The sequence below is a fragment of the Trachypithecus francoisi genome, unplaced genomic scaffold, assembly GCF_009764315.1.
Source record: "Trachypithecus francoisi isolate TF-2019V2 unplaced genomic scaffold, Tfra_2.0 Lachesis_group17, whole genome shotgun sequence".
Classification (NCBI taxonomy): Eukaryota; Metazoa; Chordata; class Mammalia; order Primates; family Cercopithecidae; genus Trachypithecus; species Trachypithecus francoisi.
In genome coordinates this window covers 51,083,247-51,371,604 of record NW_022681462.1, presented here as the reverse complement: position 1 = coordinate 51,371,604, position 288,358 = coordinate 51,083,247, and the positions used below count along the sequence as shown (strand labels likewise).

The following is a 288,358-nucleotide window of genomic DNA, read 5'->3' as shown; positions in this document are numbered from 1 at the left end:
TTGAACATTGCTGCCACTGTACTCCAGCCTGAGTGACAGAGTGAGACTCCGTCTCAAAAAAAAAAAAAAAAAAATTAAACATTGCAATGATGTATTCTTCAGTGATAAAAGCAAGATGTAGAGAAAGATATAGAATATAAATCTACTTTTATCATACAATCACCACAAAACCCTACTTATATTTATGTATAGATAAACGAGCTTCAAGAAGGATGTGCAGGGATGCATACCAGTTTACTAGCTTTTGTTAGTAGAGAGGGGTGCAAATAAGAAAAAAGTAAGAGGACTATTTATAAAAGGCATTTATAGAATAAAAAGCATGGATGTATTCCCCGTGTGTAAAAGGTGGTATCTGTGTATGTGAGTGTACACAATTCATATACAGAAACACGAAGAGACTATCATTCATAAGTTAATGTCGATATGCAAATGTTGAATTTTGACTTTCTTCCTTTTAGTTTTATATAGTTTTAAATTCTTCTCAGTGTATATTGTCTACCTAATTTTAATAATGAATGAAACTCTTTATTGTAACGGTAAAGAGGCATTGAGGCCATGTCTCAGGCCCTTCACCTATTAGATATTTTCATCTCAGTGCCCCGATATTGACCCAGTTGTCCCATGTCTTGTCTTCTTGCCTTGCCAGCACATTTCAGTGACAGCTGAAGTTCCATGTGTATCCGATGCCTCAAATGCAATAAGCGGCTTACAGCACAGCTCCTTCTTGCTTGCTAGAAGTTAGGAGCTCATGCCATTATTTCACATAAGAGGTAGCGGGGGAAGCTGTCTTTGACTAGGTGATTTTGAAAGTCTGTTCCAACTCAAAGATACTAAGACTCAATTTAATTATAGAAATTGGAGCTACTTTTACTCCATGTTTAACCCCAGATATAAAAGCCTGGATAAGTGCCCATAATAGCCAGCTAGGAGCTGCCCATAATACTCAGGGCAGCTTGGCAGAGGAAACAGGTAGGGATGGGGCCCAGGCATGGACACAGAACGTGCTTCAGGAGAACAGTCAGGAGTCTTGCAGTGCCTGCTACCCTGGAAGTGCAGTGCAAGGTTGCATCCCCCTCACTGTGCCTCCATGTAATCAGGTGTGCTGGGGAGCCTCAGTGGGCCACGGCCTTGGCAGTCCTGGATTCCGACACTAACCCCATATTAACAGCAGGCTGCTCTACATTTACCATGGCACAGCACTTGGTCCACATGCTTCTTCTTTGGCCATGACTAGTTTGGAATCAGATATCAAGAGTTTGCAGGAAGCCAGGGCCCTGCTGGCCCTGATGGCAGGAAGTGCTTTGTGGGTCATCTTCTTTTCTCCTCCCTTACCCTCCTTCCTTCCACTCTCTGGCTGCTATTCTTCTTCACTCCCTTTCCTTTCCCCAAGGCCATCATCAATGAATATGTAATTTTCATAATTTACATTTAATTACAATCTGGTCCCTTACATTTTCTTTCTGTAACCAGAATGGCTTAAAAGGCTGATAGATGAGTGCTTGCCTTACACTGGGGACGTGGGGATAATTTGATGGTGGAGGTTAAAGAATATGGCATTTCTTACTGGGGTGGTGGAAATGTTCATTTTTCTCTTCTTCTGCAAGGCCTCCCTTCCTTCCAATTTGCATTCTCTCTTTTTCAGCATGGTTGTACTCTCTGCAAAGGGCCTCACCCAGTTTGTCTCTCCAAGCACACAGTAATATGTAATTAAAACAAAACGGCTAAACCAATAGTACAATATGCTGGTTTATTTCATGCATAATGTTTGATTTCCTGAAGCGAATTTTTATTTTTTATTTTTTATTTTTTTTGAGACAGAGTCTCGCTCTGTCGCCTAGGCTGGAGTGCAGTGGCGCAATCTCGGCTCACTGCAAGCTCCGCGGCCTCCCAGGTTCATGCCATTCTCTTGCCTCAGCCTCCCTAGAAGCTGGGACTACAGGCGCCCGCCACCACGCCCGGCTAATTTTTTTTGTATTTTTAGTAGAGATGGGGTTTCACCTTGTTCGCCAGGATGGTCTTGAAATCCTGACCTCGTGATCCGCCCACCTCGGCCTCCCAAAGTGCTGGGATTACAGGCGTGAGCCACTGCGCCTGGCCTCTGAAGCGAATTATTTTTTTTTTTTTTTTTTTTTGAGACGGAGTCTCGCTCTGTGGCCCGGGCTGGAGTGCAGTGGCCGGATCTCAGCTCACGGCAAGCTCCGCCTCCCGGGTTCACGCCATTCTCCTGCCTCAGCCTCCCAAGTAGCTGGGACTACAGGCGCCCGCCACCTCGCCCGGCTAGTTTTTTGTACTTTTTAGTAGAGACGGGGTTTCACCATGTTAGCCAGGATGGTCTTGATCTCCTGACCTCGTGATCCGCCCGCCTCGGCCTCCCAAAGTGCTGGGATTACAGGCTTGAGCCACCGCGCCCGGCCTGAAGCGAATTATTATCTCGTATTTTCATTTGTTTAGATTTTTATGGACTTACCACTAATATTTATTTCTTTTGTTACAAAATACACTTTAGGGCTATCAGTTAGTATTCCAGACGGTAAAACATACGAAATAACTTTCCAAATCTCTCTATCTTTTTAGAGGCCCTCCGTCCTAGGATTCTGAGCTAGTTGCTTTCTAGGTCTCCTACCCGGGCATCAGACCAAGGCAGAGGGGCTCCTCCCTCAAGTCCTGTGCTTTTCACAGCCCTCCTCTGGGCATTTCTTTCCTCGTAGGCTGAGGAATCTGTGAGGTAAAGGGGTCACGCCAACCAGAGCCTGGGTTTCCCCTTTCAGACTGCACCCTTCGTGCCTTGGAGCCTGAAATTTCTGGGTGCTATTGTCTGAGTCTGCTTCTGCCTGTGGGGCTTCTTCTCTGGGTTTGTTTCTCTGAATGTGGACCTTACTCTGTGTGTATGTGTATGTGTTGTGTGTGTTTGTGTGTGTTGTATATGTATGTGTGTGTATGTGTGTGCATGCGCATGCATGCATGCATGTACATGGATGTGACCTGCCATCCCAGCCTGAGGGATGGCCAGGGGCATCTATTTGGAGGTGGAAGGTGGGCTGGGCTACAGAGTAGATAGAGCTTTTTGACAGGTAAGCTAGGGTATTTGCCCCTGCATCTGAGTTCCCCTGTGGTGCTGGACAGAGCCCAGGGTGAAAGAGGAAGGGGATGCGGGTACTAGTCAGGGTTCTTCAGAGAAACAGAACCAGTAGTATATCTATCTCTATCTCTATCTCTATCTCTCTCTATCTCTATCTCTGTCTCTGTCTCTGTCTATCTCTCCCTCTATCTCTGTCTCTATGTCTGTGTCTCTATCTATCTGTCATCTATCTATCTTGCTGTATATCTATAAAGAGATTGATTATAAGGAGTTGACTCATGTGATTACGGAGGCTGGAAATCCATGATATGCCATCTGCAAACTGGACACCCAGGAAACCCAGTTGGTGTAGTGAGAAGGCCTGAGAGCCAGAGGGCCTATGGGGTAGATTCCAGAGCAAGTCTGAAGGCCTGAGAAACAGGAGCATGGAGGATAGGAGAAGATCAGTGTCTCAGCTCATCATCAGGCAGAGTTAATTCAACCCTTCCTCCACCTTTCGGTTCAACTTGGGCCCTCAACAGACTGGATAATGTGTGCCATCTGCTTTACTCAGCCCACCAGTTCAAATGTGAATGTCTTCCAGGAACACCCTCATAGACACACCCAGAAGTAATGTTTAACCAGCTCTCTGGGCATGTCATAGCCCAATCAGGTTGACACATAGAAGCAACCACCGGCCGGGCGCGGTGGCTCACGCCTGTAATTCCAGCACTTTGGGAGGCCGAGGCGGGCGGATCACAAGGTCAGGAGATCGAGACCACGGTGAAACCCCATCTCTACTAAAAATACAAAAAACTAGCCGGGCGTGGTGGCGGGCGCCTGTAGTTCCAGCTACTCGGGAGGCTGAGGCAGGAGAATGGTGGGAACCCGGGAGGCGGAGCTTGCAGTGAGCCGAGATCGCGCCACTGCACTCCAGTCTGGGTGACGGAGCGAGACTGTGTCTCCAAAAAAAGAAAAAAAAAAAGAAGCAGCCACCACAATGGGCTAGGGGCCGTCTCTCCCCAAGTCTCAAGTCTCCACAATCTCACCTAGAACTCCAAGTGGGAGTCCAAGATGCCTCCTGCTTTCCGGTTGTTACCCTGGTGTATTTGCTAAAGTAGGAGTGTGCATATTCATTGAACTGTGTGTTGCTTGATTTGTGTCTTATAAATATTTAGATATAAAGTATGTAGGTCTTAATTTGTAATCTTGCCCTGGGCCCTGCAATGTTAAGGGTAGGCCCAGCTGTCATTGTGGGAGTTCTTTCTTTGCAACGTTCTTGAGGATAAGCCCCCTATTTGCTGGATCACATATTTATCCACTAGCTTTTGCTGGGTAACAAACCACCTCAAAACTAAGTGTCTCAAACAACAAAGATTTTGATTTTTTCTTATGATGTTATGGGTCAGCTGAGTGGTTCTTCTGGTCTGGACTGGCTCAGCTGAGGCTCCCATGTCTGGAGCTTCTGTTAAACTGCAATGGTCATGGTGGCTGGGGACTTTCTCTACATGGTCTCTCAGCCTGTAGCAGGCCAGCCTAGGCTTGTTCACATGGTGATGGGAAAATTCCCAGGAGAGCAGAAGCTGCAAAGGTCTCTTGAGACATAGGTTTGGATTGCTCGTCACTTCTGCCACATTCTCTTGATTAAAATTAAAGGGTGGTGATGGTTGCACAATTTTTTAAGTATACTAAAAACCACTGAATTTTTCTTTTTTTTTTTTTTTTTTTTTTTTTTTTTTTTTTTTTGAGGCGGAGTCTCGCTCTGTCGCCTGGACTGGAGTGCAGTGGCCAGATTTCAGCTCACTGCAAGCTCCGCCTCCCGGGTTTCCGCCATTCTCCTGCCTCAGCCTCCCGAGTAGCTGGGACTACAGGCGCCCGCCACCTCGCCCGGCTAGTTTTTGTATTTTTAGTAGAGACGGGGTTTCACCGTATTAGCCAGGATGGTCTCGATCTCCTGACCTCGTGATCCGCCCGTCTCGGCCTCCCAAAGTGCTGGGATTACAGGCTTGAGCCACCGCGCCCGGCCTGAATTTTTCTTTAAAGGGTATATTATGATACTGAGAAAGGCTCACATTCTTTTTGTGATATTCCTGCCAAAGATTCATGACTAGATCTAATCATGAGGAAAAGTCAGACAAATCCAAATTGCAGCCCATTCCATAGAATAGCTGGCCTGCACTCTTCAAAAACATCGAGGCCTAGAGAGACAGTAAGTCATGATGCAAGCCTTTAAGAAGTAAGAGAAGATACTGCACTTGTTCTACATGTATACATTATAAGAATAATACACTGTGTGAAAACAATAATCAGACAATAAGAAAGATTTCTTGTGAAATTACAAGAATTTAGCCAATGGCCAACTTAGCAGACACAGTCCACAAAAGACTCCTCCCTCACTTCTGAGATCAATTGCAAGTTCATGAAGTTAAACTTGCAATTCCTCACCCAGATTCAAGAGTGGGGAAAAAGATAGAAAGAACTGTAAAGAATTTGTGGTCTTTTTTCAAGTGTGTTAAAACATGTTTTTTGTTTGTTTGTTTATTTCCTAGTTTTATAAAAGCACAAATTCCAGCACTTTCTTCAAAAGGGTACATGGGGCAAATGTCTGAGTCTTTTCATATTTATTTTTTTTTTTTTTTTTTTTTTTTTTTTTTTTTTTTTTTTTTTTTTTTTTTTTTTTTTTTTTTCTCTTTCCTTCTTTTTTCTTTTTTTTTTTATTTTTTTATTTTTTATTATACTTTAAGTTCTAGGGTACATGTGCATGACGTTATATATCATGTATAACTCCCCAATGCAATCCCTCCCTCCTCCCCCCCCCATGATAGGCCCCAGTGTGTGATGTTCCCCTTCCCGAGTCCAAGTGATCTCATTGTTCAGTTCCCACCTATGAGTGAGAACATGCGGTGTTTGGTTTTCTCTTCTTGTGATAGTTTGCTAAGAATGATGGTTCCAGCTGCATCCATGTCCCTACAAAGGACGCAAACTCATCCTTTTTATGGCTGCATAGTATTCCATGGTGTATATGTGCCACATTTTCTTAATCCAGTCTGTCACAGATGGACATTTGGGTTGATTCCAAGTCTTTGCTATTGTGAATAGTGCCGCAATAAACATACGTGTGCATGTGTCTTTGTAGTAGAGTAATTTATAATCCTTTGGGTATATACCCAGTAGTGGGATGGCTGGGTCATATGGTACATCTAGTTCTAGATCCTTGAGGAATCGCCATACTGTTTTCCATAATGGTTGAACTAGTTTACAATCCCACCAACAGTGTAAAAGTGTTCCTATTTCTCCACATCCTCTCCAACACCTGTTGTTTCCTGACTTCTTAATGATTGCCATTCTAACTGGTGTGAGATGGTATCTCATTGTGGTTTTGATTTGCATTTCTCTGATGGCCAGTGATGATGAGCATTTTTTCATGTGTCTGTTGGCTGTATGGATGTTTCTTTTGAGAAATGTCTGTTCATATCCTTTCCCCACTTTTTGATGGGGTTGTTTGTTTTTTCTTGTATATTTGTTTGAGTTCTTGGTAGATTCTGGATATTAGCCCTTTGTCAGATGAGTAGGTTGCAAAAATTTTTTCCCATTCTGTAGGTTGCCTGTTCACTCTGATGGTAGTTTCTTTAGCTGTGCAAAAGCTCTTTAGTTTAATTAGATCCCATGTGTCATTTTTGCTTTTGCTGCCGTTGCTTTTGGTGTTTTAGACATGAAGTCCTTGCCCATGCCTATGTCCTGAATGGTACTACCTAGATTTTCTTCTAGGGTTTTTATGGTATTAGGTCTAACATTTAAGTCTCTAATCCATCTTGAATTAATTTTCGTATAAGGGGTAAGGAAAGGATCCAGTTTCAGCTTTCTACTTATGGCTAGCCAATTTTCCCAGCACCATTTATTAAATAGGGAATCCTTTCCCCATTTCTTGTTTCTCTCAGGTTTGTCAAAGATCAGATGGCTGTAGATGTGTGGTATTATTTCTGAGGACTCTGTTCTGTTCCATTGGTCTATATCTCTGTTGTGGTACCAGTACCATGCTGTTTTGGTTACTGTAGCCTTGTAGTATAGTTTGAAGTCAGGTAGCGTGACGCCTCCAGCTTTGTCCTTTTGACTTAGGATTGTCTTGGCAATGCGGGCTCTTTTTTGGTTCCATATGAACTTTAAAGCCGTTTTTTCCAATTCTGTGAAGAAAGTCATTGGTAGCTTGATGGGGATGGCATTGAATCTATAAATCACCTTGGGCAGTATGGCCATTTTCACGATATTGATTCTTCCTATCCATGAGCATGGTATGTTCTTCCATTTGTTTGTGTCCTCTTTGATTTCACTGAGCAGTGGTTTGTAGTTCTCCTTGAAGAGGTCCTTTACATCCCTTGTAAGCTGGATTCCTAGGTATTTTATTCTCTTTGAAGCAATTGTGAATGGAGTTCATTCCTGATTTGGCTCTCTGCTTGTCTGTTACTGGTGTATAAGAATGCTTGTGATTTTTGCACATTAATTTTGTATCCTGAGACTTTGCTGAAGTTGCTTATCAGCTTAAGGAGATTTTGGGCTGAGACAATGGGGTTTTCTAAATATACAATCATGTCATCTGCAAACAGGGACAATTTGACTTCTTCTTTTCCTAACTGGATACCCTTGATTTCTTTCTCTTGCCTGATTGCCCTAGCCAGAACTTCCAACACTATGTTGAATAGGAGTGGTGAGAGAGGGCATCCCTGTCTTGTGCCAGTTTTCAAAGGAATTTTTCCAGTTTTTGCCCATTCAGTATGATATTAGCTGTGGGTTTGTCATAAATAGCTCTTATTATTTTGAGGTACGTTCCATCAATACCAAATTTATTGAGCGTTTTTAGCATAAGGGCTGTTGAATTTTGTCAAAAGCCTTTTCTGCATCTATTGAGATAATCATGTGGTTCTTGTCTTTGGTTCTGTTTATATGCTGGATTACGTTTATTGATTTGCGAATGTTGAACCAGCCTTGCATCCCAGGGATGAAGCCCACTTGATCATGGTGGATAAGCTTTTTGATGTGCTGCTGAATCGGTTTGCCAGTATTTTATTGAGGATTTTTGCATCGATGTTCATCAGGGATATTGGTCTAAAATTCTCTTTTTTTGTTGTGTCTCTGCCAGGCTTTGGTATCAGGATGATGTTGGCCTCATAAAAAGAGTTAGGGAGGATTCCCTCTTTTTCTATTGATTGAAATAGTTTCAGAAGGAATGGTACCAGCTCCTCCTTGTACCTCTGGTAGAATTCAGCTGTGAATCCATCTGGTCCTGGACTTTTTTTGGTGGGTAGGCTATTAATTGTTGCCTCAATTTCAGAGCCTGCTATTGGTCTATTCAGGGATTCAACTTCTTCCTGGTTTAGTCTTGGGAGAGTGTAAGTGTCCAGGAAATTATCCATTTCTTCTAGATTTTCTAGTTGATTTGCGTAGAGGCATTTATAGTATTCTCTGATGGTTGTTTGTATTTCTGTGGGGTCGGTGGTGATATCCCCTTTATCATTTTTATTGCGTCTATTTGATTCCTCTCTCTTTTCTTCTTTATTAGTCTAGCTAGCGGTCTGTCAATTTTGTTGATCTTTTCAAAAAACCAACTCCTGGATTCATTGATTTTTTGGAGGGTTTTTTGTGTCTCTATCTCCTTCAGTTCTGCTCTGATCTTAGTTATTTCTTGCCTTCTGCTAGCTTTTGAATGTGTTTGCTCTTGCCTCTCTAGTTCTTTTAATTGTGATGTTAGAGTGTCATTTTAGATCTCTCCTGCTTTCTCTTGTGGGCATTTAGTGCTATAAATTTCCCTCTACACACTGCTTTAAATGTGTCCCAGAGATTCTGGTATGTTGTATCTTTGTTCTCATTGGTTTCAAAGAACATCTTTATTTCTGCTTTCATTTCGTTATGTACCCAGTAGTCATTCAGGAGCAGGTTGTTCAGTTTCCATGTAGTTGAGCGGTTTGGATTGAGTTTCTTAGTCCTGAGTTCTAGTTTGATTGCACTGTGGTCTGAGAGACAGTTTGTTATAATTTCTGTTCTTGTACATTTGCTGAGGAGTGCTTTACTTCCAATTATGTGGTCAATTTGGAATAAGTGCGATGTGGTGCTGAGAAGAATGTATATTCTGTTGATTTGGGTGGAGAGTTCTATAGATGTCTATTAGGTCCTTGGTGCAGAGATGAGTTCAATTCCTGGATATCCTTGTTAACTTTCTGTCTCGTTGATCTGTCTAATGTTGACAGTGGAGTGTTGAAGTCTCCCATTATTATTGTATGGGAGTCTAAGTCTCTTTGTAGGTCTCTAAGGACTTGCTTTATGAATCTGGGTGCTCCTGTATTGGGTGCATATATATTTAGGAGAGTTAGCTCTTCCTGTTGAATTGATCCCTTACCATGATGTAATGGCCTTCTTTGTCTCTTTTGATCTTTGATGGTTTAAAGTCTGTTTTATCAGAGACTAGGATTGCAACCCCTGCTTTTTTTGTTCTCCATTTGCTTGGTAGATCTTCCTCCATCCCTTTATTTTGAGCCTATGTATGTCTCTGCATGTGAGATGGGTCTCCTGAATACAGCAGACTGATGGGTCTTGACTCTTGATCCAGTTTGCCAGTCTGTGTCTTTTAATTGGAGCATTTAGTCCATTGACATTTAAGGTTAATATTGTTATGTGTGAACTTGATCCTGTCATTATGATATTAACTGGTTATTTTGCTCGTTAGTTGATGCAGTTTCTTCCTAGCCTCGATGGTCTTTACATTTTGGCATGTTTTTGCAATGGCTGGTACCGCTTGTTCCTTTCCATGTTTAGGGCTTCCTTCAGGGTCTCTTGTAAGGCAGGCCTGGTGGTGACAAAATCTCTAAGCATTTGCTTATCTGTAAAGGATTTTATTTCTCCTTCACTGATGAAGCTTAGTTTGGCTGGATATGAAATTCTGGGTTGAAAATTCTTTTCTTTAAGAACGTTGAATATTGGCCCCCACTCTCTTCTGGCTTGTAGAGTTTCTGCCGAGAGGTCTGCTGTTATTCTGATGGGCTTCCCTTTGTGGGTAACCCGACCTTTCTCTCTGGCTGCCCTTAAGATTTTTTCCTTCATTTCAACTTTGGTGAATCTGGCAATTATGTGTCTTGGAGTTGCTCTTCTGGAGGAGTATCTTTGTGGCGTTCTCTGTATTTCCTGAATTTGAATGTTGGCCTGCCCTACTAGGTTGGGGAAGTTCTCCTGGATGATATCCTGAAGAGTGTTTTCCAACTTGGTTCCATTTTCCCCTACTTTCAGGCACCCCAATCAGACGTAGATTTGGTCTTTTTACATAATCCCATACTTCTTGCAGGCTTTGTTCATTTCTTTTTCTTCTTTTTTCTTTTGGTTTCTCTTCTCGCTTCATTTCATTCATTTGATCCTCAATCGCTGATACTCTTTCTTCCAGTTGATCGAGTCGGTTACTGAAGCTTGTGCATTTGTCACGTATTTCTCGTGTCATGTTTTCATCTCTGTCATTTCGTTTATGATCTTCTCTGCATTAATTAGTCTAGCTGTCAATTCTTCCACTTTTTTTCAAGATTTTTAGTTTCTTTGCGCTGGGTACGTAATTCCTCCTTTAGCTCTGAGAGGTTTGATGGACTGAAGCCTTCTTCTCTCATCTCGTCAAAGTCATTCTCTGACCAGCTTTGATCCGTTGCTGGCGATGGGCTGCGCTCCTTTGCAGGGGGAGATGCGCTCTTATTTTTTGAATTTCCAGCTTTTCTGCCCTGCTTCTTCCCCATCTTTGTGGTTTTATCTGTCTCTGGACTTTGATGATGGTGACGTACGGATGGGGTTTTGGTATAGGTGTCCTTCCTGTTTGATAGTTTTCCGTCTGACAGTCAGAAGAACTGTCTGTTGGTCTGTTGGAGATTGCTTGAGGTCCACTCCAGACCCTGTTTGCCTGGGTATCAGCAGCAGAGGTTGCCGAAGATAGAATATTGCTGAACAGCGAGTGTACCTGTCTGATTCTTTCTTTGGAAGTTTCCTCTCAGGGGTGACCCACCCTGTGAGGTGTGGGGTGTCAGACTGCCCCTAGTGGGGGATGTCTCCCAGCTAGGCTACTCAGGGGTCAGGGACCCACCTGAGCAGGCAGTCTGTCCGTTCTCGGATCTCAACCTCCGCGTTAGGAGATCCACGGCTCTCCCCAAAGCTGTCAGACAGAGTCGTTCGCGTCTGCACCGCCCCCGCTCTTTCCCCTAATGGACTGCAGTGTGCGCTGTCCGCAGAGGTAGTCTACAGAGACAGGCAGGCTTCCTTGAGCTGCTGTGAGCTCCACCCAGTTCGAGCTTCCCAGCGGTTTGTTTACCTACTTAAGCCTCAGCAATGGCGGGCGCCCCTCCCCCAGCCTCGCTGCTGCCTTGCGGATAGATCGCCGCAGACGGCTGTGTTAGCAGTGAGGGAGGCTCCGTGGGCGTGGGACCCTCCCGGCCAGGTGTGGGATATTTCTCCTGGTGTGCCTGTTTCCTTAAAGCGCAGTATTGGGGTGGGAGTTACCCGATTTTCCAGGTGTTGTGTGTCTCAGTTCCCCTGGCTAGGAAAAGGGATTCCTTTCCCCCTTGCGCTTTCAGGTGAGGCGATGCCTCGCCCTGCTTCAGCTCACGCTGGTCAGGCTGCAGCAGCTGACCAGCACCGATTGTCCGGCACTCCCTAGCGAGATGACCCCAGTACCTCAGTTGAAAACGCAGAAATCACCGGTCTTCTGTGTCGCTCGCGCTGGGAGTTGGAGACTGGAGCTGCTCCTATTCGGCCATCTTCGAGTCTTTTCATATTTAACATGGGCATGGGCCACACCAGAAAGACCAACAATGTAATTTAGGGTAGGCTTCAGGTCATGCCTGGAGGGGTTAGGGACTAGAGACTGAGATCAGTCACATGGACCGATGATGTCTACATAGCAGTGCCCCAGTAAACACTCTGGACCCTGAGGCTCAGGCGAGCTTCCTTGGTTAGCTCCATACATATTGTGACCTACTGATGCTGGGAAAGTAATGCCTCCTGACTCCATGGTGCATTTACGAAAACCAGAAACTCAGTGTTTTGTACTTTTCCTGGACCCTGCCTTATGAGCTTTTTCCCCTAGCTGATGTGAATCCGTAGGCTTTTCCTGTAATAAACTGTATCTGTGTGTATGACAGCTTTCAATGAGTTCTGTGAATCCTTCTAACAAATTATCAAACCTGAGGGTGGTTGTGGGAATCTCATGAACTTGCAATTGTTCTCAGAAGTGAGGGACGAGTCTTTTGTGGACTGTGTCTGCTAACTTGGCCATTGGCTAAATTCTTGCAATTTCTCAAGAAATCTTTCTTAGTCTCTGATTATTGCTTTCATGCAGCACATTGTTTTTATAATGCATACATGTAAGACAGGTACAATACCTTCTCTTATTTCTTGAAGAACATTCTAAGTATTTTTACCATTCTTGTTCCCTATTTCTTCTCTCTTCAATTTTCTATGTATTTTTCTCTTTTGGTTCCTCTCTTCATTTTCTGTGTATTTGTTTGTCTCTTTTGGTTCCTCTCTTTCACACTGGGTACTTTCTTGAAATGCCTGATGATTCATCACTGTCCATTCATGTTTAAGAATGAGGCATGAGATGGCAGGTTAGAAGCTTAGGGCTTGTTGACTGGGCTTTTGCATGGAAAGATCTCTAAAACTGGACACAATTTTTTTTTTCCTGTGGATTTCAGACATGCCAAATTTCTCTTACACCCTGAATTCTTGTGGTGAAGGTGACATAGACCTAGCTATGGGAATTCTGGAAACAGAACTTTGTCTCAATCAGATAAAAATTCATTTTATTTCCTGTCTTTGGTCTTGGATTTTCACAGCTTTTGGTAACCAGAAGCCCAACACTTCCATAGTTCGATTTGCTCAGAGACTTCACCTTTGACCATTGTGGCTTGGGTTGGGGATGGGGACAGGAGTTGCTGGGGTGCTGAAGTAGAGGAGGAGGCTGCCATTCTTCGTTGGTAGCACCTAACTCAGCTTTTACCTATACTGCCATGTGCTGCTCCCTGTTTTTGCCCATGTCTTTTGTCTTCATTGAGAATCATTCAGTCATTAAACCAACAAATATGGTGTTCACTGGGATTGGGATGCTTCCAAGCATCAAACATTAGGGCAAGTATTGGGAAAGACAAAAAAATAAGAGAAGACAGGGTCTCTGCTCTGAAAAGTGGTTACCATCTTAATAGAAAGAATAATTCACATATAAATAGCTACAATACCAGGTGTATGTCTATGGAGGTACTAAGAAGGGCTTCCTCCAGGGCTGAATCTTGAAGGACAAGTAGGTTTTCACTAGGCAGAGATGGGCATGGGGCAGGGAAATGAGTGAAGAGAGGCCTATCAGTTGTTCTTCCATGTGTTTTCCCACCTGAATTATATGCCTCTATTTTTGTGGCCTTGGTGCACAGATCAGGCCTTGGCATGTGGTGGATGGTATATTATAAGGAATGGAGTAGGCTCTAGGAAAGGCCTTTTGAAATGACTCCTAGAACAATGATGCAGAACTGGCCCAGCGGGGAAGCTACTGGCTCTGCCACCAACAGTCATGAGACCAACCCTAGAATCTCTGAGGTGATGGGCTCATCACATAGCTTGATCTGGACATTGGGAAGCTGTCACTGCTTCACTACAGTGAGCTCTCAACACCCACAAAGCTGGCAAAGAGTGGCCCTCAGAATCCCAATAGCCATACCTGCCAGTGGCAATGGCAGAAGCTATGGAAAATGGTCTCCCAAACCATGAGGAAATGCATCTACTTGATGAGACCTCATTTGCCTCTGAAAGTCTAGCAGCCAGGGTTTTGGATCTGCAGTACAGGAAGGCTGAATTGGGCACCACGTGTCATCCTACCATATCACCCACATGTCTTAAAAATAGCACAATTGGTCCTGGGCCTCAAGGATTCCATTAACAGCTTTTCTTGCAAAACCTACCTCAGATATTCATTATGATAACCTGTGATAGTTCATTGATCTGGGCTGATCTTTAAGCAGTGTGCCAAGGCTTTCTATCCTGCCTCTTCAATGGCCTTTGGGATTACAGGGTTTTGAACAACTGATTATTGTGTTGTTTATAGTGGGTATAAAGTCCTGTCTGAAAGTTTTGTTTTGCAGGGAAATGGTGCCTCTAGGATTTGTAGCCACTGCATTGGGTGCCAACTTTGGGCATGAGGGTTGGGCAGTACCTACTGGTAATGCACTTGGTCAGCCTTGGGGCATTTGTTCAGGAGAACGAACCAACCACTTGCCAGGGCTTCCTCCAGCAGGCCATCCTGTTCTTTCCACCCAGCACTGCGGCTCCTCCCATTTGCCATGACTCCTCACTCTTTCAAGCTCAACTTCCCAAGAAAGGCCAAGCATCCACTGGGAGCGTGAGTGTTGGCAAACCTAACAGGGGTTGAGGTTTGCTTGATCTTGTCACCGCTTGCTTCGTGGTGATGTTTTCTTTCTTGCCTACCCTGAAAGGCTAGAGTATGATAGTCTCAGGGGGCCAAGGTGGGTTTCCATGGAGAGGACATTCTGTTCTGAGATGATCTCCAGCTGATGGATAACTGGGGCGTTCAGGCTGAGCCTTCCACCATCCATCTAAGCTGGGCCAGAGGTAGGCGCAGAGCTCAAGAGAGGCAGGCAGTTTAGCAGGATGGCTGTGGCTTCCCAGAGCCCCCACTGAGGTCACCTCTAAGGTAATCTCACCCATGCCTCTCACTTGACAGAGGGAGAAACTGAGGCACAGCAAGGCTGTGACTTATGTCTAAAGTCCTCCAAGCTTCTGACTCATCATATTCCCCTCCCTGTCATTGCAAGGACTGAAAGCATCCTGCTTCTGGCTGAGGAAGTTGGAAAGGAGAGAGACTTCTAAAAAAGTCAGTTTGTAGGCTGGGTGCGGTGGCTCATGCCTATAATCCCAGCACTTTGGGAGGCCGAGGCAGGTGGATCACCTGAGGTCAGGAGTTCGAGACCAGCCTGGCCAACATGGTAAACCCCTGTCTCTACTAAAAATACACAACTTAGCCAGGCATGGTGGCGGACACCTGTAATCTCAGCTACTCTCCTCCCGAGGCTGAGGCAGAAGAATCGCTTGAACCTGGGAGGCGGAGGTTGCAGTAAGCCGAAATTGTGCCACTGCCCTCCACCCTGACAGAGTGAGACTCCGTCTCAAAACAAACAAAAACAAACACATGTCAGTCTGTAAAAGCAGACACCGTGACATGATCACTGGCCTTGTTTATCCTGAGGTTGTGCATATCCACCTGGGTGCTCCCAAGGGTCCTGGCACCTTCATATTTGGGAGGGCAGGAATTGCTGGCTGCGCTGTGGCAGGTGGGGACCTGGAGAAACTAAGTGGGTGCCCCAGGACACACAGTAGCAGAGGCAGCAGGTCTGGGCAGTTCACAGTCCCTGAACTTCTGCCTCCTCTCCTACCATGTGCCTGTTGGCTCAGCCTCTGAACTTAGAGTCTTCTGAAAGATAGCCAGTATTTTCTTTGGAAGTCCCAGGCTCTGGACCCTTCTCTCCATGTCCTGGTGGGACCTGTGAGCTTACCTCAGAATCTGAGGAATTTAGGGGCCTCTGGGCCAACAGTCATGCAGTGGCTTGGCCTAAAGCAACATTTCCCAGGGTCCCCTGCCACAGCCTCTCCCTGGGAGCTGGGAATTGAGCGCGGCCAGCTGGACTCTGGTTAGCAGGTTTCATAACGTGTTTCTGTTTTGCATAGCGTAAACAGCATGCTGTTTCTCAACCAGGCAGAGAAGTTCTGGCATTGCTTCTTTGCAACTAAATGACTCTTAGGCAACCCCTGTGTTGAAACACGGAGCAGCTTCTAGAACAAACCCGGGGTTCTGGCTTTTGTCCTGGACTCAGCCCTTCACACACAGACAGTGCTGCCCCTCCTGGTGTTGAAGGCTGAAAGGCGTCTGCGTGGAGAAAACATGGGCTGTGCCATTTGCTGGGGCTGGGCCTCAGTCAAATCCACTCACACCCTCTGGGTCTCAGTTTCCAAACCTTTAACATGGGACTCAAAGCCTATGACTTGATGAATGATAGAAAACGGAATGAAATAATGTCGGAGAAGCACCTCACTCAGTGTCTGCTTCCTTTCTAATTTCCCCACCCCAGTGGGTTCCCAGGTCTCCACCCCTGGGACCCCCTGTGGGGTTGAGGACAATAACTCATTGGCAGTTTAGCAATAGCCAAGCAGAATTAGCCAAGGCCTCCGCGGGGTGGGGAGGGAGGGGACGGGAGTCAGGGACAGGGATGGGGGGTGAGGATTGCATCACGCAAACCAAAATCCCTTGTGAGGCAGTTGAGATTAATCTACAGGAGGAGGAGAAGAATCATCCACACCGTTCTTCCCCACCCGCTGGGAGCAATTCCAGAAGGCAGGGTCTGCTTGGGCAGTTGAGAGGCCTTGGGGTGAGATGCCAAAAGCTGGGTCTGGGAGTCAGAGGCAGCACTGCTTCTGGTTGTGTGGCTTGGCCAGAGCCCGCATATTCACCAGGGATGCGGCAGAAAGCAGGGTCACCCCAGGGGTTTCTAAGGAGGGCCTCTTTCCCAAGGTGGGGGTGGGTTAGAGGAGGACAGGGCTGCTGAGGCAGCCAGAGACAGCCATGGCAGAAGCTCTTCCACGCCTGTGGAGGGCGAGGAGGGCACAGGGCGCTTTCCAGCCTTGCGAGAACAGAGCAGTGAAGAGGGCTGCGGTGACAGCGTTACGTGTGCAGAAACACCCTCCTTGCCTCCTCTCACCTCCCAGTCTTCTGCAGGGGCCTCCTGAAAGGTGGAGGGAGGGGTGCGGAGTGAGGGGTCAGCCTGCCTGCCCGGAGCAGGGCGGTATGTGAGTGTGTGTGTAGATGTGTGTGTATGGACGTGCATGTGTGTATGCATGCACGTGTGTGCGTGTGTGTGTGTATGTGTTGGAAAGCACCAAGTTCATTGCCAAGCTGCACTGAGCCTCACCTATAAAAAAATAAAAGACACCCATTGCCCTGCATTCTTCACAGGGTGGTCCTGTCTGCACATGAGTGGAGCTTTGCAAACCTGCCAGTTAAGGCGTCTCTGCCAGGGAAAGGGGTGGGGAGCCCAGGGATAGAGAACACAACCCTAAGGGTGAAACATGACTGTATCTGTCCTCTCCTGCGTTCACTTAGAAATTAGTGTGACATCTTGAATCCAACTGCATAATATGATCCCCATTTATTTTCTTTACAAATCATACTGTAATTGATCGTTTGAGTACATTTGGCACCCTGGGAAGATAGAGCCTGTTCAGTTTGTGGCTTCCTGTCACCCTCCTTCCTGTCCCTGCCTCACCCTTAGCCATCTCTAGATGTGGAAAGCCAACCCAGCAGAAACCACATTCCTGAAATCTGTTAGAGTGAACTGGGAGCTGGCAGTCCCCTTTGTGGGACTCTGAGCAGCTGGGGGCTGTGGGTCCGTCCCCCTATCACCCGCTTAGAAGCTAAGAGATATCAATATGGTGAAAAGAAGACTGGGGGAACCATACTGGGAAGGCAAAGTTTCAGAAGGGAGACAACCAACAGCCTCAGAGGTCATGCAGCACTGACCCTACGTGGGCGTCTCATCCATCTCCCCAGTCCTGGCTCCCGGGGGCCTCTCCTCCCACTCTGGTTGGTCTTGGGTTACTTTACATGTTAGTTGGAGACCAGGAATTCAACACTCATTCAGCCACCTGCATGCTGCACTGGGCCACAGTGGCAAACAGGACAGCAAGACCTAGGGCAGGGTAGCTGCTAATCAAGCTTAGAGGGGTGCAAGGGCTTCCACAGGCCTACAGCTGTCAACTTCAAGAACTTTCCAGAGGCAGGAAGCTGTGAGGAAACACTGGCGAGACTCACAGCATGGTCTCAGAGTCTGAGTGTACCCCATGCCTCTGGGAGAAGAGAGACATGAGGCTTGTTTGCCCTGTGTGTTGGGGGGGAGGATGTCATTAAACATAAAATCCTCCCCCAACTCAGAAAAGCTCTCCACAAAGGGAGAACAGAAGGAAAACAATTTTATTGTTAAATAAGCATTAAACTACAATGGGATATGCATTACAGGCAATTTGCAAGGAGATGCAAAGACAGAAACAAATCTCACCCTTGTTATACAGCCATCAGACAGAACCCATTACATACATGTTCTCAACATATACGATAATCAGTCCTCAAAAGAGGGCTTGAGAACACTGTTTCTTACACATAGTTCATCCTAAATTTACGTGGTAAGTGGAACCACCATCGGTGTTAGTTAACTGGTTTTAAACAAAGGGAAGATAAAGTCCCATCTTTATGACAACAGGAAGTTTTGCAACTTGGAGCCAGGCATCCTCTCAAGTTCGCTCCTCCCTTCCCACAGAAGTGGGGAGATAGGGATGCGTCTCCCTTAATGCTCACATTTCAAAGAGCTGCCTGCCAGCTCCTGGAGACAGGCATGCACCAGTCATAAAGCTGGCAAGAGGCTTATTTAGGTTCCAAAAAGATTTACATCCGTTTCGAAGAGACAGAGAAAAGACCTTACAATTACAAGTTTTCTAAAGTAAATGGTGTAAGTAAAAAAAAGAGGAGAGAATTCTTTTCTCTTATTTTCAGGAAGGAGAATTCAACCTCTTATTTTTACTTTGTGTTTGTCCTTCCAGCCTCTAAGCAGGGAAATGAGTAGCAATAACAGAGAGACCTCAGCAAGTTCAAAAGGAGTGAGGGCACCAGGGTCCAGGTAACTGGTCTTTTCTTTTGCACACTGGGCGTGATTTAGACTCCAGTGAGGATGGATAGCCAGTCAGGTAGGACAGTGCAGGTGGGTGCTGAGGGTGAACTCTGTTCTTTCGTGGGGGATCTTCGGGCTAATGAAGTGATTAAGGCTTGGGGGAAGTAGGCTAAGCTACACTAAACTGAATCGTCAAATCCGGTTTCTGCAAATCTAGTGTTCACATTGCTATAGTCAGAGAACAGACTTTTGTGGAGCTCAGACAACCCCTGCTTTCCATTTTAAACCCACAGTCATGCCACATATTGAAACCATCAGCAGGAGGAGTTTGGATAAAGCTGAAGTTCCACTTAGGTGCTCAGTGATGCATCCGGGAAGACAGTGGCCACAGCCCAGCAGGAGGCCGGGGAGCCTGGACCTGGGAGCCACAGAGGAGGGAAGCCTGCCTTCAGTTTCAAAGCCTCCCTTCTTGCCTTCGCTTCCTATGACCTCAGGGCAGCACTTCTTTGTGGTTCCTAAAAAAGACACACCGTTCATTTACATTGCTTTTCCAGCTTCCATTCCATTTCACGTGGTTTTCTTTGTTCCTACTTCTGCTTCCTCAGAAAGAGAGAGAGAGAGAGAGAGAGAGAGAGAGAAAGAGAGAGACACTCATTCAGTGTTTTTCCTTGGGATCCAGGACATAGTCTTATAGTCCTATATTTTTCCTCATGTGGGATCTGAGGAACTATATCGACCTCACCGGGGCAGGTTGTTAAAATGCAGATTCTTGGGCCCTGTGCACTTCCAGAACTGGAAACTCTGGAGGTGGGTGGGCCAGGAATCTGCGTTTGGTGTCAGCCTCTCCATGCTTCCTACACTGGTGGGAGCTTGAGAAAGGGGTTCCTCCAGAGACGATCTGTGTAGAGAAAGGGCAATGTCCTCCGAGTTAGAAAAGTGGGGTTGTACTTTTTACATGGGTGATCTCGGCCAAACCACCTAACTTCGCTCTGTCAAAGCGAGAGAACTCTTCACAGCAGTTTGGAGAGGATTACAAAAGGAAAGGTACCTATAAAAGGTCTTAAAACTGCAATGGGCCAACAGTACAAGTAGCGTGGGACTCTCACTGTTTGGGAATCTTCTGAGCCTTTAAACGTACTCTGTTCAGAAAATATCGAGTCCTCCAAAGCACCTAACTCTCTTGTTCCCTTGTCTGGGTCCACCGCCAAGTCTTCCTTTTAAAGATGTTTAAGGCTGGGCATGGTGGCTCATGCCTGTCATCACCGCACTTTGGGAGGCCAAGGCGGGCCAATCACCTGAAGTCTGGAGTTCGAGACCAGGCTGGCCAGCATGGTGAAACCCCATCTCTACCAAAAATACAAAAGTAGTGGGGCATGGTGGTGTGTGGCTGTAATCCCAGCTACTCAGGAGACTGAGGCAGGGGAATCGCTTGAATCCAGGAGGCGGAGGTTGCAGTGAGCCGAGATCACACCACTACACTCCAGCCTGGATGACAGAGCGAACACAGTCTCAAAATAAAATAAAATAAAATAAAATAATAAATAAATAAATAAATAAATATGTTTAGAGGAGACGCCAAAGGGAATTCCACAACCAAATCTGCCTGCTCCAGGAAATGCATAAGGCCCCCTAGTCTTGTGCTGCCTGGTGACATCCTCTACCCTTTATCTGGGCCTGAGGGACCTTGTGGCCGCACATCCACTAGAGGTGCCATCGTGGTCTTAGGAGTGTCTGTGCCCGGGCTTCTCCTGTGCCCAGGTTCCTCTGGGGTCTCATTTAATGTCCAAATGACCAACTTACACTACACATTGGAGTAAAATACACGTCCAGAGCTATGGACCCGGTCTTCGTGGACGTGCTGGTCTTTCCTGTGGGATTCTAGGCGTGTGAAGGACAGTGGGCTGGGTTGATTATTTTATGTCTATATAATGCTTGGCACAGCGCTGAACTGACACAATTAATTCTGGTTGAATTGAAAAGATTTTGGTCCCTGGTTTTCTCAGCTCTGGCCCTGTGGGGATATAATAAATGGGTTTCCAATCATTATCATAAATCACTAAGAACTTACTATGAGTTCTATAGTCAGACACTGAACCCAGTGCGTTATCTATGAACTGTCTCCTTTAATCCTCTCAACGGTTTGTAATGTAGGAACTATCACCTCTTAATCTGCCGATGAGGAAACTGTGGCTCAAGGTAGCTAATTCAAGGACCCAAATCATACACCTGCAGCTAGTGGCTCTGGGTTCAATCCAAGTAAGTCCTTTCCCCTGACTCCTTTTACCTTGAACTAAAAATAACTCCTTATAAAATGCAGATGCAGTGGTAATGGCTGCTACCCTCACTCCCAACCTCTTCCAGAATTACGGTGAGAAGGAAGAAGCTGTTTTGTAGGCAATAGTGTCTTACCTGTGTATGGTTTGTTTGATTTTATTTATTTGTTTGTGTGTTTGGGGGGTTATTTTTTTAACCATTTTCAAAGAAACTTCACAAACTCCATGTAATTTGATTTCCATACCAGCCTGTGGAGCTGATCAGGAAAGGTATTGCTGCATTTTTGTTGAGGAAGCAGACTCAGAGAGGCTGTGATTTGCTTAAGACTGTAGTGTGGGAGGCTGGGCCCAGAGCAGGAGATAGTTCACTCCTGTTCTTGCAAAGGCAGTGGAACCAGATGTCTGCCATGGTTGCCCACGTTAGCTGCTCTCTTTCACCTATCCTTGCAGGGGTGGAAGTCAGGCTTAGCTGGATCTGGTGTCTCCACATCTTGTTTCTGGGACTCAGAAGCTAGTGATAGCTGGCAGTGAGGAAAGAAAACCCTTCGATCTCCTGCTTGATAACAGTAATAGTGTTTGGAATGTTTTTAAAAATTTATGACACACAGAAACACAGAAAGCCACAATGGATTCACCAATGCTTTTAATAAATTTATGTTTTATGGAGCAACAGAAGCGCCTCTATAACCTTGGTAAGTGGTAACTTTTGCATGTGAGAATATAGTGAATTCACTCTCCTGATAACTCCAGCTGTGGGTGCAGATCACAGCACCCCTTGCAATTATTGTTGTTCCCATATTCTATTCCTGCCCATCTCTGCTCCCGCCATCACCCCAGATTTGCAGGGAAAGCTTTGAAAGAAGGCTTATTCCAGGGGCACCTGTCAAGATATTTGGAGCGAGGGCCCTGTGGGGTCTAAGTTGAGGGGTAGACCACCCTGAAAGAGGATGTCTCAGCCTAGAGCCTCAGTGGCTGCCTTCCCAAAGGGGAAGTTCAGCAACGGAGTCAGCATCAGATACAGTAGCCATCGTGCCCTGAGCAGGGATGGGATGGAGTTTGGCTAGGTGGCCTTGTGCTCACTATGACACCAGGAGGAAAGGCTGAGCCAAAGAGATTTTGTGTAAGATTTTCACAGGTTTGGGAAAGAGTAAGGTGTTCAAATTCTTTTTACAAACAATGCAGTTTCGTTCTTCCCCTTCCTGGTCTTCAGTGGTCTGGAAGTGGGTGGGGACTCACAGTCTGATGGCCTGTGCACCATGCACCCTACCTATGCAACAGCCTGATGGGGAAAGTGCAAATTTATCTTATGCTTACCACTGTAAGAGAATGAACAAGATAAGGTTTCTATTCTTTTCAATATGGGGAAGCAGGCTGAGCTTTTTGATTTTGGATTCTGGCCTCCTTTGTTGCAGGGGTTAGCAAATTTTTTATAGCCAGTTGCACAGCTCATGCCTTTGTGGAAATAATTGAATGTCACTCAAATGAGAAGCAAAGGCTATTTATTCAGAGCTTCCCATAGCAAGGAAGTTGGCCACCAGCACTTGTGTTTGGCAGAGACTCAAAGGCAAACAGAGGGGTAAGAACACTTCATGATGGAAAGCACACAAGGCTCCAGGTGTTCCAATTGGAGGCTGTTGGTGTTGGGGAGTTGCAGGTGGCTAACTAGAAATGGGGCCTCCTATGTGATTGGTTAGGGGGTCTGTGTTAGTCTGTTTGCATTACTATGAAGCAATACCTGAGGCTGGGTAATTTACAAAGGAAAGAGGTTTATTTTGGCTCACAATTCTGCAGGCTGTATAGGAACCACGGTGCCAGCATCAGCTTTGGGGAGGGCTTCAGGAAGCTTACAATGATGGCAGAAAGTGAAGGGGAGCCAGCACATCATATGACCAGAGAGGGAGCAAGAAAGAGGAGGGGGAGGTCCCAGACTTTTAAACAATCAGATCTCACATGAACTGTGCGAGAACTCTCTCATCACCAAGGGAATAGTGCCAAGCTCTTCATGAGGGATCCGCCTCCATGATCAAATCACCTCCTACCGGGCCCCACCTCCAACACAGGAGATTACATTTCAAGATGAGACTTGGAAGGGACAAACACCCAAACTGTATTATTCCACTTCTGCCCCCCAAATCTCATGTCCTCACTTTGCAAAATTCAATCATCCCTTTCCAATAGTTTCCCAAAGTCTTAACTTATTCTAGCCCCAACTCAAAAGTCCAAAGTCTCATTTGAGACTCGAAGTTTCTTTCACCAATGAACCTGTAAAATCACAACCAAGTCGTTTACTTCCAAGATACAACGGGGGTACAGGCATTGGGTAAACATTCTTATTCCAGAAGGGAGAAATCAACCAAAAGAAAGGGGCAACAGGCCCCGCACAAGTCCAAAACCCATCAAGGCAGGCATTAAAACTTAAAGTTCCAAAATAATCTCCTTTGACTCCATGCCCCACATCCTAGGCCCTCTGGTGCACGGGGTGGGCTCCCAAGGCCTAGGGCAGCTCTGCTCCTGTAGCTCCTTGGGGCGCAGTCCCCAAGGCTGCGGTCACAAATTAAAATTGAATGTCTGCAGCTTTTCCAGGCAGAGGGTGCAAGCTTCAGGTGGTTCTACCATTCTTGGATTTGGGGAATGGCAGCCCGGTCCTATAGCTCCACTTGGCAGTGTCCTAGTAGTAGGGACTCTGTTTGTGGTCTCCAACCCCACATTTCTTTTCAGCACTGCCCTGGTAGAGTATCTTTTGTTGGGGTTCCACCTCTGTAGCAGGCTTCTGCTGGGATACCCACCCTTTCCCATACATCCTCTGCAATCTAGGGGGAAGCTTCCAAGCCTCCTTCACTGTTACATTCTGCAAGCCTACAGGCTTAACACCACATAGAAGCCACCAGTGCTTACAATTTGCAACCTCCAGAGTGGTGGCCCAAGCTGCACCTGTGGCCTTTGATCCACAGCTGGAGCTAGAGCAGCTGGGATGCAGGGACCAGTGTTTCAAGGCTACATGAGGCAGCAGCACCCTGGGCCTGACACCTCAAATTATTCTTTTCTCTTACACACCTGGGCCTGTCATGGGAGGGGTTGCCTCACAGACTTCTGAAATGCCTTTGAGGCCTTTATTTCATTGTCTTGGATATTAGCACTTGGCTCACTTTTAGTCATGCTAATCTCCAGCAAGTGGTTGCTCCACAGGCTGCTTGAATTCCTCTCCTGAAAATGCTGAGCCAGACTGCAATTTTTTTATACCCAGTTTCCCTTTTAAATATAAGTTCCAACTTTAAGTCATTCTTTGTTCCCATATCTGATCATAGGCAGTTAGAAGCAGTCACATCACTTCTTGAATGCTTTTCTGCTTAGAAGTTTCTTTTGCCAGATACCCTAGGTCATCACTCTTAAAGTTAAACCTTCCACAAATCCCTAGGCCATGGGCACAATGAAGACAGTTTCTTTGCTGGTGCCTAACATGGGTGACCTTTACACCAGTTCCCAATAAGTTCCTCATCTCCGTCTGAGACCTTCTCAGCCTGGCCTTCACTGCCCAAATTTCTATCAGTATTTTGGTCAAAACCACTTAATAAGACTTTAAGAAGTTCCAAACTCTCCCTTGTCTTTCTGTTTTCTTCTAAGACTTCTTCTAAGACTCCTTCAACATCTGCCCATTGCTTAGTTTCAAAACTTCAGGTGTCTTTATAGCAATGCCCCACTCCTTGGTACCAATTTTCTGCGTTAGTCTGTTTACGCTGCTATAAAAGAATACCGGAAGCTGTGCAATTTACGAAGAAAAGAGGTTTATTTTGGCTCAAGGTTCTCTGCAGGCTGTACAGGAACCACAGTGACAGCATCTGCTTCTGGTGAGGGCCTCAGGAAGCTTACAATCATGGTGGAAGGTGAGCAAGGAACAGGCATGTCCCATGGAGAGACAGAGAGCAAGAGGGAGAAGGGAGAAGTCTCAGACTCTTTTAAACAACCAGATCTTGTGGGAACTAACTGAGCAAGAACCCATTCATCACCAAGGGGATGACAGCAAACCATTCATGAGGGATCCACCCCCACGATCCAATATCTCCCACCAGGTCCCACCTCCAGCATTGGGGATCACATTTCAACATGAGATTTGGAGGGGACACACATCTAACCTATATCAGAGGGATATTTAACTTTCTCTGGTGGGTCCTATGCTGGAAGCCCAGGAGTGTGTATGGAGGATGGCAAAAATTGGAGCAGCTGTCAGTTATTCATCAAGTCTTGGCTGTTCTGGGTTAATTGTTACAGGGGTTATTGTTTAGCTTCCTGGAATTATGGCTAGAGATGATACTGTGGCTTCCTGAGCTGCTTGCTGTAGGCATTTGGCTGATTTCCTAGGTTGGTTGCTGCAGACTGTGGATCAGAGTTCTCTTTTGAAGCATGGTCTGGCCATTGTCTTTTTATATATCCACTCTCTCACTCCATTTTTCCTCCAGGGAGTCTGGGCTCATTGTAGGGCATCAGCTTTGATTGACCCAGATGTGGGAGAACTGGGAGAGCAATGGTGGAACCCTGTTTTGTATTGAAGAAAAAATGCATATATTTCATCAGAAAACTATGCATCATCTACATGGTGACCTTCCAGGTTGGGATATCAGAGTCCAGCCCTGTTCCTTATCTCAGAGTGATTCTGCAACTCTTAGTAAGTTGTAGCTGATATGTATATGAATTGGGTCCTGTCTAGTAGTGATTTGATTTAATTGACTTCCCCCACCTCCTTGGGAAAACAAGTTTTGTCTCCACTTGTAATTCATCCCAACACTGCTTTTCCCACATAAATGTGTATGTTTTGACCTTTTCTTTGACCTGGTTATGACATTGTTTGCATCCTTCGTATCATATGAGTCACATAAAAAACATAAAACCTTTAGTACATGTTTGTTTTTATGTTTGTATGAGAGCCATGATTTTATTTTTCCCAAAAGTATCTTTTAACATGCGTGCGTGTGTGTGTGTGTGTGTATTGGCAAGAGGCTACAGGTATACCCAGAGACTACCCGCAAAGCAGAGTGGGCTTGGGAGTGATGATGCAGGGCTTTGGGGCTGGCTTGTCCATGGAGAGGGATGATAACAGCAATGAGGCCCATTCTATGGGTTCTTGTTTGACCCTGGGGGACAGAGAGTCTCTCCCAAGATTTGACTGAGATTGAATTTCTCATCAGTGGTGACTAAGGTGTGTGTGTCTGTGACTGGGAAGTTTGGGCAGGGAAGGGTTTAGAGCTAGATTCAATTTAATGTGGAAATATGAAGAAATGTGAACTTTCTTGTATCTAAGATTTATGGAATGTTAGACATGTTTGTTCCCCGGTGCTGCAAAGAAATAGCACTTGAACATAAATTTAATTTTCTCAGCAAGTCCATTTTTTTACTTTCTGCAGAAAGGGTACACTTGCCAGCAGCTTTGCAACGAGAGTACACTGAAGAAAGGAGGCAGGGTCATTTATAACCCGATGCGTCCATCCTACTGCTATGTCCAGTTTCCATTGACTGGAACGGGACCTCACATTCTGCATTTGTCCCGACTGGCTAACAACTTAGAACTTTCTGAAAGAGGCAAAGGCTGAAGAGAACAAAGGAAGGAGGAAGTAACTTGTGGAATGCAGAGAAAGGTAAAAACACCTCTGAATAAGGAATAGGAACAGGCTATGACCTAATGCTTGCTTGGACCAGTATAAGCCTCCAGGGCAAATAGTTAGGCTACATTGCGGGAGTTAGGAACACAAAGTACATTAATTTCTTTATTACGGCCAGCTGGTATCTAAGAATGTTAGCACAGGCCTTTGAATAACCTTCGCTTCTAAGAGAAGTTACTATTTGTTCCTAATTAGATGAGGAGGAAAATCTCTTTGAAGAGGAACCTCTACTTTTTACATGGAACAAATACCATGGCTGCTCGATTTTAGTGTTTTGTCTGGACTTGTAGAGTACATTTGTACAGCATGTATCTGCACATGCTCACTACAACCCCAGTTGATTTGAAGGCAAGGCAGGCTTCGGAGAATTGGTGTGCAAAATACTGCTAAGAAAGGGAAGGGCATGGAACATGGAAGATGATTTTAGGGATCCAATTTCAGACTCTGAATGACTAAAAACAGCAGTGAGAACAATTGCAACACGAAAACTTCCTGAAATGAAACAGAATCAAACTCTGCAAACCAGAAACCTTTTCAGGAGAAAGAAGGGTATGCAGGGGTTGTGTCACGAGTGGGAACGTGGGAAGACTTTCTGGCCCAAGTCTGAGTCTGGCTTCTGAGATGTGTGGGCTAACATGATGGGCAGGCAGTGGGACGGGTTGTGCTGACAATTAGGAAAATAGTGAACTACATGGAGGGCATTTTGGGAGGATGACATGGCACCCTTGGGGAGGAGGGCTGGAACCTTGGTCTGTTGGCTCATCTGAGAGGCTGGGACGATGGTAGCTCTGAGTGGCGAGGAAGTAATATTGCTGAAGAATTGCCCAGGGTTCACAATGCACATGCTTCAGGGAGCTTGGTGGGATGACTAAGGACATCAAAACACACCAAAACACACCTTTGGGCACCTATCAGAGAACTGGCTGTCCTAGCTCCTTAAAAATCTACCAGATGTGGCCTGAGGTATGGGACTTAAGTTCCCTGGATACTGGCGGGAGGTCTTTGGTCTTGGAAAGTGAGAGACTGAATATGTAAGTGGATAATGGCCAGAACACATACAAAAATAGAACTCTGACCCAGCCTGCAGCAACCAGCCCAGGAGACCAACCTGTTATCCACAGCAACTAGTCCAGGAAGCCAGCCTGCTCTAAGTTAGTCTTGTAGGAAGTCAGAGTACTTCTCTAGCAATGGGTCCAGGAAACCAAAGAATAACCCCTGTAGCTGCTGGCCCCAGATGGCCAGTACTTGACAAGCACTGGCAGCTGCTTTGATTTTTGACCTTGCTTCCAATTTACAACCAATCGGAGAAAGGCAAACATGTTCTCCAACCAATCATATAGGATGCTCCTGTAGGGGCGAGGAGGGGCGCTTCCTCTCCACCTTCTGAGGGTTCACTGAAAATGAATTGACAGTGGGCAGATTTATAGGAGAAAAAGGCACACACTTGTGCAGAAGCACAGTGGAGTCACAGGAGAGTGATCACCCAATAACCCAATGAAGTCCAGATGCTTGCAGATTCTTCACAGGGGAGGGAGTGATGGGGGAAATGGGGCCCTCTATAGGGGCAGTCGATGACTTCTGGGAGGAATGAATGGGCCCTGTGCTCAGACAATGGTCAATAAGTGATTTCTTTGGGAACCGAATGGGATTGGACTACAGACAAACAGACAATCGTTTGGCGCGAAGTTAGTCTGGGCTCCAGGGATGGTGTTTACTTTTCAGTCTCTTCCTCTGTGATACGAATTTCAATTTTCTCTGGTTAATAAATTTCAGGGAAGGCATCTGTATTCCTCTTTGGTGAGTCCAGTTTCTAGGTAGAGAAGGGAACTTCAGAGAACAGCTTCATCCTGTGCTTTGGAAAAGACAGAGGACTGGGGGGAGACAAGGGAAGGTCAGAGTGACCTTGAGCCTTGAGGCTGCTTCTTTAATTCAGCGTGTCAAAGTGCATGTCAAAAGATACTTTGGGGTATCGTTTTCTGGGTCCAAATACCCCATTAGCCTGCCTGCAGCTCCCGCAGGCCATCGCCCTCCAATCAAGGCACGCCTGACGCCTTATCTTCTTTCTACTATGATGCTTTCCCACTCCCCTGCCTGCCTTTGAGTCTCTGCTAAAATGCGAGAGATGGTGGCCGAGTCCCTTGCTACAGCAGCTCTGAACAAACAGCCTTTGCTCTTTCTCGTTGGGGTGGTCTTTATTTTCTTTCAAAAGCATGGATCTGACTCATGGAGAAACTGAAAACAAAGTGGGCCAGGCCAGCCCCAAGGGCTACCACTCAGGGCTCCTCTCAACTTCCCTCCACCCTGGAGTCAGGGGAAGGGGGCAGGGTCGGGGAGCAAGGCTTAGGGCTGAAGCCAGTGGCTCCTCCCTAGGCTCTGATGGCAGGGAGACTTGAGGAATTCCCACAGGAGGAGAATCCTGACTGCCACTTAGGCTCCTGGGGAGTTTCAGAAAGGGAGGTCCCCCGACAGCCAACGGCTGAGCCAAGGAATTCTGGAACCCAGCAAACAGTCCTGCGTGGCTGCCCTCAGTGGCCACAGGCATGCACAGAGGGGCTGGGACTGGGACGAGGAGACCAGACCCGAGAGCGCACCTGGGAACACCAGCCAGGTGTGGACAGTGTCACGAGGCTGGTGACAGATGTTTTCCTAACTTAAAATTTAATTTGACAACATTTTCGACCTAAACAAGAGCTGCAAGAATAATAAACAGAATATCCACATCATTCACTCAGATTCCCCAAATATTTACATTTTTAAACATTTACTTTATCCTTCACCTTCTGCTCTCCTTGTATCCGTGTGTGTGTGTGTGTGTGTGTGTGAGATGTGTCTTTGTATTATTTTTTCCTGAATCATTTAACGGTATGGTTAGGCATGCCCCCTTTACTGCTAAATACGTTACGGCAGGGGTCCCCCACCCCTGGGCCGAGAACCAGTACAGGTTGGTGGCCTGTTAGGAACCAGGCCGCATAGGAGGAAGTGAGCAGCCCGCGGGCCTTCGCTCCTGAGCTCCGCCTCCTATCAGATCAGCAGCGGCATTAGATTCTAAGAGGAGCGCAATCCCTATTGTGAACTGCACATGCGAGGCATCTGGGTTGCACACTTTTTATGAGAATCGAACTAATGCCTGATGATCTGAAGTGGAACAGTTTCATCCTGAAACCTTTCCTTCCTCCCCAGTCTGTGGAAAAATGATCTCCCACGAAACCCACCCCTGGGGCTGAAAAGGTTGGGGACTGCTGCTTTAGTCCTTTTCTTTGGGGAAAAATGTATTCCCCGAAGAAAAGGAATTTTCATAAAACCTCAGTACAATGATCAAAATCAGGTAATGAACATGATACTATTATCTAATACACAGACCTTGTCTAGATTTTCCCATTTGTCTCAACAATGCCCTTTACAGCAAGAGAATCCAAGGTCACGTGTGGCATTTGGTTGTCTTCCCTCTTCAGTCTCCTGTAATCTGGAATAAGTTACAGCTTTTCTTTGTATTTCATGATATTGACACTTTCGAAGAATGCAGGCTAGTGATTCTGTACAAGTCCTTGTCTTTTTGCCTAGCATTTGCTCATGATCAGATGAAGGTTGGCACCTTTGGCAGGCATCGCGGGGGTAGAGCTGAGCTTTACTCACTGCATCAGGTAATGGGCTTTTAAATCGTATCAGCATCTATGTGTGTGATGTCATGCGTGGTACTGAGATTCAGCTGTACCCAAGTGCTGCAAGCATTCAGTCAAGGGAGCTCAGGCCAAAAGCATCAGCTGGCCTTCCAGGAGAGAGTGCACATCCCAGAGCAGGCTTCTTTAATCTGTATCTCAATCAGCAACCGACTGAATGTCAGTCACCTTTTATTGGTGAAAACAGAGACTTATTCATGTTCATAATTCGAGTTATGAATTGAATTCATCTCATTGCTGAGATGAAAGGTGTTTGAGATGTGTGGGTTGGCTAAATGCTTCTAGAAAGCACTCTCACTCTTGCATAAATAGGACACAAGAACCCTTCTTAGGGATGATGCCCTGTTCATTCCGTATCCAGCCACGGTCACTGGCAGATTCCGGTTCTCTAACACTGGCTTGGTTTTTGGCTTAAATGAATATTTCATGTCAGATACAGGTTGCAGTAATGACCAGGATGGAGAACTGGAACTTTCTCGAGCCTACAGAACAGAATGTATGAACATTTTTTTGTTCCTGCTTGGTAATAAAGGTTTAGTATAAAAATGTCTGTGTATACACGGGGTCAAGGCTGGTCTTTGGTTTGCCTTCATGGCAACCTGGTGGCAAAGTGGTGGTAGGGAGCCCTCACCGTCTTCAGTCTTCTTCCAGGGCTAAAGTTCTCTATCAGGTCGGTTTGCAGCAGAGGGGAATTTCTTGGTGCTGCCATGGAACATTTAAGAAAGCCCAAGAGCCCTTCTTTCAACTGTGCTTGAGGGGAGTTGGCTGTCTCATGCCATCCTGCATTAACAGACAGAACCACAGCTGGTAACACAGAGCTAAGTCCTGCTCAGAGCACAGCGTTGTCATTTTTCAGCTCAGCTGAGCATTGGAATTCCCCTGGGCATCTTTTAAAAATCTCGATGGTTGACATTTTTCAAAACAAGGCATACGAATGGTCAACAAGCATAAGAAAAAATGCTCAACATCACTAATCATCAGAGAAATGCAACTTGAAACTACAATGAGATACCATCTCACACCAGAATGGCTATTATTAAAAAGTGAAAAAACAACAGATATTGGTGAGGGTGCAGAGAAAAGGGACACACACACCGTGAGTGGGAATGTAAATTTGTATACCCTCTATGGAAAATAGCATGTACATTTCTCAAAGAACTAAAAATAGAACTATTATTCATCTCAGAAATCCTACTGCTGGGTATCTAAGAAAAGGAAAATAAGTAATTCTATAAAAAAGAGGCCAGGTGCAGTGACTCATGCCTATAATTCCAGCACTTGGGAGGCTGAGGCGGGAGGATTGCCTGAGCTCAAGAGTTTGAAACCAGCCTGGGCAACACGGGGAGATCCCGTCTCTATAAAAAGTGAAAAAAAAAAAATACTGGCATTTGTATGTTTACAACAGCACTAGTCATAATAGTGAATATTCAACCCAAGTGTTCGTTGATGGATGATTTGATAAAGAAAATGTGATATATTTTATATATATATACACACACATACACATATATATACACACACATACATATATATACACACACATATACATATATATATACACACACATACACATATATATACACACACATACACATATATATACACACACATACATATATATACACACACATATACATATATATATACACACACACATACACACACAACACACATACACACACACACAATGAAATACTACTCAGTCTTAAGAAAGAATGAAATCATGTCTTTTGCAGCCACATGGATGGAATGGGAGGCCATTATCTTAAGTGAAATACTTCAGACACAGGCAGTCAAATACTGCATGTTCTCTAAGTGGGAACTAAATAATGTGTACATATGGATGAAGAGAGAGGAATAATGGACAGTGGAGACTCAGAAGGGTGGTAGGGCAGGAGGCGGATGAGGAATGAGAAATTACTTAATGCGCACAACGTACACTATTCAGGTGATGGCTACTCTAAAAGCCTAGACGTCACCACTAGGCAACGTATGCATGTAACAAAACTGCACTTGTACCTGTTAAATATATTTAAAAAATCCTGATGCTCAGGTCAACTTCAGAACTCTGAAATTAGAATGTATATGGTGGGGCCTGGACATCAGGATTCTTAAACGCTCCCTAGTTGATGAGCTGGTGCAGCCAGGTTAAGAACCCCTGGAAGAAGAACCCTGGTCCCCCTGGGGACTGGACAGCTGAGACCTGCCCTTCTCCACCTAAGAGATCAGGGCCCATGAAGGGGGCAGGAAGAGAAGGGAAAGTCCTTCCAAGGGTGGGTGCCAGGGAGGCCAGGGAGCTGCCTTTGCCTGCTCTGCTCCATCACTTTTGGGGGGCCTCCTTCTCTCACCATCTTGGAAGGGCCCAGATGTAAACAGTGGAGGGAGGTAGCTCTGAACAAAGAAGGCCTGGTTGGAGATTTGGGGTAGGATTTGATCCCCAGTACGGACCAAATCCAGTCCTGACTACCTGCCCTTAAGGCCAAGATGACTGCTTGCCACCCATCACTGGAGGAAGGCACAGTGGGGAGAGGTCCACATTCAGGGGTCTCCAGAAACTCCCTTCTGGAAGGTGAGGCTTTAGTCTCCTGTCCAGTTGTATTGCCTCCCCTCCTCCTGCTGTGGGCACTGGCTGTGGTGGAGCTGTGCCGGTCCAGCATCCCCACTCTGCTGACCTCCTTCCCTGGAGGCCCTGGGCTGGGAGCTAAAGTCCCCATGCCAGTCCAACTGTTTTCTGCAGGAAAATCTATTGAGATCCCACTTTCCATCTGATTCTCAGGGCACTAGGAAGATCCCGAAAGAACAAACACAAGAATGCCCCCCTTTCCCTCTGAAGAGGAGGATAGCAAACCTTTGGGTTCAAGTCCTGGCTTCCTTGCTCCAAGGCCAATAGCATTTGCATTTCAAGGCCAATATTTCCAGGTGGCTTGGTTTGGGAGTGCAGGCCCCCTGAGGGGTTAACCTGGACGGGGCGCCATCTGAAGAGGAAGGGGCCCTCCTGAGAGAGGGAGACAGTGGGAGCAGCCTGCATGGGGGCTGGCAGCTGGAGTGAAGCGGGGTGGGCATGTGCAGGATGAGGGCTTGGACTGAAGGTCTGGCCTGTGGTCAGTGGACAGGCCAGATGGTGGACAGCGACAGCCCAGGATCCTGTAGCCACAAGAGCGATGCCCTGACTATGACTACGAAGACGACCACCAAAGACCTCTCTCCCTACTGGACTGGACAAGTTCTGGTGTGACCCTGCTCACACTGCCCGGTGAGTCACTGGGCTCATTCAGGGAAGCTCCTGTGGCCAAGAGCTTCACTAGGAAGATGAGAGGTGCTGTCAACTCAAAAGGGGCTGTTTTGAATTCCTGACCTTGCACAGAGCAGAGACTTGGTCTTGCTGGTGTGTGCTAGAGCCTATTGCCGTGTTCACAACCCTGTAGCCCACAGATTCTCAGGAGCCTGTCACTTAGACTTCTCTGCTCCATCTGCCCAGCCTGAGCAACCAGTTCCCAAAGTTCACCCTTGCAAGAAACAGGACTCTGAGGAACACAGAACTGGCCAAGCTGCGGAAGAGGTGTCACTCAGAGATGAGCCCAAGCCCCCCAGCTACTGGAGGAGGTCCTGAAGAAGGTCAGGAGGCACACGCTCAGCCAACTTCGGGCAGCAGGGAGTCTGGAGTTGGACTGAGGGCCTGCCTGGCAGGATAGGGGAGCAGATCTGTGAGCAGGGAACAGTCTGACCCAGGAGCCCTGGGCTCTGTCTTTCACCGGCTGCGTGACTTAGCCTTTTTGACTCTCAGTTTCCTTGTCACTTTGGTCAATGAGCTAATATTGCTCACTGCATGGAGGGCCGGGGCATTAAACGGGATGATGCTCGTCCAGTGCTTGGAGCATACAGCGAGCTTCGTAAACAACAGCTCCCTATCTCTCCTTTCATGGGAACCGGGGTGCACAGGGAGCTGATCATGAAGAAGACATCAAGAGCTCAGTCATCAGAACCTGGGGTCTGTGGGGACTCTCTGCTTCCTTAGGGGTCTGTCCTATATGGCCAGGCCAGGCACCAGCCCCACAAGGGCAGGCACCCAGGGATGTCTCTGGAAAGGAGGATGGGACCCACTTCACCGAATGCCACATCCCTCCTGCTCCCATCTGCCCATGCCACTTCCCTCAGCCCCTCACAGCAACTCCATGGATGTCTCTACCTCCCAGGCACCAGGACCAGTTTCCTGGCCTTTGACTGGGTGCCTGGCCCTGGATGCCTATGCAGAGCCAGGAAGGCAGTCCCTGCATGTCTCAGCCTGACCTGGGTGTGGGGCTTGGCAGGAACAAGGTCAGCGTGGCCTGGCGAGGCTGACGAGACCCTGAGCCAGTTGCCTGGGGCTCCCTAAATTCCCTCTGACCAAAATAGGCTGGGATCAGCACCTCGGGTGGGGCTGTGCACACGGGTGGGAGCCAATAGCTGTGCAGCGAAGACTGGGAGCAGGGCCGGTCCTTACTATCTCCAGGTGGAATCCACCTTATACTAAGTCTTTCTCGGTACCTCGAGTCATTATGCTTCAGACCGCATCTTCCCGTCTAGCGCACTCATCGACCCACATGTTGGTTTTGTCACAGTTGCTGACACTTAATGAGTGCTCTCCTCTGTGCCCAGCCTTTACTAAATGTTGCTTTAATCCTAAAACAATCCTAGATAGATAGTATTCCTGTCTCCCTTGTACAGAGGAGAAAACTGAGGCGCAGAGAGGTGAAGCCCATGCCCAGCGACCAACTAGGACAGAGTCGTATTCACATTACACTTGAAATCCATGAACAAAGATGGAACAAAGAACTAAGAAATGGTTTTGAAGCTGGACTGAAGTAGTGACCGATACCACTTCGTGCAGTTTGTTCGCACTCTTGCTCGCTGGGGCCCCTATTTTTAGGGTATAGATCAACAATGCACTCTACTCTTAAAGCAGGTGAGGGGCTGCACTTTCATCCAGCACCCAGCACCCTGAGATGGGGTGGGCATGCCAGATCTGGGCCCCTGCATTGACTCTGTGCTGCCCAGGCTTGGGGAGGGGCCTATTTGCAAGAGGCTTCTCACCTGCCTCACCTGGGAGGCGTTTGGCTGTGGCCTCATTCCGCTTGGCAGGAGCAGCCAGAACCATTCACTTCTTGATGGAAGGAAACAGGCTCAACCCCTCAGAGTGAACTATTGGCTGTAAAAAGAAAGTAATAAACAAAACCATCCCCTCTCTCCAGGGTACATGACATTCTTGCCTGAACTGTCCTGTTGCTACTTGCTGGGGAGTTAGGGGATGTTTCAGTCTTGTTAGAGATGTTTGCCATCTTTTTTGGTCTATTTTAGTCTTCCAAGAATGTGGATGGTGCCTATTCCATCTTTGCAGTTCTTAGCTCACTGCCATCACCACTGCCATTGCTACCACCACATGGGAACATGTGTGCTGTGCCGGCAGCCTCTCCTCACAGCCAGCCTGCATGGGGAGCCTGGGCTCCAACACAAGCTACTTGTGTATATTGGTTTTCTAGGGTCATCATGACAAAGTACCACCAAGTCAGTGGTTTAGAAGCACAGAAATGTACTGTCTCACAGTTCTTGAGACTACAAGTCTGACATCAAGGTGTTGGCAGGGCCAGGCTCTCTCTGACAGCTCTAGGTGGAGATCCTTCATTATCTCTTATAGTTTCTGCTGCTGCTGGTGATCCCTGGCCTCCCCATCACTCTAGGCATGAGGCCGTCTCCTCCCTGTGTGTCTTCCCATCATCGTCCCTCCCTGCATGTCTGCCTCTTTGTCCCCATTTTTCCTTTTTATAAGGACACCAGTCATGTTGGATTAGGGCCTATGTTAATAACTTTATTTTGATTCGATTACCCCTATAGAGACCCTATCTCCAACTAAGTCACACTCTGAGATACTGGGGGTTAGGACTCCAGCATGTCTGTTTTGAAGGGACAAAATTCAACTCATCATAACATGGTGTCACCTTCAAGAAGTTATTTCATGTCTCAATACCTCAGTCTCTTTACCTGTAAAGTAGGACTGCTAATACACCGTAACACTTGCCTCTTGGGGTTGTTGGGATGACCCAATCAGCCGATATGTGAGTACAGTGTTTGGGACAGAGTCAGCACTCCGTCAATGCTGTGGGCATGGGCGCTGCTGCTAGCACAGCCCTCTTGTCACAGTAGCAGAAATGCAGGTTTGGGGAGGTTAAGGCATTTGCTAAAGGTTTCAAAGATGGATTGAGAACCCGAGTCGACCTGGACCCAGACACAGCTCCAAGATAGGCCTCCCCTGAGACCAGCGTGACACAGCATGGCCTGGCCCTGTGCAGCTGGAGGACACCTGGCGCAGCCAGAAGGCAGGGAGCTTGTTCTGGAAAACGATTTCTCCATATGTTCTTTCAAAGATTTGCCATTGAAGTTCAAATGCATAGTCAGCCCTTGATATTTAACATGGATGAAGCCCCACCATTGGCTTCCTCATTTACAAATGTAGATGGTGCCCAGGAGTGGCCCGAGGCTCTTGCTATGCAGATCATCTGTGGATTTATAAGCACAAGAACAAAACACGACCGTCTAACTAGACATTCCCAAGCCCCAGATAATATTATGCTTAGTTCCAGGAGTATTTGGCCCAAGACAGCCACAAAACTTGGACAGCTCCTCTGGGCTGGTGAGGGTGGGGCTGGCTGGCGTCTTCTGCCTTAAGGGCCAGAGCAGCCAGAGCACCGGGCAGGGAAGCTCATGGGGCTCTAAGATCCCCCTGAGAATTAACGGCTAGGCCCACAGAATCCCGAAGAGCCTGGTGGCTTCCTCCCCAATCCCCAACCAGGACTGTAAGAAAGTCTGGGGGTGAAATTCTTCACCACTCCTTCCTGGGGCTGACTTCTCTGAGACCAGGCCCAGGAGTGATCTGAACATTGTCTTCTTGGTGACCTTGGTTGTTGGGAGCGTGGTCAGGATGGTTGGCCGTTCATTTCCCCTCCTAAGGGCTTTGGTGGGGTGGTGTTGGGGCTGTTTTCTTGGAGCCTCAGGGGAGGGATTTGCTCTTCCTCATTCAGCGGCTGGAAGGCAAGGCATGAACCCGTGATTCAGGTAAGATACCTTTTACTGCCTGCTGTGAACTGAATGTCGGTTTCCCTCAAGAGTAAAAATTCATTTGTTGAAATCCTCACCTCTGAGGTTCTTCTACTAGAAGGTGGGGTCTTTGGGAGGTAATTAGGTCATGAGGGTGAGGCCTTCACGAATGATTAGTGAACTTATAAAAGAGACCCCAGAGCGCTCCCTCACCTTTTCATCCAGTGAGGACACAGGGAGAAGATGGTCATTAGCGACCAGGAAGAGGCACCCCCCACCCCCACCCAGAACCCCATGCTGGCACCTGATCTCGACTTCCAGCCTCCAGAACTGTGAGAAATAAATTCCGGATTCCTGTTGTTTCTAAGCCATCCTGCCTAAGGTACTTTGTTAGACGCAGCCTGTGCTGACTCACACGGTGCCTTATTTGATTTTCATTCACTGCTTTGAGAAGCAGATCAGCTTGAATGAGCACGGAATGTATCTGTTTAAAAAGCAGCTGGAAGTCTGTCAAGTGCATTCTGGAAATGGATTCAGGCTAACAGAGTGTTCTGAATAGAGACGCCTGAAACAAATAAGTAGGATCTGTTATCAATGCATCATCGCTTTATGGTGCACGATTGATTTTCTTAAGTATGCGATTGCACTGTCTATAATTTTGTTGGTGTTTTTGTACTTAGCAACCCTTTTTCATATAGATGGCATCAGAATAAATTTCATCCTAGTTCTATTTCCAAAATATTATTGGTGCCCCTACTTGTACTGCCTGAGTGTGGTCAGATCAAGACTTACAAACCCACAGGCAATGTTGCAGAATGAGTGACAACAGATATTGCCAACCGCCCAGACGGAATCCAGCAAGAAATTATATTGGAATGGCTCTACCTTGTGGAGGGAACTGTCCAGTGCAGAGGACCTGCCTGAGTATTGCTTACAATGCGTCTTTCTGGTTATAATGAAGTCATTTATTTGTTTATGTCTTTATATTATTGCCACTTTCCTCCACTGACATGGAAATCCTTAGAGCCTAGAACAATGCTGGGCTTGGAGCAGGTGCTTGAAAGCATATTAGCAAAATGAATGAATAAATGAATGAGTGAAAGAATGGGCGAAGATGCTGGAGCAGAGCACGGTCTTTTGTGAGCTGGGTGAGTGTGAACCAGAGTCTGAGACCACTGGTTGCTCTGATTAGACACTGAGGATCAGATGCTGGAAGCACCGCTGTCCTGTAAGGCCCCTTCTCACCTAGCTCGGCAGCTTGGGCTGGGCTACACCACTGTCTTTATTGACTGTCCTCTGTGAGTCCACCTTGGAAGGTTCTCACTTACTTGCTTTTTCTCTCTGCAGGAGCCAAAGACATAACAATGGAGAACATGGGTGGTATAGCCCTCTAACCTGGCAGGCAGCACATTAGAATCACGTAGGAGCTTAAAAAGTACTGACCGGCTTGGTCTTTTTTGGTGTGAAGGTGGGATGCAGGCTTCCTGGGGTCATCCTCTTGTACAGCCAGAGTTGAGAACCATCTGAGTAGAGCTTCCCACGCTTCTCTGCACATCAGAATCGTCTGGGGGCTTGTTCACTGTAGGTTGGTGGGTCCCATCTCTAGCCTCTGATCCAGTAGCCTGGGGTGGGGCCCAGGATGTGCTGCTGCTGGGGTCTGGGCAGTGCTATGAGAACTGCTGCTGTAGGAGCTCAATCAGGTAATCGGTCCCTTACTCCCTGATCCAGGGTATTTGCTGCTTCCTGTGTCTGCCATTCTTTTCTCAACCTGGGGCACTTGCTTTTCTCCCTGTGCTGCCTTGTCCTTCACTGAGGTGTGGGCGATCCCTGGCAGGATGCAGAAAAAAAAAAAATTTAAATTACTTTTCTCAGCCCAAAGGAGACTGGAATGCTTCACAAGGGGTTCTACTTGAGAGGCAGATGACCACCCAAATGGCAAACTAAAAGCATCAAAGCGGACACCAGAGCCTCCTGGACCTGACATGTGGCCCTGGAAGTGACCAGATGTGGTCTCAAGGGATGGGGGCCCAGGGCTAGGAATGCCACCATTCGGGGAGGCCCTAGAGCAGAGCGGAGCGGCCGTGGGCTGGCGCCAAGCTCACTCCTGCTTCTCTCTGCATGTCTCCCTCATTCGTTTCTCTCTGAACTGTGACCCTTTTGGCCCCTCTGGGTACCAGAGGGGACAAGGTGATCCCTCAGCACTTGAGTCTACATCTTAGAAGTGTAGGTCCTCACAGAGGCCAACGTGTCTCCTTCTGGGACAGAACTCCAAATTCTTAAAAAAAAAAATCAAAAAAGAATATGATAAGTCAATCTCCGGGGCCAGTCCCTGGGGTGCAAACATTCCCCTGAGTCAGGGAAAGGTGACTGTAACACAGGTATCATTATGATTTAGGTGTGGCAAGACTAGCAGGTCAGGGGTGCCTGCCGTTGAAAAGACTGCCGTACAGTTCCCAGGCGGAAGGGGTGTGCCAGGAGGGGCACGCGGGGAGGCTGCAGGGCTGGCGAGAGGGCAGATGGAAGGAAGCTGCCTTTATGGTATTTCTGCTGAAAGGCACAGGTGCGGTGGGGGAAGCAGGCTAAGGATCGGTTCGTGTGAATGTCTTCAGTGAGCTCCAGTTATCTGGTACCTGGCCTGGGTGATGAGGGTAGATAGACAGAGGCCCAGAAGGTGAGAGCCTGATTCCTGGCGTGGTCAGTGGGGTGGGTGGGCTCAGGGCTGGTTGGTTTGGGAAGCGCGCATGTGGGCCAGTTGGTTACTGTCTCAAGGAGTGGGCTAGGCCTGGGTGTGGCAGTCCTTCTAGGGTCAGCAAGGCACCAAATATCAAAGCACTAGAATACACAAAGTAAAAGACTGCGTTAATACAGGGTAGTTTACAAAGAAACGGGAAATTGTTGGCTCGGAGCTGGGTGGAGATTGAAATGGTGTTCCCTGGAGATCCATTTAAAGTCTCTGTAAATATGCGTTAGTGTGTAACTGCTCCTTGTCTCTAAGCTCAGCCAGCCTCTCCCATGCCAGGTGAGGGGTCTCCCCACCTTCCTTTTCCTCTCTGGGTGTCCCTCCATTATGATTTGGGGACCAAGGCTGGCTGTAGCAGTGTGCCTCCGTGGCCTAGGGCGGTTGGCAAAGGCAATTGCTTCGGTAGTGCTGGATAAAGTGGGATGACGCGATGACCACACGGAATGTCATTTCCGATGAAAGCTGGCATGCCAGCCCGTGACAGGACGTGGAGGAGCGTGGATTCCCCTTCATGGTTGACTTCAGCCAAGGCCATCATCCCAGCTGCCAAAGCCTGCCCTGATTGCCTGTCCTGGGGGAGAAGAGTGTTTTGAAGATGACAAGTCAAAGTCAGGTCCTGCATGGAGTCTGCGTGCCTGACAGCCCAGCTGGCACAGGAGGACATGCAGGTGGGGTTTGTGCAAGGGGGTTCTTTTCTGTAATAAAATACACACTGAGAAGGCAATGGGTACACTTGGACCCTGCAGGCCAATTTAAGCACCATCACTGCTCTTCAGAAGCGTGGGGCTCAGATGTTAGCTGAGCCTAGCAAGATGTCCTATGTTACTGAGAGACTATTAGAAAGCAGAGCAGGTCTCAAGATTCAGTGAAACAATTTTCTGGAAGCTGGAAGATGATATGGAAGCTAGGGATATCATAAAGCAGCTTGCTGGGAACAGTGGCTCATGCTTGTAATCTCAGCACTTTGGGAGGCTGAGGTAGAGGAGAATCACTTGAACCCAGGAGTTGGAGACCAGCCTGGGCAGCACAGCAAGACTCCATTTCTATAAATAATTTTTAAAAATTAGCTGGGTGTTGTGGTGCATGCCTGTAATCTTAACTACTCCTGAGGCTGAGGTGAGAGGATGGCTTGAGTCCAGAAGTTCAAGGTTGCAGTGAACTACGATTGAGCCACACTGCATTCCAGCTGGGTGACAGAGGGAGACTCTGTCTCTAAAAAATAAAAGTTAAAAAAAAAAAAGAGGGTGGGTGGTTGAGGGTTGTGCAGTGTGAGTGAGGGTGGCCAGAAAAACCATTTCTGTGACAGTTACAAAGGCTGTGTGTGGATGGTGATGCTGAGGTTTTATCTCCAAGTGAGTTGTGCATGTGAGGTTTGTTTGATTGTAAAGCATTTATTTTCTAAATGCAAACTTTTAGAACAAAGTCTAGTGTCTGTTGCTCTATTTTGGCATAGGTTTTTAATGTTTAATATACTTAGAACTTCAGAATGGTGGTAGTTGGGGTCTGTCTTCTTACCTGCTGGTGGCCCTGGCAGGGGCTAGCCAGAAGCAGTCATTATTGCTTAGGCAGTCATTGAGGGAGGCTGGATGTGGCTCTTGGGGAGCCAGAATGAAAGATAGCAACTCATTAACACACACACACCCCTAAACACACGCGTGCACCTACACACAGCTGGGAGTCCTGAGGAAGAGACCTCACCGCTTTTGTTTTTTGTTTTTTTACCACCTTCATTATGAGTCTAAAGTCAATTCAATTAACCAGCTATTTGAATTTTTTATCTCTAACAGGAGCTGAGAAGATTCAGTGGGTTATTGGTTAGAATAGCTGGTGGGGCTGGTGGGTTGGGGTAGGTGAGATGAGGGAAGGGTGATGTGGAGGATGGGCTGGGGTGTTTGCTGCAAGGTGGATAGCTGAGGGTTGGCTCAGGTGTTAGGTCTTGGTTGGGATCCAATAGCTGCTGTCTGAGAGTCTGCTCGCCATCTCTTCTGCTGAGCCTGGTGGGACTGAATCGACCTTCAGATCTCAGCGATGAGTCCTCTAGACTGCAGGTTCCACAGCAGTTGCAGCTCCCATGGCTTCAGTTTGGAGCTGCCTGTGACATGCAGAGATGGAAGCACAGCGTCAGCTGTGGTGAACGGCAGCCTCTTTCAGCCCCCAGGTGCGTAACAAAGGCTGACTTGACTGTGTCTGTGAGAGCGCCATGATTTGGGGTCTTGTCTGTCAGTTTGGACCAGATCAGAAAGCAACTGGGACTATTGGCAAGAAAAGTCAATCTGCCTATTCTTGGTGTGGGGACACTTGAGCTGGTTCTCAGCAGTGCAAATAATAGCTGGATGAATAAGCATTGCGCTGCTCTCTGATGCAGAATGAAAATCAGATCTCCATCATGAGGAACAAGAAGTTTTTTCATTGTCCACCTCAGTGAATGGCTTATCCACGCCCTGGGAGGCCGACTTCCAGGGTTTCTCTCTCAGACAGAGAGAGACAGGTTTTAGGTCTCCAGGGTCTAAAGAACGAAGAATCATTGCTTCAGTCCTTGCAATGAACTTCCTGGGCCCATGGGGCAGAAGGGCAAGACAGGGAGTAGGGGCTTCCACCTCCTGCAAGGGAGACAGCGGGCCTCTGGTCAGAACAGGAGGGGCCTGCCTGGAGCTTCCTGAGCCCGCAGGCAGGGGGAAGGCTTGGTTGTGTGGATGGAAGAGCAGGAGGGTGGAGTGCTCCCGGCCAGGTACTGCATGGGACCTGGGTGCCCGTGGAGGGAGAGCAGGCTCTGGAGGGGGCCAGGTTCCAGCTGCCCTCTCATGCATGGTCTGGGTCTTGTGGGAGGGGGGTTGCAGGGAAAGCGGGCAAGGGCTGTTCGTGTTATGGGTGGTGTCCTGGAATTCTCACCTTTCCCAGTGTCTCTCATGGAAACCCAAGGTGGGAGAAAGAAGCAGAAAGAAATCCTGGAACCAAAAAGCACTTCAGCAATGAAGACTGGATTTTCTCTGATTATGAACAGCAAAATAAAATCTCTCCTGCAGACCTCTAAAGCTCTGTGCATACTTTGTCTGTGCTTTCTAGACATTCTTAGCATGAAAGGAATTGAGGTGTTCCAAAAATTATGCAGAGTCTTTTTTTTATGCTTCTGTTTAGAATTGTAAAGCACAAACTGTGAGGACTAGAAAGAATCTTTGAGCTTGTGGTGAGCTGAAAAGTGGAGCCATTCATTAGATGTCCACATTCTAATCCCTGGAAGCTGTGAACAACATGTTACCTTACATGGGAAATGGGATTAAGACACAGAGTTTTTTTTCTGTTATTGTCCAGTTGACCAGGACAGCCTTTAGAATATTTTTTTTTTTTTTGAGCCAGGGTCTTGCTCTGTCATCCAGGCTGAAATGCAGTGGTACAATCATGGCTCACTGTAGCCTCAAACTCCTGGGCTCAAGCCATTCTCCTGCCTCAGCTTTCCAAGGAGCTGGGACTACAGGCATGCCCCACCACACCTGGCTAATTAAATTTTTTTTTTTTTTTTTTTTTTGTAGAGACGGGAGATTTGACTTTGTTGTCCAGGCTGGTCTGGAACTCATGGCCAATCTTCCTGTCCCAGCCTCCCCAAGTGCTAGGACCGTGCCTGGTCAGAATTTTTAATTTTATGGATTCTGATTGCTAAATTTATCCTATGGTTTTGATGACATATTTTCTTGAATCCAAATTAAGGCTCTCTAATCTGACAATGAGTGAGTTTATGGGGATAATATGACAGAGTATTTGGAATTGAGGGTGTCCCATAAAAACTGGGGACACATATTCCCTGTCGTAATACATGACATAGCCTCCCTCTCCCTTCTCACCTTCCCCACCCTGTGGCTTGTACATTACAAGGAAGGGAGAGGGGTTGGAACTTTGCCACAAGGGTTTTCAGAGGATTCTGCTAATCTCTGAACCAGATCAGACTTTGGAAAGGCCTCCTGGGTCTAAAAAATGAGGAATCATTGCTTCAATCTTTGCAATAAACATCCTGGGTGACTTTCACCTCAAACCTCAGAGGATTTCACGATGCTACAGAACATTCTGTGCTTTGTGGGTTTCCCATCAGTTGGTGGAGAAATCGAGCCATTCAAATGTGCTATTGGTGGTGGAGACAGTGCAGCGTAGGCCATGAGGCGGGGGTGGAGGGTAAAGTAGCCATGACTCCATGAGCCTTCCGGCAGGCCTGGGGACTTACTCTTGGGTGTCTGTTGGGTCTGAGCATTAGTTCTTGAAAAGACTAAGCAATTCTTGTGACTCTGTGATCAAGTTTTCCCATAGAAAGAAGAGAGGTTATGTAAATTCCTCCTTATAGATCACAAGATCAGCAGTTAACTCCAGCATGGCCAAGAGCAGATTGCATGGTTTTGCTTCCTCTCTTTGGCTGAATTATCTGTGGGCTTCCTGTGTTATTTAATGAACCAAATCCTAATTGAGGCAGATCAGCTGGGAGTGATGTGTTTAGCTAAGCACAGAGCCAGGGTGGAGAGAAGGGTTCAATTATTGGTGTGTTCTCTATCCTGAGATGATGATGGTATTTGGTGAGATTTTCCTACTGGAATGAATTCCCACGTTTGAAACCTACTAGGCTTGACTCAAAATTTATGCTTTATCCTTCAATCTTACCATGTCAAAATAAAGGAAAAAACCCAGATATTTCATCTCTAATGGTCCTTAAAAAGAATAAACATGATATAGTGTAACGTTTACCTTTTGCTCAACAAACTCCATGCAGTTTCCATACAATTTCCCTAAGAATCCACCCATTGTGAAGTTATATACACCATTAAATCAATACAGCTTACTCACCTCACTCCCCATCCCCAAATGTCTGGGTGTCAGTTTTCTCTTCTTTTTAAACTGGAGGACAGATTTGAGCATCTCTACGTTTCTACCTAGCTCTCACATTGTATTTTTCTAAGATTTTCTTTAACCAGTTGAGATTTGACTTTTGAGAGTTACCTTCCTTTTTTAGCAAAAAGATAAAACTAGGGCCCATGGGCCCTTCTGATTTAGCCATTTGTTCTGGCTATGAATTCCCTAAGATTTCTCCAAAGGAGTTTCTATACCTACCTCTTCACCTGTAAGAAAATGAAGATCTGCATAAATTAGGCAGACAGTGTTAGGAAGGTTAATGCCATGGGGTTTTAAAGTACATTTTGAAAAGCATTCTTCCTTTCCAACCACCAACAGGGTGATTCCAAATTACACCTCTTCCTAAACGATGCAACACGAGTGAGTGCGTAGGCGAGAGGTCGCGGGGGACGATGGAGAATTCCAGCCCTGGAGCCTGGCTTTCCAGGGAGGCTGTAGCCAAGGTATTATGCTCCCATTTGGCCTCCTGTTCATATCAAGAAAGGCCCAGGACCATGAGTTCTCCAAAGTCCCATCAGGGCAGCCAGTGTGGATGGGAGTCTGTGGGCGGAGAGTGTGTGAGGCACGACCGAAATTGGTTCTGTTACCTGTGAGGCTTGCAGGGGATCTGCCGGCTCTGAGCAAGCCAGGTGCACCCTGCCTGGGCTTCGTCCTTTCTAACTCCACGGAGGCGACTTGGGTGGGAGAGAGGAGCAACCAACAGCACCTTTGGGCTGGTTAGGGGGTTTAGGAGACATTGGTTTTGTATAGACAAGACTTGGTGCTGGATTCCCACTTTCAGAAGACAAACTATTCAGTTCTGCAAACTCCACAATCTAGAATAAGGAATGAGATAACAACCTCCTCCTTCATTTAACAGTTAAAAATCATACAGGACTCTGAAAACAAAACAAAACAAAACTTAATCTTTCTTAGATACTAAAAGGGTTCCTCGGATGGAAAACCAACTCCTCCCCTGGCTAAAGATCAAAAGCGTCTTTTTCTCTTTAATGGGGCCACAGTTGGGCAAAACGCCCATCACTTTAAAACCACCTCCTCGGCTGGAAGTACGTAATTTTTAGCGAGTCACAGAAAAATAGGGAAACTTATGCGGAGTTTCCTTGGCCACTTCCCCATCTGGGTGATCGTGTACTCAGACCCAGCACTGCAGCCTGGGGGTGCTCCCCGTGAGGAGGAAAAGGTGTGTCCAATGCCACCCAGTGTGAGCGGGTGACACCACCCGGTTAGGAAATCCCAGCTCCCAAGAGGGTATAAATCCCTGCTTGACTGCTGAGCTCCCGCTGGAGGTGAAAGTCTGGCCTGGCAGCCTTTCCCAGGTGAGCAGCAACAAGGTGAGAGAATGCAGAGCTGCAGGTAAGAGGCTTTTGAGAGAGAGAGAGAGGGAGAGAGAGAGAGGCAGAGCGAGAGGGAAAGGCAGAGAGAAGCAGAGAGAGAGGCAGAGGGGGAAAGGCAGAGAGAAGAGACAGAGAGAGACAGAGAGACAGGCAGAGAGACAGAGGCAGAGAAACAGAGACAGAGAGAGGCAGAGAGACAGAGAGAGACAGACAGAGGCAGAGAGACAAAGACAGAGAGAGGCAGAGAGACAGAGACAGAGACAGGCAGAGAGACAGAGGCAGAGAGAGACAAAGAAAGACAGAGACAGAGAGACAGAGATAGAGAGAGGCAGAGAGACAGAGAGAGAGAGACAGGGATGGGGAGAGACAGAGAAAGGCAGACAGACAGAGTCCGAGACAGAGGGAGAGAGATAGAGACAGAGAGAGAAAGACAGAGAGAAACACAGAGACAGAGAGAACGACAGAGACAGAATGACAGACAGAGACAGAGAGAAATCTGGGAGTTGGGACACCTGAGTCCATTTCTGGTGGAGCTTCAGGAGACTCTCCCGATTTCTCCAGACCTCAGGAACCTGATCCAGGTGACCTTCCTTCTCCATGACCTTCTTCACCTGTGTGAAGGTGGCCGGAAGCCTTACTTGACCTTTCTGGGCCTCAGTTTTTCTCTCTGTCAAAAAAGGGGCTGGATCAGGGGGTTTCGAAGGACCGTCCATGATTCTAGGCCACAAGGAAAATTGCAGTGGAATCCAACGCAAGATAGCGGACCACCGAGACCATTTTCCACTGCGCGAGGCTGCATGTGGGATGTGCACTGAATGGAGGGCTTTCTTCCTCAGAAGCCTCATGAGATTTTCTGGTGTGAAAAGCTTGATATGCTAAAGTCACTGTGGATTCTCTAATGCCTGGCTCTCGGGTGGTTTTCTGGGGAGAGGTAGTAGAGTGTGGTTAGGGTTGCAGTGCGTTCCCACAGGCGAACTGGCCTGGGTTCAGAGTCCAGCTTGCCTGGACAAGCTGCGTGACAGCTCACCTGCTCAGGGTCTCCATTTCCGCCTGCAAATAGTAAGGTCGAGGGTGATGAGGAGTACAGTAAATGAATTCAAGTAGTGTCAAGCACTCAGGACTTAATGTCACCCTCACATGGGGGAAGAAGGTCATGGGCGAGGAAAGTCGCCCGGATCAGACACCTGAGTTCTGGAGAAATCAGGAAAGTTGCCTGAGGCTCCAACAGAAACAGACTCAGGTGTCCTGACTCCTAGATCTCTCTCTCTCCGTCTCTGTCTTTGTTTCTCTCTGTCTGTCTGTTTCTCTCTCTGTGTCTCTGTTTCTCTCTTTCTGTCTCTACTTCTGTCTATCTCTCTCTGTTTCTCTCTATCTCTGTTCCTCTCTCTGTCTCTCTTAAATCCTGGCACACAGTTTGCTCTTGCCGTTTGAAGCTCCTTCTCTTTAATCCCATTCCCTTTTGGGGGCCTTTGCTCTTCTTAGAGCCCTTCAGGATCCCTCTACCCCCACCCACAACTCTGCTCGAAGATCTTGGTCAAGACCCCACATTGCCCTGAGTTGTCTCTTGTGTGGGCAGAGGCAGCCAAGTGTCCAGGCCTTCCTGGAGCCTCCCAGCGCTGCATGGCTGCAGTGGGGGCTGCTGGTCCCCTTTCTGCACTCCATCCCACCTCCTGCACACTCACCCTTTTCCATGCCCATTTCATCAGCTTTGCCCTCCCGAGGCCAGTGGGCTTCCTGCCCACCTGCTCATTTGGTATTACCACATACACAGGCACAGGAGAGCGCCTTTTTCTAACCTCATTTAGAAGTTGGTCCATTTGGATTGTACTTTGGCACTTGGTTACCCTAAAAGGCAAGAAGGAAGCTCGGCTGAATGTTTCAGGGCAGCTATCCTCTCTCCAGGGGTCTTCAGTTGGCCTGGGAGCCCCCTACCCGGCCCTGCTAGTAGGGGTTCCCTTCTCCATCCCCACTCCTACCCTGACCTCCAAAGCCTGTTTGACAATTAGAGCTGAGGGATTCAGAACGTCCGCAGACCCCGAGCCCTCCTCCCCTCCCCCAGGAGAGCAGGGTTGGCCTCTGGCAGCAGCACGACTGAAGCAGAGCAGACTCGGGTTGCTTTCCTGTATTTTAATCACGGCTTTCCATAGAGGAGACCCTCGATCACGACAGTGCGTTTGCCCAGTGGTTCTCAAACCTGAGCCTGTGTCAGAATCCCTGGTGGGCTTATGAAAATGCAGAGGGCTGGATGTGTGATTCAGTAAGTCCTGGCTGGCGACCTGAGAATCTGCATTTCTCATAAGTGCCCAGGTGATGCTGGTGCCAGTGCTAGGGGACCACACTTTGAGAACCCCTTCCTTAGGAGACGTGTCCAGGGCCAAGCCTGTGCGGGAGCTATTTCAGGACAAGGGCCTTTTGAGATGGGGCTTTCACATCTCCTGAGGGCCTTGTGAATATTCGACTGAGGGCCTTGTGAATATGCGGCTGATTCTGATTCTCTTGGTCTGAATTTTTCACAAATGGTGTTCGTGCTGCCGGTCCATGGGCCACACTTTGAGTAGAAAGGATTCAGAAAGTCGAGGAAGAGGTCTTCTTATTTGGGGGCAAGGAAGAAGTTAGTGTAAAGTTTTGGGTGGATCCTAAATTTTCTAGAGCTAATATTCGTCAGAATGTTTTCTTGAATGTCTGTGGTAGGCAGAATTCTAAGATGACTCTGGCTGATCCATGCCCTTGTATAATTCCCTCCTTGTGGGATAAGCCAATAGATGGAACATCATTGCCGTGGTTAAGTTACTTTATGTGGCAAGGGTGAAGGAATTCTGTGGAAGTAATTTAGGTTCTCAATCAGTTGATTTGAAGTTAATAAAAAAGATCACATGTGCTGGGTGGGCAGACATAATCAGGTGAGCTATTTAAAAGAGGATCAGGAGGTCAGGGTCAAGGGGTCAGAGACTCGAAGCAGCAGCAGATGTTCTTTCCGTTGGCCTTGAAGAAACAAACTGTTCTGGTGTAGAGAGGGCCTCAGGGCAGGAAGCACGGGTGGCATCCAGGAGCCGAGAGTGGCCTTATCCAGGAAGAAAGTGGGGGTCCAGTCCTGCAGTCATAACAGCCCTGTGAGCTCGGAACAGGAACCCGTGCTCCTGGAAGGAGCACAGCCCAAAAGATACCTTGATTTCAGTCTGATGGGACCCTGAGCAGAGACATCTGACCTACAGCAATGTGAGCTATGAATGCGGTTGTTTTAAGTGGCTGAGTCTGTGCTGGTGTGTTACACGACAATAGAAAATGAATACAAGGTCCTGATCCCTCACTTTGATTGTGGTGCCTGACCACCAAGGTGTACTGTGGCAATGACTTCAGTAGCTTCATACAACACGAGCTGATTTCTTGCTCGTGCTACAGCATCGTCATGGGTTAACTGCGTTGGACTGTGATGACTCATCAGAGCCACTCGGGGACCAAGGTCTTTGTCAAAACAGAATTTACGGAGACCAGTAGTGGGACTCCCATTGTTTTGACACAAGTGCTGGGGGGAGGAGATTATTCCTATTTATCAGAAGCGGAAGCAGGCATAGCAGGAGCAAGTGAGTGGATCGATGGATGCGGGTAGACCCCGGCCTGCTGCCCGGATGGCTTGACTGTGCCATGCTGGCAGCAGGGATGAACAAGGGCTCAGCATGCACCGTGCACGAGAGAGGCTGGCAGCAGAGCACCAGCTGTGAAATGCACAGGTCTGGAATCGGCACTTGTTTTTCCCAGTCACGTGCCCCGCCCGACTTCGAGGTGAATAGTAGTGAACATGAGTGTACCCACCACGTAGGATTACTCAGTTAGCTCAGTTAGGGTAGGAGGGAGGGACGCAGGATTTCGGCTTACCAAGCTTCACAGAGCTGCTCTCACCACCAAGGAGCGAGCTGGTCGGGCATCTGACAGCTGAGAGGAGCCGGAGGGGCTAAGAATGCAAATGGAACACTGGCCCACAGCCCCAGGGCAAGTGAAAGGTTTCCTGCGGGGCTTTTTGGGTCTGGTCTGCGGAAACCCAACAAGTCTGGGCTATCTGCGAGTTGAAGATCAGGTTTGCTTGTGGTGAGGGTGATAGCCTTTCCCACGCAGTAGAGATAAAAATCCCTTGGCGTTTTCAGTCTTTTTTTTTTTTTTTTGGGAGAGTGGCTGACTTCTTGTCACTCGGACACCCTGGACACAGGGCTTGGGACAGTTGCCGCCCTTGGTGCCCCTCAGAGGACAAGGTGGACACATTTTCCAGTGAGTAGAAGATGGTCTTTCAAAGCATACAAAGAAAATCCCATCTGTTTTGACATCTTAACAACTTTGGAAGAAAATATTTCTAATATATACATATAAAAAAATATATATATAGTAGTGAGTATATATGTATATATAGATTTTATATATATATTATAATCAGTATATATATAATGTATATACTCAGACCCAGTATATATCTATATAATATATATAAAAAATATATACTGCTATAATATATCTACTCGCTACCAATAGATGCCAAAAAAAGTACCTTTACAGCTTCGCCAGTAGGAATCTCATTTGGCTCTGAAGGCCCTTTCGCACTAGGGCAGGGAATTAAGCCTGCTGCTACATGTATTGCTGTCTGAGTTGGTCCAAATCTACCTCTCTTGCATTCATTTCGTTTCTTTTGGGTAGATGTTCACTCTTCCAGTTTCTCACCAGCACCTTCCTCTAGCCAGGAAGAAGCCTGAGAAGACGGGGACATTGTGTCCCCAGGGAGTGGTGGGCAGCTGATCCACATGTGCTGAACTGGGGTCTGCACTGGCTTCTGTGGAGATGTCCCTGGACCTTCCTGGTCACGAGGCGTCCTGTGGAATCTACTGCTGGCGTCTGTGACTGGGAAAACCCGAGGTCTGGTGCCTCAGTCATCAGAGCCAGTGCTCTGTCCAAGGTCACCCCACTGTGCCTCTCACTGGCTCCACAGGTTCGCTGCATCTTGGCCATGACCTTGTTTCTTCTGTGGCTTAGACTGTCCAGGTGATACTTAAAATGTTTAGCAACCAGCAGGGCATGAGTACCAGCCCATTAGAAAAGATGCTACAGCACCTGTTGCCGCACCTGAATAGCTCAGAGGAGCACCAGGAAAGCCAAGGTAGCAGAGGGTGGAGAGCTCAGGGTCTTGGGGAAGTGGTTATCTACCAAGAGGTAGGGCAGTCTTCCCCCACTTGGCCTCCCTGCTCCTTACTGACTGAATACCCTGAAGCCATGGCTATAGGTCATCTTGTCTTTCATCACGGCAGCCCCATCTCAGCCCAGTTCTCAGTTCACCTTCCATTCTCTCCTGGGAGTGCAGGGGAAGGTCTGAATCTCTCCCATCAGTGAAGCACCTCTTTACCTAACAGCCACACGATTATTTCCATTCTTCTTTAGTGTCCCTTACTTCACCAAGGTAGGATTCCTCCAGAGACGCAACTTGGAAGCAGAGCAAAAATTCCTCTGCGTCCAGCCTCCGTCTCTCTTTTACCTTTTGTCCCTTTGCCCTCAGGTTTCAAACCCAGAATAAGAAGCAAGACTGCCTGCCTGATTCCTCTTGTACCTTCCCTCCTTTTGCCCAGGAGCCCAAAGGGTCTTTTTCTTCTACTGACACTTCCTACCAGGAAGGAACTTCCCCTGTATCATATTCACTTCCTTCCCTCCTTCTGAGGAGGACTTTGCTCTCTCCCTTTCCTGGGGCCGTGGTGGCAGAAGAATCCAGAGTAGCAAGGAGGAAAACACATTGGGAGGTAATTGCAATATTACCTTCATTGTGTCTGTGTTGCATGTACTATCCCATCCTAGAGAAAGAGGGGTTTGAACAAAATTTAAACCATTCTTTGTGATTCAAGGAAATCATTAGGAGCATCAGTTATTTTGTGCTTTAACATCCTGATATACTCAGTAAGGCACAGTAACATGGAAGGGACTGCTGGTATCTGCGCTTAAAATCCCCAAATGGCTGTGTGCTTTGGTTCTTGCATCTGCCTTAACGGTTTTTCTGTCTCCTCTGTTGTTGGGCAATCAGCTGCTGCTTTTTTCAGTGTGTGTTTTCTTCTCCCAGCCTTCTCCCTCTTTCCAATTTGCCATCTGGAATCTGCTTTTGACTGAGCATTCTGTTCACCTGTTGCTGCATGAAAAATGATCCCAAAACTTACTGGCTTAAAAATGACAACTATTTTATGATAACTCCAAGTTTCTGTATGTTACGAATTTGAGGGCTCAACTAGGTGATTCTTCTGCTCCACGTGTCTGATTGAGTTCAAACAGTGGTGCTCAGCTGGTGAATGGACTCATCTGGAGGGTCCACGATGGCTTCACTCACATGGCTGGTGCCTTTGCAGGGTTCCTGGGAGGCTGGGCATAGCTGGGATTGTCAACCAATGCCCTTCATGTGGCCTCCCTAACCAGGTGGTCTCAGGGAGTTGGACGGTCTTCATGGTGGCTGGCTTTCCACGGAAGCCAGGCAGAAGCAAGCACCCCATGGAAACCAGGTGGAAGCTGCATGGATTTTTGTGATCTAGTTCCAGAGTTCACACAGCACCACTTCTGTGGCATTGTATTGGTTACACCAAGTTACAGGCCAGCCCACATTCAAGGGAGGTGAGTTAGACTCCACCTCTTGGTGGCAGAGTGGCACGGTCACATTCTAGAAGACCATGTGGGATGCGAGATATTGTTGTGGTCACCTCTGGAAAGTACAATCTGCTGCTCTTAAAAACTAGCCACGCATATACAAATCAACAGAAAGAGCTTCTGAAGGAAGACTTCAAAGCTGCTTCTGTGAGTAGAATATGCTACATGCCTTTGTGCCAGGATCTGATTGGCTGTCTTTCCCCTACTCAGGTCGTCCTGTCCTTGTTTCTTCTGTCTTTGTCGTATTTTAGATGGGCAGGTTTTCTGGATGACTGATTACTCAAATATTTTAGGTGTTTCCCACACTCAGATTATAAGACAGAAAGCAAAATTTGTTTTAAGGGTGTATGTCTGTTCACAACCAACCCCTGCTCTAATGCCAGAGTGTCCAGTTACTAATTAACTTTACCCAGCAGGTAGCCCAGCAGAGCTGAAAGTCCAGTTCCCAGGAGACCTCAGAAGCCCCAAGTTGCGGCTCTGCCGTTGGTGGCCATGGGGCCTTCGGCAAGAGAGTTGACTGGGTTCAGTGGTTGTCTGCTATGACTTGATGCTTTAGAAACTAAAGCTGTATCTAGGACTGAGGAGGCCTAAGCTCAAATCCAGATTGACTTACAGTTCCAGGGTTTTAGACCTGCAAGAGACCTAGGAGGTCTCACTAGCCCCACTTTTGTATTTTAGAGGTGAAGAAACTGTGACTGAGAGATTGAGCAAATGACTCTGTGGTTGCCTAAGATCACATAGTTAGTTAATGGTAGAATGAAGACAGGAGCCCAGTTCCAACCTCCGGTTGCATATGCTGTCACTAAGATAAAAACCTTAGAATTCCTGGCAGCCTTGAAGATGTATATGTGTGTATGCATGTGTACGTACTTAGAATTGTGTGCTTATATGTTAAGCACACATTTATATTGCGTGTTTTATAAATTAAATATTTATGGAACACTTACATGTTCTATAATATGGATCTATGCATTTGGGCTTATGGATTCCATTAGGTAAAATTGCACACATTTCTAGTATAGTAACTGGTGTTAGCTAAGTTACCAACTACAATATGGACGAGTTCTCAGGCTGGGTTGTGGAATGGTCCCTTAGCAGGAGTTTGGCAGAATGCAGATGGTGGTAGTGCTGATTTCTCATCACATCTGCCACCTGTGTCCTTGAGCAAGCTCCTTACCTCCCTAAGTACCTGGCTCTGCTTCTGTAAAACACTGATGAGAGCTACTGCTCATTGAGCACTTTCTTCTTGCAGCATTGCTGAGCTCGTTACATATGGTGTGACATCTAATTCTCCTGTAGTGAACACCAGGGTATGCTCATTTCACAGATGAGGAGACTGAGCCTCACACAGGTAATCTAAGCTGCCCACCACACTGCTGCTGGCAGGAAGGAAGGCAGTATTCCCACTTCTCTGTCCAGGTACACTGTGCTCTGTACACACTTCCTAACTCTCAAGGTTACTGGGATGTGTGGACAGACTTCTTTGGAGCCTCCCCAAAGTGTAGAATATGACTAATAAATGAAGTTTAGAGGGAGGCAAATTTGGGATCCAAAATGACAGACTTTTCTAATTGTGGATACTTCCCAAGAGTGGCAGTGTGCATCTTGTGATGAGGTAAGCTTGTCTTCTATAGAGGACGCTGGGTTTCAGAAGACTGTTTGGGTGGGCAGATAGACTTAATGGCTTCTGGAGACCCCTCTAGCTCTAGGTGTTAATGCTTTTACAGAGCAGAGAATGAGTGCCAAAACCAAGGATTGTGTGGACTCAGGTTTACATCCTACTTTGTCGTTCCTTAGCTCTGTGGCCTTGGGCAAGTGACTTAATTATCCAAGTCTATTTCCATTGCTGAGTGTTTATAATGGGGATGCTGGGCTCTACCGGACTCACTTACGAGTTTTGTTCTCTGGAGTTGTACAGAGCAGTGCACTCCTCTTACACAAATACCAGGCTGGGAGAATTTGAAGCCTGTGGGTTTGCCCTGCAGATGCCCAGGGCCTCACAGGTAGAGCTTCCTCCTCAGTCATTTTGGAGAAGGATGGTGACTGTTCCAGGCTAGAGGAGTGGTCTTGCTGGGTGTCACCCTGCGCAGGGTTTAATGCAGGAGGCAGGTGAAGCAAGTGTTGGTTGATGGTCCAGCCTGCTGGGGGCTTGGAATGACCCAGGCTCACGGGGAATGGAATGTTGATACAGGATCTGAATGAGTGAAAACATGAGTTGGGTTGGTTGACTGAACTTGACCAACTTCTGTCCCAAGAACCACTGATTAAGAGATACTTCAGTGGTGGTTTTAGCAAAAAGGGATGTTTGCTGGCAGACAGTATAAAGAGAGTGCCTATGCCTTGGTGGAACCGTTTGTATCAGTTTCTGCCAATTTATTCCTCTGAGATTCAGCCCAGTGTGGGTCAATGCCCTATTCTGCCAAAGATGGGTCTCCCTGCAGTGTGGCCTCCAGGAAGCAATCTGTCTCACCAGGCCCCACCAGGGATGGGAGATTAGTGTCCAGGACATCAGCAGGTGTCATTCTGACACAGCTATGCAGACCAGGAACAGTCTCAGCCTGCTGCTCGGAGGCTGATTCCTTGTCTAGCTTTTTTCCTTCCTATAGAACCAAAATAGTTTCTGGACAACTCATCTAGGTTTTTGTTTTGAGCCAGCACATTTTTCAATAAAAGCTGCCTGAAACCTGGTCACGTATTTCTCTGTATCTGAGTCTAGAAAGTCTTCCCTCTTAAAATTCTGTGATTTCCTAGGACTTAGTTAAAAAATACATTTTATATTGTTTCACCTTTGAATTTATAAAAGATTTCCAGGTTTAATTTTGATGTAAATATTTATTTCCTCATGGGTTTCGAAGAATTTATACGACATTCATAAAACATGTTTGGGCTCTTAGGAATTCATTTTACACACTACAGGTGACTCAGTGATAAGTGTAAGGCCTGATAGCTATGTGACTTCATTAACATTCAGCACCTGCCACCGTGATTTTGTTCTTTGAATGACTGTGCCACCTGACTCAGAGATGAGACAGTTGCCTGAAAACTTCTGGGAACAAGGTAATGATAGAAATAAAGAAGAGTTTAATCTTCTAGGTGAATTCAGTCCAGATATATTCAAATATATTATCAAATAAAATTGTTACTCCTTCTACATCCTTGAAAATTATTTTCTGGATCTATCGTTTACTTACTAGGTTCTGTTAAAAAATATATTCCTGCACGTATTCTGAAGTATTTAGAGGTGAAGTTTGATGATGTCTGCAACTTTCAGGTGTTCAGGAGCAAATATGTCTATGTCTGTGTCTGTGTCTATGTCTGTGGCCATGGCCGTGTCTGTGGCTGTGTTGGTGTCTTTGTCTGTGGCCGTGTCTGTGTCTGTGGCTGTGTTGGTGTCTGTGTCTGTGTCTACGTCTGTGTCTGTGTCTGTGGCTGTGTCTGGGTCTGGGTCTAGGTCTAGGTCTGTGTCTGTCTGTGTTTGTGTCTAGGTCTGTGTCTGTGTCTATGTCTAGGTCTAGGTCTATGTCTATGTCTATGTCTTGGTCTATGTCTGTGTCTGTGTCTAGGTCTGTGTTCATGTCTATGGCTATGTCTATGTCTAGGTCTAGGTCTAGGTCTGTGTCTGTGTCTGTGTCTGTGTCTAGGTCTGTGTCTAAGTCTAGGTCTATGTCTATATCTGTGTCTCGGTCTGTGTCTGTATCTGTGTCTGGGTCTGGGTCTAGGTCTAGGTCTGTGTCTGCGTCTATGTCTATGTCTATGTCTATGTCTATGTCTCGGTCTGTGTTTGTGTCTGTGTATGCGTCTAGGTCTGTGTCTAGGTCTAGGTCTAGGTCTAGGTCTATGTCTTGGTCTGTGTCTGGGTCTAGGTCTAGGTCTGTGTCTGTGTCTGTGTCTGTGTCTATGTCTCCGTCTCGGTCTCGGTCTCGGTCTGTGTCTGGGTCTATGTCTATGTCTATGTCTATGTCTATGTCTATGTCTCGGTCTGTGTTTGTGTCTGTGTATAGGTCTAGGTCTGTGTCTAGGTCTAGGTCTAGGTCTACGTCTTGGTCTGTGTCTGGGTCTAGGTCTAGATCTAGGTCTAGGTCTGTGTCTGTGTCTGTGTTTGTGTCTGTGTCTATGTCTCCGTCTCGGTCTTGGTCTGTGTCTGGGTCTATGTCTATGTCTATCTCTATGTCTATGTCTATGTCTGTGTCTATGTCTATGTGCCTGTGTGTATACAGAAAGAGAGAAAGAGGGAGAGAGAATGAGAATAAAGCGAATGCAGCAAAATGTTAGCAACGGCGAATCTAGTGAAATATATACTTGCATTTGTCATAGTATGCTTTCAACTTTTCAGTCTTTTTGTAATTTTAAAAACTTAAATGAAAAGGTGGAGTAAACACTTACATCCTTTTAGGCTATATGTACAGTCTATGACCGGAAGCTGCAGACAGCTGGGAATCAAAGGCAGGTAATGGTTACCTGGGCCTCAGTGCGTGCTGTACCACCTGTCCAACTCAGGGCTGTGCCATCAGCTCTTTCTACCTTCCAGCATTCTTTTACCTTCCTTTCACACTTCACACATTTTTGTCTTTTTCTTATGCCTGGTCCTGCTTTTCATCATACGCCTCTGTTTTCTCATGTTGAATGTGGTGAAACATGGTTACTTGACAAAAAAAAAAAAAAAAAAAGATAGAATTCTAACTCAAATACTTGGAAGGAGTTGCCCTTGAAATCTCTTTCTTCCAGTAAGAAGGTCAACTCAGATTCCAGCAGAAATGTAAGTTGTCTGTGATTTAAAAACTTATTTAAAGAAAGTAGGCTAGGAGAATAGTGTTTTGCTGCAAATTTCTGTAAAAATAATTTGTTTTCCCCTCTGGGCCTGCCACAAATTTACTGTTTCCCACACTACAGCAATTTTGGTTCCAACCTTTTACTGAGGTTTTGATTGTTGAAAACTGTCACTACTATGTGTTTGTGGTTTACTTTTCTGCAGCCACTTCCTGAAGAAGTCATGGTAAAGCAGTTCTTTTGCCCGAGTCCAGGGAGAGAAACCAAGACAATTCCCTTGGCTAGAGATGGGGGTGGGGGTGCATGGGGCTGGCAGTTACTGGAGGAGGACAGCATTTTAGGATTCATTCCATTGGAACAGGGTCCTTGTTGAAATACTTCTTCTCAGCCACCAGCCATATGATTTGAAGAAGAGAGTTAACTTGAAACTCACTTTACCTATAGAAAGGAGAGACTTCATTAGATTTCTTGAAGACTCTTCAGCTCCATAGCTCTGTGAAGCATTAGCTACTGACTGATCCTGAATGGCACAGCCTGACTTTCTGGTGTCAAAGTAATTTTAAACATGGTTACAAACCCTCCCATAATTACCATAAGCCTGAACCTGAGAGAATGTGAGCATAGTGGGGTGCTTTCATCCGAGGGGAGGCTGCACGTCAGCTCCTGACTTTGAGTCAAAGTGACTTTTAGAGTCAACCAGCAGAAACTGTTTACTTGAAATAGTTGAGTATCAGAAAGAAAACTGTGAGAACACAATGCCTAACAGTACCTGGCAGGGCTCCTTCCCCTGGGATCTTTTTACAAACTCAGGAAAAAGAATACATTGGGAATAGGCTCAGTGTGCGTGACAGAAAGCCTGGACACATAAAAAAGGTAGTCCAGGGTGGTGGCCGGCTTCATGAAGCCACCAAGGACTCAGGTTCCTCTCTTACTGCCCTATTGCATTCAGTGAGTGGTCTGTACCTTGTAGTTCACGATGGTGACCACAATCCAGCCACCATATCCACACTGAGCAGGAGGAAGGAAGATCAGTGGAGACCTCCTGGGGGGATCACATGACACTTCCACTCACATCTCATTGACCCACATTTTGTCACATGGTCACTTCATGTTGCAAGGGATGATGGGAAATGTCTTTGTGTCTAGAGGGCCATGTGCCCAGGTAAGATTTGGGGGTTCTATTATTGGGGATGCAGGGATGACAGATATTGGGAGAAGAAACTAGCAACATCTGTCATAGAAGGTGCATTTTCAAAGAGCAAGGGCTTTGGAATCACCAGTGCTGGGGTTAAATTTCAACGTCTGCTTACTAGCTGTAAGATCTCAGCCAGGCCTCTTAACCTCTTTGAACTCTTATAATACATCCTCTGTAAAATCAGCATGATACTTACTTTGTGGGGATAAAATACAAGAACGAATGTTCAATATTTGGTACAATAGCTGTTGCTATTACACTAGTCCCTACAACACCAACTTTGACTTCATTTACTCATCCCGATACGTGGTATTGGTTAGCTACAGTGTATTTAATTCCTACTTCTTTCATGTCCTTACTGGAGCACTAGTGAGTCTGGCTTGGACCAGTATAGTTGGGGATGTGAGAAGCTAATGCATGTCCAAGGAGGACACAGCAGCTTGGTGGATGTTTATGTGACCTTCATCTGGCAAACCTGACAGTGTGGTTAGGGGTAAAGTCACAGGAACTATTTGTGTTTCAGAAACTTGTGAAGAATAGTATTGTGTGGAAATAGAGAGTTTAAGGGAGAAAGCTCCAGGCAAGATACAGAGCTAAGGGGAATATCTCAGTTTACCAGAACGGGGAGCTCAGACTGTAACTCTGAGTCTTTGGACTCAGGGTTCCCCACTCACGAGGGAGGGTTTCTGGAGTGCGAGGGTCAGTTCCTCAATGCCACCCTGGGTTTACTGCAAGTCATTCCCCGAGATATCTGTGCCAGGAGCAGGGAACAACTCAAGGAAAATGTGGCTGGGAATTTTTCCCCTGGATTCGTTCACAACTCCTGCCGTGGGAGGACTTTCAGTCATAAACATTCCCCGGTATGTTCTGGTGTGTGGGCCATGAGGGCTGTGAGCAAGACCAGGGCTCTGCCCCAAGGTTGTCACCATCCTTGTGGAGCCAGAAGAGTCAAGCATGGCAGCTGGCATGACCGCTCCCACTTCCCGCCCTGCTGATGACTGGGTGGGGCGTTGACTTGCTGTGGCGAACAGAATGTGGGCCGACAGGAATGAGCTAGTTCCCCGTGTGGCCTGGTGTGTGCTTTTGGCTGCATTGTTTCCATTTTCGCCATCCCCAAAGAGGATCATCTCCCAGGAAGCTTACTGGTCCAAGGAGGATGAGACACCCACAGAGCAGACTCAGACCCCATCTACAGCTCACAGCCAGGCCTAACCCAGCCTAGTTTAGGTTAACTAACTGCCATCTTTCCCACAGACTTGTGAGCAAGAGTGAATGACCGTTGTTTCACACCATTCAGTTCTGGGGTTGTTGGTTTGTTAAGCAGCGTCGTTGTGGCCGTGGTTAGCAGACACAGGGGACACTTGTGTTAGTGTGAGAAGGTCCTCAGGGAGACAAGGAGGGCATCTGACATTCCAGTCTTTGGGGGGACTGGGGGAGGAGTGCTTCATAAACTCATATAAGCTATTTCTGTGTTGGATTTCATGTTGCTTTTCTCCCTGGGATGCTGTAGACCAGGGTGTTAGCGGGACATCGAATCCCTCGCGCAAGTCAGAATTGTATGTAAAATAGGAGCTAATCCATAGGGGATATAGGGAAAATTCTCTGACAAGTGAAATAGGAGGACCCTTGGGCTTCCAGGGATCCATTCACTCACTCATTCATTCATTCATTCAAAAAATGGGAGTTAGGGATATAACTATGAATAAGATAAAGCAGGGTTCCGTCAATCAAAAAGTATCCAACAGTCTTAATAATTTAGAAGCTTATTTTGCCAAGGTTAAGGACAATCCCCAGGAGAAAAAACATGGAATCATAGAGAAAACAGTCTGTGGTCTGTGCCTTTCTCCAAAGATGATTTGGAGGGCTTCAATATGTAAAGGTTTTCCCCTATTGAAAAGCAGGCTGGAGGGTGTGGTCATTACTGAATCCACATGTTGCAAGGGAAAAAAACAGGTAGGGAATAGTCAGTTATATTCCCCTTGTACTCAGTAAATCTGCTCTTTACATGAGGTGAACACAGAGTGGCTACCTGTGGAGAGTTTTTAAAACCTTTTACCAGTAGCTGTCTGCTTAGGAACAGAAGGAAAGGCAGCTTCTTGTAGGACTCAGCTTTCAGCTTAAGTTTTTCCTTTTGGCAGAGTGAACTGGGGGTCCCAAGTCTTTATTTTCCTTTCACAGTCCTTCTATCCGTGGAGCCTGAATTCCGGAGAGGGGAGACAAGGCTGATGATGAATGCCGTAGAGAATGACAGGGAAGGAAAGAAAAACACCGAGTATTGGGATTAAATGTGGTGCAATTTTAGACAGGGAGGTGAGGGAGACCTCACCAAGAAAGTGAAGTCTGAGCAGAGAGGGCATGGGCAGTGGCCTTAGCTGAGGAAACAGCATCTCTGGCCAAGGGGCAGGAATGGCTAAGGCAGGTCTCTGCAGAGACAACAGCTTAGGGGGTGGAACGCCTCTGCCAAGCACGTCTCTAGGTGCTACAGGGATTTGACTTTAGATATGTTCAGTGAATATAGCTGCAGAGAAACAAATCCAAAAATTTTGAATTTTCTTCTTAAACAGAGTGGGCAAAACGGTTCCTATCATCCCGTGAAGCCTCCAGACCCTGCTCCTACCACATCTTCAAGGGATCCTCTCTGCAGGGTTCTTGTTTCCTGGTGACACCTCTTGTTTCCTCCCTTAGGCCACGTAGTGCTGGGCCGCAGTCCTCCACTTCCTGTGTCCTCCGGAAGTTGTCAGGAGCCATGTTCCGGTTGTACGTGTTGGTAATGGGAGTTTGTGCCTTCACCCTTCAGCCTGCGGCGCACACAGGTAAGAAGTAAACCCTTCAGATGCAAAAAGACTTGCCTGCAGCTTCCCTAGGGAAAGCTGTTATCTGGTGAAGTTTTTTGTCAGAACTGCCGCTTCCCTGGGGAAAGCTGTTATCTAGTGAAGTTTTTTTTGTCAGAACTGCGGCTTCTCTGGGGAAAGCTGTTATCTAGCGAAGTTTTTTTGTCAGAAAGCAAAGTGTGGGCCGAGCTCGGTGGCTCCCGGCTGTAATCTTAGTCCTTGAGAGCCCTAGGCGGGTGGATTGCTTGAGCCAGGAGTTTGAGACCAGTCTGGGCAATACAGAGAGACCCACGTCTCCACATTAAAAAAAAAAAAAAAAAAAAAAAAAAAAAAAAACAACAACAACAAACAGGCGGGGTGCGGTGGCTCAAGCCTGTAATCCCAGCACTTTGGGAGGCCGAGGCAGGCGGGTCGCGAGGTCAGGATATCGAGACCATCCTCGTAAACACGGTGAAACCTCGTCTCTAGTAAAAAATACAAGAAAATTAGCCGGGCGTCCCAGCTTCTCGGGGGGCTGAGGCAGGAGAATGGCGTGAGCCCGGGAAGCGGCAGAGCTTGCAGTGAGCGGAGATCGCGCCATTGCACTCCAGCCTGGGCGACAGAGCGAGACGCCGTCTCAAAAAAAAAAAAAAAAAAAAAAAAAAAAAGAAAAAAAAAAAAAAAAAGAAAATTACTTGGGCGTGGTGGTGCGTGCCTGTAGTCCCGGCTACTCCGGAGGCTGAGGCGACAGGAGTGCTTGAGCCCAGGGAGGTTGAGGCTGCAGTGAGTGGAGACTGCATCACTCCACTCCAGCAGGGCAACAGAGTGAGACCCTGTCTCAAACAATAATAACAATAAATAAAATAAAAAAGGAAAAATTTAAAAAAAAAAGAAAAAAGAAAAGTACAGTGCGAATGTGCTTGTCAAAGAGCAAACTGAAGAAGTGAAGTGTTTGCCCTTAACAAAGTTGCCTTTGGAGTTTAACCACACAATATGCCAGAACTAAGCTTTTACCATCTGAACTCAGCTCAGATCTACTTTTAATGATGAGAAGTCAGCAAGTGAAAAATATGGCCATAGTTTTTAATCTTTAATTTTTTTGTCACCATAGAAACCTGATTTAACTTTCTTCACAAATGTAAGTTGGAACGGATAGTAGCACTGAACTTGTTATTTGGAAATTTTGAAAGCATAATAATGGGGTAGGGAGGGAGTTTGATAGTACCCCAGGGTGTAGGTCATTTTGTTAGGGACAAATGACATCTTCCTCTAATGTGCTCCAGGTCTCCCTGCCAGAATCAGGATCTGTCCTGGGTCCAGGGAGGTTTTACGGTCTGAGCAAGTTTTGGACCCAAAGCCTGACCATGGGCTCTCTGTCCTTCAGGGGCTGCCAGAAGCTGCCGGTTTCGTGGGAGGCATTACAAGCGGGAGTTCAGGCTGGAAGGGGAGCCTGTGGCCCTGAGGTGCCCCCAGGTGCCCTACCGGTTGTGGGCCTCTGTCAGCCCCCACATCAACCTGACATGGCATAAAAATGACTCTGCTAGGATGGTCCCAGGAGAAGAGACACGGATGTGGGCCCAGGATGGTGTTCTGTGGCTTCTGCCAGCATTGCAGGAGGACTCTGGCACCTACATCTGCACTACTAGGTAAGCCTCTCTGTGCAGTGCTGGGGAGGGGATCCTGGCAGGATGGAGGCTTGTGAGGGTCTTCAGTCATGATCTGGATCTCAGAATCCAGTGTACAAAATACAAATCCAGTGAATCCACATTGCATCCCCCTTGCTGTTCCTGACATACCCCCACAACCCTACAGTCTCATTCTCTCTCCGTTTAGTCTTTGCTCAAATGCCACCTCTTTGGAGACAACGTCCCTAGCCAGTTTAGCTGACCCTTCCCTCTGTCACTTTCTCCTTACCCTGCTGTAGTTTCCTTGGGATAGAATTTTCCCATCTGACACATTTGTGTGTGTTACCATATTTAATGTTCGTCTACCCCATTAGAATGCAAACTCTGTGAGGGCGGGGACTTGGTCTATGTTGTTCACTGTTGAAGCTCATGGTAAGGAACCAAGAAATAGACATAGAATAGGATTTTACTCTGAATAGGATTTTAGAGCTGGGTAAGACCTTAGGATTAAATTAGTCCAACTGCTCGTTGTAAGGATGAGGGAACCAAGCTGGCTTGGAAAGTTCCCCAGGTGGTAGTAGAGCTGACTCTGGAGCCCGAGTCTCCTGACCCTGGGTCCAGTCCTCCTCCTTCTTTGCCCTGTTTCTTTCTTCCCCTTTAACTGTAGAAAAATACACATAACAAAAAATTTATCATCTTAAACATTTTTTACTGTACAGATCAGGGGACCATCACCACTATCCATCTCTAGGACTTTTTCATCCTCACAAACTGAAACTCTGAACCCATTAAACAATAACTCCCCTTTCCCTGTCTCTCCAGCCTCAGGCAACCACCATTCTGCTCTCCGACTCTGTGATTTTGACTACTCTAGGTACCTCGTTTAAATCCTTTAAGTGAAATCAGTCTTTCTGTGACTGAATTATTTCACTTAGCATAATGTTTTCAAGGTTCGTTCATATTGTAGCATGAGTCAGAGTTTCCTTCCTTTATGAGGTGGAATATTATTATTCCATTTTATGTATGTACCACATTTTGTTATCTATTTATCCATCCAGGGACACTTGGCTTGCTTCCTCCTTTCAGCTATTGTGAATCCAACAAGAACATGGATGTGAAGATATCTGTTTGAATCTCTGCTTTCAGTTCTTCTGGGTATAGACCCCAAAGAGGAACTACTGGATCATCTGTTAATTCTATATTTAATTTTGAGGAACTACCATACTGTTTTCCATAGTGGCTGTACCATTTTTCATTCCCACCAACAGTGCCCAAACTCAATTTCTCTACGTACTCACCAACACATGTTATTTTCTGTAATTTTTGATAATAATCATCCTAATGGATGTGAAGGGGTCTCTCATTGTGGCTTTGATTTCCATCTTCCTAATGATTAGTGATGCTGAGCATCTTTTTATGTGCTTATTAACCATCTGTGCATCTTCTCTGGAGATGTCTGCTCAAGTCCTTTGCCCACTTTAAAAACTGAATTTTGCTGTTGTTGTTGAGTTGTAGGAGTTCTTTACATTTCCTGGTTATTAACCCCTTGCCTTATAAGACATATATTTAGAAATATTTTCTCCTGTTGTCTAGGTTGCATGTTCACTCTGTTCATAGTGTCATTTGTTACACAAAAGGTTTTAATTTTGATCAAGTTCAGTTTATCTATTTTTTTCTTTTATTGCCTGTTCTTTTAGTGTTAAGAAATCATTGCCCAATCCAATGTCATGATGATTTTCTCCTTTGTTTTCTTCTAATAATTTTATAGTTTTAGATCTTAAGGGTTTTTTTTTGTTTGTTTGTCAGTTGTTGTTTTTTTGAGACAGATTCTCGCTCTGTCGCCCAGGCTGGAGTGCAGTGGTGTGATCTCGGCTCACTGCAAGCTCTATCTCCTGGGTTTACGCTGTTCTCCTGCCTCAGCCTCCCACATAGCTGGGACTACAGGTGCCCACCACCACGCCTGGCTAATTTTTTGTATTTTTAGTAGAGATAGAGTTTCACCGTGTTAGCCAGGATGGTCTCGATCTCCTGACCTCGTGATCTGCCCGCCTTGACCTCCCAAAGTGCTGGGATTACAGGCGCGAGCCACCACACCTGGCCATGTTTTGTTTTTTGATCCATTTTGAGTTAATTTTTGTATATGGTGTTAGGTAAGGGTCCAGCTTCATTGTTTTGCATGTGAATATCCAGTTTCTCCAGTACTATTTGCTGAAAAGACTATCCTTTCCCCATTGAATGGTCTTGACATGTCCTACTGCTTCTTGATGGTTGAAGTTTTAGGCCTAGTGTTGGTGATCTTAAAAAGTTTCTTGGCTTCGTTCTTCTGAACTAAGACAACCCTCGGCTTGATTGGGAACTAGTGTTTTGGCCTCTCTCTTCAGCTGCTGCTTCTGTTCCTCCAAAGGCTCTGCTTGCTCCTTCCACCAGCTGGCTTCAGAGTCTCCAGATTTCATGAACTCATTTGACTTAAGAAGAACTGTATCCAGGAATATGTATATTTAGAAAAAGAACCAGAGAAGTGACATTCTTAGCACAAAGGAATTACTGGTGAATGGAAAAAATTTCAGGTCACATCAGCCTCAGTCCTAGGCTGGGTGTGTGTGTGGCAGGGGATGTGGGCTGTGGGAGGAGATATGAGGTGGAGGGTGCCCTCTATGTGTGTGTGCGCGCATGTGCGTGCATGTGTGAAATTGAGAATCTTTTCAAATCAAACCCAGCTTGACACTGCCATCCATATGCTTAGCCCCAACTATAAGCAATTGAACCTTGCCTAAAAAACAGGCAAATCATCTCCTATTCTTATGCTAGGAAAATGTGGATGTCTGGTTTTGCAATAGCTATAAATGCATGTTTCTTCTTTCTTTTTCACAGTAAAAATTCTAATTTTCTCTAATGAGCACTACTAGGAAAACTTCACAGTATAGTAAGAAAACATGAAACCTGAAGTCAGGAAGACAGATGGGAATCTTAGCTCTCTCCCTTCCTATCTGGTGGGACCTTGGGCTTATCACTTGACTTTTATGGGTGTTAGTTTTCTCCCCTGTAAAGAAGTTTGTTGAGAGGGTTATGTGAGATCACAGCATGTGAAGGAGGTAGCGTGGGACGTGCCATGGAAGGTGGTCAATATATACATAAGAATTCCCTGTCCTTCCCAAAAGGCAATCCGCATGACTACTGAAAGTGAGACTGTGCAAAAATCAGGGAGATGTGAGCTGAGTCGTGTTTGTCCTAAAGTTTGTTTTTACGATCAATTTTTGTAGGAAAAAAAGAGCAGAGATTGAGGGGTCAGGGGAAATCCCAGTATGTGTCAAACTTTCTTTGTATCATGGGAAGGTTTACCTGGCTGACCTCTAATATTCTTTGTCAACTGTAAGATTGGGGTTCTAATCGAGTGAGAATCACCAGCAGTTGCCATAATACTCTTTAGCATTGATAGTCACGAGGCAAGAGACTGCCCTGTTTCCATGATTGTTTAAGATCTTGTGAACTAGAACCCACATGGTGAGTCAGAGTAGGCAAGAATGCAAGCCATCAGAGAGGTCAGGATTTGAGCAGTAGCTGCCTGGGCCTCCTTGCTTGGTGTTCTGCAAATAAACACCTTACTTTGTATCACAGAAAAAAAAAAAAAAAAAAGGAAGGAAGAAAGGAAGGAAGGAAGAAAGAGAAGGAAAAGAAAAAGAAAGAGTAGGCAGACTCTTTTACAGTATGCTGTTGTAACAAACAGCTCCCAAATCTCAGTGGCTTAAAATAACAACGGCTTATTTAACAGGTCCACTGTGGATTTGCACACACTCAGGGACTCAGGCTGAAGGAGCAGTCATGGTTACTATTTCAAATGTTGTTGTTTGGTTGCTAGAGCAGAAGGAAGCCTGCTTTGGAGCGTCTCTCATGGCCATTACAACTTTCATGTAGAAGGGTCACACATACAACTCGTGAGCTGGGAAGAGCCATATAACTGCACCCACCTATAGTGGGGATGAGGACATGTGGTACCCCATGTGCTCAGAATGGGGAGAACTGGGTCTATTTGGTGAGCAGCACTACTAATGCCTGGGTGCCACACTACATGGGGAGTGCAAGTGGTGATCAAATTGCCCTCCACCCTTCTCTTTCTTTTGAGTTATTTTCATGAAGTTTCTTGCTCAAGGGGAATTACCAGATCAATAATGTGAACAGCGTTGTGACTTTCAATATGTCTACTAAGCTTGGTTTCTGAAGATAGTGCTCTGATTTATGGGTTTTCCCAGAGCCTTGCTGGGCTTCCCATTTTGGTTTGACCTCTTTGTGGCTGTATAGCCCACTTAGTTTCTGTACACCTAACTTTTTTCATATAAAAATGATGTAATAGTAATTCCTACTTCATGGGGCCTGGACTATAAATGAAATAACATGTGCAAAGTTCACAGCACAGGGCCTGGCCTACATCTACTCCCTGTAGGCTACCTGCTGTGTGACTGTTATTCAAGTTATTCAAGTAGGCCCTGGTCTTTAGATTTGTCCTCAGCTGCCTTTATTCAACATGCAGTGAGATTATGCATTTTTCAAGGTGAGCGTTAACATTCTGTATTTCTTTATGCATAAAATATAATATTTGTTCACCTATTTTCCTTTTTTAAGCTAAATATAATACACATATTGGCCTCATATATTTAAATTAATTCTTTTTACTTTCAAGTGGTAAGCTTTTAACACATTTCTTTCCCTTTTTTTTTTTTTTTTTTTACATTTTGTTACTTGTTTGGATGTGGATGGTTTAGATTTTGCTGTGCAACTAATTTTTACCCCTATATGTAAGACATCCTCATTTTCTATGTCAAAGTCTCATGTGTCTTAGGTAGCCAGAAATTTAGCTGAGATAATTATATTTTTATATTTTTCTACTTAAAAAGTAGTTTTAATTACTGTTTTCTGTCCTCTATCCATTTTACCTAAGTTTCCAGAAAGGTTTTTCCTCTCCCCATTTTCCAGCTCTAAGGTCTTGATAGAATTATGGCATTGAAATAATGATTAGGCTAGTAAAATAATAATAATGATAAGAATAATAAAGTAAACTTACCAAGTTAATTTCCCCATGCAGTATTACAAAAATCTTTTATGGGTCTTATACTAAGTTTCCAGCAGTTTTCTAAAACTAGACTTCAGTTGATAAATCATTCCCCAAAGGAGCAAAAGAAATATTCCTTTTTACGGAAACAGCAGCTCTTGGGAAACAGTTTCTTCATGTGGATATGGTTTCCTGGATCATGAAGTTGGAGTATGCGGGGACTGGGCTCAAGGAGCTCCAGAACCTGGAAGGCATAAGCCCTTTTGAAGGAGACTTGGGGATTTCTTGATGAACCTTGGTGGCATTAGAATCGGGCTTGTAGACAGACCTTTGTGAAAAACACAGAACATGTTTTTTCTGTACAATTATGTTATGACACTTTTTGCCCCCCAAGGGTTCAAAAAGATCAGGGACGGAAGTATTGCAATACAGATTTTCCTCGACTTACAATGGCGTAAATATCAATAAACCCATTGTAAGTTGGAAATAGTGTTGTCAGAAATGTACTTGATGCACTTAACTTACCAAGCATCACAACTTAGCCTAGCCTTCCTTAAATGGGCTGAGAACACTTACATTAGCCTACTGCTGGGCAAAGTCATCTAACACAAAACCTATTTTGTAATAAAGTGTTGAATATCTCATGTGATTTATTGAATACTGTACTGAAACAGGGTTTCTATTGAATGCTTAATGTGTCGCAGCATTGTAAAGTCAAAAAATCCTAAGTTGAACCATCTTACATCAGGAAACAATCTGTACTGATCTGGAAAATGCAGATGCAGATTTTAATAGAATTGGGGAAATGATGCCTAATTTCATTTAGTTTACTTTCATTTTGCCTTCCTATTTATCTGTTTTTCTCCTTTTAAATCAGAAATGCCTCTTACTGTGACAAAGTGTCCATTGAGCTCAGAGTTTTTGAGAATACAGATGCTTCCCTGCCGTTCATCTCATACCCACAAATTTTAACCTTGTCAACCTCTGGGGTATTAGTGTGCCCTGACCTGAGTGAATTCACCCGTGACAAAACTGACGTGAAGATTCAATGGTACAAGGTACAGCTTTAAAAAATACCATTTTACTAAAATGTGTTTTCTTTTTTTATTAACCATATAGGAAAGACATAAAATATCGATTTTCTGAAGACAGTGCACACACACACACACAGACAAACACACACATGGTTTGCCATTCATATCTGTGAGTTCCACATCCTGGGAGTCAACCAACCTCGGATTGAAAGTATAAACAAATCAACAAATAAAATAACAATACAATACAAATAATACAAATAAGAAACCAATACAGTGCATCAACTACAGTCACGTGCTGCATGACAATGTTTCAGTCAACAATGGGCTGCATGTACAATGGTGGTCTTGTAAGATTACAATGCAGCTGAAAAATTTCTATTGCCTAGTGACGTCATAGCTATCTCAACATCATGGTGCAAAACATGGCCCTTTCTATGTTTAGGCATGTTTATATATACAAAAACTGACCACTGTGCTCCAATTGCCTACAATATTCAGGACAGTAACATGCTGTGCAGGTTTGTCACCCAGGAGCAACAGGCTGAATCTTGTCACCTAGGTGTGTAGGAGGCTCTACCCTCTAGGCCTGTGCGAGTACTCCCTATGACGTTCACACAACAAAGAAATCACTTAACTTGTTTCTCAGAATTATCCCCATTGTTAAGCGACACATGACTGTATTTATATATGGCATTTGTATTGTATTAGTAATCTACTAGTAATCTAGAGATGACTTAAAGTATGGGAGGATGTCCGTAGGTTATATGCACAGATGACACCATTTTATATAAACCACTTAAGCATCTGCGTTTTGGCACCTGTGGGGGATGTTTCCTGAAATTGATTCCCCAAAGAAACTGAAGGATGACTGTATTTTAAAGAATTTAAAAGGGCCATAATTAATATGTTTTATTAGTCCTTATATGGGTTAGGTAAAGGTGCTTGAAATAGTGATTTGTGAAGACAGAGTACATAACAGCTGAAGGAAATAACTTTTTACTGTAATTTGTCTATAAAAATGTAGAAAAAAGGTTACATAATAATTTTGTAGACATATTAAAGGAGTTTTTTTAAAAAGCACATGATGGCTGGGCGCGGTGGCTCACACCTGTAATCCCAGCATTTTGGCAGGCTGAGGCAGGTAGATCACCTGAGGTCAGGAGTTCGAGACCAGACTGGCCAACATGTTGAAACCCCATCTCTACTAAAAATACAAAAATTAGCCGGGCGTGGTGGTGGGTGCCAGTAATCCTGGCGACTCGGGAGGCTGAGGCAGGAGAATCGCTTGAACCCTGGAGGTGGAGGTTGCAGTGAGCCAAGATTGTGCCATTGCACTCCAGCCTGGGACACAGAGCGAGACTCCAACTCAAAAAAAAAAAAAAAAAAAAAAGCACATGATAACAAACTTTTTCGTTAAGGGAGTAAATATGGACACAATTTGCTCCCTTGTCTGGTTGAATAGATGTTATTTGATGTGCTCATTGCTCCTAGTGAGAACATCAGATCTTGCCATCAGCTATTGCTTATGTAGACCAGGGGTTGGAAAACTATGGCTAGGCCCTGGAATCAAGTTGTCTCCTGGATTTGAATGGCTCACAAGCCAAGGATAGTGATCGCTTTTTTAAATGTTGGAAAAAAAGGAAAAGAAGGATATTTTATGATGTGAAAACCACATAAAATTTAAATTTCAGGGTCATTAAATTAAGTCTCACTGGACACAGCCACATCCTCTTATCTAGGTACTGTCTGTAGCTGCTTTTGCACGGCTTAGCTGTGATGGAGACCCTGCAGACTCCAAGGTCCAAAATACTTCCCATCTGGCCCTTTCCTGAAAATGCTGGTCAACTCCTGATAGAGACCCTAGATTGATACTGAAAAGTACAGTTATTGGCTTAACCATTAATGGGAATTAACTCTTTAATCGACAACAGGTTAAGTGGTTGACTGGTATTATAACTACAGGATCTCTATATAGGATATTGATTTAATATTAGAAACTTTGAAATGATTTTCTGAAAGTAGAGAAAAGTAGCTAGCACCTATGAATAAGCTGGCTGAGCTCTAGAATGCATTCTCTCTCTTTTTAATAGAGATAGGGTCTCACCATGTTGGCCAGGCTGGTCTCGAACTCCTGGGTTCAACTAGTCTTCCCACCTCGGCTTCCCAAAGTGCTGAGAGTATAGGTGCGAGCCATCAAGCCCAGCCTAGAATGCATTCCCTTTTGGTTTGGAAAAAGCATAAAGAGGACAAATGAAAGGTTTAACCGGGAGAGGAAAGAGCACAGGCTCTGGCGTCAATGGGTCTGGGTTTGAAACTCTGTTCCTTTTCTGATCTGTTGTGCAGCTTTGGCAGAGTGACTCCACCTCTCGTACCTGTTTCCTCTGTAAAGTGGCAATTAATAACTTTCACCACCTGAGATTGTTTCAAAGATTAAATGGAATGATGTGTATGAAGCACCCAGTGCAGTGCTTGACATATAAATGGTGCTCAATAAATGTGCATGGACAAAGATGTTATGGTGATGCTTAGTAATCTTTATTCACTTCATAATAATCTACATATTACTGAGCATGTATTATATCCAAGCCTGTTCTAAACTCCCTTACATGCAACCCAGTGAAGTAGGAACTGTAAATATCCCTCTTTTTTTCAGATAAGGACCCATAAGGATGTTCCCATGATCATACAGCCAGTAGTAGATGGTGAAGTCAAAACTCAAACCCAGGAGGCCAATTCCCATACACCACTGGAACGACTGTGGTGCTGGGCCCTATTTGGCGTTTTTCATATTGGACTACTCATACTTAGATCAATGAAATATCTCCTTTTAATTAAATATGTTTTAAAGTGGTACTCCATGAGCCATGTGACAATTTCCATTTTATCTGTGTTCTCATTCAGAGTAGGACTCTGAAGTGACACAAGGTGATATTTGACTGTTGCAAACTTTGACTAAGCATGATTTTGAAAGCGATGTCCCTGAGAACATTGTGTGCTCATTAGGGTGTTTTTAGAAATTCCATTCAGCTCTTTCTGTTTCCTGGAGGCCTTGATCTTGAGGATTTTGTTCTACAGAGACCCCAGAGAACCTTGTGTCCATATAAAAAGTGTGGATTCGTTTCCCCTATTTAGTTTTTCTTATAACAGAATTTTTTCTGTTGCTGACTCACAAAATTGAAATGCTTTTTAAAGTAATTACTGCAACGTCATCTCTTCTGAGCATTGTTGGTCAGCTCATCATGACTATTTTTAGTGCTCTTCCGAGATACTTCCTAAGGCCTGAAGGTAGCAGTCAGGACATAAACATATTTGTATTTTAGATGACTTACTTTGTCAAAGAAGAGTTAGTCTCTTTTTTCTCCCATTGGGCCTAGACAGATACGCTCTAACTATTGTAGTTAACCAAATCTAGCAATTTTATTGGCTTTATATGTTAACAAATTCCCTCCCCTAATAATACAGTCAAAAGGAGGCCCAAAGTACCAAATTGGCAAAGTAAATACCAGGGCAATTCTTGGATTGCAAATCCAACATTGGTTGATAATGATGATGCAATTCATAGCCTTTGAGATGTATATTGGTATAATGTCAACTTAAAAAAACATTTTCCCTTAAGGATTCTCTTGTTTTGGATAAAGACAATGAGAAATTTCTAAGTGTGAGGGGGACCACTCATTTACTGGTACATGATGTGGCCCTGGAAGATGCGGGCTATTACCGCTGTGTCCTGACGTTTGCCCATGAAGGCCAGCAATACAACATCACTAGGAGTATTGAGCTACGCATCAAGAGTAAGTACTTGCCATTGAGGCATCCATCTATCCTGGTTCAATAACAAGCATGCAGAGAACAAATGAGGGTGCACGTACAATTCCTTGCAGGTCTTTGAAATGAAGGATAAGGGAAAACAGATCCATCAAGTCTCCTGAAGCATCAGATTAATAAGACATGTGTGATACTTTGAAAGGTATAAATCAGGGTGTTGATCTGAGGAAAGGTGAATGAATTGGGCAGTTCACAGGGTTGCAAGATGGAGGCTAAAACACACCACTCAAGAGAGTCAAGCAGTGGCTTCCTTGGAAGGTCTCCTTGGAAAGTGTCCTGTGAATCTTGGCACCTATAGGGCTAGAGGTCACCACATGCCATAACTTTATGTATAATTTTAGGATACTTAGATTTTATTGGGTATTCTAACCAGAGGGCCATGCCTTGAATATCCAGTGGAAATCGCTTTTTATTTGTCTTCCCTAAGGTGGATCTAGCTGCCCTTAATAGTGATATTTCAAATAGTCAGAGCTGCCATTGATTAAAATGAGTTTCATTTGAAAATGGTGTTTTGAGCAGTATTGGCTATTATTTCACATTTGTTCAACATTTACACCATACCAACTGTGTGCTGGACATGGAGCCAGGTGTAACCATGTGTAAATCTTGGACTTTGCCTTGGAGAGTGGGCCACAATTCTTTGTTTTTTATACTGAATAATGAACACAACTGGGGTCTTTTGAGGGGATTTCAGAGAGCTTTGGAGACACACCAAGTTTAAATAATTGGTCTGTGAGGGGAAAATATATCTTTTTCACAGAGAATCCAGAGATTCAGTTTCACCGCGTTCTTCCACGGACTGAAGTGTCCTGGTTGTGTTTGTTTAACAGTCCTGTAAGGATTCGTTCGTATCAGCTCCTTGTTCCTGGACAGGCCAGTGACTGAGGCCTCCCCAGCGTTTCCTTGGACCGGCACGGTCCTGTCTCTGCGATACTGCGCAGGAACACTAGGGGGCAGCCGCCCTACATGCCTTTCTGTGTTGTGATCCTCAGTGGCTCTCAAGGGGTGGTCTTGGGCCAGCAGGGCCGCACCGCCTGGATACTCAACAGACATGCAAATCTCGGGTTCCGTGCAGACCTACTGATTGAAACTGGAGTCTGGGGGCTACCATCTGTGTCTCACAAGCCCCCAGGTGATGCTGGGGACCCTCAAGTCTAAGAAGCACTGAGATCCTGGAGGCTTCTTTCTCTCCCTGGGTGCCCCAGCTCCACAGGGCAGCGTGAGACTTTGAGGGGAAGAAAAGGCGTCTGGCCGTGGTCGAGAAGCCGTCTGCCCCTCGGGCTGTCCTGCCATGCTGTCTAATGTGTACTCACGTCAGGATTTCAAATGCTGTTTAGTGAAAGTGAGGATGATGAGACCCGTCGTGGAGACAGCTCACAGCCCTCACCCCCCAGGTGTCCGTTTTGCTTATTTTTGAGGCGGAGTTTCGCTCTGTCACCCAGGCTGGAGTGCAGTGGCATGATCTCGGCTCACTTCAACCTCTACCTCCCGGGTTCAAGCGATTCTCCTGCCTCAGCCTCCTGAGTAGCTGGGATGACAGGCGTGTGCCACCACGCCCGGCTAATTTTCGTATTTTTAGTAGAGACGAGGTTTCACCATGTTGGTCAGGCTGGTCTCGAACTCCTGACCTCGTGATCCACCCTCCTCGGCCTCCCAAAGTGCTAGGATTACAGGCGTGAGCCTCCGCGCCCGGCTGCCTGGTTTCTTTACATTGGCTCTAATCCCTTGGAGATCCACTTCTGCCTCGCTAAAGAGTTTATCTCTTCAATTAGCAAGACTTCTGTGGCCGAGGCCAGGTTACACACTACTCATCCAAATAGGTGGTTCTTGAGCCCTGTGCCTTTTCTAGAAAACTGAATCTTGAGTATTTTGTGGCAGGCACTTTGGAGAGGTGGAGAAGATATTTTAGGTCAGATCGAGTTTCGGGGAAATCCTATCACGTGGACCTTGTAAACATGACTCTTAAGATTGTGTTCAGGAAGTCTGGGAGGGAAATGGTTAATTGTTTATCATAGAGCAAGGACCAAAGACCTCCTGTCAGCGGAATGTGTGTTTTAGCTGTGGCCTCTTCCAGTAATCTCTCTGCTGGGAAGTCATTGGCCAGGGATGCTCAATTTTGTAGAGAGCCTGTTTCCTTTGCCAGACAAAGGCTGACTCTCATAATGACTGACTGTACTGGAAAGGATAACTTAGTTGATTAGCCAATGACTTGAACCACAGCGTCAAATGAAGGCTTTCCTAATGGAATCTCTTTTCCTTACATCTTTCTCAGAAAAAAAAGAGGAGACCATTCCTGTGATCATTTCCCCCCTCAAGACCATATCGGCTTCTCTGGGTAAGGCCCGCGAGGACCATTCCATGCACCTGTGGGGTGCAGGGGGCTTGGAACCCTCGTGTCTGCTGACCATATCTGGGTGTAGTGTGCCTGGGTGGAGACCTTAGAACTCCAGTATGTGAGGCTGGAATAACAAATGTGAGGGAATATTTCCCTTTGGCCAGTTTCGTTAGAAATGGCATAATCTGAAAACAGGTATACTTTGCTTCATGCAAAGCCCACCTGTAAAAATATGAATGTGAAAATCTGAATGTTCTGGTAGCAGTTATCAACTGCATGAGAAGATGAACAGCATGAACCCCAGGCAGAGCCAGCACCCTCAGTGTATTTAAAATAATTCACATCACCAAAACTTGGCTGGCACTCTGCCTCTCTCTAAGACTCCGTTTATAAAGTGGGTTCAGCTGTGGTCAGTTTCTTGTTGCCAGAAGAGCTGGTAGGCTGCTTGAATGGTGCTATGAAAATGACCAGTGGGGCTTTCTGCTTTTCACCCCATGTGTGCAGTCCATCCTGGCCAGCACAGGTCCACACTAGTGGCCAGTGAGGGTACGTAAGTGTACTGTACTAACAACCTACTGATGCGAGTGGTGGGGAGGAATTGATGTTTATTGAGCATCTACTATGTTCAATGGGATCCCATTCAATCTCAACATAGATCCTGTAGGTTTTATTTCCTCAGTTTTCCAAAAGGAAAAAGCCACCCAGGGCATCACAGTGGCTCTGTGGAGGCCAAAGGGCCACCCTCAGAGTCAGGCAGGAGTTCAGATTCAGGTCTGTGTACCTATAAAGCCTGCACCCTTGTATGAGTTTGTTTCTGGGTAATGTTTTTGTAGGTCTGATACTCATTTATGAAACCCTAGCTGCAGAGTCTTTTAAAAAACAATTTATTTGCTTTTTCCTTTTGTTTAGTGTTGGTTTAAATTTTAAATTTGAATTGGAGGCCATAGAGGAGGCAGGCTTTTGTGCAGTTGCTGGGACTGCTGGCTGGCACTTGGGTTGCCGCTGCCACAGAGCAGTCCCCATGGCTGCAGCTCTAGGAACAACCATCTGGAAATCTGGGGCAGTGGGCACACTGGGTGATACCTACTGGAGCCCCAGGGTTCTGGCTCCCTGGGGCTTCCCAGCCAAGTTCCCAGGCCCAGTTCCCATTCAGTTGCGTTGAATGCACTGGAATGGGTGGTGGGGCCACGTGACACTGATTAGTAGGTTGTTATGGCTGAGGAAGATCTTTAAGGTCATAGGAGTGGCATAGGATGGAGAAGGGCTGGCATTCTCAACCCATGGTGGGGCCAGGTGCATTAAAAGACACACCACAGGGAGGCATATCACCCACGAGGAAAAAACAAGTGAGAAGGATTTCTTCTTCTTTTCCTTCTACTCTTCTTTGGTGAATGAAAAAGAAAAATAATTTCCTATGATTGAGGCAGGGGGGCCTACTACATCACCCTGCACAACTGCAGAGGGCACCATCTATAGAAAATAGAGTGTTTTTAAGAAGGGTTGATCCCCAATCAGAGTCATCTGGGAATGGAGGGTTCCCAGGAGAAACATTAGAGCCAAGACCAGCCTCGGGCAAAGAGAAAGAATTCACACATTGATCTGGATTGTCTGAGGTAACTGAAGTGAGTGGGGGAGGAAGTCGGCTTGAATTTAGCATGCTCCCTGGGAGCGCAGGGGCCCTGGCGAAGCCATTTAACTTCAGGTGCCTCTTGGTTTTCGCCTGCCATGAAGACCAGTTGTAGGAACCAGAGGCACTTTGTAAACAGTGAAGCTCTGTGTGAACAGAATCATTTGAGAAAACTAAATTTTCCACTGAGGAAAGAATTGGCTGGTGAGGGGTGTTTGAGAAGCCGAGGAGAGACTCAGGGCTCAGATTTACTGATGGATGAGACGTGCTGGTTCTGCTGTTGACATGCTGTGCCTTGCTGTCCACAGGGTCAAGACTGACAATCCCCTGTAAGGTGTTTCTGGGAACTGGCACGCCCTTAACCACCATGCTGTGGTGGACGGCCAATGACACCCACATTGAGAGCGCCTACCCGGGAGGCCGCGTGACCGAGGGGCCACGCCAGTAAGTGGGCCAGGGTCTTCTGTCGAGACCTCTGTGGGTTTCACTCTTCCTTTATCACTATGACCCACATACCACTTTAAAAGTAACTTTTTGTGATTCCAAACTGTTGAATGTTTAGAATTTAAAAAATTGAGTTTTGCTAAAAATCATCTTGAGATTCAAACCTTCTCTGTAAATACTTAAAAGTCAAGTTGCAGTTGACATGCTGGTATTGATGTTGCATTTTGTAGCTGTTTAATTAAACATTGATCCTTTTATTTTTACAAGTTAAAAAAGTATTTTGGAGTTAATACCTTTCCATTTTCCACTCTGCAACCTGACTGTCAAACATTTTCATAAACCCTTAAAAAGACCCCGAGACGCAGCCACAGGATATGTAGTGCCTCTTCTGTTCCTCAGGGAGCTGTGGGCTGCCACACTCTCTAAGGAAGGTTGATAATAAAAGGAAGAAAGAATTCAGTTCTCACAAGCAGTCATCTCTAGAAAATGTTTTCTCACTCTGAGACTAGAACAATCAGACCTTTTGTAAATGGGAACTCGTTGCCTATGAGGGAGACCATTCAACGTTCCAAATTGTAAGGTGTTTTTAAAATCACAGTTTTGATACTTTGAATTGGCCTGAGCTTTTGCTTGCCAAATGGTTGTGTTTTTTGAAAAAGACTTATCACAAAAGATCTTTCTGGATGTAATTTAGTGGATAAAAGCTATGTGTGGTTAGCACAATCATGTGCTTGCAAGTTCTCATTGCGAAAGACCTGGCCACAACTAAATGCCCATCTCAGCTTACTCATACGATCCATTTACTTAAAGGAACCTATATTCCTCCTACAAATAAAAGAAAAATATTCCTAGTAGATCCACTCATCCATGTTTTTATTCATACTAACAGATAGTAGTGAGGTGTCTACAAATTTCTCTAACACTATAAATGGCAGCTCTCCTGGCCTGAGCCATTCCCCTGGGCTGTCTGCAGGTTTCCAGAGTGAGAGTCAGCAGTAGAGATGAGAAGAGATGGCACCATTGAGGGCTGGAGTCCTGGAAACTCCCTGCCCTTCAATATGCAAGTGATTTAATGGTGAGGGACTCAAGTTTCCTCAAAGTAGACGTTTCTGTTCCCACGACTGTGTTTTTTTTTTGTTGTTGTTGTTCATTCAGGGACTTAGAAGATGAACTTCCCCATTATCTAACCCTGTAGTGTAACAACTGCTTGATACCAGTGACCACCAACTTCAGTGACGCTCAGGCCTTCAGGAACAGGCTTAGAAACTGTCCCAAATGAATAACAAGTATGGTGGCAAGAGCTCCTAATTTATGCAACTTGAAAACAATAAAAGCGCAATGGGTGCTTCTAATGGAGAATGTTTAGATGCCTACATTGTGAAAGACAAGCTTGCCTTTGATACAACATATTTAAGTGAATGTTTTCTAACTCAGGGAATATTCAGAAAATAATGAGAACTACATTGAAGTGCCATTGATTTTTGATCCTGTCACAAGAGAGGATTTGAACATGGATTTTAAATGTGTTGTCCGTAATACCCTGGGTTTTCAGACACTACGCACCACAGTCAAGGAAGGTATGTATGTATTTTGGGGAGCACTACAGGAGAATATAACATGTTGAATGTTCCGTGAATACTAGACAAAGCTACTTGTTCTCCAAATGATTCCACAGAGATTCCCTTGCATTGGCTGCTAGTGGAGAGCTGAAAAGAAACCTCCAATTTTTAAAGATTTTTGGTAGCGTGGAGGATGAACTTCGGGAGATTATACTCAAATGAAAAATTTAAATAGCAAGCTGATGTTTGAAAAGCAGATGAAATGGTTCTACAGTAAACTTCGAAACACTCTGTCTGCATGTGGCTCTGCCTTGGGTCACTGATCCCCTGTCTTTGCATGGCCTCTAGAGGAGGCTGGATTGTTCTTTATCCTGAAGATGAGAAATTTCATCCTCCAAGAGCTGAGAATTGGGAGCTACCCAGGGTTCAGGGCAGCTTTAGGGTCAAAGTCATTGTATGACCAGAAATAGGTACAAGGCTACAGCCAAATCAACCCAGCGTTCATTTAAGGACATTCAAAAAGAAGAAGAGGAAAACCCACGTTATCATTTTTGATTAAACTGATTTCATATCAGTGTTTAATTGTTGAGCAGGAGGGGGAGGTGCCTTTAATGTAGTCTCTGTTGACAGCCTGAAACTAATGGCAGGCAAGCCAAAGTGATTCCCATCTGAAATCTCAGTGATGCCTCTTGGACAATCATACAGCAATAACATAAATACAAATTGCTCCAGGTCTCCATGTTTTGCTGGGGAGGCAGCGACAGACAGACACAGTGTAAACCGGAAAGCTAATGATGCGTTCCAGCCTCAGGGCAGAGTATGGCACCCAACGCAACTTTCCTTCAACTGTGCGCTGTGCACCACCAGCCTTACACTCACCTGAGCCACTGGTTACAAACACAGATCTCTGGACTTACTCCACATCCACCCTGTCAAATTCTCCTAGGGAGAGGCTGCAGCCTGTGACTCAACAAGCTCCTTTCACAGTGAAGTTTGAGAATGAGGGCACACATGGGAAGGGTGGCGTTTCAGATCATTTCCAGATGAGCAGGCTGGGAGAGAGATGGTGGTTGTACACATTTACCCACAAAAATCAGAATGTTCCCTCTCGGGGTCAGATTAGTGAGCCAAAGGAACCTGTGGTTTGTCTGGCCCTCATGCTGGGAACCTTTAAAATTTTCCGTAACATGAGCCTTGTCACTGCATGTGGCTGGCTGTGACTGATCCAGGGAACACAGGCTGAAAGTCTTTCACCAAGACTGAGAGGTGTATTCAAACAGCTGCCCAGAAAATTACAGCTGAACTTACTTCTAATCTTTGTGGGGTTTTAAGATGTGAGAATTCTCTGGAGCAACAGGCTGAGGTCATGTCGATTCCTGGATGACTAAACAGATTGTGGTAAATAATAGCTTAAAAATGCAGGATTCCAGTCTCATCAACAGTGTGTCTGATAACACTCTGTTTTCACATTTGCTTTTTAACTTTTTGTTCAGAGTCTCTTCCTGTATTTTCATAACACAGAGACGCCAAGGAGCAGAACATAAAATATCTGGACCCAAGCAATCATGTTGGCCCCTACAGCTCCATTATTCAAAATTTATTTTCCTTTGCTACTTCCTTTGATCCTCATGACACCCATACTCATTGGAAAAGGGCAGATTGTTCCTGGCTCTGTCACAGTTGGGCAAATGAGACATAAACAGGCAGCATCTTAAACGTACAGTGTCCCACTGTCGGAACAAAGTTAACCCTCAGCACTTGCCCACTTACCCTATGACGTTTCTAACAGATTTTGCCCTATCTCACTTGTTTCTCTAATCCACAGACATCATTCTCAAATATCCTCCATGTTGTTGTGAGGGATGTGCTTTCTGAAAATCAATGCACATTTATCAAGAAAAACACACTCCAATTTCGTTCTTGTCCTGTACACCTGCATTGCCCTGTCTTCTTGTACAGTGAGAGACTGTTCAGCTCCTGATGTGACTCTGTTCTTCCCACAGCCTCCTCCACGTTCTCCTGGGGCATTGTGCTGGCCCCACTTGCACTGGCCTTCTTGGTTTTGGGGGGAATATGGATGCACAGACGGTGCAAACACAGAACTGGAAAAGCCGATGGTCTGACTGTGCTACGGCCTCGTCATCAAGATTTTCAATCCTATCCCAAGTAAAATAAACAGAATGAAATAATTCAAACACAAACTCCATATGTCCTCTCTTATGGAAGTGGCTGTGTCTTTTTGAGGGTCTCTGTTCTTTGCCTCAGTTGTTTACCAAAGGCTCCATATTTATAGTGGCTTTGTAGTAAAGGACTGAAGTCTTATATTCTGTTTTTTGTTTTTTTTTTTTCTAAATATCAGTGACAGGAGTAGATGTGCCTGTGAGTGGGTGTGAGTAGCTGTCTGCTGCTTGTGACCTATTTAACAGAATGAAGTGCTCTGAGGCCTGCATGAGAGTGGAAAACATCTGCATGAGTTTTGACATTCATTCAACAAAAACATATTATGCGTCTATTTTGACTAGACTCTATGGGAGGTGTTGTAGATACAGTGATGGTTAGGACATGGTTTGCCTTTCAGGAAGCTAGTTGTTCATTTTGAGACCAAAAAGGATAAATCAGAAGAATCAGCAAGAATTGGTGAACTTTTTTGGAAAGGGCTATCCAAAAAACAGCAATTTACAATACACACATTGGAATGTATTAGTGAACCGAGCATAGATCCAACTTCGTAACAACATGTCTGAAAATAGAAGGAAGGGCACTGAGATAATTGTAGACAAATGGAAAAAAATGTAACCAGACCCTCTTTCATATCATATACCAAAAATAAAATCCAGATAGATAAATGAGTTCAATTAAAAAACAAAACAAAACAAAACTCAGCACAGCTGGCGACTCCACCTTTCAGGTCTCTGTTCAAATGTGACCTTCCCGGAGGCCTTTCTAAAGCAGCGCCTCCTTCCTCTCCGTCCCCTCACCCTGTTTTGTACCGTGGTAGCTTTTATCACCACCAGACCTTCCAGTATAGATTTGCTTGTTGATATTCAATTTGTGTTTCCCACCCAAACAGAAGACCCATGAGGGCAGAGAGATTATTTTGATCCCAGCTGTATTTCCAGTGCCTCAAAGCAGGCATTTAATGAATATTTGTAGAAGAAATGAAGATGGGACGAACTCTCTCTTGTTCATTACCAATAGACTTGCAAGAGTAAAGGCGAGGAGGCTTAATTACATTATGATATCTGCACAATAAAATCACAAAAGCAAGGTTTAGACGAAATTGTGTCAGACAAGCTTAAGGAATGAATAACTATCATGTATAGAGTTATTCAAAGTCATAGAAAAGGCATGTGTCTTAGTCTGTTTGGGCTGCTACAACCAAATACCATAACTAGGGTGGCTTGTAAACAACAGAAATTTATTTCTCACAGTTTTGGAGGTTGAGAAATCCAAGATCAAGATGCCAGCAGATTTGGTGTCTGGTGAGGGCCCACTTCCTGGCTGATAGATGGCAGCCCTCATCACTGAATCACCTCCCAAGAGCCACAACCCCTAAGACCATTATATTGGAGGTTAGGATTTCAGCATATGAATTTTGGGAGGACACAAACATTCAGTCTATAGTAGCATCATCACCCTAACAGATGCAAAAACGTGAGTAGGGGATTGCAGAAGAGACACACATAAAGGAACTCATGGAAAAATGACACTTTCAGTAAGAACCAGGGGATGTAAATCAGAGCAAATTTGAGATACTGGTGCACTCACACAGTATCAAGTGTTTAAAGGTTTTTATGAAACACTCTCACACCCATAATTCAATTTATAATTTGGTGCTGGGAAGAGGAAAGGCAACATGAGCCAAGTCAGTTGGGTGCTGGACCAGCTTGCATCTTCTTGCAAGAGCCCAGGATGTGCATCACTTTTTGGCTCTGTTCAGTGATGTCATGTTGGTAGCTTAAAATTGGTGGCCTTTGTGGAATCTTTACACCACAGAAATTGGCAGTTGTCACAAATTAGCACTCTCCTCCCCAGCATATCACAACAAGGTTTGAGAGATGCCCAATGATACTACTCCTGGGAATTCAGCTTAGGAAATAATTTAATAAAATCATTAGAGATACAAAATAATGTAATGAAACTTATTACCCCGATGATGAAAAATTATGCAGCAACTATCAATTATAATGATTAATATTATAATGAACAGATTATCAAAATTGTGAGACAAATATTTACAGTGTTAAGCAAACATTATAAATTGTTTTGTCCAATTTTTATGGTTACAATATTGACATTTGTTTGCATCTAGACAAGGAGAAAACTTAAAAACTTGGACTTTGAAGATAGACTTTGGGAGTTCAAGTTCAAGCACTGCCACGTGGTGTCTCTGTGATCTTGGGCAAATCCTTTAATCTCACAGTACGTCAATTTTCTTATCTGAAAAATGGGGGTAATCACATTAATTAGCTACTTAGCTATATTTTATATTTCCATTTTTCCTATTTTTCTATTTCAACTATAGTAACTGTTTAATAATAAAAAATGTAGGAGGAATAGACAGAAATAAAAATTGTTGTACTTAGACTACGTGCTGACAAACTACAGCCTGTGGGCCAAATGTAGCCTGCTCTCTGTTTCTGTGGATTAAGGGTATTAGGAAACAGCCTTGCCTGTTTGTTTGCAGATTGTCTTTGGCCACTTTTGCTCTTTGAAGATAGAGTTGAGTAGTTGAGACGGCAAAACCTAGAATATTTACTAGTTTGTCCTTTACAGGAAAAGTTTGCCAGTGCCTGGTTTGGGTGAAGGAGGTTTTGAGCAGTTTTTGACCCTCACTTTTCTATTTTCCTGTTATCATGTCCTCTTCTCTTCTTCTCCTGTTTTCTAAGCATTCAGAAAGGGAGAAGTACAGAGGGGCCAGCAAAGGTCTTTGAACACCTTATTAGATTTTAACTGTGAAAGGAGAGAAGAGTGAGGTTTGAGAAGGAGGATTCGGTGAGGACGTTGCACAGGGTTCTTCGGCTGCTTCTGCCTTTTCTTTATCTTCAGGCTTGGGGCCACATGGCTTGCATCTCTCTTCCTTCCTCCAACTTCTCCAGTGCTCTCTGGAGTCCCCCACTTTAGATTCTGGCTGCTTCAGCAATGACCCAGAAAAGGAGCTGACTGCAGCCGGAGGAGAACCACCACCGGCTTTCAGACTCTGCCTTGACCTCACAGGTTACGCATTTCCTCCCCTCCACGATTTCAGAAGTGTAGGGTCATGCAGGTAGAAAAGATGTGAGACAATGGGGAAATTTTGAGTAGTGGATTTATGCTAATATTAAGGAGTAAGTGTGACATTTGCATTGCTGCATTAAAAAAAGGTTTTTATCTAAGAGGCAAGCTGAATTTTTTATGGGTGATGTCTGAGATCTGCTTCAAAATTATCCAGTGGTGGATTGGAGAATACATGAAATAAGATTAGCCGAGTGTTGCTAACTGCTGACCCTGGTGGTGACTGCACCCTGCTTCCTTATATCATTCCCTCTACTTTTCTATATGTTTGAAAACTTCCATAATAAAGAGTAAAATACAATGTAGAAACAACTCAATACCTGCTAGACAAGAGAATGAGTGGCTCTTACAAGTAATAAAATGCACCGCAGTAAAAAGCAACATGGAACAATATGGATGTATCTTAGATATATATTATTGAATAGGTTCCAGAAACATTTTTTAGAATGATGTCCTTTTATATAAAGTGAAAACAACTAAAGTTAATATGCTGTCTCTCAAATATGTGACAGCATCTTCATATATATTCACACACACGGTTAAAATGTAGTTTTTGTCATATAAATGCTCTTAAATATAAATGTGTGTGTGTGTGTTTGGACAGTGATTACATCAGGGTTGGGATGGGTTAGGAAAAACGTAAGCTTCATTAAGTTCTAGATCTCATGTTAGGTAGTAGATTGTGATTGTTTATTATTAAACAAACAGATAAAAAACAAGCTCTTCAGGGACCAATATAGAATCTGTGTCTTGAACCAAGGATTATGACTAACCTAATTCTGTGTCCCTGAGTCCACTTTGAACACACAGATGGGCAAATGAAGCAATGTGGTTTCTTTTCTTAAAGTGGCCGATCTCCTCTATCTTAAGTTGATTCTACTGTTTTAACTTTCTGAAAAAATTCTGAAGGTGAATTTTTTCACTCCCAACCCTACAAAATCTGGGGAGAGGGGATGGTAAATAGTGTCTGGAAACCTCACACTTCCATGCACTGCCCACAGGAAAAACACACGTCTTATGTAATAAATGCCACTTCTGCAAGAACTAAGGATGAGAGCAGACATCAACAACAGAAGCCAAAAATAATTTATGAACTAAAAAATAAATGTGATCTGTCTAGTATTTCGAATGCTGTGGGAATATATAGGGACTCTTCCACAGAAAGGGTGGGATGTGTCTTTCTTGTAAGTTCCTCAAGGCAGGAGCCTTCTCGTTCCTTGATGCAGCCCAGCACCGGACACTGTGTGTCTTGCTGCAGCACAGGCATTTAAGAAGTGTCTGCAGAATGGATACAGTGTGTGTTACTTGGACTTTTCCAGCCCGTGTGAGCAAATGGGTCCAATCAGCAGGACTCAGCTAAGTTTCTCTGCTCCTGTCTCTACACTCAACTCTCATTGGTTTTTTCCATGACGTCCTGCCAATAGTTCACTTGGACACACAAAGGTGCTTCGTGTTTTGTGTTTATTTTCCTGTTCTTGCGGTCCTCACCCATTGGCATCTCTGCCCATGCCACCCTTCAGGGCTACTGGTTACTGCTACTGGGTTCCAAGAAGGCATTGCCACCAGTGGAGAAGCCATCAAGAGGCCACCTGGGCTGTAGCCTCTGCCAGCTTTGGTGCTGGAGTCAGCTTGTGCATTCCTGGAAGCTCCTTCTTTCTTGGCTCATAGATTCAGCCAGTTTTCTAAGCAGGGGTGGTGGGCTAGAAGCCCCCTCCCACAGGGCTCAGGCACCAGCACATTCTCCTCCTCCCTGGCATGCCGGCAAAACCCACTTCCTCATTCTTCTTCAGAAAAGCAAAGCAAAACAAAGCCTCCTACAAAGGAACTCCCAGAACCCACTGCCCAGTGGTTTTTCAGAAACTGCCCAGACTACAGCTATCAGACTCCTGGTGGAGGTTGAGCTTCAGGGGCCAGGAACTACTACTCAGCCAGCTTCCAGGACAAGGGGAGAGAAAGCTTTAGATAAAAAAAGTGGGAGAGATAAAGCAAGAATGAAGGAGGGGAAACCAACATTTAAATGTCTACAATGTGCAAGATTTGACATGTTTTGCTCAATTGTATCCTCAAAAAACAAACAAACAAAAATCCAGCAGGCAAAGATTATGATTCACATTTTAGAGGTAAGGAAACTGAAGCTCGCCTAATTTAAACATAACGTTCTAGAGAGTGTGGTTTAGATGTGCAGCAGCAATGGGCTGCTTAATACTGAATCCCAGGATTCAACAGCTGAAAAACAACTGGCCAAGCAGGGGCTGGTCTGAGTCAAGGTTACAGTCAGGAGCAGAGCAAATATTTGCTTTCCTGGGGGCAGACTAGTTATCAGGAAGAGTTCCTCTCCTGAAACTGGCAGAAGGTACATCTAGAATCTGGGGGACCAGGGGGACAGTAATAAGGATTCCTTCACAGGGAAGGAAGAATCAGAAGTAGGAACTGAGTGTGCCTCTCTCCTACAGTATTTCCCGGTTTTTTGCTCTCTTAGCCTATGGCCTGTGACCAATCAAAGTGTCACTGTCCCACTGGATGGAGGTGAGGCGTCCAGCGTTCAGTCCTGCCCGCTGGGTCTGAGGCTGCGCTCCCAGGAAATAAGAGTGTGTGTCCCTGGATCCTTCTGAGCCCACTGCAGGGGCAATGTGGATTTAGCCCCCAGAAAGCACAGAAACAGCTAAGAACAGTCTGTGAATGAAATTAGTCTCAAAGCCATGCTATATATACCTCAGGCTGACTGTTCACCTTGTTATATTTCCCACCCCAAACTGCTGGTTTCAAATATAGGCTTTATTATTCACGTTTGGTGAGGCCAACAGATCAGGAGACAACAACCATTGAAAAGACAGTGGTATCCCCCAGATCCCAGCAGGAGGGGCACACCACACCATGGCGGCTGGGAGGGTGTCCGGGGAAGCACTAGGGCTGGTCAGGAGGCTGAGAGAGGGTTTCTGTGGGAAGGAGTGGGTGAGGCAGGGTAGGCAGGCTTTGGATTGGCTGGTTTGAATGGTTTCCTCCAGCTCTGGGGTGCATGGGCTGTCCTTCACTGGGCGTGGCTAGTGACCCTGAGGGTGAGAGTTCCATAAAAGAGGTGGTTGGAGTGTGGCTCTGGATTGGTCGATTTGCATTTGAAAAACACGCTGCAGAAGCAGGCAAGTTGTTTACTATCTCTAGGAATTGGCTAAACCTGGGAAGGGCCCAGGTATCAAAACAAGGTCCCACGTATCAAAGCATCAGAAACACATGGTTAATACAATTGGGGCAGCCAAGTGCAAAGGGGTTGCCAGAAAAACTCCAACAGGCCTGAGCGCTGGGGTGGAGTCTTGGGAAGTTCAAGCCATTTGCAGCGGGGAGGAAACTGGCTCCTCCTCTTCCTGGGTGGAACTGGGGAATTCCATCTGTGAGGCGGGAGGGACAGTAGCAGCGCTCTGGCTTTGCAGAGGATCCCTGTTTCTCTTTTCCCCCTCTTTTTGCACAATAAATTCCATTTTTCTCACCCTTCAAAGTGTCTGCAAGCCTAATCTCTCATGGCCATGTGACAAGAACCTGGCTGTTAGCTGAACTAAGGACAAAGTCCTACAACACAGTTACATACTGCCTTGTCATACAGCTCATCAGAAGTTCTGCACGGAAATAAAGTGGCCAACAGTAAAGAGCCAACACAATGTGCTCCCAATTTTATTTTATTTTGTCAAGAATACCAAATATCCTTTATGAAGCATGGTAAAACAACTGCCATAAAACCTTACAAGCATTAGCAGCAAAAACTTAGTGCTGCATAGAAATGTAGTCTTGTATTTGTAGCCTTGGCAATATCCAAAAAGGATGTATACTAAGCCTCAAAATTTTTATAATTAAAGCCTGAGTTTCTTCACAATTCATTCTTGCTCTATCCCAGCCAAGAGGCTGCTCCATCCAGGAGAGGGGACTGCAGTCAAGGCTGTCTTACGGCTTCTGTGGGGAAGGGTGTGGCGCCTTAGGGCATTGCATTGACCTCACATGTCCCCTTTTAATGTGTCCCAGGCATTTATACAAGATCAGCACAGCCTTGACCCCACCTGCAATGAATTTTAAGACAAACCTTTTTCTGGTCCCTGGAGCAGGTTTTCTGGACAGATGTTGCTCCCAGGAATCCATACCAAGTACTGACAGTGACCACAGCAGCAGCTTGGAGATATCAGGGGGAAGAATGGGGGATGCAAGGGGACCTCAGTCCAGTATCATCAGCATCCCTCTGCTGATTAGAGCCACAGGGTGTCCTAGTATCCTAGTTCTACAAGCCCTCCTGGACATTCTTACTCCTGCTGTCAGTGGGAGCACCTCGATTTCTGTGGTTAAGTCTAGAACCCATGACTTGGGAATGTAAGCTCTCTTTGGCCAATTATTCCAGCTTGAGTTAGTGACAGTACCATCTTTATCACATCTGTGGAACTTCACCGTGCATCTTATCTCAGCATTTGGGCTTTCTTGAATATTCTTCATGGGTAGCTCCCAGTCTCCCAGGCTCCAGGCCTTTTTTGGAGCCTTTCTTCCCCATCTAGCACATTCGGAGCTTCTCACTGTGCTTTTCCCATGAGCCCATGATCCCATGATGATTTGGCTTCTGTCTTAGTGACAGAGCTTCCCCACTCCATTGTCCTTAAGCCGACGAGGACCATGACCTCCTGGTAGGGAACTTTCTAGGCCTCTGCACCTTTTCTGTGAAGCGGGCTCTTCCCCAGCCCCACTCCAGGTGCAAAATGACCCTCGGCAGATCACTCACAGTGCTTCCACCCCTGGGTGAGGTTGACCTTCTTGCCGTGTCCTCCTCAGTATGCAGTTCTTTTCCTTGGCTTTTGAATGTTCAAGATGCTGTGCAGTGTTTCTGTTGCATAGATATTTTTTGGAAGTGGAGAGATATGCCTCAAGTGAATGTGTACCACTGAAGTGTGGGTCCTCAGCGGCAGACTGGGATCATCTAGAGAGGTGAAACAACAAGGCCACTGGTATCTGGACCCATGCCCGGGGGCTCTGCTGTAAGTGACTGGGGTCCTGGGTGTTTCTAATGAGTGGCATGGGCTGGAACCCCCAGTTTGACTTCTTTTGTTTCTAACACCTGTGGTCTGGTACTCTGAACCCTTTGCATTTTGTATCAGAAATTCATTCATTCACTTATTGCTCTATCCTAGCATACTCCTCTAAATTTTTGTCTCATGTGGGTCTTCCTTGTGGGAGCTTTAAAATCAGTAAATTTCGACTTACCAAAACACCCTGTGTTTCTGATTTTAAAGACAAGCAAGACAAAGTCCCTGTCCCGCACCTCCATGTCCATCTAGGTAGTTCAGTACTTTTTCCTGGCATGTTCATGTCCCAGTGTTTTCCCCCGGTGGTCTGTTTAACTATCCGTGTGTGCCCCTGGATCCCTCAGAGGAATCCAGCCTGATCGATGCTGTTTGGAAAACCAAGGTCTATAGGTTTCCCAATGTCAAAGACATGTCAAATAAATGAAGGGATGAGATATGGTGGTGCTTGGTATCTGTCGGGGGTGGGATGTTCTCACAGCTAACAAGGAAAGTCTTCCCTGTAATCTAAGGAGAAGATTTGAGTAGTAGCCCAGGAATCATTCCCTCCTGCTCAGATATTAGTCTTCTTTCTCTTTAAGATTGCCTGCTGCCAATGGCACTCCAGCCTTGAGCTCCTTTATCTCATTGGGAAAAGACCCTCAAGTTCTCCCCTTTAGTTTCAACCTTAACGTATTCCCAATGAAGTAGGGGACACTTGGGAGTTTGGTGTAAGCAGAGGGTAACTTTTCCAAGTCATCATGGGCACGGTTCTGTGTTTTCTGTTCTCTGGATTCAGAATTTCCTGTTTAAAAGCCTGAAAGAATATTGCTGTTGGGCACAGAGTACTTAGTGAGCTCTGACTAAATACAAGCCTGTGATTAAATTATTTCAGACTCTAATAAAAATGTTTTTAGAAGAAAGTCCTTTGGGAATTATGTAGAGTGCTGAGTGCATTTTTCTTGACAAACACTTGAATCTGTCTTGTCTTTCTGAGTCAGCTTATCCTCAGCAATGTCCATCCTGGGGAAACTCAGGAGACGTATCTTCAAAGTCAAAAGGCTGGGTTGATTTGAGACACCTCCTGGAAACAAAGGATCCCGATAAGACTTCTAATGGTCTGGCCAGCGCATTTTGTATATATATTTCTCCTCTCCTTCGTTTAACCCTTTAATTAAAAATTTCCTGTAACATACTTGAAATGTCAATCTTTCAAGGGAGAAAATTTATGAAGGGGTTACCTTCAGCTTCCCTTTTCTCTGCCCCCCAGTCCCCAAAATACAGACAATCTGGTGGTAGGGTGGGATGGCTTAGGGGGAGCATGAGTTTCTTGACTTCCTCATGCCAACTGACAACACCTACACCAAAACTTTTAACTAAATCACAATTTTTCTCCAATAGCCCAGCATTTTCTCAATTTCTTCCTGCTTAAAAGCAGATTTTTTAACTTTTATTTTAAATTCAGGGGTACATGTGCAAGTTTGTTACATGAGTAAACTTGTGGTCATGGGGGTTTGTTGTACAGATTATTTCATCACCCAGGTATTAAGGCTAGTACCCATTAGTTATTTTTCCTCATCCTCTTCCTCCTCCCATCCTCCATCGTTTGATAGGCCCCATTGTGTGTTGTTCGCCTCTATGTGTTCATGTGTTCTCATCATTGTAAGCTCCCACTTATAAGTGAGAACATGCAGTATTTGGTTTTTTGTTCCTGTATTAGTTTGCTAAGGATAACGGCCTGCAGCTCCATCCATGTTCCTGCAAAGGACATAATCTCGTTCTTTTTTTATGGTTGCATAGCTTTCCATGGTGTAAATGTACCACAGTTTCTTCAGTCTATCATTGATGGATATTTAGGTTGGTTCCCTATCTTTGCTGTTGTGAATAGTGTTGCAATGAACATAATGGGTGCGTGTATCTTTGTAATAGGATGATTTATATTCCTCTGCGAATGTACCCAGTAATGGGGTTACTGGGTTGAATGGTATTTCTGTCTTAGGTCTTTGAGGAATTGCCACACAGTCTTCCACAATGGTTGGGCTAATTTACACTCCCACCAACTGTGTATAAGTATTCCTTTTTCTCCACAACCTTGCCAGCATCTGATCTGTTTTTTTTTGTTTGTTTGTTTTTTTGCTTTTTACTAATAGCCATTCTGACTTGTGTGAGATGGTATCTCATTGTGGTTTTGGTTTGCATTTCTCTAATAATCGGTGATGTTGAGCTTTTTTCATATGATTGGTGACTACATGTGTATCTCCTTTAGAAAAGTGTCTTTTCTTGTCCTTTGTCCACTTTTTATGGGTTTTTTTTCTTGTAAATTTGTTTAAGTTCCTTATAGATGCTGGATATTAGACCTCTGTCAGAGGCATAGTTTTCAAAAATTTTCCCCCATTCTATAGATTGTGTGTTTACTCTGTTGATAGCTTCTTTTGCTGTGCAGAACCTCTTTAGTTAAATTAGATTCAATTTGTCAATTTTTGCTTTTGTTGCAATTGCTTTTAGCATCTTTGTCATAAAATGTTTTCCCGTGCCTATATCCTGAATGGTATTGCCTAGGTTGTCTTCCAGTGTTTTTATAGTTTTGGGGTTTACATTTAACTCTTTAAACCATTTTGAGTTAATTTTTGTATACGGTGTAAGGAAGGAGTCCAGTTTTAATTTGCATATGGCTAGCCATTATTCCATCATCATTTATTGAATAGGGAGTCCTTTCTCTATTGCTTGTTTTTGTCAGGTTTGTCGAAGATCAGATAGTTGTAGGTGTAAGGTCTTATTTCTGGGTGCTCTATTCTATTCAGTTGGTCTATGTGTCTGTTTTTGTACCAGTACCATACTGTTTTGATTGTTGTAGCACTGTAGTATAGTTTGAAGTTGGGAAGTGTGATGCCTCCAGCTTTGTTCTTTTTGCTTAGGATTGTTTTGGCTATTCAGGCTTTGTTTTGGGTTCCATATGAATTTTAAAATAGTGTTTTCTGGTTCTGTGAATAATGTTAATGGCAGTTTAATATGCATAGCATTGAATCTATAAATTGCATGGGCAGTTTGGGCATTTTAACGATATTGATTCTTCTTATCCATGAGCATAGAATGTTTTTTCATTTGTTTGTGTCATCGCTGATCTTTCTTTCTTTCTTTCTTTCTTTCTTTCTTTCTTTCTTTCTCTCTTTCTCTCTCTCTCTCTCTCTCTCTCTCTCTCTCTCTCTCTCTTTCTTCCTTTCTTCCTTTCTTCCCTTCTTCCCTCCTTTCTTTCTTTCTCTCTCCCTTTCTTTCTTGTGGAATGAGTGGGCATGACATAATCACAGGACTGCAGCTCAACGATGTCAGGGTCAGTGCCTGTTTTGGTTTGGCCTTTTCCTCACGGTCACAAGATGATTGTTGGAGTGTCAGACATAGTGTCTATATTCCTGGCAGGCAGAAGGGAAAGTGAAACATCAGCCACATTTTTACCTGTATCTGGAAGCCCTTCCCTGGGCCCCCTGAAGGCTTGTGCTTATGTTTCATCAATTGGAATTGCCATATGGGCTTCACTGTCCCCAAGGGAGCCATCCCAGTGTTAAGCACTCAATTTTCTACTATACATTAGTGCAGACTTTTTAAAAGGGTTTCTGTTTTCATCAATTACAGTCCCAGTTTCCTAGGAACCTAGCAAAATGCTTCTGTGGGCTGGCTTCGAAGACAGCAGGGTGGCCATGCTACATGAGCCTTCAGATGTGTACCTCTGCTCTGCAACAAGGATCCATGATCTGGTTCCCAGACCTGCCTTTCCTTATCTTGGGGCAACTTCTTCTCCCAGTAGGGATATTGTTTTAAAGGTTAAGGGGCAGTCAGTGCTCCCTGATTTTGGAAAGAAGGTGAATCTGGGGTAAGGCAAAATGTCAGCTCTACATGCAGTACAGCAGTCCTGGAGTGCTCAGACAAGACCCAGGGTGGGTTGACACACACCTGAGTTCCTGTTGAGCACATGATTTATGCTTTTATGCTGAGACTCTCAGAAAGAAAGGAAGGAAGAAAGAAGGAGAAGAGAGGAGAGAGGGAGAGAGGACAAAGAAAGAGAGAAGGAGAAAAAGAAAGAAAGAAAAAGAAAGATGAGAGCAGAGAGGGAGGAAGAAAGGAAGGAAAAAGGAAGAAGGAAGGAAAAAAGAGAGCAAGAAAGAAAGGAGAGAGAGGGAGGAAGGAAGGAAGAAAGAACAAAAGAAAAAGAGAAAAACCACCAAATAAGCAAAAAAAATCTAAACTGAATCACAGAGGAGAATGTGGTCAATGCGAGTTACCACAATATGTTGTGGGAACACAGGAGGGGAGAAGTGATGTTCAGGGTGGCCACGTGTGTCAGTGGTGGAGGGCAAATAGGAAAGAGGACAAGGTCAGTGCAAAATCACAGGAGAAAGAACATCTTGTTCATTCATTCATTCAACAAATAGTAATTTTTCCTTTCTTGGCTAGGAAAAACGACATGTCCCCTGTCCTGTGGGAGCTTAAGTCTCATGAAGATGACAAAGATAATATAATGACCCTGATAAAATGTAAACCTGTGGAAAGTGTAGGGAAGGAGAGAGCTGTGTTTACTATAAGTGGATATAACCAGGGGATTTCCCCCACCCAGGGAGGTCAGAGAAGGATGTTTAAGGGTGGGTGAGATTTCAACACCTCAGAGGAGGGTGAGAGATCCTTTTAGGAGAAACAGATTGGGTAGTGAGCAGGGCTGGAAAGGGCTGGCCAGGTATGGGGAAAGGTGAGTGGTCTGGACCCATGAAAATGGCAGGGAATGAACAAGAGACAATGAGGTACCAGGCTCTGTGCCTGGCATTTTCTATGCTTAGAATTTATATTACACTTAGAACAATTCTGTAAGGTAAGAATTCCATTGGTTTTGGTTCTCCCAGAGGTAGAACCTGAGATAAAGACTTGGATGCAGTCAATTCATGGGGGAAGTGATTCCAGGAAGCAAGGATGAGGGGGCAGGGAGACTGGCCCAGTCTCCCTTCCCAGTCTTAATTGGTGTTTCCAGTTAAGGAAACACCATGCTAAGGGTGACTTATGGAGGTCACCTGTCATGGTCAATGGAGTTTATGTCCACCAGGACTTTCTCAAAAGTACATACAAGTTCTCCCACAAATTTTTTCTTGAAGGAATGGGCATAGCTCAAGAGTGAGGGGTTCCTGAGGCACCTACTACAGGTATTGTACTCATTTTAAAGCCAAGGATCAGAAAGTTTCAGTCCTTTGGTTAAATTTACATGGCTGGTAAATGACAGACCAGGGACTTGAACTGAGGTGGGTTGTGATTGCAAAGTTCATACTCTTGCCATCATAATTTGCTGTCCTCTTCCCTATGTATTAAAACACAATTGTCAAGAATATAACGATTCTAATGGATATTAATGTCAATATTGCTGTGCTATTTTTTCTAACATTCATTAATTCTTCCAGCCCTAAAGGTGATGTTGAACCTCTGATTCTGCTACAGTACTAAGATTTATTACGTCACTGGAGGGCAGTGAAGAGATGATGTGACATGATCTACAAAGCAAACCAACTGGCCCTGTGAGTACTTAATCCAAGCGTAACATTGTGAAAGAGTCTGTGGTAGATTAAAGATGCCCATGAATTCTTTGCTACCTCTTTCATTAAAACATGGAGTTTAAATCCTCTTTCCCTAAATCCGGGGTGGTCTTAGTGACTTGATTGACCAATAGAATGAGACAGAAGTGACTTTCTGAGACTTCTGAGGATCCCTGTAGCTTGCAACTGGAACTCTTGAATGGAACACTTGCTCTTGGAGTTCTGAGGGACCACTGAAGGAATCCAACTACTCTGAGGCTGCCATGCTGGAGAGGTCCCAGCTGAGTGCTCCAGTTGAGGGTCTCGGCTGAACCCAGCCTTCCAGCTATCCTTGCCAAGGTGCCAGATGTATGAGAGCCCCTCCAGACCAGACCATCTTTTAGCCCAGTGCCACCAAGTCAGCTCTGTTGATGCCACATGGGACAGATGAACCACTCAGCTGAGCTGTGTCCAAATTCCTGACCTACGAAATTGTGAGGTAAAATAATATATTTTTATGTTAAACCTCTAAGTTCTGGGCTAGTTACCCAGGAATGGAGGACTGGAACATTCCCACCACTTTCTATTTCCTCTATTTCTATGGCAGTATTACTCTTAGAGGGCTATGTAGCATCTTCAGTGTAGGCCGAAATGTCAGATTGAAGTTCAGTTGTTTGGACTAAGTTCTGTTATAGACACATTTAGCAATCATTAGAAGTTTGGGAAACTCGCTCTTTTTCTCTGTTTGTTAGCCATGCCTGGAATTTTGAATCATACATCTGAAGAATCTGCCCACATAGGTAAAAGCATGCTCCCTTCTTGTCATTGAATTTTAAGCTGCAGACACAAGTCTTATGAATTCATCTATAAACATAAGCATACAAAGCAGTAGAAGCCACACCTACAGTGAGGAGCTCTCCATATGGGGTTGGTAAGTAAAGCAATAATCATGGGTATGCTTTCTCAGACAAAGTATAGCACAAAGTAGAACAAAATCTTGGGGGAATGGCCACAGTTAAAGAGGCAGGCTTGAAAGGCGTAAGAATGATATAATAGACTTTGGGGAATCAGGGGGAAGAGTGGGAGGGTGGTGAGGGATAAAAGGCTACACATTGGGTACTGTGTGCACTGCTCGGGTGACAGGTGCACCAAAATCTCAGAAATCACTGCTAAAGAACTTATCCATGTAACCAAAACCACCTGTTCCCCCAAAACTATTGAAATAAAAAAATAATAAAGAGGTGGACTTGGAAAGCAAGGGAATGGTTTGCAGAGCTCACCTCAAGGATGGAGGAGGGTTTCAGAAGGAAGCATTGGTGTCCATGTCACAAAGATGTCAAAGATAAGATCACGGCTTACTTGCCTTGCAGGCACCCTTATGATAGTTCCCTGTGACCTCAGCTATAAGTTTGTGTAGTCATATATGTAGTGTTGGGCAAAAAAAATTTTTGTCACTAATTGTGTTACTGATTTAGTGAGGCATCTTTGGGAACAAAGCCTTGCTGTGATTTTGTTTTTCGTGTAACCACAGTCAGCTGTCTCCTAGGGATATGCCCCTTATCCACTGGGTGCATGGGGGGACCACTCTACCAAGTCTTTGGTCTATTTTTACAACTTTTCAAAAAGGTTGGGTTATTAGAGCGTTCTAAGTTCTGATTTTTTTTAAAATTTTACTTTAAACAAAATTTTAAGTTCTGAGATACATGTGCAGAACATGCAGGTTTGTTACACAGGTATACATGTGCCATGGTGGTTTACTGCACCTATCAACCCTCATCTAGGTTTTAAGCCCCGCATGCATTAGGCATTTGTCCTAATGCTTTCCTTCGCCTTACTCCTCACTCCCCTGACAGACCCCCGTGTGTGATGCTCCCCTCCCTGTGTCCATGTGTTCCCATAAGACTTGCTCTTGTTCACTTAAAGTTTTAATCTCATGATTTAGTTCTTTCTTTTGATTCACTACTGTGTGCTTGTGGATGTGGGAGGTTGGCCACTTCACACCCCCTTTGTCTCCCCCGGGCTCACACTTCTGCTTTGGTTGGTGCTGCGGGTGGGGGGAAGAGAAAGCTGTCAAAGACCCCTTGGTGGCTGCCTCTGACCAGGCTTCTGTCCTCTCCCTCCTGGCGTTGTGGCCTCTCTGTCTTGCCCTGAATAGCCGCAGGGTGTGCTTGCTGCTCCAAGCCAGGACTGCTGTCTGGAGGTGGGGGAAGGAGGGTTTGGGCTGGTTTCTCAAGGGTGCTGGGGAGAAGGGGCTCATTCTCCCAGTTCCCTAGGGTGTTTGATGATGTTAATACCCCCGGCAGCTTGATCTTTTCTGGCTGAGGAATCCTCAACATTTTAGACCACTTTCCCATAGCACGCCTCCCATTAAGAAGAAGCAGAGGCTTCTCTGAGCTCTCACTACATCCCAGCTGTCATGAAAAGTCCTTTTACCAACATCACCTAATCAAGTCCTTTTGACCCTGGAGAAAACAGAGGTTGAAAAGGCAAAGGGCTCCCCAGGACCACCGCATGGTGCCTGGCCAGTGGCCTTGCCAGGCTTCTCCCTGAGCTCCTCCAGTCTGGTGTTTATCCCACACCATGCACACATCTCCCAGTAAATCCCTGTGCTTCTGAGAACTTCCTTTAGCTGAATGGTGTGTTGTTTTTAGATGTGGTAACCCAAAGTTTATGCAGTTTTCCAAATGTGACTGAAGCTGGGTTTTGTGTAAACACAGGATGCGGGCTTGACAGTAGCTGGCTGCGCTGCCCTTTCACTAGGGTGAGACAATGCAGGAGGGATGCTGCCAGGAAATGGTCACAGTGACCCCTGGGTTTCTTTTCAGGGCTGTCATGGATAGATTGGAGATCTTTATCTCGCAAAATAGTAAAGGTGACTTTCTGGAAGTCATTTTAAGGGAAAACTGTAATCTCAAAATACTTCCAGAGAAGTACAACTATCATTCCTGCCTACTCTCCACTACTTTGTCAGACCTTTTAAACATTTGACTAGCTTGCCATTTTACTGCGTGGAAGACTTGCAAGTCGCCTGCAAGGGCGAGGTTTCCCTGCATGCTCCCTCATTTCAGGCCATGGAGAAGTAGTCATTTATCCTGATGGTTGGTTTTGGTCTCCGGGTTTCCTGTCTAGACCCGCTAAATGCCTGCTCGTCTCGTGGCTACATTTTGAAGTCATCAGGTTAGACTTGGGGCATGTTTGAAGTAGGACCTGAATTCAGGGGAGGTGATGGCTTCTTGACAAGGGTAGTTTCTCCAAACCTGGGATTTTTCCTCCAGCAAGTTAGGAGTGGGCATGATAAGAATATAAAATCATGAGGCCACTCAAATCAGACTTACTTAGCATACTAGAACAAGGAGGGTATCCCTTGATGTTGGCAGGGACAAAGAAAGTGAAATGGCTGTTTAAATATCATTAAGGAAGTGTGTGGAAGTCAGTCACAAAGGGGTGGTGCAGACTGAATCACCCAAAGGTTTAAGTGAGCTCTGAGTCAATCAATGCGTGATTAATAAGTTAAGGAATCACTTTAGGGAATTAGGGGTGTCACTTTTATTAAAAAAATTAAAAATAGATAGAATTATCATACAATCCAGCATACTACCGGGTATATATTCAAAGGAAATAAAATGAGTATGTGGAAGAGATATCTGCACCCCGCCCCCCGTTTATTGCCACACTATTCATAATAGCCAAGATATAGAACCAACCTAAGTGTCCAAGAGTGAATGAATGGGTGAAGAAGAAGTGGTGCATTGTACACAATGGAATACCATTCAGCTATATAAATTTTGTTCTTTGTGACAACATGAATGAATCTGGAGGACACTATGGTAAATGAGATAAACCAGGTACACAAGGACAAATACTGCATGATCTCACTTGCACGTGGAATCTAACCAAGTTGAATTCATAGCAGCAGAGGGTAGAATGGTCGTTACCAGGGGTTGGGGAGGGTTGGAAGACTTTGGTCTAAAGATACAACTTTTCAGTTAGACAGGAGGATTAAGTTCTGGAGATCTGTTGTACAGCATGGCAACTGTAGTTAATAACAATGTATTGGGTACTTGAAAATTGGGTAAACATGGAGAAGTAGAAGCGCTTTTACACAGTTGGTGGAAGTGTCAATTAGTTCAACCACTGTGGAAGACAGAATGGTGATTCCTCAAGTATCTAGAACCAGAAATACCATTTGATCCATCCATCCCATTACTGGGTGTATGCTGAAGGGAATAGAAATCATTCTGTGATAAAGACACATGCACACATATGTTTATTGCAGCACTATTTACAATAGCAAAGACTTGGAACCAACCCAAATGCCCATCAATGATAGGCTGGATAAAGAAAATGTGGCACATATACACCGTGGAATACTATGCAGCCATGAAAAAGAATAAGTTCATGTCCTTTGCCAGGACATGGATGAAACTAGAAGCCACCACTCTCAGCAAACTAACACAGGAACAGAAAAGCAAACACCACATGTTCTCACTCATAAGTTGGAGTTGAACAATGAGAACACATGGACACAGGGAGGGGAACATCACACACTGGGGCCTGTTGGTGGTGAGTTGCGGGCGAAGGGGAGGGAGAACATTAGGACAAATACCTAATGCATATGGGGCTTAAAATCTAGATGAGGATGGATAGGTGCAGCAAACCACCGTGGCACATGCAGTGTGCCCCAGCAGTTTCTGGAGCAGGAAAAGCAGGGCACATCCGGTGATAGGTGAAAGATATGACAGGGAGGCTTGACACTCAGAACAGGGAGTGACCTTGTGGACCATACTGTCCTCAGAGGTGGCACAAACGGAAGAGCAGGGCTTGCCAGAGATCTAGGAGAAGTCAGAGAGAAAGCATCATAGCAGCCTGTGCTCAGAAGTCCCTGGGAACGTCCTGAACCTTCCGAGGGTGACCTTGGAGAAAATGCTCACCGCTGAGTGACTCACAGCCTCTTCTCTGAGCCATTGCAGTCAAAACAGGGATCCGAAGCTTCCTCCTGGCCACTTCACCTTGTCGTTGAGCATCCTCTCTTCTGGAAACACTGGCCTCCTAGTTCTTGGTCTTCTCTTCTTTCCTATAGAGTCTGGAAAAAAAAAAAAATGAACTCACACTTTCATGTAGTTAATACTAAACTTATTAATCCTGGCAACAGCCTGTGGGAAAGGTGTGGCATTGCTTACTGCACCCATTAAATTGAGATCTGAATAGTCCTGGGGAGTAAGATCCCACAACAGGGGGCTCTGACTCTTGCCTAGTTTTTTTTGTTTTATTGGCGGATCAAGTTCAAGGATTGCCATTGTAGAGAGCAATACCTTAATGCAGGTGCCTTCAAAGGAGAAATTCCTTCCTGTTGGAATTTTAGACAGCATGGCAGGGTCTTGAAGTAGATTTGGGGGAATTTCCCTGGGACCCTCAGGTCACATGACCATTTATTGGCCCTGCTCTGCAGGGCACCTTAGGTGATGAACTGCAAGGACAAATCAAGGGACGGGTCAAGGGAAAGCAGATGTTGCCATGGAAATGGCCCTGCCCCCATTCATTATTAAAAGTTGTTCTTGTTGTTGTTTTTTGGTAACTTAAATAGCAGCGAAAATTTTTGAGGCAGCTGACCTAAATTTTGAATGTGATCTCATAGTCAGGGTTCTTAAATTAATGAAAATGAATATGTTTCCTACAGGAAAATATTTAAAAAGATGAAGCATGTGGCTTTAGTACAGAAGTCACTGGATTTAAAAGATAACCTCAGTATGTCCAGCCTGGGCAGAAAAGTCCTGCCAAAGAAACATTTATTAGGTTGCTTTTAAATTGGGTTTGATAAAATAAAAGTTACAATAAAAAAAAAAAGCTGGGTTTGAGTTAAATAGTAGTAAAGGCATGGATGCATGTTGTTATTTATTTGAGTTATCAGTGCTGGCATTTTTTTAATTGCATGAAGTGAGTTTCCAGGAGCAGAGCTCCCACCCACATCGGGCCATGGAAAGAGGCGAGTTTAACTTAAGACAGCTCAGTTTGCATTCATCGTCTGGGAGCCAGTTAAATGGTGAGGTGGCAGTTGCTAGTGCGGCGTTTGTCAGTGAGTGGCTGAGGATGGTGTCTTGTCCAGCTCTGCGGAACTCTGGCTGCTGCTCTCTGAACCCAGCAAGGTCTTCTGGCGGTGGCTGCAGACCCTGCACTCTCCCCGGTGCCAGGACACTGGATCTTGCTTTTGAGGGCTTGCTGCAGTCAAGGGAGAGATATTTTCAATGCCTTTTGGCAGGGGAAATTATTTCCTGAATTGTGTCCAAGCAAAAAAGGATCTTCTCTAATTTGGTGAAATATCGAATGCCAGGACACACCCTGACTGGCAACATCACTAAATGCCCTTCATGACTGCTGGGACTCAGGGTTTTATTGTGTAAGCCCATTGAGGCCAATTTTACGTGGGCAGCATGTGTACTGCCAGCTGGAACCCTTGTTCTGCAGATAGGCATGACTGGGGAGAGTGTCCAGTACCCATGAAAGACCTGGTGGATGAATAAATGTGCAGAATGGGTGTGGGCCCCAGCAGAGTCTGACCGATACAAACAGAGCTGCCTGTGTTTGGGTCAACTTTTATAAGTGGAGATGATCTGGGGCTAGAACCACAATGATCGCATGTCCTGGGTGATTTGTGGAAGAGAAGTTTATACTTTATTCACCGAAACTACATCAGTCTTGAATATTTCTGAAAGGACACATAAAAGAATGCTAAGTATGCCTCTCTCTGGGGAGGCGAACAAGGGTTCTGGGATAGGCATGGTACTACTTTTCATTGAATTTGTTTTACCAAATGCATATGTTCATTTTCTGTTTAGGTAACTAGACTGGATTTCTCTAGCTATATTAAAGATCACTGTGTGATCTTAGACATACATCACTTAACATTGCTGAATTTCCTGTTTCTGGTTTGCAAAACAAAGCATTTGAGTTAGAGCCTTTAAAATTTCTATTCTAGCTCTTCATAAGGATTCATTTTAAGACTGAAATACTCCAGGAAGTTTTTGTATCTAAAAACCATTTTTCATCTAAGATAGTTAAGTTGGTTATGACCCCTACAGAGGGCATTTCAGACCCTAATGCCTGTTCCACTGAGAGCTAAGATGATGGTCTATCTTGACAGCAGCAAGCCCGCAGATGTCAAAGATCACTCATACATCCCTCCCTGACTCTTAACATGGGGGAGGGGAGACAGTACATTACTTCCAGTAGATCCAACAGCTGCAACAGGTCTTCCTCGGTGTGTGTGGATGAGTAGGACTATTTCAATCTGTTTAAGTCAAGCCTAAAACTGGGACACGGGCCAACAGCGAAGGAAGCCAGCAGCCTGTTGGATCAGGATGCACGAACACTTCCCAAATGTCTTATCAAATGGCCTTGTTTTCAGAAGCTGTCCTCTTGTTGGACATTGACACCAGCCGGTGCTTTGAAAGCCGCTGTTGATGGCTAGTTGGCTGGTATTCTTCAGGAAACACTTCCAGGATGGAAATATTCATGTTTTACCAAAGCCAAGGAGCTTAAATAAATAGATTGTGATTTCTTCTCTCAGTGGAGGAATTTAATGTGCTAGAGGTTATTGTTGGCCAGCCACAGTGGCTCATGCCTGTAATCCCAACACTTTGGGAGGCTGAGGCGGGCGGATCACCTGAGGTCAGGAGTTCAAGACCAGCCTGGCCAACATGGTGAAACTCCATCTCTACGAAAAATACAAAAATTAGTCAGGCATGGTGGCGGGCACCTGTAATCCAAGCTACTTGGGAGGCTGAGGTAGGAGAATTGCTTGAACACAGGAGGAGGAGGTTGCAGTGAGCCAAGATCATGCCATTGCATGCCAGCCTAGGTGACAAGAGCGAGACCTTGTCTCAAAAAGAAAAAAAAAAATAGAGGTTATTGTTAACATTCAGTTGAGGCCAACAGATAAAATGAGGTTAGTTCTGGAAGGACTTTGCAATACCATGGCTACAATGGGCTCACTAAGTCAAAACTTAGTGGAAGTCTTGGGAAGTGAGGTCATCCCAGGACTGTGGTTTGAAGAGCCCCAGGAAGAGGGAGGCAACACATGCTGGAGGGCCTAATGGTGTCTCAGGAAATACCTCACTTAGGCCAAGTGTGAGTGAAACCACTGGGGTCTTCTCGGACTGAGGCCAGAAATGCAATTTTGTTGGTGATCAAAGATGTTCAGACTCCCAAGGGTTGGCTCATTCAAACCATTCTCATTCCAAAGTGCCCATTTGTTAATTATAGCAGGATGTCCCTTCCTGTTATTTATGGAGGTATCTGGGGACTGAATTAGGCATCTGAAGGCAGCTTGGGGAGTATGAAATGAATGTCAATGGAATCCCTGCCTGGAGAGTATGAGATGAATGCCTGATGGAACTTTCAAACAGCATAGCGCAGCCATTAAGAGCATGGTTCCTGGACCCAAAGGACCTGGACTGAGTCCCAGCCTCTATTAAATTGGGAACATTGGAAAAGTTTCCTGAACTTTCTTTCTCTGTCTCTGTTTTCATATCTATGAGTTGATGTAATTTCATCAGATAATCTCAAGGTTTGTCATGAGGATTAAATGAGATATTACATGCTATGCACCTAGAACAATGGCAGGCACATGGAAGCACTGGGGTGTGTGAGTTGCCATCGTCATCATCATCATCTGAGGCAGGGCTCAGCCGACTTTTCTGTAGAGGGTGAGATAGTAAATATTTCAGGCTTTTCTGGCCACACCATCTCTATTGCAGTGACTCAATTCTGCTGTTATATTTCAAAAGCAGCCATGGGCAATGCAAAAGCAAATGGGCATGGCTGTGTTCCAGTGAAGTTTTATTTACAGAAATAGGTGATGTGCAGGGTTCTGTCCAGTGGCTGTGGTTTGCCTGACCCCTTATCTATAGAATTCCCATGATATTGAAACACTAGGTAGAAATTACTGAGTCAGAGCAAGGGCTAAAATGAGGAATGTTTAGTCTTTCTCCTTAACTCAACAACTATCTTATACTTTGTGTGCAGGTAGGGAGACCGAGGCACCCATTCTCATATTGTGAAGTTGGCAAAATTTGACTCTCTCGATTCTTATATTTCAGTTCCTTCCTTCCAATCCTGGGCAGCCCAGTAGCCACATGGCTGGAAGTAATCCATTCTGATATTTGCAGTGAAGTTAGAGACAAAATTCCTAACCGAGGACTAGCTACCAGAGAGGAGTATTAAAGTATCATGAAGAATGGAATCTCCATTAAAAGGAGATCTTAGTGGCCAATGTCAGATGCTTCTATCCCCTCAATGGCATCCCATTCAAGGGGACGTGTGATGAACTCACAGCCAGCCTTGACCAACAGCACCCTCCAAGGACAGCAAATGTGATGACTGGAGTCAGAACTGCCCTTAGACCTGCGGGAGGGCCCTTGCCCCAGGCCTTACACCAGAACCCGAAGACTTCCTTCAAAATGTATTTTCAGTTTCATAGGGAAGTGTTTTGAAAGTTTAGCTGAAAATTGAGCAAAAGGAAATAGTGGAAGAAGGTTGCCAGAGGATGCCATGAAGGGAGGAGGAAATCACTGGCTTGCTCTTGGGATCCAGAGAAAGTGCTGCTTTTGTTTCAAGTTGACTTCCCCAAACTACCCAAAGTGAGTGTCTAGGTAGGAGCTGGGTTGGCAAAATAACTATGCCCCCTCCCTCCTCTATGTGTAGTTTTGGAACTGCTTAGAAATCCGGAGTGAGAGAAGTGAGGCGTGGGACTGGGGTGGGGACCTGCCACTCCCGGTGCTTGGTCCCAATTCTTCCTAGTTGGGTCACTGTGTTACCGCTCAGGCTTACAGCAGGCTGGAGGGGCTGGGAAGGGAGTCCTTGGGTTTTGGGGTCAGGGGATCCCCTGGACACATGCCTTGGACACAAATAGGTAGGAATTCAGACTTAACATTCTTAGGTGTACATTGAGTAACTTCGAGCTCTCTCAAGAGATGCCATGTGAATCTCCATGTGTGGTTGTGTTTTAAGCCCAAGAAGTGCTAGGAATAAGCTGGGCTAAGCTAGAACTCACAGCTGGTTGTTCCACATAGAGGTGTGTGACCTGTGTTCTAGGATCGCTCGATTTCTCCAGTTCATCTTCTGAACATGTCCCCTCTAGATATGTTATTCACACCCCCTTGGCTTTAGTCCAAGCTATTCTAGTTGGGGTACGGTCCTTTCCCTTCAAAGTAATCATTCATTCATCAAATTTTACACATCTATAGGTCTAAGTAAAACAAAAATTCTCAGAGTTCTAGTTAATTACTGTTAATTTGTGTGTGTGTATATGTATACATATATGTGTGTACATATGCACATATATTTTATTATGTTTTAAAAACGTGTCTCCTGTATTTTCTAATTATGAGGAGGGTTGGGGTAGTGGATGTATGCAGTTTAAAGACAATTAAAAGTTTTTTCCAAACTCTCAAAAATGGAGAACTCTGCATTGTCATCAGAATGTGTATTCGTAGGACCTTCATATCTTTGGTCTGATTAAATCATTTTAATACCATCTCTAAGACAGAAAAGGCAAATGCTACAGTATTATGTTTAGTTCACAGATGGGAAATCGAGACAGAGAACTTAAAGTAGCAAATGTCCAGTGTTGCAAAACCAATACCTGAACCAAACCTAGAGCCCAGGTCTTTGACTTGCGACTGATAAGCTGGGGTGCTTAAACCTTCCTGGATTCCACAGTGTCTTAGCATCTTTTCTTTTCTTCTTTGTGTTCATTTTAAATTTTACATTAGTCAATTCTGTAATGTTAGTAACTGACCATCTGGTCACACAGAAGTCCTTTATTTGCTACTTTCAACCATTCCGAATGGAGTTAAGAATTTGGAATTACCTCTTCAACAGCTAAAATAGACATCACGTTAGTTATCTTTTGCTGTTGAACAAATTTCCCGAAGGCTCAGTTGCCTGAGCAATGACAATCATATATTAGCCCACAGTTTCTGAAGGCCAGCAGTTTAGGAGTGGCATGACTGAGTGGTTGTAGCTCAGGTCTTTCATAAGGTTGCAGATAAAATGTCAGCCAGGGCTGCCGTCATCTCAAGGCTCAACTAGGTCTGGGTGATCGGTCTCCAAGATGGCTTACAACTGGTGCCATTGGTTTAGCTATTGGCAGGGGAGCTCAGTTCCTGGCCACATGGATTCTCCACAGAGCAGTTCGAGTGCCTTCCTGATGTGGCAGCTGGCTTTCTCCAGAGTGTGTGATCCCAAAGTTCATGATGGAAGCTACAATACCTTTTATGACTTAGCCTTGGGAGCTACCTCCCATAATTTCTACTGGTCAGTCCTGATTTAATAGTTTAATATACTCTCTGGGCCTTAGTTTTCCCCTTCTGTAAAATAAAGGTGTCCCTAGGTGACACACATGCTCCTTACAAAGCCAGCATTCCATGACTTACGATAACTATGTGATAGAATCTCAGTGGAGGATATTCATGTGGCTGATAGTGCAGAGGTGAGAATGGCAATGATTCGAGGGCTAACACTTTTGCTGCCTGGGCTTTTCTTCACCATTTCCAAGTGAGACCCACAGTGAAATGGCCTGGGAACACAGCACCAGGAGCTCTAATTCCAGCTCCTTCATTGAATAGCTTTATGATCTTGGCCATTGACTGTCTTGGGATTTCTCTATCAGAGTATCAACCTCCCAAGATTGTAGTAAGGACAGTGCCAATGACAGGGTTTGGCACATAGTGTTTGAGCAATAACCTTTGATTATAATAACTTCTAACATGCTCCGTAGTGAACTGAGGATGTGTGAGAATCCTGGTCCACCAGCAGCAGCAGGCCAGAACATGGAACCATGATTTCTGAGCTCATCATTAACACAACATCTTAGTGAGGGCGAAGCAGTAATTATATTCTCCAGAAAACATTGGACTTCTGTTTTCTGGAAGTGCTTTTATAGCTCTGTAATACCACAACAGTAAACATTTTTCACTTCTGGAATTGAAGGACTGAGTGGGTCCACTGGGCATTCTCTTCTTTGGGAGTGTTTCCTTTGGATAGCATTCAAAACAGCAAAATCCTATTACCCATTCCAGAGTGGAAAGCCCCCATTTTGACTGTGTTTGGCCAAAGATTAACTTCAAATTAATACCTAATGAGCAGGCAACATCTTTCAACATATATATAAAAGTCATATTTCAAGATTTCTGATGTATATGTTTTTCACTTAGGACTTTTCTTCTGAATCATGGTCAAAATATATAGATGAATAAAAATGTAAAACTTTTTACACATAATCCCACTTCTTTATGACTTATATTAGTAAATTTTTTTTTTTTTGCAAGTGACAGCCTGTCTCAAAGTAGCATAAGAGAGGGAGAGAGAGAGGAAAGAAAGAACCTATTGACTCATAAAATGCTTAAGCAAGACTCAGAAACAGACGATAACAGCTTCAGGCATGGCTAGATCCAAGGGCCATTAGGGTGTTTTATCTCAGTGTTTCTCGGACAGGCATATTAGCCATTGGCAGCTCAAAGCATACCTTATATTTGCACAGGAGCTCACATGAGAAAAGATCATCTCCCCTGACATTTCTGGCTGAAAGAGCCCAGGGAACAGTCTGACTTGTTCAGCTTGTGTCTCGTGCTCCTTCCTGGGCCAGTCACTGTGTCCATGAGGATGATGTCATCTATTTGATGAGACCAGCCTGGCCAACATGGCGGAACCCTGCCTCTACTAAAAATATAAAAATTAGCTGAGTGTGGTGGTGTGCTCCTATAGTCCCAGCTACTTGGAAGGCAGAGGCATTAGAATTGCTTGAACCTGGGAGGTGGAGGTTGCAGTCAACTGAGGTTGTGCCATTGTCCTCCAGCCTGGGTGACAGAGCTAGATAGACTCTGTCCCAAATAAAATAAAATAATTAATAAATAGGTAAAATAAATAATCTTCTTGATGAGGCCTAAGAGACATGTCCTTATGTCCCCATCCTTTCTACAACTCAAATAGTGTCAGTCTGCCTTTGCATCAATGTCTCCTCATTTCTACAAATAGTGAGAAAAATATTCTTCTGGTTTATTTCTTAATGCTGTCATGCAGGTAAACTGATGATCAGGTGATTGCTTTCTGTCATGTGCATGATATTCTGGGAGTGCAGTGTTGCATGGCAAAGACAGGTAGCGGCATCTGCAACATTAAGTAAGATGCAGGCTTCTAAACCCGAGGCCGGCCACTCTGGCTGGGATTCCTGGAGGGGTACGGCTCCTCTTCCCTTCTCTTTTTGGGAGAGAGGGAGAGCTCTCTCTCTTCCTGAGTTTTTAAGTCCCTGGCTGTTTCATCCAGAGCCCAAAGTAGAAAGCCAGGTTGACGTGAAAATCTTGACATGTATTCTGGATAAAAACTCAAAGCCTTTACAGAGTCTTGCATTGGTCGAAATCAGGGGCTGGCGCCTCCAAATGAAAGGCAGCCACCATTCGTGTTGACTGATGCTCAAAGTCATGCCATTTCTGACAGGTCTATGTGCAATGCCAAGGCTGTGGTGTGTGTGTGTGTGTTTTTTTTTTCCTTTTCAGAAATGAAGGCGTGGATTCACTGGGGATACCTCCCACAATAGGAAAGCCCCTTGAGAACTGAAACGAGTCATCAGTTTCTCAGGATGAGCTGACCAAGAGCCCCCTCATTTTGTGTGAATTTAAATTCCCCTTTTCATGAGACTTTCCTTAAAGACAAGGAAAAAAGGCTATTGGGGGAAAATGAATAATATGACATCGAAAGTATTGAAAGGCTTGAAATGATTCCATGTGTGTCATCTGACTTTGAGAGGCACAGGGGCTTCCGTCTGTAGGTAGAGAGGCTGGCGTGCTGCCTCAATTGCTTGTCTGATGTCACATGCTAATGGGATCCCAACTAGAATGCTGGCAACTCTGACTGTCACAACCTCAGACACCTTTGGGCGCAGCTTCACTTTCAAGTTAATTTTCACATCCTCCTTAGGAAGCTGGGCCCTCCGTAATCAACGGAACTCTGCATGGCACACCCTAAAACTGAAACTTGCCTAAGCACAAGGATCCTACAGTTCTCCTGGACAGACTTCATGAACCCCCACAGATCCTCAGGGCACACTCCCCTGTGTGTTTTGGAATGAATAGTCACTCCCTGTGTTTTCAAATGTCCTTTGGCCTTTTGTCAAATCCACATTGACCTCTTTTCAAATGTATGTGGTCAGTGTTCTTTTTCAAAGGCCCTTTGAAGTTTGCTTCCTTGCCTTCCCTCTCTGTGGGTCACAGAGCAATTACTGGAAGGTGGGTGAGAGGCCACTTTTGGCTTTGCATACACGTGAACGCCTATTTATAAACAGGTGGGTTAAGAACTGTGATGTGGGCCGGGCGCGGTGGCTCAAGCCTGTAATAACAGCACTTTGGGAGGCCGAGACGGGCGGATCACGAGGTCAGGAGATCGAGACCCTCCTGGCTAACACGGTGAAACCCCGTCTCTACTAAAAAATACAAAAAACTAGCTGGGCGAGGTGGCGGGCGCCTGTAGCCCCAGCTACTCGGGAGGCTGAGGCAGGAGAATGGCTTAAACCCGGGAGGCGGAGCTTGCAGTGAGCTGAGATCCGGCCACTGCACTCCAGCCTGGGTGACAGAGCGAGACTCCGTCTCAAAAAAAAAAAAAAAAAAAAAAAAAAAGAACTGTGATGTGGGGCTCCCCACCTTCCAGCTGGCAGCGGCTTCCCAATTCTTTGTGCAGGAGGATCACCAGAAAATAACCAAAGTGAAAATTTCATTCCGAGTCTGTGGAGTTTTCCACAACAGGTCCAGTGTCTTCTTTCTTGGCCCTGTCCTTCCCTGTGCCTTCCCTCTCCTTGGAGTTAAATACTGGCTGGATGTCAGGCTGGGACCCTCAGTGTACCTCACTGGCCCAAGTGTGGCACCAGGAGCGTGTTCCAGGCCTGCCGAGGTGGCGGTGTGTGCATACCCTGCTCTCAGGGTTCTTCTAGCTGTAATTTCAAGATTGGGAGCTTTTCCTGACAGTGCAGAGTCCACCTGCCCTCCATTTAATTGACTTCACAAACTTTCAGTTCCCTGTGTGTAAATGGGGTTAGTATGTAAATAGGATTGCTGCAAGGATACGTGAGAGAATACCCATAGGATTAGCGCGACCCTGGTCCTCACCACTCCATCAAGCAAGGAGGGAAGCCCCTGTCAGCTTAATCGGATGACTGGAGCTGCCCGCAGGCATAAAACAATATCACGTTGGTACAGGGACTTCTATGATCCAGACACATCACTTCCTTGCATCCTCATGCCCATCCTGTATGGAGGTTATTGTTGTTACCCGATTTTGACTATGAAGATCAAAGGTTGAGAGGTAAAGGGAATTTTCATTCTGTAACCTTTTTCCTACTAGGGTGGAACCACTCATAAATAACCTTATTCATAAAATGTTACAGTTCCGTAGGAAACAAGGCAACTTGGCAACTCATAGAAAGACTTTGTGAGACTATGTAGGGCTATTTGTATCTTTAAGCTAATTGAGGCAAAGAGCTAGGGAGGGAGAAGGGCTTCCTATCACAGCCCTACCTCCGTCCTTTCCTTATGGGGATTCCAGACTCTCCCAGATATAGTGTGCCTGATGACAAGGCACAGGATAGGTGGCCAGAGGTGCTCAGACAGTGGCTCTCTCACCAGAGGTAATGACGTTCTGACCAAGATTGGCTTGACCACTGGCTCTTCTCATGCCACAGTTTCATGTCAAGTGTTGAAGGCCACTGTCTTCTTCTCTGTCCTGTGGTTACACAACATTGACTGAAGGAGTGTTCTGGCCATGTGTCTACGCAGCCTTGAGGCATCCCAAGAGAGTGGGAAGATCAAAGATTTGGGAATCAGAAAAAGCAAGTGAGATGACCGGTGCTGTCATCCAGTAGTTGTGTGCCTGGAATCACTCTAACCTGTCTCAACTTCATTTTACTCTTCTGTAACATGAGTTTTTGACACCTACGTTGCATGGTTATTGTGAGGATTTAATGAGATGAAGTATGTAAAGTTCTTGTCACAGAAGACAGTCAACAAGTTATAACTGACATCTCCTTCCACCTCGAGGGTCTCAAACCTCAAATATGCTGTCTTTCTGTCTCTCTCTCTGTCCCCTCTCATTGCACCTTTACACCCTTTGTACAATCATGCAACCTCTCAGAGCCTCAGTCTCTTCAGCTCTAATAGAGAACCACAGAGTTGCTGGAACACGTAGGACAACGAAGTTCTAAATTAATGCTTTCGATCCCAGGTGCAGTTACCCTGTGTTTGTACAGGGCTGGGCTGAGTTAGCAGCCTGAGTCCTCTCTTCACCTCCTCGGCTTCTCCAGGAAACTTCATCCTGCTGTGGAGATGGACTGCAGGTGGCCGCTGCCACCACTCCCCAGAAGGCATGTCATACTGGTAGAGTTAATAATTGTCATCTGGGAGATTAGGTTTGTGGCTCTCCTTTCTCTCTAGTGATGATCAGTTCTATCCATGGAGACTCAGAACAGAGGGCCAGAGAGGACTGCAGAAACAAAGTCCAGAGATATGAAGTGACTTGTCCGAGATCCCAAAGCTTGTCCATGTCTGAATCATGATAAACACCTCCAGGGATGGTCTCTCTATGATATTTAAAACAGTGCGTGTTGTCTTCTGCTTTTCCTTTGATTTGGAGCCTGCTGCTATAACACTGTCTTGTTGGACTGCCACGTGTCCCCTGGGAATTGCTCCCAGAGCAGAACTGGGCTCAGCAGGGCTGCAGCGGAGTGTGGTGGAAGGACGGTTGAACAGGGTGGGGACCCGAGGTCTGAGGGCCAGTCTCCCTCTCCACTGCTGACTTTCCTTGGGTATTTCAGGTTTCCTAGGTTTAAATTAGTTGAATAAAATAGAGTTTTCAGGCCTTTTGGTTGTTCGATGCTCTGGAATTGGAGCCCTTGGGACAAAAGAAATTTACATGTCACCTTAAAACCTATATAAAAAAGTGCAAAGCTGCTCCGGCTGAAGTTAGAAAAGGAAGGCAAGAACCTCTTTCCCTGGGCACCCCTGAAGGACACTGAGGAACCCAGGGGCTCCTCAGAGCACAGTCTGGAAACCGCCAGACCTGAGGCCTCTAAGATGTTCTGGTTGAATGGTAGGTGTGAGATGCCTCCAGAGGTACTACCAAAGATCTTCACTTCTCCAAGGTCCTCCCAGGAATATACATTTGTCTCAGACGCCAGCAAACTCCCGTGTCCTCCCTTCACTTCATGCCCATGTGCCAAGGCAGTAGGTTTCAGAGTTAATGGAAGGCTGGGACTTGACCCTGTCCCTCAAGGAGCTTATTTTTAAACTTTCACAGCAGATGCCCCACTAATGTTTGAAAAATAGATGAAAACACCTCTTTTGAGGAATACAGAAGCCAAAAAGTGTGCCTAGCACCCAGTCCTCAGTAAGAAGTGCATTTGACATGGCACCCAGAGCATATATCCTTATCCAAATGAACGCCATAAAAAAAGAGTCCATTCTCTTTGTTTCATTAAAAAGATGCTGGTGGTGAGCCACTGACGTGCTTTTGTAATCCCTTAATGGGTTATGCTCTAGAGAGCGCTGGCATGGGTGTGCTCACTGGTCACTCCCCTCAACCACACTGGGGTCACGTTTAGGTCTCTTTTGCTACATCTACGGTCAGCAAACTATAACCCATGGACAAACTGTGGGTGGTCTCCTACTTCTGTATGGCTCAGGGACACCCTGCAAGTGCCGTGAGCTGCAGGACCCAAGCTGAGGTGGTTCCATTTGTCCCTGTCCCCTACTTGGCTTCCAGCACCTGCCTCCCCTGCCAGAAGACTCACCTTCCTGCCACACAGGGCCCATGCTGGTCACCCCTACAGCATGGGGACTCTGCTGTTGCAATGTCGGGCACCAAGTTGCAGAATCTAAGCTTGGGAATTGGTGATGTGTTAGCTTCACTTCTGTTCAGCTGTCCAGAGGGAGGGGGCCCAGATCTCCAGGAGGAGCTGGTTTGGGTGTCCCTGGGGGCAAAGAGAGAAAATGACTGTGGTCCCCTTCAACTCCCCATGCCCACTGAGCCAGCTTGCCAGGCCCCTCCCTCCATCAGGCTGCCCTTCTTCCCAGGACCATCTCCAGCAGGTGCAGGGCACACTGTGCCCGCCCCCAGGAAGCCCACCCCAGGCAGACAGGGCCAGGCATGCAGAGGTTTCTCTCTCGTTATAGAAGTATCTACATTATATAAATACACACACATATATCATATATATTTTATGTATATATAACATATCAAATATGCTTCTTGGCCTACAGTGTCTAAAATATTTACTATTTTAGAAATGTTCATCTCTCCCAGTGCTACCTGATTATGGCTGTGCATTACATGACCTCATAAAGATTTAACCGCTTTTAATAACAATAAACAATTATATTAGCTACCATTTATTGAGGCTCAGAAAGGTTGAGTAACTTGACTAAGGTCACACAGTTAGTAACTGGCAGAGCGGGATCCTGCAGTGACAGTTTCGAGGGAGAGGAGAATCACTGATAGACTTGGTTCATGCCACGCAGATGCAGGCATCCCCTGGGACTTCAGCTGCTCCAGGGCTGCCCTCACTCCAGAACTGCTGGTCAGCTCTGTGACCCATCTGTGCTCATGAGCTTGCTCTGGGGTGGCTGCCAAAACTTCTTTTTAATTATTATGGTCCTGTGTGAGAACACTGGGCCAGAAGCTTCTATTTTTCCAGCGTTTTCTTTTCCTGTGGGGCCTCCCAGCTTCAGCAATTCCTTTGTAACTTGGCTGACACCCCTCCAGTTTCCACTTCACCTTGTGGGGTTCAGAGGGGAGACCACAGTGGCTAAGCCCTGCTGAGTGTCATTTCTGGTGTGTCAGAGTTGACAATTCCCCTGCTTCTTGACTACTCCTGACTCATCTTTATGGAGCAGACACATCTCACTTCTTGAGCATCACTGAAGAATGTTCTGTAAATTAAAATTTCCAGGAATCAGAGCTTACTGCTCGGAACACTCAACTTTAGAAACTTTTGCACATTAATCTTTACAGAATCAATTTCACCATGGCTTGCCCTCTTAAGCAGAGCTGATGGCACACATTTAACCTTTTCTGAAAACTTAGCACACCCACACATTCTTAAGCAGAGCTCATTGTATACATTTAATATTTTCCTGGTAACTTAACATGTCCACTGAAAACATTAGTGATTGTGTATGCTGCAGCAGACAGACAGCATGAAATTTATATAAGATCTTGAGGGCCGGGTGCAGTGGCTCACGCCTGTAATCCCAGCACTTTGGGAGGCTGAGGCGGGCAGATCACAAGGTCAGGAGATCGAGACCATCCTGGCTAACTCGGTGAAACCCTGTCTCTACTAAAAATACAAAAAAATTAGCCAGGCGTGGTGGCGGGCGCCTGTGGTCCCAGCTACTCAGGAGGCTGAGGCAGGAGAATGGCGTAAATCCGGGAGGCGGAGCTTGCAGTGAGCTGAGATTTTGCCACTGCACTCCAGCCCGGGCGACAGATCTTGAGGTTTCCGATTCTTCATCTGTGAATGGGGTAAGAGTAGTCCTGAGCCTGTAGGATTCGGGGAGGGGGAAATGAGGCTTGGCACATAGCACCCTAGGATCCCCTGGCGGGAGCGTCTTAAACGTGATGCTGGGGCCCCATCCAAGGCCACCCAGATCAATATCTCCAGGGCTGCTGCTGCTCCAGCATCGACGTTTCTGTTTTGATTTGTTTTCAACTGAGCTCAGATGGCAACCAGCTCGAGTTGGCAACCAGAGTTCTAGGGGTGTCCAGGTGTTTGCCCCAACTCTAAATGGCCTGTCCTGCTGAAGTTTCTGAGAGTTTACATTTTCTTTTTGGAGTTCTTTTCTGCCTCCTCCGTTTCCTAATGCTCTTACAAGCAGCTGATACTTAACTGAGGGCCAGTCTCCTAAGCACTGCACTGAGCACTTTACCTGCTTTGATCAAGCACTTTTCTAACTCTTCCATCTTTACCCCAACCTGGTCCCAGGTGGCCACGGTGTTGTTCTTGGGGCCGTGCAGGTGCCCACAGCGTGCATGCCCCTTACATTTGGGGCCTTAGGCACCTGCTTGCCTTCCCCTAGTTCCAGCCCCAGCCCACTGAGCCCCTGCTCTATTTAACCCCCTTCATTCTCCACCAGGGTCAGAATCCACATGGTTTTGCTCACTGATGGGCCAGCCCCTAGAACTGTGCTTGTACACGGTAGGTACTCATGAGTGCATGAGCAAGCGAGTGGGCCCCACAGGGACCCTGTGCATTGGGTTCCGTCATTATGCATCATTCCTCTTTTCAGATGAGGAAACTGAAGCACTGACAGGCTAAATAGTTTGCCCAAGGTCTTTAGTAAGTGGAGGCTCCACCCTGGCTCTGAGGTCTTGGCCCTCGCAGACTGCTTCCTGATTCTGCCACTTTGGCTGCCCTGAGAAGCTCTGGCATGCAAAGGGCTCCTCAGTCCGGGAAACCGGTCAACATATTTCTAAAAGGAATTGTGTGATAAGTAAGACGCCCTGAGTCTCTACTGACTGTTTTATCCCTCCCTTTTCCTGACAAGATAAGCCCCGCTATTTTCCAACAGATAAAACTGTGAGCTCAGAAAATTTGAAGTTTTCTTAATTCTCAGCCCAGTTCTCGACCCAGTTCCTGTCATCCACCACCCAGCAAAGGTGTTTGTGCCTGGGCTGCTGGTTGCCTCTGATGGCTCATTTAGCCTCGGGGAAAGGAGGAAGAAAGTGAAAACATTCCAGAGGGAGAGTTAGGCTTCCCAAGAGCAAGTGGCTGCCCCCTCCAGCTCACAGGTATCTGGCCAGGGTAGGGGCACTGCTGTGTTGCAGACACGCTCCTTAAAGAGTGCTCTGTTACTGCTTGGAGTAGGAGACCCTCCCTCGTAGGGCCGTGGCCTCTCTGCCAGCCAGGCGGAGCCTCAAGTCTGATGGAGGATGGCATCTGAGGACAGGGTCTGAGAGTACACGGTGTGCTGGCCTGCTCTGTGGCTGGGGTCCCTGGGTGACTGCAGGCTGAGGCTGCTTAGAAGTGAGAAATGCTGAGTCAAGGGGATGAACAGCCTGTTCTTTCTGAGAAGCCAGGGTGATCGCTGAGTCATGCCACGCTTGGCTAACACATGTGCAGACTGCTTTTTATCTTCTCTTTCCCAACCCCATCTCTTCTTCGGGAATCATTTACCAGATGTGTGGCTTGAGTGTCCATTCCTGCAACAAAAACGCTCTGCAGTAAGACTCCGAGAAGGCTGTGTTTGTGTTGGACTGCTCTAGACCTTTAACTTTGAACTGTGTCTTTCTGCTACCGCCTAGCTGCCTCCTTGCTCTCAGGCAAAGAGCTTCATTTTATTGCAAACGTATGATTGAAGTCATACATGGTCAATATTCCGAACTTTCTGTCAATTCTTAGCAACCCCACGAGGAAGCCTGGTCAATAATGGTGTAGACACAGCGATGGGGCTGTGTGGACTCTGAACTCGCTTCCAGGAATCTCTGAGCTGGGAGAGTCTGGTGATATGATTACCATGTGCCGTGTTTTATTCAAACCACCCTGAAGCAAGAGCCATGGAGCTGAAGCCCTACAGAGCAGCTTGTTTCTAATGGATAGGGCTCATTGCCTGTCATGAGGGTGGACCGTTTTATTGGACTTATTTAGAGACAGTAGGCTATGTGCATGCAGCCCGGAGTGCATAGAGAAATTTTGAGCCAGTCATGGACATGGAGAGTGGAGGGGAAGGCATAATGAGGCCATGAGAGGCTCTCCTGCCCTAGGGTACCTCTCTTCCCTGCTATCATGCCCTCATTTTGTGGTTGAGGAGAGGAGGAAGTAATGGGGGCAGGAAGAGGGTGCACTTGGGAAGAAGAGGGTATATTTCTGGGAAGCCTCATGTAACATGAATGTATGGTGTAGAGGGCCCGGAGGAAAGTCACAGTGAATTTGGTAAGGGGCAGAGAAGATCATGAACATGGGCGCTGCTGAAAGTGGGTTGACGTGATGCCACCCGCTCCCACCGCCCTCCCTGTTCTCCAGCTTGTTTGAGGAGTGGTCTGAGCCCTCACCGTGTCAATGCCTCACAGCTTCTCCCAACCTCTCAGTGCGGTTGCATCTGCTTTCTGAAGCATGTTAAATGTGCATTTTCCCTCCGTCTCCACTGCCTTAGCCTAGATCCCCTTCATCAAGCCCCGGGGACGGTTGTTCCAGCTACTAACTGGTCTCCCTGCCTCTACTTTCTGCTACTCCAACCCTCTCCCAGCTTCCTGGAGAGAGTATCTTTCTGAAGCACAGATCCCTCCCAACAGAGTCTTCTGTGGGAGAAAAAATTAACAACCTGTTATCAAGCATAGCCCCTGAGCCTTTGTCCCCCGGCGGTGTGGGGCAGATCCCACTAAGAGGGCAGCGCCCTTCCCGGAGTGCTCACGGCCCCTAATCCCTGCTTAAGGGGACTAGGGGACTGCATGTGCCGGGCAGGGGCACTGCAGGGAGCACCTGCAGGAGTCCTAACCAGCAGCACCTCACTTGTGCCACACTGCCCAGCCGCTCTCAGTGAGTCAGCACACTGTGGTCGAGCAATGCGAGCCCAGAAGCAGAGTCCAGCGTGCTTTGCAGGACATAGAGACATTTCCCAAACTCGCTGAGACCTACCTTTCTATTCTCTCTCCTTTTTTTTTTTTTTTTAACAGTGGCCACCATCCTCCCCTGAACTTATGCCTTTCCCGGAGCCCCGTCTGCTTTTTTCCCTGCGTGTTTTGCACATACTGTTGGTCTCTGCCATGTGCTTTGTCCTCTTCTCTGTCCAGAGCAGCCCCTTCTGACTTTTCAGTCCCTGCCCAGCTGCGAAGGCTTCCTTCACCCCTCAGGTACTTTGTACATTTGTATGTTGTAGTGCTTCTCAGGTCTTATTTTATTTTCTCAATCTGATTTTTAAAAATCAACTTACTTTGTTCTAATTCACAAACAAGAAAATGCACCCATTTTAAGTGTGCAGTTTGATGAATTTTGAAAAATGTGTATACCTGTGTAATAACCACGACAGGTAAGATATAGGATATTTCTAACCCCTTAAAAGATTCCCTTGTGCCCCTTCCTGGTCAACCCCCTTACCCCAGTCCTACAAAATTATTGGTTTGATTTCTATCGTTATAGATTTGATGGTCTTTCCTGGAGCTTCATATACATGGAACACAGAGTACGTGCTTGTGTGTGTCTAGCTGCTTGCACTCAGAATGATGTTCTGGGATCCATTCATGTTGTGTGCGTCAGTAGATCATCCCTTTTCTTGATGAGCACTATTCCACTGTGTGACTGTGCCACAGTTGGTTTACCAGTTCTCCTGCAGCTTGGGTACTTTCTAGTTTGGGCTATTATTCTTAAGCCTACTCTGCAGTACAACTGTTTCATGGGCAGATATTTTTATTTCTCTTGAGTAGACACCTAGGAATGGAACTACTGAGTCAAAGACAGGTGTGTGTTTAGTTTTATATGAAAGTGCCAGCATCTCCCCCCGAGTAGCTACAGCACTGAGCATTCTCCCCAGCCGTGCAGAGAGCTCCAGTTGCTCCACCTCTTTGCCAACATTTGTTCTTGCCCATCTTCTGAATTTTAGCCATTCTGGTAGGTGTGCAGTGTTCGCTTGTTGCATTAATTTACATTCCCCTTTATCACAGTGTACTTTAATTATCTGCTTAAGAGTCAGTCTCATCCATCAGAATTCAGTACAGGGAAACTGCAATCACTTTTGCTGGTTGAATGAACAGTCTGAACGTCACATGGTCCCTTTCCTCACTTCACTTAGAATCAAATAGGGATGGCCGGGTACGGCAGCTCATGCCTGTAATCCCAGCACTTTGGGAGGCTGAAGTGGGCGGATCACCTGAGGTCAGGAGTTCAAGACCAGACTGGCCAATATGGGGAAACCCTGTCTCTACTAAAAATACAAGAAATGAGCCGGGCCTGGTTTTGGGCATCTGTAATCTCAGCTACTTGGGAGGCTGAGACAGGAGAATTCCTTGAACCCAGGAGGCAGAGGTTGTAGTGAGCCGAGATCGAGTCACTACAGTCCAGCCTGGGAAACACAGCAGGACTCCATCTCAAAACAAAACAAAACAACCCCAGGACATCCTGGACAGATGATGCATTGGTGCCAGGTAAAGGTGGGGTGACTGACCATGCCAGTGTGCCCAGGTCTGAGGGATCTCTTGGGCTGCAGGACATTCAATCCTAAAACCAGGACAGTCTTGGGCAAACTAGGGTGGTTGGTCATCCAGGGAAGGTAAGGGGCCAGCATGAAGATAGCAGTGTGACATTTAGTCATAATTACACCAAAATGGGACTTTCTTTCTCTATAATTGATCTTAACTTAGCTTGTGAATCCCTACTTCTGCTTATGGTGGAAAAATTCAGTTTTTTCCAGCTGGTATGGTTTGGCTGTGTCCTCACTCAACTCTCACCTTGAGTTTTAATAATCCCCATGTGTCAAGGGTGAGGCCAGATGGAGATAATTGAATCATGGGGGCAGTCTCCCCAATACTGTTCTCAAGGTAGTGAATAAGCCTCACGAGATCTGATGGTTTTATAAAGGGCAATTCCCCTGCACGCACTCTCTTGCCCACAGCCAGGCAGCCATGTAAGACATGACATTGCTCCTCATTTGCCTTCTGCCATGATTGTGAGGCCTCCCCAGCCATGTGGAACTGTGAGTCCATTACACCTCTTTCCTTTATAAATTACCCAGTCTTGGGTATGTCTTTATTAGCAGTGTGAGGACAGACTAATACACCATCTCAGGGTCACTCAGGTCCTCTCAGTCCTGCATATGGTTACTTAAGGCTTGAAACAGCTCAAGATTCTCTGCCTTGCCCCTTCTCCTCTCTTCTCTCATTACTGCCCACAATGGGAGCTGCTCAGTGATATGGACCTGGTCACTACACCTTGTGCTGTTGATTTCTATGTGTCCTGCCTTGTTCCCGGGCCCATGGAGCATGTGCTTTGTAGGAATAGTCCAGGAACTTTCCAAAACCCTTCTGTAGCTTGCTGGGGTGATTTGAACTGTGAGACTTCCCTCAGGTATCCCTCCCTCCCCCACCCGCCGCCAACCCCCTTGTTGCCCATCCACATGCTCCATTGTGTAGGTGAGTTTCAGTCCAAGGTTTGCAGTCTCCTTGGCTTGAGCCTGGAAATCAACACAGTTTCTTCCTTTTCTCATGCCTCCTGCTCCCTAACTTCCATTTCTGGCCCAACCCTAGTCATCAGCCCTCAGTATTCATTGTGTTATGTGCTGGTTCAAACATGTACTTCCCTTGAACAGGAGCTCTCTGGTTTATGGCATAACCTTATGCTCCAGGCTCTTGATATACAAGGATATGTTCTAGAGTTCCAACAAGTAAAAGCAAAAATAAAACCAAAACTCTTCTCTCTCAAGTGGCAGACTTAAAAGTCAAGGTTTTTAGGATTTACATTTTGAAAAATTAGCTTGGTGGCTATGCTGGTTTCTGGACTGCAGCCTGCACCTGCCCTCTAGTCAGGGCAATGCCCAGGGAATGCAGTCTGCTGCCTTAGCGTGGGGGCAGCAGGCACAGGGGAGGATGGAGGAGGGAAGCGGCTCTGGAGTGAGGTTTGAAGGCTTCCTGGAGGTGTGTGACCGGAGATTGACTTTAAAGGGCAAACTTTGGCTAAGGAGGTGCAGGGGCTGGAAACGCCTTCCACAGATGAAACCTGGCAGAAATCAAAGCACAATGTTGGCTGTGGCTGGTGTCAGCCCCCGATAAGCAGCCTGACTGCAGGGGAGGACGTGGCTACAGGGCAGATAAGATGGAAGGGCGGGTGGGGAGGTCTCTGGGCAGTTTATCTCATACCTCCCATTGGCTTCCGTGAGCCCAGGTGGGTGCCAAGGTTGGCCACCTCCCCCAAATCTGCTCTCCTATTTGCAACACACCTCTCCTGGACAAAGAGTTTTTCCTCAGCCTTCACCACCCACGGAAGAGGTATGATAACCTCTATTCTCAGAAAGGAGACTGGGACCCAACCAAGGCAAATCATTTGCTCGAGACCACAGAGCAAAGTTGACAATTCTATTATTCCAGAAATATTTGTCGAGTGCCCCTGAGGTGTCAGGTAGGTGCAGCTTGAACATTTGTTTCGTTTGTACTTAATAACTTTTTTTTTTTTTTTTTTGAGACGGAGTCTCGCTCTGTCGCCCAGGCTGGAGTGCAGTGGCCGGATCTCAGCTCACTGCAAGCTCCGCCTCCCGGGTTTACGCCATTCTCCTGCCTCAGCCTCCCGAGTAGCTGGGACCACAGGCGCCCGCCTCGTCGCCCGGCTAGTTTTTTTTGTATTTTTAAGTAGAGACGGGGTTTCACCGTATTAGCCAGGATGGTCTCGATCTTCTGACCTCGTGATCCGCCCGTCTCGGCCTCCCAAAGTGCTGGGATTACAGGCTTGAGCCACTGTGCCCGGCCAATAACATTTTCAAGAGGACATTACCTCTTTAAGTGAATAATCTGTAAGGAGTTTCCTATCTTTCCTAAGTCTCTGTGGCACACTGATCACAACCATAGTACTATTTCTCAGGTTACCTAGAGACACACACAGATGTACGGCTTCCTGAAAGTTACCCAGGCACACACAGATGTCTGGCTTTCAGGAAGCCGTACATCTGCATAGCTTCGAGGCCCAGCCTTGTTCAACATTTCACTCAGAAGAATTGCTGGCCTGATGACCAACACTGATTGGCAACAACTTAAAACTCCATTGAAGGCTCCTAAGAAAAATCAGTGACTCTGTGTGTGTGTGTGTGTGCGTGTATGTGTGTGTGTTGGTGTGTGTGCATAACATTCATTACTGCAAACTGGGATGGAGTGCGGCTGGAAGGCAGCCCCGAAGCAAGGCTCAGAGCCTGGAGCGGCTGACCTCTTGGGGACACTGCAGCCCTGGCCTGGCCTACTTTTCTCTTCTCCCATATCTGGAAAATGAAAGTAGCCCGACGTGTCCGGGGACCTGGCCCAAGACTCCACCCACTGGCAGCTCTTCACTTGCATCTTTTCTTATCGAAAATGGGAGGTCACACCCAGTGTAAGGAAAATTCCAAGGCATTTGTCTCGACTAATGTGAAAGATGATTACATTGGCCAGAGGACTGCCAAGGTTCCCTCTCAGCTGCTGGAGTCAAGGAGTGGAAGGTTTCAAAGGGCCCCCCTCCCTGGCTTCCCCGGGCCTGTAGTTTGTGACCGTGTCATTTCCAGAGTCAGAAGGCCCAGAGATGGCCCCAGGGAATTGTTTCTCCTTCTAGGGTGTCTGAAGAGACAGAAAGCCAGGGTAAGGTTCACTGAACCTCCAAGCAAAAATAAATGTCCAGAAGGGGCTGCTTTACTCTGAGGACATTGAATAACAACCAAAACTACCACTGATGAGCCATTTGTGCCGGGCCCTGTGCTGGAGACTTTGAACACCTGTGTTCACCCCTCCCTTATGACACTCATGAAGATATACCATGGTTGTCTTTGTTTTCTGGGTGGGAATCTCAGGCATGAGGGTTCGGGTGGCTTGGGGAAGGTGTATATCTAAGAGGTAGCTCTTATTTATTTTATTGTAGAGCTTAAGACACATTCTTTTTCAAGATAGACATGGAACTGGCAAAAAGGATTAAAAGTTAAATAGGGATAACATTATGCAAACTGATCTTCTGTAAAAAAAAGGAAAACCACAAAGATATTTGAAGGCATCAATATGTGTTATGTCATGATTTTTAAAATGATGCTACCAAGAGTACTTCAGAGCTCTAAAGCTGAAATATATCTGTATACTTATATACATAAATTAAGGAATACTTACTGCTAAAACCTCAAAAATCAGAAGTACGTAAAGGAAGAAATAAAAGCTCCTTCTTCCCCTCTGATTCTAATTTATATCAAATTTATATCTCTATGTGTAGCTCAATTTGCCTTTTTAACTAAATGGGGTGATATCAGACATATCATTCCCTAACATTTTCCTCTGTTCACGACACCTAATGGACATCTATGCATGGTGCTGAATATAGAGCATACTTCCTTGAAAAATCCCTTGCATGGCATTTTATTCTTGAATCAATGCCACTTGCGTGGCATTTTATTGTAAGGTTGTGTCATTATTTATGTATTCAGCTTTTGGCTGAAAGTATCAGAAAGTGGCCCAAACTGGCTTAAACAAATTTACCATCTCATGTAACTGAAGTTCAAAGAAAGAGCGGCTTCTGAGTGGGTTCCATACCACGGGCGTCGTATTTGGCGTTTCCTTCTATGTCTCCTCCTCTGTGTGTTGCTTTTGTTTGAAGATTATTCCCCTTTATGGTGGCAAAATGGTTTTTGTAGTGGCACCAGGCTTTACAACCTCTTGCGAGGGAAGAGGGAGAAATGCCATACCTTAATGTGCCAAGAAGGAGGCGTGAGATTCACCCTGGTTGAACCCCAGGGTGCCGGTGTCCTCTCCTAGATCAGTGGCTACCAAGGGCCATCTTCCAAGGAAGCACCTGGACTATACATCCTCCACAATGGGCCCTTAGAATTGGTCCATATTTTTCAAAATTGCAAATCATGTTTAAAATCCTTGTACTTGGCCGGGTGTGGTGGCTCATGCCTGTAATCCCAGCACTTTGGGAGGCTGAGGTGAGTGGATCACCTGAGGCCAGGAGTTTGAGACCAGCCTGGCCAACATGGCGAAACCCCATCTCTAATAAAAATACAAAAAGATTAGCCAGATGTGGTGGCCTGTGCCTGTAATCCCAGTTACTAGGGAGGCTGAAGCAGCAGAACTGCTTGAACCCTGGAGATGGAGGTTGCAGTGAGCTGAGATTGCGCCATTGCACTGCAGCCTGGGTGACAGAGCAAGACTCTGTCTCAAAAAAAAAAAAAAAAAGAAAGAAAAAAATTCTTACACTTTACATATAGCACTGTTTACTTGGGCAATTATCTGTTTAGGATAAACTAGAAATAATATTGCTAGGCCCATAAATAGAATATGGGTTTTAAAAGTTTAACACTTTATCCTCCAAAACAGATTTTAATAGTTTGCACTTATAATAGATGTGCCTGGTTTCTTATGCCTCACTTACTGGAATATTAGAAATCTTTTAGTCTCTCCTGAAACATGGCATTTTTCTATTATCTTAATTCACATTTCTTTGGTTATTACTGATCTTGAACATATTTTTCACGTTTATTGGCTGTGCTTTTTGCTTCTGTCTTTTTTCTTCTGTGGACTGTTTAATTAATGTCTTTTGCAGTATTTTCTCTTGGATTTGTGAGAATTGTTTATTTATTGTAAACATTAAACCTTGATTGGTAATATATGTTGCAAATATTTTTCCCTAAGTTTTCATTTATTTGCCAAACTTAGGTTTTTTTTTTTTTCCAAGTTGTCTTTTCTATGCAGAGTTTTCATTTTTATGTAGCTGAAGCTATGAGAAATTTTCCTTTACCATCTCTGAGTTTAATGTCATGCTGAGAAGTCCTTCCTGTCTAGGGAAGATGTGTTCACAGCCTACTGACTGCAGGTACTTCCTGCCAGTTCTGAGCTTGAGCTGAGTCAAATGTAAACAGTTCCTGGGGCTGTGGGTATAGAAACTCCCTTTCTCCTTGGGTCTGGAATACCACAATGCCTTTTCCCTGTTCTCATTTTTCTTAAATGTTTTCATTGAATCAAGGCATTATGAGCCAGGGGATCAACTATTTGCAAAACTCAGTAAAAGGCAGATTCCCAAGGCTCGCTTCTGCTGCAGTAGGTCTGGGCCCAAAGTGTGTGAGAAAGAAAGTGTCAGCATTTATTCATTCCACAGATATTTCGTGAGGGTTCAATACAATATTGTATTGTAGGGAGCATGGATACAATACGGTGAACGCCATAGACAAGATTCTTATTCTCATGTAGCCTGCATTCTACTGGGGGAGATGGATGATAGGCAAACAAATAAACAAACAAACTCATCTGAGCACCAAAAAGTCCAGTAGACAAAGTGCTGACTGTGGAAAAAAAGCTGGGGTGGAAAGAGAGGCTATGACCCCTGCAAAATGGAAAAGGGGCAAGGATTTAATCATTTGTCTCTGAAAAATCTCAGTGATGAGTTCCTTCCCTACCTACCTTCCCTCAACCTCCAGTTTAGAGGAGACTGATGATGATTGACAGGGATGCACTGGTAGCTTCTCAGAAGCCCATGTGCCTTCTCCACTGCTTTAGTCACCCCTTACTCTGCATTTTCATAGAACCTCAGTGAAATCGCTTAAACCTCTGAATACACGAGAGCCACCCTCATGGCTCTTTCTTGGATGCCAAATAGATAAAATATTGCCTCTTATACCTATGTCTGAATTCCTCTTGCCTTTCCAAGGTAGGAGACAATACCATACTCATTTGACAGCCACCATATAAGGTCAACAAATCTCTAAGCTCAAAGAAGAGAAGAGGCAAAAAGCAACCCTACCTTACGCAGTTAAAAAAAAAAAAAAAAACTCCCTTTATAAAGTTTCATTCACCCTTTCTTAAAACCCTAAAATTGACATCAACAATGCCCCTCTTTTATGATGAGAGGATGGAGGAGCAAACAGGTCAAGGGACTTATTCCAGTCGAATGTCTTGGTAGCTCAGTCCCAAGGAGCTCTGCCTCAGTAGTGCCACTTCGAATCCCATGTTCTTTTCATCTTGTCAGTGATGACCAGCACATGGTTTCTAGCTTTGCAATGTAATTTAGGATTTACTCCCTGGGTTTAGTTTTGGTACCTCTCGAAGAAGTTCAGATATTAAGAATTTTGCTAGCTGTCTTGTGATCTGTTGCTGTGTAACAACCTCTTCCCCTACCCTCAATCCAGTAAAACAACAACCATCTTCTCTTTTCTCATGGTTCTATGGGCAGTTCTGCTCCACGTGATGTGGTCTGGGGCTGCAGTCCTGTGGATGCTTCTTTGGGCTGATGAGTTTCCATAGGGTGCCTTCACATGTCTGGTGCTTTGGTGAGACAGTGGGGAGGCTGGGCTCAGATGGCATGCTGCGATGACTGGCCTCTCTGCCCATGTTGTCTCCGGGCCTCTCCATATGGTCTTTCTGCATTCTCTCCAGCCGGGTGGCCTATTCCTTACATGGTAGTTTGGGGCTCCTAAAAGTGTAGACATGGAAGCTGCTCAACCTTTGTGAGGTGCTGGCGCGGAGCTAGTCTAACATCCCTTCCTCTGCCCTCTATGGGTAAAGCAGAAACACCAAATTCAAGCCGGGAGGAAAACAAAGTCCCTCTTTCAAAGGCGAAAGTGACAATGAATTTGCAGCCCCTTTAAATCCACCACAATGTCCAATCAGGAGCACCCATTTTCTCATTGACCTTCTGCTAAGTGAAAAGGTAGAAGGAATTTTCACAGTGGTTTTTAGAAAAGTAAAGCAATACAGGAAAGGATTTTGCTGTCATTTAAAACATGGCCTGCTCTAGATGGAGGACCTTTTGGTGACTTCTATTTTCTTCTTCTTCTTATTTAGTAAAAAACATTTCTGCATTTCATGAAGTTTTTCAGTGCATCATTTTATAATCAGAAAAACAATGCCATTTTATTAAATATATATATTTAACTCATTAAATATCTATCTCTATATATTTAACTCATTAAATATCTAGCTCATTGAATATATGTTTTCATTATATATGTATATGTATGTGTGTTTATATATAAATGTGTGTTGTGTGTATTCTTTATACACTTTTCTCTTTTTTTTGAGTTGGACCTTGACAAAGTCAGTGGTGACACCTGGATTACCATGTGTTAACTTTAATCAGTTATGTGACATCCATGGGATTGGCAGGTAAAACATGTTATTGGTGGTGGGAGTTTGACTAGATGGCTTCTAAATACCTTTCCAGATACCGTATCTTCAACTCTCTGACCGCATCCAATCCAGACCAACACTTCTTTACTAAGTTTCTCTGTTAATCAGTTTGCACAGGAAAATGTTTTCATTCAATACATATGCATGATGAGCGTGTTGTGACACTGGCTCTGTGTAGACATAGTGGGCATTGAGGAAATCCAGGGATCCTACCATTAGGAGCTTATGAGCTGGCAGGGAGCTATGATGATGCACAAAATTGTAACAAATGCTGAAAGAACACAGTTAAAAGAGAAATAAAATTCAAATTTAAATAACTGGTGATTACCAGTTATTTGAAAAAAAAATTCACCTCTTTCCAAGGAGATTAGATTTCCACTTCTAGAGTTCTTTATACAAATACACATATTCTGAGTTCTTGATCTCAGAACCCCATTGCATACATTGCATGCAACTGGTTTGCAAGGTTTTGGTGCACACCCATCCCATGCGTTCCTGATTGTCTACTATAGTTCCTAGAAATGTCCAGGAAGCCTAGATGACAGAAGTTAATTTCTTCCCAGGGAATGTAAAGCATATCTTGGCAGATAAGAATGAAAATACAGGTTAAAGACCGAAGATATCATTGGGAGTGGCTATGAGGAGCCATTTTAATTTCTAGCATCGAATGGGTGGCACACTTGGCTTTAAGAGGATCAATCTATTGGCATGTATCACAGAGCTTCCCAACTGATTTGTGCCAGGGAGGGAGCAACAGTGCACATCTGAAACTTATTACAGACTAATTTCAAGTGATATTGTACTGCTTCATGTATGATGTAAGAACTTTATAATGCTTTTATTTCTCCCTTCTTGGTCTTGTGTTATTATTGCTGCACATTTTTCTTCTACATATGTTATAAGACCCACAATACACTTTAAATTTTGCTGTTTTGAAATATTTTAAATAATAAAAATATTTTACGTATGTACCCATGTAGTTACCATTTCTATTGTTTTCTATTTTTTTTGTTGTTGTTGTTTTTTTTTTTAGACGGAGTCTCGCTCTGTTGCCCAGGCTGGAGTGCAGTGGCACGATCTCTACTCACTGCAAGCTCCACCTCCTGGGTTCACGCCATTCTCCTGCCTCAGCCTCCCGAGTAGCTGGGACTACAGGCGCTGCCACCTCACCCGGCTAATTTTTTTGTATTTTTAGTAGAGACGGGGTTTCACTGTGTTAGCCAAGATGGTCTTGATCTCCTGACCTTGCGATTCGCCCACCTCATGTTTCCATTTGGTATAATTTTCTTTTTATCTGGAGGATTTCCTTCAACATTTCTTATAGTGCAGGTCTGCCAGTAACATTTCAGTTTATAGATGTCTGAAAATGACTTCATTTTATCTTCATTTCTGAAAGATGTTTTTGCTGCATCAATTTTTATAGGTCTAGAATTATTTATTTTAGCACTTTAAATATATTGATCTAGGGTCTTTTGGCTTGCATTGTTTCTAATGAGAAATCTGCTGTCATTCTTTTTTCTTTTTTTGCTGTTCTTTGGCAACTTTTAAGACTTTCTCTTTAGCATGTATTGTAAGCATTTGATTGTTATGTACCTTAGTATAGTCTTCATAGTTTTTGCATTAGGGCTTGTTGCCCTTCTTGGATCTGTGGGCTTGCAGTTACTGTTATTTGGGGGGTTTGTAGCCATTATTCATTCAAAAATTTTTTCTATTCCTCTTTCCCAATCCCCCCTTGGGGGACTTCCATTACACATATATTTGGATGTTTTACCTTGTTCTACAATTCATTAATGCTCTGCTCATTTTTTCAGTCTTCTTTTCTCACTGCTTAATTTTGGGTACTTTCTATTGCCATGTCTTGAAGTTTAATAATGCCTCCTTGCTTGCCCTTTCTTTCTTTCTTCTTTCTTTCTTTCTTTCTTTCTTTCTTTCTTTCTTTCTTTCTTTCTTTCTTTCCTTTCTCTCTCTCTCTCTCTCTCTCTCTTTCTTTCTTTCCTTCTTTCCTTTCTTTCTCTCCTTCCTTCCTTCCTTCCTTCCTTCCTTCCTTTTTCTTGCTCTGTTGCCCAGGCTGGAGTACAGTGGTGCAATCTCAGCTCACTGCAACCTCTGCATCCCACATTTCAGCAATTCTTATGTCTCAGTCCTCTGAGTAGCTGGGATTACAGCACCTGCCACCATGCTGGTCTAACTTTTGTATTTTTAGTACAGATGGGGTTTTGCCATTTTGGCCAGGTTGGTCTTGAACTCCTGATCTCAGGTGATCCACCCACCTTGGCCTCCCAAAGGGCTGGAATTATAGGTGTGAACCATGGTGCCCGGCTGAAGTTTACTAATTTTTTCTTTTGTAATGTGAATTTGCCATAATACAATCTAATGTATTTTCTTAAATCCAAGATATAGATGATTTTCTCTCAATTAGTTATTTTACCTTTAAAAATCTCTTTTATGTCTCTATTCAACATGCTTGATCTTTCCTCTAGCATCTTGACCTTATAGAATAGTCATAATAAATGTTTTCATGTCCTTGCTTGTTAATTCTTGTTCTGTGTTAGTTCTGGATCTGTTTTGATTGATTCATTTTTCTCCTCCTGTTGGTTATATTTTCCTGCTTCTTTGCATGCTTGGTGATTTTCTACTGGATTGTAGGAATTGTGAGTTTGACATTTGGGTTAGACCTAACATATACAGAACACTCCACACAAGAACAGTGAAATACACATTTTTATCAACTGCACATGGAATATTCTCCAGGGTTGACTATATGTGAAGACATAAAACAATGCTTAATACACTAAAAAAGAGAGAAATCGTACAAATATGTTCTCTGATCACAATGAAATGAAATTAGAAATCAATAAAAGAAGAAAATTTAGGAAAGTCATGAATATGTGAAAATTAAACAATATACTCTTAAATATCAAATAGGTCAAAGAAGAAATTTAATGAGAAATTAAAAATACTGTAAGATTAAAGAAAATAAAAGCACAATATATCAAGCTTATGGGGTGCAGCTAAAGCTATACATAGAGAAAAATTAGAGAAATAAATGAGTATATTACAGAAAAAGATCTTAAATGACTTATCATTCCACTCTAATAAACTAAAAAAGAAGAGAATACTAAATGCCAGATATCAGAAGGAAGTACATAATTAAGATCAGAGTAGAAATAGATAAAATAGGGAACAGAAAAAAATAGAGAAAATCAACAAACCAAATGTAGGTTCTCTTCTCTGAAAAGATAAGCAAAACTGGCAAAGCAGTCACTAGACTGATCAAAAATTGAAAGATGACTCAAATAACTAAAATCAGGAATTAAAGAGGGGATCTTACAGAAATAAGAAGGATTCTAAGGGTACACTATGAAAAAATTGTATGCTAACTAATTAAATAGCCTAGTTGAAAGGGACAGATTCCTAGAAAGACAACCAAAACTGGATCAAGAAGAAGTAGATAATCTGAATGGGATTGTAATAAAGAAAGACACTGAAATAGTAGTCAAAAAACTTCCCACAAAACAACAACAACAACAAAAAAGCCCGTGCCCAGATGGTTTTGCTGGTGAATTCCACCAAACATTTAAAAAAGATGAGCAGCAATCCTTCAAAAAACTATTTCAAAAAGTAGAAAAGGAAGGGACAGTTGCCAATTCATCCTAGGAAGCCAGTATTACCCTGGTACCAACACCAGATGAAAACATCATGTGAAAAGTAAAATAAAGACCAATATCCCTGATGAATATAGATATACAAATCCTCAGCAAAACACTGGACATGAAACAGAGCAGCTTTAAAATAATTATACACCATGACCAAGTGGGAATTATCCTAAGAATGCAACATTGTATCAACATCCAAAAATCAATCAGTGTAATGCAACATATTAATAAAGGATCGAATCTGCATCATCTCGATAGATGCAGACAAAATGTCTGATAAAATCTGACACCCTTTCAAGATAAAAAAAAAAAAACCAACAACAATCAACAGAGTAGGAATAGAAGAGAACTTTCTTAACCTGATAATGGGCATCCAAAAAACCCCACAGTTAACATTAATGATCAAAGACCAATAGCTTTCCCTCTATGATCAGGAAGAAGAGAAGGATGTTTACTCCCACCACTTCTATTCAACATTGTACTGAGAATGCAAGCTAGGGAAATTCGGCCAGAAGAAATGAAAGGGATTCATATTGGAAAAAACTAGCTCTTTTCTTAAATGACCTGGTCTTGTATATGGAAAATTCTAAGGAATCCACTTAAAACTTAGACTACTAAACAAGTTTAGTAAGTTTGCATGATACAAGATCCATACATGAAAATTAATTGTATTTTTGTACATTAGCAATGAAAAATTTGAAAAGAAAATTAAGAAAACAATTCTACTTACAATAGCTTCAAAAAGAATAAAATAGTATAAACTTAAGAAGCGCAAGACTTGTACACTAAAAGTATGAAATGTTATTGAAAATAATTTTAAAATCGCTAAGTTAATTGAAAGACATCCCATGTTCATGAATCAGAGGACTTAATATTTTTAAAGATGGCAGTACTCCCCAAATGTATCCCAGATCTATCACAATCCTTATGAATTTCCAAATTGTCTTTATTGCAGAAATTGAAAAGCTACTCATAAAATCCACAAGGAAATGCCGAGGATGGAGAATATCTAAAACAATCTTGAAAAAAAACAAAGTTCAATGACTTACACTCCCACTTTAAAACTTACTACAAAGCAACAGTATTCAAGACAGTAGGATGTTCTCAGAGTATAAATATAAAAATCAATAAAAATAGAATTATGAGTTCAGAAACATCCCCTTACATTTATGGTCAATTGATTTCAGCAAGGATGTCAGCAATTCAGTGGGGGAAAGAATAGTCTTCTTAGCGAAAGGTGCTGGGACATCTGGATATCCACATGTGAAGAAAAAATTTGCATCTCTATCTTGTACTATACACAAAAAATAACTCAAAAAAGCAATCATAGAACTAAATGTATGATCTAGAACTGCAAAACTCCTAGAAGGAAACATAAACATAAATCTTTGTGACCTTGAATTGGACAATGATTCCTTAACTATACAACACCAGAACACAAGCAACAACAAAATAGATAATTGCACTTCACCAAAATTTAATCCTTTCACGTTTTAAAGTACTCTCTTAAGAAAGTGAAAATATAGCTCATGGAATGGGATAAAATATTCGCAAATTATCTGATAATGAACTCCTATCCGTAATATACACACAGCTCTGATAAATGAACAGTAAAAAGACAACACAATTAAAAAGTGGGCAAAAGATTTGCATGGACAGTTCTCCAAAGAAGATAGGTAAGTGGCTGCTAAGCACATTAAAAGATGCTTGACATTACTGGTCATTAGGAAACGCAAAGCAAAACACACTAAGATACCTTCCACTAGAATGATGGGATGAAAGAGGCCAGAAATAATGTTAGTGAGGACACAGAGAAATTGGTACACTCATTTATTACTGGAAGGAATGTAAGATGGTACGGCTACTTTTAAAATAGTTTGTGGTTCTTTGAAATGTTCAACATAGAGTTGCCGTATGACTCAGCAATTCCACTCCTAGGTATCTATGTGACATAATTAACAACACAAAAATCTGTACACCAATTTTCATAGCAACATTATTCAAAATAACCAAAACATAGAAACAACCCAAATGTCCATTAATGAATGAATGGACTAACAATATGTGGTATATCCACACAACGGAATATTATTCAGCCACAGAAAGGAGTGATGTACTACCTATACGTAGTATGACACAGATGAACCTTGAAATCATTATGCTAAGTGAGAGGAGCCAGTTACAGAAGCCCACACATTGTATGATTCCATTTATATGGAATGTTTAGAATAAGCACATTTATAGAATCAGAAAGTAGTATAGAGATTGCCAGGGGCTGGAAGAAAAGGGAATTAAGAGTGATTGCTAATGGGTGTGAAGTTTCTTTTGGGGGTGATGAAAATGCTCTGAAATAGGATAGTGGTGATGGGTGCACAACTCTACGAATACACAGAAACCCTTTGAATTGTACACTTTTAAAAGGGTAATTTTATGGTGTGTGAATGACATCTCAATAAAATTCTCATTAAAATAAGAATATATGAGAATATCTATCTCTGAGTGTAGAGATTTTTGCAAATCCTGCAGAAATATGCTGAATTAGTTGAAACCAGCCAAGGGAGCCTGGGATGGGAGAGTTTGAATCACACCCAATGGCCTGCATCTGGTGCTCTCCCAAGATCCGTGGAAATAATCTTCCAACCTGCAATGTACCAGGGCATCTACCCGCCTGGCTCCACAGTGGTTTCAGGCATTGCTCTACAGATGATCAAGTTTTCATCCTAGAGTACGAATGAGGATTGAGTTACACTAACTGTACAAGGGACAGGAAATAACAGCTCCTTCCCTGTCCTGGGGTCAGGGGTTTGAAAAGCACCTCATCTATCAGTGAATATCCAGCTTCCTGACAAAGGAAAGGGCTAGGGGATTTGCTCACCGCCACTCCCTACTCCCCCCTCCCCGCCCCGCCCCGTTTAGAAGTCCAAGGCGAATTAGGCCTGAATGGCAACTTGATTCTCATGTGAATATCAGAGAAACACAAATGTTGCAGGCTACACTGGAAGTCCTAATGACTTCAGTCTGATAGTGGATTTGGGCTTAATGGTTGAGCAGCTCCAGTGGCTTCCTCTCTTGATTACACTGGTGGCTGTGAGCTGAACTACTCAGTGTCATCAGTCATCACTATCAATGGCCCTTTTGCCTGGGATACTTTGGAAGAATGAAAAAGAGTAAAGGCAGTTCTACTTTTAAAGAAGTTAAAACATGGGTTACAGAGCATTTTCATGTATTGTTTATCAAATGTTATCCTACCTCAGAATACCTGGAGGGCACAGATTCCTAGGTCCCACCTCTGGAGCTACTAAGTCAGTCGATGTGGTCTAATAACCTAACACCTTGGCATTCACTTCCAGCTTTTCTTCATTTTCTCCTCTTGCCTTTCCTTCTTCAAATGTTCTCCTGTTTCTTCTTGGCTTTATAACTATCTTTGTTGCTGCTTCCTGTTTGGACAAACGGAGGCAAGATGGCGCACTTCCAGGTTCTTCATCAGCAACTTTTCTCGCGCCGGCGAAAATGCAGCCGGTGCCTGGGAAGGTGCAGACCAACCGGGCATGCGCCAGGTGACGTCAATCTGAAGAGACCAAGATTTACCTGGTCGCACCTGCAGAACGCCCCCCACACGCCCCTGCACCGCCTATTGCCCTCCCACTCCCAGAAAAGCCGCTCCCGGCCAGCGCCCGGCAGGGACTTCCCAGCCCCCAGTCCGGACTGTATCAGGAACTCCGCCGGAGAGCTCACCGGCGACTCTCTTGGCCTCCTTTGCCAGAGGCCGACAGACCTCTCCCTACCCACCTCCTTCCCTGAAGCTAGGTGACCAAAAATAAATTTGCAGTTTTGCTCCTACCCTTGCCTACTCGCTGGTTCTTTTGTGCCCGCTCTGGTGGTCTTAGAAAAACAAATCACTTCCCTTCCTATACATTGCCTTAACTACATTTTAAAATCTAATCCTTTAATTTAAACATTATTTCTGGAGACATGTTTGCCATGTGGTCCATTTTGTTAGAAAAACACAAGAGAAAAAAATTGCTGATAATCTTCTCAAAAGGGATTATCTTATTTGTTCCAAAGCCAAGGATGTATAGTGCATCTTGGAATGTTTTGAATTGAGGTGGGACATTTGCTTTCTTTTTGTTTTCAAACGTCTTTAATTTACTTGGTATAAGAACTTCAGAATCAGCATAAAGTAAACGTAGTTTCTTAGGAATAGTGTCATGATAATTCCATGCGCTCAACATGAGGTAGGTGATAACAAAAGTGGTTTTCCTGATTTTTCTTATTCAGCCTCCATTACACAAAGCAAAACAAAACAAACACCCTGGAGACAGAGATTCCTATTATGCCATAGTATTTCTCTTTCTCTCTCTTTTTTAAATACTTCAAGTGAACATGCCATCAGCAGGGCTGTCTTCACTGAGCTATTTGGTGCTGGGAGAGGTTGTAGACAGTTGTTTGGTCAGTGCGAATTAGAGCTGATAGCCTCGCTGTGAGGCTGTCTGGCTGGGTACTCCCAGAGATTGTTAAGAGTTTTAAAAAGTTTTCTAATCACTAACCATGTTAGGAAACCAGGGCTTTGTGTATGAAGAACAACTTCCTCTCAGGGACTGTACTCAAGCCTGAGGTTTGGACCTCAGCCAGTTCTATGAGCGAACAGGAGCAATGTCAAAAACATCAGGATTCCTGGTCATGAGGACCAGAGGGGTCCACTCCCAGGGATGGTAAGCGTCTGTAGGGCCGTCACGTGACTTTGCACCCCTGATGCTCTGCAGAAAGGGATTTTCTGCACCCAGCAAGTGCTGACTGATTTCCTGAGGACACCTAGTCCTACTCTAAACTCTAAGAAGTTCTAGGGCCACATCAGGAAAGTGAGATTCATGCCCTGACTCATTTCCACACTTCAGAGGACACTTTCTTTGAGTGGGTGTTTGGGAAAAAAATGCAAGGTAGATGTAATTCTCCTACCCATCAGCTGATGACTTCTACCGACAGTGTCTAGAATAGAACTTTTTTTTTTCCTTTTGGGTAGCTACCTTCTCCCCAGATGGATGGTGTGTTCCCCAAAGCGTGGAGGCATTTCTGGGTGAAATCATAATATTCCCTTGTGTGTAATCCTACTAGCTCCCTTTCATAAAGTAGCTGGAAGGTCTAAGTGGTCAAGAGTAATCCCTGAGCTAGTCTTGACACAAGCAGATACGGGCTCTTCCATCCTTGGGTCCCTCTGGTCTGACACCTGATGACACACTTAGGCGTTTTCCTCAAGTACCTAAAACTATAGTTCGTAGGTACTTAGAAGCAATTACAAGCTGTGCTAATGCTTTTTAAAGGTGGAAATATTGGCCAGGCATGGTGGCTCACACCTGTAATCCCAGCACTTTGGGAGGCCGAGGCAGGCAGATCACGAGGTCAGGAGTTCAAGACCAGCCTGACCAACATGGTGAAACACTGTCTCTACTAAAAATACAAGAAATTTGCCAGGCGTGGTGGTGGGTGCCTGTAGTCCCAGCTACTCAGGAGGCTGAGGCAGGAGAATGGCATGAACCTGGGAGGTGGAGCTTGCAGTGAGCCTAGATCACACCACTGCACTCCAGCCTGGGCGACAGAGCGAGACTCCATCTCAAAAAAGAAAAAAAAAAAAAAGTTAGCTGGGTGTGGTGGCACGCACCTGTAATCCCAGCTACTCGGGAGGCTGAGGCAGGAGAATTGCTAGAACCTGGGAGGCAGAGGTTGCAGTGAGCCGAAGTCATGCCGCTGCACTCCAGGTTAAGTGACAAAGTGAGACTCCATCTAAAAAAAAAAAAAAAAAAAAAAAAAAAAAGTGGAAATAGCAATATGTGCTTTAGCTAAATATTAATTTTATTGTTTTTGCCCTACCATTTAGCTCTGTGGTCTTGATCAAGGTCTCATCGCGAATCTGAATCTCTCACAACTCTGAATCTCAATTTTCTGGTTTGCTGAACTAAGACATAGCAGTTACAATGTGACGAGGAAATGAGAAAGGTCATACAAAAACCCTAACTGAAAAATCAATTAATATGAAGCTCAGTTAAACTAAAGACAGCCTGTTGACATCTTTCGCGCATTTCCTCCTTGGTTCCCAGGAACTCTGGAAAAAGAGGCATTTGTTCTAAACATGGAAATGCAGCAAAATGATGATTCTCTTGGTACCATGCTAGAGCATTTTCTAATAAGCTGGCCTGGTGGTCTGGTTTGACACAATCAATAACTTAAATAAATACACACAGGGTACAGCCCTGCAATATTAGAAGTTACTCAGAATCAACTGATAGTAGTAAAAATTCTAGTTGAGAAATTATCCCCAAAGATGATATGATTTTATAACCCTATACAAAGTTAACCAGTCTTACACATAATATGGATCCTTTCAAACTTTTAAATGAAGTATAATGTACATACAGAACAGTGAACTCATCATGGGCAACTAAATTAATTTTCACAAAGTCACATTTTGTGAATATGCTATGATTTATTAATACATTGTACTGCTGATGAACATTTGGGTAGTTTCTAGTTTTTGGCTAATAAATATAGGGCTGCTATGAGTATTATTGCATACATACTTTGGTTGACATTTTGACTATTTTCTGTTGGTCTTGTACTTGTGAGTGAAATTACTGAGTCATAAGATATGTATTTGTTCCTCAGCAGTAGTTACTGCCACACAGCATGGTTCTACTCATAGATACTTCCAGTGGGATTGTTTGACAGTTCCAGCTGATGGAAATCTTTACCAACATTGAATATTTTCTCTTTTTCATTTTCACCATTCTGGTAAGAGTGTCCTGAAATTTCATTCTGGCTTTAATTGAATTTCCCCAATGGCTAATGAAGTTGAACACTTTTTCAAAACTTTTTTGGCCATTTAAATATTTTCTTTCATTAAGGATTGGTTCAGTCTTTTGTTTACATTTCTATTGGATGACCTAGATTTCTCTTACTGATTTGCAGCGGTTTTTAATGCATTCTGGGTAAGAACACTTTGTCAGCAATATCTATTGCAAATACCTACTTCAACTCTGTGGACTGCATTTCATTTCCTTAATGGTGTCTTTGGATGAACACACCTTGAGTTATCAATAGTCTTTCTCTGATTATTAGAATATTTTGTGTCTGTTTTACAACTATTTGCCTACCCGAAAGTCACAAAAATTTTCTCCTGTGCATTTCTTTAAAGGCTTTATTGTTTTACTTTTCACGTTCAGATCTGCAGACCAACAATTAAGATTTGGATATGGTATTAAGTAGTGGCTCAAGGTTCAATTTTCATTTCTCTATTTGACTATCCAGATGATTCAGTGCCATTCAGAGAAATGAATACTCTTTTCTCTCTTCACGTCAGTGTTGTGTTGGGCATAAATCAGGTAACTATGTATGTGTGTGTGAGTCCTTTTCTGGACTATTTACTCTATTGTATCGGTCAGTTTGTATAAATTTTCACTGAAATGCTGTCCTAATTACTATAGCCCTAATATAAGATGATATCTGGTAGGATAAGTCTTTACTGTTCCTCAAGATTACCATAGCAATTCTTTGCATTTAATATTTTCATATGAATTTTAAAATCACCTGTCAATTCCCACCAAATACCAACAGCAATTTTGATTGGGATTACAATTAATTTGTAAATCAATTTGAAAAGAACTGACATCTTTGCAACATCAAATCTTTCAATTATTGAACATGCTACAGTATATATCTCCGTTTATAAGATATTTTTAAACTTCTCTTGGCCATTTTTATAATTTTTCAGTGTAGAAAACTTACGTTTTTCATATTTTCAGAAGAATCACTGTTTGTGGCAGCAATAGCTTTATTTTTAGGTGGTTACTATTTTTAGTGAGATTGTACACGATGTAATTTTTGAAACATTTCATTTATGACTTGTTTGTTGATAGAAATAAAGGTGATTTTCATATTGACCTTTTATCCACAGACACTGCTAAACTCATTTATTGATTTTAATAATCTGTACATGCTTGTGAATATTCCAGAAAAACAATCATGCCATCTGCAAATAATGGCATTAATTTTTGAAGGGTGGTTTCACTGGGTAAGATTTCTTAATTGACAGGTTAGTTTTCTTTAGGTGCTCAGAGTGTGTCATTCCAATGCCTTTTGGCCTCCATACTTTCTCATGAGAATTCAGTTGCTAATCACATCTTTGTATTTCCTGTATGTGATGGGTCATTTTTCTTTAGTTGCTGTCAGGATATTTTCTTTATCATTGGCTTTTAACACTTTGATTATGATGTGCTTTCTTTGTGATTATTCTTTGTTAGGTTGTGTTGAGCTTGTTGAATATGTAAATTAATATTTTTCACTGTTTGAAAAGTTGTCAGTCATTATTCCTTTAAATATTTTCTACCCCCTTCTCCCCCTCCTTTCTGGGATTTTAATTACATATATTTTGGTAGCTTAATATTATTTCACAAGTCTCCAGGGGCTCTGTTTATTTTTCTACAGTCTTTTTGTCTTTGTGATCTTTCAACTGTGTAAAAAACTCACTAGTTCTTTTTCTATCACTAATCTGCTCTGGGAACTACCTTGTAAATTTAAAAATTCCAGCTACTGTTCTTTCCAGCTGTTTTTAAACGTTATAGAGCTTCCCTTTCTCTGTCAAATATTTTATATTTGTTCACTCATCAATATTTTATTTAAAAAATTATTTGAACATGTTTCTCTTTACTTTTTGAGCATATTGATGTACAACATCTGGACCTACTCAGAGTCACCTACATTTTTGAAACCCATATTTTTTAAGACGTAGAATTCTAGTTTTGCAATTATTTTCCACTCACACATTAAATATATTATAGGTGTATCTCAGAGATATTGTGGATTTGCTTCCAAACCACAGAAAAGTGAATATTGCAATAAAGCAAGTCACAGTTTTTTTTTTTTGGTCACACATTGCCTGTAAAAGTTATGTTTACACTATATTGTAGTCTATTAAATGTATGGTAGCTTTATGTCTAAAAAACAATGTACATATCTTAATTAAAAATACTTTTTCACTTAAAAATGCTAACAATTATCTGGGCTTCAGTAAGTTGTAATCTTTTTGCTAGTGGGAGATCTACCCTTGATGCTGATGGCTGCTGACTGACCAGAGTGGTGGTTGCAGAAGGTTGGGGTAGCTGTGGAAATTTCTTAAAATAAGACAACAATTAATCATGCTACAGAGATAAACTCTTCTCTTCTTGAAAGATTTCTCTGTAGCATGTGATGCTGTTTGAAAGCATTTTACCCAAATTAGAACTTCTTTCAAGATTGGAGTCAGTCCTCTCAAACACTGACATTGCTTTGTCAATTCAGTTGAGGTAATATTCAGAATCCTTTTGATATGGTTTGGCTCTGTGCCCCCACCCAAATCTAATGTCAGATTGTAATTCTCATACATCAGGGGAGGGACCGGGTGGGAGGTATTCGGATCATGGGAGCTGTTCTTATGATAGTGAGTGTGAGTTCTCATGAGTGTTGGTGGTTTAAAAGTGTGGCATGTTCCCCCTTGCTCTCTCTCTTTCTCTCCTGCCACCATGTAAGATGTGCCTTGCTTCCTCTTCTCCTTCTGCCATGATTGCAAGCTTCCTGAGGCTGCTCCAGCCATGCAGAACTGTGGGTCAATTAAACCTCTTTTCTTCATAAATTACTCAGTTATTTATAGCAGAGTGAAAATGAATTAATGTACCTGTGTTGTCATTTCAACAATGTTCACAGCATCTTCACCAGGAGTGGATTCCGTGTCAAGAAATCACTTTCTTTGCTCAATCATAAGAAACAACTCCTCATTCATCCAAATTTAGTCGTGAGACTGCAGCAATTGATTCCACCTTCAAGCTCCACTTTAAATTCTAGTTCTCTTGCTGTTTTCACCACATCTGCAGTGACTTCCTCTACTGAAGTCTTGAACCCCTTAAAGTCATGCATGAGGGTTGGAGTCAACTTCTCTCAAACTCCTGTTAATGTTGATATGTTGACCTCCTCTCATTAACCATGAATGTCCTTAATGACATCTAGAATGGTGAATCCTTTCCAGAAAGTTTTCCATTTACTTTGCCAGTTCCATCAGATAAATCACTATCCATGGCAGCTATAGCCTTACAAAATGTATTTCCTAAATAATAAGAATTGAAAGTCAAAATTACCTCTGGATCCAATGGAAATTGTGTTAGCAAGCATGAAAAAACATTAATCTTTTTTTTTTTACATCTTCATCAGAGCCCTTGGATGACGAGTTCCATTGCCAATGAATAGTAATATTTTTACAGGATTTTTTTTTTTTTTCCTGAGCACTAGCTCTCAACAGTGGGCTTAAAATATTCAGTAAAGCATGCCGCAAACAGATGTGCTGTCATTCAGGCTGTGTTGTTAAGTTTGTAGCGCATAGGTAGAGTAGATTTAGCATAAGTTTTGAAATGAGAAGTGGACATTGGCTTCCACTTAAAGTCACCAGCTGTATTAGCTCTGAATAAGAAAGTCAGCTTGTCCTTTGAAGCTTGGAAACCAGACATTGACTTCTTTTCTCCACTATGAAAGTCCTAGATGACATATTCTTCCAACAGAAGACTGTTTTGTCTACATTGCAAATCTGTTGTTTAGTGTAGCCACCTTCGTCAATGACCTTACCTAGATCTGTGTAACTTGCTGCAGCTTCTACATTAGCATTTGCTGCTTCATCTTGCACTTTTATGTTATAGAGATGGCGTCTTTCCTTCATCCTCATGAACTAACCTCTGTTAGCTTCCAACATTTCTTTTGCAGCTTCCTCACCTCTCTTAGCCTTCCTAAAATTGAAGGGAGTTAGGGCCTTGCTCTGTGTTAGACTTTGGTTTAAGAGAATGTTGGGTCTGTTTTGATCTATTATTGACACTACTGAAACTTTCTCCATATCAACAATAAGGCTGTTTTGCTTTCTGATCATTTGTGTGTTGACTGGAGTAGCACTTTTAATGTCCTTCAAATATTTTTACTTTGCAGTCACAACTTTTCTAACCATTTGGTGCAAGAGGCCTAGCTTTCATCCCATGTTGGCTTTCAACATGCCTAACTAAGCTTCATCATTTCTTGTTTTTTATGTAAAGTGAGAGAATTGTGACTCTTCTTTGAACACTTAGAGGTCATTTTAGGGCTATTAATTGACCTAATTTCAATACTGTTGTAGCTGAGAGAATAGGACGGAGAAGAGAGATGGGGGAGTAGCTGGTCCGTGGGACAGTCAGAACACATAAAACATTTATTAAGTTTGTTGTCTTATGAGTGTGATTTGTGTCACCTAAAAACAATTACAGTAGTAACATCAGAGATTGCTGATTGCAGATCACCATAACATATAATAATAATAAAGTTTGAAATAGTTTGGGAATTACCAAAATGTGACACAGAGATATGAAGTTAGCACATGCTGTTGGAAAAATGGAGGTGATAGACGTGCCAGGTGCAGTGTTGCCACAAACCTTCAATTTGTAAAACAAAACCAAACTCCCACAATATCTGTGAGGCACAATAAAACAAAATGAAATAAAATGAGGTCTGTTTGTACCTCGTTGTCTTCTAGTGTTTACTGTTTCTATCAAGGAGACAGCTGTAAGTCTTCCGCTGAATGACATATGCCTTTGTTTCCCTGACTGTTCTTAAATTGTTGTTATGTTGTCTTTGGTTTTCAAGGGTTTTATTAAGATGGGTCAAGGTATAGTTATCTTTGGTTTATCTTTTTTTTTTTTGAGACGGAGTCTCGCTCTGCCCCCCAGGCTGGAGTGCAGTGCCGTGATCTCGGCTCCCTGCAAGCTCTGCCTCCCAGGTTCTTACCATTCTCCTGCCTCAGCTTCCCAAGTAGCTGGGACTACAGGCACCCACCATCATGCCTGGCTAATTTTTTTTTATTTCTAGTAGAGACAGGGTTTCACTGTGTTAGCCAGGATGGTCTCGATCTCCTGACTTCGTGACCTGCCCACCTCGGCCTGCCAAAGTGCTGGGATTACAGGTGTGAACCACTGCGTCCGGCCTATACCTTTTTTTTTTTTTTTTTTTTGTAATTTGGCCTTCTAGTCCTTTGTTCCCTCCTTCATCACCACCACCACCTACCATGGGGAGTTTTGGGCACAGGAACCTAAATCCCCACAAAGGTTCTATGTTGGGGGTATGTAATAACAAATAAGTCCATCAGATCAAATATTATTTTCCAACCAAGTTGGAATTTGCTAAGTCCCATGAAAATGTGGTTCACCAGTTTTGAAAAATGTTTGGCCACTATCTCTTCAACTGTTGCTTCTGATTTGCTCTTTCTATCTTCTTCTAAGATTAATTATACATATATTAGACATCTTGAGTATATCACACACATCTCTTATGCCCTTTTTATTATTTTTTCTCTCTATGCATTGGTTTAGATATTGTCTGTTAATCTACTTCCACATTCACTAACCCTGTGGTCTGCTGTGTTTAATCAGCTCTTAACCCGTCAGCTGAATTTTCACTTCAGCTATTATATTTTTCAGTTCTAGATTGTCTATTAGATTCTTTTTTATAGATTTCAATTCATTGCTGGTATTTTTTGTCCTTTTACCTATTTAGTTCATGTTTTTCCCCATCTTCTTGAGGGTATTAATCACAGTTATTTTACAGTCTTAATTTGCTAACTATAATTTCTTAATTATATGTGAGTTGTTTCCATATTCTGCTTTTTTCCCCCTAATTATTAGCCATATTCTGTTGTCTCTTTGGTAAGTTTTTAATTTTGCCAGACAATGTGTATAAGAGGACAATAGAGGCTTCAGCTAATGTTATTATTGAGCAGGGAGTTTCTTCTTTTCTGTTCAGCAGATGGAATGAGGTATTGGTAAACTCAATCTGACCAGAATTTTCCATTTTACAAAAACAGACTAGATCTTGGTTTACTTGTGTTTCTCAGTCGAGGCTTTTCTGGGCTTTTCATAGAGAGAATGAAAATTCTCTCTTGTGAATCTCTCTTGCCTTAGTTCCAAGAAATTTGTGGGAGAACCAGATATGCCCTCCAGAGATTCACAGTCCAGATCTCAAGTGATCAGTCTCATAGAGATGAAAAATCTGGCAAATGTTTTGGTGGAAAACAGGTTATGTGTTTGAGGCAGGGCTTCTTCTTCTAGTAGATTTTTTGTTTTTTAATTATCAATCTTTAACAGCATCTTGGATAGCCTATGAGTGTATGAACTTGACAAGCATTGCCTTTATGGTTCACAGTAATTTCTAAAGTACATTCACTTTTGTGGCCATTATCCTCTGAAAGCTGATTTTGTAATCTCAATAAAGTGGAAGTGGATTTTATAATCTTGATAAAGTGGAAATTAACAAGGCAGTTTCATGAATAATGTATCCTTTTTTCTCTTTTTGAAAATTATACATATATTTGCATATTTATGGAGTACATGTGATACTTTGTTGCATTCATAGAATATATAATAATCAAGTCAGAGTATGTGGAGTATCTATCACCTTGAGTATTTACCATTTTTATGTGTTTGGAACATTTCAATTTCTCTCTTGTAACTACTTTGAAATAGACAATATACCGTTGCTAACTATAGTCACCCTACCTTGCTATCGAATAGAATTTATGCTATCTAACTGTAGGTTTGTACCCATTGACCAAGCTCTCTTTATCCCCGCCTTTTACCCACGCAGCCTTCCCAGCCTCTAGTATCTATTATTCTACTCTCTACCTTCATGGGATTAACTTTTTAAGCTCCTATATATGAAGAAGAACATGCAAAATTTGTCTTTCTGTGTCTGCCTTATTCCACTAAATGTAATGACTTCCAGTTCCACTCATGTTGCTGCAAATGACATAAAATCATTACTTTTTAATGGCCGAATAGAAGGTTTTTGATTTGTAATAGCTTAAAGCTTCATGAGATTTTACTCTGCCGTTTCCAGAGCTTCCACGTCCTTCTCCAGCTACCTACACTACCCCAGAGCTCAGGAAATCCCTATTTCACAAACTCATCATTTGTTTGAGATCCCTCAATCGAGTTTTTGATGGTCAGCGTTGCTGCACATAACCATTAAAAACTTTCCTGGTTTCTCTTTTTCCAGCAGAGGTCCTCTGTCTGGGTTAAGCCAAGTCTTCAGCTTGCAGCCAAAATTGGTAATGTTGGCAGGGGGGCAGGAGGCTGGCAATCATCAGTTCTTATCTTAATCAGTGTCATTGCCTCTTCTCTGAAAAAATTTTTTCCTAGGAAAAAATAAATTCCTAGTAGTTTCTTAGCTCTTTGATTCTTTAAAAAATACAGCTTCTTCAGTGTATCCATGTACTTATCAATGAAATCCTCCCAAGAAGCAGAAGCTCTTGAAAATCTTATTTTGATATTCATTTCCTGACTATATAATCTATGTTTCTTAAGTGCTCTTTAAACTAACTCTTTTTGGGATGTTTCCCTATTCATTTCCTCATTAATGAGCTAAATAACACTTTGGCCTGTTCTAAACATAACATTGAAAATTCTATTTTGCACACCTCATATAAACTCTGAGAACAGGGCAAAGGGAATCACGTTTATGACACTAATTCTTCTAGCAGTGAACTCTTGCTGAATAGGTTTGGAATTTACTGGCAAAACAGGGGTGGTAGGAGGGCAGCAAGAGAAGAAAGGATGGGGCTGGAGCCATGTCCAAAGGAAGATGCTTTTCCACTATCTAGTTCCATGACTATGATTTTTTTTTTTTTTTTTCCAGCCAGAGGAAGTGCATCTTGTCTATAGAGGTTTACTCAGGATTGAGTGAAATTTTACCACTCACACAGTGTCCTTTCTCATTGCCACATCATAAACCAGTCTTTCCCCTGAGTCACACACATACAATCCTTGCCCAGCAAGTCATGATGGTGCCGTGTGTGTATGTGATAGTGATGGGAAAAGGATAAAACAAAACACTCAACTTGTGTTATGGCAAAAAGAGATTGCAGTGATGGTAAAGAATGCAGGAAAGGAAGCCAATTTATCTGTTAGGAAAAAACTTCCACTTGCTTATAAATTCTGTTTCCTCTGATGAAGTTTCACTATAAAATGTTTTCTTTTTCTTTAAATACAAGAAGATGAGAGGACATTGATTAATTAAAAATCTTTACGTTAAAGGATACTGGAAACTTACGAAGAATAAATGTAATGTATAAGACCCGTATAAGGCCTTAGGTTGAAAACAACATGCACCATGAGCTTGCTAAGTAATTTGAGAAACAGAACATAACCGGCATCTTTGAAGTTTTCTGTGTACTTCTCAGTCTATCTCCCTGCTTCCCCCCAGAGATAGCTACTCCCCTGAACGTTAGTGTTTTTATAGTGTTAGCATTTATGTTTGCATGCAAAAAACATATTATTTTGTTTCATTTAAAAATTTTTATAAAAATAATGCACTGTTCTTCCTTTTTTCATTTTGTGTTTTGTTTTTAAGCTACATTCATGTTGATATATGTAGCACAACTTAGTTTTCACACCGTGTCCTATTCAGTGGTGTAATATGTACTGTAATTGACGCATTCATTTTCCAGTCAATGGATTTGGGCGCTTTCACTGGATTTTTGCTTTTATGAAAAATGTTTCTCTGAGTGTTCTTGTACTGGCCTTATAGGGTGTGTACTCATGGTATTCTTTAGACAAAGTATAAGCTGAATCTTGAGACAGGCACATGTTCATATTGTTTTCCAAAGTGGTTGCAACGGTTTCTATCACATCAAACAGTTTCTACTTGTTGCCAACATCTGGTTTGTTAGACTTGAAAGTTTTTTGCCTACCTAGGAAATGTAAAATAGTTTCTCATTTGTGTTTCTAATTTCCTTGGGTTTTTAAGTTAAGTATCTTTTCATTTAGTTAATTGGCCTTTCAAGTTTTCTCTTCTGTGAAATGCCTGTTTTTGTCTTTTTTGTCTATTTAATTGTTATTTTTTCTCTTCTTAACTGATTCTAGGCATTCTACATTTTTGTGTTACTAATTCTCTGTAAGTTTTTTGTGTTACAAATATTTTCCTCTTCTGGCTTGTCTTTTATTTTTTTAAATGATGTCTTTTGGTGAGTAGAAGTTTTTAATAATAATGTAGGCAAATTTATTAATCTTTATATATTTTTAAAACCTTTGAGTCTTTTAAAAGCTTTCAATTTTTACCATCCTGATATTCCCTTATTTTAGATAAATATATTCTTTTGTATTTTATTCTTAAAGATGGGAAGTTTTGCCTTAGTATATGATTCATCTGAAGTGGATCTTTTTGTTTTTTCTTTTCTGCAAGGGATGAAATAAGGAACTAATTCTGTTTCCTCAGCATATGCTTTGCCAGTTGTCCCCAAAATTGTTATTGAACAATGTGCATTGCCACCTCTGTCATGTGCTAACTTTCCATACGTATTTGTCAGGAGAGGAAGCTTTACAATGGAGTAGCAAAGCTTGAAATCTCAGTGACTTTGCACAACACAAGTTTATTTCTCACGCTTGTTAAGTCTGAAGTTGGTCATTGGCTCTTTTTGGTAGTTCTCTTAGAATGGTGACTTTATCGGGGATCTGGGCTGTTTCCTTCCTGCAACCCTATAAGCTGGGAATTATTTCCTTCCATAGCTTCACATATAAGAGAAAGATAGGGATGATGGAAAGTCACATGAGCTCTTAACTGTCCTGGGGCTTGTGGCTGGCCCCAACCATAAGCAAGGGAGGCTGTCAAATTTGGGGAGCACGTATACATATTTAATGACCATTTATTGTCTCTGCCATATAAGTGTGGGCCTCTTTCTGGTTTCTTTTTTTTTTTTGAGGTGGAGTCTTGCTCTGTCACCCGGACTGGAGTGCAGTGGCCGGATCTCAGCTCACTGCAAGCTCCGCCTCCTGGGTTCCCACCATTCTCCTGCCTCAGCCTCCCGAGTAGCTGGGACTACAGGCGCCCGCCACCTCGCCCGGCTAGTTTTTGTATTTTTAGTAGAGACGGGGTTTCACCGTGTTAGCCAGGATGGTCTCGATCTCCTGACCTCGTGATCCGCCCGTCTCGGCCTCCCAAAGTGCTGGGATTACAGGCTTGAGCCACCGCGCCCAGCCTCTGGTTTCTTTATTCTGTTCTGGTCTATTTGTGTATCCTTGCAACAATTCCTTAATTGCTAAAGCTTTGTAATAAGTTTTGATATCTGCGTGTACAAGTCCCTCATCTAGAAATATTGGTGAAAGAAAAAAGACTATAAAATATTAGGAATGAACAGGGATATATAACTATGGACATGGCAACATTTAAAGATAAGAGAATACCAAGAGTGACTTTAAGCCAAAACATTTGAAATTTTAGATCAAAGAACAAATTCCAAGGAAGACATAATGTATCAAAATTGACTAAAGAATAAAAAATCTGAGTAGTCTCATATAATATTAAATATTTGATTCATATTATAGCTATCCTACAAAGAACAGTTTGTATAAAGAAAATAGAATAGATTCTACAAAGAAAGTATTTTACCTAAATGATATTTGAGTGAGTTCTACCAAATATTCAAGCAACAGGTAATGTCAATCTTATACAAAATTTTTAGAGGATAAAAATTTAAAAGAAACACATTCTAATATATTATATGAAGCTGGAATATCATTAACACCAAAACTAGAAAATCCCAGTATAAGAAAATAATATTGTATTTCAACCTAGAGGTACAAATCTTAAAATAAAATACAATTATCAGTGTATAACCTGTGGTGATTTTAGAAAGATGAGAATCCATGACCATGTTATGATTATCCTAGAAATATAAGGATGGTTTAATCTCAGGCCATTTATTAATATTGTATATCGTATATAGAGTAAGGGAAAAATTGACATTAATAGATGCAAAAATAGTTTTTTCATAGTATCCAATATCTATTCTTGATACTCTCTTGGGAAACCAGAAAGAGAGGATGTCATTCTTAATCCGATAAATGATGTCTACTGAAAACCTAGAAGTAAATCTCATACTCTATAAAACACTGGTTCTCTTTAAATCAGGAGCAATATAAGAATTACTATTATCAATTATTTTATTTAATGTTTTGCTGGAGTTGCTGGCCAATGCAGCAAGATAAGAAAATAACAAAAGTAAAAAACACTGTAATAAAATGAACAGAGCTATTATTATTTGAAGATAATATGACCTATCTACATGGTAAACCCACCAAAAAATGCTTGTTTTTTACTGTTGAGAAGCTGGGTCATATTCGACAGTCAAGAATTCTGGAATAAGTTTTCATCAAATCCCTATTGAACTGCATAGTATACACTGCACTGAAAAGTATGATTATGAGAGCCAGGTAATAGCGTAAAAACTATTTGTTAAGTCAAAAGAGATTACAAAGATATATGTGCATAGAAAAAAAGAGTAGATGGGAATATTGCTTAGTGCTAAAGGGGGTTAGGTGGCAAGATCATGAATTAATTTTCCATATATTCTTTATGTCCCATATCTTCTGTGTTGTGGCTATATTTTTTATAACAAAAGTATTTTTAAAATTTGTGCTAATGAGAACCTTTGGACTCTTCCTGCAGATTTAGTGATGCTTGTTGACTTGTGTCAGAGAGTCGTTGAAGACAATACAGTTCCACCTGACCTTTAACTGCACAGTAAGTCAGACACATTTATTGGGTTGTGACTCATATTTAGAACCTGACATATAATGAATACCGATAAGACATCATTTTACCTTATGGAACACAATAACTTCCTTATTCACTAAAATAACTGAAAATGGCACTGCACCCAAACTTCACAGAAATGTACATTGAGGCATTGTGATAGAGTAAAACAGAAGAAAAAGGAGTTAAACACAGTCTGTAGATCCAAATCCTAGTCTTGGCTTTCCCATACTAGGCTTGGTTTCCTATTTCAAAATGTGAATAGTGAGAAAGTGCCCTATTTATAACATTGATTTGTCATGAGGGCAAAACAAAGAACCCCAACATTGAACCCCAAATTAGAGGGCCTAGAAGAGATGGTAGAAGCAGTTTCCACTGGATGTTCATACTCATCCAAGTGGCCTTTGTTTGAGTTCTTCCAGGGATGGGGCAAACACTGTCTCTGCATTGCTGAGTGCTCAATGTATTGTTACGAAGACCTTTTTCACATTGGCCTCCTGGATGTCTACCCCATTGCCTTCGTTCTGTCTCTGGGTTAGGGTACCGTGATTCCTGGCATGGCCTGGTGGCTTCCAGGTGTACGGATATCAATCTTCTTAGCCTAAGGGCCTGTGGGAGAGCCTAGCTGGTCTTCTTTGGCCATGAACAGCCTTTGTTATTGTTTTCTCTGCATGCCATGACAGGAGCGTGTCTGAGGGCTTTCTCCAGTGTGACCCTCCTTCGTATCAGAAGGTACACTCCCACTGGGGCAGCTAAGCACACAGCCTCCTACCACACATGATTCACTGTGGACATCTTGGTCAGTCAAGACTCTGGCATTTGTTTGGTTTTGTTTTCCACCAGTGCTTTGCTTTTTCATGTGCCTTGTCCTGTACTTAACAATATGAGGTTAGGGAAATAGGAATGGGATTTTAGAGTTGTCTGTGACAAATCTCACGATGTTAGATTTAGCCTATGGTTCTATCTTAATGGCATCTTTTGGGATCCTGGTTTGCTCTCTCAGTGAATTCGCAGTCCATTTTAACTCCAGGATTCCCAGGATGTGGTAAGCTGCCTGCTCTGCCCTTCTGCTGTAGAAACCTGTTCTGCACTTCCTAGCTCCCTCCCCAGCCCCTGGCTTGGCCTCGAGGCATTCTCCTTTCCTGCATTCATGGCCTCCAGGAATATTACCACACACCATCTGCACATCATCTGGTTCTTTTGGCCAATGCTCACTTGATAATGTTTTTTTGGCTTCAGTTTCCAGTTCTGCTTTCTAAATTTGTATTTGCTTTCTTTGGAAAGTGTATTCCTTCTTCCCTACCCTCCCTCCTTTCCTGCATTCCTCTGCTCTGTACTCTCCACAACTGAAGAGTGCCATGACCATGTCCATGCCCAACCTGGCTGCCTCTTTTCTGGGAGGAGAGGTCAGCTCCACACCTGAGAGCTAGGATGGAACCGAATACCTGGAACTGAGCCTGAGGCTTTCCAGTAGAGCACACTTTTCAGATTGACTCATTTACCATTGAGTGTGGGTGTTTATACATGTATCCAACTCTACTAACCATATTCTTCATTTTGCTCACAAGACAGATGTTTGCAGATACTTACATGAAATTCTGATTCACTAAGTTTACAGCATTTAACTGTGGTAATCTCACCGTCTAACAACACCATCAAACAAAAGATTGCATGAGCTTCACCAGACCTGGCTTGTTTTTAGTCAGTTCATGCTTTCCCTTGGCGATCGTGGCTTCATTAAGTGCTGAAAGACTATCCCTGTAATCATTCTTCTAGAATATTTCCCATTCCCTCATCTGTGCTTGCAAAATCCCTTAAACTCGGTAATGGATGTAGAAGCTGTCTGTCTGGAGGTATGAAGAATTAAGGGATGGCATTCTCCCCAGAGGTTTGATAGAAAGCTGAAGACACTGTGCGGTCTGGAAGAGTCATAGGGATGATATGAATTGTTCATGTATCATTGTCTGCAACAGGAGTATGATAAGCAGCCAGGCACTCAAGCCAGATCCTTAGGGCCTGACCACAAAGGTTGCCAGTGGCCATCGGGGATGGCATGGTTACTTTTCTAGTGTAAAGAGACAATGGTTAAACTAACAGAATGTGTCACTGGAAAGCATTTTGAAGATCAGGTCAATTAGTGCTCCCCGTGTTAATGTGAACACAGGTCACCCAGGAAGCTTAGTCAAATATAGATTTGAATTCAGTAGTTCTGGGGTGGGTCCTAATGTTCTGCATTTCCATTGTGCTCCTTGGTGATGCTCTTGGCTCATGGGCCACACTTTGGGTCCCAAGAGTTTAGACTATACTGTTTTATTTTGTTCTGTTTTATTTAGTTTTTTGTCAGATGTAGAAACTGAGATCCAGTGAGGTGAAGTGATTTTCCCAAAGATAAATAGATGAAGTTAAAGCTAACTCTTTAACCCAGGTCTGCTGGTATCCAGGTTGGTGTCTCTCTAATTACAGAACTGCTGGACTTAGGAAAGCAGAAGTCTCCTGTGCTCTCTTAATGACCTGTAGCATGTTGAGGGGGAGCCAAGGTTAGATTCTAAGGATGCACGTACTTGCACACACATGCACCCACACACATGCTCATGCACACACGTGCATACATATACTGAACATGCTTCTTCCTATTCTCCTTTTTCAGTTGGGAGTTGTAAGAAACACATGGATTACAGCCACATTGGAGACATTTATAAATAAAAATCAATTCTGAATGTGTAAACTTTTCCATAAGAATGTTATGGGAAAATACTGAGTTATTTCTGACCTTTTATGTATAAACACAGACATTCTAGAGTTCGACAAAGACCACGTTACTGATAAAATTGTATTAGAATGACGCCTTCTGATACTTTAAATGTTAAAAGCTCTGGGCTTGGCTCAGGGAATTCTAGACTCTAGCTTTCATAAAGGACCCTAGAGTTTGGGAGATTATCCATTAACTTCTGGTATTGAAATTTTGTTGCCAACTATGACTATTTGTTTTCCCTGAACTCTGTAGGGGAATAATACAGCTGAGAAAACCCAGGCAAAAGTGCGTGTGTGGGTGCATATGTGTGGTGTGTATGTTCACACATGTTAACTAAACAGTGCAGATTCCTCCAATTTTTCTCCTTTTTGAGAAGTGGGAAGGAGGAAGAGAGAAGAAATTGTCTGGAGTGGAAAAGAGGGCCGGAAAAATCCTTGAACTAATAATTTGCCAATTAATCCAGCTGCTTGGTAATAGCCTGGAATTGGAAGGTCTTTGGGGTGCTCTCTGGAAAGGGTGCCAGGAAGTATGAGACAATGGCTGCTAGGGACTTGCACTGTTCCTGAGGAGATAAGACCTGTTGTCAAGTAAATTGCGGTGGATCCCTGGTAACATTTGAAGAGTAATGCAAGCCTGGGCTCCACCTGGGCTCCACCCCTGCCTGACTAAGGGAGCTTGGGGAAAGTACTTATGTAATTTCAATCACTTTCCTCACCTGTAAAATGGGCCTAAAGAATTTAAATTTCCGTGCAAGTCAAAACCATAACGAGATATCATCTCACACCAGTTCATCTGAGTGCAGGGCACAGGAGGGGGTATGAGAGAAATAAAAGAGTCAGGCCAGGTGCAGTGGCTCATGCCTGTAACCCCAGCACTTTGGGAGGCCAAGGGGAGTGGATCATCTGAGGTCAGGAGTTTGAGACCAGCCTGATCAACATGGTGAAACCCCATCTCTACTAAAAATACAAAAATTAGCAGACATGGGGGCGGGCGTCTGTATTCCCAGCTACTCGGGAGGCTGAGGCAGGAGAATCGCTTGAACCTGGGAGGCAGAGGTTGCAGTGAGCCAAGATTGTGACATTGCACTCCATCCTGGGAGACAGAGCAAGACTCAGTCTCAGAAAAAAAAAAAAAAAAAAGAGGAGGCTTGGCAGCACCAGCTCTCCTAGGTGTATCTGGTTGCGTTTGTGGAAGCCGGAGGCTCCGGCTTTCATCTCCATGAGCGGAGGGGTGATCAGTGGTCACCCTCCCTTCAGGGTGTGGTGAAGGGAGACTTCCAGAGTTCTCAGCGCACATGGCAGGGGTGGTGGGCACCATGAGAAGTGGCCGGGATCTAGGACACGAGCAGACCTGAATCAAGAGTCCTGCAGCATGGCCTGGGCTGCCTCTAGGGAGACTGCTCTCAGGATTGGGAGGTAGGCAGAAGGGGAAAGCTTATGCCACTACAGGCCTGGGACTGACTGGTCAATACTCTGATGATGGGAACATGATAATGAGCTGGATTCAGCCAGCAGACCTTGTCCAGGTTCAACACAAAGTCATGAGAGGAAAGCAGCAGCTTCGGGAAGCGCTAGAGGTTACCGTGCAGTAGTGGGTGTTTGTGCAGTTGTGGGTGTTGGTGTTTCTTAAGGATCTGGCACGTTTGCTGAGTGATTCTGGCTGTCTGCCTGGCTCTGAGCTTCCTGTTCATCATTCCCCAGATGTGTCATGGCCGAGGGATTAAAGGCCTCAGAGGCTGTGACACAGCCATCTCCAAAACCCCACTTTCTCCTTCCTTTGAGCCTCCGCACCAGCTGGGGCGTCTGGCAAGATGTGAGCTGTCACTCTGCTGCAGCACAGACCTGAATTAACAACTCTAGCCAGGGCTGACTTCAAAACGCACTTTCGTTTTTAATAACCAACATCAGCTCGGCAGGCTTCATTTGGGAAAAGAGACCTTGTCAGATTACCCCGACATTCTCCACCTCCTGGGAGGCCAGCCATTCCCAAATGCCCCAAGGATGAAGAACGGAGACGGTAAGATGATTAATTGCACTGCAGGTTTTTTGTTTCTGCATTTTTTCCCCTCCTTTTTTGGGGTTTACTTACACGTTAATGAGGTATTTAGGAAAGACAAATAGAATCTGATAAAAGGTAATGTTATGTTGTTTGTTGAAACAACATTTTAAGGATTTCTTGAAGTTATATGTGTATGTTATACAGAGCGTATGTGTTATCTGTGTGTGTTATACAGAGCGTAGACGTGTTTAAGATGTATTTATGAGCCACATTAAGAGATCAACTGTGATTACCTATGGAAGACTAACTATGAAATATATGGGAAATATGCTTTATAACTGTATATTACTTATAAACCACAAATAGTTACCTGACTTTTGGTATGTGGTGAGAGATGTGAAGTGAAAGGCGTCGTAAGTGAAGTCGTTTTATAAGACTGTTATTACTGTAAGAATTGAGACTTGTTTTATCACTTTCCATTAAGCTTCTACAATGTTAGAGAGGCATAGTCTCACCCAATGTTTGACTGAAGGTGCTATTTTTTATTTATTTATTTATTTATTTATTTTTGAGATGGAGTCTCACTCTGTCACCCAGGCTGGAGTAAAATGGCACGATCTTGGCTCACTGCAACCTCCGCCTCCCGGGTTCAGGCGATTCTCCTGCCTCAGCCTCCTGAGTAGGTGGGACTACAGGCACGTGCCACCATGCCAAGCTAACTTTTTGTATTTTTAGTAGAGATGGGGTTTCACCGTGCTAGCCAGGATGGTCTCAGTCTCCTGACCTGGTGATCCACCTGCCTCGGCCTGCCAAGTGCTGGGATTACAGGCATGAGCCACCGCGCCCGGCCTGAAGGTGTTATATTATTAACAGCAGCCTCTATTGGTTTCATTTAAAGGTATAATGCATTGTATTGGCAAAACTTGTATACGCTTTCTTCAATAAGGACTTCAAAGGTAATCTTAAAAGCCTGATCATGTTTTTTCCCCCCTCAGAAGCTTTGCCAATGTTGCACCTACAGCTGTAGAGAAGACCGTGCACTCTCAGAGGGGATTATAAACATTGTCTTGCATTTTTATCCTTGATCTCCATAATTTATCCTTGATCTCCGTTTATCTTTGATCCCCATAATTCCTACTGATAGTGTTGTTGTGCATAAGAATGAGAAAATGGGACTGAACCTGAAGGATTAAGGAAAGAAAATAACAAAACAAAAAGGAGAACCAAGTGAAGCGTATTCAATTCAATTTATAACTCCTTATTGCTTATGTAAAATGTGAATTTTTTGTTGTGTTGGTGAGGGTGTGAGGAGTGGATGGTAGGGAAGGATGCTTCAAAAAATACAGCTAAGGACCAACTGGTTTGGTGAGTCATGGCATTCACCTGTGAGACAGCTGGAGAACAGTGACGTCTGTGTGTGTCTCTGTGTGTGTGTGTGTGTCTGTGTGTGAGTGTGTCTGTGTGTGTGCATTCGATGCAGGAGATTGGTGTTTACTGTAAATGTGTTGATCTGTTAGGAAAAGGAAGAAGACCAAGTTGTCCAGAAAGAACCAAGAAAACTGCTTGAGATGAATTTGATCTGCCTAGTGGTAGTGATGAGTTTAAAAAGATTCTTATGACCTTTACTAATGCTACATGCTGTTGTTAATCATTGAACTGATAAACCCAATTGGGCACAAGACTGTTAGTTTACTTAGGAGGAGAACTTGACACGAGTGCTCAAAGAATAGTGAAGGTATACTTCTAAAATACGTCCTTGAAACATTTACACAAACAGCACAAGCTCATTGTCAAGAATAAAATTGTAAAAAATACATAGAGAGAATAGTAAAAGACGAGAAGTAAAAACACACCACTGTGAGATAAACGCTGTTCACATTTTGGTAGGTACATTTGTCTCTGAGTTCATTTACAGTTTGAAGAAATATACTTGTACTCTACATGCTATTCGGTTGTCTGCTTTTACCTCACAGCAATGTATTACGAGCATCTTGTCATGAGAATGAATTTTCTTTTACAAAAGCTTTTCCATTTCATTGCATAGATAGTTTATTAAACCCTGTTAGCAGGTGGTTGATTGTTTTTCTCTTATTAACAGTACTAACACTAACACCCTTGCAGCTAAACCTTTGCATCTCCTCATGAGTTTTCCTTGAGATAAATCCTCAGAGGCAGAATTGTAGGGGTCAAAGAGCATGGGCATTTTAGAAACTCTAGATCCCTGCCGCTAAATTAATCCTAGGAAAGTTTTATTAATTTACATGCCCACCAGCACTGTGTGAACATTTTCTAACACTCTCATCGGCATCGGGTTTTATAATTTGTTGAAAAGTGTACTACTCTGATAATAGGCAAAGGTATATTTTGTTGTCTTAATTTGCCTTAAGGAAACCCTTTGCAAAATCTGCTGGCTTCCAATTCTGCCCCTCTGGGTTCACCCTCTCGTCTTTTTTGGTTACTCATTGCCAAGGCAGTCACCTCTTACAGTAACTTCTGCCAACCTAATTTCTGAGGACTTTGACCTCATTTGATGTCTCTCAGAAAGTCTGCTGAGAGAGCGAGAGAACTGGATGCTTTTGCTCTGAATTTTTACTGATTGAGTAACCTGGGGCAAACCTCAGTCTTTGTGATTCTGTCTCCTTTTTAGCTATAAAATGTAGAGAGAAGGCCTGTGCGAGGCACCTCACAAGATTGTACTGGGATTATAAAGAGGCAAGATAGAGACAAGCTTTTTAAATACTAGAAAAGTAAAAATGCAAAATGGCATTATTATTATTGTTGTTACTGTAAAGTTTAGTGATAAGTCTTGCCTTCTAAAATATATAGTTTCTGGAGAGCTGCATGCCAAAATTTTGACGTCTTCTAATTCTAAACTTGGGAAGTGTGTGTGCGTGTATGTGGTGTGTATAACATATTATGTTTATTGGTTCTTAGATTCAGTAGCAGTGTTTGGTGGGTTCCAGCAGTGCATGGATACATTTTAGATTAAAAAGGTTTCTATTTTGTTGCTTATCTATTCCATTCGCTTACAGGAAAACCAGCCATCCCCCTCCTGTAGGATGCTCATCATCCATGGGCTTTGCTCAACTCCCCAGTGGACTGAGAGCTCCTCAAAGACAGGGGCCGGTTTCATGTGTATAACTCTCTCCAGGGCCTGCTTTGGGGTCTGACACCCACAGGGGGGATCAATCAATGTTTCTCAAATGAGTCAATGTAAGGGAGGTAGAAACATATTTATCCAGTTCTGTGGAGAAAGGAATATTCCAAAAAGGAATCCCAGAAGATTAAAAAAAACAACCTAAATAGAGCTTTTCTAGGGGCAACTGGTTATTTATTTAGTTTAGTTTGGGTGAGTCTCAGTTTCTACTGAGTAAATCTTTAAAGCTCTGAAATGATATTAAACAAATGAATGCAAGCCAAGGATAGGACCAGGAAAATGGAGAACACTGTCTTTATAGGTACAAGTGTCATGGACTTGGCATGAATATCAAAAACTTTAAGGAGGCGTCGATTTTCACTCTGACTCCCAGCTCAGTGCTGGGCTGCAAAAATCAGGACCAAACTGACATTTAGTCATGGTTTGAACTCGGCACTGAATAATAATAATAAAAACTAATATGTAATACAGCACTTAGTAGGTAGGAGACCTGGTTTTAAGTACTTCTCGTATGAAATAATCAGTACCATCATTTTATTTTACAGATTAAGAAACAGAGACACAGAGAAGTGATTTGCTAGGGTTATACCAGTAGTTAGTGCAGCGTTGGAATTACGATGCAGACAGGCTCACTCTGGAGCCCATGGGTGAGGGTAGATTGGACCGAACTTTAGAGACAATGTCACATGGTTTGAGGCCACTGGTGATGTTTGTGCTGTTTATTTGCACATGACTACCGTTTATTGAGTCACCTACTAAAGGAACATGCACTCTTCTGGGTTCTTTAAGTATATTATCTTGAATCTTTCTCACAACCTTGAAACATTATTCCAGCTCTAGGTCCAGACAAGCTAAGACCCTGAGAAGTTCACTGAGTTTCCCAAAGCCGCGGGCTAGTGAGGAGAGATCCATCAGCCTGCACCAAGTCTCTCTGCCTTCTGAGCCCCTGAGCCACGCTGGCCTGGACAATTGAGTGCTGGTTTACTCGGTTCTTCCATCCCAAGGTGCTGAGAGTCCAGTTCTACTGCATTTGGAGGTGTTGAACCTGAAAACTCAGCCACAACAACTCCTCAACTTGGGGATCAGGCAGGGCTCAGCCTCCGCTTCTCTGAACCCACATGGGCCAATGTGAAATGGATTTGATTTTTCAGACCAGATCCTCCCTGGCAGGACCATCCAATTTATCACACCAAACCAGACATGATGGACGTTTAGAATATTGAGAGATATTTCTTTATATTTCCTGTCTATTGACCCTCCATATCTGCAGCAAGGAACTCCAGAGAATGTCTCCAAGGAGGCTGGGATGGAGTATGGTGAGTGCTAGCTTGGGAGCCAAGGACAGCTTCATTTCTCCTGGGTAACTTGTCTCCCTTTTCTTTGCTTAGTGTTTCCAGTTATAAAAGGGGGGAAAGGACTATAATATAAAATGGAATTTTACTTTTTTTGGTTCAACTTTTCCATATGATTTTGAAACTCTTTAATGTTTTTGAGCAGATGACGTGTGGTTTATTTGCTTTTGAAGGGGTAACACAGTTTAAAAGGTTCTTCAGGGACGTGTCCTTCTCTTCCCTTTCTGCAGACGCTTCTTTCCCTCTTCCTCACCAATAGGTGAGTCTGGTTAATAGTTTCTAGTTTTTTCTTCCACCTCTTTCATACTCATAGTGTGCACCTTCTGTACCTTGATCCATGACTGTATCAAAGGAGGTGCATTTTCAGCCTCTCAGTGGACATTTAGGTTGTTTGTAATCTTTTGTTATTTCAGCCAATGTCGCAACCAGTAACAGCCTGCCCTTGTAATTTTGCAGAAGTGTTTACAAGTTGTTGGTTAAATTCCTGGAAGCAGAATTGTGGGGTCAGAGGCTGTGTACACTTGTGATTTCGATACGTATTTCAGAATTACCCACCCCCACCCTACCAGGTTACACCAATTAACACTCCCACCAGGAATGTTTGAAAGAATGCTTCTCCATGTGCTTCTCAACAGTGTCTGCTAACAAAATGGTTTTTATTAGACTTTGGCAGTCTCAAAGGAAAAAGCTGCAAACTTAGTTAAGTTTTCTGAATTTTCCTATCTCATATCATGACCCACGCAGTGTCAGCCCCATTGTGATCTCTTGTGGCAAATACAACCACGTTTGACATGTACTTTGTTGACTCAGGTTGGGCATCTATTCAATTAGTTTAAAACCATTTGCAATCACAACTTTTTTCATTTGATGATTGTGTTTTGAGACTTTGCTGTGTGTCCAGTCATGGGATGGCACAAGGGTGAGTGGACCCCACCAGGGTTGCACGAAGCAGCTAGGCAGCCGCAGGAGTTGGCACCCGTGTGCTGAGCACTGTGAAACACAGAGACAACAGGCTGCAGAGACAACGACTAGGGAGCCGTGATCCACATTAGCCCGGTGATTGAGACTGTTCAAGGTGAAGTGATAAGGTCTGAGGCATGAGAAGGAACCAGCCAGACAGAGGGCAGAAGAAGCAGATCATAGAAGCCCAGCATGAGGAGCAGAAAGCAGCTCCATTTATGGCCAGTGAAGAGAGTGGAAGGGAGACCAAGGTGAGCCGGAGACACAGGCAGAGGCCAGAGGATGGGGGGCGTTTAGGGCCATAGTAAGGAGTTTGGCTTTTATTGTGAGTTTCAGGTTGACTTTAGTCATGGGCTGGGAAGATGGTGCCAAGGTCTGTAAACTCTTACCTTATAGATGTAAATGCCCACCTGAATGACACCAGGGAGGTGTGGTTCTATACACAAGCACCTGTCAGACTATGTTGTATTTGCCACAAGAGGTCATGATGCGGCTGACATTGCATATAGGGCTGGTGACCAGAACACTGTATCTCTTGGCCAGCCTTGTCCTCCGTGTGAGACAAGTGGAGACATTTTACGAAAATACATTCTACGTCTCTCCGAAATAAAACTCAGTTTATAAAGGCCTTTCTCATTCATTATCTCATGCATTAATAAACTGACTGATAATTTTGACAGATTATTATTGCATGTCCAACCTGTGCTAAGCCCTGTGCCAAGTGCTGGGGATGGTGAGAGGAAGAAGGAGTGGAAGGGGAAATAGAAAGATGAAGAAAATTCAGAGCAGCTTATAGGCCATTTGCGAGACAGAATCAAATGTCAGCAATGAGAAGGAAAGCAGGAAGGGGATGGTGAAGAGCACCTAGCCACCTCTAGGTTCTGGACCAGAGCACGGGTAAATCTGCCCCAGGGGTCTGCTTGGTGCCAGGGAGTCCTTCAGGGATGGGGTCTCAGGAGAGAGCTGCAAGTAGGGCTTCTCTGACATCCTTTTCTCCAGATGTACGTAGGGTTATCTTTCTAACTTGAGAGGTGACCAACTAAGAGCTTTCCTCAGGACCACTGAGTGGGCAAAGAGTAGAACTGGAACTTTTCCTCCCAACCCTGAAATCTGAGGCCATGGCTCTCTGTGCTCAGAATAGAACAAAATTCCTGAAGCCCCACCACCCGGGGAAGGCATTGAGGAGAGTGTCTCTACTATGCATCGTCTTTCATGCTGGCCACCCTGGTTCCATGATGATGAGGCTGCTTTGCTTATGAGTCTGGAGTGTTGTCACGGCTCTGGGGAAGGGGTGTGTACTCTACCAGTCTTAGGGTCTTGGAGACTCTAAGCCCAGAGGTGCTTCCATTGTGTGAAGAAACACAGGAGACTGAGACAAAATATTGTTGATAAGACACTCAGGCCCATTTTGGAGGCAAAACTATCATAAACAGTCATTTGTGGCCAGCACAGGGTGGGGATTAATGTGTGTGTGTGTGCAAGTGTGAGTGTGTGTGTTGTGGGAGGTGTTTGAGGGAGGTCTCAGGAACTGCTGGCCCTGAGGAGGTACTGATGGATCAGGTTTCCACGGACACAGGAACATCTGGGCAGGAAGTGGGAAGACTGCAAAGTCAGCTCATCCTCTTCAGTGAGCTTCACCTCCCAGTCCAGGGAAAGGAGGGCAGGGCTTGCTTCTGAGAAGGGACTTCTGGTGAATTCCAGGTACTCAACGCAGACAGAGTTGCCCCAATCAGATGTAACATGGGATGGGGGTTGTCAAGTGCTAATGCCAGGTAAAAGAGGCAGCAAAAAGTGTGTTTACCATAGAAAAGTCTAGAAATGTGGTTATAAAACTTGAAATGTGTCTGTGTTAATTGTAATGGAAATAAATACTTTAAGATTAATAGATTTTCTTTTTAGGCTTTGGGTTTTCCTTTATCTGTGTACAATAGATTGAATATCTGTGTGTCCCCCAAGCCACCACTAAATTCCTATGTCGAAACCCTAATCCCAGTGATGGAGTTAGGAGGTGGGATGCTTGGGAGATGATTAGGTCATGAGGGTGGAGCCCTCATAAATGGGATTAGTGCCCCTATAAGAAGAGGTCAGAGAACTAGCTAGCTCTATTTCTACCATGTGTGGATACAATGAGAAGTCAGCTGTCTGCAAACCAGAAAGTGGGCCCTCACCAGACACTGGATCTGTCAGAACCTTGATCTTACACTTCCAGAACAGTAAGACACAAATATTTGTTGCTTAAGTCATCCAATCTGTGATCATTTGTTACAGCAGCCCAGGCTAAGACACTGTGTTCAAGCAGCCGGTGACAATGGTATGACTAAGGTTTTTACTAAGTTTCAGGTCTGTTTCCTGAATCAATGAACAAGGGAATGAGCCATTGCTATAGAATAGGCTCAAAGCACATTTGTGTCTTTTGTGGAAGTTTGCCTTCTTTTATCCTTTGGGGAGAAATTATTAGCGGTGAATGTGCTTATAAGTTATCCATCTTTTCTCCAAAAATGCTGAACATCTTAACCATGAGTCTCTTCTTGTCTGAGGGAGGCAGTGTTGCTTTTGGTGACCAGAGCCGTTCGGTCATGTACACCAACAACATATTCCAACATGGGCCACAAAACCAAAACATTCCAAAGCCATGATTATGCCCCCTGAATATTGATGTGGCTTCCCTCATTCTATTCCTGGAGTTAGTGAGAAGATAGAACTTGACTGGAAATCCTGGAACATTTTTTCTAGACTTTTCATTGCCTGCAATTTTATTTGCTGTCTCCTTGGTCTCGCTTGCCCTGCTCTAGGCTGATTGGCAGCCAGTCTTGGAGGGTGCACCAATGACGCTCAGCCTCCTCGTCCTGGAGCCCAGGTACCCACCTCATCTGCTATTCTAGAACCAGCCAGGATCAGCAGCCATCTGTCTCCTCCCCACGATGTCTGGGAGCTTTACACATTGACTGTGTTCCTTACACAGGCTTTATGATTTTTGATTTGTGTCTAAGGAAATTGAGGCTTAAAAATAGCAGGTGAGTTTCTTCAGGTCACAGGAGATCAAAAACAGAGTCAGAATTTGAACATGGGTCTGTTGGACTCTCTCAGCTCTGTACACATCATTGTGCTGAAATAGTAAGGAACATGAGGAAGGGAAACACCAGTTTATGGAGGAGCTCTTTCTCAGATGTCCTTCAAGCAGTCATAGTTGTTCGGGCACTGGCTTTTGAGTTCATTCATATCAAGCATGCCATTCAGGCTCTCTTCTGCCACTTCTATGAGTTATCCAAATTAGTGCATGGTACCCATAAACTAGTTTTTAAAAGAGATATGATTACTGAAATGATCAGTATATAATATTGAAGCCCAAATTAATACAAATGAAATGCATATCACAACTTCAAATAAACTAGGGACTTTGTAGGTGTTTCTCTGGAATGGTTAAACACACCGCGTGGAGTGCGTGGGGAAACTTGGTTTCACAAATGGTGTCAGCTGTCTGCTAAAGAATCTGTAAAACCACACGCGAGGTTCACAGGGGTTCTTTCCTGGAGGGAAAATATGTGGTGATTGTCAACAGTGAGGGAATGTGTACTGGAACTTACTTGATTTAAAAAGTCTCATGTGAACCTGCCATGACAACCTCTTTGAATAAGTTTCCCTCAAGGTTTAAGCATTTCTCAAGATTAACACAGTGGGTTTCTGGACTGACTCACAGGGAGAAGGGGGGGGTTACATTTTTGCTATTTTGATAATGTGGGAAATTACACTCGGTATCACTCACTGTGCTTGAATCTTTATCATCAACCTCAAACTCTGGGATTTATGTAACTGCAAGATCAGAACTCTAAGCTGCTTTTTTTCTCCAGCTGAAATTTATTTTAAGTTGGTAAGGAAATGTGATATATATATATTTTTATATATAATGTATATGTGTATATATAAAATAAATATATGTGTGTGTATATATATATAATATATATGTGTGTGTGTGTATATACATATATAGAACCTAGGCTCATAGGAAGGTAAAAAATGCTTTGGATTGGAGGTAGAGGCAGACATTTATTTTAGTCTGGAACTGATGTCCAGATTGTAAAGTATTGTTCTAGGGAAACCTAGTGTGTGTGAACATAAGCCTCTGGAGTTGAACTCTCTTTCTTGGCTGAGCCCCAATCCGCCATGTCAGTGTTGAAAGTGGACATTGCTGCTGCCTCAGTGACATACAAATAGGGGAAATGTCTGCTGAATGGAATTACTCTTTGTCATCGAGGCCAGTAGTTGTCAACCCCGGCTGCATATTGGAATCACCTGGGAGCCTTTTAAACACTGGTGCCTGGATCCTAACCCCAGAGGTTCTAATGTGATGGGACTGCATGTGGCCCGGCTTTTTAAACTCCTTAGGTAATCATACTGTGCAGTTAGTGTAATGTGGGTTGAGAACCACTGACCCGAGAAGTAGACAGTCACCGAGTCGGTAAATTACCCAAGTAAACAAGAAGCTGGTTAGACCAAACCTGTCCATAGTGATTGCCAAATCTGCCTGGTGGGGGAATTTAGGACTATTTCCCCAGAAACCTTTGTACTGGAAGTTATCAAGGGCTCTCTACCTAGTAAGTGTGCTTTCAATTTTTTAAGGCACTGTGAATATAAGTTGTATAAACGTGGCCACTTTCATTTATTTGGCAAATATTTAAACATCTTCTCTGTTCAAGCTGTACTCAATCTCAGCCTACTTTTAAGCATATTAACCAAGCAGCATGGGAGAGAACTCAAGCAATACAGAGTAGGGGCTGCAGAGTGCCATCGGAGACGGGGAGATGAAAAACCTCAAGGTTTCAGAGCAGGGAGAGATAGTTGCCTGTTTCTCCTTGTTGGAGGGATGGGAAAACCCTAAAGAAGTGGTGCAGTATTTAGGATAGGTGTTGGAGGGGAAGAAGGAGGAAGAAGAGGGCTTGAGCTGGAGGAGAAAGAAGGATTGTATTCTGGGCAGAGGAAACTGCATGAGCAAGAAAAGAGGTAGAGATTAGGGAAACTTGCAAGGAAACTGATACATAGTAAACATGGGCCCATCAAGGGCAAGGAGAGGGACATGTTCCAAAAGGTAGGATCAAGGGAGATTGAGGAGCATCTGGAATGCTAGACTGAGTGGTCTGGGCTTTGTTTGGGAGGCAGTGGAGTCCTGCATGGCAGGTTTTGACATCCAAGCTTGTAGCAAACAGCAAGTAGGAGCTTGCTCAGGAGTATTTATATGGCGAATCTGGATTATTTTGAAGGAAATTGTGTTTTTGTCTCACTGTGTGGCCCATGTAGGTTGCATAGTTGCAGTATCCTCAGCTTTGCATTGACGAGGTGGGTGAGTTGCCCTGAGTTGGGATGGTTCAGATGTCCCCCAATGCATTGCTGCCTTCGACATCTCTCTGTTTCTCTAGCTTCCAACACTTTCTTTGTCTCTCTTCAACCACCATGCTGAGAAAAAAGTTTAAGAGCTTTTCTTGTTCCTCCACATAATCTTGGCAAGTAATAACAGTGAACCCTGAAGACAGAAAGAAGTGTGGATGTTCGGAGACTGGATTGCTTAGCATGGCATTAAAAATTTTTGGCTGTGTTGACTCTCAAGTAAATATGGTAACTGCTTTTGCTTTTCCTTTTCAAAATACGAAGACAAAATTTAAAGGAAGCCAGATTTTGGCATAAATGGCTGACTCTTCTGCAAATAGCATTTCTGGATTAATTTTATTACATCTAATTGCTCTTACATGTATTCTGATAATTTTATTTGTAATAAAGTTCATAAGTGCTGTTAGTGATTAGCCAAAAAGAAGAGCAGAGGGAGGTCAGCTTTCGCATAGTTGAGATCACTTTTTCCAAGTCTGATTTTCAACTCGGTGGTTTGTACTGTGTTAGCAACGTTAGAGGATACAAACAACCATAACAACAAAACAACAACAGCAGCAGAAAGGTCATCCACCCGTGCTGAAAACCTCCTCTTGGGTTCATTTTTCCTTCTAGTGGGGGAAATGGTGAAATTACATTAGCACTTTCTACTCTTGGTCCTACTGTCTTCTTTATGACCTGGTAACATTTTCCTAGATAAAATTTGCATGTCTCTAACTTCTCAGTTCCACTTCTTACTGTTCTCATGTTTATTCATAATTCCATTGTGATGTGTTTGGCTGAGTTTGAAAGACTCTCATGATAAGTGGGGAAGGAAAAAATGACTTTTGTAATAAAAGGTAATGCTTAATGACATGAATCTGAGACACATGACTAAGTAAGAAAATAAAATATTGACGTCTTGGTTTTAAATATTGGGTAACACCATCTCATGTTTATCCCTTTTCTCATCAAACCGCATGTCCAGTTTTGGATTAGGAAGACATTCTTACTGTACTTAATGGTACGCCTGCAATCATGGTGCCTCGTCTGTCTATTTTTGGCTTGACCAAACAACAACGCAAAGCCCTGAGTGCCAACCACCACAACAAGGACTCGGTTTGTATTCATCCATATGCTTGCGCTTCCCCAAGGTGGACAATGTCATCCCCATGAACGGATGAGGGAAGAGAAGCTGATGAAACACAGCTGGAAAGAGCAGGGTAGGGGGTCACTGTGGGCCTCTCCCGTCAGTGATTTGTTGCTGTTGGTGGCCTCTGCAGGCATGGACATGTCCTGTTGACATTACAAAATAAAATGGATGCAAATATTATTGTTTAGTGTCTTCCAACTTCTTGGATCCTTAAATAGCTGCCAACCTTTCCCTTCAGTTATTTCTGTACACAAAGAGCTATTTCTGAATATCCGTCCTAACTTTCTTCTGGCCTGTTCCCTGCATATTTATTTATTCCAGTGAATCTCACCCGTTACAAAGAGAACTGGAGCAGGCTTGTGGCTTGTTTAGATGTGGTCTGAGTCTGTGCGGTCCCCTCAGGGAGGTGTACTAAGGATTTCTCAGAAATGGTGTTTGCGTGTGAGGGAACCCTGCCGAGCAGAGAGCGTTTACATTGCCCAGTGTTCTGAGTGCTTGAGTTTCCATAGTTACCTTCGTTTATTAGGACCTTGGAAGAGTACCAAAACTGTGACTTCCTGGGAGTTTTCCGTCAAAATCAGCCCTCTGGCATGGTGAAGAATATGTTTGTAAAGGAATAAGAAAAAATATATATGATTTTTCTAAATATATATAGGAAATATACATATATATACATGTTATATATAGAGACATAATCAAAATATATATTTGATTTCTGGCCCTGGTTCCCAGCACAGAGCTCCTAACTTCTTGGAATTTCCTGGGTGATGGGAGTCTTTTGTTCTAATGAGGCTCCTGGGTGGAGGCTGGTTACTAGAAAGAACAGATTAGAAGCTTGGGAATTTGAGTCCTACTCCCATCCTCTGGGAAGGCCTGGAGGCTGGAGATTGAGTTAATGATCAGTGATGCTCAAGTAACAAAGTCTTGTAAGAATCCTTGGACTCTGGGGTTTGGGGAGCTCCAGGGCTGCTGAACACGTGAAGGGTAGCCCACCCGGAGAGGGCAAGGAAGCGCACATCCCCTCCCGTGCACCCCACCCTGCGTAGCTTTTCATCTGGCTGTCTTCTGTATCCTTGATCATATTCTTTAGCACATAATAAGATGGGAAATGTGTTTCCCTGAGGTCTGTGAGCCATCCCAGCAAATTATCAAACCCAAGGAGGGCACTGTAGGAACCCTGGTTTACAGCCAGTCAATCAGACGTATAGGTGACAACCTGGCTCTTGTATTTGGTGTCTGAAATAGGGGGCAGTCTTGGGGGGACTGAACCCTCAACCTGAGGTCTGTGCTAACTCCAGTTAGTATCAGAATTGAATTGAATTGTAGGACACTCAGCTGGTGTCATTCAGCTGGTGTCAGAGTATTCGTTGACATCCCTTCAATACCTGGTCACGGAAGTGTGTGGAGTGCAGGTATAGAAAAGGATAAATAGTTGGTTTTTATCCATCTCACATTTATTTTAGATTACTCAAAATAAGCATATCTGAGGTTATATGCTGTGTAGAGCAATGAAAACATTTATGGGAGGGTAATGGTGGTAAACGCCGTAACTTCATGCTGACGTTGGGTAACTTCTCTTCGATAATTCAAGCATATCTAGTGATACTGTAAGTTCTTTATTGCACTTCAGAAATATTCCTCTGTCCGTGGAGGGCATTTCTTCTCAAAACGCTTTGTACTCCCTCATGAAGTTGGAATATTTGCTATGGAAACCAAATTGTATTTCCTTTGGTCTGCTGAACATTAGAAAAGAAATTTTGTATGGTCAGTAGGTTATTGTTTTAAACTTAACTACATGAGATTAAGTTCTGGAACTGCGATGCCAATGATGCAATTTCAGAATGCAATTGTTGCACTCATTAAACACCACGGCTTGGGAAGTATCCCTGATCCACTTGGGGCTCAGTGGCTTTCTCAGCCTAATAGGGACATAGTTTGAAGAGTCTTAAACAAAAGTTACATAAGAACCCCAGACTATTAGCTGCGTTTCCATAGGTGGATTTTCTTTTATTATCTTAGTTTTCAGCTTTATTGAGGTACAACTGACCAACAATAATTGTGTGTATTTAAGGTATACAACATGAGGAGTTGTTGTATGTATACATTATGGAATGATCACCACAATCAGGCTAACACATTCATCACCTTACATAGTTACCTGTTTTGTGTGTGCATGGTGAGAACAGCTAAAATGAACTCTCTTAGCAAACTTCAAGTGTACGATACAGTATTACTCACTATAGTCACCACGTTGTCCATTAGGCCCTCAGAAGTTATTCATCTCATGATGAAAAATGTATACCTTTTGATACCATTTCCCCCTTCCCTCCCTGGCAGCCACCACTCTACTCTCTGTAAATCATTCTTGTGGTCATTAGTCCCCTCTCGGAACTCTGTCATGGCCCCTTTGGGAACTCAGGTGGACAAGTGGTGATCTCCTGAAATGGCTCAGTCTGCAAACCTCCCCCTGAGGTATCAAAGCTTTCATTTACTGCCTCAGTATAATTAACTTTCAGTGCTTCTTTGGCCAGATCGACCTACAGCCCTCAGTGGTCTTTAAAGTGAAAAAAGTGAGAAGTCTTTAGCATGAAACCTTTGATGTGTGCGTTGTGTAAGTGTACGTGTTTGAGTGTGTGGGTGTTCATGTGTAGTTTTATGAATGTGTGTGTGGGTTTTCATGTGTATTGAGTCAGTGTATATCATATGTTGTATATGAGTGTTGTATGTATGGAGTGAATGTACATGTTTGTTGTGTGTGTGTTGTGTGTGTTTCATGTGCTATGTGGGTGTGGGTTGCATGAACGTGTGTCATGTGTGCATTGTGTGCATGTGCCAGGTACCTGGCATGTATTTTACTAGGTGCTTAGTAAACATTTGTGACATGCAGGAAAGGCAGAATTCCTGCCTCCGTGAAGCTCATTGTGTAAACTCACTGGTGAATTGTCAATTCCTTAGGCACAGGGCCTGTGTTGTGTTCATTTTTCCGTCCTTCAGTGTCACACAGACACAGGCAACTCCAGCATAAAATGTGGGGCTTAGATGGGAAACATGTATTGTATAACTAAACACAAATTTGCTCTCAATTCAGGTTTCCTGAAGCAGAAGCTTGTTTTCTTCAATTCACCTTTGCACACACTACACAATCCCCTTTGCTGTTATGTTTGCCATGTATTATCCCTCCACGCTCTGCAGGTGGGTAGGGATTTGTTGGATTTGTTCCCAGGTACACCTCAAGTACCTGGAACACTGCCTGATACATGGTGTGCACACAATAAAATTGGTTTAATGATCAAATGCAAGAGTAAATGAGCTCCAGCACATTTGGTCCACATCCAGGTTTTTAGTGGAACATAGGAACATAGGACATCTGTCACAACTCACTTTAAATCTCAGCAGGTCTTGGCAAGCAGCTTCCTGGGGGCTCTTCCTCTTGCTCTGTCAGGCGCTAGTGTCAATCTGCGTCCTGCAGGGTTTGCCTCTTAGGCTGTCATCGTGGACCTGGCCCCAGGGAGATGGCTCATTCTGCTTGGTCAATGGCCACGCTGTGCCCTTGGGTCCTTGCTGCAGGCTGTGCCCTGTATGTCATTGACCCAGGGGTCTGGGACATCCAGCCACCCGGTGCTGACCACCATGGACTTTGCTGTTGCCTGCAGATGTGCCTCCGCCAACCCCTTGGTTTCTTTCCAGGCCTCTTCTGTTCCTGTGGTTTCTCTAGCAACTTCTGTTCCCCTCCTCGGCACCTAGGAATTCATGTCAGCTTCCTCCACTTTGCCAAAGGCAGCCCCTGCAGCCGTGGAGCCAGGTGTCACTGAGCACTGCTTTCTGGAAGGGGACTGCTGTTTCCAGGCTGCTCCTCTGCCAGCCCGGTGACTCAGCTTCTACTCCTTCTTCCAGAGTTGACCATCAGAGCTGAGCTCTTGCCTTCCTTCTTTCTCCTTCTGCAGATCTTCCCTCTAGCTCTACAAGAAGGGCCTCCCTGGCTGTGTGGTCAAAAGGTCTCCACTATCCAAGTCCAGCCTGGCTCACACTCGTGTTTGTGGGTCCAGTCTTCCTCCATGACTCTTGAGATGTCAAGCCTAGTTTGGGGAGTTCAAAAAAATACCCTTTTCTCTCTCTCCACAAAGCCTAGCACATGTTTTCAAACCACATTTTAATATTTCTGAAACTAGAATGCATCTCGCAGTGGATAGTAGGTCCTAGTTATTTGGCAGCATTTTTTTTTCTTATTGTACATATTACAGCTAATGATATTTTTGCTTAGGCTATTATCTTGCTATGGACTTAAACTCTATCCTGGAGTTTAAAGCCATGTAACACCTTTTTTGTTCGCAGCCTTCATCTTCTTCACCTCAAGGTAATAGATGCCCCTCCTTTAAAGTTGTCAAGCTGCCAGGCAACCAGAATCAAGAAAAGGGCAGCCCTGGAAGATACATGTTTGCTTCATACATTCAAAAATAGGATTCCGGTACCTAAGATCACCCTTTGAATCAATACACATGGGGTGGGGCCACCTTAAGGCCATGGACTGGTTTCCATGCTGTACTTTGAAATAAGGCCAAAGAAAAGATGTGTCCATCTCATAGGGACCTGGCCTTCCTGGAAGAAGAAAACATATTGGTCAGTAAATAAGAATAGCTTGGCCCTTTGGCAGTTATAGACGTCATTTTCCACGAATAAGGCAGAATTCCATTCCGTGCCTCTGTCTCATGAGAACCTTGTGAGTGTGAGACATGGAGGGCCTGCATTTCTGGGTCGGGCCTGCTGAGATCCAGGCCTAAAACTTTTATAGTGAAGTCAGAGTTTTCTGTGTCAGTTCTCTCTCTCTCCCTCTCTCTTGTGCACGCATGTGCACAGACAATCATGAATGAGTGGACATGAGATAGAGAAGTGCTGTACCTGGCAATAGCAACTGAATCTAAAAAAACAATTTACTAACAGGCATGAGTGAGGGGCGCTCAGTTATGAGTTGGTGATTTTAAGCACCAGGATCAGGTATGGGCCAGGTTTGTTCAAGTGAAAAATCATAGTTAATATTCAGAAGGGCCTCACGAAACCCAAGAGCAAAGACATAGCCACATTTCTGGAAGAACTGGGACCAGCCCGGGAGGTTGCCTGCCAGGGTCTGAAGGAATCATTCTTCATTTCTTGTCTGCATTCCTTGCTTTTTTCTCTCTCTCTGAAAACCAGCTTTCCTTGTTTTCAGAAAACGGCCACTCTGCGTCTCCCAAGTGATGTTCAATGCTAAACACTTTGATTTGACTCCATCTATAACACATAGGCATTAACTCCATGTATTTCAGTTTCAATGTAAAATTCTTGGGGAGAGCATGTGAATTCTGTAGCTTTGGGTCTAGCGAATACTCCTGGCCCCATCCGTCATGGCCAAGGTGTCTTTTAGGCCTATGCCTGTAGACTGAAGGCAGGGATCAGGGAAATTGGTTTACTTTACTACGAAATACAGGCATGCTGAGCAGATATCAACTGAGTAAACATCAACCCAAAGACATGGAAATCGTGAAAGATTGAATGCAGGATACTCACTCTATTTCCTTAAGGTACTTCTGCATTCCGAGGCAATGTTTATTGCATTATATTACATCAGATGATGTAGTATAATGCCAAAGTTTTATCAATCAGAGACCTATTACTGCACATGTAATAATACCATGCTATCTTTATTATCTGTGAAATTGTGTTTGCATCTTATGGGAAAAGTGTCATGAAACTCATTTTGAGAAGCAAGCTGAGATTTTTTAATAAATACATTTAGCTTTTTAATGGAATGAGGTATACCCAGAGGTCTGTGATTAAAACAAATTAGAGTAAATCAAAGCAGAATTTAGCATAAATATTAATGATAAATGAAAAGGCTAGGGGAAATCTTTTTAAATTGTATCAAAATAATACTTTGTATATACATTGGCCAGTCAGTGGCTCACGCTTGTAATTCGAGCACTTTGGGAGACCAAGGCAGGCAGATCACCTGAGGTCAGGAGTTCCAGACCAGCCTGGCCAACATGGCGAAACCCCATCTCTACTAAAAATACAAAAAAATTAGCTGGGCGTGGTGGTGTGCACCTATAATCCCAGCTACTTGGGAGGCTGAGGCAGGAGAATCACTTGAGCCCTAGAGGTGGAGTTTACAGTTAGCTGAGATCACACCACTGCGCTCCAGCCTGGGTGACAGAGTGAGACTCTGTCTCAACAAAAAAATAAAATAAAATAAAATAAAATAATATAATAAATAAATAATTAAATAAATAAACAAAATAAATAAAAAAATAATGTAACATGAATTCAATTGTAAAAAAATATAGAAATATGCCTACAGCGCCTCATATGAGTCTTTCTTGGTTGATAGAAAGGAATGAGGCTTGGCAGAGATTAGGAAGGAGATGGTGAACAAGAGAGAGAAGGAGAGAGGTGAAACGGATGGAAAGGGGAAGAGGGAAAGAAAAAGGTGTTTATCTTTCTGAGATCACCTAAGTAAAGTACTCACATACTACCTCCTCTGTTCTTGAGGCAGGGAAAAGTTAGACAAGCGTAGGGTGGGAGCTGGCAAGGTAGCCACCTGTATTCGTCTGTTTTTGCACTGCTGTAAAGAAATACCCGAGACTGGGCGAGGTGGCTCATGCCTGTGGCCCCAGCATTTTGGGAGGCTGAGGTGGGCAGATTGCCTGAGGTAAGGAGTTCAAGACTAGCCTGGGCAACATGGTGAAACTCCAGCTCTACTAAAAATAGAAAAATTAGCCGGGCATGGTGGCGCACCTGTAATTCCAGCTACTCAGGAGGCTGAGGCAGGAGAGTTGCTTGAACCCAGGAGGTGGAGGATGCAGTGAGCTGAGATTGCGTCACTGCACTCCAGCCTGGGTGACAGAGCAAGATTCCATCTCAAAAAAAAAAAAAAAAAAAAAAAAAAAAGAAGAAGGAGGAGGAGGAGGAAGAAGAAGAAGAAGAAGAAGAAGAAATAATATCCGAGACTGGGTAATTTATAAGGAAAAGAGGTATAATTGGCTCACAGTTCCACATGGCTGGGGAAGACTCAGGAAACTTATAATCATTTTGGAAGGGGAAGCAAGTGCATCTAACATGGTGGCAGGTGGGAGAAGTGAAGTGAGAGCACAGGAAAAACTGCCACTTTTAAAACCATCAGATCTGGCCGGGTGCGGTAGCTCATGCCTGTAATCCCAGCACTTTGAGGGCCGAGGCAGGTGGATCACTTAAGGTCAGGAGTTCGAGACCAGCCTGGCCAACATGGCGAAACCCTGTCTCTACTAAATACAAAAATTAACTGGGTGTGGTGGCTGGCGCCTGTAATCCCAGCTACTTGGGAGACTGAGGTGGGAGAATCGCTTGAACCCGGGAGGCGGAGGTTGCAGTGAGCCACGATTGTGCCATTGTACTCCAGCCTGGGTGACAGAGCAAGACCCTATCTCAAAAAAAAAAAAAAAAAAAAAATAAGATCTCCTGAGACTCACCCACTATCACGAGAACAGCATGGGGAAACCACCCCCATAATTCAATCACCTCCCATCAGGTTCCTCCCTTGACACATGGAGATTACAATCCAAGATGAGATTTGGGTGGGGACACAGAACTAAACCATATCTTCACCCTTGTGGCTTGCCAGGCTGATTGCTGGGAGCCTCTCATGGTGGCTCTTCCTCAGTTACCACACAACTGTCTAGAACTCATTGATTGTTTAACACGTGCTGCCTTTACTCTGTAGAGTGTCTTGCTAGGAAAACCACAAGAGAGAGCATATTCTTGCAACTCCCTTCATCATCTGTGCATCAAGAATAATTCTTGTCTCAACAACAAACACACAAACAAAAGAAACCAACAAAGAAAATTCTTCATCATGTTTGCATCAAGAATAATTCTAGCTTGGATTTAGACTGGCACAAACAATGTCTCCTGTTCTTCTTGGTTTTCTGTTCTTCTTGATAAACTTCTTATTGTTTCATGGACTGGGAGCTTCCTGAGGAAGTGAAGGGGAGAGTTTCTGGCATGGGTTGAGGACAGTCATGAAGGTATGCTCAGAATGAAGTCATATGTAGCAGTCAGGATAGACAGGGTGGCACCCAGACAAGATACAAGGAAGAAGTGGGGAATCTAAAAGGGAGAAAGAAATACAGAATGTTAGGCCTTGTTAGGCCCTTCCAGCCCCATTGTGGCACTCACTGCTGGGGTGTCAGCTGACATGGTCAGGTGCAGTCCTCCTGGTGGTCTTGGGGGTAATATTTCAAAGCAGGGCTCACATGAATAAAAACAAGGTCTAATTAGTCATCTGTGCTTCTAAAGGAAAACTGAGGAATGTGAAGAGGGTCTGTAATGCACAGTTTCCCAGGGATCCATCCATAAACAAAACTCTTTTGTGATGCCTAGGATGCAATAAGGCACGGAATTGGAAATGGTTCTCCCCAGAAGACTTATTGCTGAGTAGGTCACAAACCGTGGATGAGGAGTGAAATACAGTCAAGAGTGAATGAGTAGACAGTCAGGAAAAATCAAAGAAAATAATGTCTTCAGCTCCAACCATTAGCTTTTTTGAGGGACTGATTAGAAGGTTTAGATCAGTGGTTCTTAACTTCAACAGACTTACAATGTTCTTTTTCTTAAAAACTATTTCATAATATCCTCTAAGTGAAATTCATTGACAACATAACCTACTTATACATGCTATTAAAAATTTAAATATATTACCTTAGCTATAATGTAAGGAAGATATAAAAGCTAGTCCGTATTCAGTTTCGTACATACACGTGTAGACACGACTGAGCTAGAAGACAGAAAGAAGTTGTCAGATGCTTGAGCTATACACAGAGAAGTCTTGAATGCAGCAGCTGCAAATGCAGACTGAAACAGCCTGTGCCTCGCTGGAGAGCCAAATAGAATGAGTGGCATTCCTGTTGGGGATGTGATTTTTTCCCCCTCATGGTGAACGATCTTTTATAAACTTTCAGAAGAAAATCAAGTTCAGCCTGTCCTCAATTGACACAGTAGATGCTTTTCTGGAAACTTTAATACATATTAAAACTGTGCAAAAAATACTTTGTGTTTATATGACAAACAGAGCTAGGCTTCAGACTCAGATTTTACCTCCATTGAGGTCTGGTGAGATGTTTGAAAGGTTTTATTTTTTTTAGGATAGAGGACAATTTGTTGTGCTGCGCTGTCCTACGTATTGCAAAATGTCTGGTAGCCCCAACTTCTGCCTGGTAGATGCGCACCCAACCAAAAATGCTCCTGCTTGTATTTAAAACTCCCTTAGGTTATAGCTAATTCCCAGGCACTGTCTGTAGAGATTCTACTCAGGTAGGGCTGTAGAATGTCCAAGAGGCTGCACAGCTAGGCATGGGAACTACTGATTCAAGCCATGCCTCTCTCTGACTCACCGGATCCCTCTGACATATCTTGGGCCAATGGCTGTCCAGTCAGGGTTTGAAGGAGCTGGGTTTCAGAGAAGAATGTTAGTAGGTTCAGTTCTCTTCCCAGCCCTTTTAATGCAGAGGCCCCCTTCTCAGCCTAGAAGGTTGTTCTAAGCTCCTGTGCAAACCCCTCTTGTGAGCCCTTGGGTGTGGCCATCCTGGAGGTGGTTGACTGGTGATCCAGATTTCAGCCTCTTCCTTCTCTGCTTTGCCCAGTGTCATGTTCAGGCCCCCTGCTTTGTCAAAAGTGAGGAACAGTTTGCCCTGGGTCTCAACACTTTGAAGTCCCATTGGGTGAGTCAGCTCCCCACTTAGCTTCAGAAGGATCCAGGACAGGTTGTCCTAAAATTAATACCTGCACATTCATGGACAGTGCATGGTGAGAGGAGGCAAAGATGGCAGAGACAGCTATAATGGGTTATGGAAAAGAGTTGAGGAAGAGAAGAGAAAACATTATTAAATGGAAGAGATTGAAAAATATTGAAATCAAGTGCAAGAACCTTTAATGGGCAGAGTTAAATGACACATTTATTCATCCAATGGGACTTGGATATATAAAATGCATCTACCACCTACTAGGCTTCATTCAAGACAATGGTAATACAACAGTGTATAAAACAGACCAAAACCTACCCTCATGGAGCTTACATTCTAGAGGGGATAGACAGTTAATTAACAAGATCAAGAAGCAATATATACAGTAAGTCAGATGGTGACACATGATAGGAAGCCCCAGTAGGGACTTCAGGTAAGACAGAGATGTGTGTGTGTATGTGTGTGTGTGTGTGTGTGTGTGTGTGTGTCCATGCAACATCCAATGATCTGGGATACCTATTTGGCAACAAGAGAGGAAAATCTCTTTGGCAATAGTGATTTGGATATTAGTCGTGTAGGAGGAATGAGAAAACCATACTGCAATTATCAGGACAGGAAATGATTCAAGTTTGGATAGAACTTTTTAACAATGAAAATGAAGAGAAACAAAACCACTTTGACATGGCAATAATTAGATTTCTGAGTTCACGTAAAGAATGTTGTGAAACTTCTCATTGCAAACCAACTTTTTGTTTCCTTTAAGTTCTTCATTATCTTTGAGTGTTTAGATTTCAATTCTCAATAGTTCTTCACATATTGACGGAGTTTGCTGTCCTATCACGCAGAGATCAAGTTATTTATGCATTTTACACTTGGTTACTTTAGACTTGAGTATTTGTGTCGAAATACCCCCCTTTTTAAATGTGGTTTCGGTTGGTGCTTTTGGAATGAGGAATTTATCGGCTGTGGTGACTCGTATATACTCTGTTAGCCAGAAATATTAGCTTGCTCTTTACCCGAAAACTCCCTATTCCAAAATGACATCACACTATGAGTTTATGCCCTAATGAAGCTCCAGTAACATTTGCTTATTTGCATAGTAGAAATACTATCAGATACATGAATTTTCTGTAATTTTCTCAATACCTCTATGGTATTACTGAATGGGTATATTACACTCATTGTAAAAGTTCAAAGAGGCTGAGTATATAAGTACCCAAATATAATGAATGTTTGGCAGGTAATGATCATCTCTATCATTGACTATGTTTAAATACTTTTTTTTGTGTTAACTTATTTGGTTCTCCCAACAACCCAATAAGGTGGGGAGTATTGATAACATTATTTTGCCATCAAGGGTATTGAGGCATAAGAGAAGTTAAGTGACTTGCTTAGTGCCACACAGACAGTATATAGTAGAGCTAGGATACATTTGGGGCAGTTGGGCTCCATTGCCTATGCTAGTAACCATCATTCTGCACTTCTTCTAGTTCTAGAGAGCAAATCTCAAACTCCTACGTGTTTTAGGGTCATTTTTAACTGTAAAAACAATGGCAGTGGTCAATGGTAGAACAGTAAAAGGCAGCAATGTGAAGGGGGAAAACCGTCAGTTTTGGAGGGTGTGTTGGATCCTGGTTCAGTTATTTTACTCACTGGGTAATCTTGGGCAAGTTCTTTCACTTCTCTCTAGGATGTCTGTTGCTGTCTACAAAGCAAGAGTAGTAGCCAGTGTGGTGGCTCACTCTTGTAATCCCAGAGTTTTGGGAGGCTGATACAGGAAGATCACTGGAGGCTGGGAGTTTGTGACCAGCTTGGGCGACACAGCAAGACCCTGTCTCTACAAAAATAAAAAAGTGAACAATAAATAAGCTGGGTGTGGTGGTCCAGGCCTGTAGTCCCAGCTACTTGGGAGGCTGAGGTGGGAGGAACACCTGAGCCCGGGAGATTGAGGCTGCAGTGAGCCAAGATGGTGCCATTGCACTCCAGCCTGGGTGACAGAGTGAGACCTTGTCTCAAAAACAAACAAACAAACGAACAAACAAACAAAGAAACTAACAATGAAAACCCCAAAAACCTACAAAAAAACCTCCCTCCCAAACAAAAGTAGTAATACCATTCATACTTATGAGCATTAAATATGATGCCCTATTGAATTGTCTAAATCATGGTCAGGAACCCGATAGGTGCTTGAAATCTAGATATTTCATTCCTACATAAGGGCCAATTATTGAGCATAGGTCAGATAAACAGTCAAGAAAGCTGTGGTGCAGCACATTGGAAAGAGAATTGGTGATTTTGGGGAATTCAGGGCAGGATTTGGGCCCCCTAAAGAGCAGTTCATATCTCAATGATGACTTAGGACGTAGGTCCTTATGGTGAACCTGACAGGGGCTGCTGTGCTGTGAAGTATTGCTTTGAAATAAGGGTCGGGGTGAAGCAGCTGTTCACGAGGGTGCCCCTCTCTTCTGACCTCTTGGCCCCTCTCTTCTGACCTCTTGGTCTGTCCTTTCTTCTTGCTCCTAGGTAGACACTTTCATGAACTACACAGTGGTCTCAGAGGGCTGCAGAAGCTTTATGTACAGCAGACGTTCTCAAACTTTCGGTCTAAAAACCCCTTCTTTTAAAAGGGGTCTTTTACTCCTTTTAAACTCTTAAAACTCTCCAGAACTTTAAAGAGCTTCTGTCTACCTGGTTAATTCTATTGGTATTAACCACATTCGATACTAAAACTGAGAAATTAAAAAAATTAATTTTTTTAATTTATAAAAATACATTTATTATTCATTAAGTGGAAGTGGATTATCCTAAAGATCTTCATCCTTGTTGCCTTCGCATCGAGTAAGCTGAGGAGGAGGAAGACAAGGCGTTGGTCTTGTTGTCTCAGGGGTGATAGAGGTAGAAGATAGGGAGGAGGTGGAAGAGTAGTCAGAAGAAGCAGGCACACTTGGTGTAACTTTACAGACATACACCGTAATTTCTGTCTGAATTCCTGTCTTCTCATTTCTCTAAAAATGTTTTTATACAGTATGAATATTTCTTTATCATTTGCTTTAATCTTATTGCCTGTATCATAGAAGGGCCCATGTCATAAAAGAAGTCAAAAGCATTCTTGAATAACTGGAACCCTCCTCCTAGAGTGTCTAACGTCAACTTGTTTCCTGGCCCTGCATCTTCTGTGACTTCTTCCTCATCATCTGGCACTGGTGGCTCAAGGGCCGGGCGCGGTGGCTCAAGCCTGTAATCCCAGCACTTTGGGAGGCCGAGACGGGCGGATCACGAGGTCAGGAGATCGAGACCATCCTGGCTAATACGGTGAAACCCCATCTCTACTAAAGAATACAAAAAACTAGCCGGGCGACGAGGCGGGCGCCTGTAGACCCAGCTACTTGGGAGGCGGAGGCAGGAGAATGGCGTGAACCCGGGAGGCGGAGCTTGCAGTGAGCTGAGATCCGGCCACCGCACTCCAGCCTGGGCGACAGAGCCAGACTCCGTCTCAAAAAAAAAAAAAAAAAAAAACAAACAAAAGCACTCATCTCCATCAAGTCACCTACTGTGAATTTCTCTGGTGTAGCGTTTATTAGGTCCTGAATTAATCCAAGACCCATATCTTGAAACCTTTTACCCCTACTTTTTTTTTTTTTTGCTATATGCACAACCTCTTTTACGATTTCATTGATTGGCTCAGTCATAAATCCTGTGAAGCCGTGCACTTCTAGACACAGTATTCTCCAGCAGGATTTTGTTGTTTCAGGCTTGATGGCTTTCATGGCTTTCCTATAACAATGACGGCATTGCCAATAATGTAGTCATTCCAAGCTCTCATGATGGTCTCTCTATCGGGGTTGTTTTCCATAGCATTGACACTTCCTTCCATAGAGTACCACGTGTAATGAGCTTTAAATATCTTTATAGACCTTGCCTCCTGGTCACCTGGTGGTCCTGAGGTTCACTGGAGTTTCACTTTGGATCCTCACTTTTAACACCAGATCTGGGCGGTGCAGGCCACGGATGCCCATGGACAGTGCGCCCTCCCATTCCACACATGCACCCACGCCCAAAGTAAAAAAAATAATTTTTTAGCAATTATTTAAAAACGCTGATACACTCATTGCCTGTTAACATAAATCTCTTTTATAAAAACAATTATTTTTAAAAAACAAAAGTATCAAAAAGAATTACTTTTTTTAACTTTGTTTACATTGTTCTGTGAATCTCTTTAATGCTTAGCTCAATAGAATACAGATAAGTTCTCATATCTGCTTCTGCATTCAATGTTGGAGAAGTTATACATTATGCAGTCTCTGGAAAAGTCCACTGTACATGTGTATGAAAAAGACACATACCGTGTTTGAATTGTTATGAAATTAGTTTTGACCTTGAGGACTCTGAAAGGATCTCAGGAACCTTTGAGAACCGATAATATAACATCATTTTCTTTGTAATAATGTTTTTGAACATTCTCAATATTCCCTCTCAGCTTCCTCGTGGTGCCTGTGTTCAAGCAGTCACAATTGTTAATGATTCTTCTTTCAAAATTCTTAGGTTTGGCAACCCTGGAGACAGTAGATTTGACCTTTAGATGTCTTCCTCACTCTCACCTTTCCTCTTTCCTTGACAGCTGTTCTTTCCTTTTCGTTCTTGGTGGCGCAACCTTGGGGGATTTTCCATCCAGGCCGGTGCCTCTTCTCTCTCTGCCTCTGGGGCCTGACAGCTGCCAGGCTGTTCTTTATCTGACATCGTTCACAGTTTACTTCCTTCCCCAAAAGTCTTGGTTTTGACTAAAATGTAGTAATTCTTGGTTATGTTTTATAAAGATATCAAAAATCTTTTCAACCAAAGTTTAAAAAAGAATTTGCAGGGTGGGGATGGGCATGTGTAAAGAATCTCAGGCATCTTCACTGATGAACTTCAGAAACTATGTCTGTAGATTTCTGATGCCAGCCAGGATTGAGTAATAGACCCTAGATTTACTTTCTCATAAGAAACAACTAAATTACTGGACAAAATATATAAAACCAGGGTTTTTAAGAACCGCACATCAGCTAAGGAAGGACAGTGATCCCTGAGAGGCAGAAAACAAAGCCCTATGACTTCTCTGGCTTACTGATGTGAGAGAGTTTCCAGGCCATGGCACAGGGAAGGGTGACCCAGGCAGAGTCCAGTGAACTTCCTGACTTGATGAGACAGAGCTGAGAACCAAGGGAGATCAAGGAAGCTACAGTTCACAGGAAAGGAGAAAGCTACAGAGAGGAAGAGCTTCAAAGCTCTTCAGTTCAGAGGGTCCCACTCAAGAATTCAGCACACCAGTGCATGTGAGAAGACTACCCAAAGTCAGAAAAAGCACCTCCCTAAAACATTAGATAAAATAGTGGACAAGAGGAGGAATAATTCCTACTCTCACCAGCCAGACTGGAAAGTCTCATCAGTCACAGGCATTTGTTAGAGGACTCATAAGGGTCAAGCTTCAGAAGTGGGATAAAATAAGTCCTAGAGTGAATGGTGCTGTGGTCCTGTCTGCCGAGTCTTAAAAGTAAGATCCAAAAGAATCAAAACTATTCTCAATAACTCAAATGCATCCCAAGACACAAAAATATTCAGCAGCTAACAAGTTAAAATCCACAATGTTTGGCATTCAACCGAAAAATTACCAGGTCTGCAAGTAAGGGTGATAATAATGAAGAGGAAAATGAGTCAAAACCAACCTAGAGATGTTAGAATTAGCAGACAATGACATGGAAACAGTTGTTATAACTGTATTCCATAAACACAAAGAGGTAAGTAGAGAAATAAAAGATGTGAAAATGCCTGTGTCTAACTTCTAGATATAACAACTACAATTTCTGAGGTAAAAAAAATGACTGGATGAGATTAATAGCAGAATAGATATTGCAGAAGAATAGATTAGGGAATCTAAAGACATAACAATAGAAACTATATATAAAAAAAACACAGAGAAGGAAAAACTAACAAGTAGAGAACAGAGGATCATGAAACAGTGGGAAAATTTCAAGTCACCAAAACACACATGTAATTGAAGTCACTCAAGGGAAAAAGGGAGTGAGAGAAAAAATATTTGAAGAAATAATGGTGAGGGCTTTTCCAAGCTGAACTGAAAATTACAAACCCACATACCCAAGAAGTTCAGTGAACCTTAAGAAACTTGAGGACAAACACATCATTTCACCATAATTAAATTTCTTAAAATCAGCAATGAAGAAAAAATCTTAGAAGCCTGAGGAAAAATATATGCCTACCAAGAAACAGCAGTGACACAGGTGATAGCAGATTCCTCACAGAAACAATGCAAGTTAGAAGAGTTTGGAACATGATCTCTAACACACTAAAGGAAAAAAAAACAGTCAACCAAGAATTTTATACACAGTGAAAATATCTTTCAAAAACAACGACACAATAAAACCATTTCAGATATATAAAAGCTGAATTCATCACCAACAGACCTGCACTACAAAAATGTTAGAGGAAATCCTTCAGACAGAAGGAAAAGGATACTAGATGGAGATCTGGATCTATCCAAAGGATAGAGCACCAGAAATGCCAAATTATTATTTAAATGTCTTTAAATGAAAAGTATTTAAACAGAAGTAATAATGATGTAGTGTGAGGTTTATAGGATACGTAAAAGTAAAATGAATGACAAAATAGCACAAAGGTCAGGCAAGGGAAAATGAAACTATACTACTGTAGGGTTCTTATATGTAGGGTGATGCAGTATCATTTATAGGAACATTTTTAGCACTAAATACCTATTTAAAAAAGAAGAAAATTTGTGAAATTGGTGACCATAGCCTCCACGTTAAGCAACTAGAAAAAGGAATAAATTACACACCAAACAAGCAAAAGACAAGACATAATAAAGATCAAAGCAGAAAGCAACTAAATAGAAAACAGAAATACAATCAAGAATATCAATGACACCAAAGGGATGACACCTTTGAGAAAATAAAATTGATAAACCTTTAGCTGGATTGATTGTGGATTAAAAAGAGAAGACAGAACCATCAATGGTAGGAACTAGGTGATATCACTACACTATACTACAAATAGTAAAAGAATAATAAGAGAATACTAGGAACAAAATTAGGCATAAAACATATACACTTAGATGAAATAGATAAATTATTTGAAGGACCCAAGCTACCAGCTTCATTCAAAAAGAAATAGATGACTTGACTAGCCCTCTATCTATTAAAGAAATTGAATTTGTAGTTAAAAGTCTTCCCACAAGGCACGGTGGCTCACACCTGTAATCCTAGCACTTTGGAAGGCCAAGGTGGGCGGATCTCGAGGAGATCGAGACCATCCTGGCTAACATGGTGAAACCCCATCTCTACTAAAAATACAAAAAATTAGCTGGGCATGGTGGTGGGCACCTGTAGTCCCAGCTACTCGGGAGGCTGAGGCAGGAGAATCGTGTGAACCTGGGAGGCAGAGCTTGCAGTGAGCCGAGATCACACCACTGCACTCCAGCCTGGGCGAGAGAGCAAGACTCCGTCTCAGAAAAAAAAAAAAAAAAATCTTCCTGCAAGGCAAATTCCAGACCCAGATAATACATCTTGTGAATTCTACCAAACATTTAAGAACAATATAATAGTAATTCTACTCGAACTCTTCCAGAAAATTGAATAGGAATAAATGCTTTTCAACTCATGAGTTCTCCCCAACTCTGTGAGGCTAATATTACCCAGATATCAAAACCAAACAGGACATTACAAGAAAAATACAGACCAGTATTCCTCATGAGCATAGATATAAAATTCTAAACAAAATACTAGTAAATCAAATCCAACAGTATATAAAAGAGCTAATGCATCATGACTAAGTAGGTATTATTGCAAGAATGTAAGGTTGGCTTAGTATTGGAAAAATCCATAAATGTAATTCACTATGGTAATGAAACTAAAAAAAGAAAATCATATAATTGTCTCAACAGATGCAGAAAAAGCACTTGACAAAATCCCAAATCTGTTCCTGGTGAAAACTCTCAGCAAACTAGTCATAGAAGGAAACTTCTTCAGCCCAACAAGGGATGTGTACAAAAGGTCTACAGCTAACATCATACTTAATGAAAGCTATCCTCCCAGGATCAGGAACAAGGCAAGAACGTCCACTTTCCCCACTTCTATTTAACGTTGTGTTAAGGGATCTAGCTGGTGCAAAAAAAAAAAAAAAAAAAAAAAAAAGTCAATCTATGAAATAAAAGGTATCCAGATTGGAAAAGAAAAGAAATTCTATTTGTAGACAACATGGTAGTCTATGTAGGAAACCCTATGGAATCTACTAAAAATCTACTAGAACTAATAAGTGAGTTTTGTAGGTTATAAGATCAATATACAAAAATCAGTTGTATACTTATATGCTAGCAATGAGCATTCAGGAATTGAAATTTAAAAACAATAACCTTCACAATAGCATCCAGTACTATGAAAAACAGGAATACATCTGGCCAAAGATATGCAAGATCTGTTCGTGAAGCGGTGGTGATGGCAGAGACTATTCTGTCCCCGAGCCCACGATGTGCCTGACACTGTTCTTGTCGGTGTTCTCTGCACCCTACCCTTCCTGGCTTAGGCTGCTCTCTCTGCAGTCTGTTTCAGGGTCTTTCCAAATTACCAGCTTTTTCTGGGTCCTTCAAATACCTGCATCACTACTTTCTTTCTTCTTCTTCTTTTTGAGACAATTTCGCTCTTGTCGCCCAGGCTGGAGTACAATGGCACAGATTTTGGCTCACTGCAACCTCCGCCTCCTGGGTTCAAGCGATTCTTCTGCCTCAGCCTCCCGAGTAGCTGGGATTACAGGCATGAGCCACCATGCCCGGCTGGCATCACTACTTTCAAGAAGATAACAAAGAACACAGAAAAAGCAATCAATACTTTCTCAATCACCATGTTCTTCCTGAGGGTCTCTCCTTCTCTTGAGACTGCAGAAGGAAGAAACTCTCATTCTAGTAAACTTGTGACTTTCTTCTTCATTTAAACTTTTACATGCTGGGACTCATTCTTCGTGCTCTTAGGAAAACCTGGGTTCTGGGTGCATACCTACACCTCTTTTTCATGGGCATCTTCTAATTTAGAGACTGTTTCCCTGTGTCATTATTTTCATGCCTGGATTTAGCTAGATATTGCTAGGTTATTTACAAGCACACAGTTAATATGTTAAAGGAACAGGGCAGAGGACCGTAATTCATTTTTTTTCCTTGTAGAATAAACAAAAAGGAATGACAAAAATGTAGAACGTGGTAAGATTTTACAATTTTATTGGCTAATGTAATGCTATTTAAAATCTGTTTGTTTTAAATCAAGACGTAATAAACACTCTGTTGTTGATTTTATGACCCCATGCCTGGGAACCACAGTGTTGCCTCTGCTGGATATCACTGTGGGGGCAGCACACAGTTAATATGTCAAAGGAACAGGGCAGAGGACCATAACTCATTTGTTTTTCTTGGAGAATAAACAAAAAGGAATGACAAAATGAGGAACATGGTAAGATTTTACAATTTTATTGGCTAATGTAATGCTATTTAAAATCTTTTTTTTTTAATCAAAAGGTAATAAACACTTGTTGATTTGGGACAATACCTACAATAAAAAATGCATTACACTCTTCTTTTTAGCTGACTGCCTCTGACATTCTGAGCATTGATCGAGTTGCCCATGAGTGTTTTGGGATTGGGGATGAAGGCATTCCGCACCCCTACAAAGTACATGCATTCCTGTCTCTGAAGATCTTACGTTTATTTTTACTAGCAAAATTAGAATATTGGTGCGAATCCTTGTGTTTACAAAGTATTATGTTAATGAATATAACGATTATAATATTATTCAAACTGAGAACCTAATATCCAGAGGACATGTGAGAGCAGGTAGGATTTGATCAAGCAATGAAATACAAAATGAATGATCACCCGGTTGATCAAAAGGAAAGAGGAAGAGTGTGAAGAAGATTCTTGCTCGAGTATGGATTTAAAACCACCAGATTGTCCATTTTGGATGAAGACTGGCCTTCCAGAGAAGGACCTTTGTTCTAGAGTCCCTGAATTATCTAAACCTTAAGCAGTTATGTCCAATGAACATTTTGCAGTGAAGTAATGTCCTGTATCTGTTCTGTCTAATAGGATAGCCTTTAGCAATGTGTGGGTATTGAGCCCTTGAAATGTGGCTAGTGCAACTGAGGGATTACATTTTTAAATTTCATTTAATTTAAAATAATTTAAATAGTCACATGTTTCCAGAGGCTACATGCATTGCATAGCACAGATCTAGAGGAATAAAAGGGAATCCTGTAGCCACCTTCTGAGACCCCATGCCTAAGTCACACTCAGGGAACCTCTGCCCAAAATCTTTTCCAGTTCTGGGTCCTAAGACTTTCATGCCATTACTGGGGAATTCAGATGATAGGCTTCTATTATTCTCTCTCTCAGGAGGACTCAAGATCCAGTGGCTTTGGCCTCTGAGGACAAACAAGCTTATATTCTAGATGGTATGCTGAGCTCATCAGCAGGTCTAACCATCCCAGAGTAGGAACAACTCAGCACTGCCATCCAGGCTCTTAACATAGTAATTTATTCATGATAGTGCAAGAAGCAAAGAAGGAATCAGTGGTCCTGTCGCCTCTTTTCCCAACCCCTGGGGCCAAGGCAGAGAACTTTTCTAGCTCCCATTCTCCCTCAGGGCAGTCATGGATAACAGTATTTTTTTTGTTTTTTGAGATGGCGTCTCACTCTGTCGCCCAGGCAAGAGTGCTGTGGCGCGATCTTGGCTCACTGCAACCTTTGCCTCCTGGGTTCAAGTGATTCTCCTGCTCCAGCCTCCCAAGTAGGTGGGATTACAGGCGTGTGCCACCATGCCCAGCTAAAATTTTATATCTTTAGTAGAGACGGGGTTTCACCATGTTGGCCAGGCTGGTTTCGAACTCCTGACCTCGTGATTCAGCCCCCTCGGCCTCCCAAAGTGCTGGGATTACATGTGTGAGCCACTGTGCCCAGCTGGATAACAGTAATTCTTGATGGAAAGTCATTCACCGATTGCTGAGCTGTTGCCAAGTTGTTTGTTCTGAAGAAATATAAGAGGAATGGTTGGATGTGAATGTAATATTTGGACATTAGGGAAATGATTAAATAAATATGGCACTCCTGCATCTGACCAGATTTTTATTCTTCCTTTGTTGATAGTGGCCTGCTGTTCACTCTTCCAAGTGTCTTTACTAGTGGAGACTTACTTCTCATGGGCTGTGTTAGTTCTTAGAAAATCATTGAATAACAACACTAGAAACAAAATCATTCTAGTTAGCATTTCCTTGAAAGTACATAGTTATAGCTAATTCTTTTACTCAAAATAGTATATTCAAAACTAAACCTATGTGACCATCTCATAGTTCTCAGTTTTTATTTGTTTGCTGGTCATAATAATAATAATCTTAAGGAAGCCCTTCGTAATTGGACATTGCTCAGAAGTGATGCTGGAGAAGGGAGGATAGGTGTTATTTTAATTCTGAGACACCTTGCATGCTAGACTGAAGTTATACAGTACAAGATAAGCTATGGAGAACTATGACAGTTATTGTTTTGATTATCTATTATTGTGCTACAATCTACCCTGAAACTCCATGACTCAAAACAACAGTGTATTATTATCTCTCATGATTTTGTGGGTTGATAAGGCTCAGCTAGGTGGTTCTCATTTGGGGCCTGTCATGCAGATGTAGCCAGACAGCCATTAACTAGAGTTGACTGGCCTAACATCCAAGATGGTGCACCCCATGGCTGGAATGTACTTTGGCTGACTGTTGGGACTGTGGATCGGAGCACCTGTACGTGGTCTACATGTGGCTCAAGCTTCCTAACACTATGGTGGTCTCGGGACAGTCATGGTCTTTACCTGGCAGCTCAGGGCGTCAAGACTGAGTGTTCTAAGAGGCCCAGGAAGAACCTGAAAGGCTTTTTATGATTGAGATCAGAAATCCCAGAAAGTCAATTCCACCACATTCTATTGGTTGAAATTGTTTGAACAAGTCATGAAGCCAGTCCAGGTTCAAGAGGAGGAAAATTACACTTTATCTCTAAATTAGATGAAGAGCAAAGAATTTGCAGTTATCTCTAGTTTACTACATTGATCTTATTAAAAGGAAGCCACCTAGAGAAAATACATTGACAGTTATATTCAGAAAGATTAAAAGTTTGAAAGACTCCAACATGAAAATCTAGATTTTGGAAATTGATTGTGTAAAAGGAAAAGTGACAAAACTTAGAGATCAGTTACAAAACATTGCAGAAAACCAAAGATTGGTGGAACTGTGTGGAATTACAAGGGAAAGAGTATTAAATTTAAGAATAAGTTTAAAAAGGGTTGTATTCTTGTCACATGTCTGGCATATGATGAAGCAGAGAGGTTAGAATAGGCACTTCTTAGATGATGGGAAGGGCTACCTCTTGGGTGGCCATGGACAGTTCATTTCCTGGTGCTTCAAATTTTATGTGTTAAAGCAATCAGAAGCCAGTGGCATGAGAGACAGAGGCCACCAATCTGGTTCTGTTAGGTGCAAGAGTACTTGCATGTCACCAAGTCTATTGGCCTCTGGAACTTACTGTGTTATATCTGTTACCATGGGAAAAACCAGGTGCAAGAAGCCTCTTTCAGTCATTTGCCTTCATTGAGCAAGATTCAAGCTGCAATTAGAACAAACAGTTGGCTGGTCTGCCTGTCACTTATGTCTTATCTTCCTTCTCTTATTAAAGAGGTTAAGAAATGGTTTATCGCCTGTGACGGCCTTATGAAATATGTCACACTTTCTCATCAGCTCTTATTTCCTGTTCACATGTGGCTTTCTGGTTGGTAAAGGTCTTATTAAATCAGAGGAATTTGAATGGAAAGATGATCATAGTAGCGCACCACCAATCGCCTAGGGAAAGGGAGAGTGTTCAGTAGATTGAAACCGAGAAGTTGTAGTGAGAAAGAGTAAGGCGAAATGTAGATAAGAAAAGAGTTACTTGAAAGTCAGTAGATGGAAAATGTATGAGAGGTGGGAAAACAAACCTAGGCTGTAGAAGGAAGTCCATCTAGGACAGTGGTTTCCAATCTGTGTTGTGGTTCTGTGAGAGATTACCGGCAGTGCCATAAATAACAAAAATATGTGTAGCAAATTAAGAATCACAGAGGCCCTCTGTGCAAAAATGTAATTTTCTTTATCTCTTTACAACTGAAGTCAACTTGACTTAGGAATTCTCATTTCCACCTGATGGTAGAAAAAGATCTCGCTAATTTAGAGTTGTTTTGTCTCCACTGGTTCAAGACTCAGTCTCTCTGGGAGTAGTAACACAATCTCTTCAGAATTCTTTCCTTCCAAACCCTGCATTTGTGTTTTCTGAAGGCTCAATGGAGTTCTTTGTGGGTGGTGGGGCTGAAGTGGACAGAGCTGAAGAATGGTTGCCCTGGTGTCCCAGGAGGGGTTCTGGTCCATGAGTTATCCTCTGTTCTTGAAAACTTCAGCTAGGACCATGCTTGTCCCATCAGACTAAGTCCAAGGGCTCTTTGGTCTTCTTAGCTTCTTCACTGCCCCCTTTGAGTGTCTGGGGATTCTCAGCTGCTTTACCTGAATACTCTGGGATGCACCGGACTTTTCTCCAGGCAGCCTGTCCTGAGGCCCAGGCATATCTGCTGCCAGGTCTGCTCTTTGGCTCAGGCCATGTTGGACACCGGGCTTTGCTATGACCCTGGTGAAGTCCAGAACTAGGCCAGGAAACCAAGTGGCATTCCTCTCTTCCAGTCTTCTCCATCAACCTCCTCACTCAGGAGGAGTCCAGGTGATGCAGTCTGGATATTTGTCCCTGGCCAAATCTCATGTTAAAATGTAATCCCGAATGTTGGAGGTGGGAGCTGGTGGGAGTTGGTTGGATCATGGGGGTAGATCCCTCACGAATGGCTTGGGCCATCCCCTTGGTGATAAGTGAGCTTTTGCTTTGAGTTCACATGAGATCTGGTCATTTAGAAGTGAGTGGCACCTCCCGCACCTCTCTCTTACCTCTCTTACTTCCTCCTGCTCTGGCCGTGTGACGTACCTGCACCTCCTTCACCTTCTGCCATGATTGTTAGTTTCCTGAGGCCTCCTCAGAAGCCCAGCAGATGCCAGTGCCATGCTTCCTGTATAGCCTGCAGAACCATGAGAAAATTAAACCTCTTTTCTTATAAATTACTCGGTTTCAGGTTTTTTTTGTTGTTGTTGTTGTTTTTGTTTTTTTTTTTTTTAATAGCAACGTAGGAATGGCCTAATGCACCAGGATTTCTCTTGTTAGGTGGTGCTGAAGAGTGGAAGCTCTGAGTCACCCCTCAGAGACCTTTCAGGGTCTAATAAACAGCAGCCTCCTCCCTCTGCTTTTCCCCTTCCCACCTGCTGGTCAACTCTGTTCCTTGGAGTGGGAACAAAAACAAATAGCTTTACATTACCAAACATTCTTCTGTACTCCATGGTTTATGATATAAACGTTATGGTCTAAGTTGTCCAATACTTTGGCTTTGGAGGTTCAATGAAGAAAAGCATAAAATACTTCTTCTTTCAAGCCTAGCCTTAATGTTTATGATGGACAGTCTTTCAAAATGTCCTGCCACATGTGCCATAGGAGATGTTTTATTTTTCAGGCATTGGATTATGTTGTGTCGGTCAATATGATTTTGTTTCATGTACATTATCAAGAGACTCTTCCCAAAGAGGGTCGGGATCTGATCAGCTAGACCAGTGGGGGAGAAACTGAAAACCATCAGGGGACAGGGTCTCAGTCAAGTCTCCTGAATGATAAGCATTTCAGAGGTGGGAGAGAGACACCCCGGAAGGTGTCCAGAGGCTAAGAATGCTATTTCTGTTTCTTGGAAGTTTTTGTCCAAGAGGTGGACCATTGGATTGCATCACTAGTATACAATGCCAGTGTAAGCGGTAGGCTTTGCAGTGAAGCATGTTGATGTGCTCTCAGAGCATTTTTGTGGTGCTGAGATAGGGATACGGGGATTACAGTCTCCACCTTATGGGAACCTCCTATCCAGGGGATGGAGTGAGGCAGGCAGGCACACCAGTTATCCAAGGAAAGGAAATAAAGAGAAGGAGAGAGTCAGTGAAAGTGGTCAGGACAACTGAGTAAGGGAGAAGGTGACTTCAAGTCCCAGAGAGAACAGTGGTTATAAGGTGAGAAAGAGGAGGTCTTCCAATTCCATTTCTGTGTTGGGCGGGTGTTTGAGAGTCCCACCAGGGTCTAGAGGCCTGCATGTCTAGCAGGACACTGGGCAGGAGTGGCTGAAAGGGGACAACACTTACAAAAGAGAAAAATTATAGATTTTATTTCTACATGGTTGCACAAATCAATTTCACTTGCTACTTGTAAACTGCTTAAACACCTTTATTATGTAAATGGAAAGACGAATTTGTGTTCACCATCATAGTGCTTCTGGGCTGGTTCCACAGCATCCAGCCAGGCCCACCTGCTGTAGCTTTCAGAACTGCCATTTGAACATGTGGTTAAAGCAGCCTTCAGTTGGAGGGGAGGATTCACAGTAATGGCATCACTGTGGGAGCTTAGAGGAACAACTGCTTGCAACCCTAGCTGCGCACTGGAATCACCTGGGAGCTTTACCAACACTGCCTTTTGGACCTCAGCCCCAGAGACTCTGATGTGACTGATCTGAATACAGGAGTGTCATGTCCTTCCGTGATTCTGAGTGGAGTCAAGGCTGTGAGACCGTCTGCTGTATAAAGGAATATTGAGAGCTGGGATTGTTAAGGAATTCTCATCATGCTATGTCACTGGCCTCTGATGAAAGCCTGCTTTCTCCAGAAAAAGGAACCATAAAAGCTTCTGGAACCAGATTGTTTAAGAATGAGAAATTGACATCATGCCAGGCTGTAAGACAGTTTTTAGGGCAGATGAGCTTCTGCTGCTCATTCCTTCATCTTTTCCTCCAGCCTGGAATTGTTCGCGGATAGCTGAGGCTCAGGTTACCTCAATTCTTGAGTTTTTTAAGGGGCATATCCAGGGGTGGGTTAGGCGAGCAAGAGCCTGCCCAGTCTGAAAGGGATGCAGGAAGGGGCGGTGTGTACTAGAAGGAAGGAAGCTATCATCATTTATTAAAAGTCTTCTTGGAGGATGGTCCATGAAGACCTCTAAACAAGCTGGAGAGGCCAGTCACTTGCTGAAGACTAGCGAAGTGGAGGGGAAAAGCCTGAGGGAGCTGCAGACTTGACCACAGCGCCCTCCCCTCCCCTCCCTGCAAGGAACCCAAGGTGTGATCCTGCCAGGCGTTCGCTGCATGACCTTGGCCATCCTTCCATTCCCCTGGGTGTGAATTCTCATTGACAAAGTGAGCTGGTGGGCATAAATGGGTTTTCAGTTTAAAATTTTAAAAACCCTGTCTGCCCCCAAGTGTGGTATCAAGATTTTGTGGTATGACACTTAAAGTGCTTTTTTCATCCGGGCGCGTTAACAGCAACAATGAAACCAGCAGATAACGCGTGAGTAGTATCAGCTCTGGGCCTGGCACTATTTTACATGTATTAGTTCATTTTTCTTTTACTGTTCTCAACTACTCTGGAGATGAGATGAGTGCTGTTATGATCCCTTTTCACAGAAGAGGAAACGGAGGTATAAAGAAATTAGTGCACAAAGGCAGTCGGAGAGAGCCCGGGGCCAGGCACCAAGCTCCAGAGGTCGCTCTGGCGAGCGTTTGCTTCGGGATCTGATGCCCTGCAGTCGCCAACTCAATTCGCGGGTCGCCGCCAGGCTCCATGGGGGTAGTAGAGCCAGGTCGTGGTGGCTAGGTGAGTTGTCTCAACTAACTCTAGTGGAGCCGCCGCAGCCCTGGAGGAGCCGGGCCGCGACTCGGGAGCGCGCGGCAGCTCTCCAAAGTTTTGGAACCGGCGGGACCCCTGCGGGCTGCCTGAGGCAGGGCGGCGTCCGGAGGGGTCTGTCCAGCTGCCCCTGCTCCTCCGGGTGGAGAGCTGGGGACACCCGGCCAGCTCGCTCGCCGCCAGCGGACTGGCCCAGCCGAGCCGTCTCCGCCCGCTCCCCGCCCCCGCAGCGGCGGGGCTGGAGCCAGAGCCGCGCCCGGCAGTTCCCGGCCGCGAGGGAGGGCGCAGCTAGTGCCCGCCGCCCGGAGCCGACTCGGACCGCGCGGCGCCGGCCGGGAGGAGCCGGAGCGCGGCCGGGCCGGGCAGTGGGGGCGCCGGCCTGCCCCGCGCGCCCCAGGGAGCGGCAGGAATGTGACAGTCGCGCGCCCGCGCTGCGAAGCACTCCTCGCTCAGCTCCTAAGGCTCTTGCCCCTCCGAGCTGAGCCGGGTTCCACCGCGGGCTGGGATCCCATCACCCTCCAAGGCCGCCCGTCCAGGTACAAGGAAGCTGGAGCTTCCGGGGACTAGGTAGGGGTGAGACGGACCCGGCCTTGACACCTTGGAGTGCCCCGCTCTGCAGGGCGCGGTGAGCGTCCTCCGTGAGTTGTACTTGGCTGTCAGAGTGTGTTGTGTAAGAAGGGATGGCAGTGAGGTCTGCTTGTGTTTCCTGTGTGGAGCAGGAGTTAAAGTTGTTCAGGTCGTTTGAAGGAACTTGCCGATTGTTCTGGAGGTGGGTTCTAGGTAGGTGTGTGACTCCCCGTGTGAATGGCTGTTAGGTTTTCTATCTGGCTACGTTCTACAGGTTCGGGAGGGTCCCTCTTAGAGATTAGGCTCAGGACTGTCAGTCTCCTTAACAAGGTAAGGGCTGAGGTCTTAACCGTACTGGAGAGGGTAACTTGCTGCCCCTCCAGATAAAGAATGGTGCTAGGGAATGTAGCTACAAGCAAGTAGGCACTGAGAAGACTTACTCATTATTTACAACAGGCATGCCCAGCACTTTACAGTTTATAAGACTCTTTACAGCGACTGGTCTTTTATCCTCCCTACAGTCCTGTGAGGAGGGTGCTGTCATCACCCCTGTTTTTCAGAGGAGGAAGCAGAAGCTTAGGTGACTAACTTGTTGGAGGATGATGTCTTGAAGGAGCGTAAGACCTCTGCATCCAAGCTCCTCTGTCTTCCCTTCCACTCGTCCCTGCCTGCCAGGGCTTTCTTCTCTGCACTGCCAGGAGGAAGGAAGGCCGCTGGGAAGGCATGCAGATGCTGGCTCCAGGGTGGGGTGGCTGTCCACTGCGTTATCTTTGGGGCAGGGTATCCCCTCAGATGGGCACATTCCTGTGATTTAGCTCTACATTCTAGGAACTGAAGCAAGGGACACCATGAACTTGGGCTCCTGATGCCAAGGAGCAAGGGTCCATTTGTCACAGGAATGTGATGGATGTCTCAGTCACTGCGGTTTGGTGCCAGGTTTCTGGCAATTGAATGTGTGAAACAGAATTCCATGACTGTTGATGATCTGGGGAAAGCCAGAGGTGGCATGGGGACGTTCACTGTCCTTTTTGCCATTCAGTTTACCAAGCGGCTATTGACGTTGTTTTCTCTCTCAATCCCTTCTAATTTATTGTGTGATATCTCACTTGATATTTCATTTAATATTCTGTATTCATATCCGACGTTAACTTTTTTTTTTTTTTGAGGCGGAGTCTTGCTCTGTCGCCCAGGCTGGAGTGCAGTGGCCGGATCTCAGCTCACTGCAAGCTCCGCCTCCCGGGTTCCTGCCATTCTCCTGCCTCAGCCTCCCAAGTAGCTGGGACTACAGGCGCCCGCCACCTCGCCCGGCTAATTTTTTGTATTTTTAATAGAGACGGGGTTTCACTGTGTTCGCCAGGATGGTCTCGATCTCCTGACCTTGTGATCCGCCCGTCTCGGCCTCCCAGAGTGCTGGGATTACAGGCTTGAGCCACCGCGCCCGGCCGCGACGTTAACTTTTATGCTAGACAGAAAGGTAGAGCCTTTGGGAATGTGGTTTGCTGGGGCAGGGATGTGGAACTCTGATTTATTTTCAGTCTCTGGCTAGCTGCCAAGCTGCTGTGTGTGACGCTTCTCCTGCACCCGTCCGCCCTCGTGTGGCCTCCATTGCTGTTCAGGAAAGGGTATTTGATCTGAGTTCTTACATGACCTTGGCAGGCCCAGAGCAGCACCCCCGCCCCCTCATTTCTAATAGTCCCTGCTTGTATGTCATAATGGACATCAAGTTTTTTTTTTTTTTTTTTTTTTTATGGTTCTGAAACCTGTGACATGTTTTGAGTCAACCTTTCACCATTGGTGAAACACTGCTTAATATTAGATTCACGAATTTATTAAAGATTTGTTGACTATCTACTATGTGCCAGGCACTGTGGTGAGTGGTGGGGAGACAGCAGTGAATACAACAAATGAAAACCTCTGTCCCCTCATGGATGTGAGTCTTCTTGGTAAGACATAGGATGTCAGCAGTCTCTCTTCAAAAGGGGGTTCTTTGAAATTTGCCCCTTTGTACAAGGGTGTGGATGCACTGGCTGCCTAGAGGACACCACTCAGCAGCTCCATTGGAGAGGACCAGGAGATGATGGGCACAGATGCAGTCCTGCAGAACTTAGAGAATTGCAGGCTGCTATTCTCCAAGTTCATGGTGTCCCTTGCCTCAGTTCCTAGGATGTGGAGCTACACTCTGTGGTTTGGCCAGGCACAGGGACCAGGGCGGATGGAAACCTTGTGGCCGGGATGCATCAGAGCGAGTTGAGTGTCCACCTGCCAGCTGGGACATTATGGAAAAGACATCTCAGTAATAAGAGAGGCAAAGCTGGACAATTGCAGTGAAACTACCACAGCGTAGTGGGTGGAGAAGCACAGAGATCCTCATATTCTTATGCTACATAATGGATATATGAGGTACTTGCCATTTTAAAAGAAGTTGTCCGGGGCACCTGTGGCTCACCTGCCATGACACAGCTCCAGGATGCTGCCCATCTGTTGCTGTGAGTGGGTGCTTGGTTTGCATTTTCCTCTCCTTGAGGTTGTGAGGTGGGCTGGTGGCACAAGACGAGGATCAGAACTGTCAGCAGCCTTTTTTTCCTCTGGTTGTCTGCTGTGTTTCCAGGAAATGCTGCTGGAGCCTCCTGGCCATGTCTAGCGCAGGGAGCACATGGAAAGCCCTGGTACCGAGTTATCTTACCAAGTACTGAAAGGGGCTGGAGCTCTTTGAGGCCCCAGTCACCTCCATATAGGATTGTTTGCTGTCTCCTCTTCATGCACATCCAGGAGCTCACACATGGTGGTGGCCTGATGGAGACACCTATCACTTCCCAAGAGGACTCACGCCCACGAGAGGACAGGGGGGTCCCATAAATTAAAAGTAGGGGAAAAGGAAAACAAGTGTGGAGATGGAGTGGAGCCTGAAATGAGGCTTGACGTGTGCAGTGTAAACCTGGATGACCTAGATGCTGGTATAGTTACCCAAGTAGGGCCGTGAATGTGGAGGGAAGCCTGGGTCTTAGCTTTGCCTGCACCTTAGCACTGCCTGAAGCATTCAGGGAAATGCCAGGACTGGATGCAGAGCAAACAAACTAGCATCTCTGGGGGTGTGCTGGGCACGGGTGTTTTCAAAGCCCCCCAGGCGGTTCTACCGCATAGCCAAGGTTGACAACATATATGCTCTTTCCTGTAGGCAATGGGAGAGAGGAAACCCTGCAGGGCACAGCCAGCGGTGTCTTCAAGATGAAAGCAAAGTGCTCAGGAGAAAAAGCGTTCTTGGCACAAAGAGAAGCAGGAACTTTCTTTTAAAGATCCCTGAAAAAGAGGTGAGAATAGTGAGTTTTCGGTGGTCTCTTGAAATGACCCTCCCTGTAAGTGCAGATCGGTAATCATGGTTTAGCGAGCTGTGAGCAGGGAGAGTCTAGCCATGCCGATCTCTGCACATTTGGCATCCCAAACATGAGAACTCATAGATCCCTGAAAATACAGCCAATGACTAATGACCAAGAGTTAAATGAAAAGTTAGATGGTGTCACTTCCCATCAGTGGGTCTCACCTCATTAAAACCCAGCACCCCCCTTAATGCAAATATTTTAAAACACCCCTTTTATAATTTTGAAACGATATAATGAAACTTATCTACAACATAACTTTAAAAAATCAATGTAATACTTAGATGTTAAGGAGAAATAAAAGCAATTTGTATTAAAATGATGCATTTCAGTGTGCAGACGCTTGAGCTAAGCTGAACTACAACCTAGTGAGGTGAGCCGGTGCTTTCTATAGACTGCAGGACAGCTGGCATGGGGTGGGTACAGGTGAGTCTCGGTGGCCATCCAAATGCCACTGAAGGATGAGTGACTCTTGGTCAAGGTCTCGATGGTAGCCAAAGGCAATTCTTCTTTCCATTTTCACAGTGATTGCATTCCTGAAAAATTTAGTGTGCATAAACTTGTGCCAACAATATATGTATTTTATATAAATGTGGAAGGGAATTGGGGGGCCAGGTTTCAAACACTGTAAATATGTTTCCCTCAGTAGGAACGTCTGTGAGACCCCTGGAGGTCATGCAGGACAGGTCTTTACTGAGCAGAACTGCCTGTGTTGTTCCGGATGTCAAGCTTCGACGGCCTCTGATGCTAAATGCATCCTGATCACCCAGGGTCCCCTTCCCCACAGGTTCCAAAATGCTCCCTCAAGGGTCATACCCACCCCAGTGAGAACCATTGCTTTCCCTGCATTGCTGAGTAGTGAGTGATTAAAGTGCCATTGCAGGCGTGGGTGCTGAGATAGCAGGGCACCAGACATGCCTAAGCCAGCCATCAGGAATGCACTTCCGTTACTTGCTATAGGATCGTAGAGGTGGAATTAGAAATCAGAAAAGTTGGTGCTTTGTACGTGGGGGCAAACGGCCACAAGGGAACTTTGAGGGGTGGCAGGTCTACATCCTGATGAAGTATTCCTGGTGCACTCAGTTGTGGCAATTTATGGAACTGTCCACTTAAGTTTTGTGTGTTTCACCGTGTGCAATATGGTGAAAAATGTTTACCCCAATAAAAAAATTATAGAAGTGAAAACAACATAACAAATCTTAGTTATTCTTAGAGAAGGCTTAGTCCTCTAAAACTGTCTGTGGATCCCAATCTGAGAAACAGCTGTTCTTGCCTGACTGGGAGGCAGTGCTCCAGGGAGAAAGGTCTCTGGCTCTCAGTCAACTTTTTGACAAGTCCAGTGCAACAGTGGCCTTGAGGTGCCTGGAGAGGAGGTGTGTTGGAGGTACAGGGGAGGATGAGAAACCCAAGGCAGGGCATTTAGAAAGGGGACAAGGGACAGGAGACGAAGCCCACCCCTGTCTCTGGATTCTGGTTCTGTTGTCCAGGAGCCCTAGGAGGTCTGTAGGGGTGAGGTGGAAAAGTCAGACTTCAGCCTAGAACCTAGTGGTCAAGAGGCTTGGGGTAGGTCCATCCCCGTCTGTGGCATCTGGTGACAGTGATCCTGTCTTACTGTGTCTCATTGCCCCTTTGGCCCTTAAAATCCACATGCCTTAGTTGAAACCACCAATCTTGTGGCTTTTCGCCTTGTATTAGCTGAATAATTGAGATTTCATAGCAACACCTGAAACCTCTTGGGAAATTTTTACTTTATCTTCATATCCTTGTGCATCCTCGATGATAAAAATAAAACTTTCCTTCTCCCATTTATATGGGTAAATAAGCCATTGATAACTATGAGCGAGGCTTTAGGATTCCTCTAGTGATAGGAACGTTGCCAGGCTTGGTGTTTCCTGGGCTTTCTGAGATGGTGAGTGAGCTTCTGTTTCCCTGTCGTGGGAGTGGTTGCTCATAGTTTGGTAGAGCTGTTTCTCTGGGGGAAAATCAGAGATGACCACATTGAACACACAGTTGGGTTTTTGGGTTGTGTGCATGTGATAGAGTGTGGGTGACTAATCTCCACAGTGTGGAAACCATTGTGTCACGTTTGGAACATAGCACAGTGGTCCCCAGAACGCTCTGTGGTTACTTCCACACTTTCCTGCTCTAGCTTGGGTGTGGAAGTTCCTGGGTGGGCTCTGTGATCATTAGGGGTAGGTTACTCTACCCCTATTGGTTACTCTGATTAGAGGTATGAGTGTACGGGGCCCTGATGCTTCCATTTCCCATCAGAATTGCATAGAGATTATTATGGACATTTACTTAGGACAGTCAGTGCCTCTCGGATTTTACCTCCCAGGGATTCCTTCTGGGAAATAAAAAGCAAAGGCTCAACCTAGCCCTCCAAAGCAGCTCACTGTAAGTGGTGCCTCTTTGAAGCCTCATGTTTTATCTTAGATCGTGGAGATTTTTCTTTCTGCTTCATAACATAGCCATGTTTGCTCTAATAGAAAAATAACTCCCCCGAGAAAATCTGTGGGTAAAATTAGTAACCTAGGGAGATAGACTTCAGGCTCTCCGGCTGTCTGTAGCTTCTCCCTGGGAATTTGTGGATTCTAAAGCAGGGCTTGGGTAAGTATGGATGTCTAAATCAACAATGAACATATTGGCCCCCAACAGTAGCCCCCCTTCCAGGAAATACTGTCTTTTCCATAAGTGTGTGGTTCTATGGCTTTGTAAGTTCCTTTTATCTTCTCTTTCAAACTGACATTTTTGTTTTTAACAATGATGGGGACTTTTTAATGACTGTCTGAATTCTTATAACAAAGGAATAACACAGGAGGTCAAAGCTGCAGTGAGCTGTAATCACACCACTGCACTCCAGCCTGGGCAACAGAGCAAGACCCTGTCTCAAAAAACAAACAAACAAAGGGTAACAGGAGAACATCATAATTATGAGCTTGGTTTCAGTACTGTAACACATTCCCCGTACAAATTTCCACCGATTTTCAGTAGAGCCATGGGCTGTAACATTTCTTGAGCTAAAGGACCTGCTTTAGCTCTTGTTTTTTCAGGATTCATCCATGGCCACTTCTCAGTTATGGCAAATAAGTTGGAGCCAATTTTCTGAGTATTTCTCCATTACATCAGATCTACACGTATGCACATATTGGTTAATATTAGGGATGAGAGACTGTATTAAATGATGCTGTAAGTGCATTTACTTATCACTCCATGGGAAGGTAGAAGAGTGTGTTGCTATCAGGTGGAAATGTAGAAAGTGCAGTGAGGATTTTCTTGTAAATCTCAGATTTGGGGCTTGGCTATGTCAGGTCCCTGGAAGAGGGAGGAGTCACCTACTGCTGTCTCTTCTCTCCTCTTGGGCCTCTGTAGAGGTCTGGCCCTGTGCCTTGGAGGGCTCTGCTCTTGCAGCTTGGACAGACACATCCCTCAGCATGGCAAGAAGTGTGGAAGGTCAAGAGGATGTGCCCACTTGGCCTAATCCTAATCCACCAGCACCCCTGTTCTTAATCATGTCCCTCATGTACCTGGGACCCCTGAATTCTCTCCCCAAGCACCCTGGGCCCTAATTCCAGGGCCTGTGTGGTCAATCCCATGGACTCTACTGCCTGCTTCATACACTGGCCAGGGCTGTACAGAGTGGGATAGACACAGGTAGATTTTGACGTCTACCTGTGTACATGCTCAGGGCCCTCCCAATGTGAAAGGCTGGAGACAGAGGAATGGAGATTAACGTAGCTAGACACAGCAGGAGCCACGCGGTGGGACTGCTGTGTGCAGGTCTCGTGGTGAGGACAGCGCAGCCTGTGTTTGGACAGACATGGAATACCAGGTGCCAATATGAGCTTCCCCCAGCTCTGGGCACCTCTGCTGCCACTGTTCCCAGAAGTGGACCTCCAGGAGATTCTGATACTATCGGGGGTGCCTGTGCTGTGTGTCATCTTGCCTGTGCCTAGCTTCTATCCTAGAAGGCAGGGCTCACAATGTGGGGGAATTCCTCAGAATAAGAGTGGAATTCCTCAACATTGTGGGAAATTCCTCAAGAAAAAGAAGCTGTTTAATAAATGCACTGTGGCTACAGAGCAGGAAAAATGCCTCCTTCCCCTGCACTAGGCCTAGGCCTTGAGGAAGAAACCTGGGTTCCTGTGACAGCCCCTCTCTCCCCAGCTGCCACTTCTCCCATGCGTGCACTGGGTATGAAATTCCTTGCAGAGGGACAGGAAGGCGTTGTTGGATGAAGTCAGTATTTCCTGGAAGGGGGGCTTCTGTTGGGGGCCAATATGTTCATTGTTAATTCTTGTACTTAATTTCTACTTTTGTAATTTGTTTCACATTACAGTTTCTCCTTTGGAGACTAGTGGGAAATTACTTTATGCCACAAATATGCATTTTGATTTTATCTTTAATCAACAAATAACTTTTTGTGTCTGTTGCACGTGCTACTGTAGTCATGTTGTGATACGCCAGTGTTTCCAAATACGTCATGATCACCAAACAGCCATGGGGGCCGTATTCGGGAAGATCTTCACAATCGCAAGCTTTTGGATGTGATTGTCACATAAAGCCGTGGTGTGCTGCAGTGAATGGACAGGGCCTCCGGAAGTGGGGATGACCAGCCTAGGCTTCGAGTCACCCTAGGATCTGGCTGACTCCCTGGGTCTGGACATCAGCATCTGAGCACTCCCTGCTGTCTTTCTTGGAAGCTGCTACGGAGAGGACGTTAGCCAGTCTGGGGGTTTCACACATAACACAGGCATCCTTGCTTGAAGGCTAAACAGGGGGAACCGTATGCTGTGGCTTATTAATGTATTCAGTAAGTTAATCCTTTTCTCTTTCTTGTTTTATTTTATGTGGAAAATTCAATCTGAAAAATAACACAGTGGCATACACACATCTGTGACTTTTTATTGTTACTGGTATTTTCTAAAGGTACGTTTTGAATCTTACTATAAGTCATTCAAAAAAAATTACACTGGACTTTGATTAACTAGTTCTGAATAAGGGAGGTTTCTTTACCTAGTAGGCCTTCTGGCAGTAACATTTCTTGGTCTCTAGTCCTATTCCTGTAGTTCCCTCTCCTTGGGGTCATCCCCACCCCTCAACTCTTTCGACAACCATCTGGGTGTGAACTCTTTATCTAACTCCTGATGTAGGATTCTACCCTCTCTTATATGATTCCGGCCATCTCCAGACCCCAGTGACGGTTCCCCTTGTAATCCTATTCTCTGACCCACACCCAGTACCCTTATTCCATCCTTTCTCTTCTTTGATTCTAGGCTCGGTTTTCATCCCCGTGTGTCTCATGCAAAAATGGTGGGTAGGTAGGTAGGTAAGTGGATTCCTTCCCTCCTTCCCTCTGTCCCTCCTTCCTTTCTTCTACAAGTATTTATTGAGCTCTTACGACAGACGTGCAAGATGTGTAGGATGGGCCTCCTCATGGGTGTGGGAGACGGGAGGGTCTGCTCTGCACTGCTTTCTTCCCTGGCCCAGGTAGGGAAGGCCAACAACTAGGGGAGCTACCCAATGTTGCCAGAGCCAGGGGGCCCAGAGCCAGCAGTTGGAGGCACCTTGGTGCATTGCACCATGGAGAGCCTGTGTCACTTGTCATGCCTGGCTTTGGAGGAGCAGATGTCTACAAGGACCCTGGGAGAAGTTTCTGATCAGAATCAACTCTGAGATGGTCAGAAATCCCAGAAGCTTCCAGGCTAGGACTGGAAGATTTGTCTTGTAGACCCTGGAAGTGCCATAGAGGTGCATGGAGGTGGAATGGCACAGTGCTTGTAAATGGCAAGGCTGGGAGCAGCGCTGGACACAGAGCCAGCTGGACAGTGAAGGCAGAAGAGTAGGGGATGCTGACCCTCATCCCAGGGGTCAGGCAGAAGGGGGCGGTGGGATGGGTTAGGTGCTACAGAGATGTCCAGTGGGCTGGAGACGGAGTGCTCTTGGCGTGGAGAACCTAGGGTGGGTAGTGGCCTGGGCAGTGCATCTCAGAGGAACAGCGAGTTTAGAGGGCACATGGTGGTCATTTCAGCAATGGATGAGTGGTGGAGACAGTGAGTATATACATTCTTAAGTGAAGTTTCTGGGGCAAGAAAGGAGGGAAAATAAGGCCATTAGAAGAGTGTGGGTAGTCACCTCTTCTGCAAGAAGCTTCCTGGGCCTCCGAAATAAATCCATCCCCTCCCCTCCTCCGCCCCCTCCCCCATTCCATCCATTTTGGTGTCATTCACTATATAATTCCCAACAGCTGCTGTCATATCTGGGGCACACTCACAGGGACCAGTCAGGAGGGCATTGACCTAGGACTGGGAGCGGGAGGATGTGGGGGTCTCCCCTTTGAGTTTCTGCTATGATATGATTCCAATTTATGGGCCAGCGCACTTCTGATACCTTGTGTTGTGCTGTGTACGGCCTCAAAGTGAATAATAGCTTGGGATTTAGTTTGTGTCGTCTAAAGAAAATACTTTGTGTTGAATTAGTCAGGCTGTTTTATTGATGACCATTAAAAGGCCTTGTGCTTAGGTTTTACAAGCTTTTCAACGGCTCAAAGAGATGATTCAGACAAGAAAAAAATTAGACTCCAAAATACTAAAAACTGCAAAAACAGGTGAATTAATGGTGAAAGATCTGTAGGATAGAGCAGTAAGGACCACGCAGCTTTTTGAGGCTGTCTTAATGTGATATGGATGCAGGTGTGTTAATATGCTTGGTAATGGAAGACTGAGGATACCTGCTTCTTTTTTTTTTTTTTTTTTGGAGACGGAGTCTGGCTCTGTCACCCAGGCTGGAGTGCAGTAGCCAGATCTCAGCTCACTGCAAGCTCTGCCTCCCGGGTTTACGCCATTCTCCTGCCTCAGCCTCCCAAGTAGCTGGGACTACAGGCGCCGGCCACCTCGCCCGGCTAGTTTTTTGTATTTTTTAGTGGAGACAGGGTTTCACTGTGTTAGCCAGGATGGTCTCGATCTCCTGACCTCGTGATCCGCCCGCCTCGGCCTCCCAAAGTGCTGGGATTACAGGTTTGAGCCACCGCGCCCGGCCATGATACCTGCTTCTTAAACACGGCCTGCTCATTTTTTTCTGGCCTCTGGTGCATTTCTGTCCGGCAAAGCTCAAGTTCTGTTTTCACTGAGATGATGCACTGAGACATGACATCCCTAGAGGTGGTTTGATTCATTTCTGCACCCTGGTGTCTGGCAAAATGCCACGTGCATGTGTTTAATCAAAATAGCTTGTGGTTGTCAAGCTCTTGGTATTCTTTTCTCCCTGTGATTTGATTTCCTGAAAGTATCTTGTCCCCAAGGATTATGGAACATACACTTGTCAAACACTGGACTCATTTTCATGATCATTTAAATGTCATGACCTTTCTGACATCTTGATATGGTTTGGCTCTGTATCTCCACCCAAATCTCATCTCAAATTATAATCCCCACATGTCCAGGAGGGACCTGGTGGGAAGTGATTAGATCATGGGGGCTGTTTCCCCTATGCTGTTCTCATGATAGTGCATGAATTCTCCTGAGATCTGATGGTTTAAAAGTGTTTGGCACTTCCCCCGTTGCTCTCTCTCCTGCTGCCATGTAAGATGTGCCTGCTTCCACTTCCACCATGATTGTAAGTTTCCTGAGGCTTCCCCAGCCATGTGGAACTGTGAGTCAATTAAATCCTCTCTCCTTTATAAATTACCCAGTCTCAGGTTTCTTTATAGCAGCGTGAAAACGGACTAATACACACCTCTTGAGATCCTCACAGCAATTGGTGCCTTTGGATCTCTTCATTCACACTTCACTCATGTGTTCTTCCTTCCCCAGGTAGATGCACCCTCTGAAGATAGTGGCTCCCTCCTGAGAAGCTGGACCCCTTGGTAAAAGACAAGGCCTTCTGCAAGGTAACAGGGCTGAGTCACCCCAGGGTCCCATGGATGGCGTTTTCTCACAAATAGCTGAACTCCTCCACGCTCAGATCCAGGGGCCCTGGACTATCTCCCATTGTATGCAAAAATATTTTATTTCTGTTGACACATTACTCTTTGGGGCAGCTTGATGGTTTTATTAAATTTTGGAAAGAGGCTTCAGCCCCAGTAAGAGTCAATGCCTGTCCGCTTTCCCAGGTCACCTTGGCTGTGCTACAGTAAAATGGTGGGTTCCAATGCTGTGTCCAAGCTCTCCCAATTTCAACCCCTTCCAGGCCTTGCTGTCCATTTTCACTCCACTGTCACTGCATGTTCAAATTCTTGCTTTCTGCTTGAGTCAGTGCTGCTCACCTCGTCCCAGGAGACCTGGGTCTATGATGCTGTGGGTGACACCCTCTGAGCATCTTTTCTGAGCTGTCTGTGGGTACCTAAACCTGTCCCCCAACCTGGCGCTTGCCCTCCCTGCCCCGACCTCAGTGAGTCTGGCCCAGTCCATCCCTGATTCTCCCCTCTGGCCCCGAGCGTTCTCAAATATGCCCCCGCCTGCCTGTCTGTCACTGCAGCTGGCCCAGCCCTCATCCTCTCTCCCATGAACCTCTGTGGTGGCCTGCTCTCCCTGGCTCCCCTGTCTCCACACAGGTGCCAAAATGTCTGCAAAAAATGGAGATCTAACATACATTAGCCCATGGCTTAAAACCTGTACATGCTTCTCTGCCACCTGCAAATGACAGTCCCAGTTCTTCATCAAACCTTTGCATGTTGTGGGAACCTGGGGCTTCTCAGCCTCCCTCTCAGAACCCACCTCTGGTTTATGCTCCAAAACATGATGTTGTTGGACCCTCCCCTCTGCCTCCTCCAGGCTGAGGTAGCCTCTGTCTCCCCTCCTGCCCTGGGCGTGGCTTTTCCGGTAGACACCCCCACATCACAGTCTAACTGTGTGTCCACGTTTCCTGTGACTGCTGAGCTCCTGGAGCCAGGCCGTGGGACCTTTGTTCCTATTTTTGTTCCCAGAGCCAAATAGATATTTGATGTATAATTGTTGAATGCAGCAGTAAGTGAATAAAGACATGAATGGTTAACTGAAAACATTCTATCAAAACTGTTATTTGTCATCAGAGCATGGGCCGATTTCCAATAGCTAAGATTTGGGAGTGACCATTTGCCAGGCACTGTTCTAAGCTCTTTGCATGTGGCCATTGATTTCACCCACATAGCGCCATCAGTGACATGCTGTCACTACATTGCTTTTCAAAAGGGGGAACTGAGGCATGGAGGCTGAGCTTTTACTCAATGTGCCATCTATGTTGAGGGACTTCTGACTTGTATAGCCATTCAACTGTGAGCACTATGGAGGCCAGTCAGCCTGGCCCTGCCTTGGAATTTCTGTTATTCAGGGGCATAATGGGGTTTGTGTTGATTTTTGTTGGGAGTGTGTGGGTTAATCTAGGTACAACCCTCATCTCCTTCCCTTCTGATGTCCTCGCTCCCTTTGGTCATGTGACCCTTAACGCCCATTCCCAAGCTCAGTGCTGACTCCTTGCCTCAGGGTCCTGGGGATCAACATGGATCCCACAAGCCCGCTCCTGAGAGGACAGGACCACTCCCATCCCCACTGACTGTTTCCCAGAGCAGCTCTGGGGCAGAAGTAAACTTGGACCCAGGGGTCATGGCCCATTGTCCTTTTATAGTCTATTAGAGGAGGATGAGGTCCAACTTCAACTGGTTCATTACTCCTTGTGAAAATGAGCACACTGGGGCCCAGGGAGAGTCGCGTCCAATATCACCCTGCCTTGTGGTAGAGGTCACCAACCTCGGACCTGTGATTAAACATTGTCCACAATTAATTTGGAATTATTATCTCATGATACACTCCATAAAGTTCAGTCACACATCTTCTTTTTCTTCTCCCTTGCCTAATGATCAGACAAGCCAGATTCTTGTAACTAAATGAACCGACAGCTGGCAGTGTTCAGCTGATTTTGCAACGCCCTTATTTTGTTGTTGATAAACTAATGCAAATAGCTGGTTGGCCTGGAACTGGTGATTGGGAAACATTTGAACCCTTCTTTCCTTCCTCTCTAGCATAAAGACTTAAAACACACTTCATGCAGTCAAAGAAAGAGCTCATAGACCAGGCTGCTGGGCTTTAAAGGCTTCTATCTTATTTAATCATCTGAAAATAGTTTAAAGGTAAATATGGTAATAATACCAGTATTCTAGACTATTTTGGGAAGCCAGTAATGTAAATAAAGGGTCAGAGGTAAAAGATATTGAAGGAATGCAGTTTTACTGCTCTGAGGTAGGTTTCAAGGCTTGAGCCAGGCTTAGGGATCATCATCCTGATACTGGGGGTAAAGTGAAGAGAATATGAATGAGTATGTCTCGTATGGTTAGATAATCTTTATTTTTTCCCCTGTATTTGTTTTAAAAAACATGTTGTAACTTAAAAAAATACCTACACACCTTCTTTTTTTTTTGAGATGGAATCTCGCTCTGGTATCCAGGCTGGAGTGCAGTGGCACAATCTTGGCTCACTGCAACCCCCGCCTCCTGGGTTCAAGCAATTCTCCTACCTCAGCCTCCCAAGTGGCTGGGATTACAGGCATGCACCACCACACCGAGCTAATTTTTGTACTTTTGGTAGAGGTGGAGTTTCACCATGTTGGCCAGGCTTGTCTTGAAGTCCTGGCCTCAAGTGATCTACCTGCCTTGGGCTCCCAAAGTACTGGGATTACAGCCACCACGCCCGGCCACAATACATCTTCTTAAATAGAACATTTTCCAGCCAATATTTAAATGACTGCATGTCATTAGAATCGGAATGAGTGTTGTGTTAAAATATTTTGTGTTTTCATATTTATTTACTTATAGCTACAGATAAGAATATAGGCAAATTTCATCTCCCATAAAAATTAAGAGGCAGATGTTTTCAAAGCACAGAATTACATGGCCTACTCTATACATTGCTCCTAAGGTTGAGCAGAGGGGATAAGAGTTTTTTCTCTTTTGTCCTTTCCTCTTTTTTTCATACAAAGTTCATTGTAGATATTTTAGAAAGTATAGAAAGCCCCGACAAGGGGAAACACACCCAACCCAATTTTAATATGTTGTTATCATTTCTTTTAGGTTTTTTGGGTGCATTTCTATGTGGCTATATCCTATTGTACAAGCAATTCAGTATCTTGCAATATAAAATGAAGGCATGACCTTTGAGCTGGCCAAAAGTGTGGGGTGATTTTTGCAAATGGGTCCTGACAGCAGGGGACATAAGTGGGGAACAAATCCTCAGACAAACGGAGGCAAACTGGCTTAGGGGCGAGTGCGTAGCTGACTTTAGATGTAAACTAGATTTGGGGAAATGTAAATGGGATGCAGGACTGGAAATGTATAATGGGACAGAAGGTAGAAATGTTTAAAATCTTAAGTTGTTGAGTTTGTTCTCAATTTTGTGAAAACTTTTTATCTCTTTTCGTTCCCCACCCCATTTTTTAACCAAAAGTCAAACATGATAACATTCATGATGTAGAAAAACCAATTCATCAGTTTGTCTTGGCGGTGAGGGTGGGGACAGGATAGTGTCGGTATATTTAGTTTTAGAGATTTGCTGGAAAAGTAACATTTTTGCTTTTGTCTTTCTTCCATTCCTCCGTTTCTCCAGGAGAATATGAAAGTGTTACTCAGACTTACTTGTTTCATAGTTCTACTGATTTCTTTTCTGGAGGCTGGTAAGTTAAGTATTTCTTTGTGTTCTTATCTGCTAAGAAAATCTGTTATTTAGAATACATGAAGTGCCTTCCCTAACAGTCATGTCTCATACTCATTTCTGTTGAATCCCTGGGCACAGAGCCTCCTGGTCATAGACCTGTATCACCGGAAGTTCCTTTCAGCATCTTCCTCTCATTCTCTCACATAGAGAGTGGGAAACTGAGGCCCAATGAGGTTAAGAGCCCAAGGTCATGTGGCTAGTTTTGGAACAAAAGCTAAAATCTAGGTCTCCCATCTAGGTCCAGGCCTCTTTCCACTGGACTGCTGATTGAAAGTGTGATCCAGGAAATTCTGACTTTCATTTGGAGGAGATATTATGTATAGTCTTTATGAACCCACAGCTGGAAATCATCAAGATACAGTTCTTTTTCTTTTTCTTTCCATTTCTTCATTTTCTCTAATCTGTTCTCTGTGTGCCAGGTGCTAGCTACTGGGGATACAGCAGGGAATAGTGCAGACAGAAATACCTGCCTGCATAGGGTTTATATTCTTGTAGAAGAGAGAGATAACAGATAAGTAGATATATATTGTGTCATATGATGGCAAGTATAGGGAGGAAAAAAGCAGGAAAAAAAAGAGTATAAGGTTTTGTCATTAGAGTGGGCAAAAGGTTAATTTTTTGAATGTGGCCAGAAATAACCTCCCTGAGAAGTTGACTTTTGAGTTCACCTTAAGGAAGGGGAAAAGAGAGCTATTTGGATATCAGATTGGGGTGTGGAAATATTCCAGGCAGCATGTGCAAAGGCCCAGAAGCCAAGAGTATTTGGCGTGCTTTCAGAATAAAAATATCAGTGAGGCTGGAGCATAGTGAGAGATGAGGGAAGTCATAAGGGGCCAGGCTATCTGGGTAATGGCAAGATGGCGCAGGGTTGATTATATAGAATGTTGCACCCTTTTTTAGGGTCTTGGCTTGTAGTCTGGCTGAGATGCGAAAAGTGCAGGGTTCTTTGTTCAAAACCAGAGAGGTGATCTGACTTATGTTTTGATTTCTGTTTTGAGAATAGAACCGAGGGAGCCAAAGAGGGAAATAGAGAAGCCAGTTAACAGACAAGCCATGATGATGGCTTTATCTAGGCAAGAAATGTTGATGGCTTGTCAAAGCGTAGCAAGGAGAAGTGTGAAGCAGACAAATTTTGAAGTATTTTGGGAACAGAATCAAGAGGGATTTGGAGTTGGGTCAGATATGAGGTGTGAGGGAAAGAGAAGAATCAAGAATTATCTTAGGAAATTTTGGCCTTAGCAAACACAAGGTGAAATTGCCATTGATGGGATGGGGAAGATCAGGTTTTCAGACTGGACGTGTTAAGTTTAGCTGTCCATTAGATGTTTAAATGGTGACTTTGATTAGGCAGTCTACAGCCTGAGGGAAAGGTCTGGGTTGCATATTTAAAATTGGAGACCTCAGCAAGCGGCTGGTATAAGAACCATGAGACTGAATGGGATCATGGAGTGTAGTTAGGAAAGGTAAGAACTTTAAGGACTGAGCCAGAGATTGACTTAAATTCCTTGGTCCAGTAAGTTTTCTCCCCTTTGCTGAGGGGCTCCATGTGTGTTGGAGCATACCTTCAACATTAAGGCTGTTTACAACTCTGCCTTAGCCTTCACTTCCTGCTTGTGTATGACCTCAGAGTCATGCAGAAATGGGAGTCTGGTGCCTTCTATGCAAATTCCCGGGCATGCACACAGCCCTGCATACATGGGCACCCTTCTAGGTTCCCCAGGAATGTGTCAGAGCTTTTCAAGGCCCTCTGGAGGTTATGGCTCTGGTATTGCAGCTTTTGGCAGTTGTAAAAAGCAATTAACACTGAGTTTTTCCAGCAAACACCTTGGGGCTAGTGCTTTTTCTGTGGAGCTCTTGGTGAGGTCGATAACAACACCACCCTATGAATGTGACTTTGAGGACCTACTGGTCAAGTCAAAGAGTGGCAATGCTCTGGAAATGGGACTTTTTGAGGTGCTCCAAACCCTCTCTGTTCTTGCAAGCCTGCTGGTTTTCAAAGCCTTTGTGTCTGCAAAGCTCCTGCTATTCATGGCTGTTGTAGAGCTGGGAAGAGTAGGATGGAAGTCATTTAAGTTATAAAGCTACAAACCCTGCTGATCTGCGATTTGGCGTGTTTCTGTTTGTTTCCTTAGTTTCTAATAAATGCTCTTCTGATTATTGCAAGCCTTTGATTTTTGAAATTTTTTGCCAGTCTTTTTGTTGCCTTTATGGAGAAATGATTTATGAGACCCTCCCCCCCAACTCCACCATATTGGAAATCCTGCAAATTCAATTTCTTTGAATAGAAGATAGTATTAATAGATATAGGGCAATTCAGGCTATGTACTTCTTCTCAAGGGAGCTTTAGTAGTCTGGAAAATTTGCTCATTTCATTTATGTTATTAAATTTATTGGCATAACATTGTTTATAATATTCCCTCATGACCCTTTACAAATTATTTTAAAAAGAGATGTCATCTCTTTTTTTTCCTGATTAGTCTGGCTAAAGATTTATCAATTTTATTGTTTTTGTGAAAGAACTGGCTTTTGGTATCTTTGATTTTTCTTCATTGTTCTTCTGTTTTCTATTTCATTGATTTCCTCTCTGATCTATATTACTGTTTTCTTCTTACTTCTTCTGCTACATTAATTACGTTTTTTATTTTCTGTATCTTACCATATTTTGACATTCTGGAAGGTGTTTCATATCTAGGGAGAGACTGCCCCACCAAGGGCTAAGCAGTTCCTAGGTGTGTTGTGGACAGCTTACAGCTTGCCCTTCATGTGAGACTGACTGACCCAAGACTGTACCCCACTCACCTCCTTATCCAACTCTCACACACCCAAACCAATATTACCCCAGCCTCAATCAACACAGGGCCAGGTACCAGAGAACTAGGGACAGCCTGTATGCCCAAAGCCTGCAAAAATGGTTCAAACGGCCCAATCTGAGGCTGTTTATGCTGCCCTGCCTTGCCTTTCCCATGGGAACCCCAGTAAAGACTCTGGCCTAGGCTTTCTTTTTGTTTCTGCTTCTGCCTCCTAACCCAATCTGGTGATTCTGTCTGTGGTTTTGCGTGGTATAGCATACCCCTTCTGTCCAAACCACTAAGTAATACAAATCTTTCAATGGCATTAGTCTCTGTTTTGTCACTCAGTCAGCTCTGTTAATGAAGACCCAGGCATAGAATCTCTGCTTGCTGCTTACTTTGGAATTACTTTGTTGTTTTTCTAGTTTCTTAAGGTAGAAGCTCAAGTCATCAATTTGAGATTTTTAAAAAATATATAGGATTTAATGCTAGCAATTTTCCTCTAAGTACTACTTTCATTGAATGCCACAAGTTTTGATATGTTATGTTTTCCTTATCATTCAGATAAAAATACTTTATATTCTTTTTGATTTCTTTGACTCATGAGTTATTTAGGAGTATGTTAGTTTTCAAATATATGGGGATTCCTTAGATATCTTTCTGTTATTGATTTCTCATCTAATTCCATTGTCACCAGAGAAAAAGTTTTGTCTAATTTGAATCCTTTTAAATTTACTGAGTCTTGGGTTATGGGGAAGAATATGGAAAATTTGCTAAGTTTTATGTGTGCACTTAAAAAAGAATGTAATGTTCTACTGTTGTTGATTGGAATTTTCTGCAAATGTCAATTATGTCAAATTGGTTGATAGTGTTGTTCAAATCTTCTGTGTTGTTACTGATTGTCTGTTTAATTTTACTGCTTGTTCTATCAGTCCTTGTGAGTGGGGTTTCTCTAGTTTCTTGCAGAACTAATTTCTCTAGTTCTTGCAGTTCTATCAGTTTTGGCTTCATGTATCTTGAAGCACTGTTAGCAGCTACATAAACATTCGGTATTATTGTGTTCCTGTTGATTAATGACTTCTTTACTTTTTAAAAATTTATTTGTTTATTTATTTATTCATTTTTGAGACAAAGTCTTCTCAGCTCACAGCAACCTCCACCTCCTGGGTTCAAGTGATTCATGTGCCTCAGCCTCCCAAGCAGCTAGGATTACAGGTGCCCACCAGCACGTCTGGCTAATATTTTTGTATTTTAGTAGAGACAGAGTTTCACCATGTTGGCCAGGCTGGTCTCAAACACCTGACCTCAGATGATTCACCTGCCTCAGCCTCCCAAAGTGCTGGGATTACAGACGTAAGCCACCACGCCCAGCCGACTTCTTTATTTTTATGAAATGCTCCTTTTTTTCTTGTAATTTTTTTACTATAAAATCTACTTTGATAATAATAGTCACTCAAGCTTTAATTAATTTTTATTAAGGTATAGTTGACAAAATCGTATATATTTACAATGTACAATGTGATGTTTTGGTATATGTATACATTGTGAAATGGTTAATCCTAGCTAATTAATCAAACTTTCTTTTCATGAGTGTTAGCATGGCAAATATTTTTCTTTTCTTTTAATCTATTTTTACCTTTATTTATAAAATCTGTGTATGTAGGTGTATGTGTTCATGTTAGGCACCACATAGTTGGGCCTTTCTTTAGCCCATCTGATCATTTCTGCCTTTCAATGAGAGTGTTTAGACTATTTGAAATTTTAGTGTGATTATTCATATATTAGGGCTTAGTTCTGAGATCTTGCTATTTGTTTTTCCATTAGTCCCATCAATTCTGTTATTTTTTTCTCTTTTTTTTTTTGCTGCCTTTTAGATTAATTAGCATTTTTAGGATTCATTTTATTTCCCTTTTTGGCTTTTTAGTCATAACTGTTTGTTGTGTATGTGTTTTTTAATGACTGCTCTGGGGCTTAAATAGCCATCTCTAAGTTATCTCTGTCTGCCTTCAAGTGACACTATACAGTTTCACATATAGTATACAAAGTTAAGACAGTATATACCCATTTCTCCTTTCTTGAACTTTGCCCTATTCTTTCCATACGTGTTACTTCTTTATTTGTTGTAAACTTTATAGCATTTTCTTATTTTTTATTTAAACACTCAGTTTTCTTTAAAGAGATTTAAATAATAAGAAAGATGATCTTATAATTATCCATTTTTGTTGCTATTCCTTCTTTTGTGTAGATTCATTTTCATCTTAGAATATTGTCTTTTTTGAAGGACTTAACATATTTCTTGTAATGCAGGTCTACTGGTGATGACATTTTACAGCTTTGGCAAATCTGAAAAAGTCAATATTTTTTCCTAAATTTTAAATATATTTTCACTGGATATGGAATTCTAGGTAGACTTTTTCTTTCAGTACTTTAACAATATTGTTTTACTCTCTTCTGGCTTGTATTGTTTTTTGAAAGAAGGCTGCATCATTTTTTGTCTTTGTCCTCTGCAATAATTGTGTCATTTCTCCCTGGCTACATAGAAGATTTTATCTTTGTCACTGGTTTTAAACAATTTGACTATTCTGTGTTTGTAGTTCGCTTTATGTTTCTTTTGCTTGGGGTTCATTGTGATTTGGGAGCCTATGTCTACATCAGTTTTGTCACATCTTGAAAAACTTCAAGTATGTTTTCTGTTTTCCACAGTGATTCATATTACATGTATTGAAGTTGTCCTAAGTAAAATAATTCCCTGCCCATTTTATTCTGTTATTTTCTTCTCTGTGCTTAACTCTAGATAATTTCTAACGCTGTGTCTTCAAGTTCACTCATCTCTTTTTTTCCCTGCAGTATCAAATCTGCCTTTAATCCCATCCATTGTTTTTTGTAACTCAACATTATTGTTTTCATCTCTAAAAGTTTTTAAAAATCTCTTTCATGTCTTCACTAATCATGTTTGATCTTTCCTGTAGCATCTTGAATAATACAATAGTAGTAAACTATTTTAATTTTTAAATTTATTAAGCCTATTGTCTGTGTCATTTCTGGGTCAGTTTTGACTGATCGATTTTTTCCCTCCTTGTCATTGGTGGTATGTTACTGCTTCTTTGCATGCCTAATGATTTTTTTGAATGTTAGACATTGTGGATTTTGCCATGTTGGGTGCTGGATATTTTCATATTCCCCAAAATGTTCTTGAGCTTTGTTCTGCCACATGATTGTTACTTGGAAATGGATGAATCCTTTCGGGTCTTGCTTTTAAGCTTTATTAGGATCAGGAAAAAGTTTATTCTAGGCCTAATTTTCCCTAATGACTGAGTCAGAACCCTTCTGGGTACTGTGCTTGATGCCTTATCATTAATGAGGCTTTCCACTCTGGCTGTTGGGAACAGCAACTGTTTCCAGCATTGGGTGTGCTCCACGTGTTACTCCCTCCAGTTCTTTTGGCAATACTCCCTCTAGCCTTGGGTAATTTTCTTATATGCTTACGCTGACTGATAGATACTCAGCTGAAAACTTGGGGGAGACTCTCAGTTATCATGAGACTCTTTCTCCCTGTCATCATGCAGCCCTAAGTACTTGGGGACTCTGCCCTGCAAACTTTTCTACCCAGGTTCTCAGCTCCATCTCTTCAACTCACTGGGCTTTGCCTGTGTTTCTTCTCGGCAATGTCATGGCCTGGCTGTGATTTTGGACAACAGTAGAGCTCACCTCCTTTCTTCCCCATCTTTCTGGGATTTCTGTCCTTTGTTTTCTGATGTTCAATGTCTTGAATACCATTGTTTCATATATTTTGTCCATTTTTTAGTTGTTCATGTGAGAAGGTAAATCCAGTTTCTATTACTCCATCTTGTACTGAAAGGCATGACTCTCCTCCTACATTATCCCCACTTTTTAGATGAGTGAAAAGTGGGTGAAGGAGGTTAAATAACTTGCCAAGGGCACAGCACACAGGCAGTAAGTGACACAACTGGACTTGAATATGCTTCTCAGACTCCCAGGATAATGTCCTTATCACAAGGTTGTGAAGCTTTTATATGTAATGTGAATTGATATATTTAATAATCGGTGTATTTCTTTGTAGATATTAAATCAAGAGACACTGGCAGATTTTTTATATAAATTGCTTCCCCCCTTCTCCCTTTTAAAGATAAATGCAAGGAACGTGAAGAAAAAATAATTTTAGTGTCATCTGCAAATGAAATTGATGTTCGTCCCTGTCCTCTTAACCCAAATGAACACAAAGGCACTATAACTTGGTATAAAAATGACAGCGAGACACCTATATCTACAGAACAAGCCTCTAGGATTCATCAGCACAAAGAGAAACTTTGGTTTGTTCCTGCTAAGGTAGAAGATTCAGGACATTACTATTGTGTGGTAAGGTGAGAGAGGAATTAGTATGTTACAAACGTGTTCTAGTTTCCTGCAGTTGTTAAGGACAGAAATACTTTTAATAATGCTTAACTTACCTATTTTATTTTATTTTAGAAATTCATCTTACTGCCTCAGAATTAAAATAACTGCAAAATTTGTGGAGAATGAGCCTAACTTGTGTTATAATGCACAAGCCATATTTAAGCAGAGACTACCCGTTGCAGGAGATGGAGGACTTGTGTGCCCTTATATGGAGTTTTTTAAAGATGAAAATAATGAGTTACCTAAATTACAGTGGTATAAGGTAATTTTATTTTAAATATGACATTTCACTTTTCCAGAAAATAAAATAGTTCCCTGGACAATAGAATGAATCTGCAAAGTACCTTTTTATTTTGCATATTGTTTTCTCTTTAATGGTGACACTTGATAGGGAACCTAAAAAGAATCATAAGACTGCATTCACTTAATTTGAAGCTTAACTAGAAACTTACTTTCTATTGTTTTTATTTAATTTAATAAGATGTAATTGAGAAAAGTACTAGAAATAGATATTTAAAGAGAAGGCTGATTATAAGCTTAAGGTATTTAAGATATAACTATTTATTATAAAATATACTATGTGTGTTTTATTAACGATATGGTCTTCAAATAACCTGCTAGTTTCCATAACTGTCTTAAAAGTGAATCGACTAGCTTTCCATATAACACCCCATGTTGTGGTATCTTTAATTTGCCTAGTCTGGTGGAACTCAAATGGGGAATCATCTCGTAGAGCATAAGACATACTAAATAAATAGTATCAATGAAGAAATGAAGTGCAGTACTGTTAAGAAACTAATATAGTGTTAACTTCTTTTCAAACATGTTTTTCCTGCAAAATAAATTGGCATTCACTTCTTGTACTATGAAGTCTCATAGACTTGAAAACTTAATGTCATAGGAATATAGTTAACTGTTTCCAAAACACCAATATTAAAACTTACTCTATGTGAGGAAGTTTTCCAGTCTCTTTCTAAAAATATAACATTTGCTAAGGTGAAAAAAATGGAGTTCCTTTGACTGGTAGATTGGGGAAAGTTATTGGTTATTGGTTTTCAATGCTTCTCTCTCCCTTTATCTAGGATTGCAAACCTCTGCTTCTTGACAATATACACTTTAGTGGAGTCAAAGATAGGCTCATCGTGATGAATGTGGCTGAAAAGCATAGAGGGAACTATACTTGTCATGCGTCCTACACATACTTGGGCAAGCAATATCCTATTACCCGGGTAATAGAATTTATTACTCTAGGTGAGTCATAGCTCCAGCCTTAGAAGGTTTAGATCTGGGAAGGCCCAGAGACTATGATTGTAATATTACTTTCATTGTCCATGAAGAAACAAAATCCAAGACGACCTCAGTGATACCACAAAAGTCACATGGCTTTAGTTTTTTTTTTTTTTGTACTAAACACTATGTAATGTTTTTCATTCCTGCTTCAGATGTAGTTTTAATTAAATAGAGACATTATGAGCTGTGTTTTCCAACTGATCTAAGAGGGTTGTTCTTTGGCATGGCTAAAAATGGTTCTTACCGAAAGCTCTGGGGCTCCCTCTGGCTGGAATATGGGAATGTTCTGAGAGCTTGCACTTGGGGAATCTCAGTGAGTCTCAGTGTCTAGCAGTAAGCATGGGTGTGGACACTAACAAGCTTTGGAATAAGTCACATTTCCAGCATCTACCTCCTGTTCGTTCTGTATTAGGTGTTAACCTCTCTAAGCCTGTTTCCTCTTCTGTAACAAGATGATGCAATCTCCCAAGATTATTGGGAAGATTAGAGATATGGGGTCCACTAAACTCATGTGCCTGGTGCAAAGAAATGCTTGGTGCAAAACAGCTATGCAATTAATAGGTGTACGGTGATTGTTCTTGTTCATTTTCTTGTGTCTTTCAATTCTGTGTTAACCATGTTTCATATTGAAAACTGTATCACAACAAAATGAAACAAAATGCACAAATTACCAGGGGACAGTCAGAATGCTCAAACTTTTTGTAAATAATGAGATGTTGTAAGCTTTATGTAACATAAGAAGAGTTATTCCAACCAGAACTTTTTTGTAGGTTAGAGGGGTATCTATTAGTAGTTATGCTGGGACAATAGGTATAAATTGGGACTATCCCAAGCAATCTCAGAATGTGATCACCCTATAAATAGCTTCACTTTTCCAGTTATATAATACTTTATTTTCCTAAAAATATTTTTATTAAATAAAAGTTAATTCCTTGCCATGGTCCTTGCCATTCACAAGCATCAGTGAATCCTAATTTTCAGTGGTCTTTGTATCAAACCATGTTCTTGAGTCTTTAGCAGCCTGTCATTGGGTAGCTCTGGTCTGTCTTTCCTGAAACACAGCAACCAAACCAGCAAGTAGAACCCGAGAAAGAACTGGGCACTGGGGAATACTTAAGCTAGGTTAAGTGTGTTTTAGATACTCTCTGTTCCCTTTTCTGATCCCATTTGTAGAAACAATATACTCTACCCAGGGTGGGGTAATATTTTGTTTTCTTCCCAAGGCCCACCCAAATGATGCTTAGTGCTTTTTGTTCACTCAAGGATTCAAAAATATTTATTAAGTATTTACTATGTTTCAGGAACTGTTATAGGTACACGTTAGGGAACAAAAGAGAGAATATCCTACCTTCATGGTGTTCACTTTTTTTTTTTTTGACTGGGGGAATACCGAGTACTCAATTTTATAGTTTCTCATAGTTTCTTCATGGCTACAGGTCAACCCCTGAAGCCAATCTTTTCATAAATAAGTCAGATTAATTTATGGGGCTCCTTGGTACTTCTTTTTGCCTATTTTAATAAATTACAGCATTATTCCATAACCCTGTAGTTCTCACTACTGGGTCATTACCATAGTCATTAAATGCAAGCAGGTCTAGTACTGATTAGCCCTGCTGGCCAATAACACCCAATTCAAGGAACTAACTTCCCACTACTCTTGCCTTTCCTGATGTGCTTTCACTTATGAGAGGCACTTGTCTGGGGACCCAGGGACCTGGTGATGTGTTTGTTTTTCAGTTGCACCCCACTCTATGGGTTCACAAGGTCTAGCTCTGCCCCAGGGTTCACAGGGTGCTGTGACCTCTGCCTCAGCTTTCTTCCTTCACTTTCTGCCTCCTGTCTCCTGGCATATGTGCTTTGAACACTTGATGGAGTATCTGGCCAGAAGTAATTGAGTATATTTTGCTAAGTGTTGTTGTCACTTGAGATTCTGATCTATAGGAGACTGACAAACCTTACGGATGTGTTTCTTTCAGAGGAAAACAAACCCACAAGGCCTGTGATTGTGAGCCCAGCGAATGAGACAATAGAAGTAGACTTGGGTAAGTGGGCTCCACTCAGGATATGTTGGAATCAGTTTTTTTTTTAAACGTGAGAGTAAGATAAATTGTATCTTTACTATATATAATCCAAGCCATTTACTGAATATATCTATAATTAGAGGGAAAGTGACACAAATTATATCTTAATTTTTTTCTATTTCTTGCCTGTATGGCACACATCTTGCCATGTCTGATATCTCCAGCCCTACTTTTCTGTGGACACTTACTACCATGAAAACACCAACCAGAAACCAAGGTCAAAAGGCCTAGGAACCAGCAATGCTGTTGACTGGTACAGAGTTAAAATATTTAATGACAAAATTAGGATTTGCTGTAATAGTGAATCAATAGAGCAGATGTTACTTATCTCTGAATTAAACAAAAATTATATTTGACATCTTAGAGAACTTCTGAAGAATTAATTATTGTACGACAGGCATCAGCAGTGTTACAATTTCAGGACTGGATTTCTTATGAGCAGATCCAAGCTTTGAGTCAGAAGAGTAAGACTACAGGCCCCAAAGATGGTAGTCATTCTAGAAAAGTACTTTTCCAAGTTAGTGAACATTTTTTATTCAAGAATAAAGAACCCCACAAGCATCTAGTTCTGCACTGTTGAGTGTAGTAGTTACTAGCCACGTAGGGTTATGGACGTGTAAAATTAAATTAAGTCAGTTGATTCATTTAGTTAAATTAAAAATTAGTTCGTCTGTCACATTAGCCATATCTCAAGGCCTTACAGCCACATGTGACAAGTGACTACTGTAGAGACAAGCACGAATATAGAACATTTCCATCATCACTGAAAGTTCTACTGGAAACCACTGATCCAGAGAGAAAAAGTGATTCTTTGTAGCAGAGGACCCAAAATAGGCTGGCCTTGGAATTGCCTTCTGTAATAGTAACTGCATGACAGTAGTCAAGAACCATACAGAGGTTAGAAGGTACATGTTTGTGATCTGCGAATTCTGTACTTGGCGAGTTCTGTACTTGTTATTTATGGTGGAAGGTGGTAGAAAGACATTAGATAGAAACAAAAATGTCAAAACTCACAATTAAATATGGGCCAATAGGCTCTAGAATAATGTTTCTCAACCATCTTTTTTTGTTTTAGATTGTTCCCCTTTAGAGTCTAAAAAGTCTTCCTCCACCTAATTCTCTTTCCTGTCTTCAAATTTCAATACCACAGTTATTTTTATATCTGCTGATATACTGTGGCGCTTTGGAGTACCACAAACCATGTAATATCTAAGGTTTTCTTGCCTCTTCCCCAAGAACCAGGTTTTGCCCTGCTGGCCACAGCCCCTGTTGAAAGTGCCTGCCCCAGAAGTGTGTAATTGAGAGCTCTGATGCCTAGGCTGCATTGATCTCTCAATCTAAAAAAAAAAGCTTCAAATTAGGAAATAATTATTTTAATGTATTGTATTGACAGTGGATCAGAAGCATATAGTACCCTGTCATAAGATTATCCTGAAGGGTGTTAAACAGGCAATAAGATCCCATACCATTACTCCTTAGATGACTTAGAAAAATAGGAATTGAGAGATACTTCCTTAACTTAATAAATAACATCAGTGCAAGCCAATAGTCACTAACATTCTTAATGGTGAAATACCATAGACCTTCTCACTAAAGCCAAGAGCAAGACAAAGATGCCCATGTAACCACTATTACTGAACACAGTCTAGAAGTGCCTATTAATGCAATTGAAGGAAAAAAACAAGGAATGCTTACCACAAGGGAAAAAAGACATTTTTATTATTGTTTTCAGATCATACAAATCCCAAGAAAATTGCTGGGAAATACTAGAATTAATTCTATATAAATTAGTCAGATAACAAATTAACATTTAGAATTAATGTTCTAAAATATAAGACTTTTTTTTAGCAATAACCAGCTGGAAAGCATAATCAGAAAACAGATGCCATTTGCACCAGTAAATGTCTTAGAAGTGTCCATAAAATATCTTAGAAAAACTTTGAAAATATGTGGAATTTATAAGAGAGGAAAAAACTAAAAAAACCCAAAACCCTGAATATTAATCTTAGGAAAACTGAAATTTAAAGCATGCATCCAGCTGGGTGTAGTGGCTCAGGCCTGTAATCCCAGCACTTTGGGAGGCCAGGGTGGACAGATCAGTTGAGGCCAGGTGTTTGAGACCAGCCTGGCCAAGATGTTGAAACACCGTCTCTACTAAAAATACAAAAATCAGCTGGGTGTGGGGGTGCACACCTGTAGTTCCAGCGGCTCAAGAGGCTGAGGCATGAGAGTTTCTTGAACTCAGGAGGAGGTTACAGTGAGCCGAGATTGCGCCGCTGCACTTCCAGCCTGGGTGACAGTGAGACTCTGTCTCATTTAAAAAAATGCAATTAAATAATGGATAGAGGGTTAATAGTTTTTAAAAGCAAGGTCGATGAGCACCAAGCTAACAAAAAGCATGTTGACTCACCGTGAATTCAAGAAATGTAGATGAAAACTTAAGTGACATTTTCTTCTCTCAAAAGGCAATGTCTAACCCAAAACACTTGTTATCTGGTGGTTTTGGGGAAAATCGTGCTCACATACTCTCCTGTAGAGAGTGTAGACTGATACAGCCTCACTAAAGAGAGGGGGTTAGCTTTTAAAATATGTTTCTTTAATTCAATCCTACTTCCAGATTTTAATACTTCAGGATGTGTACAAACAAGGATATTCATTAAAATATTAATCTTAATAATGAAAAATTAGGAAATTGTGTTCATCAGTAGGAAATAGTTAATCATAGTGTATATGTATTATGGAGTGCTAAGCAGCCATGACGCAGTCCATTTTGGAAGACAAATCATGTGGGCCCAAATTCCCAATCCACAGTAATTTCAAAATAGTAGGCAATAAGACCCCATTTCAAAAATCACACGTGTTCACAGAGAAGATAAGGAATGAGATACATAAGGTTACTAATGGTGTTTTTCTCTGGGTGGTGGGTTTAGGGTAATTTTTCTTTTTCTCTGTGCATTTCTATATTTAAAATTTTAATTCAATAGCCATTTATTAATCTAGCTAGATCAGAAAAGATCAATTAATGTTACGATTAAAAATACATTCTTTGCAGGATCCCAGATACAATTGATCTGTAATGTCACTGGCCAGTTGAGTGACACTGCCTACTGGAAGTGGAACGGGTCCTTCATTGACGAAGATGACCCAGTGCTAGGGGAGGACTATTACAGGTATGTATGCTCAGAGTCATTCACAGTTTGGTATTAAATCCCACATGGTATTTTCTATAACCTTGTTGGTTTAGTTTAAAAGCAAGTGTTAGTTGTTCCTCACCCTTTGCTGCCCTTTTTATTTTGCTAAGTAGAATTTACAAGATCTTGTACATTTAAGATAAAAAAAAACATGCCATTGTGGTGCAAATTACAGGCCACTAGAAGCCTTTCTCTTAAGTTATACATGTTGCAACATTTCAACGAAGCAATTATCTTTCATTATTCTTCATATTCCTCAAGTAGCTTAGAAGAGACTCATTAATGAGCTCAAGAATCAGGCAATCCACACTGCTCTCAAAAGCCTCTACTGGTTTCCTACTGCTCATTTATGGGACAAGGATCTCCTGGCTTCCTATGACTTCTCCTTCACATCACCTGCGAAGCACTTTGTCATCTGCCCCAATCTCCTCTGTTTAGTATATTGTATATTATTCTCTGTGCCCCATGGAGACCACAAAGCATTTGTCTACATTTTTCTTCTTGGAAGTGGTAATTTTTTTGCTTTCTCTGCTCCTGAGCCTGTTACTGATAGTGGTCTTGGGGTTGTAAAATCTCAGATTAGTGTTGCCAGCAGTCTGAATGTTTTGACTGTGATTGGGCAGGGTGATTATTTCAGCTGCAGTTTTGTCACCAATAAGGAAATACACAGGGTATACATGTCTTATTTGTAACTGAGGCAATTTACTTACACAAGTTTATTTACTCTCTCTCGAATAGTGTGGAAAATCCTGCAAACAAAAGAAGGAGTACCCTCATCACAGTGCTTAATATATCAGAAACTGAAAGTAGATTTTATGAACATCCATTTACCTGTTTAGCCAGGAATACACATGGTATGGATGCAGCATATATCCAGTTAATATATCCAGGTAAACAACAAGCTAATTGAAACACAATTTTGTTTTACCGTAGTAAGATTCCATGACCTTGGAGTTTGAAATGCCATTTCCTCTGCTTAGAACACTCTTCACTTCCGCATTATCTAGGTAACTTCTATTTCTCTTTTACTCTCTCTTCTTGGAAGCTTTTCTGTCCTGCTGCCTGCCCTTAACCCAGCTCTCGGCCCCAAGAGAGGAGGTTAGGGCCTCTGTATCTACTTCTGTAGCACCATATGTCACAGGATCTATGGTACTTAGTTTTCTATACTTAACTGTAAATTCTGTGATGGTGGCAACCATTTATCTTAGTAATCATTCTATTTCCACAGCTAATGGCAAGTTAGCTCTGGTACATTGTAGGTACCTAATGAATATTTTGAAGTAAGTGACTACATTGATGGATACATAGAGTAAGATTAAATAAATATCCACTTTCAAAGAGGACATCAGAAGTCACTGGGTTTCATGAATTGGTATAATAAAACATAATATTGAAAGTATTTGTGAAACATTTTAAGGTAATTTGTGGTTTAATTAAAAATAGGATATTGTAATTGTGTGCATGGGAAGAATATCTGAAAGACCCTAAAAATTAACTTCTGTCTCTGTTTAAATACTAGCAGCATACAAATAGAAATTACATTTAAAAGATAACATTTACAGTAGCATCAAAAATCATCAAATACTTAAGAATAAATCTAGCAGAAGCTGTTCAAGACCTCCGTAATACAAACTAAAAAATATTGAGATAAATCAGAGAAGAACTAAATGGAGGGATATACAATGTTCATAGATTGAAAGACTCAATATTATGAAGATGTCAGTTCTCCCCCACATGAATGTATGGATTCCAAACAATTTTAATCCAAATCTCAGCAGCATTTGTGCAAGTGAGAGTCGGTGTTTGTATGGGTGTGTTTTTGTGGACACCTGTAAAAGTCACAGGGAACTGTAAAGGACCAAGTATAGTCCTGGTGGTCTTAAATAGGAAAAATAAATCTGGAGGATTATTACTACAGGCATCATGATCTTGTATGAAGCGACAGTACTTAAGATTGTAAATGTGAACTATCATTTGGGCCAGCTGGTTATTTGTCTGGAAAATGGTATACCTTGATTTCTATTTTGTATCCAAATCATCTAAATTGGAAAAGTAAATAAAGCTTTTAGATTCCCTTTTCTGGATGCTTACATGGTTCCTGATATTTAGAAGGTAATTTCTTTTTCTTTCCTCTTTCTTCTTCTCTAGCTCCCTCCCCATCACCTACTCCATCTGCTCCCTGACTTCCTCTGTAATTACTGGATAACTAAGTAGAGAAGGAGGCCAGGAGAATGTGGAAATGTGAAACTTCCCTAAGCCTCTACCTGTTTCCCTTTCCACCAGTCTTTGGCTTTACCCAATGGACTCTCTGACCTCAGGGAACTTTTGTAGGCTTTTGAGTGATTTTAACTTTTCCCTGTTTTACTGTGGAATGCTGTATCCTGTGGTCTTTGGTATTTTTGTTCCGTGTTATTGTATATTATGCTATTTAGGTAGAAACTTCATAGAATGCACCTTAGTTTTATATAATCCGTGCTAGATTGCTTTGTACATTAGTATCCATTACAAAGTGATAATAATGAATGAGTTAATACTGTCTGAATGCAGGCCAGTCCCAAATATGGTCTTTCTGAGATGAAGATCCTTAATTTGCTGTGCTCAAAGTTTTAATTCTTTTTGGTTCTAATTTTTTTTCTCCTCTTTTTTTTTGCTATAGTCACTAAATTCCAGAAGCACATGATTGGTATATGTGTCACGTTGACAGTCATACTTATGTGTTCTATTTTCATCTATAAAATCTTCAAGATTGACATTGTGCTTTGGTACAGGGATTCCTGCTATGATTTTCTCCCAATAAAAGGTATAATTGTGCATTCCGTGCAGTTTTTCTTGTTGGAGATAGGGGATAGTTAGGAGATGTAGAAGATGACTAAGAGGGTTTTTATTTAAGTTCTAAAATGAAAAGTGGCATATACAAGAATATTAGTTATTCTTACACAGAATTATAGTTTTATAACTCATTAGGCTGAATATCATTGTTTTCTAAGTTCCTGCCTCAACATTCATATTGGTAGAATAAACAGGTATTTAGAGCATCTGTTTATAAATTCAGTTATGCATAAGCCATTGGGAGGCCTTGCTCTGTGATGAGTAGGACAGACGTAGATCTTACCTTAATGAAAGAAATGAAATGACTAGATCTTTGTGCATCAGGGAGGTCCTCTCTCTCTTCTTTATTTAAACTTTGCAAAAAAAAAAAAAAAAAAGGAATACCACAATGTCTAAAAAAAATGAATGGATAGAATTCAGGGCTGAGACCTTTGGGGAAGAAGATGAGAACAGTGAGACTTTAAGGATGGCTCTATACTAAGAGTATACGAGGCAGCCTCCAAATACAAGAGCAAATTTGCTGTAAAACACAAGAAATAGAAACCTTGTAAGGGATGAACACTTTTTAAAGGGATTATATTTTTGGTATTGCTGCTTCAGTCATGCCATTGTACAAAAAAAGATGAATAGTTCATTATGAAATGAATGTTTGTGATATTAACTTTATCAAATCTCTTATTTTTGCCTTGTGGTTCTAAATACATTATATTTTTCCTTTAGCTTCAGATGGAAAGACCTATGACGCATATATACTGTATCCAAAGACCATTGGGGAAGGGTCTACCTCTGACTGTGATATTTTTGTGTTTAAAGTCTTGCCTGAGGTCTTGGAAAAACAGTGTGGATATAAGCTGTTCATTTTTGGAAGGGATGACTACGTTGGGGAAGGTATGTGTGTCATGGAACAAAGTAAAGGCTTATTGTTATAAAACTACTTAGTAAAATGTGGATTCCATCTTTCCAGAAGATTGTGGCATAGGGGTATATATTTCACAATTTTAAGAGCCTCTTCAGAAGTGTATGATGATTTTTACATTTATTAAATGCAAAGTATTTACTTCTTGCATATTTTGTCAGAGCAGTAATTAAGTGATCTTCATTTTGTTTTGAAAAACTTAATGACGAGTTAAACCCAACAGTTGCTTTACAACTGATACAATAAAACAGGAGTGGTAGAGATCAAATGATTGAATAGTAAGTTTTTAAAATTCCAACAAAGTTTTCTGAGTTCTAAATGACATATTTGTCTTTTGAGGGCCAATTTTTGAATTTGTCTATAAAATGGGAGGTTTGCAGTGGCTCACGCCTGTTATCTCAGCACTCCGGGAGGCCAGGGTGAGAGGGTCGCTTGAGCTGAGGAGTTTGAGGCTGCAGTAATCCAAGATCATGACACTGCACTCCAGTGTGAGCAACAGAACAAGAGCCTGTCTCTTAAAATTAATTAATTAATTAATTTAAAAAATGGGAAACTCTTTTAATTTTAAGTAAGGCAAGAAAGAGGCGTTAGGAGCCATAGGGTTGGGAAAAGCCATGCGTGGCTTTGGTTCAGGAGAGAATGATGATAAATAGAAATTTACTTACTATATTTTGCTTCCTGTTTTTCAGACATTGTTGAGGTCATTAATGAAAACGTAAAGAAAAGCAGAAGACTGATTATCATTTTAGTCAGAGAAATATCAGGCTTCAGCTGGCTGGGTGGTTCATCTGAAGAGCAAATAGCCATGTATAATGCTCTTGTTCAGGATGGAATTAAAGTTGTCCTGCTTGAGCTGGAGAAAATCCAAGACTATGAGAAAATGCCAGAATCGATTAAATTCATTAAGCAGAAACATGGGGCTATCCGCTGGTCAGGGGACTTTACACAGGGGCCACAGTCTGCAAAGACAAGGTTCTGGAAGAATGTCAGGTACCACATGCCAGTCCAGCGACGGTCACCTTCATCTAAACACCAGTTACTGTCACCGGCCACTAAGGAAAAACTGCAAAGAGAGGCTCATGTGCCTCTTGGGTAGCATGGAGAAATTTCTAAGAGTTCTTTGGGTGCCTCCTATCTTATGGCGTTGCAGGCCAGGCTGTGCCTCATGCTGACTTGTAGAGTTCATGGAATGTAACTGTATCATCCTTTATCCCTGAGGTCACCTGGAATCAGATTGTTAAGGGAATAAGCCATGATGTCAATAGCAAGCCAGGGCACTTCGGAGTAGAGGGCTTGGGAAGATCTTTTAGAAAGACAATAGGCTGGGTGTGGTGGCTCATGCCTATAATCCCAGCACTTTGGGAGGCTGAAGTGGGTGGATCACCAAAGGTCAGGAGTTCGAGACTAGCCTGGCCAACATGGCAAAACCTCATCTCTACTAAAAATACAAAAATTAGCTGGGCATGGTGGTGCACGCCTGTATAATCCCAGCCACATGGGAGGCTAAGGCAGGGGAATTGCTTGAACCCAGGAGACGGAGGTTGCAGTGAGCTGAGTTCGGGCCACTGCTCTCTAGCCTGGCAACAGAGTGAGACTGCATCTCAAAAAAAAAAAAAAAAAAAGGCAATAAATGCCCTCTCTGAATGTTTGAACTGCCAAGAAAAGGCATGGAGACAGCAAACTAGAGGAAAGGGCATGCAGGAAATGGCCACCGTCTATAGATGGCTTTGTTTAAGTCATCCACAGCCCAAGGGCGGGGCTGTGCCTTGTCTGGGGACCCCGTGGAGTCACTGGCCCTGGAGCGGCTCTCCTGAGAGGTGCTGCAGGCGAAGTGAGACTGGCACCTCACTGAGGAAGGGAGATGTATTCTTGGAGAACTTTCCATCTGCTTGCATTTTCCATACACATCTCCAGGCAGAAGTTAGTTTCCAAAGACCGAATTTTATTTTACATATGTTGAAAGCTCACGTCAGTGAACAAAGGGATTCTTCAGTATTCCAAGGTTTTGAAGTCATCTTAGCTTTCCGCAGGAGAGACAGAACTTAAAAAAGCAACAGTAGCAGGGAATTGATCCACTTCTTAGTGCTTTCCTCCCTGGCACGACCATCCTGTCCTTTGTTATTATTCTGCATTTTACATCTGCGGAGGGACAGCTCCCTAATGGCTTCGTCCCTCCGCAATGTCCCTTGTATAGCCCACACATGAACCGTCCTTCCTGTGATGCTGCTCTTCTGTCATCCCGCTCCTGCTCAGACACCTCCTGCGGGCTCCACCTGTTGGAGCTGAGGCCCATGCTTTCCCACCAGCACGTCACTCCCAGCCCGCCTCCCTGCCCGGTCCTCCAGCCTCCCCTTGCTGTCCTGCTGTCTGAATTCCCAGGTTGGCCTGGTGGCCATGGCACCTGCCCCCAGCACTCCTCTGTCTCTGCTCTTGCCTGTCCCCCTTCCTCCTCCTTTGCCTAAAAGGCCTTCTCTTATTTTCTCCAGCGGATCAGAATTTTACCGAAATTCAGAACATACTCCAATTCCACAGTCTCCAGGAGACTTTCCCTAAGAGGCGACTCCCTCTCCAGCCCTCTCTCTCCGGTCAGGCCCACAGCAGAGACAGCAGTGAGCACGTCAGGGAGGCTGGTCTCCCTCCAGCTGGAATCGCTGCTCTCTGAGGAAGAGGCTGTGGGTGGCTGTCTCTGTCCCTTACTGCCTTTCAGGAGCAATTTGCACATGTAACATAAATTTTTATAGTGCTTTGTGTCTAAAAACATTCCCCAATTATCTTATTTAATTTCTGCAATTATTTTAATTTTATACATAGAGAAAGTGACCTATTTTTTTAAAAAATCACACTCTAAGTTCTATTGAACCCAGGACTTGAGCCTCCATTTCTGGCTTCTAGTCTGGTTTTCTGAGTACTTGATTTCAGGTCAATAATGGTCCCCCCTCACTCCACACTGGCACATTTGTGAGAAGAAATGACATTTTGCTAGGAAGCGACCGGGTCTAGGAATGCTTTTACTCAAGATACCAAATTCCAAACTTCTGAATGTTGGAATTTTCAAAAATGATGTTTAGGTTTTATGAAAAACTCTTCTACTTTCATATATTCTTTCCCCAGAGGCAAACATTTTTTAAAATGTTTCATTTTCATTAAAAATGAAAGCACTTTTTTTTTTTTTTGGTATAGAAAAAATATTTTTAAAAATGGGATGACAGGCCTCAGAATAATTGGAGGAACCCTGCAAAACCACAAAGCCAAATTTATATGCCACCAATTGCAGGACACAAGCACAGGTTTAAGAGTTGTATGAACATGGGCAGGACTTCTGGTTTTTATATTTCTCGTATTTAATATGGGTGAACACAAATTTTTCTTGGGAATAATAATATTCCTCCTAAACAAAAACATATTGAGTTGAAGTCTCTGACTCTTGCCTTTCCACTTGCTTTCTCCTGGGTCCACTTTGCCTGTTTTAAGGAACAGTGCTGTTCTGGAGCTGCTGTTCCAACAGACAGGGCCTAGCTTTCATTTGGCACACAGACTGCAGCCAGAAGCCCATGGATGAGGGATGTCACGTCCCGAAAAGCCTATTAGAAGTTTTACAAATTTAATTTTGTAGATTATTTTAGTCTGTCATCTAGAAAATGTGTGAGCACGCATAGTGCCAAGAAAGCAAGCCAATTCGGAAACTTAGGTGAGTGACAAAATTGGCCAGGGAGTGGGGGTGACGAGGACCAAGAATTACAAGTAGCATGGCAGCTGGAATGTAAGGAAGGACAAGAATCAGTGGATAAGCCTGGGTGGAGGAGGATCCGAACAGAAAAGTGCAGAGCCATTCCCCATCTTCCAAGGGTTGGATTCTGGAGGAAGAAGACACATTCCTAGCTCCCCGTGAACTTCCTTCAACTTACTGTCCCCCACTAAAACAAAACAAAAAACGTTTCATACCTCCCACTTTAATTAGATTTTCTTGCAGTTTTTAATGGCATTTTAAAAAAGATGCCCTAAGTGGTGAAGAAGAGTTTGCAAATGCAACAAAATATTTAATTACCGGTTGTTAAAACTGGTTTAGCACAATTTATATTTTCCCTCTCTTGCCTTTCTTATTTGCAATAAAAGAAAAGGTATTGAGCCATTTTTAACTGACATTTTTGATAAATTATGTTTGTACTAGCTTATGATGGAGTTTTTTAAAACCTGTTTATATAATTTTGCAGCAGAAGCCAAATTTTTGTATGTTAAAACACCAAATTTGTGTACAGCATGCATCACGGATCAATAGACTGTACTTATTTTCCAATAAAAGTTTCAAACTTTGTACTGAGGGTTATCCTTGAGAATCTGTTCTTTGTCTGGTCCACAGCTTACCTGCGCACCTGTACATTCCCAGGCCTGAACAAGGTGAGGAGTCCTGCTGCAGAGTTCTTCCTGTTGCGTGGAGGGGGTGGGGAGGGGCTGGAGGAGGGGAGGGGAGTGGAGGTCAGAGGCTATTGACCTAACAGTGAGCCCTAACTCCCTTCTTCTAGCTCAACTCTACTCCCTCTGCTCACCTGCTTCTAAAATGGATTAAAATGTGAGCCTTATCATTAACTGTTTATTGGCTTCTTACCAATTTACTATTAACTTACCACTTTACCTGTCCAAAAATGATGAAGGGGATATTTGTATAGACTTTTACATTTTACAAAGGGCTTTTATTTATTTTTTTCCTCTGACCCAGAAGGTGGGTAAAATTGCTGAACTTGCTGTCCAAAATGCATGCTCTAAAGCTTGTTAACTCTGATGGTCAGAGATGACACCCAGTCAGTGCCTCCTTACCTCACGGCAATGCTAAAGGGCAGGTGACTCTGTCAGTACCTGGGGAGAAGGGGCAGGTTGACTTAGAGTCTGAGTCCACTATGAATGAACACTGCCTCCACCATCTACCTGGGGTGAAACTTTAGGCAAAGTATTTGAGCCTCAATTTACTCATTACATAGGTATAATATCTAATTCATAGGATTAGGATTAAAAAGATTAAACATATTATGAAAAGTCTAGTGCTTAGCCTAAAGCTGGTTCTCAGAAAATGGTTGCTTTGTTAGTAGCAATTCTATGAATTGCTTATCTGAAGTCCTATTAGAATCTGCAAATGGAAGGGATAGAGAGGAGTTAGAAATTAGAAATGACAATTGACAACTAGGGACAAAGTACACAATGTCAAATTGAAGTTGTATAACCCCACAGAGGCCAGGAGCCCTGTCCAGCCCACAGCCCCTCCACCAGCCCCCAGCCTGGAGAGTGTTTCTCACTGGAGGAGTTCAGGGAGCTTTGCACCACATTTTGGTTATGATACCAGATAATGTGCAAACCATTAGGAAAATCAGTGCTAACCACCATTTAAAAGTCAGCCTTTTTCCTCTCTTCATCAGGTAACTTTTCCCCAGTAAATGCAAAATAGATTTTTAGGGAGTCTCTGGAATTATTTTACAGCAGGAATGCCATCTGGTGGAAAAAGACCCGGGACTAAATTCCTGCACTGTCACAGCTTTGAAACCAGAACACAGCACCTGGTTGTATGGAACCTCCATTTTCTCATGTGTAAAACAGGACTTCCTATGTTACAAGATGTTTATATGTAGAAAGCCTCTGTCCAGTATATGGGTAGAATCTCAAAATATATTTTCTTAGTTTTATCACTTGATGAGTACAGATAAAACAAAAAACTTATTCATCCAAAATATATATTTTTCAAATGCTACGGTTTTAGGTGTGTGGGGGGGTTGAGGGGTGATATAATGTTGGTGTTAACTTTTAAGTAACAGCTGCTACTTAATCCCATTTTAGCAAGTCAGGATCTGGTTTAGCATTTTTCATATAGTACATTCCCCAAATAGTAATTGAAGGACTTCTAAGCATAAATACCATGCAATTATGAAATCAGAGATTTCCTCCAGCTTATTTGTCAAAAGAAAATCTTTTCGCCTTTGACGTGAGACTCTGGGAGTGTGGTGAGGTTGGCTTAGCATTCAGGGCATAGGGAGCATAGCAGTTGGAGAAGAAAGCAGGTTGGGCTGGAAGGGAAAAATTGTTCCTCTTTTACTAAAATAAAATACATAAATGAATCACCACAGTGGCAATAATTCATAAAATGGAGTACACATGGAAAAATGTGTGTGGGAAGACAGAGGAAAGGGATAATTTTTGATGTGATAACATTCATTTTACAACCAAAGAGAGTGTGTGTGTGGGGGGGGGGTGAGGTGGGGGGGGCAGGGTGTTTAAGTTTTAAGGAGAGGGAGAGTTACAGGAATAGGTGATACTATTTAAAATGAGTATTAATCATTCAAAACAAAAACATGCTCATCTTACCACACACTGCTCAGGTTTCTTCTAAAGAAGGCGTGGCTATTAAAATACGTAAATCCTACCTGTGCCTTAAATCTGAGCCCCAAACATTAGCATGGCAGTCTCTCAAAATTTGCAGCTGTTAGACCAGTTAAACCTGTACCACCTGACTCTAGACTCATAGGAGGCTGTTGACTTCTCTAAAGCTGTGCTCAACCAGTTGAGAGATTAATTTACCTACAGGGTGAAGTCGATGAAGCTTGTTTTTCTTAAAACCTTTGACCTGGCAGTGATCGCAAGTGTCATTTGGTTTCTGCTTCTGGAAGGGAAGGGCTACAATGATACCATTCTACAGTGTTCATTGGTTTTCCTGTCAATCTACACGTCCTCAGAATGAGATTCCTTAGGCTTCTGTAGTGAAAGGGTATTGCATGTTTCACAGCCTGTGTGGGGACCCACTCCTGCTTTGGTTCATGTAGTTAATCCTTCCCTGGCTAACACTGCATTTTCCGTCCTCAGCCATGTTATGTCACTTACCCTGCTTAGCCAGGGACAGACTGCAGCTTCTCATTTGCTTTGAAGGCTGTGGACAGCGGCCACCTGTCTCAACACTTTTTATCATCAGATGCTATTCTGTAGTCTCGCCTTCTACACTATACTTGATTGCTTCTGAGTTCTTGTCTTTCCTAAAACTGGACCCATGTCCTCTCTCAAATGCAAAAACACAGGGGAAATATTTGTGTTCTGAAGCCTACTTTTAGATTTTTAAAAGGTGCTAATCATGTGGATAACATTATGCTAGACACGGAGAAAATTACAAAGTAAGAAAAAACAGAAATCTAGCCAGAGAAGAAGAGTGTGAAGAGAAAGTTGTTCAGGAAACAATCTCATATGATAGAGGGTCTTAAATCCATGACTGAAATATTTGGACTTTACCACTGGGAGTAGGTATATGGGAGATACTGGAGGCAACAGGTTGGAAGAACAAAGAAACACATTGATACGGCACTATTGTGCAGCAGATTGGGAAGAGGTAAAAGGTTACATAGGGAGGTTGTTAGGAAGGTGGTATAGTAATCCCCTTGGGAGTCAATTATATTTAAGACATTTTATAAAATAAATTAGGAGAATTTTTTTTTATTATGAAAGCAATAATGGTTTGTGGAAATTTCTAAAACATATAAGGAAGAAAAATGTCACCCATAACCTCACAACCTAAAGATAATTATTGATATTTTATTACCTTTCTATGGACATAACTGATACCATATAATACATGGAGTTTAACACTCTTTTTAAAGCTTAGCATAAATATTTGCCCACATTACGATTATATGAAATACAACCTATAAGTAGTCACTAAGTCTATCAAATGGATGGTCCATAATCTGATAGCATTGCTGTCTTCGTTGGATATCCAGATTATTTCTAGTTTTAGCTATCAGTAGTCAAAGTGCAATAGTTATCCTTTCTCTAATATCTTTACTTCCCTAATCATTTGCTTAGCATATATTCAGAGGGCAAGGTTCCTTTTCAGGTTCTTGATGTTCCATAGAGACATTTGCTCCTCTTACACAAGCAGTGTGTGGCACTGAGAATACTCATTATTAAATAATTGCGAATTTGATAGACAAAAAAGGTTATCCTTTGCGATAAGCATTACTCTGCCAGTTAACTATTAACATGGTTGAACGTTTCACTTAACAATTACAATTTGAGGTGGGCGGATCACTTGAAGCTAGGAGTTTGAGACCAGCCTGGCCAACATCGTGAAACCCCATCTCTACCAAAAACACACAAAAAGCAAAAAACAAAAATTAACTGGGCATGGTGGCGCATGTCTGTAATCCCAGCCATGTGGGAGGCTGAGGCAGCCGAGGCTGTTGGCTTCATCTGTGTTATTTTGGAATTTACAAACTGTTTCCTCCTTTGTGATTTTGTACTGGCTGTTTCCTACTTTGGGGAGAGCCCTTCTCCCAGACCTCCACGTGCTGGACTCCTTGCCTTGACACGGGCCTCTGCTGCACCATAGACCCTTCTGAAGGGAGGACTTCCCCAACACCATCTCCATCACTTCATCATAATTGCTTTCAGGGTTCTCACCAACCTGAAATCATCCTATAAAATTTTCTATTTACTTGACACTAGAATGACTGTAAACTCTAAGAGGGTCTGTCTTCTGTACAGCTGTATTTCCAGCACTCAGAATATCACCTGGAACATAGTGGGAACTGTATAAATATTTGATGAGGGACTGAGCAACTAATGAATGGAGCTCAAGGGAGAGATTAAGCCCAGGACTGCAGGAAACCAAGTGCTTTAAGGACCTCTCTCTAGTCTCCCTGGCTGCTGCTTCCATTTCTGGAAGTTCATTTTATCCCAACAATAGCAGTCTACTACAGAAACGCTGCTATATATTCCCAAGCCTCACGGAGGGGAAATATGAGAACTTAAGGACCTTAAAAGTATAAAGATCTTGGTGGAGCCTGAAACCCCCACCCCAACCTAATACTGAGTTTTGGAAAGTTTAATTGTTGCATGTGAATATATTTCTGTTTCATTCTCATTGGGAAACATTATCTGTGGGCTATGGCCAATGGGAAATCATCAGACATTTAGATATCAGACATCAGGCATCATATAAAATACACATTTGTATATGAAATCTTTAATCCAAATTGTTGCCCTGCCACCCTTCTGAGTAGCCGTCATATCCTAGTCTGAGGGCCAAATAGATTGAAGGTAAAATTCAACCAAGCAGAGTTCTGTAATGCCTTCTTCATACACAGATTTGTTGCTTTTTGTCTGCTCTCAGAATGAAGTAATGAATCTCTGGAGGAAGTTGATTTACTTCATTAAAAAAAACCAACTGAAAATATATTTCCTATGGCCACTGACTAATGCCAGAAAACATTAAGAATATTCCCATTGCAAAAATATCTGCAAGTGGGAGAGAATTAGACAAGCAGGGGGATGGTGATAAGCATCTATCACATGTTATACACCCTGTTATGGAGGCTTTACAACTGCCACCTCTGAAAAATGGGCTTTACCTCCCTATCTAAACGCATATAAAATAAAATCACACGATAGCTTTTACATCAGAGCAGCAAAACTGGCAAAATTTGAAAGTCTGACATTAGCAAATATTGGTAAGAACATGAAGCAATGAAATTCTTTTCCTCTAAAGGATACAGTTATGGAAAAAAATTGGGGCTTTTCTAATACAATTGAGGATATACCTACCCAATGATTCTGCAATTCCATTCACTAAACGACCCCTGAAATACTCGCACAGAAGGACATTACCAGAATCTTAGGAGCAGCAAAGTTTATAAGAGCAAAATATACATTTGGAAAAACTTAAATGTTTGAAGGAGATGAATACATTTAGGTTTTTTTTTTCAAGGTAATTGAGAATCTGCAGTAAATGTTATGGTTTCCTGTTATTTTTAATTGCTAAGTTTACAATGCCTGGAATCAGTTCTGCCTTCAAAGCCAAGTGTTCATTTTCCATGTATCAGGAAACCCATTTGGCACAGAGACCATCCCAGGAAGTTAAGTTCAGATTCACAGAATTAGTAGCAAAGTGCAATGTCACAAGTGTCCAGTGAGAGGCACTGCAGGGGACCGGGATGGCCTGTCTTAACTTCATACATTTTGGGGCAACTATACCCATTAGACTTGGCATATAGTCCTCAGGCTAAGAAAGAAGATAGGACACAAATGCATCTATTCATAAAGTGAAAATGAAAAAAGATAGCGTAAAAAAAAAAGATTTAGAAATAACTTTCAACACTGCTTATAGCAATAGTTCTGAATGCAAATCATATGACTTTTATAAAAATAGTAACGCCTTTGTTTTGTTTTGGATGAGGACATAAACCCTGAAGAATATATATATGCAGCGGAACCTTGTTTACTGCTGATGGTAGGGGAAATAAATAATAATCTCTATTTATAGCCTAAGAAAGAGGTCCTCAAAGAGTGGGAGCCGTATGGGTCCCTGACAGATCCTTCAAAAAGATCTGTGAAATCAAAACTATGTTCATCATGATATTAAGACCTATTCCTTTTTTATTCTCATTCTCTCATTAGTGTATGGTAGACCTTTTCAGAAACTATATGACATATTATATCATGAGACTGATTGCAGAAGCAAATATGAGAATCCAGTCATCCTCTAGTAAGCCAGACATCAAAGAGATCTGCATCTATGTAGAACAATGTCTCTTTTCTCAATAAGCCTGTTTTAGAAAGTAGTTACTTCTCATAAATTGTATGATATCTGTGTTAACATATAATGGGTTTATTGTTACTTAAATAAGAAAGTAAATGTTAAAAAATTCTCACTTTAATTTCTAACATAGTAATATTGACAGGCATAACCTACATAGACAAAAGCACGTTGGAATTCTCAATACTTTTTAAGAGTGTAGAAATCTGCAAACCACTGACCTTCAGCCCATCACAGGAAGTTTTGCTATTAGCACAATTATTGCATCTTTGCTCCTATGGTCACTTTTGGCTCACTGTCTCTGATCTTTCAAAGACCATCTGGAAGAGCTTGGCCAGTAATCTATTGAATGGAGATTACATTTTGAATCTTTTCCTACATCTCAGTGCCCTGTGGGACGACTCTGGGGTGTCTCCAGACGGCTAGGGCAACAGTTCCCTGTTGACATCACCTTATGGGGAAGTTTTAGACAGGAACAGTCTTCAGGCTCTAACACCATGGGATGCCTGCCTTACAGAAGTTAATGAGCATGACTCTGGCAGATTTATAATTCTCCTTAGAAGCCATTTGGGATGCCTTCCACTTTGGGGTCATTCCACATAGACCAATGCAGAGCATGCAGTAACTGCTCAAAAAGGAATGAACAGTTCATTTAGACGTTCAGCTTGGAATAGACTTAAGCAGACACTCCTGGTGATGAAGGACTTAGATGCCAGAAAATCAGGCTCAAAGACTTTCAAGCCACTTCCTAGTGTGATGTCACATTCCTTTCTACGCTCCACTGGGGAAGGCAGGTCTGCCCCGCCCACGGTGGCGGGGAAATACCTAGGCATGGAAGTGGCATGACAGTGCTCAGTCCCTGCCATATTATCCACTCTCCACGAGGTCCTGCACGCTGCAATCCTGCAGGCAGGTAGACACCGGGCCGGGAGTCTGGCTGAGCCAGGCATGGGTGGGGCCCTGACAGCAGGAGAGGTGTGCAGGAAAAGACGTGGCAACAATGTGTGCCACCGCAGGCCAGGGATCAGGTCCCCCAGGCGGGCCTCCGACCGGCTAGGTGACCATGGGGGAGACGACTCCCTCTCTGGGTCGAGGTGTGGAGCTCGCGGCTACTTTCAGTTCCAGCGGCTCCCTGCCTTCCTTTCTGCTTTCCCGCCGGCCCTTGCCAGGTAGGCCTGCTCTGGTTGCTCCCAAGTAAGCCGGTGTTTGGGGTTTCTGTTGAGACCGCGGATCCCGAGGACGAGGGAGCGCAGGGGAGGAGGCTACGTACGACGCGGACGGGGATGGGGTCCTACTTCCGGGACCCAGGCCGCGGGCTGCGCTGGGGGGCGCCCTGGCCCTCGCGGGAGCTCTGGACGCGAGCCTGCTTCGCTGTCAGGTGGCGGAAGCGGCTCCCACGCGGTCCGCACCGCCGCTGTCGCCCACTCTTCGCCCATCCTCCTCTGCGGCGGGGCGAGTTCCCAGCCTTGGATGCTAAAGGTCGGGCGCCCAGACGAAGGAGACAGGGGACGGGCAGTCTTTGGGGAAACGTGGGGCCAAAGTCAGAGGGCTCCCCAGGAAGAAGGGAAGGTCAGCGGCCCGGGCGGTTGTTTTTGAGATTCCGAGGTCGCCCACGCCGGCGCCTCGGGCCCGCCCCACTGCGCCCTCCCCTCCCACCCTCTTCTCCCTTCCTTGCAGCCCGGTTTGGGGATGTGGTCCTTGCTGCTCTGCGGGTTGTCCATCGCCCTTCCACTGTCTGTCACAGCAGGTACGTCCGTCCCGTATGTCCTCAGTTCCCAGAGGCCGCCCTAGTCCACAGGCTCCTGGCGCCTCACTGGGAACCCCAGGGGATCGCGCCAGCCGGAGCACGGCTGCTTATGCTCCCAAGACGGCGAAGAGGAAACAGAGCCAGCTCCACGTGCTGGGATGCTCAGCCCTGTGCTCGGATGCTCAGCCCTGAATGTCACCTTTGAGCTTGGAGGTGACTTCGGGGAGGGGAAAGAGTTAGGCAAATGGCAAGTGAAGACTTGAATAAAAATGCTCAAATGGAGTTACTACTGCCTATTTTATATGATAAAGGGTTATTTTATGACAAGATGAAAGCAAGGAAACCATCAATAGAACAAATTTCTTCTAAGAAATTTGGTAGAAATGAGCTTTAAGAATGAACCAACTTTTTTGGCCAGGCGTGGTGGCTCATGCCTGTAATCCCAGCACTTTGGGAGGCCGAGGCGGGTGGATCACTTGAGGTCAGGAGTTCGAGACCAGCCTGACCAATATGGAGAAACCCCATCTCTACTAAAAATACAAAATTAGTCGGGCATAGTAGCTTATGCCTGTAATCCCAGCTACTCGGGAGGCTGAGGCAGAAGAATCGCTTGAAACCGGGAGGTGGAGGCTGCAGTGAGCTGAGATGGTGCCATTACACTCCATCCTGGACAACAAGTGAAACTCCGCCTCAAAAAAAAAAAAAAAAAAAAATTAACTTTTTTTTTTTTTTTTTAAACAATCGTTTTGGGATGAAATACCTTTTACTCAAGGCAGAGTAACTGGGTGGCAGAGCAGAAACAGAAAAGACAAGAAGGGCTCCTTTACTCTGTACATGAGTGCAGAGTAAAGAACTCTGTGGATGAAAAGAACTAAGGGTCGTAGAATAGAAAGGAAAGAGGGAAATCACTCCCAATGGGGAAGAGGTTTGTGAGGAGGGAACGGAGTAAATTCTATCCTATGGATACATTTGAAGAACTTGGAATATACTTTATAATCAGCATTCTATTTTTAGGAAACTTTCAGACTCAGGAAACTCCCAAATAAAATTTCAAATTGGCTGGAAAATTGAAGAGGCTTTTAAAAAAACTAACAGTAAATAGAACTAAAGTTTTCTTTCACGGATAATTGTTTTGTTTTTCTTTCCCTAGATGGATGCAACGACATTTTTATGAAAAATGAGATGCTTTCAGCAAGTCAGCCTTTTGCTTTTAATTGTACATTCCCTCCCATAACATCTGGGGAAGTCAGTGTAACATGGTATAAAAATTCTAGCAAAATCCCAGTGTCCAAAATCATACAGTCTAGAATTCACCAGGACGAGACTTGGATTTTGTTTCTCCCTATGGAATGGGGGGACTCAGGAGTCTACCAATGTGTTATAAAGTAAGTTCTTCATTTAAAATAGAACTAACTCATGTGTGTGTATGTATAAATTCTTTAAGGAAAATTCTTAATGAACATAGAAAACTCATTGAGAAGAATTACGTTGTTGTATGTTTTTATAATTGTAACAAGACAATTTCCAGTGAACACATTTTTAAACAGAACAGATCTGTAAATCATTTTTGGAGTCTGATATGCATCTTTCCCCATGGAAATGGCACCTCAGATCAGACCCACTCACAAAGTGTGTCTGTCCCAATATTATTGCTGCCATCTTTCTTTCTTGTTTTCTTTTTCTTTTTCTTTTTTTTTTTTAAGTTTCTGAGATGAAGTCTCACTCCGTCACCAGGCTGGAATGCAGTGGTGCGATCTCGGCTCATTGCAACCTCTGCCTCTTGGGTTCAAGCGATTCTTTTGCCTCAGCCTCCCAAGTAGCTGGGACTATGGTGTGTGCCACCACGCCTGGCTAAATTTTTGTATTTTTAGTAGAGACGGGGTTTCACCGTGTTAGCTAGGATGATCTCGATCTACTGAACTCCTGATCCACCCGTCTTGGCCTCCCAAAGTGCTGGGATTACAGGCCTAAGCCACCTAGCCTGGCCACTGCCATCTTTCTTGAAATGCCAAAAGCTTTTGTGGGAAATGGCACATCCAGATCGGAATAACCCTCCTATGAGCCCTTTTCACAAGGAATTTGCTTAAGGCAGGGAGTAAGCATCGAGCGTGTTCCAGACCTCACTGGAGAACCCGTGCTAAGAAACGTGAATGAGTAACACAGGCCTGGTGGTGACTGCCCCTCAAAGGTAGCCGTCTATTAGGGTCAAGCCCATCGTCTCACTTTTCAAGGGAATCTGGAAGTTGGAATTTGTGTGTGCAACTTTTTATAATTTGTAAAGCTTTGTTGGGCCTGAATAAAACACATCTGTAGACCAAATTTAGCTTGAGGGTCACAATTTTGTGACTCTCCCATCCTGGCTTGCATGACCTTAACAAATTACTTGATCTCTCTGAGCCTTATTTTTTTCTGTAAAATGGAATTCATGCTGGCCCGATAGGGTTGAGGTGCAAATTAACTGAGACCAGGTGTGAAGTAGGTACTCCATTCTCTCTCTCTTGTTTTGATTCCGTGATATTTGCCGGCCCCTTTCTGTGGCCCAGCATGGCCCATGTCCCACTCTGATTTCTGCCAGATTCCTCATTTCTATCCACCAGACAGACAAAATGCACAAAATCGAGTGGTTCACAAGTGGAAGTGGTCGTTAGCTCTGCCTGGCTCCTTTCCACAGATTTAGTTGCTAATAAACCACTCAGAGCATGTGGAGATCTGCTTTCCTGTTTTAGCCTAGGATGGGAGTTATTAACTAGACTTGAAGATCATACATCACATAAATGAATCTGGATGTCGAAGCTAGATTTAAACTATTTAAATCTGGGAGCTGTGAAATGACGAAAAATAATCTTTAATAGAAATTAGACAAGGATATCTGCCATGAAAGAAAATGAACATGAATTCTCCAAGACTTTTACTACTAACATCCAGATAGGATACGTATTTAGGAAACTGTATATTTTTACTTTTTGCTTTGAAATAATTTTAAATTTAAATAAATTTTGCAGGAATAGTATCAAGAACTTCCTTCTGCCCTTTATCTAGATTATCTAGATTCCTCATTTTTAAGAATATATTTTTACATTTATCTTATAATTTTCTCTTTCACCATATATATGATATAAATTATAAACAATATTTTTCTCCTAAGCCATTTTTAAACCATTTCAGTTGTATGCATCATATCCTCTTAGTTCTTAATATTTCAATGTATATTTCCTATCAACAGTGTATATTTCCTATTTCCTTTCAACGTGTATCTGTTTATTTCTTACATAATCACAGTATAGTTACCAAATTCAGGAAACGTAACCATCATATAATACCTTAATCTATATCTATATTCTAATCTTATCAATGGTCTCATTGAAGACCTTTTATAATTTTTTTCTTTCTTTCCCAGTACAGTTACCAATCTAGGATGATGCATCACATTTGGTTGCCATGAATATGTAATTTCTTTTAATCTGGAATGGTTCCTCAGTTTTTGTTTTTCATGGTACCGACGTTTTTAAGGACTATAGGCAATTATTTTGTATTATCTCCTTCATTGGTGTTTGTCAGGTTCAGCCATTTTGGCTGGAATGCTAGGTGAGTGCTTTGTGTCCTCTTCAGAAAATTACTCAGAGGCACATGGCATCCACTTGCCGCCAGTTGGTGATGTCCATTTTGATCACTCAGTTAAGGTGTTGTCCAGTTTCTCCACTGTATGAATACCATTTGTCCTTTTGTGATGGATGATTTGGGGGGTGCTTACTGCTTTGTTAGAGGCAGAGGGTTTGCATGGTGCTGTGAAAATGATTTGAAAACATTTGAAAATAAGCTGAATGATTTGATTTTGTGATTTTTTAGAAGAGTTTATGAGGTCTCAATCTGTCTTACAGGGGTAGGGACAGCTGTCATAGAATACATGTAAACCTAACTGTTTTTGAAAAACAATGGTGTGACACTTCCATAAATGGTTTGCCGAATTTATCAGATGAGTACAAGCAAATATTACATCTTGGAAAAGATGATAGTCTCACATGTCATCTGCACTTCCCGAAGAGTTGTGTTTTGGGTCCAATAAAGTGGTATAAGGTAAAAAAAAAATTTCTTATTGATATTTTTCCTCCTTTTCTTTAAAACCCACTGTTTTTTATAGGTTAAGTTGTATTTTTTAGGCAGAATTGGTAAAGAAATTTGTGTGCCTAAGATAGATTAGTTAGCTAGCAGTCATTGATAATGTTACCTTCCTAATTACTGTTTTAAAAAATTTTTTGGTTATTGTATCTTTGTAATACTTTATTATTTGGATCCACCACCTTCCTCCAGTTATTCTTGTTTTTCAGGCTGTTCTTTATTTTCTAACATTAATTATGTTTGTTTAAATACATACTACGTGCGCATGGTTCAATAATCACAAATCGTAAGAGGTCACTCCCTGGAAAACCTCTTTCCTGCTACCATTCCATATTTGCTCTGGGCTCATCACACCTTCCTCGACGTGTCACTACCATGATTTGTGCCCTGTGATTATTCTTGTATAATGCTATACTAGCAAATAAAAATATATAGCCTAACTCTTCCTAGCCCTTCTTTTTTAAGCTCATCTTTCTGCACTTTATGTTTTCATCTTCGAAATTTCTCTTTTCATGATGATCCTGGCATATGTTGACATAGAAAGTAACCCTTAGCGTGGAGGAGCACAGGCTAGTTATTTGAGATTGGAATTAGTTTTTCCTGCTTGTTAACTCTTGCCAGCACACCCTCCGAGTCATGAGTTTTCTTTATGGGAAGGTTTTCATCTATTGATTCAATTTCTTTAATGGTGAAAGGATTACGCAGATTTCTTACTTTCTCTTGTGTGAGTTTGGTAAGATTTTGTGTCTTAGGAAGTTTCTCATTTCATTAAAGGTTTCATATATTCTGGAAAATTGTTTATCAGCTCTTCTCTTTTAATGTCTGCAGACATTAGAACCTTCAAAGTAAGGTTCACCTTTAGTCATTATTCATTCTCTCTTTCTTACACACACACGCACACGCACACACACACACACACTTACTTGATTAGTTTCATCAGAGACTTGTCAGTTCTAGTACTCTTTTCAAAAACTAACTTTTGATTTTGTCGATCCTTTCTGTTACATATTTCATGTTCATTTAGTTTGTTGAGTTGCCCTCTTTCACAAGAAATGTGGAAGTGAATGTCCTTATACCTGTCTTTTAAGCATATTTGCTAGTGCATGCAGTTCTCTAAGATATATGATTGCTAGCCCTAGAATTGCTCATTTGTAGGGCATACAGATGAACAAAGTATTCAACTTAGTTGATGTTGCAAAAATTGCTTTACAGAATTTTGTATCTGTTTATACTTTTGCCAGTAGTATTTTATTTTATTTTATGACAGAGTCTCACTCTGTTGCCCAGGCTGGAGTGCAGTGGTGTGATCAAGGCTCACGGCAGCCTAACTCCTGGGCTCATGTGGAAGCCCAGGTAATTTTTAAAATTTTTTGTGGTGACAGAATCTTGCTATGATGCCCAGACTGGTCTCGAACTCCGGGCCTTAAGTGATCCTCCTGCCTTGGCCTCCCAAAGTGGTGAGATTATAGGCATGAACCACCATGCCTGGCTCACCAGGAGTATTCTAGATTTCCTACAACCTTGTGTTGAACTTTGTGTTATAAGACTTTGATTTTTAAAATCAATCTGGTGGGTATAAAATGTACCTTTTTGCTATTTTATTTTACTTTTCCTTAATTATTAGTGAGACTGACCAATTTTTTCATATGTTTATTGGCCATTTCTGGATCCTCTTCTGAACTGCCTGCTCATATCTTTTGGTATATTTCTTATTTTACTTTTCATGCCATTTTCTTGTGACTTATAGGAGATTTTATATATTTATATATCCCGGGTATGATTGTTTGCAATGCATTTAAAAAAAACCTTTCCATTGAAGTTTGACATGTACATATAAAATGCAGAAATCATAAGTGGACAAGCTTGTTGGATTATCAGAAAGTGAACTTACCTTTTAATTACCCTTTCCCACGAAGGTTAAGAAAACATTACTAGTACCTCTGAAGGCCCACCTCTTCCATCTTGCAAAAACTATGCCTCCCTAGTCCCCAAATAACCACTTCCCTGATTTATACTATCATAGATTAGATTTACCAATTTTTGAATTTTATTTAATTTGAATAAAATCATATGTAGCATTTATGTCTAGCTTCCTTGGTTCAATAGTGAACCAGTGAGAATCATCTATGCTATTGCATGTGGCTATATTTCATCCATTTTCATTGCTTATACTATTTCACTGTTATTATTGTTAGACTCTTGAGTCATTTCCAATTTCTGGGTCTTAGAAACAAAGCTGGTGTGAACACTTTTCTCACAGATGATCCACTTGTCTCAGCCTCCCAAAGTACTGGGATTACAGGTGTCAGCCACCGCACTGAGTCCTTATCCTTGTTAATTAATATGGCATTAGATAAGTCCTGTAAGTTTTGTGTAAGTCCTCTGCTTTTCCTTTTTCTGAAAGGTTGTCTTGGCTATTCTAACTTCTGTTTCTGCAGCACTTGGAGAGGGCCTCAGAGCTGTGACTAGCAATCCTAAATGAGTATCAGAGTTGATCCTCTGGACCTTTTAAAAATCCAGATATTCAGTCTCACCCTCTACTAACTGAAGCAGGTCACCCATGGGTGGGGCTTAGATGCCTTTATTTTAAAAACAACCCCTGGGCTTGCAAAAGTAGGCAAAAGCTGGGGGCCAGCAGGTGTAAGCAGCAGGGGTCACCTGATACTATACCACCTGCTCAGCTTTGGTGACCCAGGTGTGGCTGTTTTTGCCACTACTATTTGCTGAATCACTCTTTTGGCCTCAATGTTGTCATCTGTAAAACCAGAGGGTTGGAATCAATTCTTCAAGTATTTGGAATCTGATCTTCTTGGTGCTGTGCCAAGGGATGTCATATGTCTTCAAAGAAGTTACAACTTATCCGAGGAAACAGACAAGTAAACTAAGAATTTTATTACAGCATGAGGTGAACATACAGAAAGCGAAATCAGAGCAGACCCTGGGGATGTCTGTAGCTGTGCTTCCTGGAGAAGGTGACTTTGAACTGTGCTTGAAGAGCGACCACAGTTAGCCTGGTGGGTACGACAAGGAAGATCAGTAATTAGAGGGAAGCAGCAGGTGCAAAGGTGTTGGGTGAGAAAGAGAATGGTGTTTGGGGACCCTGGTTAGAGTTTAGGGCACATGTAGAAAGATGGTGCTAGAAAATAAACACTGTTTATGCCAACCTAAAGCATTTCAACAGTGAATCCTACCATCTGGAGAATGGCATGAGCAAATTCGCATTTGAGAAAAGTCCTTCCCTAAGGGCTGTAGTGAAATCCATTGGTAGGCCTTGAGAATGGTGGCATGCTGATCATGTGGACTATCCTAGAAATCAAGTTAAGAAGTGTGGTTCATTTCAGAAAGTTATAAAGTAGAACTGATAAAATGAGGGAAAAGGAGGAGGAGAGGAAGTGGGGGAACTCATGTCTGAGGGCTCCTAATTTTTATAATTGCAAGGATATGTTATGGGGAAATTTTGAAAGAGTAATGTAGGTAAATAGATGAAGATGCAAAGAATGGCTAAGGTGAAGACCATGAATTTGTAGTGGTACCAAGATGCCTGTTTATGTGATTAGCTCCTATAGTGCTCTGCTCTCTGGTTGGAGGCATGTAGGAGAGGGATGAAGGGATCCATCAGAATGGGGACTTTGCAGGTGAAGATGCTGGAAGGACGGAGGGCTACAGAGTTGAGATATTGGAAGTGAAGTGATTGAAGTGATGGACACATGAATCCAGGATGGACAGGAAATGATACCTGAAAGAGCTTGGAAATTAGATGAAAATAGAGAGGTCAGGTGGGCTAATTCCAGTTAAGGTAGAAAAGTGAGTTGAACTGATAGAAAGTTCAGGTGGAAAAGTGTGATGCCCATGGTGAGTAAACACTCACCGTCCATGGCGAGCCTTTTTATCCTGTAGAGGCCATAAAGCGAACAAGACACAGGAACAAAATGACCAAACCACCTTGCATTTTGCTGAGTCACCTACTGCCAAGGCTCTGGATGGAATTCCATGTCTGCAGCTGGCTTTGCTGAAAGGTGAAGGTGAGGATGGTGGATCTTCCTGCTTTTTCTACTGGAACGCACAGCCCTGGAGACACGGAAATTTCTCCAGCAGTATTGAAGTGTCCAGTCTCCAGATCTGTGGGAGCTGAGTATTCCGCTTTATTTGTTGGGGTGGCTCTTCCTGATGTGGCTTTACTTGACACACTGGAGTTGTGTAAGTGGCAACTCCTGGTCTCTGAATTACAGGTGGTGTATTTCAGAGTCAATTCCCTACTTTCCAGGTTGTGGTAGAGGTAGCAGCTCTCAGGGCAAGCCAATTCGGCAGTGTGGTTCTGGCCTCGATGCCACTTCCTGAGTACTTTCACAGATATTGCAAAGCACCTAGTATCTTGTCTTGAACCCTTTTCTGCATAAAATACAGAGTGATTTTTGTTTGCTAAATCCAGACAGAGATATATAGCCTCATGGCCCTGTTTCGAAGAGTAAATGACCTAATCTATCCACGAAGCATTTAGTTCAGCATGAGTACATAATAAGTACCTAATACATAAATATTAGAGATTATTATTATTTAGTTACAATAAAGGAATGAATGAACTGGAACAGGGAATCAGTCAGAAAGTAATATATTTAATTTTAAGAACTTGGAGACAGGGATTCTGGATAATGGCAAATCCCTATGATAATCCTGGCTTATGTCTGGGAGAATTGAAAACTGAGAGAAGTCCCCAGGAAGTCTTTGAAATTGAAGAGCTGACAGAGGACAAGGTTGGGGTATTAAGACATCTGTCTACACCTGGAAAAGTGGTAATGTCTCCAATTTTGTTTTCGTTTCAATCCCAAATTACTCCTCAGCACAGTGGTTTGGGGCCCCCATCACTGTGCTCAATCTGGACTTGCTAAAGTTACTTCGGGCTCTCTAGTTGCTAAAGTGACATTCATTTTCAACCTAGTTGTGGCATTCAACATTGCTGGGCACTCCCATCAGCTGGAAACTCCTTTCTCGTTTTCTTCTAAGACTTACTCATTCTTTGTCTCTGTTTATCTTTTTTTTAATTATGATTTTTATTTTTTCTGGCACTTCCTTTTTAATCATCACTGAAATTTTTTCCTCTATAGTTGGCTCTTAGGATTTGAGGTTCCCCATAGTTTGAGCCGTGGTCATCTTCTGTGCTCGCTTTTGCTTACATTCAAGTGGATGATTTATAGAACCATCCATTTCACTCTATATTCTCCGTGTGGCTCCCAGTTCTCTTCCACTTGGACCTTTCTTCCACCCTCTGGATTCCTTTGTCCAACCGTCTAATATACATTCTCCTTAGACCCTCCCATCCCCACCACTCATCCCATGCACCATGATTAGAGCTATTTTTTAAATCTTACCCCAAATAGAACCATTTTCTCCACTTCTTTGCATTCTTTCTCCTTCCTAGTAACACCTTTGCATACCCAAGCTAGGACTGTAGAAGTCCTGCTCCCTCTGCGTGTCCCAAATTTGTCACTATATTCAGTGGACTGGAACTGCTTAAAATCATTGTTTTTTGTTTTTTACTTGCTATCCTTACTTCCCTGCTTTAGTTTAGGTTCCATTTGGCCTCAGTTTATGGAAATAAAATCTAAATGGTCTTTAGCATTGCATTATTTTAATCCTTTAAACTACACAGCAACTAAAGGATGTTTCTCAAAAGAAAATCTGATTATCTTATTCTCTTGCTCAGAAGGCTTCTGATGCTCATCTCCTTTTCATGGTTTTCTGTGACAGGGCTCCTGACTACCTCACCAGTTTTATCTCCATCACTCTTCTGTACTCATTGCATCTTAGTAAGAATTCTCAGGTTATTTTGTGTTTCTGAAATATTGTACGTCCTGGGTCAGGAGTTTTCTTCACGATGCCTGGAATGTATAAGGCATTCAAAAGTGGACGCTATTGTTCTTAATATTTTAATTTTAAATCTCGTTAGTGAGACATTGCCCTAAAGATTTTAAATTTAAATCCAAGCTTGTTGAGAGTTTAACCTTTGAAATAATGCTCCAGTGGATCAGAACAGAGGCAGTTCAAGTTATAGCAAAGTGACAGAATGGCCTTCAACTGCGAGGCTGAACTTTAAGGTGATTAAAATATGTATATCTTGAAAGAAAGAATGAATCCTTCAGAAAGACGACTGCTCAACCGTGAAAGCACAGAAAGGGAGGCCCAGAGACTATACCTAGCCAGAGACTATCCAGGGAAGACTGTCCAGGGAAGAGGTTTATGAAGTGCAAGGACTAGACTTTGTACTTTGTTTGGGCTGAGTGCGGTGGTTTACGCCTGTAATCCTAGCACTTTGGGAGGCTGAGGTGGGCAGACTCCTTGAGTCCAGGTGTTTGAGACCAGCCTGGGCTTCATGGTGAAACCTTGTCTGTACTAAAATAACAAAAAATTAGGGTGTGGTGATGCATACCTATAGTCTCAGCTATTCAGGAGACTGGAGTGGGAGGATCCCCTGAGCTCAGGAAGTGGGCGACAGAGATAAGACTGTCTCACAAAAAAAAAAGAAAAAGTGCTTGTTTGTATCCTGAAGAAGGAGTCTGATGCCTTTATACATCTAACTCTGATTAGTAACTCCCATTTTGTTTGATAAACAGTTGTCAGATTCTGAGTTGGTTTCCCATATCAGGTATTTATAGGGAAATAATGTAAGCCTTCTAGGAAGGAGCATTTCACATTATAAATAAACCAGTGCTTGTTTGGCATTAATTATTTACTGCATCCTGCTGGGCGGCTCTATTCATGCTGTTCCGGGGTGGAGAATGAACTGTGACTCTGAACCGTGCCTAAGTGAGGAGAGAGCTTAATGCTTGGGCAGGTAAATATTTATTGAATTAGGGGTTTCCATGTTGGTTTTATCTTTTAGATTGTGTACTTCCTGAGGAGAGGGATTGCATGTTAGTCCTGCATGGCCAGGCCTGTCACAGTGCAAGCAAACTGCAGGAACTCCAATGTTTGAATGAACAAATGGACCACTTAGCTAAGCAGTCACTCTGTGGAGTGCAGCTTCTTGAAGGACAGGGAACAGGTTTGGGAGAATTCAGAAGTGGGCCCAAGGTATAAAAGAAGTGGTGATTAGCATGAGAATGTGAGCCTAGGACAGGACAGTGGAATGGTGAGGCTTACCCTCTGGGTGGTTGCTGGGAGAGAAAGCATTCCTGAGACTCACTGGTCTTCTGGTTGGTTGGGTGTGAGGTTGTTGCCTTGTCCATGGAGGAGACGGGGGGAGCGGGAGAAGTGATGTGACATCTGCCCTCCATAAACCTGGCCAGCTTCCTTTGCTCACTGTTCAGACCTTCAAATTGGATGTTGGTGAAGAATTATTTTGCATTTCTATAAAGTCCAATGCTTGATAAGTGCAGAAAGTGTAATTGGGCCCGCAGTGGGAGCAGTCATTATGAACTCGGGTTTCCAGTCTTGGCAGAGGGACTTGGGCCATTCCGTGGGAGACTTAATGGCAGACATGGTCCCCTGAAGGTGGAGGACGTTCCTGCCTGTTGATGTCCTCCTGTGAAAAACTGACCCAGGCTCAGTTTTCCTCCATGTAGTCTTCCTTCCAACTCACATAGGCCACTCTCCTCTCAACTCCTGCTAGACTTAATGTTTGTATCATTCACTTCAGCCTGTAAAATATCCTTTGTCAAATCTGTGTATATCTGTATTCACATACACACATATATATATACAGACTGGGCAAGGAATTCTGCTGTGTCTTTCTGTCTATCATCAATCTGTCATCTACCTATTTTTCTGTTTACCTAGCTAGCTAGCTAGGTCTCTGCTGTCTTTCAGTTAGATTGTAAATTACCTAAATTCTAGGGATCACACAGGTTTCTAAGTATTCATTGAATTGAATTTTGTTTTTATTTGTATTAGGACTGTAACGAGATTACAGGGGAGCGGTTCACTGTTTTGGAAACCAGGCTTTTGGTGAGCAATGTCTCAGCAGAGGACGGAGGGAACTACGCGTGTCAGGTCATACTGACACACTCAGGGAAGCAGTACGAAGTTTTAAATGGCATCACTGTGAACATCAGTAAGTATGCTCATGTATGTCTGTCGCCTTGTCTTCTTTTAGCTTTGTGGGAACTGGCTTCTGGCTTTGGGCTTTGGGATTTGAGCAGGAGTGATTCTAGGTCTTGGTTTCCCTGAAGGCTAGCAGGCTCTCAGACCTGCCACTCTTAGAATCAGAAGGTGGGAAGAGTGAGGCAGAAGGGCATGAGCAGCTTAGTTCCCTCTTCTGAACAACAGAACACTCAAAACTCTTGGTTGATTTGTGAAAATTAAATGAGATCATGCACATGGAGAGCTGCTGGGGTGCCTGATGAAACACAGGTATCTAGAAAATGGTAGATGCGATGAACATGACTCTCATTCACCTCAGCCTTCATTGTTGTGAATATTCCTGCAGGCCTTCCAGCTGAGGCCTGCCCTGCCTTAAGTGCTTCAGAGCTCAGAGTTCTGGACATGGTCCTGGGATATCCTGCTGCTCATGTTCTCATCCCAGGGCAGCCAGCTCTCTTGAACATATGCCTGGAGGTTTGAAAGTAGAACCTTAGATGAAGAAGAAACCCTAAAAGTAATTTAGCTCAAGCCACTAATTTAATTTAATTTTTAGTTTTCAATTTTTGTGGGTACATAATAGGTGTATATATTTATGTGTTTATAATATATACACATAATTAGGTGTATATATTTATATATAATATGTGTATATATTACATAATAAAAGGTGTATTATATATAATAATGATGTATTACATATTATACACATAGGTATATATATTACATAATATGTGTATATTTATATTTATAATCCTTGAGCATAGAATATTTTTTCATTTTTTTGGTGTCCTCTTCAATTTCTTTCATCAGTGTTTTATAGTTTTCATTATAGAGATCTTTCACTTCTTTGGTTAATTCCCAGGTATTTAATTTTGGTTAATTCCTATGCATTTTAATATTTTTGAAATGATCATATGGTTTTATGTGTGGCTATTGTAAATGGGATTACTTGTAAAATTTCTTTTCACATTGTTCACTGTTGGCATATAGAAATGCTACTGATTTTTGTATGCTGATTTTGTACCCAGCAACTTCACTGAATTTATTAGTTCTAATAGTTTTCTTGTGTAGTCTTCAGGTTTTCCCAAATATAAGATCATATAATTTGCCAACAATGATAATTTGAATTCTTCTTTCCTAATTTGGATGCTGTTTATATCTTTCTCTTCTCTGATTTCTCTAGCTAGGACTTCCAGTACTATGTTGAATAACAGTGGTGACAGTGGGCATCCTCATTGTGTTCCGGAACTTAGAGGAAAGGCTTTCAGTTTTTCCCCATTCAGTATGATACTAGCTGTGAGTCTGTCACATATGGCTTTTATTACATTAAGGCATGTTCTTTCTAATTCCAGTTTTTTGAGGGTTTTTATCATGAAGACCTGTTGAATTTTATCAAATGCTTTTTCAGCATCAATTGCAATGATCATATGGTTTTTATCCTTTATGTTGTTGATGTGATGTATTACATTGATTGATTTGCAAATGTCAAACCATCCTTGCATCCCAGGGATAAATCTCATTAGCTCATGATGAATGATCTTTCCAATGTATTGCTGAATTCTGTTTGCTGGTACTTTGTTGAGGAGATTTGCATCAATATTCATCAGAGATACTTGCCTATAGTTTTCTCTCTCTCTCTCTTTTTTTTTTTGATGTGTCTTTGTCTGGTTTTGGTATCAGGGTAACAACTGGCCTCATAGAATGAATTTGGAAGTATCTTCTCCTCCTCTATTGTTTTGAACAGTTTGAGTAGGATTAGTATTAGTTCTTCTTTAAATGTTTGGTAGAATTTGGTGGTGAGGCCATCGAGTCCCAGGCTTTCCTTTAATAAAGAGACTTCTTTCTCTTTAATAAAGAGACTTTATTAAAATTTTTAATATTGTTACTTGTTATTGGTCTGTTTAGGTTTTGGATTTCTTCCCGATTCAATCTTGATATGTTGTATTTGTCTAGGGATTTGTCCATTTCTTCTAGATTTTCCAATTCATTGGCATATAGTTGCTCATAGTAGCCATTAATAATCTTTTGGATTTCTGCAATAACAGTTGTCACGTCTCCTTATTCATTCCTGATTTTATTTATTTGTATCTCTTCTCTTGTTCTCTTAGTCTGGCTAAAGGTTTGTCAATTTTGTTTCCCTTTTCAGAGAACCAACTTTTTTTCATTGATCTTCTGTGTTTTTTTCATTTTGATTTAATTTATTTCTTCTACTGATTTTGGACCTGGTTTGCTCTTGCTTTTCTAGTTCTTTAAGATACACCATTAGATTGTTTATTTGAAGTCTTTCCTCTTTTTTTGATGTAGGCACTTATAGCTATAAACTTTTCTCTGAGTACTGCTTTTGCTGTATCCCATATGTTTTAGTATGTCGTGTTTCCATTATTTGTTTCAAGAAATTGTTCAATTTCCTTCTTAATTTCTTCATTAACCCACTGGTCATTCAGAAGCATACTATTTAAATTCCATGTGTTTGTATAGTTTCCAAAATTCCTCTTGTTATTAATTTCTAGTTTTATTCCATTGTGGTCAGAGAAGATGCTTGATATTTTTCCAATTTTTTCACTGTCTTAAGACTTGTTTTGTGACCTAACATATAGTCTGTCCTTGAGAATGATCCATGTGCTAAGGAAAAGAATATGTATTCTACAGCCATTGGATGAAATGTTCTGTAAATGGATCTATTAGATCCATCTGGTCTATAGTGCAGATTAAGTCCGATGTTTCTTTGTTGATTTTCTGTCTAGAAGATCTGTCCAATGCTGAAAGTGGGATATTGAAGTCTCCAGCTGTTATTGTATTGGAGCCTATCTCTTTCTTTAGCTCCAATAATATTTGTTTTTATATCTGGGTGATTCAGTGTTGGGTGTTGACCTTTTTATCATTACATAGTGACCTTCTTTGTCTTTTTTAATAGTTTTTGTCTTGAAATCTATTTTCTCTAAGTATAACTACTCCTGCTCTTTTTTTGTTTTCCATTGGCATGGAATATCTTTTTCCATCCCTTTATTTTCGATCTATGTGTGTCTTTATTGGTGAAGTGTGGAAACAATCAGTGGGTCTTGTTTTTTCATTCATTCAGCCATTCTCTGTCTCTTTATTGGAGAGTTTAGTCCATTTACACTTAATGTTATGATTGATAGGTAAGAACTTACTCCTGTCATTTTGCTATTTGTTTTCTGCTTGTTTTGTGATCTCCTTTCTTTCCTTCCTGTCTTCTTTTAGTGAAGGTGATTTTGTCTGATGATATGATTTGGTTTCTTGCTTTTTATTTTTTTATGTCTCTATTGTATGTTTTCTGATTTGAGGTTTCCACGAGGCTTGAAAATACTATTTTACAACCCATTATTTTAACCTGATAACAACTTAATATTGTTTGCATAAACAAAAAAGCAAAAAGAAAACTAATAAAAGTTCTACACCTGAATTTTATTCCCCTGCTTTTTAACTTCTTGTTGCTTCTATTTATATCTTATTGTACTGACTACACCTTGAAAAGTTGTTGTAGTTATTATTTTTTATTGGTTCATTATTCAGTCTTTCTAGGATAAGAACAGTTTCACACCACAGTTACAGTGTCAAAATATTCTGTGTTTTTCTGTGTACTTATTATAACCAGTGAGTTTTGTACCTTTGGATGATTACTTATTGCTCATTAATGTCCTTTTCTTTCTGATTGGAGTACTCCCTTTAACATTTCTTGTAGGACACGTCAGCGAATGAAATCCTTCAGCTTTTGTTTGTCTGGGAAAGTCTATTTCTTCTTCATGTTTGAAGGTTATTTTTGTGGATATACTATTCTAGGGTAAACATTTTTATAATGTGTCATGCCACTCCCTCCTGGTGTATAAGGTTGCCACTGAAAAGTCTGCTGCTAGATATGTTAGAGCTCTATTGTATATTATTTGTTCCTTTTCTCTTGCTGCTTTTAGAACCCTTTCTTTGTCCTTGACCTTTGGGGGTATGATTATTAAATGCCTCGAGGTAGTCTCCTTTGGATTAAATCTGCTGGGTGTTCTATAACCTTCTTGTATTTGGGGACTGATATATATCCCTAGGTTTGGGAAGTTCTCTGTTATCCCTTAGAATAAATTTTCTACTCTTTTCTGTTTCCCTACCTCCTCTTTAAGGCCAATAACTCTTAGATTTGCCCTTTTGAGGCTATTTTCTAGATTCTGTATGCATGCTTCATTGTTTTTTATTCTTTTTTCTTTTGTCTCCTTTGACTGTTTATTTTCAGATAGCCTGTCTTCCAGCCTGCTAATTCTTTCTTTTGCCTGATACATTCTGCTATTAAAGGACTCTGATGCATTCTTCAATATGCCAGTTGCATTTTTTTCATTTCCAGAATTTTTGCTTGATTAAAAAAACATTATTTCAATCTCCTTATTAAATTTATCTGATAGAATTCTGAATTCCTTTTCTGTGTTATCTTGAATTTCTTTGCATTTCCTCAACACAGCTATTTTGAATTCTCTGACTAAAAGATCACATGTCTCTGTTTCTCCAGGATTGGCCCCTGGTGCCTTATTTAATTCATTTGAGGAGCTCATGTTTTCCTGGATGGTGTTGATGCTAGTAGATGTTCTTCAGTGTCTGGGCATTGAAAAGTTAGGTATTTACTGTAGTCTTCACTCTCTGGGCTTATTTGTACTTGTCCTTCTTGGGAAGGCCTTCAAAAGGATTTGAGTGTTTTGATCTAAGCTATATCTACTTTAGGGGGCACCCTAAGCCCAGTAATGCTGTGGTTCTTACAGACTTGTAGAGGTACCACCTTGATGATCTTGGACAATATCTGGGATAATTCTCTGGATATCAGGCAGAGACTTGTTCTCTTCCCTTACTTTCTCCCAAACAGTGTCTGTCTGTCTGTTCTGAGCCACCTAAAGCTGAGGGTGGAGTGACATAGGTACCCCTGTGGCCATGACCACTATGACTGCTGGGTCAGACCTGAAGCCAGCACAGCACTGGGTCTTGCCCAAGGCCTGCTTTACCCACTCCCTGGCTACTGCTTATGTTTGCTTTAGGCCCTGGTGCTCTACAATCAGCTGGTGGCAAAGCCAGCCGAGCCTGTGTCCCTTCCATCAGGGCTGATTGCCATTGGTGAGATCTCTCAGGCCCTGGGAGGATCCAGAGGTGCCGTCTAGGAGTCAGGGGTTAGAGTAAACCTTAGAAGTCTATCAGGTGTTTTTCTGTGCTGCAGCTGAGCTGGCAGTCAAACCACAAGACGTAGTTCTTCCCACTCTTCCCTCCCCTTTCCAAAGTCAGAGGAGCCTCACCATCCATAGCCATTGCCACAGCCGGCCACAAGGAGTCCTGCCAGACTACCGCAGATGTTCTCTTAAGGTCCAGCAGCTCTTAAGTCAGCTTGTGGCCAATGCTGCCTTCCTGGGACTCACTCTTCAGGGCATTGGGCTCCCTTTGGCCCAGAGCATGTGCAGAAGTGCCAGCCAAGATTCAAGTCCTAGAATCGGGGACCTCAAGAGCCTGTTTCATGATCTACCCTCCCCTGTGGCTATGCTAGTACCTAAAGTGCAAGACAAACTTTTCCCTCTGCTTTTCTCAAGCAAAAGGAGTTTTGCCCTATAATCACTGCAGCTGGTCATGTGCTGAGTCTCACCTGAAGCCAGCAAGTTTCAGACGCTCACCCAAGGCATTCACCATAGTACCTGGATAATTGCTACTGATTACTCGTGGCACAAGGGCTCTTCAGTGAGCAGGTGATGAGTGCTGCAAGGACTGAATCCTTTCCTTCAAGGCAGCGGGTCCCCTTCTGGCCCGTGGTATGTCCGTAAATGTTGTCTGGGAGGCCTGGAACAGGGGCCTCATGACTCTAATCATTGTCCTCTCTTGCTGTGGCTGAGCTGGTATCCAAGATGCAAGATGAAGTCCTCTCTACTCTTCCCTCTCCTGTCCTTAAGCAGAAGGAAAGCATCTCTTTTACAGCTATAAGCTGTGCAGTCTGGGGTGATAAAGAGGGGTGATGCCCACACTCCCTTGGCTGTCCTAGATGGGAATACTGAGGTATATTGCATGCCCCACTCCAGTACATGGTCTCTGGGCAGCACTAGGACTCACCTAAGAGTTGCAGTCCAGACTGCCTCTCAAGTTTACTTAGAGACCCAGAGCACTTTAGCCTTTGGTGGTAAGATTTATGGGAAGTCAAGTTCTGATCACTGGGATCAGCAATTCTCTTCTGTCTAGGGCTAGTTTAAATGTTCCCTCCATGGGCCGGTGGCAGCTGAGTTTGGTCCGGTTTTCTGTTCTGTTCTAACATGAGAGCACTGAGTTCATGCCTCACAATTGCTATGTTCTTTCTTCCCCAGCAACCAGAGACACTCTCAGTACCATGCCGCCATTGTGGGGGGTTGGTGAGGGTGGCATTGGTGATTGAGGACTGTTTTTTCTCTCATTAGTGTCCTTTTCTGTGATACAGAGTTAAAACCAGATACTATGAGTGATTTTTGGTTCTTATGAAGGTGTTTCTTCTGTGTAGATAGTTGTTAACTTGGTGTCCTTGTAGGGGAGACAATTGGCGGATTCTTCTATTCTGCCATCTTGCTCCACATTCTCTCCCCAAGCTATACATTTTACAGAGTTGCAGGAGAGAAGCAACTTACCGAAGGTCACAAAGCTGGTTATTGTCAGAAACAGAGCCAGAGCACTGGCATTCAGTGCCCAGGCCAGCATTGGTTTTTCCAAACACATTGGACAAGGAGTTCCTGCTGTAGTGGCTTTTGCTCTTTCTTTAGTAGAAAGTTGTTTTCTATATTTACTCATCTAGATGAGAAGAACCAAAGGCTGGATACTTCTTTGATGTAGACCTTCCTATTTGTCACTAGTTTCCATCACACTTCAGAGTACTGGGGGAGATGGAGCTATTTCCGGATGCTGTGGATCCCTAGGGGGATAGGTTCAGCACGGATGGGAGCCAGCATGGTTGGGTGCTGCCTTTGCAGGACAGGGCTCTTTATTCTGTACAGTCCAGTGACTCCCTGCATTCTAGCTGTTCTAGAGAGCCTGTTCTAGTCCTTCCATGTTCTTTGCTGCAACTGCTCCTTTGATTTAAATATTTTTGGGTGTTTTTCAATTTTAATTGTTCTTGCTAAAGGCACAGAAATTAAGAAAATTAATTGTACAAGGTTTTTTTTTTTTTTAATGCTCTTGGGTTTTCTACTGACCATTATCTCTCTGAAAGAAAGCAACTTCCTCATCTTGTTCAAAGTGGAATCCCTGGCACTGAGCCCAGTGCCTGGCCTAGATTAAGCACAGAGCTGTTTATTAAGCGAATGATTGACTTCTATAATGCATTAACTTTACATTGGTAACTGAGGGGAAATTTTGAAAGGTGAAATTGCTCAGGTAAAATGAAGAATCCCTTAAGAAGTAACTGGGTTCAGTAGTCACTACTTCATGTTCAATAAACATTTATTTATGATCTGTTATATGCTAGTATTATGGTAGGTCCTGATAATTCAAAAATGAAAAGCATTGTTTCTTCTACTATGAAACTATCAGCCTGGTGGTGGTGAATCTAGGGGTTAAATGGATCATTTTAACATCATGTGCTAAGGCTAGAGTCATGGACAGTGTTTGCGGAGCAGGAAAAGAATAAGAAGGGTCCATGGGTGGCAAGCAAATGGTCTGGGAAGGCTTCCAAGGGGAAAGGAGTTCTCAGCTGAATTTTGAAGAATGAATAGGATTCACAAAAGTAAAGGAGGGTGAGGAGGGGGTCTCTAGGCAGAGAGAACAGAGGGAACAGTATAGGACAAAGCATGGAAGTATTAAGCATTATGTTTATGTTAGATCTAAAATGACTTTCATTAGAGCCTATGTGAATATGGGGTGGGGAGGGTGGGAGCTGAGGCCACGGAGTTAAACAGGGGCAAGGTCCAGGTGGCTGCATATGCATAGGCTTTACCACACAGCCATTGAAGGGCCCTGGGACAGTGCAAATGCAGAGTCATTGGGCTGCATTTGTGATGGGAGATGTCAGTTTTGAGATGGTTTGAAGCCAGAGTTGACGAGGGCCTTGCAGCTTGGAGACCACTTAGGAGGCTGATAAAATATCCAAAAGAGTGCTGATAGTCTCAACTTGGGAAGAGGCCATGGGAGAGCTCTTCTTCAAGCAATCATTTAAGGACTCTTTGCTGAGTACTGAACAAAGCTACGTTCTGTGCCAGGCAGAGAGAACATCGTGGTGAAGAAAACAGCCACCACCACTGCACTGATGAAGCTTGAAGGCTGAGAGGAAGGAAGGCAGAGATTAATCAGATAATTCACTAATAAGATGTGTAATTATAGGGAAGATGAAAGCAATGAAGGAAAGGAAAAACCTGAGATCAAACAGACCAGGGACTGGTGAGAAGGCAGTGGCTCAGGGAAAGCTTTCTGATAATAGTGATGCTGATGGTCAGGAAGCATTATGTGGATGATGGAGTTGGGGAGATTTTTTCTAGACTGAGGAAGTAGCAAATGTGAAGACCCTAGTCCAACAGGGAACTCGGAGTATCTGAGGAGTGGAAAGCAGGACTAGAGTGATCCTGAATGAGAGAAATGATGGTAGGTGATGAAGCTGGGTAAGTAGTCAGGAGCCAAGATCATGTAGGAACCAGCAATTCAGAGTAAGTAGTATGAATTTTATTCTAAGAACAATGACAAGCAGCCAGACAGATTGAAAGCAAGAGAGTAGCATGGGTTGATTTTCGCTTCTGAAACAGCAGACTGGCTGCTGTGCATAGAATGATCTATTCTAGGGTGGATCAGAAGTGCAGGTGTAGAAGTTCAGGTAAGGCATGAAGGCACAGGTAACATGGTGTCATTGAAGATGGAGAGATGTGGATGGGTTCAAGGCATTTTAAGGGGTAAAACCTACAGGGTTTAGTGTTGGACTGAATATGGGGAGAAATATGGCAAGGTCAAAAATGTTAACCAGGCTTTTTGACATGCACTGTTGACTGGATGGTGATGCTATTCAGTGAAATAAAATGGCTCTGGAGGAAAACCAGATTTAGGAGTGAGACCATGAGTTTGATCATTGCTACGCTGAGGATGAGGTGCCTTTGGATTGTGGAGATGCAGAGTAGGTCATGGCCTGTATGGGTCTGGAGCTTAGAGGAAGGACTGGAGACATGACTTTCAAAGTCATTGGCCTTGAAATGATATTTGAAGAAGTGGGTGTGAATGAGATTGCTTAGGAAAAGAATGGAAAATAGAAGGCTTAGGAGTAAAGAAAAAGCCAGACTGAGAAATGAGGAGGTGAAAGTAGTTGAATTTGGTGATGGATAGATTGAAGAAGGTGAAAGAAAAGCTGTTGCCCAGAATGGCTTCTGGATTTTACATGTATGTGATCTAGTGGGTGATGGTACATTAACTAGCTGGGGATAACTTTTGTTTGGGACATGCTGCATTTAAATAGTGTGTGGAATGCACAATTATTATTGCCATCATAAAATGTATGTGTTTTTGCATTTTTCTTAGCTCCTCTCTTGCAACTTTTCCATATCCCACTCCAAGTATATAGGAGGAATAATGGAACTAAGTAGGTGACAACTAAATTTTGGTAGACAAATGGGAGAGGGAAGAAGTACAGAAAGACTCAGGGGCAGGGAGTCCAGGGAGTCCAGGGAGTCAATACAGGGAGACAATGCTAAAGTTTGGTGGTAGGATGAAAAGTTGGAAGAATAATAGAAGAGGATGGGATGTAAAAGAATATGGAAATGCAGAATTGGAAGAGGAAGAGCAAAACTGAAGATGTGATGAACCCTCACAGATCCCTCACCCAACTTCGACAATTATCAACTTCTGGTTAGATTTTTTTCATCTTTACCTCTACTCACTCCCACCAGTTCCCAAGATTATTTTAAAGTAATTCAAAAACATGATATTATGTGTTTTTCCATCTCTATAACATTCTTAAAAGGACAAAACTGTAGAAATAGAAAACAGAGTAATGGTTGCCATGGAACAGGAATTGCATGAGGGAATTTTCTGAAGGTGAAATAAGAGGGTTACTATTTCTATCAAGCTAGCATCTAAGCCAGGCCTTTGCTTATTATAGCCACTGCCTGGAAAGTGTTTTTGGATTATTAAGTTATGAGATTTTATTATACAAGCTTATTAGTTTACACTGTAAACAATATAGTTTATGGTTTATACCAAGATATAATGGCCAAAGTAGACTCTCTTTATAGCTCAGCTTCTAGCTTATTGTTTTTTCTTTTTTGGCAATTCTGTTACTTCTGGTTGAAAATGTGTATTTATGGAGTGAGATTTTGACCAGAGTTTATTGATGGTCTGCTGTGTTGGGCTTCATGCTATTGCATCAACGTGCTTGGGAATGTATCATATGTGATTCTAATGAATTTCCTGTGGGTATGATTTCTTAGCAGAAAGAGCTGGATATGGAGGAAGTGTCCCTAAAATCATTTATCCAAAAAATAATTCAATTGAAGTACAGCTTGGTGAGTAAAATCATTGAAGCCATTGAAATCACCAGGGGAAGAGCTCATTATGTTTGCGTATTCTGGTGAATATTTGAATGTTAAGGATGAAGATAAATCCCATACACACCCAGTTTCCAACTTTTGATATACCTGAGCTCATGGGGAGAGGAATCAAAATAAAACAACAGAGAGCTGAGGCTTGGAAAAGTTGTGGTGGCAGAGAAGCCTGTCAGTGAGGAGTCTGGGCCCAAAATGATTATTATAAATCTGTTTATGCAAAGGCAATGAAGATGCAAATAATTCTTCAGACAATATGTAGTATAATATAAAACTACTATTAAATAATGTTGACCAGGAGTTCTGGATTGTATTACCTCACAATGCATGGTATATGAAAGGAGTGAAAAAAATATTATGTTACATTCCTTAATCTGCATGGAAAAGCATCAATAAGCATTGCCTCAGTTTGTGATCTAAGTAGATAAAAAGGGGTCAAATTATTTTTTTAAATTAAAAAATAACCGCTAGTGGCCGGGCGCAGTGGCTCAAGCCTATAATCCCAACACTTTGGGAGGCTGAAGCAGGCAGATCACGAGGTCAGGAGATTGAGATCATCCTGCCTAACACGGTGAAACTCCGTCTCTACTAAAAAAATACAAAAAATTGGCCAGGCGTGGTGGCGGGCACCTGTAGTCCCAGCTTCTCGGGAGGCTGAGGCAGGAGAATGGCGTGAACCCAGGAGGCAGAGCTTGCAGTGAGCCGAGATCGCGCCACTGCACTCCAGCCTGGGCGACAGAGTGAGACTCCGTCTCAAAAAAAAAAAAAAAAAACCACTAGTAAAATAAATATGCTATATTACATCTGAAGAAAAAGCGAATTAGACAAAAATCTCAACACCTCCAAAAATAGAAACTTTTGTGTGTCAAATAGTAGTGTATCAAAATATATAATGCTAAAAGTCTCAGAAATACAATACAATAAAACAACACAATTGTTTCAGTTGTAGGGGGAGGTTTTAACATACTCTTGCTTTGAGAAATTTGCTAGGAAAGTAAGAGTCTACATGGTTCCAGTGATCTAGCAAAAGTAATGTGTCTAATATATAGATCACTCTCAGAAACATCTATGAAAAACCCAGAGTCCAAAAGAGGAAATTGTATAGATCATGGGGTATAATCATGATGCAGTAAGTGTAAAAATTTGTATCTAAACCAAAACAATAAAATAATCACACTCATTCAGTATGTGAAGTGATGAATTTGTTAATTAGCTTGATTTAGTTATTCTACAATATAAACATATATCAGAACATCACATTGTACCCATAAATATATGTAATTATTATTTGTCAATTAAAACTAAAAAAAAAACATTTAAAAATGTAAACAACAAAAAATCCATCTCTTAATTATTTGTGTTTTTGGTTAGAGAACCAAAGCCATAGTTTAAGAATATTTAGAAAATAATGATAGTGAGAATACTTCATATCAAATTTCGTGGCATATGACCAAAGCTGTACTCTAAATGAGTTTATATCTTTAAATAACGTTATTATTAATAAATGTGGAAATAGTTAAAATATACAACTAGCCATTTGACTCCATAAGAAGACCAATTAAACAACTAGAATAAAAGTAGAAAATAATGAATTTATTAAAGGAAAATAAACTAATTGAATCTGTCCCAAAGTTGGTTAAGGGCAGAAGAGTTGAGGTGGCAGTTGGGGAGAAAGATAAACTTCCAGGAAATCTAATCCCCTAAATGCAGAGACACCCAAATATAAAATAATTAGAAACGTGGGAAAGTTTACATAAAACAAAAAATGGTAAGAGATAAAATTTGTTTAAATGCCTCTAGGCCCATATGTTTTTAGGAGAATTCTTTTAAACTTTCAAGGAAATAATAATACCCATAAAAAGGATAATTGTCTTCACATTACTCATCATGTGAATAGTCTTAAAAGACACATTCGGCTGTTTTATCTCTCTTAGTTGACTTTCTTCCCCTACTCCTGTCTTTGGAAATTCTAGCCAATGTATTTAGACAATTAAAAGGCAAGAGAAGGAGTTTGGGAAGTCTTGGAGGGAGGAAGACAAACATAATTTTTAAAACATGATCTATTGGCTTCTACTTAGAAATTTTAAGAAAATTAAGTAAAAAAATGACTAGCATTTGCTTATTAATGTTATTTTAATACAAGATAAACATTCAAAGCTAATAGCATTTTTACATGCCTGGAATAGCATATGTTATGTAACCAGGGAAAACAGCATTCACAATTACAATGCAAGAAACAGAATACTAAGGAACAACTGAACAAGAAATTAGAAAGAGTTGCCTACATGATTAGAAATGCAACATTTTATCATTTTATAGGTGGAACATAAAATAATATGTGTTTTAGTGAAATTTCAAAAAATGTTCCTAAATAGAAACACTCAGTATTAAAAATGTTATTTCTCCTCAATTAACATACAAGTTTAATATAATACCAATTAAATTACTGAGTATCCTAAAACCTGTCAAAACTTTTCTAAAATTTCTGTCAAAAATGCTGGAAAGAGCCAAGAAAAAAATTGAATAGAAGAAAAAAGAGAGTCATTTCCTTGTAAGTATTAAAATATAAAGATAGAGATTATTAGTATGTCAACAAAATTGCTGACTAGGGGTTCCTAGCACTAATTCCCCTACAAAAGGGCCAAAATATAAAATAAATAGCTACATTTTGACTAGTGTGTCTGAAGGAGGGCGCTAGAGTACAGCATAGAAATGATGGAATCAATGCGGAGCACGGAAACCCAGGATGGCAGCATAGAGAGGGGAGGAAATCACTCTTTCTCTGTCACTCTGTTTCCCCTACCAAGATTGATTTGGAGCCAAGAGAAACTTCTCCTTGCACAGAAAAGGTAAGCAGAAGGCCCTTGCAACCTTCATTATTGCCACAGACACCTGCAGTTCTTGCTACAGAAGAAACCTGCAGTCCTCACAGGCCCTGAGCCCAGTTTGGGGAGCAGCCTGGAGTTCTCATGGCTACATTGCTCCAGTGCAGGGAACTACCTTGTGCACACCCTATTCCCTATGACCCACGAGCTATGTCATGGCGCTATCTTGAAATTATAGCTACTGCTAGAGTGAGTCCTGTTCTGGGGGCCAGTAGCCCCTGCATCTCTCCATCCCCAAGGCTTTCCCATTATTCCACCATGTTCATACAGGTGGCTACAACGTCACAATCCTGGTTACTTAGAGTATGGGCCCTGTGAAATTACTGTGCCCAAAGGCACATGGTGCCCTACTTCCTGTATGGACAGGCAGTCCTGCACAACCGGGGAAGCTTCCCCTAACCAGCAGATCTACTGTGCTCACCCTCATACCCATGAGGGTGTATGTACTCACCCTCAGCCTGAGAACCAGCTCAGTAGCCCTGCCCCTGGCAAGACCACACCCCTTTTCGACTGGACCTACTGTGTGTGCACACACACCCTTGGCCTGAGAACCAACCTGGTAGCCCAGCATCCTGCAAAGCCATGCCACTGCCAGTACAAACTCCTGCAGCCTAGGCCACTGAAACACTCAAAGATATTGCAGATGTGGATTGTAGCTGAAGACACTGCATGAAGACTGCACTTCTGTCTCTGTCTAGAACCAAAGCCAACATACGCTATCCAACTGACATGCTGGGATGCATCTACAGAAAAAGTCTTTCTCTAAGAAAGCTACTTCATAAAATTAGAAGAGGTGACTGTTGCATCAGATGTGCAGCTATCAACATAGGGACACAAGAAACATTAAAAAACAGGAAACATGACACCTCAAAGGAGCACAATAATTCTCCAGTAACAAACCTCAAAGAAAATAAGATTTACTAAATGCCTGAAAAGGAATCCAAAATAATGATCTTAAGGAAACCCAGCTAAATACAAGAGAATACAAGCAAATAATTTAATGAAATCAGAAAAACAATTTATGAAAAAAAATTCCTTAGGGATTTCTTGTAAGGCTTGTCTAGTAGCAATGAATTCCCTTAGTTTTTGCTTGTCTGGAAGGGACTTTATTTTTCTTACCTTTCTGAATAAGAAATTCAACAGAGATATACATTGTAAAAAAGAACCCAAGAGAAGTCTGAGTTTAAGAATTCAATGTTGGCCGGGCGCGGTGGCTCAAGCCTGTAATCCCAGCACTTTGGGAGGCCGAGATGGGTGGATCACGAGGTCAGGAGATCAAGACCATCCTGGCTAACACGGTGAAACTCCGTCTCTACTAAAAATACAAAAAAAAACTAGCCGGGCGAGGTGGCGGGCGCCTGTAGTGCCAGCTACTCGGGAGGCTGAGGCAGGAGAATGGCGTAAACCCAGGAGGCGGAGCTTGCAGTGAGCTGAGATCGGGCCACTGCACTCCAGTCCGGGCGACAGAGCAAGACTCCGCCTCAAAAAAAAAAAAAAAAAAAGAATTCAATGAATGAAATAAATGCAATTGAGAATTCAACAATGGAATTCAACAATCTAGTGATCATTATATAATGACCTTCTTTGTCTCTTCTTATAATTTTTAACTTAAAGTCTATTTTTTTCTGATGTAAGTGCAGCTATTCCTGCTTGCTTTTGTTTTCCATTTGCATGGAATATCTTTTTTTCATGTCTTCGCTTTCTGTGTATATGTATCCTTACTGGACCTACTGTGAGTCTGTGAGTAAAGTGAGTCTCTTTTGGGCAGCACATAGTAGGTTCTTGTTTTTTTCTTTTAATCCAGTTTGCCACTGTATATCTTTGAATTAGAGAATTTAATCCATTTACATTCAAGGTTATTATTGATCGGTAAGAACAGGACTCCTGACATTTTGTTAATTGTATTCTGGTTGTTTTCCAGATCCTTTGTTTCTTTCTTCCTCTCTTGTTTACTTTTGTGGTTTGGTGGTTTTCTGTAGTCCTAAGTTTTGATTCCTTTCTCTTTTTATTTGTGTATCTGCTGCAATTTCTATCATTGTGGCTACCATGAGGCTAATATAAAGACTTTTATAGTTATAATAGACTATTTTAAGCTGATTACAATTTAACTTTGGTCACATAAAAATACTCTAGACTTTTATCCTCCTCCTAACAGTTTATACTTTTGTTGCCTTAATTCACATCATTATACGTTGTGTGTTCTTTAATAACCAATTGTGTCTGTAGTTATTTTTGACCATTTTGACCTTTAAACTTATTACTAGAGGGTTGAAAGATTTACATAGCACCATTACAGAATTGAGATATTCCGAATTCAGTTTTGAATTTACCTCTACTAGTTAGTTTTCACATGTTTTTATGATAGTAATTATCACCCTTTCACTTTCAGTTGCAGCATTTCCTTAGGAATTTCTTGTAAGGCTGGTCTAGTAGCAGTGAATTCCCTTAGTTTTTGCTTGTCTGGAAGGGACTTTATTTTTCTTACATTTCTGAAGGATAGCTTTACTGGGTATAGTATTCTTGGACAGCAGTTTTTATTTTCATTCGGCACTGAATATATCATCCTTTGCTCATGAATTGGAAGAATTAATATAGTTCAAATGTCCATCCTGCTGAATGCAACTTACAGATTCAGGGCAATCCCTATTAAAATACCAATGACGTTATTTTGACAGAAAGAGAAGGAACAGTCCTAAAATTCATATAGGACCACAAAGCATCCTGAATGGCCAAAGCAATCTTGAGGAAAAGACCAAAAGGCCCCAAACCAAAGACAAAGCTGGAGGTATCACACTATCTGACTTCAAAATATGCTAAAAAGCTATAGTAATCGAAACAGCGTGATGTTAGTGTGAAAACAGACACATAGATCAGTGGAACAGAATAGAGAGTCCAGAAATAAATCCACAAATCAACAGACAACTGATATTTGACAAAAGCGCCAGGAACACACATTGAACAAGTAAGAGTCTCTTCAATAAATGGTGATAGGAAAATTGGATATCCACATGCAGAAGAATGAAACTAGACCCCTATCTTTTAACATATTCAAAACTCAACTTGAAATGGATTAAAGACTTAAATATAAGACCTGAAACTATGAAACTACCAGAAGAAAACATAAAGGAAGTGCTCATGACATTGGACTGGACAGGGATGTTTTGGATAAGACCTCAAAAGCACAGACAACGAGAGTAAAAATAGACAAATGGGATTACATCAAATCAAAAAGCTAATGCACAATAAAATAAACAATCAACAGAGTGAAAACACAATCTACAGAATGGGAGAAAATATTTGTAAACTATGCATCTGACAAGGGGCTAATATCCAGAATATATAAGGAACCCAGCTGAACAACAAACAAACAAAAAAACCCAAAAAACAGAACAACAAATAATTTGATTAAAAAATGGACAAAAGACATTGCTTCTGAGATTTGGACAATATCCTCTTTTCTTCATGAGGTGAAAGTGTTATAGATATTTGCTTTGTGATAGTTCATTATCTTTGCATTTCTGTTCTATACTCTTTGGTATATGTGTGTTATATTTCACACACTTTTTAAAAAAATATCATTTAGAATAAAGAACACTCCTTGAATGTTAGAATTTACTAGGCTCACGGGACAAAATCCACTGAGACTATAAATTGATGAAATTTGTGAATGTGTGTAGAGGCAAGATAAGGGAAAGAGAGGGAAAGGGTGGGGGTTACATTTGTTGAAGTAGAAATATCACTGGATTTGATGTTAGAAATCTAGAGTTCATCTCTCATTTCTTCCTCTGATTAATTTGGGCAAGTCACTCCATCTGTCTGAGCTTCAGCTTTTGCATCCTTAACATGAGGATAATTGCACCTCCCCTTTTCCTGCCTTGTAAGATTGTTTTGAAGATACAAAGAATGAAGGAGAAAATGCATAAAATACTTTGTGAACTGTCAAGTTCTTTGCTAGTGTTCCTACGAGTAGAAATAACATTTGTGTACCTGATGATGTTTGGTAATGTATATGTATTCCTTTACAATGGATGTCCTGGAAGGCCACTTGTCCCTCATGGTCTCTCTCCAGGGAAAGAAAAAAATAGATTAACATTAGCCTATGGGGGTATTTCTGGTAACCAAAAGGTATTTGAGGCTTGAGAGCAAGATGCACTCATTATCCAGGTGTTAACAAATTTGAAAGTTTGCAGAATTTTCATTGAATATTGATAATATTGATTTTTTAGGTACCACCCTGATAGTGGACTGTAATATAACAGACACGAAGGACAACACAAATCTACGATGCTGGAGAGTCAATAACACTTTGGTGGATGATTACTATAGTGAATCCAAACGAATCAGAGAAGGGGTGGAGTAGGTATTTTGCTTTTTTGACTTCTGTAAAAGCTAGCAAGGATTTCTCCATCTAAGTGAATCTGGTGTCACTATTGCCTTCTCCTCTTGTTTTTGCCTCTCAGTGATTCATGTTATCAATCCCACCTACCACATAGTTAGGGAGATATGGTAAAATACCAAGTATCCCTGAGAGCAGTAAGATCCATTTCTCTCAGCTACTACTTAAAATTAGTACCATCTCCATTCAGTTATATCATGATCCATAGGCCTTCAAAGCTTAACGCCCTGGGCATACCAGGGAAACACTGGAAGTGACACAAATGTGTATACTGCAACAGTAGAAGAAAGAAATAGTAGTATAGTTCTTTACTATACTAAACAAGCACCAACAAGGGCTCTGAGGGAAGACAGTGCATAATCATTAGCTAATCGAATGGGTATAAACTCAAGTTATGGTGTTTAAATGGAGTGGTGTAAATAAAACTAATGAAGTCAGAGGGCAGGAGAGCTTGTGTTGGGCCTTGCAGTGTGGATGAGTTAGGATACGTGGAAAGGAATAGGGGAAGGGCCTTTGGGGCTGAGAATGGTGTCTGTAGCTTATAGAACCATACTTCCTTGTCAATGCAGAAGAAAATGCAAATTTGGAAATACACAATGTACATACCTCACTGGGCCAGTCAGCAAAGTATTCTGAGGATAACATGGTGGTCCAAAGTGTTCTCCAAGAAAACCCTTAATCTCCAGAAAACAGACTATAAAATATGTTAGGTAAATACGACTCATGTATTAATGACTGGCTCTTTTCTTTATAGAACCCATGCCTCTTTTCGGGAACATAATTTGTACACAGTAAACATCACCTTCTTGGAAGTGAAAATGGAAGACTATGGCCTTCCTTTCATGTGCCATGCCGGAGTGTCCGCAGCATACATTATGTTACAGCTCCCAGGTAATACTCCAGTGGGTTACACACTGTTCAGAGTGTTCAAAACGATGGCCAGGAAACACATCTGAAGGAGGAGTGACTCTAAATGCTCAGAGTGAGGCATGAGGATGATATTAAAGGGACAAACTCAGTATGAAATCTAGAGAAAAGTTCATGCAACGGCTCATAATGTTGTTGGAGTGAGGCTGTGATTTTATTGCAGTATATTTTGAAAGTGCCATATTTTCAATACATCGAGATTTATACATCAAAACAGAAAGAAAACAAAAGCTTTTCTTTATTAAGTGTGATTGCCAAATGTTTATAATTTGATATAAAGCCAAAATGCCTATGTATATTTTTACTACGTCACTTTGTAAAATTATCTGTAGAGGCTGAATTCTGGTATTTAAGCAGGAGGGCTTCCAACTCAATGTATGTATACAAACTGCACTCTGAGCACCGTACAGAACTAATTGATTATCCACTGGAAGTTTTAAAGCCAGTGTACAGTTAGTGGAGGGTGAAGCCAGAATCTTGAGAACAACTTTAAATTCATAACATATCAGAAGTGTATGAAATACCTTGCAAAATTCTGTGTGGTTTACCAAGACAGTGGTTCTTCTTGATTCTGTTAATATCATTAGTGTATGTGTGTGTGTGTGTGTGTGTGTATGTGTGTGTGTGGCTAGCTACATGCAAGAGAGAGGACTTGAATTTGCTGCTGTCCTTCAATGATCAGTTAAACCTATGCTTGCACACATCACGCTGAAGCCCCACCTCACAGAAAACACCTAACAGAAAACACAGTGTTTGCTGTATGGAGTTAGCAATTATGCCTTTGCCCCTGCCAAGATCCTGGCCTCCTAAGTGCCCGTGACCTCTCTTAGAATTGTGACGAATAGAGATCTGTGCACAGCAGCAGCTCTGGGTGTGCACGTTCTCTGCCTCACTTCTGTGTCCTGAAGGCCAGTGTCGTTCTGGCCTCAGCTGCCTTAACTGAATGAACACAGCACCCTCTCCTCATCCTCATGGCATGGGGAATCCTTCTTGGGTTGCGTCATGTGGAAGGACCCTTGGGCTCATCTGTCACCACTGCCCATTTTTTCTCTTCTTACTGACTTCTCCTTGTCGTAAAGCATCCTTTTCCATCACTTTCCCCCAGTCAGTCTTACATTTGCCATCTCTCTCTCTCTGGTACCTCTATGAGGTTCATCATCTGTGCTGCTTTTCTTTCTGTGTCCTCGTCCCTGAAATCTTTTTCCCCTTTATGGCATCAACTGTCATTCTTGGGCAGGTGCAAATATGTTCCATATATCCAGCTGTATACTGTTTTCCCCTGTGACAGCTCTGCATTTCCAACTGCATAAGGGACTGCTGATGTCAGAAAGCATGTTTAAACTGGCTGATGTCAGAAAGCGTGTTTAAACTCTCCAACCTCCTGGTTCTGTTTTTCTTATGTTTGTGAATGGAACCCCTGTATCTTCCACATTGTTCAGGCTCAAAATCTGGGGTCATTTTGATGTTTTCCCTTACCCTCCCTCGTGCCAGCACCCAATGACTTGCCAAGTTCTGTGGGTTCTTACCCTCCTGCCCATTCCCACTAACAAGCTGGATGGTAGGTGACTCCTGCCCTAGACTTAAAGGTCAGGTTTTCAGGCTCAGATCCTATCTTGTTCACTTAGGAGCTCTGTGAGGACAGCTTTGTCACTCAACCTTTCTGTGCCCGTGTCTCCTCATCTGGGAAATGAGAATAGCGACTTCCTTCCACGGCTGTTGTAAGAATCAGCTGGGATTTTCTTTTATACTTTTTTATTGTGGAATATAACGTATTTATTATACATGCTCTAACACATGCACATATATGGTAAAGGAACACAGAATATCTGCATCACATAACAAGTCATTGTATAGCAAATACTCATGAAACTACCACCTGGATTGAGAAAAATGCATTGCCTGAAAAACCCCTGGATGTTCTTCTTGATCCTTCCCTCTTGACAATCATCCTCCCAACTTTTAGGAAAAGTCATTTCTTTGATTTTCTGTCTATGCTGGCAGTCCTAATAACACAATTTATTTTTGCCTATTTTTGAGTTTTATATTAAGAGAGTTATATAGTATGTTTTATTTTCTTCGGTGTGGGGGGCTAATCAGTGTATCACTGATATAGCGTTTCAAAGCCCTGAGTCCTTCTGAATGTATTCATTAATGACCTGTTTCCAATTTCATTCTCTTTTAGCTCGTTTATAGAGCAGAGGGCATCAACACTCCTGAAGGCAGTGAGTGAAAAGCCCGAGAATTTTAGAGCATCACTCCTGTCTATGTGCCAGAGGCTTTCTGAGCCTCATTAGTATAGTGGGTGTGGTCTTCTTATTAGGACGGTTAACAACACCAAGATCTCTGAAACAGACACTAAATATTCCCAGACACAAGTCATCCCAAAGAGAGAGGTGGCAATTGCCCCTAGAAGGAATTCTAATGAGAGCTGGGAAAGGGCAAAGAGGGGTAGAGGATGGGGAAGCAGGAAGGATCTGTCTCATGATTGAAGTGAGAGGTTCTCACAAGTGCCCAGGATTAGCTCAGGCACCGGTGTGTAGTGCCGTGCATCTATTCTGGCTGCACTGGGACTTACTCAATGAATTAACTTTTTTTTGGCACAAATTTGTTCCTAGTTATTGTGCCATGTATTTAAAGATGTGCAATAGTAAATGGGAAATCTTGGGCCTCAAGATGTTTACGACATGGTGTGGTCTAAGGCAGGTGACAATAAGCTCTTTAATGTTTATTTTATAGCCACTGTGGAAAACATAGTGGTTCCTCAAAAAACAAACAATACAACTACCATATGATCCAGCAATCCCACTGCTGGTTATATACCCCAAAGAAAGGACATTAGCATGTTAAAGAGATATGTGCACTCCCATGTTTATTGCAGCACTGTTTACAATAGCCAAGATGTAGAATCAGCCTAAGTGTCCATCAGTGGAGGAATGGATAAAGAAATTCTGTCACAGATGCACAATGGAATATTATTCAGCCATAAAAGAGAATGAAATTCTGTTATTTGCAGCAAAGCGGATGGAACTGGAGGCCATTATGTTAAGTGAAATAAACCAGGCACAGAAAGACACATATTGTATATTTTTACTCATATGTGAGATCTAAAAAAATTAATCTCGTGAAGGTAGAGAGAAGAATGGCGGTTACCAGAGGCTGGGAAGAGGAGTGGCGAAGGGGGATAAAGAGAGGTTGATTAATGGGTAAAAAAAATACATTTTGATAGTAGGAATGATATATAGTGTTTGGTAGCACAACAAAATGACTATAGATAACAATAATTTACTGTATAATTCAGTATAACTAGAGGAATGGATTTGGAATATTCCCAGCACAAAGAAAAGATGAATGTTTGAGGAGATGGTTATCCCACTTACCCTGATTTGGTCATTACACATTGTGTGCTTGTGTCAAAATATTACACATACCCTATAAATACGTGCAACTATTATGTACCTGTAAACTTTTTTAAAAACTAAAGTGCTCTAGGGGCTCAGAAAAAAAGAACCCCCCTCTTCCTCCTCTCCTCTGCCCACCCCACCATCCAGTGAGGACTGGAGGATGAGGAAGGGGCTGAAGAAGGAAGTGGTGTGTGAGGTGGGTTTTAAGAATGGGGAGGACTTTTCTTCCTGTCTCCCTCTTCCCCTTTTCTAGTTCTTTCCTTCCCAAAGGGTCTTCTTTGGTGGTATGGGTTTGGGCTGTGGTGAGACAGAAGTCATGCTGTTCCTTTTCTTGAATGTGTAGGAGCATGTTTTCAGGGACTTGAGGTTCCAGAGGAGCAGGTTCTGCTCCTTGGCCATCTCCTGCCCACCACTTAGGCTCATAATTGCTCTGCAGTGTACGCATGAAGCAGGGTAGGGTGTAAACATTCTTTCTGAGACTGTGTCTCTCGCACAGGCACCCAGTCTGGAAATCGATGGCACAGAGGGGATGAGGTAGAGGTTTGGCTCTTAGCCTGTCTTGTGGAGCCAGCCACGCTGGTTCCAGAGGGGACCACTGTTGGCTCTTTAAGGATGATGGATGTCCAGCTGTTCAACTTTGAATGGCTGGGAAAGCAGTTACAATAGGATTGTAATCAAGAACGGGCAGCAGAACCAGCTGGAGAAGGTACCCCATGAACATACTTAGGCGCCACCTCTGGACAGTCTTGTGTTGACTCAGCAGAACCTGGACATGGGTGTTTTGAAAGCAGTCTTCGTGCAGTTGGGTCCATCCTGCGTCTACCACCGGAAACTAGGGCTCTGCAGACTTTTACTCTCATAGGTTCCCAGGAGCTGAGTTGTTTCCTAATAATCGTGGTCCAGATCAGATTATTCTGCTCCCACACCACTCTTTTGACTTTAAAGAAATGTTTAAACAGTGCCCTCACTGACGTCCAAAACCTTTCCATTTGGCATTCATAGTGTGATCTGTATTAGTGAAGTGTATAATGGACTCTTTGTATCATTATTATAATTATAATTATTTTATTTTTTTGCTGTCATTTGTAGCACCAGATTTTCGAGCTTACTTGATAGGAGGGCTTATTGCCTTTTTGGCTGTGGCTGTGTCTGTTGTGTACATATACAACATTTTTAAGATCGACATTGTTCTTTGGTATCGAAGTGCCTTCCGTTCTACAGAGACCATAGAAGGTAAGTGTGTGTAATCACTGAAAAATGCCTCAAAATTGGCATCCTCTTATACGTATACAACGATTTCAAATATACTTTGTCATATTTTACTATGTTGCTGGCAAATTTCGGGAAAGGAATCTCCTTGGAACTGCCTGTGCTGTAGAGAAATGATTTGTCCCTAATCACCAGCATCATTTGGTCGGATAAGGTTTGCAGGCTCGTAGTGATTGAGGAAATATTCGCTAAGCTGCGGGAGGAGACCATCTTCTGAGTCCCGCTGCAACCATGCTACAAAGGTTTCCACGTCCATCCTCTGCCCGCTGCAGGAAAGTTTCTCCGAGTGCAAAGTGCTCTCAATCCATGATGTGTGCTCAGCACAGTGGGTGCTTTTGCAGAATATGTGTCACGGAGAGGGATGAGCTGCCTGCAGTTGGAGCTCTCTCTAGGCCCTGTACTTGGTGCCTGCAGGGATTTAAGTCTTCAACTCTCAGATATGGAGAGAGCGCGAACCAAGTTTGAATACAACTTCTCCACTTACTCCCTATGTAAACTTGGATTTTCAACTTTCTTCTATTTCTCAGCTATAGAAAGGAATAGAGGAAGGAAGGAAGGAGACAGGGAGGGAGGAAAGAAAGAGAGAGAAGGAGGAAGGAAAGGAAGGAGAGAGGGAGGGAGGGAAAACGGAAGGAAGAACGGAGGTTTGTAGAAAAGAAACGAAAGAAAGCAGGGGAGAGAGAGGGAGGAGAAGGGAGGAAGGGAAATAAGAAGGAGGAAGGAAAAAAGAAAGGGAAAGTGATGAAATCCTGCTTTTTGACAGTGGGGATAACTGAGCTGAAGCACACAGAAGCATTCAGCTGGGGCCTGGGGCACAGGGCGGCCTCTGTTGCCTGTCCGGAGGTCAAGACAAATCCCCAACACCACGGCTGTGGGTTTTGGTCTGTGGGCCTATGTCCTGCCAGCGCTGTTTGGCACAGAAATGCCTCAGTGTGATCCTCACTCTCTGAGAGCCTGGCATTCCCCACCATGGTGCTTGTGACTCTTTACGCTACTTTTTTTTTTTTGTTTTGTCTCAGAACAGATACAATCTATTAAGTCCTTGACAAAGTAATAAATCTGCTCTAGTGTCCCCTAATTAGATGAAAAAATTAATATAAGCCCAAAGAAGCCCAGTGCAGCTGACCTGTGTGGAGATGCACGAATTTATACCTTTGAAGTCCAGAGGCCTGAGTGACAGGAGCGGGAAAGGGAGGGAAACTGGGTGTCCGAGAATGTTGTATGGGCAGCTAAAACATAAAAGAGGTCACTACCATCAAGCACCTGCTTTGCACATAAAATACACAGCGCAGTTGTTGTCCACGTGTCTGATAAAACATAGATGTCCTAACTTGGATTTTTTCCAAATTAAATTTCAGCATTCAAAATTAGCAACCCCGAGCAATGGAGAAAGCAATAAACTCCTTTTAATGACAAAAGTCATCTGAACCTTAAGTGTCCAGTGCAACCTGAAGTACTCCTAGCACTGTGGATAGTCCGACTGGGCATGGTGGGGTTTGGCTCTGGCATCTGGTTTTGGCTCTGGCATCTGCAGAGGCTGCCCTGTCTAAGCACACCCATGACTGCTCTCCTGCTTGCATCTTTGAGAAGAAGACAGTTCAGTCCCCCACCACTTAATTGTTTTCTGACACAGGTGTGAGTGGTTCAGCCGCTTTCTACTTTTTGACTCACAGAAGCCTGCGTCACTTTACGTATTCTTCCTGGCAGCTCAGGCCCTGTGGCGTATCTCTCTCGCTGTCTCTCTCTCTCTCTCACTGACTCAGTGACTCTCTCACTGAGTCATTGCGACTCCCAGGAGCGTGATTACAGCTGTGACTTATGAGTGTTGTGCAGAGTGTGTGGGGAAGCTGCTAGTGAGGTCGAGTTTAGCAGGAAGAGAAAACAGGAATAGTGACTCACACCGAGTAGCGGGGGCTGGGCAGATGGCAGAGTTAGGCAGCCCTGCCCTCTGCCGAGACTGGGATGTAGTCCAGATTTTCCACCAGTGGGCAGAGGATTTGGCGATGGAGGCCCACAGGCAGCCAGGGGTCCTTTTTTTTCTTTATTTTTATTTTGCTTAATTCAGAAAACTATGTGTGCATTTTGTCATGAAATTCTCTACAGTTCCATCTACGAGAACTGCCCGTAGTATCTCTGTGTGTTGGCTTTAAGCTACTGATGAGATTCTGAGATGAGTCCCAGATCCTGTTTATGTCCTTGTTCCCCTTGAGGATATTTTCTGAGTTAAATCAGGAAGTGCCAATTAATGGATGAAAATGAGGAAGAGAGAAATAATGTCCTTCGTAGGATAAGTCATTTACCCTGACTGGGTTAGCTAAGCTGTATCACTCAATTAATAATTAGGTGTGCATGACTCACCGTTTTAGGAGAAGCCATTGACAGCCCTGGCTGAAGTCAGCAAGTTCTGTGTCTTCCCTAGCAAGCCACTGGAGCTTTAAAAATTCTCTTGGCAGGGGTACGTGTGTGTACAAGGACGGAAGGGTCTGTGCACAGATCTCTTAGAGAGATTTGAAAATGCCTCACCTTACTCCAGATAGGTCTTTGGAGAATGTGCATGTAGGATAGAGTGGTTAAAACGAAGACAAGACAAACAGTTGGAGTGATCAAAGGGAAACCAAGGAGACAAGGTAGAGTTAATAACACCTTTGACAATTATTAAAGGTGAATTTGCTTTTCAAGCTAAAGCAAAGGCAGCGACAAGATCCGTTGTGTGCTGTTCACAACAACCTTTCCAATTTTCATGAGAGAACATGGCTTTTTCTGAGACTAATTTCCAAAGGCAGATTTTTTTCTTTTCCGACAGGGAATCCTCATTTCAAAAGGGCGTGGTGTAGGGAAGCTTGACTGCAACAACTTTCCCATGTCATAGCATGTTTTGTGTGACTTTTCTTCTAGTGTTTTCTATGCGTATTGGGGCTACACCCACCAAACGTCCTGCAGTTCAGTAAAAGCATGTGCATGGAGGCCAGATTGAATCTGAGTTTTCCACTGTTCTGGTTTGAGCCGGCCTAAAATTTAGCAATATCATATTAAGAGAAAGTAGGGAATTGAATAATCTTTAGACAATATTTCATAAATAATAATTTATGTGAATGAGCTTTTATATATTTTTTTGCCAAGAGCCAAGAAGGACGTAACAATTTTAAGAAAGTAGAAAGAGACTCTGCGTCTTTGTGAAGGTGTGGCAAAGTTCTGGAAGAACACGTGGGACTGGAAATATTGCTGGGGCTACTTTTGGAAAATTCAGACTGACACAGTTGCACAGGACTAATCAGGGATAAGTTTTGTGAAATTTCCTGCTCCCGTTTCTCATTTTAGTCACAGCAAAAGGAATGGTGGACCTGGGTTTACATCAAGGCTATGCACTCACCAGCTGGGAGACTTTGGAGAGATCGCGCCGTCTTGCTGGTCTCAGCTTCCTTACACATAATTTGAGACAAGAACCATGTCCTACACAGTTGGTCATGAGAAGCGCAGCCAGGAAATGTTGAGGTGCTGTTGCCTGGCAAGGCTCTTCAAAACCAGTGGCCTGATGCAAAAAGCAAAAGACTACAACTTGATCTTTTGCTCTTAATATATTGGCCAGTAAATTATGAATTAGTCATTTGAAAGTGATGAAAACTCACTACATTTTGAGAACATCAGCAAGTTCTATTTCTACTCAAAAGCTTAGTCAGACAGAAAGAAAAATAAGATGACCAAAAAATTGGGCACGTTCGCACATTTTGAATTTTTAAAAGGTGTGAGACTTTCTTGCTACTCAGATGTCTTCTGATCCTGAAGTTGGAGAGCATCAAGTACCTATATCCTCAGACACCTCGTTTAGAAACAGGAAACATGGAACATTGGCAAAAGACAGAATACACTTAGCGCACATGGTTTTTTGTTTGTTTGTTTGTTTTTGTTTTTTAATCAGAAACAGTAGGAAGAAAAGAGAAACAGATTGAGAGAAGCGGGATACTAGTGGCAGGGTCTGGGACAAGTGGCAATAAGCCTGCATGTCTGCTGTAGTTTAGAACAGACCAGGAAATACTGTATTCTGTGGTGAACCGAGCATCAACTCAGCCAGGCTTCATCAGAAACCAAAGGATAAATATGATCACATTTTTAAATGGGAAAATTTAATTCCTTCTCCAGAAGTTCAGAAACATAAGAACCTTATGAAATGTTTCTTTTTCCATTTTCTATCTACAGAAAAAAAAAATCCTCTGGCTTTGGAAAGTCAAATGTGTGCTATGAAATTTTACACAGAAAAGTGTCCTCTTACTTGAGTGGTGGTCCCGATCAGCGACCTTCAAGATTCCATAAGGAGTTTCAGCTTTGTTGGGTTTTTGCCAATTCAAGACACAAATTAGTTATCCCTTTTGTACTTACCCTGTGATCCCACCTTAAAAAGCTAAATCTGACCTCAGCTTTGTCCCCAACATAGATATAAGCTCTTTGAAGCTCTGTAAAATCAAGCTTCATTCGGACATTCAGTGAGCACTGATGAAGGCCTCCTCTGCACCTGGTCCTGCTCCATGGGCTGAGGGTAGGGCAGGGAGCCAACAAAGTCTCCACTCTCACACAGCTTCCTTTCATGATGGGGTGGAAGGCAGAGAAGGAGTGTGTACGTGTGTGTGCATGCATGTGTGTGACTATATGTGCACACACGAGTGTGCATGCATGCATGTGTGTGTATTACCATTCTCCATAAGAGATGGTCAAGAATGGTGAGCAGGGACCCGAAGGTCAGCAGTGGTTGGTGTGAGAACTGATGGAATGAGAAATGGTGATATGTAAACTGTCAAGATCTGTGCACGTTTTCAAGGTTTTCCTTTCCCTTATTAATCTTAAAATCACCTGTTTCTGCAAGTCTACTCATCCAATAAACTCTCATGAAAAGGGAATAGAAAAGGACCCCACTCCTCTCTAGGTTGTCTGGGTTTCTAAACAGCCCAAAGCTCGAAATCACATTTTCCCATGAGATGCCCACCCTCACCTCTTCTTCCACTCAAGCCCTCTGGCCCTGCTGAAGCTCCTTATTGATTTACATGATTCCTGAGTAGGAAATTATTCCTCCTTCCATGCCCTTCTGAAGCTGCTCCCTTGCAAGCCTGTTTACCATCCACTCTTAGACCCTCACTTTTTTTCCTCTAAACTCTCCCACCCTTTAAAATCCAGGAGCTCCAGCCTGGCCAACATGGTGAAACCCCGTCTCTACTAAAAGTACAAAAATTAGCCGGGCGTGGTGGCGGGTGCCTATAATCCCAGCCACTCAGGAGGCTGAGGCAGGAGAATCGCTTGAACCTGGGAGGCGGAGGTTGCAGTGAGCTGAGATAGCGCCACTGCACTCCGGCCTGTAGATATGAGTGAGACTCCATCTAAAAATAATAATAATAAAAGAATTTTAAAATCCAGGAGCTGTCCCATGTTCATTGTGAATTTTTTTTTTTTCAAGGACTCAGACCATGGGGATTTTTGTTCCTCACTGTCTTTTCTGTTCATTTGGCTCTCGTCGCCGTGTTGTGTCATTTCTGTGCATGTGAATGGTCTGCCCAGTGAGGTCTGTGTCTTGCTCATCTCTGCACTGGCCAATGCAGAGGCTGCTTTTGAGGTCTCTCAATAAATACTGATGACGATGACATGCGCCATTGGGTTTGACTTCTCTCAGTGGCACTGCAGATTACTAGAGTCTGCTTAATTGCTTGTTCTCTTGTTTCACAGATGTGAGTCTGTGGGCTTGTAGTGATGGAATTCACTGGTGGGTCTGAATCAGGAGGGAGTCATCCAGTTTTGCCTGGTGCAGTTAGGACAGTGCTCCGTCACACGGAACACGCTGAGGGTAACATGGGTAAATGGGTAGTTTCCTGCTTCTTTGTTTGTTTATTTTAGAGATCCTTTTTTTGTTTGTTTTAGAGATATGGTCTTATTCTGTCCACCAGGCTGCAGTGCAGTGGCGTGATCATAGCTCATTGCATCCTTGAACTCCTTTTTTTTTTTTTTTGACACAGAGTTTTGCTCTTGTCCCCTAGGCTGGAGTGCAGTGGTGTGATCTCGGCTCACTGCAACCTCCGCCTCCCAGGTTCAAGCAATTCTCCTGCCTCAGACTCCTGAGTAGCTGGGATTACAGGTGTCCACCACCGTGTCTGGCTAACTTTTTGTATTTTTAGTAGAGACAGGGTTTCACCATATTGGCCAGGCCGGTCTTGAACTCCTGACCTCAGGTGATCCACCCGCTTTGGCCTCCCAAAGTGCTGGAATTACAGGCATGAGCCACCATGCCTGGCCACATCCTTGAACTCCTAAGCTCCCATTTCAGCGTCCTGAGTAGCTGGGATTTCAGGCATGAGCCGTCATGCCTGGCTAACTTTTTAAAAATTATTTTCTTTGGAGAGTCTTGTTATATTGCCGAGGGTAGTCTTGAATTCCTGGCCTCAAGCTGTCCTGCGTCAGCCCGTTTATTACAGCCATACGCTACTGCGCTGGACGAGTCTCCTGCCTTTAATTCTCATTTCTGGCCGCATCACAGGGAGTGGTGGACTTAGAATCGAAAGGCATGGGTTAGGGTTAGGGATTGCAGATGTGATGCAGCCTACCCAGTCTCAGCTTCACTCCTGTGCGTTGGGGATAAGACCACGTCCCCTCAGGGGTCCATTTGTGAGAGGAGATGATGTCGCTTGGCATCCCCTGGCACCGCCAGCCAGCTGGGCACTCGCAAGTCATGGAACCCAGGCCAAAGGACACCATGGTAGCCGCTCAGGCTTCCGGTTTGTTAACATGAGAGAATTCGGTAGCAACAATTCCACGAGCGTGTCCGTTTCCTTTTCAGACGGGAAGCTGTATGACGCCTACGTCTTATACCCCAAGCCCCACAGGGAAAGCCAGAGGCATGCCGTGGACGCCCTGGTGTTCAAGATCCTGCCCGAGGTGCTGGAGAGACAATGTGGATATAAGTTGTTTATATTCGGCAGAGATGAATTCCCTGGACAAGGTGTGTTTTAAGTGAGGTATAAAAATAACAAATAAAAGAAGGAAAGCGACCCTTCTGTTCCTCCACTTTGCTAATGGCGATGACTCTGCCTGCCTTCCCCATGGAACCACAGGAAGTCTATGACCAGCGCCCCCCGCCCGCCAGCCCCTAGTCCCCAGCCAAGGAGGTTAGGCGCAAGCTGGCTGCCTGCTCTAGGCTCCTCCCTGCCCTGCAGTGTCTGGGATTCCTGCTTGCAGCAGCGTGCATCTCACTTTGAGTGAGGATATGGTTAAGCCATTCACAGAAACAGGTGGCCAGTGATGTAACTACATTGTTACAACTACACAGCTACGTTGTGGCTAAAGGACTGAAAGGTGGCGAGTGGTCATTTGCCCTCATGTCCCTGAGACGAACTGCTGGGTATTTTCCATGGGTTTGAACAATGTAAATCAGGTCATGCTTAAAGCTGATTTTATACACCTCAACCCTACTTGCCTCTCCCTTCCCGAAATACAATGGAAGTTTTAGTGCACTTTTCCCATTTGATAGGAAGGTGGCTTTGGACAGTTCAGTTAACATCTCTGAACCTCAGTTGTCTCATCTGTAAAATGGGGATGGGGTGCTTCCCTGACTCAGATGAGAGAACTGAATGAGAAAACCTGAGAAGGGGCCCCCGGCATGGAGCTCAGCACACTTTAGACACTCACACAATGGTGCCTTCCTGTCCCTTTGTTCTCCTTCTTGGAAGGCTATACAGAAAAATGACTGAAATCTGGAATAAATGTTCTTTTCTAGTCACCAGTAAATGCCAATTCACTCACTTATTCAACAAATATTTACTGAAAACCCCTCTATGTGATGAACAGTATTCTAGGCACTAGAAATACGAAAATCAGCCAAGCAAAAAGGGCCTGTCCTCAGGGAGGTTCCAGTCTATTCTTATTTCCTATGAGAGGCAACTGTAGACTGAATAGCATCTGCAGAGCTGGGTATTTAAAGAGCCTAAGTATTTCCCAAGCAATCATCAGGGCATGTTATTTGGTTTCTAAATTAGTCACATAAATCCTGGTCCTTTAAATAACTATAATGACAGAAGGAAAACACAAATTCAAGATTAACGCAATATTTCAGCTAACTACATGTTTCCTATCCTTTTAAAATCTATTTTTAAAAATGTGTTCATCTGCTAATCTACACCAGACCTTCAGGTAGTCAGTCTGGGGATACAAAGTTAGGCACCATCAGATACTTGTTGGCCAGGGAAATTGACATACAAAGAAACCACATGTAAAACATGATTCATGACTGGCTTCAGGGAAAGCCACGGAGGCTTCACAAAAGAGGTGACAAATGTTAAAAAAAAGAAAAAACCCCAAAACTTGTATTAATCTATTCCTGACTAAGTCATGTTTATTTTGAAGTCCATTTTTGGCCAGGCACGGTGGCTCACACCTGTAACCCCAGCACCCCGCGAGGCCAAGGTGGGCAAGTCACTTGAGGTCAGGAGTTCGACACCAACTTGTGGCAAAACCCTGTTTCTACTAAAAATGCAAAAATCAGCTGGGCGTGGTGGTACGTGTCTATAATCCCAGCTACTCAGGAGGCTGAGGCAGGAGAATCGCTTGAACCTGGGAGGTGGAGGTTGCAGTGAGCTGAGATTGCATCCCTGCACTCCAACCTGGGCAACAGAGCGAGACTTCATTTAAAAAAATAAAAAAAGTCAGTTTTCTCCTCTCAGAGCCTGTTTCAAATATTCTCACTAGCATGAAGACCTGGGCTGTTTTAATTGTGAGCTCTTCTGAGCCTTCTTTCTTTATTTCCAGCTGTGGCCAATGTCATCGATGAAAATGTTAAGCTGTGCAGGAGACTGATTGTCATTGTGGTCCCTGAATCGCTGGGCTTTGGCCTGTTGAAGAACCTGTCAGAAGAACAAATCGCTGTCTACAATGCCCTCATCCAGGACGGGATGAAGGTTATTCTCATTGAGCTGGAGAACATTGAGGACTACACAGCCATGCCGGAGTCAATTCAGTACATCAAGCAGAAGCACGGGGTCATCCGGTGGCATGGGGACTTCACGGAGCAGTCACCGTGTGTGAAGACCAAGTTTTGGAAGACAGTGAGATATCACATGCCGCCCAGAAGGTGTCGGCCGTCTCCTCCGGTCCAGCTGCTGCAGCACACACCTTGCTACCGCACGACAGGTGAGCGGGTGGGAGGACACAAGGTTCATCACGCTCTGATGGAGGGTCTATCATTACGCGGTGACTCACAGCTGGAGGAGGACACATTTCATCCGGGCCGTCCGCTCTGAAGCTGGCAGTTGCGTACTAGTGAGAGGGTCTGTTGTACTTGTTGTCATTTGTTTGCTTCGATCAGAGCTGCTGCTTCAGGGAAAGACACGGCTTCTGCAGCAGGCTCTCTTTAGCCTATGGGCTTATTGACACACATGCACACTCACTGAGGCCTGGGTGGATACAGCACTAGGGCCCCCTGGGAACAGGACATGGAGGGTTTTAGAGATGGCAGTGGACACGCCCGGAAGTTTGCCCATGATGTGGCACCCACAGAGTCTGAGATGGGAGCCTGTGCTGTCGGGGGACGACAGGAGGGCAGTCTAGCACCAGGAGAGGGTTGGCAAGGATAGCAGTATTTGTCTACGTCTGTTCAGTGTCCGCAGGGCCCCGTGCTCAGGCGTCATTTGCTGTGTCCGCGTCTCTCTCACTCTGCCAGTGCAAAGAGCTGTGACCACAGCCTGAGCACTGTGCTTCCAGAAGCGAGTTAAAAGTCACCTAGACCAGTGGGGACCCACGGGTGTGGCCGTGACTGCCTCTTGGTCACCCTTCCATGCTTTGAGAGGCTTTATCTGTCAAACTAAAGCAAGCAAGAATTCCTTTCCTTTCCCTTTTGGACACGTCAACCAGAATTCTGAGCAGCCTGTGAGAGATGCAGTTAGCACACAGATGATACAATTCTAGTCCAGGCAAGACAGTCAGTTTCCAATGAGCCAATGTGCCCTTGTCACAGGCCAATTTGTAATTTAATGATTCACAAAGTTTTTTAATATAAAAAATTAGCTGTCAACCCTCATCGCTTTTTTCCAAGACCCTGGCCTGAGGGAATTAGACATAGCTCAACCCTCTGAAGCTGAGGTTGTTGACATTGAGACTTAGTAAGCAGGCAGTGGGGGCCGGAGGGGAATCAGCCTTCAGAACCAGCTGGTGGGGTCGGGGGCGGGAGCGGGAGCCAGATGGAGTGGAGAGCGGGGTGGGTTGGGAGGCGCTGTGCCTTCATTCACAGGCGGTGGGTTGTGCCTAATGTGCGATGGACTTTCAGGTGCTAAGGAGCCCACTCCTGTCTTTGAAGAATTTTGTTCCAAGGTGACCTCACATTACACATTTGTTTAGCATCCTACGGAGGCCTCGACTTGACATTGGTCCACTTTTTGTTTAACGTTTGCTTTTTAAATTTTTTATTTCGGTAAACGATATGAACATAAAATTTACCATTTTAACAATTTTTAAGTGTATAGTTCTGTGGCATTAAGTACATTCGCACTGTTGTTTGGCCATCGCCACCATCCATTCCAGAATTGTTTCATCCTCTCAAGCTGAAATTCTATACCATTAAGCTGTGCCTCCCCATTGCCTTCCCATTGCCTCCCCACTGCTCTGAGGTAGGACATAAAATACATTTTAAGAATAACAGCATTTAAAAATGGCTCCTATCATTCATTACTACTATTACATTTTTGATACTTTTCAATAAAAAGAAAGTAGAGACACATATTGGAAAGAGGGAAGCTTTTTCACTTATACAACTCCAGTTAAAGAATTCACCAACAGTGCTGGTCTCCTGTAAGTCAGAGGTTTCCAGAAAATACCTTGCCTTCCGACGGGTCGGCTTTCTATTTTGCTGACAGCCTCGACTGATGTCCTGTGAGTATGATCAGTCACTTATAAATAATTAATTGCTAGAGAATCCGTGTTCTAAAATTCACAGGCACACCCTTCAGAGAGGACACATCTCAGCATCTCTCCCGTCTCCCCGCACTGTGGCTGCCTCTGGCTCCCTCCATCCTGCGGAGGGAAGTGGCTGGGAAGGGAGGAGGAAGGGTGCTGAGATGCCCTCAAATCGGAATGGGGTGGGGGTATTCCCCAAATCCTCACCAAACCACAAGCCAGTGACCACTCACCCATTGCGGTCCAGATCTTACTGCACCAGGGCTAGTCAAGCGGCCAGAGGTGGTGCCCACTACCCTCAGGGGGTTTCCTGGCCTGGTCTCCTACGCACTCCACAGAAGGAAGGGCGAAGCGTCCTCAGCCAGCCCGCAGCCACCCTGCCCGCTCCAGCACTGCAGGCAGCCTCCAGAGACCAGCCCAGAGAAGAGAACAGCAGCGAGTGAGAGGACAGAGCGCGAAACAGATCAGCAATGCCCGTTTTCCTCTTGAATGCAACAGGAGAAAGAGCCTGTTTTAATTAAACTAGCAAATCCTCCAGGAGGAATGACGACTCCCATGTTGGAGAGAGAAATCGAGATGCAAAGAAACTTTTTAAAGTTCTACTAATTCCTAATGAAAGAATAGGGATGCAATGCAGCAAGAATACGAATAATTAAAGCAGCCTGGCATCACCGCTGACAAGTAAGCAGGTTGGCAGGTAACAGCTCTGCTGATGGTCTCAAGTCCAAATTTGCATAATAAAGGAGGTTTAAGAGTTCAATGGCTAAGGGACAAAAAGGCAGTTTATAGGAAAGCTGAAGGCCACCCTCAATTCTCTCCCGTTTCTCCAACTGGGCTTGGAGCAAATTGAGGTCAATGGGGTCCTATCCCTAGTCCTTGGGGGTGGGCTCCAGAATTCTAGTCCAAGCAAAGCAAAGTCCGTTTCCAATGAGCCCGTGTGTCCTCATCACAGGCCAATTTATAATTTAATGATTCACAAAGTGTTTTAATAGTATAACTTAGCTGTAAACCCTCATCACTCCTTTCCAAGATCCTGGCTTGAGGGAATTAGAGGCTCCCCTGGGAATCCCCAGGGACTGACCTGGAGGTAGGGCTGAGAGAGGAGATTGGACCTGAGAGGTGAAATGTAGGTGTTGAATTGCTGGGTTACCTTTACATTCACCTTCCTATAATGACTGAGTCAGCCGCAAAACCCACTTCCTTTGGTATCTCCCCTCAAATACCCTGAGTCGGCTCGTGAGAAAGGCCCTGGGAGAGACCCAGTCACATGAAATAAAGGGCCCGGGAAGGTGCGGTCTTTCCCTGGAGGACCAAGCGAGATAAAATGCTTGGCAAACCATGGGATGCCGTGAGGGGCTGGCCTGCCAAAATATGGAATGTGCTCAGGGAGCCTCAGCCCCCAGAGCCCCCCACACCCATCAGCACCCCATAGTGACGCAGACCACTTCCTGCCACGTCACAGTTGGTTGACCTTTCCTTGGCACTTGGTCCTGTTTTTTATTTATAAACTTCTCTCCAACACGTGCTTGTTTGGTTATTGATCTGGGGCTGTGTAAAGTGGAAAATTCCTTCCTAGTTTCCTTGAAGAACAAGAGGCTGTTCCAGATGAGGTCTGGAGTGAGCTACAGAGGGTGACGCTGGCTCTAGGAGCAGTGGCTGCTGAGTCTGAATGTTAGAGGCCACACATCTCCAGTAATATTATTCTGGGAGATGGGAACTCTGTGTGTGGATGTCCCCTCCCATACACCCAGGGACTTCTGAGAAACGCTGCTGTTCACAATACAATTCCACCCGCATCTCCCAGGCTGTCCCTGGAGAGGGGCTCTCCACTTGAGAAGGACCTCAGAGCCCTGGCTCTTGTCATCCAAATTCACCTTTCCTCTGGGGCTCTCATAGGAAAGGCGACAGTTGCCACTGCTCACCTGTGATGCTCTGGCATAACCACCTTGCAAAGATAACCCAAGAGAAATGGAAGCCTCAGGGATATACCACCAGATGAACTGACTGCAAGGTAGAGATTTTCGCATTCCCATGGCAGGTTTCCTCCTCAGCCCCCATCTCCCACCATATCAGAAAAGGGGAAAATAAGGGGAAAATTTCCTGATTTCAGGCCCAAAACTAGGCTCAAGAAGAAAGAAGTGTACTCTTAAGACTGGCTAAGACTTGCTGGACTGACACCTATGGCTGGAAGATGACATGTTTGGCTCCATACCTCCTCATTCCTACACCTATTTTCTGCTGTAGGATGAGGCTAGGGTTGGCATTCTACACACCTGGTTGAGCTCAGCTTTAGAGAAGAGGAGGATGGGATAAGAGCTGGGGGCATCAACATGGTCATGGTGGGTGAGAGCCGGGGACCATCCCCATGGTCGTGGAGGGTATCCCCGTGTCATGGTGGATGAGAGCTAGGGGGGTATCTCCATGTCATGGTGGGTGAGAGCTGGGGGGGGTATCCCCATGTCATGGTGGGTGAGGGCTAGAGGGGTATCCCCATGTCGTGGTGGATGAGAACTGGCAGGGGATCCGCATGTCATGGTGGGTGAGAGCTGGGGGTGTATCCTCATGTCATAGTGGGTGAGAGCTGGGGGGTTATCCCCATGTCATGGTGGGTGAGAGCTGGGGGGATATCCCCATGTCATGGTGGGTGAGAGTTGGGGGGATATCCCCATGTCATGGTGGGTGAGAGCTAGGGGGATCCCCATGTCATGGTGGGTGAGAGTTGGGGGGTATCCTCATGTCATAGTGGGTGAGAGCTAGGGGGGATCCCCATGTCATAGTGGGTGAGAGCTGGGGGGTTATCCCCATGTCATGGTGGGTGAGAGCTAGGGGGTATCCCCATGTCATGGTGTGTGAGAGCTGTGGGGGGTATCCCCATGTCATGGTGGATGAGAGCTGGGGGGGTATCCCCATGTCATGGTGGGTGAGAGTTGGGGGGGTATGCCCATGTCATGATGGGTGAGAGCTAGGGGGATATCCCCATCTCATGGTGGGTGAGAGCTGGGGGGGTATGCCCATGTCATGGTGGGTGAGAGCTGGAGGGTATCCCCGTATCATGGTGGGTGAGAGCTAGGGGGGATCCCCATCTCATGGTGGATGAGAGCTGGGGGGGTATGCCCATGTCATGGTGGGTGAGAGCTGGAGGGTATCCCCGTATCATGGTGGGTGAGAGCTAGGGGGGATCCCCATGTCATAGTGGGTGAGAGCTGGGGGGGTATCCCCATGTCATGGTGGGTGAGAGCTAGGGGGGATCCCCATGTCATGGTGGGTGAGAGTTGGGGGGGTATCCTCATGTCATAGTGGGTGAGAGCTAGGGGGGATCCCCATGTCATAGTGGGTGAGAGCTGGGGGGTTATCCTCATGTCATGGTGGGTGAGAGCTAGGGGGGATCCCCATGTCATGGTGGATGAGAGCTGGGGGGATCCCCATGTCATGGTGGGTGAGAGCTGGAGGGTATCCCCATGTCATGGTGGGTGAGAGCTTGGGGGTTATCCTCATGTCATGGTGGGTGAGAGCTAGGGGGGATCCCCATGTCATAGTGGGTGAGAGCTGGGGGGATCCCCATGTCATGGTGGGTGAGAGCTGGAGGGTATCCCCATGTCATGGTGGGTGAGAGCTGGAGGGTATCCCTGTATCATGGTGGGTGAGAGCTGGGGGGTATCCTCATGTCATAGTGGGTGAGAGCTGGAGGGTATCCCCATGTCATAGTGGGTGAGAGCTGGGGGGTATCCCCATGTCATGGTGGGTGAGAGCTGGAGGGTATCCCCATGTCATGGTGGGTGAGAGCTAGGGGGGATCCCCATGTCATAGTGGGTGAGAG

At 43.3% G+C, this 288,358-nt stretch overlaps 3 protein-coding genes across 25 annotated transcripts; all 3 read left to right on the top strand.

The window, feature by feature from the left end:
• Positions 1–46,213: 46,213 nt before the first annotated feature.
• On the top strand, positions 46,214–81,660 carry IL1R2 (interleukin 1 receptor type 2). 6 transcript variants are annotated; one of them, XM_033175639.1, is made up of 9 exons: positions 46,214–46,398; positions 61,718–61,845; positions 63,227–63,488; positions 69,389–69,569; positions 73,165–73,339; positions 75,646–75,708; positions 77,644–77,779; positions 79,214–79,356; positions 81,342–81,660. In XM_033175639.1, exons 2-9 carry the CDS (start codon positions 61,779–61,781, stop codon positions 81,506–81,508), a joined length of 1,194 nt encoding a protein of 397 aa, XP_033031530.1. In that variant the 5' UTR covers positions 46,214–46,398; positions 61,718–61,778; the 3' UTR covers positions 81,509–81,660. The 6 variants fall into 6 exon arrangements, with proteins under 6 accessions (XP_033031530.1, XP_033031529.1, XP_033031528.1 ...); XM_033175638.1 differs by having other exon boundaries at positions 46,214–46,413; XM_033175637.1 differs by having other exon boundaries at positions 46,214–46,435.
• A 72,081-nt stretch (positions 81,661–153,741) lies between these two features.
• On the top strand, positions 153,742–230,070 carry IL1R1 (interleukin 1 receptor type 1). Of its 15 annotated transcripts, XM_033175618.1 has the most exons (14): positions 192,868–193,158; positions 196,365–196,497; positions 204,375–204,451; positions 206,558–206,665; positions 208,134–208,200; positions 215,178–215,412; positions 215,519–215,708; positions 216,529–216,697; positions 218,713–218,778; positions 221,870–221,987; positions 222,747–222,898; positions 224,665–224,808; positions 225,558–225,725; positions 226,443–230,070. In XM_033175618.1, exons 5-14 carry the CDS (start codon positions 208,140–208,142, stop codon positions 226,847–226,849), a joined length of 1,710 nt encoding a protein of 569 aa, XP_033031509.1. In that variant the 5' UTR covers positions 192,868–193,158; positions 196,365–196,497; positions 204,375–204,451; positions 206,558–206,665; positions 208,134–208,139; the 3' UTR covers positions 226,850–230,070. The 15 variants fall into 15 exon arrangements, with proteins under 15 accessions (XP_033031520.1, XP_033031512.1, XP_033031522.1 ...); XM_033175621.1 differs by lacking the exons at positions 192,868–193,158; positions 196,365–196,497 and adding an exon at positions 153,743–154,072; XM_033175625.1 differs by lacking the exons at positions 192,868–193,158; positions 196,365–196,497 and adding an exon at positions 191,930–192,058.
• A 5,133-nt stretch (positions 230,071–235,203) lies between these two features.
• IL1RL2 (interleukin 1 receptor like 2) lies at positions 235,204–286,062 on the top strand. Of its 4 annotated transcripts, none has more exons than XM_033175613.1 (11): positions 235,206–237,224; positions 237,989–238,058; positions 239,209–239,443; positions 241,937–242,132; positions 250,062–250,221; positions 260,636–260,710; positions 267,861–267,990; positions 268,785–268,921; positions 273,448–273,591; positions 280,439–280,600; positions 282,403–286,062. In XM_033175613.1, exons 2-11 carry the CDS (start codon positions 238,001–238,003, stop codon positions 282,891–282,893), a joined length of 1,788 nt encoding a protein of 595 aa, XP_033031504.1. In that variant the 5' UTR covers positions 235,206–237,224; positions 237,989–238,000; the 3' UTR covers positions 282,894–286,062. The 4 variants fall into 4 exon arrangements, with proteins under 4 accessions (XP_033031507.1, XP_033031504.1, XP_033031505.1 ...); XM_033175614.1 differs by having other exon boundaries at positions 235,206–237,480; XM_033175616.1 differs by lacking the exon at positions 280,439–280,600 and having other exon boundaries at positions 235,204–237,480.
• The last annotated feature ends 2,296 nt before the right edge of the window (positions 286,063–288,358 follow it).

What these genes read in the sequence shown, in the direction of transcription:
- IL1RL2 (XM_033175613.1), top strand. Translation starts at nt 238,001, where the DNA reads ATGTGGTCCTTGCTGCTCTGCGGGTTGTCCATCGCCCTTCCACTGTCT. An exon ending in TCCACTGTCTGTCACAGCAG is followed by an intron (nt 238,059 to 239,208) that starts GTACGTCCGTCC and finishes TTCTTTCCCTAG; the next exon opens with ATGGATGCAACGACATTTTT. An exon ending in TTCTACAGAGACCATAGAAG is followed by an intron (nt 273,592 to 280,438) that starts GTAAGTGTGTGT and finishes TTTCCTTTTCAG; the next exon opens with ACGGGAAGCTGTATGACGCC.
- IL1R2 (XM_033175635.1), top strand. Translation starts at nt 52,940, where the DNA reads ATGGATTTTTGTGATCTAGTTCCAGAGTTCACACAGCACCACTTCTGT. An exon ending in TATTGAGCTACGCATCAAGA is followed by an intron (nt 73,340 to 75,645) that starts GTAAGTACTTGC and finishes CATCTTTCTCAG; the next exon opens with AAAAAAAAGAGGAGACCATT. An exon ending in GTGACCGAGGGGCCACGCCA is followed by an intron (nt 77,780 to 79,213) that starts GTAAGTGGGCCA and finishes TTTCTAACTCAG; the next exon opens with GGAATATTCAGAAAATAATG.
- IL1R1 (XM_033175629.1), top strand. Translation starts at nt 208,140, where the DNA reads ATGAAAGTGTTACTCAGACTTACTTGTTTCATAGTTCTACTGATTTCT. An exon ending in AATAGAATTTATTACTCTAG is followed by an intron (nt 216,698 to 218,712) that starts GTGAGTCATAGC and finishes TGTTTCTTTCAG; the next exon opens with AGGAAAACAAACCCACAAGG. An exon ending in CTAGGGGAGGACTATTACAG is followed by an intron (nt 221,988 to 222,746) that starts GTATGTATGCTC and finishes TCTCTCGAATAG; the next exon opens with TGTGGAAAATCCTGCAAACA.